General features: G+C 41.2%; 1 protein-coding gene across 1 annotated transcript; it reads left to right on the top strand.

The window, feature by feature from the left end:
• Positions 1 to 121,459: 121,459 nt before the first annotated feature.
• Positions 121,460 to 281,293, top strand: Atp10a (ATPase phospholipid transporting 10A (putative)). Its single transcript, XM_032893496.1, has 21 exons — positions 121,460 to 122,010; positions 201,727 to 201,931; positions 229,847 to 229,932; positions 239,980 to 240,086; positions 240,451 to 240,582; positions 241,672 to 241,802; positions 243,368 to 243,620; positions 246,287 to 246,504; positions 249,673 to 249,867; positions 252,460 to 253,060; positions 258,715 to 258,818; positions 258,925 to 259,051; positions 261,993 to 262,177; positions 267,356 to 267,680; positions 269,978 to 270,054; positions 273,049 to 273,174; positions 276,508 to 276,708; positions 278,960 to 279,040; positions 279,133 to 279,237; positions 279,647 to 279,834; positions 279,984 to 281,293. Exons 1-21 carry the CDS (start codon positions 121,550 to 121,552, stop codon positions 280,600 to 280,602), a joined length of 4,527 nt encoding a protein of 1,508 aa, XP_032749387.1. The 5' UTR covers positions 121,460 to 121,549; the 3' UTR covers positions 280,603 to 281,293.
• Positions 281,294 to 288,358: the final 7,065 nt, after the last annotated feature.

Genomic DNA, 288,358 nt, shown 5'->3' with positions numbered 1-288,358 from the left:
GGCAGACATAAAAATAGAATCTGAAGAAATTTAAAAAATCATCAGATCCTACTACAAAAGCCTATATTCAACAAAACTTGAAAATCTGCAGGAAATGGACAATTTCCTAGACAGATACCAGGTACCAAAGTTAAATCAGGAACAAATAAATCATCTAAAGAAAAAATGGGGTAGAGCCTCAATCACATGGGCACTGGAGAAAATTTCCTGAACAAAACACCAATGGCTCATGCTCTAAGATCAAGAATTGACAAATTGGACCTCATAAAACTGCAAAGCTTCTGTAAGGCAAGAGACACTGTCATTAGGACAAAACAGCAACCAACAGATTGGGAAAGGATCTTTACCAATCCTACATCTGATAGAGGGCTAATATCCAAAGTATACAAAGAACTCAAGAAGTTACACTCCAGAGAACCAATATAACCTTATTAAAACATGAGGTACAGAGTTAAACAAAACATTCTCAGCTGAGGATTATCAAATGGCCAAAAAAAAAAAAAAAAAAAAAAAGCTCCTAAAGAAATGTTCACCATCCTTAGTCATCAGGGAAATGCAAATCAAAAGAACCCTGAGATTCTACCTCACACCTCTCAGAATTGCTAAGATATAAAACTCAGGTGAATGCAGATGCTGACAAGGATGTGAAGAAAGAGGAACACTCCTCCATTGTTGTTGGGATTGCAAACTGGTACAACTACTCTGAAAATCAGTCTGGAAGTTCCTCAGAAAATTGGACATTCCACTACCTGAGGACCCAGCCATACCTCTCTTGGGTATATACCACAAAGATGCTCTAATGTGCAACAAAGACACATGTTCCACTATGTTCATAGCAGCCTTATTTATAATAACCAGCTGGAAAGAACCTAGATGCCCTTCAAAGAGGAATGGATTCCAAAAAGTGGTACACCTACACAAAGGAGTACTACTGGGTTATTAAAAACAATGACTTCATGAAATTCATAGGCAAATGGAATGAACTAGAAAATATCATCCTGAGTGAGGTTACTCAATCACAGTAAAACACACTTGGTATGCACTCAATGATATGTGGATATTATCCAAAAAGCTTGAATTGCCCAAGATGCAATCCACAGACTACAGGAAGCTCAAGAAGAAGGATGACCAAAATGAGGATGCTCCCACTCCTTCTTAAAAGGGGAAAAAAATCCATAGGAAGGTCTATGGATGCAAAGTGTAGAGCAGCGACTCAAGGAATGGCCATTCAGAGCCTGCTCCACATGTGGCCCATATATATACAGCCACCAAACTAGATAAGATTGATGAAGCTGAAAAATGCATGCTGAAAGGGACTGGTTATAGATCTCTCCTGAGAGACACATCCAGAGCTTGTCCAATACAGGGGTCAATGCTAGCAGCAAACCACTGAACTGAGAACAGGACCCCCTTGTGGGTAATTAGAGGAAGTATTGAAAGAGTTGAAGGAACTTACAACCCCATAAAAACGACAATGCCAACCAACCAGAGTGTCCAGGAACTAAACCACTACCAAAAGACTGTACATGGAGTGACCCAGGGCTTCAACTGTATGTGTAGCAGAGAATAGTCTTGTTGGGGCACCAGTGGAAGGGGAAGCCTTTGGTCCTGCCAAGGTTGAACTCCCAAGTGGAGGGGAATATGGGGGACGGGAAGTAAGGGGAATGTATGGGGGGAATACCCATATGGGGGAGGGGGAGGGGATGAGGGCTTATGGACAGGAAACCAGGAAGGGGAATAACATTTGAAATGTAAGTAAAGAAATATATCTTATAAAAAATTTAAAAAACTCTAGCTGGTCAGGGTCCCACAAGAAGGACAATTGGGCTGGGAAGAGAGGGCTGTTTGAGGAAGGCTGCCTGAAGATCATAATGAAGGCGAGGAGGAGAGAGAGAGCCATAGCCTTTTGCAATCTCACCATGACTGGTGGCTGGCTACACTTAAAATCTGAGGGAACCTCTGAGAATTGGGGACAGAAAGACTGTAAGAGCCAGAGAACCAAGGACACTGCTGAGAGACTATGTCTTCAGTATAACGCAGAAAGTCTATTCTCATGGAATCACAATAACATGGCACACTAATCCGGACCTGAAGAATAATGCAGCCAGTGAACTATGCACTCCATGATCCCATCCCTAGGTGAAAAGTTGCAGGTAGTAAATGGCTACCAAAAGGAGAGTCAATTTTCCCCAGGAATAAGCCCCCCTAATTTATCAACTAATAGCAAGTGGTTAGCCCAAAAAACATACATGTAGGAGCAACACTAACTGGATTCTGCAGGTTTGATTTATTTCTGTATATAAATGTGTATGTATAACTCTAATAATTAAAGAAGAAAAAAAAGAACAAAAAAGTTCTGGACACCAAACATCTAAGAATCTAGGACACTATGAAAAGAACAAACCTAAGAATAATAGGACTAGAAAGAGAAGATTTTTCAGCTCAAAGGTCCAGAAAATATTTTCAACAATTTCATAGAAGAAAACTTCCCTAACCTGAAGAAAGATATGCCTATTCAGGTACAGGAAGCTACAGAACACCAAATAGATAAGACTAAAAAAAGAAAATCCTCCTACCACATTATAATCAAAACACCAAATGTACAGAACAAAAAATGAATATTAAAATTTGCAAAGGAAAAAGGCCAAGTAACATATAAAGGAAAACTTACTAGAATTACACACAACATTTCAACACAGACCCTAAAAGCCAGAAGGGTCTAGGCAGATGTCTTGCAGTCTCTAACAGACCACAGATGCCAGCACACACAATTATAACCAGCAAAACTTTCAAACAGCAAAGACGGAAAAAACAAAACATTCCATGAAAATCAAATTTAATATCCCTTCACCTGTGTCCACTTCAGCAAAATGTTCCTTTATGTATTTGCTTTGACAAAATGGCCTTTCACTTGTGTCCAATTCGTAAAATACTCCTTCGCATGTTTGCACCAGCAAAACACAATCCAACACAACTGACTTTCCAAAGAACCCTTAAGTTTCCATTTCATCTATTCACAAATACAGCCCTACATAAAAACTAGAAGAAAAACTCTAATAAAAAGAGTGTAAGTATACCCAAGAAAACTCAGGAAATAAATGAGTTCACCCCAGAAAATCCAAAAGAAGGGAAACACGCACACACAACCACCACAAATATTAAAATAATAGGAATTGACTATCATTTTGGTCACAAATGTCTTTCAATAACAATGGACTCAATTTCCAAATAAAAAGATACAGATTAAGAGATATATCATCGTAGATCGATCCGAGAGACACAGCCAGAATACAGCAAATACAGAGGCGAATGCCAGCAGCAAACCACTGAACTGAGAACGGGACCCCCCGTTGAAGGAATCAGAGAAAAAAGAACTGGAAGAGCTTGAAGGGGCTTGAGACCCCATATGTACAACAATGCCAAGCAACCAGAGCTTCCAGGGACTAAGCCACTACCTAAAGACTATACATGGACTGACCCTGGACTCTGACCTCATAGGTAGCAATGAATATCCTAGTAAGAGCACCAGTGGAAGGGGAAGCCCTGGGTCCTGCTAAGACTGAACCCCCAGTGAACTAGACTGTCGGGGGGAGGGCGGCAATGGGGGGAGGGTGGGGAGGGGAATACCCATAAGGAAGGGGAGGGGGGAGCGGGATGTTTGCCCGGAAACCGGGAAAGGGAATAACACTCGAAATGTACATAAGAAATACTCAAGTTAATAAAAAAAAAAAGAATAAAAACACAAAAAAAAAAAAAAAAAAAAGATATATCATCTGCTGCATAGAAAGATAGCATTAACATCAGAGACAGACATTATCTCAGAGTAGAGGTTGGGGGAAAGATTTTGCAAGGAAGCAGATCTAGGAAAGCAAGCTGGAGTATCCATTCCAATATGTAAAAGAAATATTCTTTCAACCAAAATTAACCAAAAGAGATAAGGAGGGACACTTCACAATCGTCAACGAAAAAGATCCATGAAGAGGACATTGAAATTCTGAACATCTATGCCCCAAATGCAAGGGTACCCACATTTCTAAAAGAACCATTACTAAAGCTCAAATCACACATCTAACCCCGTACATTAATAATAAAAGATGGCAACACTCAAATCTCCCCAATGGATATGTCATCCAGACAGAAACTAAACAGAGAAATAATGGTGCTAACAGATGTTGATTCAAATGGACCTAACAGATATTCCCTTGCATATTTTGCCCAAACACAGAAGAATATATCTTCTCAACACCTCACTGAACATACTCCAAAATTGACCATATATTCTGTTACAAAGTAAGTCTCAACAGATACAAAACAATCTAAATAGCCCCTTGTATTTTATCAGACAACCATGGATTAAAACTGGACTGCAACAACAAGTACAACAACAGAAATCATGCAAACTCATGAAAACCAAACAACTTTCTACTGAATGACCACTGTATCAAGGAAAAAAATTAAAGACTTTCTAGAATTCAATGACAATAGATACACAACATCCTCAAACTTATAGGACATGATGAGAGCAGCAATAAGAGAAAAGTACATAGCATCAAGTTAATTAATAAAGAACTTAACGAGATCTGCTAGTGACTTAACAGCACATCTAAAAGCTCTAGAAGAAAAAGAAGCAAACATATCCAAGAGGAATAGACAGTGGAAAATAATCAAACTCAGGGTTAAAGTCAATAAATTAGAAAAAAAGCAAATAACACAAGGAACCAACCAAATCAAGATTCTTGATTCTTTCAGAAAATCAACAGCCAATAGACAATCCTTCAGTCAAACTAACAAAAAGGTAGAGAAAATATTTTTTTCTAATTAACAAAATCAGAAATAAAGGGGGAACATAACAACACACACTGAAGAAATCTAAAGAATCATTAGCTTTTACTTCAAAAGCCTGTACTCCACAAAATTGGAAAATCTAAAAAAACAATTGATGATTTCCTTGATGTATATCACTTACCAAAGTTAAATTAAGATCAGATAAATAATCCTAGTTCTTAGTATATCTACAATCCACAAAGAAATAGAAGCAGTCATTAAAAGTCTCCCAGACTTTCAAGAAGAGGTAATACCAATACTCCTCAAACTTTTCCACAAAATAGAATCATTGTTCAATCCATTTTATGAGGTCACTGTTACCCTGGTACCTAAAACACACAAAGATTCAATAAAGAGATTATCAGACAAAAATGCTCAATGAAATACTAGTAAGCAGAATTTCAAGACCATATAAAAAACATCATCCACCATGGTCAAGTAGGCTTCATCATAGAGATTAAAGAATGGTTCAACATATGAAACTCCTTCAATGTAATTCATCATATAAACAAGCTTAAAGAAAAAAACACATCATCTCATTAGATGCTGAAAAAAAATCTTTGACAAAATCTATCATGTAATCATGATAAAAAGTCTTGAGCAGATCAGGAATATAAGGCACATACTTAAACACAATAAAAAAAAATTCAGAAAACCAAGAGCCAAAATCAAATTAAATGGAGAGAAATATAAAATAATTCCACTAAAATCAGGGACAAGGCAAGGCTGTCTACCCTCTCTGTATCTATTCAATATAGTATTTGAAGTTTTATCTAGAGCAATAAGACAATTAAAAGAGAGCAAGAGAATAAAATTTGGAAGTTAAGAAATCGAAGTATCACTATTTGCAGATGATATGATAGTAAACATAAATGACCCCCAAAAAGTCTACCAGGGAACTTCTACAGCTGATAAACACCTTCAGCAAAGTGGCTGGATACAAAATTAACAACAACAACAAAAATCTAGTAATCCTACTAAATACAAACAGTAATGAGTTTAAAGAAATCACAACAACAACACCTTTCACAATATTCACAAATAATATAAAATATCTTGGTGTAACTCTAACCAAGAAAATGAAAGACCTGTATGACAAGAACTTAAAGTCTCTGAAGAAACAAAATTAAAGATATCAGTTGGTGGAAAGATCGTCCATGCTCATGGATCAGTAGGACTAACACAGTAAAAATGAGTACATTACCAAAAGCAACATACAGAATCAATGCAATTCTCATTAAAAGTTCCAATACAATTAATTCCATACTTTGAAAAAACAATATTCAATTCATATGGAAAAACAAAAACTCCAGAAGAGCTATAACAATCCTGTACAATAAATAACTTCGAGTGATATCAACATCACTGATTTGAAGGTATACTATAGAACAATACAAATAAAAATTGCATGGTATTAGCATAAAATCAACAAACAGGTTGATCCATAGATTTTATTCGCAGCTCCAGACATAAGTCTGCACAACAATGGAAAACTGATTTTTTATAAAGAATCAAGAAATATACAATGGAGAAAGAAAACATCTTCAACAAATTGTGCTGGTCTACATGTAGAAGAATACAAATAGATCCACATCTATCTTCCTGCAGAAAACTGAAGTCCAAGAGAACCAAGGACCTCAACATAAAACCAGATATGTTAAACCTGACAGAAGAGAAAATAGAGAACACCTTTGAATGTATTGGCACAGGAGATAACTTCTTGAACATAACTCCAAGAGCTCAGGCATTAAGATTTACAAATAATAAGTGGGATCTTGTGAAATTGAAAAACTTCTATAAAGTAAAAGATACCACCAAAAGACAAAACAGCAGCCTATGGAATAGGAAAGGATTTTCACCAACTCTACATTGACAGAGGGTTAATATCCAAAATATATGAAGAACTGAAGAAACTAGGCATCGACCAAACAAATAACTCAGTGTAAATATGAGGAGATGTCTAAACAGAGGATTCTAGACAGTGGGATCTCTAATTGAGAAAAATCATTTTAAAAAATCTTCAACATCATTAGCCATCAGGGAAGTGTAAACCGAAACAACTCTGAGATTCCACCTTACACCTGTCAGAATAGCTAAATCAAAGACACAAGTGACAGCTCATGCTGGCAATGATGTGGAGCAATGTGAATACTTCACTGCTGATGGGAGTTCAAACTTGTATAACCACATTGGAAATCATGGAAATGTTCTACCTTATGACGCAGTTATACCACTCCTTGATATGATGATATGATAGTATATGTAAGCTATCCCAAAACGTCTACCAGGGAGATCATACAACTGACAAACAGCTTCAGCAAAGTGGGTGGATACAAAATTAACAACAACAAAAATCTAGTAGTCCTACTATATACAAACAGTCAACAGGCTGAGAAAGAAATCAGAAGGACAACGCCCTTCATGATAGTCCCAAATAATACAAAGTATACCCAAAGGATGCTCCACCATAACACAAGGACATATTTCTCAACTATGTTCATAGCAGATTTATTCCTAATAGCCAGAAATGTGAAAGAACATAGTTGGTCCTCAAACAAAGAATGGATAACGAGGATATGGTACCTTTACGCAATGGAGTATTATTCAGCTATTCAAAATAATGAGATCATGAAATTTTCAGGCAAATGGATGGAACTAGAAAAGATCATTCTGAATGAAGTAACTCAGACCCAGAAAGACAAACATAGTGTGAAGTCACTTATAAGAGGATATTAGCTGTAAAATACAATCCACAGACTCAAAGAATCTAAGTAACAAGGAGGGCTCAATTTCTGTACATGTGAATCTCACTGAGAAGGAGAAACAGAGTACACATGTGATAGGGTAAAAGTGATGCAGAAACTGTGGAAGCAGTAAACCAATAACTGGTCCAGCTTGAAACGTACGCCATGAGGAGGACCCCACCTATGACCTTGTTGAAAGGGCCATGGTTCAGAGGCTGGATAGCACAGAGACCCACAACAGAACCAAACATGACCTGGGAAAAATGTTAATGATAAAGATACTCTGCTGTACTCATAGATTGGGGTCTATGTCAATTGTCATCAGAGAGTTTTCACTGATGGAAACAAAGGCAAAGATTTAAGTTAAACATTACGTGGGGCTTGAGGAATCCTGTAGAAGAGGGGGAGGAAGGATCGTTGGAGTCAGAGGGGCCAAGGACTCTACAAGAAAACTTACAGAAACTACTCCAACCAGGGAGCCTTTATAGGACTGACCTAGTCTCTCCACACATATGTGACAGTTACATAACTTGGTCTTAGGGAATTTCTAACAGTGGGAGAAGAAGCTGTCTCTAATTATTTTGCCTTCTTTTGGGACATTTCCCCCCTACTGAGCTGCCTAGCCTTACTGCAACTTGATATGCCATGGTTAGTTGATATCTACTGATTATTACCTAAAAGAAACAGAGGCGCAGTGGGGAGAGGAGAGGTCAGGAGGAAGGGGGAAGCACTGGGAGAAGAGGAGGGAAAAGAAACTGTGATCCAGATGTAAAGTAAATAAAATAATTAAAGTAAATAACTAAATAAAAGTACATTGTTTGGGGGAAGACCTTTGAGAAATAGTAAAGCTTCTGTTTTTAGGACCCAATGAGAATTTCAGAGTTATCATAGAGAGAAGCAATTAAAAGTATGTTATTGGAAATACTTGCAAAATTTGCAGGAAAAAAACATGTTACATAAAACATGGCTTGTTTTGTTTTGATTTGACACATCTGGCTATATCATCTAGGCTGGCCTGAAATCTATGGTTTTCCTGCCTCAGCCATGTGAAATTACCCTTCTTTTTGCCTCTTCTAGCCATAACTCTCTCCTAAAACCTCTTAGCACCCACACACTTCTCCTTACAGCTAAATGTGGCTATCACCTGTAGATTCTGGCTTCACCAAAGGAATCTTCAGAAGACTAGAGTGAAAGGCAGAAACTGAAACATTCAAAGGAACTCAAAAAAAAAACCACAATAAAATAATAACAGGTGTTGAAAACAAACAGGCAGACAGGAAAAAGTTGCCTACACACACACACACACACACACACACACACACACACACACACACACGTTCTAGAAAGAGTCTTTTAAAGACAATCATATGTAGAGAAAGAGGTTTTTCATCCTTTAAAAATCTTTTAATACTTGTTGGAGCTGTTCCTGTTGTTCAAATGAAGCCTTGCCAAGAAATTACAGGGAGGCAGCTACAATCACTTCATTACTCAGATTCATCTAGGTGCTCAAGTGGCATTCCAAGCATGCAAAGCACAATCTAGAACAGTGCTTGTTCAGGAATTTGCTTCCTTCTTTACCCAGATGCAAGCCTTTCTAATAGGAACTTGCCTGGATCTTCCCAAGAAAGTGTTTGGGAAGTCCTTGCTTTGAGAACTGTTCCGAGTGCTTTTCATACATAGACAAGTGATGAAAATCCCTTCATTATTTTATCACCTGATTGTGCCACACATGAGCCTGGACTACAGCTGCTGAAGTTTCCAGTGTGTGTGCCTTTTTCAAGAGTTGCACACAAACACATGGGCAGTTACTGGAGAGGGGCTAGCTTGTTAAAAGGGAAATGAAAATAAACTTGAGGGTATGCCAGACCTGTTCTACTGACTCAAAAAAGGGGGTTGGGGAGAGAGACTATGTGACCTTTTTTTGGTTCATTTTTCTACCTCTCAAAATTTCCCATAATGTGGTCTTCTTGAGTACACTCCCGTGGTTGGAAAAAGCCCAAGTGGGCTGAAGTCTTCCAGACTTTTTTTGTCCATGCATCTTTTGTGTTACTTTCTGGAATCTTCTCTACACCATTCACCCTTCTTCTGCCTAGTTTTGCCTAAATGGCTTAGCATTTACACAGTGTGACCATTTATGCTCTGTTATACCTCCAAACTAAAAGATCACTAGAGCTGATTGTATTTCTAAAGATTCTCCAGAGAATTAGAATCAATGGGATGGATGGATGAATAGATAGATAGATAGATAGATAGATAGATAGATAGATAGATAGATAGATAGATAGATAGATAGGTAGATAGATAGAAGGATGTGTAAACTGAAGTTTCCAGAAAGAAAAAAAAGTTAGATCTGCGTCAAGGAATCTACAAGGTTGATAGGTTGATCGTACTTTCCGAAAATCTCATTTTCTTATATTTCCACTCAGCTCTCTTCCTCCATTTTAACTATTTATCTGCCAGTGATTCCATGATCTTATATCTCCACTTGAATTGTTTTAAAGCCTCTTTTTGGTTTTTGGTATTAGTGCATATTATTTTTGTAAAAATAGTTTGGAAGTTTTTCCTCTATTTGTTATTAAATAGGTTAAGTAGTAATATATACATTATTATATATTCATGTATACAATTAAGGAAACAGATCACAAATTCAACTGAGTGTGGTGAGTGGTATCTGGAAGGGGCTTAAGGGAGGCAAGAGATAGGGACACGATCTAATTGTATTATAACAAACAAATTGAGGAAGACAGAACCCACAGGTATTGCAGTAAGGGACACGTTAGTAGCAAAGGCACTCCTGATAAACATATACATGGAAAAAATCTCAGCAAAATGCTTGTAAACCAGATACAAAACCACATCCAACACTTTATGACTAAGTCTCATTCTAAGGACACAGAGATAGTTCAACATGTGCTAATCAAAATAAATAAGTCACATTATTGGACTCCACAACAGACATTACATGATCATTTCATTGATACATAAAAGAAATTTGACAAAATCCAGTGTTCATGACAAAAAAATTCTGGAGATATTAGGGCTTGAGGGAACATATCTGAACATAATAGGCTATGTATGAAAAATGAATAGTCATGGCCACGTTAAACAGAGAAATATCAAAGTGTTCTCAGATCAGGAACAGCCAATGGCAACTTCTTTGACCACTCTGATCTTATGTAACACTTGAAATCCTAGAGAAATAAGACAAGTAATGGAAATTAAAGAGATAAAAGTAAGCGAAGAAGTACCACTCATTATAGATGGGATGATTCTATACAGGATATCCCCAAAACTACACCAGGAAACCTCAAGAACTAATAAACAGGGGCATGTTATAAAATTAAAACAAAAATTGGTAACCTACCCATATATAAAAGGCAAACGGACTAAGAATAAAATAAGGAAAACAATCTCCTTCACAGGAGTTTCAGATATATAACAAAACCAACACTAGAAAAAAAACTAACAAGTAAATGATAGACCTGTACAATGAAATCTTTAAAAACAATGAAAAAAGAAATTAAGGAACACACCAGATGATGGAAAGACCTCCCATTTTCATTGGTTAAGATTAGTGTTAGAATATTGCCATCTTACCAAAAACATCTGTAGATTTATTGCAATTTGGATCAAAATTCCAACACAATTCTTCACAGAAAATAAAAAAAATCTTAAAATTCTAATGGAAGCACAAAAAAACATTGTGTGAATAAAACAATCTCCAACAACAAAAACACTGCTGGAGTTATTACATTACATGACTTCAAGTTGTGCTAAAGGCTCATAGTGGTAAAACCGTCATTTTACTGTCACAAAAACAGACATTGATCAATGGAATATAAATCAAGAGCCAGATTTTATATACCTACCCCACAAGAGTTTGACGAAGATACCAAAACTATGCAATGAGTAAAACAGCAACATCCTTATTAAATGGTTCTGGGGGAAATAGATATTTAGATGTAGAAGAATGAAACTTAATTGCTATCTCTCACCTTACACACCCATTCTAAAAGGACTGAAGACATCAAAATAGACCTAGATTTCTGGAAGTAGAAGAAAGTATAGGGGGTATATTTCAGAATCCAGGCTGAGGTAAAGACTTTCTGAATAGGACTCTAATCAGCCAGGAAATAAGGCCAAGAATCATCAAGCCTTCATGAGACTCAAAATCTTTGGTACTGGAAAGAAAATTGTTAATACACTAAAGAGGTGGCCTACAGAATGGGGAAGGGGGTTTTGCCAGCTATATATCTGATAGAGGGTTCATATCTAGAATACACAAGGAATACAAAAAGCTAAACACAAAGAACATTAACTACCAAATCTTAAAAATGCTCTATGGATCTGGGCAGTGGTGGCTCCCACCATTAATCCAAACACATAGGATTTGTGAGTTTGAGGTCAGCCTGTTCTATAGCGCAATTTCCAGGGCAGCCAGGGCATATATATATGTCATACCACACCTAAGATAATACCTAAATAACTGTTTCCTGCTACAGAGACACATGTTAATTCATGTTTAACACTGCTTTATTCACAAAAGCTATGACATGGGAACAGCCTAGATGTCTGTCCAGTAGCTGATAATGAATAATAAAAATGTGGTACCTATATACAAATAAATTGTATTCATCTGTAAAGAAAATTTAAATTGTAAAATTCACAGGTAAATAAATGGAGCTAGGAAGCATTATGTTAAGTGAGGTAACCAAACCCAGTGTCTTAGGATTTTATTGCTGTAAGGAAATACCATGACCACACAACGCTTGCAAAGGAAAGCATTTACTTGAGCTGGCTTACAGTTCAGAGGTTTAGTACATTGTTGTCATGATGGGAACCATGGAAGCAGCAGTAAGACATGGTACTGGAGAGGTAGCTGAGAGTACATAGGGATCTGTAGGCAGAATAAAGAGTAAACCCCTCGACCATGCTTGGGCTTCGGAGACCTCAAAATCCAACACTTAGTGACATTTTTTCCTTCAATAAAGCCATACCTACTACAACAAGGCTATACCTACTAATAATACCACGCCCTACGGGCTTTTGGCGGCCATTTTCCTTCAAGTCACTACACCCAGAAAGGCCAACTTTTTTATCATGCATCTTGGCATGTAATTTTTATATTTGTATGTTAATGTGTTGTACCTATAGAATCCAAGGAGCTAAAAAGCAACTATTATTGGGAAGTGAAGAAAGCTCTTAAGGGAAGTGGGTAGTAGAACATAGGTGATATGAAAGGGAAAGGTTGTTTCTATCATTCCATTTGAAACCACAAAAATATTTGCTTCTTGGTCTGCTTTACGTTTTCTCCAAGCAGCTGTAGAGAGCCCCAGTTAATGTCCCCAGCAACGCATAACTAGAACCTTTTAAAAAGAGCCCACACAGGACCTAAGAGTTCAAGGACTCCTATGCCACATTTTATGTCTATTTATCCTGAGATATTAGGCCCGTTTCTTTATATAAAGTACAGGATATGTGGAGGGAAGTGAAGGCACATTATAGTCCATGTATATATTGACATGTGTCCTTTCAGACGGAAGACTCAAATCAGCAAGATCATTCCTTCCTTTTGTTCTGCTATTCCTCTTGGTAGAGATTTTTCCACACTAGTGGAAATTAGGGTCACCATGAAGTATTCCACAAGGCATCCTTTCTATTTCACAAAACTGATACTATTGGTGAAGTACTTGGCAACAGGAATCTTGAGGGACTTGTCCAGCAAGTTCTGTCAGCCCGACAATACCTCACCCATGACTTTTACTTATGACAGTTTTACTTATACTTTTACTAATAAACAGTTTGATCATCTGGTTTAGGGTCTCCATTACTTCCAGGTGTTCACATAACAGTTCCTGATATCGATTAATCATTGTTGTCCCTTGTAGTCCTTTAATGTCAATATGAGTACTACACTCAGACCATCAATTCTTGTCTCATAGTTAATCTTTCAGCCTCTTACATTACCATGCCATGAGTTCCCACAGACTGGATGGCCATCCTTGGGCAACATAGGCATGTTGTTTGAAGAAGTATGCCACTGAACAACGCCATGACCCCAACATTTGGGTCAAAACTGCCACTGCAATGACGGTACAGTTTGCACTTTAAAGAAGGATTTCAGTATATCTGTAAGTTCAGAGTGGGCACATTGGGAAGGGAAGGCATACTTGATCTCTTCAAAAGCCTTTAGCTAAAGCCATTTCCATGCCAAAGGACCAAACTTTCCTTCTTTGTGGTCTCCTAAAGAGATTTTATTCAGACAGAAATGTTGAGTATTTGGATTCTACCAAAACCTGCTTCCCTGAGGAAATTTCATATTTGGCACCAAGTTGGTAGAGCTGGGATAGAGCAGAATATACAGAAGGTATCTTCAGGGGGGATGAGAGCAAAGAGAGTTTAAACATTGGGACCACTTGTACGCTGGCTTGATTACTGCTTGTGTATGCTGAACTGGCTCTTGTTCACAGCTACTGGACTGGTAGACGTGCATTCTAAGGCTATTGGCAGGGTTAGAGGATGCTATGCTTTAGAAGTCCTTCCAGGTGCTACTGGATCCCAGTTTGTGCCTCAGATGGGATGAAATGCTGTTTCTTGGGTGTAGAACTTGTTCCTGGTTTTAGTTTTACAACTGTTGACTGTATATTTGGGCATCTCTAAGAGGATTGTCTTCAGCTTCTACTCCAGGAATCTTGAACAAAAGCTTTGGTCCCTGCTATGATATCTTTAAGAGATGGTAGAGACATCACAATTTTCCTTGAAGAACCATGAGAATCTCAGTTTTGACTTCTGGCTTCCCTGGAGTTAGTGTTCCTTGGCCTTACAAATTGGGCCTTCAGCTTTCCCAATGCGTGCTGACCCATTTAAGTCATAGAACAGTTAATGTGATATAAAAATTTATGAATGACTTAATGATCACCTAAATTGCACTATCAAGGCAGTAACAGAGTCAATGTTCTTGTCTCCCTATAGTTACCACAATAGTGGTCCCTTCCCACAGAGGAGGGCCTATGTGTTTAGACCCCACTGAAAGTTCTGCCATGGTGTCTACCATAAAGTCAGCCATCCCTTATAAGTATTTGAAGCATAAGCTTCTAGGGTTCAAAATGGAGTCCTGTCTTTCTTATTATTCTTCATACTTTTCTATCAGCTAAATCAATAAAGTCATCTTCAGAGACCTGCGGTTATATTAATTAGAATGGCCTTCGGAAGCTCACATATTTGAATACCTGGTTCCTAGTTGTGGAACTGTTTGGGAAGGATTAGGAGAGATATTCTTGTTGAGGAGGGGGCAAGATTTGAGGTATCAAATTATGAGTTGTACAAACTCCAGTGTGTGTTATCTCTGTCTTGTCTCTATCTGTGTATATATATATATAATCTATCTTTATAGTTGTGGATCAAAATGTGAGATCTCTGCCATCATGGGGCCTAACCCTCTGCAACCATAAGCCAAATTACACACTTTGTTTTATGTTTCCTTGGTCACAGTGTTTTAGCATAGCAACAGAAAAATAACTACAACAGAAGTTGTTATGCCAGACTTGACACTTCTGGGGTTTTCTTTAGAGGAGAATGAAACATTCTGGCCCTTTGGGAAAGGAAGAAAATTGGATGATACATGTAGAGCTTAATGGACCATCCTAGAAGACAGTAGTTCTGAGAGCTATGTGAAATGTGGAGACTCAGCTCTAAGGGTTTCAGAAGATAAGAGATTCGCAACTGAGCTAGAGACCTTTCTTATGACATTTTAGCAAAGAATGTAGCTGTTTTCTACCCTTGTTCTAAAATGTTCCCTGAGGCTTAGCTTAAAGGTAACATATTAATTTCACTAACTCAACACAGCTTATTATTGACTGTCATGTGATTGTTAGTAATTACTTTTTAAACATATTTTATTAAACATGTGAAAAGATCAATGCAAGTTAAGTTATTTACATACTCAGAGACAAAGAGCTATCCTACCATGTGAAAATATGTGTGTACTGTAAAATGAATGTGATGCATCTGAATAAGACCTCTGCATCTATTATGCCATTATTTATCAATATTTATAATTAACAATACATATGTTTACAATCCTTTCAGTTTACATTTAATATATAACAAAAGATTTAAGGTGTACTACTTAGTAAATGTAATCTGAATGGATATTAAACCTTAATGGAATAATGGAAACACTCACCAGGAAAGGGAGGAAATCTTGATTCCCTTCTGGAGTTTGCTTCTCTCAGTCCAACAGGGTGTTTGTTTTTTTAACATTTTTTTCCTGCTTCTCTACCTAGAATGTGGGCTTTCTTTTCATCAACTGCTTCAATCACTTCCAATCTGACAGTGGTAATGCAATCACTACCAGTCAACTGTGGGTATGGCGAAACCGAAGGGAGAAAAATCAACTTATTGAGATGAAGGAACAGGGATCCATGCTGAGATGCCTCTGGACCCAATGTGATATTATGTGGCTGGGCTGGGGCTTAGAGGACTGTGTTCCCTGAAGACCAAGATAAGAAAATGATGGTCCATGATTCATTAGTAGTGGGTACCCAGAGGCAGGGGTGGAAATAAGTGCAAAGTTTTCCCCCAAAGCATCCATGGTACCATCTGGGACATAGCACTTCACAAGATATTTAAGATGAGCACATGAACAGAAGGTACAGCTTCTCTCTAAATGCATAAATGGTCTGGCCTAAGCCACTAAGAAGGAGAATGGAGTACACTAGCTGGGGAACATTCTTTTCAGACATACACCAAGTAGGTCTCCAGCTAAGTAGTCCAGGGAGGTAAAGAGGACAGAGTGCTTCCAATGAGAGGCATTAGGAAAAGAAATCAGTACTACTGGTACCGATTCACAGGAATGTGGCCTGTGAATCACCCAGCCCTGGGTGCTAAGATATCCTGGGCAGGTACAGGTGTCTGGGAATAGCTGCTTATTATACCTCCTTATAATAGCTATTAAAAAAAATACAAGGTGAGTGAATTAAAAAGGCTCAGGAGAACAACAAACCATGAAGCCTGATGCTATGTACAGCACAGCCACTCTCCTATACGTGGTTGTGGGTGTAGGAGTGAGCTCTCTGCTGTACCTTGATTTTGTCATCATGGGTTCTAGCTTTTGGAATGTGTAAGGCAAATTAAGCACTTGCTTTGACAAGTTTCCTTGGCTGTGCTGTTTTATCACAGCAATATAAGAGTAACTGAGACAGGTCTCCTGTAGTTGCACATTGGTCAGTGCTATAGTTTAATCTCCCAGCCTCTCCCTTTTCATTAAGGAATTGTGTGATAATACTATGATCAGAAACAGTGTGATAATTCTCTGAATATTGGGTGCATTCATTCTTCCAGTGTCCTTGTAGGCAGAAGGCACATTGGTTCTGCCCCAATCTCATATCCAGGCAAAACAGTCCTTGATTACAGCTACTTTTCTGATCTTGACTTAATGGGGTACCTCTCTGGGAATGTCTTGATCCTTCCACCAGGACGACACTAAGCATATCTGCCTTTCCATTTTTTTCAGACTGCTTCTTATCTGACATTTTGATCACAATGGGTGAAAAACTCTCTTGCAACCTCTAACAGTTGGTTGCTATCCATTCCCGAGAAGCACTATAACTTCTGTAATTTGTATTAGATGTCTCCCAGGGCCTGACCAACAATGATTGCAGGGTGCATTTGCTGTTTCTGGGTTGATGGGAATGAAAAGGTGAAAAGCTTCACGTAACTTCTCAATTACTGCTTGGGCTCTTTTAAGGTCCCTAGAGTACCTGTGAGGATTTGCTCATCTTCATGTCCTTTTTCTTTCTTTCCTTCTAGCAACTTAAAAGAGCCTTTGGCACTGCTTGAGCATCTGAAATTCCCAAACGTCATTAGGGTTCCAGTGGTGATGCTCCCTGGGGAAATGATGTTGGGCTGAAGCCTGAGAATTTGTTGTCCTTGTTGGGGAGTGTTTCTATAATCTTTACAAGACAGTCTGGTCTATGTAAGTCTATGATGTCCTTCAATTTTACACAATTAGGAAAACCTAGTACTAGGTACAAGTTTCCTAGTACTAGTACAGTTTGCATGGACTTGTAGGTATGGATGGTAAACTACATTAATCAGTTATAACCTGGTGTTTCTCAGTAAATGAGGCACTATGGTTTGTCCAGTTCAGGAGATCCATGGTGGTAAAAGGCACATATGTGAGGCAACATTGGTCTCTTGTGTCCAGCTCTCTAAGTTAAGGTTACTATTGTTATGATAAAGCACAATGATCCAAAAGCAAATTGGGGAAGAAAGGGTTTATTTGATTTGTAAGTCATCTTGTTATCTGCAGGGAACAGGAATTACCAGCAAAGTCCTCTGGTTGCTTCTTGACTGGAGTTTACAGGGTTAGGGCTGGCAGCTCTGAGGGGCTCCCATCAGGGGTGATGTCATGGGATGGATGGCTTTAGGGGTATAAATAGTCTTTGGTGGATGCTTCAACTGTACTGGGTGCGGGGAGTTCAGGTGGCAGTGGAGACAACAGTAAAACATGAAGTGGGAAAGAGTCTTCCTGTTTCCAGGTCAAAGAACGGCTTCTCAATTCTGGACAACATTTTTATCCTTTATCTGGGCCACCATGATTTTACAGTTCCCTTCCAGACAGGCTTTCAGCCAAGGTGACTGAGAAAGAGCTATGTGTTCCCAGTAGTCAATGTAAGGGAATTAGTCAGGGTATAGTAGACTATCCCCAACCTCAACCCCCAACTCCTGTGATAATTCTGCTAACTAGTTCTTTTTCTTGTGACACTTTAGAGTGTCACCCCACCCACAATGAAGTCAAATATATTTTCTAGGATGCACAGGGGTTTCAAGGAATTAACAATGAGATTATGTTTGTTTGTTTTTTTTCTTAAAAGAGGGAGAGTAGATTTGTGAGAAAAGTAAGATTAAGGAGAGGGACTCAGAGGAAAGGAGGGAAGGGAAACTACAGTCAAGATGTAATATATGAAAAAATAATTAACTGATTAATTAAAGAATATACATTTTGAGAATTTTATCATAGCTTTTAAGTAGGAATATCCTCTATTTGATACCGATTTTGTTCATCTAAAAGATGACAGCTGCATATACAAGAGAAAGGAAAAGTAAACAATTGCTTCATCTAGCTATGCTCCTTGTGGTACTATTTTAGGTACCTACTACTATTGGTAAGATTACATAAGCCCCAATATCATAATCACTCTAAGGGCTACCATAAGTCAGATAAGGATTGTCATAAACAACGGATTGGGATTCCGTGGTCATCTTTGCTTATGGTTGAGTTAGAACTCACAGTCACAGAGTCTCCAACCTGCCACTGCATACCATAGATTTTCCAGTATTGTCTCCTGTGAGACTACTTGAGCTATGCTACAAGGTGATCAGGCTATCCTCCTGTCACTTAGGGTAAAACTTTCCAAAATGATCCTAGGTTTTGCCAGCTTGATGGACTGCACTCCCTTGGGTGGTTCCTGGGCCCCACTGGGTCCCTTATGCTTCTAGAATCCTTATGACAGCACACAGGAAGGGTTATTACCCTATGGATTATTTGATATACTGCTACCAGGTGAGGTCACCTCTCCGAGCATCTCAGGACCAACAAGAGACCTGTATCATTATCTCCTTATGCAAAAAGACAGATGTTGAGGTTTTTTGTCAACAAGAAATGTTTGTTTGTGCCAGCATTGGTCAATGGATTCATGTGCAAAGTCTCAGCTCCAAGTACAGTAAACCATTTATATATATAATATGCCTTTCAGTAGCTCCCCTATACATTTTAGCCTCTTTGTCACCCTTCTATCACAATGTACATTTTTATTAGGTGGTCTGGCATACAGATGAACACAAATTTTAGCACTAATTATGCTATGTTGCCTTCCTTTTGCTCTGGGAAAACCCTTATCACAAGATAAATTATAATTTGAGTCTGGATATGGATCCAAACTTGGCATAATTTTCTATATTCTAATCTGTTAATCAGTCTTAAAAATTTATTTTTCCACTTTGAAGGTACAATTTCTTCTCTCAACTTTCACTCAGAATAGACAGTAGATAGACAGACAGATAGACAGATAGACAGAGAGGTACATAGGTACATAGGTACATACATGCATTCATACATACATAGGTACATACATACATACATACATTCATAGATAGAGGAAGAATGATAAAAATAACTTCATGATCTGTCATCTGCAAACTGGACATCCAGGAAAAATCAGTTGGTATAATTTAGAGTTCAAGAGTTTAAGAACTTAAGGAATTAAATATATTAATAGCATTAAGCAGAATGCCCAAGCAAAGGCAACAAGGTAAGTAAAAACAGGTGACTTGCTCCCACCTCCCCTTTTGTTCTGTGAGGTCCCTCTTCAGACTAAATTTTGTCCTCTCACACTAAAGATGGCTATGTTTTCAGTCTACCAATCCCAATGCTAATTTTACCTGAAAACACCTGGGGTTCACACCAAGAAACAGTGTTCAAATAACTATAACCCACCCAAGTTGACAAAATTGACCACCAGTATAGTGATTATGTTTTCAAAGGAAAAATTTGAAAACTGCAGACTGGATGAACTAGGAGCCTTGGTTCTGCTCTACAATGGTGTTTATAAAACTTTATACTTAGTCAAAACAAAACTAGCTTCCTTTCAGGATAGGTTCAACTAAGTGCTGTGGGAGGAGCAAACTGAGAGGGGGTCAAGAGAATGGAGTTTCCAGCTCTAAAACTGGTGAGGTTAAATCCAAACCTAGGAACATTCTCCACTGCTTTGAGGCACTGAGGCATGACTGTGTGAAGTTGGTCTTCTTTATCCATCATGCACTCTACACACACACACACACACACACACACACACACACACACACACACACACGTTGCAGTATTCATCATTGGATTAATGACAGCTGAACATTCCACAGCAAAGACTGTCTTCCACATGTTGAGGTGTTAATATCTCTCACCCTATTTTGAAGAGTAGCAAAAGGAGTTTATAGGATATCCTATAAACTTTGTTCAGTAGTAGCAAGTGCCTATGATTAGTTTCCAGTACTGAAAGAAATAAAATAGAAGGAAAAAGAACCCTAGCACCCATGCATATGAACTGAGTTTTTTTTTTCAATAGATGTCAAAGCCTAACAAACTCAGGCCTAGAGCAGCCCTCTGTGAAATCATTTTCCCCTAACCCAAAGTTTATACTCACTCTCATCAAGGTGCTCAGAGCCACTGGGAACTTCTCTGTCCTCTCATTCAGAGTCATTCAATGATTATCTCATCAGATGTTTGGTTTTCATGTCCTATAACAAAGGGCCAGGTGCCACAACACACACACACACACACACACACACACACACACACACACACACACACACACACACACACAATTTGAACAGTTAATTGTACCAAGATCAGTGTCCTGTTTGCAACAACTGTTCTCTTGGTATGATTTTCAAGGTAGCAGTGGGGGAAAACAACCAGATAAGAAATCCTACATGTTACATCTGTGTTGTTTGTTGCAGTGGTTTGTGAGCTACAGTTATGTCTAAAAATCTGATTATTAAGAAGTCTTACTTACCTGAAGCTCAATCCTACTCCCCAGTGAAGGCCTTTCTCCACAGCTCCATCTGGCTGAAGTCCATCTGTGCCGATGTTCCTTCTTCTCTGGCTTTAAGCCATCATGCAGTATGTTCCAGTCTCTGAATTCTGCACTCAGCAATAGTTATAAGCAGAATGGTAGGATATGAGCTACCAAAAAATTAACATTCTTAATCTAGAAATCCCAGGGATGGTTGTGGTCTGCATACAGAGAGTCCATGAGTCTGAGATATTGGCCACCAGAAGTCAAACTATAAATCTCAGTACTGCTCAGGGGATCTGCTGTAGTTCACTACAGCTCCAAAAAAGAGTGGGGGTGGGCTCTGTTTCTAGATAAACACTCAGCTTCTGCACAGCCACGCTTCCTATTCCTTCACAGGCACACACCACGACTTCCTCATAGGAAAATTCCACCATCACAAAGTCAATGACTGGGCTGGCAAAATTCACATTTTCTCATTTCAGTTTAAGCCTTTTAAATAAACATTATTTGAAAGATATATTTCATATATGTGTGCATGTGTATATGTGTGTATGTATGTTTGCAGAAAACAAAGGGGAGAGAGTTTTAAAAATTGACTCCAATTCTAACTTTGAAAAGACTTCTGATCTTGAATCAAAATCTGACCTGACAAAGAACAAGTGTCAACTTTGTCTTGAAAGCAGACGGCCTTGTTGGTTTTCAGGCTTTCAGGTTTTCAGGCTTGCTGCCTTGCTGGCTTGCTGGCTTGCTTCTTTTTACTTTTTAGAGTAGGTCTAAAATCCTTTATTGCCCAGGATGGCCTGAAATTCAGGATACTTGTGCTTCTGTTCCGGAGTGCTGGAATTACAGGTGTGGTGTACCCTACCATTATGTTCCTTCTCTCTGTACACCTTAGTTCTAGGTACAGAAGTCTTACAAGACATGGCATCCCTGATTCTATTATTATATATTCATCTGGACTTGAATATTCTTAAGACAGTTATATACCATGATATTAAAGCATTGAGAACTATCTTTTATCAAACTGAAGATTAATCTTCAAACTGAAGATCTGAAGCCACAGGAAGAAAGACAGGTAAAGTGAAAGATGTGCTCCAAGAAAAAGTGTCTGCGAGCCACACACTGGGCTTTGAAACTATGTCTATTATCCAACTCTGCTGGAATCTATAGTCAGAAAATCTATATCCTACTTCCAGTGAGCCAGGACTTGCTGCAGAAAGTGGCTATGTGCACACATCATCTACAGGAGCCCAGACCTCCCTAGCCAAACTTTTCCATGAAAAATATATGGTACACATGCTTCATGCCAAAAGTGGTACTGCATACTTGAATTTTTGCACTGAGAAGGCTAAGACAGGAGGAAGGTAAGTTAGAAGCCAGCCTTCGTTACAACAGGAAACCCTGTACTGAAAAACATGAGACAAAAAGAAGGAAAAGGAAGAAGAGGAAGAGTAGCAGCAGAAAAGTCTTAGTTGGTAAAGTCTTACTGTGCAAGTATGAAGACTTGAGTTCAGTCCTGGGGGTTAAACACATTGGTTGAAGAAATCATCTAACATTTATCTTTGGCTTCCATGTACACACAAACACACAGACACATAGACACACACACACACACACACAAACAAACAATAAAACACAGCAAGTATTGGTGGTATGAAATCTAATTTATATTTTAAAAACTAATCAAACACATGCATATCCTGTGGTTCCTAGGATATATCCAGGTATTTCTTGCAGGTAAGTAGAAACAAGAACGCCTATTTACAGAAATAATTTAAAACTGACTATGGTGACACAGACCTTTAATCCCAGCACTGAGATGGCAGAGGGAGTCAGATATCTACAAATTTGTGGCCAGCATGGTATACATGGTAAACTCCAGGACAGCCAAAGGTACACAGTGAGATACTGTCTATAAAAAGAAAGGAAAGAAAGAGAAAGAAAGAAATAAAGCAAGGAAGGAAGGAAAGAAAAATGAAAAGGGAAAGAATATGAAAAATCTAAAAACCTTGAACATTTCTAAAGAAAGCATCCCTTCGTGAGCATTTCCTGTGGATGAATGAATAAACACTCTCATTCATCATGTGCTTGTCTCATTCTCCAATTCTGAAGATAACCACGTTGTAAATTGCCACTGAGCCAGATTGGGGTGGGAGGAGGATCCAAGGAGGAAGGAACAGTGTCTTTTGGAAATTCCAAATATTAGAAAACTGATGTTTCATCAATAGTAAATCTCAATGCACTTCAGCCTATTTTTCCCAGGTATGGAAGTGTTCGAAAACAAAGCTGATTGGAAACAATGCCTGTCATGGTACTGAACTTTAGCCAAAAAATGAACTGTTTTATCATGTTTTGCTTTCCCCCTTATTATTCTTTCAAAATCTCCACTTAAAGGAAAACACAGTACATTTCTTCTCTGACCAGTAGACTCTCATGGTCCCAGTGTCATAGAAGAATCGTCGTTTTATCAAATGACACTATGTTGGATAAAGAGAAAGTGGAGCCATCTACCCAATGATCTTGTCTAGTCAAATGTTTTAAGATTAAAACACTGGTACCTTATATCACCACGTAGCCAATGGACTGTGCAGAGCATCCATTACCACTGACCAAATGATTTGTTGTTTTTAATTAAATTCAGCAACAGTTATTGCCACTTTTGCACTAATCTTGAAGACTACAGTGGTTTTTTTTTATAGATGATGAATCTTGCTTCAGTAAAACAATGTGCAATGTTCTTTTTTTTAATATTATTAAATTTAAATTAGTTGGAAGGGTTAAATAAATCATCACTGAAGAGTGAGCAAGTGTTGCCAGCTCAATAAATCTATCCCTGGGCATTGAAGATTGGTTTGGACTAGCTGATGGCTGCATGGGAGAGTTACAGACTTGATCCTACTGGAAGCGCTTGGGGAAATAACTCAGGAGTGAAACTGCAGGAGGCTCGGGCAATGTATCAGCTGTTTCCTTCTGGAGGACTGGACTCCAAAGACAATGAGTGTTCTTCTTGCTCTGACTTTACTGGCTATCTCCTCTTAGCTCACCAATGTTATTATCAGAGATGATTAGATGCTTACATGGGCAAATTAACAAAGTATAGGGAGATGGAGGTACACATAATTACTCAAGTAGTTTTAAGTATCTTTATACTGTTGTACCACTATATCTCCATTTCCATAAGAGCTTGAAGATCTGAAAATACATTTTCTTGCTAAAAGCAAGAAAGGAAAATATGCTAAGACATAGTTTTAATAGATGAACATGTTAACAAATTACATAGGCCTAAGTGAGAGACTAGCACACAACCTTTGTGGTTGTGAGGATCAGATGACACAACAGGTTTACTCAGTGTTACATGACCTTCATAGTCTTGTTCTTCACAAACTGTCAGTAATGATTCCACAATGCTATGTGTACATGGTTTTTTTTAAATATTTTATGTTACTGTCTTTATTTGTTTAATGTGTGGGGGTCAAGTATGCATGTGTCATGGTACATGGGCCCTAGGGACCAAATGAAGATTGTCAAGCTGGTAGAAAGTACCTTGACACATTGAGCCCCACACAATTTTTGTTATTGCCAGGAAATGCATATTTGTGCACATACATACAAACACATAGCACACTCATACTCAGAGCTAAATCTGCTTATGTGTTCAGTCATAGAGATGAAATACAGCACACACTCACATGCACACACACACACGCACACACATATGCACACGCACAATTATATCTGCTTATACACTTAATCCCTAGAATGAAACATAGCACAACAGTCCCTTAAACTCTGATTACCCTCTTTACAAAGGCAAATGCATGCTATGTTCTGATACTCTTAAACATTAGAACTGGTAGCAACAGCATTAGCAATGATGTCCCTGAGGACATGAGGTTCAGAGAAGGCATGAGTCAGTCATCAGATCAAAGGCTATTGGTGATTGTCTTAAGAACAGAACCCACGTCCCTTATCTTTCTAGGACATCTTTTTCTGAAGGAAATTTACTTAGTCAATCTAAAAATAAATTGACATGGGGCACAAGGTATCTCTGTTACTTCTTATGTCCAAAGCACATTTGTGAATAGGAAATGAAGACACCATAACATCCATAGTTAGGCCTGGAAAACTCAGCAGAAAAAAAAAAAAAGGAGAAAAAAAAAGATTAACTTTCTATGTGTCTTATCATGGGTTATCATTTGAGGAAATCATATTAATGACAATACACCCTACAAGAACAACTCAAGGGAAGAATAGGTGGTTATTTGGGACACAGTCTCATGTGGTTTCAGTCAATCATGGCTGAGAAGGCATGGCATAGTGGCCTCTGGAGGCAGGAGCATGTGGTAGAGGACCAAGAAGCAGTGAGGACTGTGGGCACCAGTGGCCAGACAATAATCTTCAAAGACTCATTTCTAGTGACCTATTTCTGCCAATGAGGCAGATCTCCTAAAGCTTTCTCAGCACCATCACTGTACTGGTTATGTTCTTCTTGTAACAAAATACCTGATAAAAGCAACATATGGACAGAAGAGGAAGTTTTGACTAAGTTTGAATATACAGACTGCCATAGCAGAGAAAGTATGATGGCAAGAACAGGTGTGGTCAGTCACATTGTCTCTGCACTCAAAAAGTATAGAGTGGCACTCAGCCCACTACATCTCTTTCAGTCAACCCTAGATCATAGCACATAGGGTGATGTTGCCCACATTCATGGTGGTCTTCCCTCTTTAATTAAACTCCTCTGGAAATGGTTCATAGACCTGATTGAGAGGTGTGTTCCTATGGTGATTCTAAATACAGTCAAGTTGACAGTGAAGATTAAATATCACAAACAGCCAGGCAACAAGCTGTTCCCTGTGGGAGTCATTTCAGATTGAAATAACAGAAAGGGTCCTGAGCACCAGGTGATCTGTTATATCCTGCAGTGATCACCACTTAGTAATGATTAACCAGGACTCAAATGTCATTGCAAAGAATAGCTTTGTTTTCATGTTCTACTCCCCATCCCTGCCTTCTTAGACCTGATAGTAACTGTGTTCTCTGAAAACTCATAATCAGTTGAACGATATTCCTGCAGAGTGAAGAGACAGCAATTTGTCATAATCTCTTGACAAGGTAATGATAATCAGGCTCGCCTCCCACAGTAAACATTTCCATGAATAAGTAAAAGGGGCTGGTAAATGGCTTAGCTGATAAAGGCTCTTGCCAGGAAGCCTGACAATCTGAGTTTATCCTGAGGACCCAGATGGAGGGAGGAGACAACTTCAAGTTATTCTCTGACTCCTCTGGTACTGACCGCCACAGTGAACTATGGCACACATTTGTGCTCTCTCTCTCTCTCTCTCTCTCTCTCTCTCTCTCTCTCTCTCTCTCTCTCTCTCTCTCTCTCTCACACACACACACACACACACACACATACACACACACACACACACACACACACACACACACACACACACAGAGGTAAAAATAAATAAATGTAACTTTAAAGCAGATAAAACCTGAAATGAAGTTTCAGTCACAGAAAGCAAACAACATCGCACTGTGGTCAAAAGAAAAGAAGCACAAGGAGAGAACTCTCCATTTATCCAATATTCCTGTTTGGGGCATTTTATAAACTCTAAAAACAGGATCAGATCCTGGAAAGAAAATTGAATTCTATGATGCTAAGAAGGATAGATTTTCATGGTGGATATATGAGAAGACAGGCTGACAGAGAAAAATCCAAGAATTTTCATGGATATCTGCCAAAATATTTTGTACAGAACGAAACCAAACAAAGACCAAGAGAATCAAAGATGGGGGAAATTGTAGGAGATTTCAAAGTTCTAAACATTCAAAATAGTTAGGCCCTAAGCATTCAAAGAACTGATACTTTAAGCATGCCCCAAAGTGCTTAATAGTAGCTAATGGTAGCTAATTAGCTAAATAGTGGTTAATTCAAGGCAATGCTATCTCACTGGTTCTAAGGGCAGTTTCATCCCCCAAGGGACATTAACAATATTTAGACTTGTCTGAAGCTGTTATAAGCATGAGGCTTCTGCTCATACTTACTAAGGAGAGGTTAGGGATGCTACTAAGCAATGTGCAGAGCACCCCTTAGCTCAAAATCCCCAAACACCAATTAATGTGCCACTGCTTAGCTTTAAGGCCAGTATGAACAAGCAAAAGCAAGAAAGCTTAAGGTACACAGTAAGGTCCTAAATAATAACAACAACAATAATAATAATAATAATAATAACAACAACAACAACAACAACACAGGTATTAGATTTAAGTAATCACACAATTTAGAGGCCTTGTTCTGGTCCTGTACTCTATGTTCATTACTGACAGGTTAGTCCCCATCTTAACAAAGCTTTAAAATTTTGTGGTTTGTCATATTTAGCTATTACTAAACTATAAATCAAAACAACATTCACACCTGAGGCCAGAGAGCTGTCTCCTTACTGTTCAACCCTGGTAATCCTTTTGATCTCTGGAACCTTCTTAGAGACATAAGATGACTGACTCCAGAAAATTGTTCTCTGACCTGCACATGTGTGCCATGGTACTGAGCACTTACACACACATACACATACACACACACACACACACACACACACACACACACACCACACACACCATATGCATGCATAATAATAAGATATTTCTTAAAGGCATCCAAACCTTTTTTTGAAAAAAATCAGTATAATTCCAAAATAGCAGTAATGCCCATGATGTCCAGGGTATATTAAAAGTTTAATAAAGAGACAGGAAAAAATGAGCAGGTAAGGTGGTCAGAATAAACAGGCCCGAGCACAGCTATTGTCTCACTTAGCGTTTCTACTGACCAAAAGCAACTTGTGGAGGAATAGGTTTATTTCATATTACACTTTCAGGTAAAAGTCCATCACTCAGGGATGTCAGGGAGGCACCTGGAGGCAGAGACTGAAGAATACATGAACACTACTTACTGGCTTGCTCCCCATGGCTTACCCAGCCTGCTCTTTTATATAACCCAGGACAATCTACCCAGAAGTGACATTGCCCACAGTGAATTGGGCACTCCCACATCACTTATTAATCAAGAAAATGCCCTAGAAACCTGCCCACAGACCAATCTTACTGAGGCATTATTTTCAATTACAATTTCTTTTATTTTTTTCATTTCTTTTTTTTTTCTTTTTTTTTTGGTTCTTTTTTTCGGAGCTGGGGACCGAACCCAGGGCCTTGCGCTTCCTAGGTAAGCGCTCTACCACTGAGCTAAATCCCCAGACCCTTTTTTTTCATTTCTAAGTGAGTACATACCATTCCTGTCCTTTTGAGTTTGGGGTACCTCACTCAGAATGATAGTTTCTAGTTCCATCCATTTGCCTGCAAAATTCATGATGTCCTCATTTTTAGTAGTGGACTAGTATTCCATTGTTTAATTGAACCACATTTTCTATATTCATTCTTCAGTTGAGGGGCATCTGGATTGTTTCCAGCTTTTGGTTATTACTAAAAAAGCTGCTATGAACATAGGGAGCACGTGTGCTTGTGTTATAGTGGAGCATCTTTTGAGTGTATGCCCAGAAATAATATTGCTGGGTTTTCAAGTAGAACTATTTCCAGCTTTCTTTAAAACCGCCAGACTGATTTCCAGAGGGGTTGTACAAATTTGCCATTCCACCAGCAATGGAGTAGTGTTCCTCTTGCTCCACATTCTCTACAGCATGTGCTGTCCCTTGAGATTTTGAGCTTAGCCATTCTGATGGTTGTAAGAGAGACTTTCAGGGTCATTTTGATTTGCATTTCTTTGATGACTAAGGATGTTGAACATTTCTTTAAGTGCTTCTGCCCATCAGAGAGTCCTCTGTTAAAAATTCTCTGTTTGGCTCTGTACCTTAATTTTTGAATTAGATTATTCAGTTTCTTGGTGTCTAGCTTCTTGATTTATTTCTATATTATCCCTTTTTAAGATGTAGAGTTGGTGAAGATCCTTTCCAATCTGTAGACTGCCATTTTGTCCGATTCAGTATCCTCTGCCTTACAGAAGCATTTCAGACTCATGAGGTTCCATGTCCTAGGAAATACAAAAAAGCATGGTAAGTCATGGGGAGCAACCCAGGAAGAAGTGTTCCTTCATGATTTCTGCTTCAGAAGCACTGTTGATCTTAGTGCCTGAGCATTTGGTGTTCTCTTATAAGCGGCTATTAGCCCAAAATGTACGGGATACCCATGCTACACTCCATAGACCCAAAAGAGCTAAACAAGAAGAAAGGACCAAGCAAGAATGCTTGAATTTCATTTAGAAGGGGAATAAAATAGTCATAGGTGGCAAATGGAGAGAGGAAAATGGATGGGAGAGATGATAGGGAGGGGAGAGGAGGGGGAGTGTTCAGTACCAAGTGTGGGGAAGAGACTGGAGATGGGGCCAGAGGGCCAGGAGAATGAACAGAAATTGGTGGTTGGCAGGGTTGGCGGGCACTTCTAAGACATGTCAGAGACTTGGAATGGGGAAGGTTCCCAGGGATCTATAGGGGTCTACAAGAAATGCAGGGACAAAAAAGGAGCAGAGACTGAGGGGATGGCCAGCCAATAACTGGCCCAACATGAGAACTATCCAAAGGGCAAGCACCAATCCTGATACTACAAATGATACTGTAGATAGGAGCCTAGCATATCTCTCCTCTAAGAGGCTCCACCCAGCAGCTCAGTGAAACAAACACAGAGGCCCACAGACAAACATTGGATGGAGCTTATAGAGTCTGTGGGAAGGATGGAAGGTCCCAGTGGGGATAGGAACTCTACAGGAGAGTCAACTAACCCAGACCCTTAGGGGTTCTCAAAGACTAAACCACCAACCAAGGAGCATAAACAAGCTGGACCGAGTCCTCAGGCTACGTAGGTAGCAGATGTGCATCTCAGTCTTCATGTGCTTCAACCACTGAAGCAGACCAAGTGCTGTTCCTAACGCTGTTACATGTCTGTGGATCCTGTTTCTGTGACTGGGCTGCCTTGTCTGGCCTCACTGGAATAGGATACATCTATCCCTACAGGGATTTGATGTGCCAGGGTTGGGGAATATCTAGGAGGTCCTTCCTCCTCCCTCTCAGATTAGAAGGCAAGGAAGGTTGGGAAGATTGTGGGAAGGAACATCAGAAGGAGGGGGCAATAATGGGGGTATAAAATGAATGAATAAACAAACAAATAAATAAATCGAAAAGGAAAAATATTCTTTTTCCCTATATATGTATAGACTTGTATCAAAAAGACAAAAACCAACCAGAAAAGATGTTTAAACTGTATTTAAAAACTTAGAAAAAAAGAAAGAGAAAATGAATGAACGGATGTAATATCTCAACAGAAAAACAGAAAGATTAAAAAACTAGAAATTTGGGGCTGAAGGGATAGATGAGAGGTTAGGAGCACTGGCTGTTAGAAAAGTTCCTGACTGAAATTCCCAGCAAACACATGGTGGTTCATAACCATCTGTAATGAAATCTGGTGCCCTCTTCTGGCATCCAGGTATACATGCAGGCAGAATACAAAATCAATCAATCCATCAATCAATCAATCTTTTTTTAAAAAATAGAAATTTATGGAGCTCAAATGGTAAATTTAAAAATTGCAGCCTGTAAATTAAAAACTAAGTATAAGAGATTAAATTATAAGATCCTGTAAGGAAAATAAAGGGCTAATGGCAAAATGCTAAGGAAAGGAACTGGGGCAGGAATGTTATTAGTAACTGTGGTGGTTTGTATGGAAATGGCCCCCACAGAACTCAGGGACTGAGACATTAGGAGATGAGGCCTTGATGGATTAGCTGTGTTCTTGTTGGAGGGGGTATGTCTTAGGGGTGGGCATTGAGGTCTCAGAAGCTCAAGACCAGGCTCAGTGGCTCGCTGTCTCTCTTGTTGCTTGAAGATCCAGATATAGAACTCTCAGCTACCTCTCCTACACCACCTCTGCCTGTGTGCTGCCAGGCTTCCAGCCATGGCAATAGTGGAGTAAACCTCCGAAACTGTAAGCCAGCCCCAAATAAGTGTTTTCCTTTAGAAGACTGGCCATGATCAAGGTGTCTCTTCACAGAAATAGATACTCTAACTAAGACAGCTCCTGACACTGGCTGGCTGCTGGGCTCCAGGAAGCTCCTGATGAGGAAGTCCTATTTTGTCCGGCCTCCTAAGGTAAGGACCCAGCAATACCTTCTGCAGGTTGTTAGCCTCTAACAGGTTCCTGACAAGCAAGTCTAAAGGCTGGTGTGGCTCATAAGTTAAGGAATCTCCTTGCTCCTGAGAAGAACACCCCTTACTTCCCACCCCATCCCCCAACCTTTCCTATATGCCCGCCCCATCACCCATTCCACTTCCCCCGTCTTTCCAATTCTGCCCCTGCCCAGGCCACATCAACCTCCATTGGTAATTACAGGCTTGAAGCTGCTGGAGAACAAAGCTGCAGATAGAGTCTACCACCTCAAGAAATCCCTCTGCCCATACAACCCCAATCCCCCTATGGCACGAATGCACTATCCCTATCCTGAGGAGAGGCTATCACCCTCACTGTTAAAGGACAATCTGTTCCCAGTGAAGTTGGTTTATTCTTTCTCTTGTTTCCACATTGCCTCTATCAATCTCTATCCAACAGAACATATTAGAGTAATTGAAGGCAATACAGCATGAATTATCCTAACTAAATCGCAATGAAAAATTTAGGCGAAACTAAGCAGAGCCTCACTGAGCCATGAACACAGAAGAGTTCAATACACACACATCTATTCTCTAAAGTGAAAAGTTGTGGCATAGAAGATATTCAAAAAAATTCTTTGTCCCTTTATTTTCTTACAAATTTGATTTAAAAAAAAATCAGATCCAAAACTTTTGAAAAATTTTGAAATCTTCTGAGCAACATATCCCAAAACCATATCATAACCAAACCTTAAAAGTCACGAAGAATGAAACAGGAAAGGGGGTGGAAGGACAAGAGTGGTGAGGAAGTAACCACAACTAAAGGTGTGTGAAGAGGTCATCTAGGAACTACGTACTGCAGAATTTATGTAACTAACTAACGTAAGTTTTTAAAAGTCGTGATAAAGTAGATGCACACTGTCTAACATGAAAACGGTAAAAATTATTACTGTCATTTGCTCAGAGACCATGTGAGGCAGAAGACAAAGAAAGAACGTTAAAATGTTCAAGGACAAAGTGTTTAATACTAAGCAGCAGCGCTGCCACTGATCGCTAACGCCAGCGATGCCTCTCATTTGCCAAGCTCCAGCCAAAGGAAAATATGAGTAAGTAAGGAAGTGCTCGTGCCACAGATTGTACAAAGGAGACAGTCTGCAAATCCACCTGTGGTAAAACAACTACCTACAAAAGGTATTCAGGCGAGTGCGCCCTCTACTGGAGGGGTGAAGAAACCTCATCGTTACAGACTTGCTACAGTGGCACTCACTCCGTGAAATCAGACACTGTCAGAAGTCCACTGAGTTTCTGATTCGCAAGCTCCCCTTTCAGCGTCTGGTGTGAGAAATTGCTCAGATCTTCAAAACAGATCTGTGCTTGCAGAGTGCAGCTATTGGTGCTTGGCAGGAGGCAAGTGAGGTCTGTCCAGCTGGCCTTTTTGAAGATATCAACCTGTGTGCTATCCATGCCAAATGTGTAACAATTATGCGAGAAGATATCCAGCTGGCACGCCTCAACTCACAAGCAGAGAAGGTGCTTAAGAACAGTCCACTGTGAGGGGGAACACTTCATTATCAAAAAAAGGTTTTCCTCTTCTTGCTATAAGTAGTTCTGAATGTCAGATACTTTTTCCATGGGGTCAAAAGATACTAAATATGTTATTGCCAGTGGAAACATATGGGACAGAATCAGATATTGGCACTTTTTCTACTTTCATTTGTATGTGGTATTTTAATATAAATGCAATATATAAAGCATTAATGTAAGCAAAATGTTTCAGTGGATACATTTCAACAGCTCAACTTTATAACAATTATAAATAAACCTGTTAAAACTTTCTGGACAATGCCAGCATTTGGATTTCTTTGAAATAAGTAAATTTCTTATTGACAATAATAATAATGATGATGATGATAATAATGATGATTACTAAACTTGTTTTTCAAAAATGATAATTTTTGAAAACAATAATTAAGAAAAAAAGTTTTTTTTTCCTCGTGTGTTGAGAATGAAGCCCAGAGCATTAAAAAAGAAACAATGCCTTATTACTGAGCAGGGCTCCCAGCCCCAAAAGGTATTTTTGAATAAACAGAATAGGAAAAAATTGTCACCAGGAAGCCTCTTCATCAAGAATTGTAACAGAGAGCTACTTGAGTGAAGGGAGATAAAATTCCAAAGTATGAGGAAAGGGAATGGTGACATGGGCTCTTGTTTCTGCCTACTAAAGGGCTTCTATCCCTATGCACTCTTGGTGAGTGGAAAGCTGGGTGACCCCTACCTGTGGAAAGAGCTCATCAGCTTGTTGCCCTGATATTGAGCTTGACCAAGATGAGCAATGTCATTTACCCATCTAACGTGGTCTCAAAAGCAAACTGTCTGTGGTTACATAAATCTGTAAAGTCAGCACTCAGGTTACAAAAGTAGTGGATGAATTCAAGGTCAGTTTAGTTATATAGAAAGACCCTGACTCAAAACCAAACCAAACCAAACAACAATAGCAAAAAATAAACCAAGAACAAAATAAAACAAAAATAACACACATAAGAAGTGAAAATTGACCGCATAAACCCAAACTTCACCCCTAAATAAAATGTTCTACTTGACCCAGAAACTGATATGAGCTGACCACAATCAGTGGCTGCATCTGTCCTCGTTGCGTGCTCTTGCTATCCTACTGATGGCACCTTCTAATTCCTTGAATGATGCCTTATTCTCTCTTACTACATGGCTTTCATCCTGTAATTGAGTCTCCTGCCTTCACCAAGCTTAGTTCAAGTCACCTTCCTTCACACCCAGGGCATTTCTCTGAGAGCTGTCCCTAGGTGTCCTTTAAGGGTCTGACAGCACTTACCTCCCCTCTATGGAACAGAGAGATGCACTTGCTCCTGTGACTGCTGGGTGCTGTGACTTTCAGCACCAAAGGAGGGTAAGGTCAAGACTCTGCTTTTCCATTTACTATTAAAACCACAACCAATCAGAATGACTCCCCATGAATAAATATTCGTGGGGGTGAAAGATTATCAAATATTAATAAAAATCAGTGGTGGAGGTTCTCAAGCACCCTCTTCAGGAATGCAGTCATTTGTAGTAGGAAACATAGCTCCAAAGAGCCTCTGGAGCAGCAGGGACCACACTTCACAGGTTCCTGTGCATTCCAGGGGAGAAAATAGATCTTTGAAGCCAGTCCATGGACAGGGACTAAAGAGCTATCTCTGCAGGAACTCAAAGCAAAAGCTGCATCTTTGAAAAGAAAGAAAAGTCTACACTTATTTTAAATCCTATGTAACCAGGAAGTGTTGTACCAGAAGATACAGAAATATCTAGAAGATGGCAGTAAGCCAGTCATTTTTAACTCTCTTTTCTATTCTTTGAGGGAAATTTTACACATATGAAAAATTAAAGAATCCATAGAGTGTTATTGTGTTCAACTGCATCAACTTCCTAATTTTTTTACCTAAGCAACGGAATAAAAACAAGACCATCTAGCAGCACTGCCAGCAACTGGAGAAACTTCTTGTCTAGCTTGAAATTGACTAAGGCCTTGAAGTGCCTTTTCTTCTTCTGAAGCTTCAACTATACACCCATTACTTAACATATGAGGAAAATTTCTATCATCAGGTTTGTGAGAAGCCACACTTACGTGGGAAATTTTTTTGTCTGTCACAAGCAGATCTTGTGATGGTTATGCAGGGGCTGCCTTCATTTCTGACATCTGGAGCTTTGCGCATCTCACAAAAGTGACCATGGGCATTTGTAAATGACTGCTGTAAACTCTGCTCGTTAAATGCTTAAGTGTTAGGATGCTTCTGTCCTAAAGAGAAGCCTATAAGGGTGTCAGACTTTTTTTCAACCCTACCCTGTTTTTTAGAGTTTAGAATAACTAGGACTTTGTTAAGATCTTCTCTCATTCTTCAAGACTGTTACAAAGTGTTCTATTGTGCCAGGTGTTCTGACTCATCAGCAATTCCAGCCAGTGCAAATGAAATGACAGAAGATACATCTGAACTAGGCATAAATCCAGGTCCACAAGCACAAATTTCTTTGCTTTACCAAGGGATAGAACTCAGATTCTTTTTCTAACACATTCTCCCTTTTGTTCTCTCTCTGCTACACATCCAAATGCACTTACAGGCATTCATGTATGTGTATTTTGCATATAAGGCATGATCACACATCACACTGATATGCACAAAAGTACACAGCCATACTCACACACAGGTACAGACTGACATAGCCCTTAGGATAGATGTTAGAGTTTTCCTGAAGCAGGCTGGGGAGATGGTTCAGTTACTAAAATGTTTGCCATGCAAGAATGAGGACTGGAGTCCACATTAAGAGCTGGGTATGGCATTGAACTTCTGTAACTCCTGTCCTGAGGGTTTAGACAAAAATGCATTTTGGGGTCTCAATGGACAGCCAGTCTAGCTTAATTGATGAGCTCCAGGTTCAGTGGGAGGCCCTGTCTGGAGAAATATTGTAGAGAGTAATGTTAAGTCTTGTGTTACTCGGTATTGAACTGTACCCACCTTACCCATGAAGCAAGCAAATTAATCAAAAGAGACAGGATCAAATCCCACTTAGAATAGTTTAGGCGCTTAACTAAATCAATACAGGTGAGTAAATCCCCTTTAATTCTGTTTAATTCTGGGTGCTGTATTTGATACTGAAATACTGTCCAGATAAAGTGGAAAATATAGAGTAATATATGCAATGTTGAGAAAAATGTTAACATGCCAAAGACTCCTAACAGGAGATCATATTCATCTGTATTAGCCATGATCACTGCATCAGGAGTTTTTACCTGAAGAAACTGCAATCAATAAACAGCTCCCAAGAGAAAGGAACCCTGACAGCTAGGGCACAGGGTGGGCTTCCTCTATAATGTGGGTTGACTAAAAGACACTCAGCAAGCTGGCCCTGGGGATACCATAGTGCCTCAGCCAGTATTCACTGCTCTACTTGAAATTAAAACCAAGTCTCACCCAAATGGAAGTCCTAGTGCAGCTGGTTTAACAGAGCTGACCCCTCTTGGTAACCTCAGTCCCTATTCTAGCTAACTTTGTGTCACCTTGCCATAAACTAGAGTCGTCTGAAAGGAGTGAACTTCAATTGAGAAGATGCTTCCATAAGATCCAGCTTTAGAATATTTTAACTAGTTATTGATGAGGGAGGGCTCAGCACTAGGTGATGCTATTCCTGGCTTGGTTATTCTTAATTCTGTAAGAAAGAAGGCTGAGCGAGCCATAATAAGCAAATCAGTAAGCAGCATCTCTCCATGGCCTCTGCCTTAGCTCCTCCCTCTAGGTTCTGCCTTGTTTGAGTTCCTGTCTTGGCTTCCTTAAGTGATGTGCCATAATGGTAGAAGTGTAAGCCCAAACAAACCCTTTCCTACCCAAGTTGCATGTTGGCCATCACGTTTCATTACAGCAATAAGTCCCTGACTTCACTTCTAAGTAAAAGTTGAAAGCATGCATGTGTTTTCTTCGACATTTTCTCATAATTTCTTCCACTGTCTAGTGAGGGATCAGCTCTTACCCAAAATTCATAGCAGAAGACATGAGGTCCCATCAAAAATAGATACAGTGCCTTTAAGACCTCTGTGGGAAAACTCTGCTAATTAAAGTAGAAGTCAATCATGATGGGACAGCCTCTGGACTCAGTCCAATATGGGAGACTCCCTTCATTAGCAGGTTTCTCCTTTGCTGACCTTGTCTAAGGAACTCAAAGCCCCCATATCTGCCTCTTCCTGAGGAATGTCACACAGACTCAATTAGATTACAGGAATAATTTCCTTTCTCCCAGTAAAGCCTATTCATCCAACAGCTGACACTACAGAAATGCTTCTCTATGTGGCATTCAATGTACCCTAAGCCCCCAGCTTCTATATGGAGGTCTGTGGGTCTCCCTGCACTCATGGATCATCAGCCATATGGTCAGTAGGGTAAAGGGAATAGAGACATCGAGTGGGAGTTTGGAAACCCTGTGAGTGCCTACAGAGAATAACCACACCATATCAGAAGGAAGATCTACTTTACTTAGGCTGATACAAAGCTTATGAAGTTTTGGTGTACTGAGGGTAAGAACATCCAGGATGGACAACATCAGACAGAGCTCAGGGAGTCTTGTGGAAGATTGGGGGGTATAATTGTGAGACCCAGAGGGGTCAAGGACATCACAAGAAGACCTACAGAGTCAACTAATCTGGACTTATGGGGGCTCACAGAGACTGAATCACCAACCAAAGAGCATGCATGGCCTGTCCTAGGATCCCTACACATTACATTGGTCGCAGATGTGCAGCTTTGTCTTCATATTGGTGTCCTAACAATTGGAGCAGGGGCTGTCTTCGACTCAGACTCTGTTGTTTGCCTTTGGATCCCTTTCCCATAGCTGGACTGCCTTGTCTAGAGTATGTGCTTAGTCTTGATGTGACTTGATGTGCCAGGGCAGATTTGTGAGTGTTTGAGGGGGATGTAAGGGACTCCTCTTATCTGGAAAGAAGGGGAAGAGGGGATGGAGAAAATGAATGGGAAGGTGAGACTAAAGAGAGGAAGGAGGGTGTGTGTGATCAGGGTGATCAGGATGTAAATCAAAATAAAAAAATTAATGGAAAAATAAAGATCCTTGTCTTTGTCAGGGTTTCTACTGCTCTAAAGAGACACCATGACCACAGCACCTCTTGCTTATAGTTCTGAGGTTTAGTCTATTATTCAACATGGTGGGAAATATGGCAATGTGCAGTCAGATGTGTTGCTGGGAAGGGAACTGAGAACTCTATATCTTCAGCAAGCAGAAAGAAATGACTTGAGCCTCTGAGATGTCAAAACCATGTTGGGGTCAACATGACATAGTTCCTCAAGTAAGACCACACCACCTAATAGTACCACTCCCTACAGATAAGTATTCAAACACAAGAGTCTCTGGGGGCCATTCCTATTCAAACCACAACAACCCCCAAGCGAAAGATGAGAAACCCCCCTCTGTCTGTGGGCCCTATGTTATCTAATAGGAGAGCAGGATCCATGTCAGAAATACACCTGTAAATGGACCTGCAAATCTGATTTCCTCAAACGCGCTGACCTCCGATCTGTTGGTAATCACTGGAGACTACAAATACACACAACTACAGGCGGGTACTTGCCATTTACCCTGGTGAACCTTGACTTAAACAAACGTGTATCAATAATACTTCGAACAGCGTCATTCTTGGTTTTGCTTTTCTTTTTGTTTTTATAACTTGAAATTTACAGGTATCATCAAAGACTTGACCTGGGCTTCAAATCCAGCAGTGGTGAGAAAGATACTTTTGCTGAGCAGTGAAGCTCTCCTTCAGATCTGAAGCCAGTGAACTGTTCTTTGGACAAACTTTGGAGAAAGTGCTTAGTGGTTTGGAATGCATGAAGGGTCCTATCTTGTTCAGGATATGAAGATTATAGATTCAACTTTTCTCTCTTTTTTTTTAAATCTTGCTAAGATGCCCAAATATAATTCCCTCTGGTCTGTATTCAATATTTTAGCAGCACTGCTTCCATTCAAGTGAGGACAGACTCTTGATCTTCCTGCTTCTATTATCACCTCCATCATTGCCACTTGGTTTCTGGTGAAAAAAAATACTACTGATTCAGTAAAATATGTTTCACTATTAACAAGATCAGGTTAATATTGGATAAATTTATTAACATTGTCTTCATTTAAATTTTGTTGATGTTGAATTATTTATTTCCTACATGTCATAGTGGCCAAGCTGTGTGACTATATAGTATGCATGTTAAACACATTCATAAAAGACACTCAATTTATAAACAAATGTCAAAAATGAACTTAACTACTGTAGGCTACTGAAGAGCTAGTTACAGAATTTTGAGTATAGGTCAGCATAAGAACTCTCTCTAAAGAATGCTTTCTCTGTGCAAGCTATTTTAACTTCTTACTGCTTTTGGAGAGCTGGAAATTGACAAGTAGTAGCAGCAGATAGTGATTATACAAAACACTGAATATTATTCCAAAACATAACTATTTATCTAGCCACTCCCCACACATATATTCTTACAGATGCACATCTACATAGCTGCACAAATCATTCTCACATATGAAAATGTAAAGGACTTCAGAGCAACAAATCCTGAGTTATCTTGAATTATATTCCTGGTCCTCTGTTAAATATTAGAAACTGAGGTTTGAAATTTTCCTCAATGGGGTTCAAGTCAGTGTACTACAAAAAATGATTATGAAAAACTTTAAGATGGGTCCATTTAAATAAAAAAAGTATCTTTAATGTTGCCAGCTGTGGTAGTATACACCTTTAAGCCCAGCACTTAAAAGCAGAGGCAGGGGGATCTGTGCAAATTCGAGGCCAAACTAATCCCCACTGTGAGCTGCCATTATTAGGCTGGGAGCTCCACAGAAGAATATTCCCTAGTATGTGTGGGGCTCTGGGTTTAATCATAACCTAGCAACACAAAAGATAAATTTAGTAATAAAAGGAAGCCTTAGAAAATATATGCAGCTATTTGCTCACGGCTGTCCATCACTACAGTCTGGTTCCTATGCACATAATATGCTAATCATGAGGTAGCTCACTGAGAGTTAGATAATACCTAAGCTGACCTCCTCATAGAGACAAGTCCAGGATGCCTCATATACTCGTAATGACAATAAGAAGTTTCTGCTGTGACCCCTGAATATTTACCACATCTTCACCCATGCTCATCACATGAAAGAAGGAGTTGTCAAATTTAGTCCAACTTAGCTAAAGGATTGTTGAGGTATAATTTTAATTAACTACATTGTAAATGCTTTAGCCTGTCTCTTTGCTGCAGGGATTCTCTGGATTTTTAACATTTTAATGAGCACTGGGACTCTGCAAAGGAAGACAAAGAGGCAGAACTTGCAGCATCTCACAAATGTATTCACCCCCAGGTTTTATTTTTTACTGAGCACAACACAATTAGTCAAGTGTCTTTCCTATGCCAGACACAAGAGAGAACTCCTATCCATTTTCAACACAGCCTTAGCAATAAGAAGCCTTCAAAGCCACTATTCCACAAGGCTCTCTTGAGGCAAGCCCCAACTTTCCTTTCTGGAGGTGGAATACACATGAGCCACAACCATGAAAGTTTGTCAAAACTGATGAGAAGCTTACCTGGTTTCCTTGATGTGTATGTCTAGTCCAGATGGCTATGCTGACAGATGCTGTTGGCATCTTCATTTGTAAACTGGATAGATTTTAGTCCTTGCTGCTTGAATTATATATTCCCTCATCAGCTTAATTTTCTCTTTCTATGGGATGCCATTTATACCCTGTTTATCAAGTTAAGCATCCTAACTTCTGAACTTGATAAAATAAAATAAATTCACTGAGGGCCCTGCTGGAAATCACAAAGCTCTCACATTTTGCAGCTTATGGCAATGAAGGGTAAAGGATATAAGCTATGTGCAAGGCCACAATGTTGATTATCCTCAGAGTGAAGTTCACACACAGAATTCAAAGCCTCAAAGACTATTTGAGTCACAATGACATTTGATAACCATTCAACATTCCCAACCTGGTCACATTTTAATTTACATGTAGTTTTCCCTTGTGTGTTAGTTACTGTTCTATTGCTATAGAAAGACACCACAACCAAGAAAATGTATAAAATAAACCACTAAATTGGGAGGTTATTTACATTTTCTGAATGTGAGTCCAGGATTATTGTGGCAGGGACACATGGCCTAGGAGAAGTAGCTAAGAGTTTATGTCAGCAAGCATGAGTCAGACAGAAGAACAGACAGACACACACACACACATACACACACGGGGAGGGGGGGAGATATGCATATGGCATGGACTTTTAAAACCTCAAAGCCCACTCCTAGTGACACATCTCCAACAAGACTGTAGGTCAATCCTTCCCAATCAGTTTTACCAACTGTGGAGCAAGTATTCAAATATATGAGGGTATGAGGATATGAGAGCCATTCTCATTTGAGGTGCTGCATTTCATTCCCTGCCTTCCATAGGGTTGAAGCCATATTATAAAGCAAAATGCATTTAATGCATTGAATTCACCTTCAGAAATCCTCATAGTCTTCAGACTCAACACTGTTTCAAAATGCAAAGTCTAAATCTCTTCAAAGACTCAAGACAATCTTTTACTTGTAACCCCCTGTGAAAGAAAAAAAGTAAATCACATACTTCTGACATACAATGGCACAGAGTAGGCATTGCCATTCCAAAAGAGACATAATAAAGAAATACTGGGACAAAACAGGGCAAATTCTAAATCTGTAGCTCTATGAGATGACTCTGCCCTTCTGGCTTTACTATCACTTCTTTCTCTTGGGCTGGTTCCACTTTCCTTGGCAGACATAGTTCTGGCACCTCCAATATCCTGGAGTCTCCAAACAATCCAAGCTTCACCTTCACAGCTCCACAAATGGCCTCCCTGGGCCTCCATACAGACAGAGACACCCCCTGCCACTCAGCTGGCCTCAAGCTTTCCTTAACTAAAGGAAACTACACCTTCATGATTCTAAAGCCAGGACTTCTTGGTTTACGCTACCAAATTCTCTCTCGCCTGCTAGGTATGGAGCCTGCTCCCCTCACTGAACTACATTTGCATTAACTTTGGTTTGTTGATGTTTTCCTTTGTTGCATAAGTTTTCCTTTTTCAAGTTGCAGATTAGTTGGGTGGAATCCTGCCTTGAGGGCACCTCTTCCTTTTATTCCATTTCACATCAGGTCTCTCCTCTTCCTCAGAGCAAGCCTGCAATACTGAATTTCCTGGTACTCTTTCCCTCCTCAAACTATCTTCAGACCTTTTTTGTCCACCTGCTCTTTTTCACTGTAGACCTACATAAGAGTAATCACTAATAACCACACAATATAGTCAACATTAAGCTGTCCTGAAATCGTCTCTACCAAAGAAATTCATCCTGGTTTCTTCAATTTAGCCACAGGTAGATACTTAAGACAGGCAAAGAGCAGCCACATTTTTACGAAAATATCATGAGAACGGTCTCTAGCCTAGTTGCAATCTGTTATTCTCTGAAATCTCTATAGTCTATAATATACTCAGAACTGCTGTCTTTCAAATCTAGTGGACTGGCCCACTGAGCACTATTTATGCCCTATTATTGCTTTTCTATTCTTCCATATTCCTACCAAAATCAGCATGGTCAGACCTATCACAGCAATATACCACCTGTTGTAGAAATTTTTAATCCCAATCCAGTGTTGCTACCCTGCCTTTGACCATTTAGTTCCAAGATAAAAGACACACAGAACCTTCGTATTTACAATAAGTCTTAATCAGCACAGAGCTGGGCAGATATTTAGATAGATAGATAGATAGATAGATAGATAGATAGATAGATAGATAGATAGATAGATAGATAGATCGATCATACATACATAATACACATGTAAAGAGATACAAAGATAGACATAGATAGACTAAAGCTTCTGGCTTGGGGCCTACTTACAGTTTCAGAGGCTGAGTTTATGAAAATCATGGCAGGGAGTATGGTACTAAAACAGTAGCTGAGAGCTAATATCCCATCCACAATCACAAGGCAAAAAGAGACATCACTAACTGGGAATGGCGTGGGCTTTTGAAACTTCAAAACCCATCCCTAATGCTATACTTCTCCAATAAGATTATGCCTCTCAATTCTTCCCAAACAGTTCCACCAAGGGCAGACCAAGTGTTCAAATACATGTGACCATTCTCATTCAAACCTCCATACCTCCTGAGAATCCCCATGTATTTGGCAATTTCATAAACATGATACTATTCAAACAAATGTGCTTTCTCTTGAATAGTATCATACACTTAAGTAAAGCACTGATTTCAGTGTTAAGTTGCTCATGTTTAGGTACTAAACATATTGTTTCCACCAGTGGGACATTAGTACAATGAAGCAGGAACTGCTAAGTCCTGAAATACTGGCTTCTGATTTCCTAATCCATCCATTGACTGGCTCATTCTTTTATTGTTCACCCAAGAACAATGAATCAGGTTAATATTTTAAATGTCTGCTGTGGACCTGCTGTGAGGGTTACAGCTAGGTTTGTAAAAGGCATGATCCCAATCCAAAGAATATCACAGTTGCAGAATAGTTTCAGAAAAAGTAATAAAAGCCAGCATATTTGTACAAGAACTAGGAAAATGGTACCCCAAATATGTCACCTTTACAGGCTGTTTTTTGAATTACAACCACAGCTATCTCAGACCCAGTGTCTCTCTAATTTCATCCAAATTCTGTCTCCTACCTCAGTTTCCCTCCTATCGTAGTTACTGTCCTACAATAAAATGTTTAAGTTGGGATTTAGTTACAGTTTCCCAGGGTTAGTCTATGATTATCATGGTGGGTAGATGGCAGAAACAGACAAGCAGGCATAGTGTAGGAGACGTAGGTGAGAGCTCACATCTGATCTGCACATTACAGACAGAGAGAAAGCAAGACTGGGCTTTGTGTGGACTTTTGAAATCTCAAAGTTCCACCCCCCAACATATCCCAGTGACTTCCTCCAATGAGACAGCACCTCCCAATCCTTCCCACACTGAGCATCCCTCCCCCATCATTCCAACCTAAGAGCCTAGGAGGGCTACTCTCATTCAAATCATGACACTCCTAAAACACTGAAAAGGTCCTTGAAAGATTGTTTTAAACTTATCTTGTGAGTGCTGGGATTGGGGTGGGGGGTCATAGAGTAGGTTGCTAGAGTCAGTTCTCTAATTCTCCATTGTGGGTACTTATGAATGAACTCAGGTTGTGAGGCTTAAGGGTGTGCACCTTTTCCTTCTGAGCCATCTTGCCAGTTCAAGGAAAAGACAAGTTTATTTATAGAACTGAAGACTGACTCCCCTAGCCGATTAGCTCACAGAATTAATAACATCCCACAGAGAACTCAGACAAATGCTGACATAAGCTATCCCCATCCTGAGTCTTTATGTACCTCCTGGAAAATACTTTCTCTTTTTTGTTTGAAACCTCACTGCCACCCATCTCCTGAGAGGGTGAATTTCTAAACCCTGCTGGGCTGTTGGTAGAGTGAGGGTCCCATGAACCAGATACATTTCTCTGCCTTTTCTCCTCTTTACTTGCCCACAGCTCTATCACTTCAACTGAAAAACTGAACCTCTGAGAAAGAAGTATCGTTGGCCCCCACAGAGGGAGCCAGGAGAATTCAGAAGCATACCTGAATCAAACTTTGGGGGTGGAAGACTGAGTACCAGAGGGCACTTTGTAGAGAGATATCTGGGCTGTAGTAAGGAACAGTGAAGGTTTAAAAAAAAAATCCTGAGAGGAACTCAGCTGCAGACAAACCAAGGCAACACCTGAGGTGTGACAATCATATCCATAGTGCTAGACAGAGGAGGTTGGAGGTCAGGGGCAGGAAGTCAACAGCAAAAGTGCAGGCTGCTTCCTAGAGTGGGAGAGCCAGGTTTACTTCATAACTGTTATTCTAGGCCTGGGAAGCTCAGTTTAGTATTGCTGCCATTTTGGATAAAGTAATTTTTTCGAGGGCCACCTTGTGTATTGTAGGGCACCTAACAGAATTTCTGGATCCCACTCACAAGATTTCAGTAGCTAGAAACTTCCGAGTCCCTCCCAGAAGAAAAACTGGTACCCACCCAAAAATCATTCAAGCATTTTCACAGTTCAGGTGGAATTGGTCAAAGACTAGAGGCAAGACCGGAAAAGGGTCTGGGGAAGCCTCATAGGCAGGGTCTGGGTCAGGGTGGGACAGAGTGCCCCATTATAAGTGTTTGTCAGTATGGAGGTAAGGATTTACTGTGAGATTTCTTAGCATGAAGCAGGGAAGAGTATTAGTCGGCTTTCCACTGATATGACTGCGTTTAGTCATAAAACCATTAACCTAATGGTGAGCCACTCACTGTCGGGGATTTCAGTGTGGCCTCACTTCAGTCTGTGGTACAATGGCAGTCATGGCTAAAACATTTGAGTGGAGGAAACTGTTCAGTTTGCTAGACAGCAAAGAGAGAGCCCGAAGGCCTGAGGGACCCAACATCTCCTTTAACGGCATGTCCTAAAACCTTACTCCAGTAGGTTTATCTTTTACAGATTTTCAGAAGTCATAAGCTGACAATCATGCCTATAATGCATGGATATTTGGAGATATTTAAGACCCAAACCATAACAAACCAATAGAAGCTAAGTGTTTCTTTCTAGATATTGCCACTTTACAGGCAGTCAGTGAAGCCCTGGTGGTGCCTTGAGTCTCCTAGGGAAATGTTTTGGAACAAGCAATTGAATAAGAGAGTAGGGATGTGGACCCAGATAGCAAGGAAACACAGGACAAGAAATTAAGGTCAGAGACCACAGAGAACAAGAGAACAGCTATCACTAGAGTACCTAGAATAAATATGGCTAACAGTCCAAAAGAGTAGAAAAATACAGGGAAGAGGGAAATGGTGAGAAGAGTGGAGGAAGAATAAGAAGAGCCCAACACATCCCAACACCAAAGACATTTAAACTGCCTTGGGAATCAGATGCCTTTCTGTGTAGCTATTATCAGAACTGTTCTGTTTGTCTTTCTACCTCGTGTGCAAATCTGTACTATTAACTTCAGTGTTCTTCATAATTCCATTATCATTCCTCCACATCCAAGTGACAAGTCCCAGCATCACTTCACCTAATCCCTTTTTATCCTTTGATAGCTAATGTAAATATAGATATTGATATAGCAATGTAGTTTCCCAGAGTTCCACAGTCAGCTAGTTCTTGTGGATTGCCAAGGCCACTGTCTATAACAAATCTAAGTTTATTGGTTATATTTCCATCTTTCCAAAGTTCCATTTTAATCATTTTATTCCCCTGCTCAGCAGCCATCTCTGTGTATCATATGAGCTCAGTTCCAAATCTGCCCACCTTATATTTTGGCTGTGAGCCCAGCCTTTAACGGCTGAGCCATCTCTCCAGCCCATGCCCAACTTAACTTGTTATCCGAAGCCCTCTTCTATGAGGCCTCACCTATAAATTCCCACAATGAATCTGTGATCCATCATCAGTCCAAATCTTGGGTGTTCTACTCTTATTGTCTTTTCTCATGCTGCTTTTCCTGCTTGGAGAGGCACTGCCCCATCACCTGCCTGCCATCAACATCACTTCCTTCAGGCATGCTTCCCTGCTTTCCAGGGCCTCCGCTGCCTAAGGCTTCTTTTTATCTCTACCTCACAGTACATTATTATCTATATGCTTACTGTATCCTCCCAGGTGGCTGTGGATTTCCCAGGGAACCAAAGGATTGCATCAGTAAAGATCTGCATGTGGTCAATGCTTTTGTAAATGCAAGCTGAGAGTGAAGTAAAAATCAACAAAGAAGTAATTTCAGTATCATCCTGCTGTCTGATTTTTTTTACTATTATGGGAAAATGGACACCAAGGGACACAAGTACTAGTTGGAAATTCTCCACTTTAACTAAAGAAAGATAAGGATAAGGACTTGAGGGAGAAGAGAAGAAGAAAGAGGCTCTGGCTTTGTCTCTGTGTGCAGACTTGCTATGAAAACTGGAAAAGAGAAGAAGGGAAGTAAAAACAAACAAGCACCATTTAGAACTTAGATCTTTCCAGAATTCACAGACAGAAGGTATCATATTATATAATAAATAAATGAACAAGTGAATAATAAATTTGGAAACTAGAGTGATAGTTTGACAGTTAAAAGCACTTGCTGTTTTTTTCAGAGGATTTGAGTTCGGTTCCAAGCACCCACACAGCAGCTCAAAACAAGCTGGACCTCAAATTCCAGGGATCCGATGCACTCTCTTTGACTTTTCAGCCATTAAGTGCACGTTTGAACACATACAGAAAAGCAAGCAAATCATTCATAAAAATAAAATAAAATGAGTATTTTAAAAGTAGTCATTTAGTTTGTCTATTGTTAAAGTTAATTTTATTATTATATAATTGCCATGATAATTTCTGTTAATGTAAAATATATAGTGTGCTCTCTTTATCTGTATGAATACATCCCAAACCCCTAGTGGATACCAGAAACTTGAACAATGCTGTCAACTTGATATAACCTAGACTTATCTGAGAGAAGAACCTCAAACAAGAAATTGCCTAGATTAGACTGGCTTGTATGGAACTGCCATGATTTCTAAGTGATTTAGGAGGACCCAATTCACAGTAGGTCGCACCATTCCTGGGCAGATGATTCTGAAACTGTAAGAAATCTGAGCATGTGCCAGCCTGCAAGTATCCTCCTCCATGCTTCCCGATCATCTTCTTTGGATGTGAAATAAACTTTTGGTCTTAAGGCTATGCTGAATAGTATAGCATCCACGCTTGCCTTCGAATTCCTATCTTGATTTCTTTCTGTGATGGACATGAATCGAGAGTTGATAACTAAAACCTTTTCTGGGGCTCCAAAGATACCTGCTCCTCCAGGGGACTCAGGTTTAATTGTCAGCACCCATATGTCTGTTTAAAACTACCTGTAACTCTAGGTCCAGATGTTCTAACCCTGTCTTCTGCCCTGTATGTAGCAGGCACACACACATAATAAACATACATCCAGATAAAACATTCACATTCATTAAAAATAAAGTGTTTAAAATGTACACTTTCCTTTCCTAATTTGCCTTTGCTCAAAGTAGTTTCTCTTAGCAACAGAAATGAAGGTAAAATACCACATCTACTCTTCCTATACATGTTCACACAAGTTTAAAACTTTTCCATCTTGCCCAAGCATTTGCCACACATTGCAACCTTTATTTTTACAACTTAAAATGACTTGAAAAACTATCAAGAACTGCTCTTGTCATTTTACTATAGACTCGATGGAATTGATCTTCTCACCATAGAACTCAGCAACTTCAGCATATTATTGTGCTTTTTTTTTCTCATTGATAGCTTCCACCTTATTAGTCAACAAAAGCACCTTTGAGTTTTCATTACAATATCTGTTTCCAGTGTCAACTCTTGGTGTTTAGGATAGTATTAAGTACAACAAAAATAAAATTATTTTTCACACAAGTCCTGTAACGTGATGACAGTTGATTGAATGAACAACAGACACGACTTAGTCACTAAGGGACTAATGGGTGAGTTGTATATACTTAGTGAATATGCTACATGATTCACATCCTAGATAAGACAACTTAGGAGGCAGCTATCCCATTTAAACTAAACCATTTAAGGTCCTAGTTAGTTGATACCCCAAACCGCAGACTCAACTGTTTAAGAAATATCCAACAGGCATACTTGGCTACAAGATCTGCAGGACCCATGCTAAAAGAAATGCAGATACTCGTCTTAATTTTACTGAGCACAAGTCTCCATATTCCTGCACAAACCAGATGCTGATGTGATCAGGCCTGCTGTCATTTAAATGAGTAAGGAAAACTTGATCACCGACATGTCTGGCAAGCTGTCTATGATTCTATGTTCCCACAGTTGATAAATGAAGGCACACTTCAGCCTTCTACCCTCCTGCCCACTGGCCTCAGTGAGGGCAACACCTACATCTCTGGGCTTTTCTTTTGGGTTATTTCATATTTTTAATCACTCCTTGATCTAAAAGAATTAGCTCATGGCAAAATGATTTCTGCTAAGGTCTTCCTCAAGAAACCAGTAAGCACAAGCCTACAAACATAGAGAGTCATGCACCAGGTGGGCCTTTTGCAGGATTCTGTTCTAAAGGCAGAGCATAGGTGATCTGAGAGGACAGTGGGAGTCTGGAAAAAAAGACTTAAAAACCCTCAAAAGCTACAAGAGCCAAGAACAAGCTTTGTGGAAAACTCTATTGCTCTAGTCACAAAGCAAGCACACATTCCCATGTGAATAAAGAATGAATGCATTATTTACCTCACTAGAAAGAGTCCAGCAGGATGGCAAAGCTAGTTCACTGAGTTCACAGAACAAGTTCCAGAGTGTCTTCCAGGAAAAAGGAGGAAGAATTCCCTGAGGTTCATTTTCTAAGTAGAGACAAGCCGTGATAATGCTCTAAGAAGCAAAAGGGCAAAGGGGACAAAACTGAAATGCTGGACTTTGGGTAGAAATGTCCCTACTTGATACCAAAAATCTGTACCTCTACTGACAAGGGCAAGTTCACAGTCACCTGTAAGGTCTCAAAATATAAAATGGCCACAGTCGCAAAGTCTAATCCCAGGGATAGCAACATGACAAAGTACAGAGCAAAAGTGACTTTTTTGAAGTAGTTGACTAAGTCAGTTGACTTTGAGCTCAGGTGGCTTTAATCTAATTTCAAACACCCTTAAAATAAATTTTCTCCATCTGGTGACAGAATGGAAAGTTGATGACAGAATGGAGTAGGGGGGAAAATTCTGAGCTTTGGTGATGGGAAAACAGTATGCCCCAAATCCCAGAGTTCCTCAAGATTTAGGAGCATCTCAGTTTGATGAGTAGTGGGAAATGGGAGCTCAATCCTACAGCCCCAATGCCTAGAGAACAAACAGTACCTAAGTGAAGAGAACATAAGAATAAGAACAGTCCATCTCCTCGATTGTTTGTACCCTTCCCAGCTGGCTTCAAGTTCTTATGATTTCTGTTCAATCCTAATGCAGAGGAGGCTATTACAAAGCACCCTGTCTTCAGATCAATGCTGTGGTTTTCAAACATTTTTGTCAACTTAACACTCACAGCATTGTCCCATGTCTCTGAGGGACACACTCTTTCATTATTAGTGACTATACAAATATTCATGAAATAATGAATATCATGGCCTAAAGCTATGATAGTGCTAAATATTATAACAAAGATACTAATTTAAACCAGGCATAGTAAGCTATCACAGCGATAGTAAATTAGAAAAATATTCTATAATAAAATGTCATGGATACTATCTACCTGTCTCATTGTATTTATCCTTTTTATAGTAGTGTACTAAGTTAGATAGTTACTAAGTGACTGGTGACACATATAGCATGGACACATAGGTCATAACAAGAACTTACAACCAGGCTGAGATAGAAGAAGACAGCACAAACTTTGATCATGATGTTCCAATTATTATGCAACTTAAGGCTTATGAACTGCTTATTCTAGAATATTACTTTTTAATATTTGTTACTTCATAAGTGACCTCGAGCAACTGAACTATTAGAAAGTAAAACCACAATTATGGAGAAGGACTATTATATTTGAGGTTAAAATTTGGCAAAACACATACTAACATTTTATTAACTGAAATGTGTCTCCTTAAAATGTGTATGCTAAAGTCCTAACCCTCAGGAACTCATATCAGGCCTTTATTTGGAGATAGACTACTTAAAGAAGCAAATTAAAATAAAACTATATTTATTAAACATAATCCAGTATAATAAGTATCCTGGATAAAACAGGATATTGGAACATGGCCACACAGAGGAAGCCCAGTAGAAGACTCTCAGAGAAGGCAGCGATCTGCAGTCTAGGGAGAAAGGCCACAGGAACAACCAACCTTGTTGATTCCTGGACTCCAGCACTAAGAGAGAGTGTGTCTCTTTTAAATTCTCCAGTTTATGGTACTTTGCTAGGTCACCCTGAGCAAATCTAACTCAAGGTATACCTGAATGTTTCTTTTTACTAAAATTTATGTATATTTATGTGTATGGATGTTTTGCCTAGATGTATGTCTGTGCATCATGTGCAGGCTGAGCCCAGCAGGGTAAGAAGAGGCCGAAGCCACATAAAGTTGTGAGCAACCATGTGGGTGTGGGGAAATGAACCCAGGTTGTATCTTCAGATTCTGAACTTAAAACACAATAAAAAATAAAAGTTTCCCATTATGCAGACCAGGCTGGTCTTGAATCTATAGAGATCTTCCTGCCCCTGACTCCCCAGTGATGGGATCAGAGACATGGCCAACACATTCAGATCTATTCTTTCTTTTTTTGCATCCTCTTGAGTGCTGTTTGCAAACGAATATATTCCAGAGACACAAGTGGACATCTCTTCCAAGCTGAATAACAGAATTCTAATAGTCTCTGATTTCCTACACTAGTAAAACAGGACAAGGTTTTGAAATGAAAAATTTCATATGTCTGATTCAGACAATCAGCTTGAAAGATGGGGGCTAAATCTGGAGCTTCCACAGTGGAAATTAACTCCCCCAATCACTCCAGAGACATAAGCAATAAATGGTCCCTTCTATATCCCTTTGAAGTATAGTACATGAGTTTATAGACAGAATTGCAATTTTTCAGCTTTTAATACAATTATGTTCCACTCTCTGGTTGTATCTTGGTTGCATGACTTCTAAGTCATACATCAAGGGAAAAAAGCAGTGGTCATGGAGATTTGGTTTCATTCATTCTGGAAATATAGGCTGAAGTGGCACAGCTAGGGCTTGGTAAAATCAGTTTTATATGAAAGACAAGAGGACATTGAAGCAGAACCAGAGCTTGTGAGGATATTTTTTAGAGCAGGACATTGCTCAGTGATCATCTTTAGCTTCCACACAAAAGAAAAGTTGAAAGATTGGAGAAAATGTTCCTCACATCATCATCACCATCACCATCACCACCACCACCACCACCACCACCACCACCACCACCACCACCACCACCACCACCACCACCACCACCATCACCATCACCATCATTATCTCATAGTGATAGCTGCTTTAATAATGAGAATGTGTGTAGAATTTCACAGCTCAGTAAACACTTATTACAAAAACCATTTTTGCAGGTATTAATTCAGGCATTAGGACACAGTGGTCTAAGAGTGCAGGGTGATGTGAATTGCCTTGTGGTCTAGAACTATAATGGTATATGCCAGGCTCACAGGGCTTCTCTGATCCTCCCCTATATCCCAACTTCTGAGCTCACTTTCTAAGTGGGTATAAAACAGCACACCTGCTTCCTATATGCTAACTCCCTGAATCACTTAAATGTGTCCTCCTCGCTTTTGTCTACTTCAGACCTTCCAGTCTATGAGACAGGTGCAAAACACATGTCTATCCAAGTGTATATTCCTATGTGTATGTTCATGTGTGTGATGTGTGTGCCTGTGTAAAATGAAGATTCTGATTCAAAGTCTGAGGTGGGCTCTGATGTTTTCTTCTTCTTTTGTCTTGTTTTATTTCTAATTGATATATGACATTTGTAATTACAGGGGAATCATGAAATCTTTAACTCCAGGGAGGACCAGCCATGCATCCAGAAAGCAGCCTCTCTTCCACTGAAATTATTTAAAGAGCTTGTGAATTCCAAGTCCACTCCCCCAATTGGACTGAGGTACATCCTCTGGGTGGGGAAGAGGCTGATATAGAGTCCTAGTGAGTGCAGCCTGATATAGAGTCCTAGTGAGTGCAGCCTTGGGGAGCCAGGAGGCTCTGCATCTGGTCACTCTACCCAACTTTTTCCAAAATGCAAATCAAATTTCCAAGTTGTCCAAATACCCACCAGGAATTCCATGGAATTCTCTAACTAGATGCTTTTCTTCTAGTTAGAGAATTCCTTGACTCTACTCCCTCCCATAGCTTGGCAGGCTACATTTTTTGGGAATGTGAAATTTACATTGCATATGCCTCAGCCTGAAAGGAAGGGATAATGTACAGCAGTCTGATTCAAACAGTCCAAAGGTAGAGATTCCCAAGCACCTATGGGTGGCTGAGTCGGTATGATGACCACAGTGTGCCAAACTTCGGCTGGGCATTAGCAGATGTCACAGAGTCAACTCACAGATGGAAAATTTGGGAAAACAGCATCTATACAGACAACACCCTGAGCCATTTTCTAAATGCAGTGTAATAACTGTTTACAGACTATTTTTATAATATTAAGTGTTAGACTTCATCTAGGAGTGATAAAAGGGCATACTGGATCATCTACACAGATTACATGTGAACATTATTCTATTTAGAATACAGACTTGGGTATGGAGAGATGGCTCAGCAGTCCACACTTCCAAAGGACTTCAAATTCCAGCACCCACCTGGCAGTTCACAACTGCCTGTAATTCCTATTCCACAGGACTTGCAACCCTCACACAGACATGCATGATAGCAGAACACCAAAGTAAATATAACTTGAAAATTAATTAAGTAAAATGTAATAAAATACAAACTTAAGCATCCTCAGCTGTCTGTTCCAAAGGACCTAGACCATTCCCCGAAGATATTGAGAAATAGCTGTTTACCCTATAGCATAAAATATTCTCTCATCTTAAGTAATTAATGCATGGCATGGCAGTACCCTCCTTCAACCTCAGAATTTATCAAACAGGCATAAATTCGAGGCCATCCTCATCTACATAGTGAAAAAGACCAAAACAAAAACCCAGCAGAATCACAGATGGCCTAGCTCTGCTCTCCCTTCTTCCTCTTTTAAGGTCCCTGCCAGATGAGGATATTGCTGCAGTCATTCAAGTGCAAACCTGTCCCTTCCAGAGCCAGTCAATTCAGAAACCTCTAGGGTAATCCTTCTCTACACCCCCTAATGAAAACTGGAAACTATGAGCAATCCAACACCACCAGTGAAGCCAGCGCACACCTAGATCCTAAAGTTGTTGCCATCTTTCAGATGCTTGGAGGAGTAGGTAATATTGTTCATTCAGATCATGCAGGTGTACCATAATACCACTACATTTTATTGTGTTTTCCACTGACAGGAATTGGATGTGGTGAATATAACAATTCACTTGTCAAAGAACCACTAGCAAAGGTGGCCTGTGCTTATGGTGTGCAGAAGGAAAAACAATAGAAACTATCTCCGAAGTCTTGTTATTGGTGGGAGTTTAAAGTGAGAAGTTAGAACACCAGGCAAGTGTTTCAGGTTTTACAGCAAGTGTATATCCTGTGTGTGTGTTAATGTTTGCATGTGTGTGAGTATGCCTCTGTGTGAATGGTCCTGAGTGTGTGCCAGTGCATGTGTTTAAGTATTCCTGTGCGTGAATGTGTGGGAGTGTGAGCATGTGGGTGAATGAGCACATGTTTAAGTGTGCATGGGTGTGTGAATATACATGTATGTGTACATGTGTGTGAGTGTACATTTATATGGGTGTGTGAATTCTTAGAGTACATGCCCATTAACATGAATACTCCAGAGATGAAAATTAGTTCCCTGCCCTTATCTAGGGAGCAGTCTATACACTGAGGACCACTTGGGTTGTTCTTTCAATAGCTTTAATTTTAAAACACACATTGAAAACAAGAGGAAAATCACTATTAACTTAAGGATGCTTTGTGATATTTTACATTTTATTAAACTGGAGATTTGTGGACACCTGAGGAATCTTACATAAGAAAGGAAGACTTTTACTATTGATAACATTGCTGTGCTGGCCGAAAGGCCCTCTCAGACTGGACACTGGTGCCTCTGGCGAATGTCATGGGCCCTGAGGATTGATTAAGTGGCTGTAGGTCTCACACGCCATCTGACTGGACTGCCTATACAGAAGCCATTTCAAATAGAACATTATGGCCTCAGGCAAAATCGAAGGATGAGAGACCAAGACCTCTTGGAAAATTAAAACTCTTTAAAAAGACAAAGGCTGAACACTATAGTCTCATTGCTAAATGTCCCTAATCCCCAGGCAAACAACAAAATATTCTCAATCTCTGTAAAACTCAGGGTTTGCCACTAAAATACATTGCCCATTAAACTCTTCTGATGAAATACAGAGGCTGATTCTGATCTTATTGTAGAAAACAAGGGGAGACTCGGGAGATAGGGTTTTGGCATTAACGAATAAAGATCAACCCTGTGTAACAGTTCAATTTATTTTTAAATTTTCATATGCTGGTTCTTCCACATCACTATTAGTCACACACACACACACACACACACACACACACACAAACATGAGAATAAGACACAGTCTGCAGGGCAGCTTCTCACTGTAGCACAGAACATGGCATTATTCTTTTTGGAGGATGTCAAGCTATGTTTATTTTTATGATAACAAAACTGCTCTTGGGAAAGTCACAGGTATCAAGGGAAATGTTGCCACGAGGCATGTGAATTATACATTCAGAATGCCAGCAGCACTCTTTAGGAGCTGTAACAACAGTCTGGCCTCTTCCAGAATGGCCAGAGCCCACATAGAATCTCTTCTAAGTCCACTGGAAATGCTGGCTCAGAGAAGACTTTTTCAGCGGAAGGTGAGTTAAAGTTAGAAATAAATATAATTTCAACAGAAAGTAGGGGTGCACACCTGTAATCTCAGCAGTCAAGAGGCTCATGGGCTTGACCATCCTAGGCTGGGCAATAACCAGAGTTCGTAGCAAAATGAACAAATGAAAATAAAGACATTCAGGTCTACTCTACCAGATATTCTGCGTGAAAGTTAATTGATTTCTCCATTCACATCAGAAATTGTTGCAGAATCAGAGGCGGAGGTCCGGGAATGAGTAAATGCTTGTAGGCTGGACTCCCAGGCTGAAGAGCCAGTGGGTTGCTCCCATGCCCATGGTGCTGATGGATTCCAAGAAAGCCCATTGAGCTCCAGTCTGGCCATGCTCAACCTCTTCCTTCTATAATGGCCCAAGTGTTTAATGACAGACTATTAGATTTAGACATAACATGTTTACTTCTCATGCTACCCCTCTATCAAATACAAATTTGGAAGCCAGGTATGGTGAGGTATAACATCCAAGAAGCTAAAGCGGGAGAATTTCCAAGGCAAGCCAGCCAAGACTACAAAGCAAATTCCAAGCCACTCTGAGCTATGCAACAAGACCCTGCTTCAGACAGGAGGTATTTATCACAAAAATTTTGCCAAGACAGTTAGGAAAAGTGTACTGGCTCTGCTGACATCTCAGCAGTAGCTCCTGAAGGACAGTTTTAGCTTAGAAAAGCATGCTTTCCTCTTTTGGTATGACACTTCTCAGAGAACATAGTAAAATAGAACTAAACGTTTTTTTTATATATAAAAAATCACACTTTTATTTAAAGCGTAGGGAGAGGATCTAGATGAAATGCAAGACGGTGTCAGATCAAGCCACTTTATTATTTTTTCTTTTTTTATTGGTTATTTTGTTTATTTACATTTCAAATATTATCCCTCTTCCGGATTTCCTCTCAGAAAACATCCCAACCCAACCCCTCCCCTCTGCCTCCAACCCCGCCCATCTGCCCACTCCCACCCCACCGCCCTAGCATTCCCCTACACTGGGACATCAAGCCTTCACAGGACCAAGGGCCTCTCCTTTTAATGCCAGATAAGGCCATCCTCTGCTACATATGCAGTTGGAGCCATGGGTCCCTCCATGTGTACTCTTTGGCTGGTGGATTAGTCCCTGGGAGCCCCCGGGGGGGGGTGTCTGGTTGGTTAATATTGTTGTTCTTCCTATGGGGTTGCAAATGCCTTCAGCTTCTTCAGTCCATTGCATGACTTTTCTCCACAGAGGGAAACTAGGTGGCTTCAGCAAAGGTTCTGTCATCAGTGGTGTGAGCTGCTCACCACTAGATGGTGCTATTGCCTACAATGCACGCCCCGCCTCTACACTTTTTGCCTTTGGGGAGGGGCAAAGAAAAATCCGCGTTTACTTTAACCTAGCACCCTGGACCATTAACACGATACCTCTGAATCATGTGCCACTTCATCGGAGGTTTTAGTCAGAATAGTCAGGCTCCTCTTCAGTTTTCTCCAGGCTTGGAGGATGGTGGTGAATTAGGCTCCATCTTAAGGTAACACGAGTACCATGAATGCAGCAGGCATCCATCAAGAGGCATTTGAAAGAAAGACTCAAATTGAAATTGTTCTGGAGAGAAGCAGGTTTGGAATTAACAATGAGCTTGAGAGAAGTACACTGAACCTGAAAAACACCTTCAGCCATAGGAGGACGACCTCAGGGTCTGGAGCCTCGGTATAATATAGGTAGCTGGGGAATGTGATCCACAGATGCCCTACGCTGTCTGGGGTGTGCAGTCCTTGGGCAGTGATGACATAGCACCACATGTCATGCAGGTAACATTTTAACCTCTTCCAAATGAAGCAGTGAGTTGAGGCATCTTCTACACAGTTAAATAACAATGCTGGCTACATTTCCTGCCTGGAGCTTTCTTTGCACTCAGACTGAGACCTGGGGACCAGTTGAGCAGGAACTGTCAGTAATAGATGAGGGCAGAGGGACAAGGAGAATGTCACCTCCCAAGTATCACTGCGAAGGCATTTGAGATGCACATCCATTAAGGGGGCAGGCTGCACTGGTGCCTATGGTTTCTCGAGTGTGTCAATTATTAAGAAATGACTCGGGGAAATATTGACTTTGCAGCTTTATTGGTGGATGCTGGAGATCGAGCCCAGGGCCTTGTATATGTCAAGCACCAGTGAGCTGCAATCCCCAGTCCCACCAGCAGAGGCTTTAAAGAGAGAATCTCAGAACACTTGAACTACCGTCCTGAATACTAAAATACATGGGAGAGCTCCTACCTAGTTCTGTGCCAAAGGGTAAGAGGAAGAGGAAAAGGCAAAGGCTACCTTTTTGGGAATTCCTCAGTTATATCAAGTCTAGGCCTATAAATTTTTAAAAGGAGCCCACAGGAAGCCCATGAGGTAGGTGGCACTCTTCCAAGCACTAGGATTTGCTACAGCTTGAAAATGAGAAATCTGGGTTTCATGTATGCGACACCCCCTGCTGTACACAGGACAGTTCCCTCTTTCAGACCGAGAAACAAGAGCGTTCTATAACAGAGCTTGAACATTTTCCTCTGTGGCGAGCTAAGCATGTTTCGGTTTGGCAGCCCCTGTGGGAAAAGCACCGCCACACCCTTCAGGAGAGCAGAGACAGAAAGGCAACTCTGTGGGCCTCCTTCTCCCCCTCCTATTCTCCACAGCGTGCAGGCACCACTGTGATCAAATGGGCAAGGCAAGTGTTATTTTAAGAACTAAAATTTCCCAGAACCCTGAAACACTCCAAGAACGTTCAAAGAAAGCTATTTTTGTACTTTGAAGGTTAGGCTAATATTTAATCTTCTCCTCGAATGCTCTAATATGTTGCATAGATAAGCCCTTCTCCAGGTTCCCAAGAGAAAGTTGCATTCCCAGTGCAAAGCTTTTACTTTCTAGTGACATGCAGTGGCAATGCCAAGGTGAGCGGAGCCCCTGGGGGATGGTTTGGACCACATGTTTGCAGAGGTCCTAAGGCACTGCAGGCACGAGATGAGATCCTCTCTTTGTGTATTTTTTCTCTCTCCCCCACACTCCAAGGTGACTGAGAAAGTTTAGCGTGTGCTATAGAGAGAAGATATCACCCCTCTACAAGTCAAAGCCAAATTATTAACTAAAAAAGCAAAAGAGGATTCATTTGTATTTTTTTAAAAAAATATTGTATACTTTTTCTGTTGCCTAGTGAAATTTTCTTAATTATAAAAAAATTTTTAGTTGTTGTTATTAGTCATAACCGCCTGCCAACACTTTTATCTTTCAATCAGAACCAGAGACTGCTTGATCTTCCAAAGTGATGTGCACTGTCTCCCACTCTGTTCTGTGTGAATGCTCACCATACGACAGTGGCATAGTGAGGAGTGGCAAATGCTTACACTTAGATAACCTAATACCAATAATAATAGGCTTCAGGGACCAGTATTCAACGATGGACAGAGCATCCAGAGAGAAAGTCAATAATTGCAGACTTAATTCGGGTTATAAACCAAATGGATCTAATAGACCTATCCAGAACATCCCACCATTGAGAACAATGGCCATTTCTCCAAAGTGCTTGCAGTGGTCTCCAAGGCAGATCAAACGCCAGGCTCAAAAACATGTCATCAAATCCTACATTATATCAAATTATATTAAATAACACATCAATTACATTACATCAAATTCCTTCTCTACTACAATGAATGGCTCTAAAATGTTACACCAAAAGAAAATAGGACAATTTATAAATAAATGGGGCATGAATACCTAACCCACTAGGCCAAAGAAAAAATTTAAGACAGCAATTAAAAAGTATCTTGAATCAAATAAAAATAAAATGTATCAAACCCTAGAGATTCAGCAAAGCATTCATGAGAGGGATGTAGAAAGCAAGAAATGCTGAGTTTAAAACAATCTAAGTCTTATAACCTAACTTTATACCTCAAGTAACTAAGGAAGAGGAGGAAGAGGAGGAGGATGAGGAAGAGGAGGAGGAGGAAGAAGAGGAGGAGAGGGAGAAAGAAGGAGAAAACCAACTAGCTAAGTTGGCAGAAGGAAGAAAATAGAAGAACAGAAATAAATGTGATAAAGGCTAGAAAAATTACCTTAAGATTAACAAAATGTACAAGTTTTATTTAACTGAAAATTTGTTAGCATAAAGGCATCTCTGAACAGTGTATTCTAGCACATTCCCTTTTCCCTTCTCTTCCTCCTCAGTCAGCTGTGACTCTCACCCTTCCATAGTCTCCCCCAATCTCTTTTTTTGTTTCATTACCTTTGACCCACAAAAGAGGTTTGGGTGATTATCAATGTGACTGCCCTGATTTGGATATTCCTGATGATCCAAGGCTTTCCCCCAAAAGTTAAGTTCTATATCCACTACACAGAATGGACACATGGGACCATCAGACAGGATTTCTACATGCTCTTATCAGTCGAGGAGAAAAGTCAACTAAGATACAGTAAACAAACAGCACATGTTGCTGTACCACAGAACAGTGTTCCTTTATGGTGGATTTGGTGAGGGCTGAAACATGAGTGCCGGCAAGTCTCTGACTTCTGTTTCTTATGATACTGTTGATCTTTTCCCAAGCATCATCTCAGAAGCTGATGGCAAAGACCGTGGATGCCTTGGCCGGAGCATCTATTCACATTTCTTGTGCACTTTGATCACCTCTGATGCATTTATGACCTCTGTACACCCACTCTGGGTAAGTTGCAGAAAAATATAAAGTCCAGAGGGGTGACCTTCTGAATCAGTTTTGTAGGATTTGTAGATAACATCTTCACTTTGTTTAGCAAAACAGAAATCTATTTGATCTATTTCAAACATAACATGGAGCCCAAAATATATATAAGATCTAAGAAAGAACCTAGCAGAAAGATGACCATAATCTGTGTTACAAATTATCTGACAGTGTTTCCTGGAAAGAAATATGCTGTGATGCTCTCACAGCTGAAATAAAAATGTTACAGGTGGTATGTCAGTCAATAACCTTCAACTGAGTATCACAGAGGGGCAATAGGCCAAGGAACAGGTCAGGCCAGTCAAGGCACCTTCTGTTATGATTTATGGCAATTGGATAGATAGACATAACAGAGGAATCTATGGGGAAGAGGGAAAGGTGAGGGGAAAAGCAAGTGGAAACAGATGGGTACTAAGAACCAGGGGCCAGTGGTAGAGTTTGCCTGAGCTTTGATAGCTTTTCTTTCCGTGTGAGCCTGCCTGTTTCTGCTGATTATGTTCAATATCCACCAGAACTTGGGTTTTTCAGTTTAGTGCCTGCAACCTGTAAAGAAGGTGACCATTAAAACATTTAATAAGAAGAGTTGTAAACAAAGCTATTTATCCAACTATAGTTTTGAATTAAAAGTATATTGTCACCTTTTGAATATAAAATAAAATGGAAAAAAACATAAAAGAGTATAGGTGCAGAAACCAAATTGACTTTTCTCCCAAGAAGACATCCAAATGACTAGTAGGTTTATGGAAGGGCGTTCAGAATCACTGAGTGCTGGGGAAGTGCAAATCAAAACTGGAAAAAGGTAAAATGACTGCTGCAAGAACAAAGGAAGACACTAGTGTTGGTGCAAGAATGAATAAAATGAGGCCTACATCGTTTGTGGAGGTGCAAACTAGTCACTATGAGGAACAACGTCAAGATGTCTCAAAAACTTGAAAATCGAACACTTTATGTGGCCCATCTGACTTGTGGTATAGATACAGAAGAATTAAAACCAGCCTGTTATCTGCTGCATTTTCATAATAGCAAAGACATAGAACAATCTGTAAACGAGTAAAAAAATAGCACGCACATGAAATATTGCTCTGCCCTAAGCAAGGAGGCGCCTCCATTTGTGGAAAAAGGTAAATGTGAAAGATGTGCCAAATAAAATTATGCTAAATAAGCCTGACACCCAAAAGAAATGTTGCAGGATGCCACACCCATGACGGTAAGGTGTTCATTTGTGTGGAGATTCTGGGTTTCAGCTGCTTTTGGATGAACGTGTCTTCCAGCAAATCTAGCCCATGCAGCTGTCAGCACAGGCAGAAACTCAGCAGAGTTACCGTAGCCATGCCAACCACAGGAATGAAACAGATGCTCTCTCTGTCACTGAGAGTCAGTCAGGACACTCTGTAAATTTTACTCGTCACATGTATAAAGGGCATCAGTAAATCAGTATACACAGGAGATACCCAACGTTCTAAGAGCAGGTGTTGCCGTGCCGTGGAAAGGAAGATAGAAATTTGAGCTATGCCCTAAGCCCTTAAATGGCATGTGGACTTCATGGGTATTATAAGACCTGGTACATCATAAATGTCAGTACAATTCGGGAGAGAATAATGCAAAAGAATTTGACTGCTAGCTTCATTACAGTGGAAGAACTCACAGAAAAACAAATCGGTAGTGATAGATAACTCTGGGGACTTAGTATAATATATGATTCCAAGAGTTCATCCTGTCCATCAGTAGAACACACATGCCAGCTAAGGCAAATGTTGCAAAGGAATAGTGACCATCGAAGAGCAGGCCAGGAAAGAACCAGCTTATCAGTCTTCACTGTCACATCCAGTTGTACTTTACCAGACCAACTGAATATGCTTCTTCCCCGTTAAACAGAGTTTTGACTCTTCATCCAATTACAGAGGAATTGACTACCCTCTTGAGATCATTTAGATAGCCATTTTAATGTTTGTTTTACTACCTTCTATAATTTTTCTGCATACAGCAGCATATTCCCACATTCAAGCATAATACAGAGGATCTGGTGAGCCTCTCATTAACACACAAACTCCAGAACTAATTTTGAATGTTTCCAAAACAATTACATGTACAGAATGCATCTTTGAAGGGGTGACTGTGAGTAGAAGCCACTTAATATCCACCATCCATATTGATAGGTAAGAATGGGAGATCTCACCAAAAAACACAAACAAGCAAAAAAAAAACCTTCACAATTTCACGATTCTCTTTTATAAAATAATGACAGAAAGTAATAAAAAAAAATCACTGAAATAATTGTCCAAATATTAATGGAGATGTCAATTAATTCTCTAGCCAGCTATTAATCAGTGGTCCTATGAGTGTCCTCAAAACTGTATTCAGCTGATGCCTTTAGTGTTCAGTTGGCATGTGAATGCCAGGAAACAAATGAAGTCACAGGAGAAATCAGGAGTAGGGTTTACTTTATTTCTTCCTTCCTATTGTTGGCATTTCATGTAGTGAAACTGATTGAAAACAGGCATGTAATATCCATCCCAGGAATTTACCCTGATAGATGCATCTGGTCTCTTTTTGTAATGGTTTGGGAGATTGTATTATGAGGTCCTGAAAGTACTCTCCACAAAGAAACATTCACATTTCTCTAGGCCAAAAAATAAATGCTTACACAGAGAATCTGGCATAAAAGGGTTACCCTGTATGATTGTCGATCCTTTTTTGCCAAACTGCTCTCCTGAAATGTGGTCCGGCCACACTTTTGCCACTTGTATATGGCTTAATATGCTAATTTTTTTGTTAATAGAAAATAAAAATTGAGCTAGAGTTATAATGCATAATAGACTTCATGCCTAGTAAAGGCCCAGAACAGCAGAGCAATAAAATTAAAACCAATAAGAATAAAATAAAAATAATACTGAGAGATAAAACAATGGAATTTTCGTCATATTGCTCTTTAAAAGTATGTTCTTCTGGAAAATAATTCTTGGGTGCTGAGATGACTTTGAGGGTAAAGATAACTTTGTCCAAGACTGATTCCCTGAGTTTCATACTCAGGACCCATATGGTAAAAGGAAAAAGATCTAATTCTATAAGTTTCCCGCCAACCTCTTCATGAGTATTGCCCCTGTGTCCAGATACATTCACAGATATAAATGAGCAAATAAATAAATGCAATAAAACATGTGCTTAATAATTCCTGTAATTCAGTATATAGTTGTCTGCCACACAGAAAAGGTACTATGTCTTCTCCTGTTCCTCATTCAAATTCACATATGTGAGCACAGACAGGAGCAGAGAGCACTTGGTTAATATAAATTAAGTGGTTTTGAACAATGTTATCCTGTCAAGATGGTTAGTAGAATTATATTTCATTGACATTATTTTACTTTTACTATGTGTGGAGTCTTTGATATATATATATATATATGTGTGTGTGTGTGTGTGTGTGTGTGTGTGTGTGTGTGTGTGTGTGTATATATATATATATATATATATATATATATAGAGAGAGAGAGAGAGAGAGAGAGATTCTCAGCCAGGTGTGATGAAACATGACTAGTCTCAGGATTCAGGAGGCTGACACAGTAGGTTTGTCTTGAGTTTGAAGGTAGCATTGTCTTTATAACAAAACCTTGTCTATAATAAACAGATCGAAGGTTCTGTGGTTTTGCAATAAAAAAACATTTTCAAGATACATGTAAATAAAATTATGTCTACTTTTTCAAACAGAAAAGAACTAAGAGGTAACAGATAGTCTGACTTTTAGGTCAACGTGGCAGAGATTTCCCATAGATTAAGTTATAAAACATTAAAGTGTTTGCCAACAAACTGCAAGTATGTGATAATGTGTTTTATCAATGATACAGAGTCTCACAGCAATATGAGCTCCCAGCTACTTCAGGAAACTGAGTCAGGAAAGTAATTAAGCCTAGAAAGACCTACCTGAGGAAAATAGTAAGGACCCTATCTCAAAAGCAGAAAATTTAACAAGGGAGTGAGGATTGATCTCAGCCCAGTATAAAAAGGAGTTTATAATCACACACTGATTATATGCTCCTTTTTACAAACAGTGTCTTATTATGTATGCCAAGTAGCCTAGAACTCATTGTCCTCAGTCAGCCCCCAGTGCTGGGATTTTATGTGTTCATGACCACACCTAGTTCTTATCTTTGATATTTTTGATATTGATTCAATTTTTTTCAACCCTTTTAGAACTTAAGACCCCAAAAGAAACAGTAATGATAACTATGGGAAAGCCTGCCTCAGTTCAACAGAAAGCTGGGTGTAGATTCAAGGGAATCCTGGTAGAATACAATTTTAGCATTTCTTTGTTATTGAACTGGCTCACAAGTTGGAAAGTTGTAGATGACCCGAGCAAAGCATATTGATGCCCTTGTGATCTATAATGGTTATATATGCTTAGCCCAGAAAGTGGCACTATTAGGAGGTGTGGCCTTGTTGGAATAGATGTGGCCCTGTGGGTGTGAGCTTTAAGACCCTGGAAAGCTGGAACTTCCAGTCTCCTCTTAGCAACTTTCAGATGAAGATGTAGAACTCTCAGTTCTTCCTACACCATGCCTTCCTAGATGCTGTCATGATCCCACCTTGATAATAATGGACTAAACCTTTGAACCTGTAAGCCTGCCCCAAATAAGTGTTGTCCTTATAAGAGTTGTCTTGGTCATGGTGTCTGTTCACAGCAGTAAAACCCTAAGACAGGGTCCCTTGCTGGAGAGGCTCTGTTAATTTCTTCCTGGTGGCTGAAAGGGGCTGGCTGGGTTCCATTTGAGCATTTCTGTGGAATTTGTGCACCCAGGCATTTGTTTCTAGACTCTCCAGGGTCTGGATGGAAGAGTTTACTGGTTCCTTCTATGAATAGCTAAGTGACAAAGTTAGCATATGCTTACTTTACAACTGTATGAGAAATGTGACAACGTTTTTCATTGATCTTGTCTTTTAATATTATTTGTGTTGAAATGTCTTTCTCACATTCCCCTCAGAGATTGAGAAAGTAAATGACTTAAGTGGTAAACTCCATGATAGTCCAATTCTGATTTTAACAAACTTGAATCAAGCCAGTGAGCAGACTGACTGATTTTCAGGATGGACTGATTATTCATGATTTAGTTACATAATCCCCCAGACACACAAACCTAAATATTGTTGTATTTACTTTAAGATGCTAAATTCTGTCTTTGTCTAGAATCAATTTGAGTCTATCACAGGCATCAGAATCAGCTGGAAAAGAAGCTTATTCAGACAGTAACTGATAAACTGCCAATACTATTCTATCAATTGTTTCAAAACCAATTTAGTGCCTTTGCTATTTGGGTTAGTATATCTGCATTTTTTACAGAAATCTATGTATGCCAAGTGTAGGGGAATGCTAGGTAAAGGCGGAAGGAGGGAGTGGGTATATGGGTCAGGGAGCACCCTCATAGAAGCAGGGGAAGAGGGGATGGAATAGGTTGTTGCCAGAGGGGAAACCGGGAAAGGGGATAACATTTGAAATATAAATAAAGAAAATATCCAATAAAAGAAAAATAGTAAAGAAGAAATATTTATAAAAATAGACATAATAATCTATTATATTGGGGAAAACTGTGTGGAAAGTGAAAAAGTTAAACACATAAGGGGAGCAAAGCTTTTAACTTAAGCCTATTAAATTTTCTCTTTTGTTTCATATGTCTGTGTTTTTAATGGTGGAATTGTTGTGCTGCATTTTCAATGACTAGGTTATTATTATTAGAATATAATAGGTCCAGCAGCATGGCTTAGAGGATTATGACTAAGGTGTTTGTTCAGACTTTATTGTTCTTAGTTAAAAGTGACGTACTGTGTGAAGGCCTGGATTCCATCTCTAGTGTCAAAAACAAAAATTAAAATAGAAAAATTAAATGACTGAACATCACATATGTTTAATGTCAGTGTTTAAATGTAATAAGAATTATGGCCTTCTCAAACACCTAAACAGGACATGTCACATGAAAGCTATCCTTACTACCTGTGAACAGGTGAGTGGTTCCCAGTGGACTTGGAAAAATGTTTGAAAAGCAGTTCAGAGTCTACTACCATAACCATGGATACTGAATTTGGGTGAAGATCTTCTATTGAAATCGAAACTGTTTCACATAATTCCATTTCACATTATCATTATCTGTGCAGTTACTTCTACTTTCCTGATGCTTAGTTAGTCCTTCCTATTCACTTTCACTTCTAGTGTTTAACAGCATACTGAGAATATACTTAAAGGATAAATCCCCTGATACTTTCTACTACCCTTATTTGCTAGACATATCAGCTCTTGCGAATACCACCCCAAGAACATAACCGCCTGGGCTAGACTCTCTCCACCAGGATTTGAAAGCTTTTCCACTCTCACTCTGTATTAATAAGATTTTTTTTGTAACAAAACACCAGGGATAATTAACTTGTAAGAGCAAAAGCTTATGTAGCTCAGGACCTGCGAGATCTAATCTGATAAAGGTGGACTCTATTGCTTTAAGCCTTGGGAACAGCTTAGCAGCACAAAGCAGGAAGAAGAGAGACACTGGGGTCTCACAATCCCCTTCAAAGACATTCCCACAGTCACCTAAGAACTTCTCACTAAGCTCTACTCTTGATCCTCCTGCTTCAGCCTTCCAAGTGTTTAGATTACCTGCATGCATCACCATATCTGGCTTCATATTTAATCTTTCCACAGAAAACCTGACAGTGTGTGGTAGCATGTGCCTATAATCCTAGCACTGGAGGGCGTGAGGCTGGAGGCACAGCTCAGGTAGACCTCATCCAAAAAAAAGTAAAAAATAAATTAACAGAATATGCAGAAACTTAAATTTTTTAATCCTCTTAAAATGTTTCTAAATGTTGAAGGATTTCATTAAAATATGAGAAACTCTCAATTCATTAAAGTAATGTAATGAAGTTTTTGACAGTTTTAAATACTATAGAAATTCACAGTTTTTAGAAATATGCCCTCTAATGAAATGGATGGCACTGAGGATTTTTCTACATTATATATCAATCGAAGAATATTCCATCTCATAAGCACAAAACTAATCTCAGGTTTTGGTTTGTCCTTTTTTTTTTTACGTGTTAAGATAAAGAAAAATTTGCATAAATAAACAGGTGGTATGGGGTTCATTAGAAGCTGTATTCCTCTGGGCCATATGCTAGCAGGACTGGAGCCACACTGTAAGGATGAAGAACTATCTCAATTGATGTGACTTTCTCTTCCACAACGAGTAGACCCTCCAGTACAAAAGAAGCAGAGCCCTAGAACATTTGCCTGGATTCACAGTCCAACCCTCAGCCCCGGGCTTTCTCAACAGTTTACTCATGCTTTTGTCTGCTGAGGAGTGGAGGCCTTTTCCCCTGAGCAGAGTCACCCTTGATTTGATTATAGAAAGTCTTGGGAGGGGAGAGAGGGGAGAGAGGAGAGAGAGGGGAGAGAGGGGAAAGAGGGGAGAGAGGGAAGAGAGGAGAGAGAGAATGGTCCTGGGAGGGAAAGACCCATACTTTTACCAGATCTACCAGAGTCAACCTTGGCATATGGCAAGGAGAGGCTAGGGCATAGTTCCTTTAAAACTTCCACTGCCCAGGGCCAACTAACGATGGCTTCCCAGCACAAATTCATGATACCCTATAGCCTTCTTTCTGCTTTGACTTCAGAGTGAAGGATCCCAGAAAGGCTCAAAAGTTCTCTAAGCTAACAACTGAGAGATTGCGGTACAGGGAACTGGAGAGTGAGCTGACTCCAAACCAAAATAGAAATCTGCTCCAAGGTGCCAGAATTGCACAGACTAGTGCATGTGTCTTTTGTTGTTGTTTTAAGTTTTGTGGTCAGAAGCTCTTCTACTGTCAAGAATGGCTCTAATGAAGGAAGAGAATGTCATTAGGTGAAGCCAATTGTGGTTTATGTCTTTATTCTGGCAGCCCAGGCCAGGGTCCAGTTCTTCAGTCAGAGCAGTAGTCTGTAGCCCAGAGGTTCCAAGGGTGGCTAAGCAGAAGGAATGTGTATCTTGCTTCACAGGGATTCTGCCCATGGAACAGCGCCAGCACTGAAAACAAGGAGGGGGATATTCTTGGTCGATGTAAAGACAGGCAGGCTAAGAACAAGACCTTGCTTTGTGTATCACTTCCATTGTGTCACCTTTTCCTCTAGTAGCAGACAGTGTGCTAGCAAGGGCTATGTGACAGAGAACCATAGGTTCCACAGATGGGACCTGCTGTACTTACCCAGCCTCTTGGAGCCTTATCCTTAAAGAGGTCTGACCTGTCCAGACTGTAGCTTGCTAAACATGTCTGAGATACACTCTTCAGCTCCTATGGGGGAGGGGGATGGAAAGAAGGGAAAGAGAGAGAGAGGGAGGGAGAATGGGAAGGAGGGAGGGGAGGAGGGAGGGAGGGAGAGAAGAAAGGATGGAGAGGTCATCTATCAAAAAAAATGTTAATGCGGCCAGGGCTTCTACCAGTTCATCCTCATTTTTATCTGTTCTTACTCTCCAACCCAAGGTATCCATCCTTGAAGCTGCCATTCTCCAGTTTCAGGCCCCCTGAGCACTAGAATTCTAAGTGCATCTGCCTCTAATCAGCTTTCTTGATTATCATTAAAATGGTGACTTGAGGGAAATCCAGGTTACCAAACGAGTTTTTTGTCCAGCAGGAACATGGAGCCCTGTTACTTCTTCTTTAGAGAAAGACAGGAGCCTAGCTTTAGTAAGCTACAGTTAGCAAAGGCAGTTGGGTCATAAGTCACTATCATGGCTCTGCTGAGCCTTCACTTACTTCTCTTCCTACTTTCCTATTATCCAAGATAACACTAATCACTTTCTTCAAGTTTCTAGGGTTATCATTAGCTTAAATACTTTCTTTTTTAAATTTTTTAATGTTTTTATTCACTTTACATCCCAATCACATACACTCTTCTCTCATCCCAGTCCCACCCTTACAAATCCTTCCGCCCATTGCCCCTTCCCATTCTCCTCAGCGAATGGGAGACCACTTTGGGTACCACCAGACCTTGGGACATCTAGTAGCAGCCAGACTAAGCACATCCTCTCCCACTGAAGCTCAACCAGGCAGTATAGATAGGGGGAAGGTGATGCAATGTGAGAGAATAGACTGAGACAGCCCCACTCTACTTGTTAGGTGATTCGCATGAAGACCAAGCTGCACATTTGCTACAAATGTGTAGAGGGCCGAAGTCCAGCCCCTGCATGCTCCATGGTTGGTAGCCAAGACTCTGTGCACCCTCACAGTCCCAGGTTAGTTGACTCTGTAGGTGCCCTTGACCCCTCTGACTTGCTCACTTCTATACCCAACTCTCCCACAAGACTCCCTGGTTTCTGCCTGATGTTTGATTTGGGTCTTTACATCTGTCACCATCCAATGCTGAGTGCTTCAAAATCCTGTACTCAAAATATACTTTATTTCTAATACTGCAAGTCTCTATTGACCCTGCCTTCCCCCTTAATGTTGTTTCTTACACAAGATACCCTCAGTTCACCCTTCTCAGAGTCCAGGCTCTGTGAGACCAGCTGGAAGTACTAGAGACTAGACATAACGACACAATGTACTCCAGTGGACCTTTGATACATAGAAATCAATACCATGATATAGATCCAGTAGTTGCTCAGTCCCACAAGGCAATCAGGAGAAGAAGAGCAAGTCTTCCTTCTTCCAATGTCCTTATGTAGGTCTCCAGCAGATGATGTGGCCCAGATTAAAGGTGGATACCACCATGCCTGAATCTGGGACTTGTTTTGTCCCAGGCTGATCTTGAACTCAGAGATCTCCTTGTCTTAGTCTCCTTTGATTTATAGCCACTATGCCTCAAGATCTCCATGCCAAGATCCAGGTCAGAAATGTGTATCTCACAGCCAAAAGATCTGGATCACAGGTTAGTCTTCCAATCCTGGATTGTATATCATTCCAGATATAGTCAAGTTGACAACCAGGAATAGCCATTACAGCCACCACATAAGACCTAGGTATGGTGATATTCTATCCCCTCACTGATTTGGCCCACACTCAAAGGGAAGGAACTATTCAGAGTGTGACTATTAGAATATGGACTTTGACAGTAACTAAGAATTCTTTCCACCATATATTTATTCTACTTGAGCCAAATCTGATACAAGAATGTCTTGTTCCATATCAGACCTACAGAAGAGTGAACTTGGCTCCCACTTATAAGCAAGAAGAGACAGCCAAAAGAATGTTTACCATTATGGAATAACATGACTAACTAAAGACAGAGAGAAGCAAGTCAGACTCTGCCCTTGCCCAGTATAGTTCCATCATCATTCTCTGACTAACCTCTGACCCACTGGATGCTTTCTGTAGGTTAGATATACGTGGCTTGCTAGTGAGGGTTAGAGTTTTTCCAGACAGATGGGCACTTTGTACAATACCTTGACACCAACCATGTCACATGGATCCTCCCACACAGTCAGCTCTGCCATTGCTAAATGCCAGGATCCCAGTGACTGGAACAAAAGGAAGGAGCTTTCAAAACAAATGGAGACAATGATTTGCCACTGGGCAGATGATAGAAGAGATGTGATCTTTCTCAGTTCAATGCTCATCCTGTGTCCCACAGAATAAAAGAGAAAACTCAGCAAAGTTTGAGGGCTAATATGCAGCTCAGTAGAACAGTCATTCCTTCCATACATAAAGGCACAAAATCAGCACCACAAAAAGTTGACTTCTAACTTTCACTATTAATAAGAATCTGTAAGAGTCACGGAGTGTTTGGTTGGATAATTTTATCTGGTGTCTCCCTGCCACCATCAGCATGGCATGCAACTTCATCCAACTTTTATTAATAAGGTGATATAGGCAAATAACTCCTAAAGACCAACAATAGAAAATCAAAATTATTTTCACCCAGCTGTGAAGATCATTGGCTGTACAGTCTACAGATTCATGTATTCTAGAGTTTCCAGTTTTTATATTGAGGATATTGTTGTTGCTTGATTTTTAATTTTTTTCATTTAACATTTTTTTAATGAAATAAATCTAGACCATGTTTTCCCCAACCCCAATTCCTCCCAGATCCCTTTACCTTCAAACACATACAGTTTTACATTCTTTCTCTCACTCTTTAAAAACAAACAGTAAGCAAACCAAAACAAGAAACATGTACTCATAAAAACATATAAACAAAAATTAGAATAAACAATCAAGAAAGTAATGGCATTGAAATTGTTTCTTGCTTTTGGTAGGATGGCAATTTTCACTATATTACCCCTAGTGATCCATGAGCATGGGAGTACAACTTCTGGCATTTTCAATTTTTTTACTTTTTATACATATCTTTTATTTGCTTGGTTAGAGTTACTTCATGATTTTTTTTGGTTTGTTTTTTCATTACTTTCTATCTGTTTTTTGTTTTATTTTGAAACTATTATGAAAGGATTTTTTCCCTGATTTATTTCTTAGGCCATTTGTCATTTGTATGTAGGAAGGCTCTTGATTTTTGCTTATTAATTTTGTATCCAGCTCCTTTGCTCAAAGTGTTCATCAGCTCTGCAAGTTTTCTGGTGCAGTTGCTAGGATAGTTAATGTGTAAAATATAATCTGCAAATAATGATACTTTGACTTTTCCCCTTCCTATTAGTATCCCTTTGGTTTCCTTGGCTGTCTTATTAGTCTAGCTAAGACTTCAAACACTATAGTAAATAGATATGGAGAGAGAGTAGACAACATTGTCTTATTCCTGATTCTGGTGGGCATACTTTGAGTTTTTCTCTGTTTAAGTTGCTGTTGGCTGTGATTTTGCTATGAATTGCCTTTCTTATGTTGAGGTAGTATCTCATGTGTCTCTAATCTCTGCAGGGCTTTTATTATGAAGGGGTGATGGATTTTTGTCAAAGGTTTTTTCTTTTTTTCTGCATCTCGTGTGATGATCTTGTAGATTTTGTCATTTAGTTTGTTTTTATGGTGTTTTAAATTTATCAGTGTACTTATAGCAAACTGTACCTGCATTTCTGGGATGAAGTCTACCTAATCATGGTGGATTATCTTTTTATTATGTGTTCTTACATTCTGTTTGCAAGTAGGTTTTTTTTTTTTTGATTTTTCCATCTATGTTCAAAAGAGATATTGGTCTATAATTTCTGATGGGTCTTTGTATGGTTTTGGTATCAGGGTAATTGTGGCCTTGAAAAAGGAACTAGCAAATATTTCTTCAGTGTCTGTTTTGTGGAATAATTTGAGGAATATTAACAGCAATACTTCTTTGAAGGTCTAGTAGAATTCTGTACTGAATTCATCTGGCCCTGGGTGAGAAAGTTGTAATTAGAACTTTGATTTCACTAGGGGTTTAAGGATCTATTTAAATTCCTTCTTTGACCTTGATTTAGATTTGGTAGCTGGTATATATCAAGAAATGCATCCATTTCTTTTAGGTTTTCTAGTTTGGTAGAATAGAAAATTTTAAAGTATATCCTTTTGAATCTCCTCAATGTCCGCTATTATATCTCCCTTTTCATCCCTACTTTTCTTAATTTGGATTTTCTTTCTGTGTTGTTTAGTTAATTTGGCTAAGGGTTTGTCAATATTAATAATTTCCTCAAAGAACTGGCTCTTCCTTTCATTGATTCTTTGTATTGTTTTGTTGGTGGTGGTGTTGTTTCTGTATGATTGACTTAAGCGCCTCAGTTTGATTATTTCTTGCCATTAACTTTTTTTGGAATATTATTTTTTCTTGATTCTCTATAGGCTTTAGGTGTATGTATTGTTATGTTATTAATATGAGGTTTCTCCAAAAATTTTTTTGGACACTTAGTACTTGTGAACTTGCATCTTAGAATCTGTTTCTTTGTGCTCCACAGGTTTGGGTATGTTGTGTTTTCAATTTCATTCAATTCTTAAAAGTTTTGCTTTATTTTGTTTTTTATTGTTTATTGAGATAGGGTCTCTCTATGGAGCCTTGGCTGTCTTGAAACATGCTCTGTAGACTGGGCTGGCCTCAAGCTCACATCAATCCACCTATCTCTGCTTCCCGAGTTTTAGTACTGCGATTAAGGGCTTGGGCCAGCAACCCCCACCTTCTGTCTTGTCCCATTTTTTTCATTCAGAAGTGAGTTGTTGAGTTTTCATGCTGGGACTTTTTGTGTTCAAGTATGTGGTCAATTTTGGAGGAAGTTCCATGAGCCACAGAGAAGAAACTATATTCTTCATGTTTGGGTGAAGGTTCTGTAGACATCTGCTAGGTCAATTTGATTTATGATATTATTTGATTCTACCACTTAATATATTTTCAGTCAGTGATTCTCAACATTCCTAGTGCTGTAACCCTTTAATACAGTCCCCCATTTTATGATGACCCCAACCATAACATTATGAAGAACATTGCTACTTCATAAACGTAATTTTTCTATTATTATGAATTGTCATGTGCATATCTGATAAGCAAGATATCTAATATGCAACTCCCACAGAGGTCACGACTCACAGGTTAAGAACCACTGCTTTTAGTGGAATTTTCCTTGAATAAGTATATAGAATCCTGCTCTATTGCTTCTTATTAGTTTTTGTCTGATGCATATTTTATTAATATTTAAATACTACACATGCTTGCTTCTTGGGATTATTTGTTTGGAATAGATTTTGTTGTTGTTGTTTATTTGGTTTTTTAATCCTTTTAACCTGAGATGATGGTTATCTTTGATGGTGAACTATGCTGTATATGGTAGAAAGATGGGTCCTGTTTTCTAATCTGATGTTAGTCTGTATGTCTTTATTAATGACTTTGAGGCCATTAATTTTGATAGTTAGCAATTATTAATATTTGTTGATTCCTGATATTTTGCTGTTATGCTGCAGTTTTTCTTCATCTTTTAATTTATTGCTTTGACATTATTTCTTTGTTGTGTTTTCTTGTATGTGGTTAACATCTTCAGACTGGAGTTTCCTTCTAGTGACTTCTTTAGAGCTATATTAATAGAAAGAAATTGCCTATTGGTTTTACAGAGGAAATATTTTCCTTTTTATTGATTTCAATTGGTAGTTTTGCTGGAAATAATAGTCTGATTTGAAACGGGACCCCCATTGAAGGAGTCAGAGAAAGGACTGGAAGAGCTTGAAGGGGCTTGAGACCCCATATGAACAACAATGCCAACCAACCAGAGCTTCCAGGGACTAAACCACTACCCAAAGACTATACATGGACTGACCCTGGGCTCCAACTGCATAGGTAGCAATGTATAGCCTAGTAAGAGCACCAGTGGAAGGGGAAGCCCTTGGTCCTGCCAAGACTGAACCCCCAGTGAATGGGATTGTTGGGGGAAGGGCAGTAATGGGGGGAGGATGGGGAGGGGAACACCCATATAGAAGGTGAAAGGGAGGGGTTGGGGGATGTTGGCCTGGAAACTTGGAAAGGGAATAACAATTGTAATATAAATTGGAAATATCTAATTTAATAAAGATAGAGAAAAAAACAGTCTGGTTTGAAATCTGTGGTCTCTCAATTTATAGAACATCTGTCCAGTCCCTTCTGGCTTTCAGAGACTCCACTGAGAAGTTAGGTGTTATTGTAATAGGTCTTCCTTTATATAGGACTTTGCAGCTTTTTTCCTTAGTGGCTCTTAATATTCCTTCTTTGTTCTATAAATTTAATGTTTTGATTATGTGTCCTGGAGATGTTCTTTTCTGGCCCTGTCTATTTGGTGTTCTGTGTGCTTCTTATACATCTTTCTTTAGATTGGGACATTTTTCTTCTACTTCTTTGTTAAAACTATGCATAGATTAGGATGTTTTGTAGTGTCTCTGATTTCATGAATGTTTTGTGTCTGAAGTTTTTAAGATTTAACATTTTTGGACTGAGATATCCATTTCTTCTACCTTGTTTTCCATACCTGAGATTCTATCTTTCATGGTTTAAAATCTCTAAGTGAGGCTTACCTCTGAGTTCTGACATCCTAAGTTTTTCATTTCCAGTTTGATTTAAGTTGGGTTCTTTTGGTTATTCTGTTTATTTATTAAATTCATGAAAGGTCCTTGAATATATTCTTAGCAACAATTTTGAAGTCCTTATTCTGTGCTTTTGCTATTGCATTTCTCAGAGACTACAACAATAAAGATAGTAACTGTAGGTGGTGGCATATTATCATAGCAGTTCATACTTGTGTTTTTATCTAGGAATATGGAGTCATGATGTTTGAGTTGTTTCTTGTAGATATCTGGTCTGGTCTTATTCAGTTATTTGGTTGTCATTGACCTTTCTGGATCCTAGGTATATATAGTAGCTGTGGTGTCCCTGATAGAAAGTGCTACTTTGGGTAAGGAAGTGAAGAAAAAAATGGAGACGGGTTAGAGAGAAAGGCTGAAAGGAACCATAAGAAAGAGCATAATAGCATCAAGTGTTGGAGTCTCTGAGGAGTGGAGATAGAATGGGAGGAAGTACTCCTGCAAACAGGAGTAAGAATTAATCTGAAGAGCTCTCAATATAGGATAAAAATGTTAGTGAAAATCTCCTACCTGAGTACCAGCTCAGTATTGCCACTAGGGGTCCCTTCTTGAAAGTGTTTCTGAGGACTGACAGCTGACATAACAGAAAGGTAGTAAGCTAGAAGAGAAATTAAAAAATTGATGGGAAAGAGCTAAGCTGCATCCCTCTGTGATGGTGAGTTTGCACTGTCAACTTGATTCAATCTAGAACCACCTAGGAAGAGAATAAATTCTCTTGAATGATTGCCTATATCAGACTGGCTGTTAGTGTACCTGTGAGGAACTTTATTTATTTATGTGTATGACCTCTGGAAAAGCAGTCAGTGCTCTTAACCAATGAACCATCTCTCCAACCCCCAAGCTGTGTAATAAATATTAATAAAAATCATCTCGCTTTGTTGGTATCATGGTTGTGAAGTAAACAGCTGCCTTAAGTTCCTGCTATATATGATGCACTGTGACCTGGAATTATGATCTAAAATAAGACCATACTCTCCAAAGTTGATTTTTGCAAGGGTATTTTATCAAAGCAACAGAAATGAAATCAGAACACATTTAAGACTTTGCCACAAGCCACAGAGATGTTAGTCATTTTACCTTCCAGATTGCAGCTTGATATTCAGCTATTTACAATGAAACATTTGCCTTTCCTTCAGCAAATATTTCATCGGTCCCATTTCTCCAAAACATAGTCAAGTCTTCTGAAGCTTCTTTCACATATGCCCCCTGGTCATTTTTATAGCTTGTGTGTATAAGTCATACACTCAATAGCCATATCCAATTAAGTTTGTTAGTACTATTAGTTTTATTCACGTGTTGGGCTTTTCTTTGCGGAGACAACTACAGGGGTTAAGGCTGAGCAATGGTGAAATAAGTTGATGCTCACTGGCAAGGAAGCCACACACAGACAAAAAGGAGAATCCATCGAGCAGGTAAGTGAGCTATGAATGCCTTGTTCCCAGTATGGTGAACTCTGCCTGTACTGGCTGGTTTTGTTTGTCAACTTGACACATGATGGAGTTATCACAGAGAAAGGAGCCTCCCTTCATAAAATGCCTCTATGAGATCCAGCTGTAAGCATTTTCTCAATTAGTGATCAAGGGGGGAGGGCCCCTTGTGGGTGGTACCATCCCTGGGCTGGTGGTCTTGGGTTCTATAAGAAAGCAAGCTGAGCAAGCCAGGGAAAGCAAGCCAGTAAGTAACATCCCTCCATGGCTTCTACATCAGCTCCTGTTTCCTGACCTGCTTGAATTCCAGTCCTTATTTCTTTTGGTGCTGAACAGCAACATGGAAGTGTAAGCTGAATAAACCCTTCTGTCCCCAACTGCTTCTTGGCCATGATGTTTGTGCAGGAATAGGAACCCTGGCTAAGACACTGCCCTCATTGAGAGCTTTTGGAAAATGGGCATTAAATCTTCAGCTGAGAATCTGATGCAGGCTCTCTTTAGGACCGACATGAGCTCAACATTTCCAGTGTCTTATGAAGTTCATCACCAGATCTCCCACCATTGCTGTTTTTTACAGGCATTAAGCTTGTTTCCTGTGTCTTCCAAGGCAGAACCCTCCTTACCTTCTGATAGCCAGATAGCATATCTCTCCTCCTGTGTTATGTCTCTCAGGATTTCTTCATGTCCATGATGCTACCCCTGTGTCCCAGTTTTGTAAGTTCACATATCTTCTGCTATTTCAATGCAAAGGAGAGTCTTAAGTGCTGCAGTTGCCACCACAACTACAGTCCACACCCCACATGTATCCACTGAGATCTGAGTGCGGATGTTGGCTAAAAGCTGAAACCTATTATGCCTTCGATGCTGGAATGCTCTGTCACCCCAGAGATGTGGGCCACTGTCTGCTGCTTCTCAGCATGGTCATCACTTATACTAAATTGCAAATCTAGATACTGTGATCCAAGAAAATTAAAATGGAGCCTAAGAATTTAACTATGACCTGTGGACTGTAGATCACATGACCCTGAGCATTCCATGGGTGGACTGCATGCTCTGGAGCCAACTTCTTAGGATAGACAATCCTCTATCACTTCTTGGCTCCTCGGTACACAGGAATGTTTTCCAAGTTCCCAAACAGTAGAAAGAGAGTGGAATGTATATCATGTTGGTGTGAAGACATCATTAACACTAAAATGTGGAAAACAGTATGGCATGTCTGAAGTAGGCAAAAAAGATACCAGATATCAAATTACCTCTCACATCACCAGTACAAGAGTTTCTCTGAGATTGTGTGGTTTTTCTGAGACGGATAAAATGAACCAACTCAGGCCACACAGTACACGTTGTGCCCTCTACATGACATCTTAATGAGACAATGGAGCCAGGGGAACATCTCCTTATTCATAATGGGACTGGCTTTTTGCCACTTGAATCCTCCTGGTGGCTTTGTGGGTGTTTTGACCCCTCCTTGAACTGTAATGCTTGTGGCAGGCAGAATATGTGCCTTTAACACCCGTGGATAATTTGTGATTTCTAAACCACCGTTCTTAGGAAAATTAAATACCAAATATTAGATCTGTGTCGCACCCACCACCCGCCAAATTAAAGAAGGGTAACTATGAAGTTACGTGTCCCAAGGAGTGGCTGAGTGTTGTCAGTGGTACTGTGGCTGCCGTTTGTCACCCCACTAACAACTCTGTGTGTTCCTTTTTAAGTGCCCTAACATGCTGACATGCCAGAGAAAACCTTGCTTCAGTTCAGTAGGGGATAATTCTTGTTAAATATGTGTTGATCGAAAGTGGTAATACACAGTGCCATTTTCTGCAAGGAAAACATAGAAAAGTCAAAGTTACTACAACTGTAAGTGGAGCCTGTGTTTCCTCGTGGGCAGAGGTAGAGAATGACTCTAAATGCTTCAAAGAACCTCTGATTTATGGAACAACTACACCCATGAGAGAATAGAAATGTCGGTCCAGAGCTGAAGCTGCTGCCAAAATGAGGAACACACTGTTCCCCACTTTGAAAAGATGGGCAATATCAGTAAGGGGCAAAACGGGTGATTGAGGTGAAGTAGCGCATGAGCTTTTTAGATTCAACATGCATGTGGATGGCTGCAGAAAAAAAGCTGATCTAAAATAGTAGAGAGGGTGAGTCAGAGGTCATCTTGATAAGTTTCAAAGGGAAAAAAAATGACCTTGCTTTAAATTGTTGGTGCACAGTTCTTCAAAAGAAACGGGCTGGGTGTTCCAATGGGCCCTTTGTTCTTTGATCCTGCAGTTGATCTGGAAGATGAAAACTTCATCATAACAAAATGGATGTCAATTTAAATAATGTCTAGTCTGGATAACAAGACCCCATCAAAGGAAGAAGAGAGGAGAAAAGAAATGATACTCACATAGCCCAAAGTGGTCCTGAGAACCGAGGAAATCATTTCCTCCTGGCACAAATGTAAAAGGTAAAATTATAAAAATAATAATTACTGGGACAGTTTGTCCCCAATTCATGTTTGCTGTTATCTCATTCCATATTTTAATGAAATTCCAGGAAAAAGAATTGTTTCCCATTTCTCTTTTTCATTTCAACCTATGTGTCTGTACAGAATTAAAGGTGTCTCTGTGTGTCTGTATAGAGTTCAGAGCCAGGGCTATTCACAGTGTTCGGTGACATTTGCGGTACACAATGCTATCTGGGGTCAGCTCCAGTTTTACAGGCATAGAGGGTTCTGCCTGGACTTCTATAGCCCATAGAATACTCATCTCCCATCTGTGGACAGGTCAGATTGTAACTCTTAGCTGGCAGAGAGACCAGCAAGACATCTTGTCAGCAAAGGTTGAACAACCTTGGCTTAGATGCTAGAAGTTTTTCTAAAAGAAATTCTCTCCTCAGTGTTCTTTTAACCTCGGTCTACACCACTGGCTATTGATTTGAAATGGACTTTCTCCTGCTACCACACTGTGAACATCCCACATGCTGGACTTAGCCTAAAGCTGATAATAACACACACACACACACACACACACACACACACACACACACACACACACACACACACATTATACACAGTGATGCCCTTGGCATAACTCACAAAAGCTTGTATGTAGTGTTTATCAGATGTAACAAGAATAATACTCCTTTGAACTAGAAATATTTAAACACCACAATCAAGAGGAATTCTTTAATGGTTTTAGTGATTGAAAGTTAATATACTTCTTCAAATCAACAAACTAAGAGAAAAATTACCTGATCAAAACAATCCCCACAGAAAAGGCAAAATCCAGTAGCCTTTTGTGATGAAAATTCCCAATGCCCTAGGACAATAAGAATCACTTCAGCCATTAGAGGATGTCTACAGTCTTCACAGCTAATGTCATGCTTACATGCCATTAGTGAGAAGCATTTCCCTCAGAGATTAGGACAGAGGCAGGGTACACTTTCTTGTCACTCCTTTCCATCATGTGTCAGAAGTCCCAGCTAACACAATGAGACAAGAAATTGAATGAGGAGATATATTGATTGGTAAGGGGGGGACAAAGCTTTGCCTCTGCAGGAAAACCCAAAAGATCTGACAGAACTCCTCAGACACTGCAGAGACTACAATCACTGTGCACTGCTTGGGTCAAGATTTTGGGCACAGTTAACCATGACCCCTTCTTTGAGATCATTTTAATCACTTTGGAGTACCTGGATTAACGAGCTGCTTCTCATTGCTTTCTAATACTGCAGTCTCATCTTCCTGTTTCCACTAGCAGTTCTCTAGCCATGTGGCATAAACCAGTGCCAGCTTGAGACTTAGAATGCATAATAAAGGAGCAGGTCACCCCTGCTCCCCATGCCCATACCTGCGAAAGCAGTGTATAAGCCGACAAACGATTCGGGCAGCACTAGTCTGGGCAACAGTCTACTGGTGAAACAATGATTTACTGTGATTTTCAGTAAAATGCACACAGGTATTTTTCAACTTACAGTGAGATGTTGTCCTGATTAAACCATCATAAATTGAAAATGCTTGAAGTCAAAATGTGTGTACGAAGTTGGGAGTGTCATACTGTTGTAGAGCAGTTTGTTGCAAGGACCTGAGTTGATCCTCAGCAGCACATAGTCATGCACACACGCAAATGCACATACTCTCAGAGGCATGCATGTATACACACAGACATACACTCACTTTCATATAAACACATATGCCTACACACAGATACTCATACAAAGACACACACTCATGCAAACACACATACATACACACATACACTCATAAGCAGACACTGGGCATGTAATATACACAGCCTCCCACATTTTAGCTCAGATATGAAAGCACTGCAGAGTTTCAGTTTCCCCACAGTTTCCTGGTGACAACTGCAGTTGCCCAGCATCTCAAGAAAGGGTCGGGTCTCACACCACTTCCTATTAAGAGATCAAAATTCAAAGCTTAAGTTATGGTTTCTATTGAATGCCCTGCCATAAAACCAAAATATCAGCAGTAGAGCCAACCTAAGTCAGAGGTTGTATGGGCTTTTAAGATCAATAAGCAGAAAAATCTGAAGGTTGAGTCCAATAAAACCTTATAGCTTGGAGCACTGTATTTTCTTCTAGAAGAACAAAAAATTAAGGACATTTTTTTTCTTTAGTTGTACAGGAGTGAAAACTGGGTTCCATTGGGCAGGTAGCATTAAGAGATTTCAAGTATAAAAGATGATGTGACCATAAAGAACACTGCCTTCTACAACACAATGTGTTTTTTTTTCTCTCTTTATTCTTGAAAAGTACTTTTTGATACAGGATCTTGCTATATAACCTCAGGTGGCCTAAATTTTGAGATAATCCTCATGTCTCAGACCCTTCAGTGATAGGTCAAGAGAAAAAACAGCTTGCAAATCCTGGAAGAATCAGTGTTCTGTTCTCTATATTGGTCCATTGTTGTAAATAATCAAGTTAGATTCACTGAGTTAACAACTTTGAATAGAAAGTTAGGCTAGGCACCCTCTCCATCACCACCTTCCATGCACAGACTTCCATGTCCTCCTCCAGGGACTAGCCTGATGAGTACCCCATACCACCTGACACTCATTTTTCCACAATTCATCTTTATCTAGCTTTGTGCCCCAGCCTAGTATGGCCACCTGTGCCTGCATAGAAGGCAACTTTTAGACTTTTAGACTTCACAGATGGACCTAGTTTGAATACCTTTTCCCTTGCCACAGCCAGTTTTTAGAATTCTATCAGGATCATTTCTACCTGCAGTTACACATAGGTCCCTCCTGAAATGCTTTTATCACCCCATCTAGATATCCAGAATCCCCACATCTTCCTCTAGATTCCAGCCTAGATCACCACCCTGTATCCCAGCCTAGTCTGACCAATCTTGACTGGGTTATAGCCAAGTTCTAGGTCTCCACCAGGACCTGCCCTTCCTGTAAACACTTGTAGGCCTCTTCTAGTCACATCTGACTTAATATCTTTGTAAAGCAATTCATAAATTCCCCCTCCACCACTCCAGTCTACATATAGACTTCCCATATTCTTCCTCCAGGGTTTAGCCTATTGGGTACACCTGACCTTGGGTATTCATACATGCCTTTTCCATAACTTAGCTCATCTAAACTGGGTCCCACAACCAGTACACTAGCCTAGACTGCCCTTCCCTTGACTTAATTGCAAAGGAGCTGCAAGCTTGGTCCAGGATGCTCTGTATCTATCTTCCAAACAATAAGACTCTCCCACATCATACTCTGCCTTTCTACTCAGCCTCATCTGCCGCCACACCCCTGCTCAGGACAGGAAGCACATCCTGTATACTAGCCCAGTGTTCTCTATCCGCCTAACTTGATTCCACCCAAGCCATTTTCAACTGGTAGATCCAATCTGACCCCATATCATCCCTTCTTCCCTAACCTGTTTTACTCATAACAAACTCAGAAATCACAAAGGAAGTCCACATGTGCACATCCCATCACAAAGATACAAACCATGTGAAAGAGCAAACCAATATCTTCTCTCTAAATCCTACCAGTAATGTCAAAATGTAAGCTTAAAGTCTACTTTTGTCAAATGTTAGAATAGTAGTGCCTGCTTGCTTCCCTGATTTCCAATCCTATATGATTCAACAACAAGAAGCTCCTAGATGAACCCCAGGACACAGAATATAGAAGAACAATCATAAACTTGATGAAGAAATTCAATGAGTTTAAGGAAGACACACAAAAAAAAAAAAACAGCTCAGTGAATTCAAGGGGAAAGAGCTAAATGAGAATAAATCAGGGAGATGCCCAAGAAAACACAAAGATAAGCCTGATGGAAATGAAGACAATCCAAAACTTGAGAAAGGAACTCAATTAGTAGCTAGAAAATGAGGACTCAAGCTGAAGTGAAGATGGAAATGGAAAAAAAAAAAACAATAGACTAGGAAAGTAAAAATAACGAAGTCCATCTTTTTTGTTGCCTATAAGAAACTCATCTTCGTTTTAAAAATAAGCAGCACCTGAAAGGAAAAGGATGGATAAAAGTATTCCAATCAAATGGGATTAGAAATCGAGGAAACAAGCAGGCATCACTATTCTAAATTTTCACAAAAAAATAGAATTTAAACTAACATTAATTAGAAGAGATTCAAAAGGACATTTCATAACCAAAAAGACATATTATCATAAACATATATGCATCAAACACTGGGGTGACCAATTTCATTTAAAAAAAAAATCTGCTACTGGATTTAAAGACACAAAGACGCAGATTAACACCAATCCATTAATACTAGTTTCATCCTTGAATACAAAATAAATCTTTACAAGTTCAAAAAGATTGAAATCACCGATTGCATCCTATCTGACCACAATGCCATCAAACTGAAAACTGGAAAAAAAAAAAAAAGCCACCATCATGGAAATTAAACAACTCATTACAAAATGGTGAATGTTTAAAAGAAGAAATCATAAAGAAAGAAGTAAAAATCTCTCTGAAACTAAGTGAAAATGAAAACATAACAAACCCTATAGGACACATTGCAAGCAGTCCTATGAGGAAAAGTTATAGCTTCAGGTACCTACATTTAAAAAAATCAGAAAAAGTACAAATGGCTTAATAATGCAACTCAACTGTCTGAAAACAAGAACATCCCAAATCCAAATCCAGATGATGTTAAGAAATACTAAAAATAATACCAAAAATCAATGAAATAGAGACAAAGGAAGCAAGACAAAGATCAACACATCTAAGAGCTGGCTCTTTGAGGAAATAAACAAAATTGACAGATCTACAACTAACCTAAAGTAAGAAAGAAACTAAATGAACATAGTCAGAAGTGAACAGGGAACTACTACAACAGATTTCAAAAATCAGAATATTATTTGGGAATATTTTTTAAAACCTGAACTCCGTTAAAATAGAAAAACTAAAAGAACTGGATGATATTGTAGATTCAATAAAACCATCAAAATTGAACCAAGAAGAAACCAACAACCCATCAAGACAACTGAGGATGTTGAAATAGTAATACAAAGATTCCAGCTAAAGAGAAAAGGGGGTTGGGGATTTAGCTCAGTGGTAGAGCGCTTGCCTAGCAAGCACAAGGCCCCAGGTTTGGTCCCCAGCTCGAAAAAAAAAAAAAAAAAAAAAAAAAAAAAAAAAAAAAGAAAAAGACAAAAGTCCAGGACCAGATTGATTTAAAGCAGCAGTCTACCACAAGTTCACAAAAGACCTATAGCCAATCTTTTGTGTATTATTCAAGACAATAGAAACAGAAGGAGCACTTCCAAACTTCTTATATGAAGTCAATACCACTCTATTACCCAAACCAGGAAAAGATGACAACAAAAGGAAAACTACAGGCCAATATCCCTCACGGTTATAGACTTAAAAATACTCAAAAAACAAAACAAGCAAACAAACAAACAAAAAATAAAAATAAAAACTTGCAAATAATATGCAGACCTACATCTGCAAAAGATTATACACTATGACCAAATTTGCTTTATCACTAAAGTGAAGGAATAAAGTTCAGTATATGTAAGTCATTAATGTAATAAACAACATAGATGGACTTACAGATAAAAATCACATGGCCCTCTCAACAGATGCAGGAAAATCCATTGACAAAATCCAACATGTCTTTTTTATTTATTTTTCTATTAGTCATTTTATTCATTTCCTGGTTTCCCTTCTGCAAACCTCCCATCCCATCCCCCATCCCCTTTGCCTCTATGACGGTGGTCTTCCACCTGCCCACCCACTCCTGCCTTACCACTCCAGTTTCACCCTACACTGGGGCATCAAGCCTCCACAGGACCAAGGGCTTACCCTCCCATTGATGCCAGATAAGGCAGCCCTCTGCTACACATGTAGAGCCATAGATCCATCCATATATACTCTTTTTTTAAATTGTAAGACTTGACCTAACAAAGATAGTAAAGAATCTCTACAGTGAAAACTTCAAACCTGTGAAGAAAGATAAAGACACTAGATGGATTAACATTGTAAAATGACCATTCTACCAAGAGCTATTTACAGATTCAGTGCAAGCCCAATGCAAACCTCCACCACATTCTTTGTAGGAATAGAAATAGAAACAAACGAACGAACGAACTATATCTAAATTCTACATGGAACTACAAAATACCCTGGATAGTTAAATAATCCTGAGCAAAAAGAATAGTGCTGGAAGGATTACCTTTCATAGGATACCTTACAGAGCCACAGTAATTATATATAGTATTGGCATATATACATATATATATGTATATATGCATACATATATACATTTATATGTTTATGTAGAGAGAGACACACACAAAACAATACATGTTTGATAGGTTATTTCTCCATCACCACCAATGAGCCAATTCAAGCCAGATATAGATTAATAAAGGCAGGTTTATTGTGAGTTCACCGGCCCCAAGGACCAAGGCCAGGGAAGTTGCCATAGGGAAAGGGGAGGAAAGAATGGGCCTGAGAACAGAAAGAGAAGAGGAGAAGAAAATGAAGAAGAGGAAGAGAAAGAGGAAGAGAGATCACAAAATGTCAGGATTGTATAGGGAGGAGTCTCTGGGGGAAGGGCAGCCCAACCCCTGGATTGCAAAATTAAGAGTTGGGGCCAGGGTGTGACAAATAGGTACTGAGGGAACTTGGAAGAACCTGGAGGCTAGGTCTGCTTTGGTATGTAAAATATGCACCTCACTCCCTTGTCCCCAAACTAAACAATGTAAAATACACAGAGAACCCCTCCCCACACACACACATATACACAAATGTAGTATATACGCACTGTGGAATAGTATTTAGGTGTAAACAAAAGTGCAGGTAAATGGGTAGAACAAAAAGGATCATATTGACTTAGGTAAGCAGACCAGAAAAGCAAACATTGCATATTCTCTTTTATTAGAGGCTCCTAGATCCAACTCTTCAGGAGGAAGCACATAGCCTGTAGTAACTATGGAGTACATAGCCTCTAGTAACTACAGAAACCAGGAAAGAAAAATGAGATAATTGCCAAGAGAGGGTTGGGGGTGTTGAGGAGCAGTAGAGAGAGTCGATTGGATCTTCAAAGATAAAACTGCCTGATAAAGAGAGCTGTTTATTATGATTATAGTGGAAGTTTAAACGTAGAAGATTGAAAGTAACTCACTTTTAAGAGAAAATAACTAAATCTCTTTATCCTCCGGCATAAGAAAATACCTTTAAATTTGAGTGAAATTCTAAGTTTGACTCAAATTTTGAAATTTAGAATCATTAAAGGAAAAGAAATTGATTTTTGATTAGATGAATGTATGTATATTACCTTACAGGAAAAAAATACACATAAATCTTAATCTCAGGAAAAGATGATCTGTCCCATATAAATAGAAGAAACGCAAATCAATACACTATTGAGACAGCATTTCACATCTGCTAGGATGACAAAAATAAAAAAACAAAAAACAAACAAACAAACAAACAAAAACCAAAACTACTGATGAGAAGCCACACTGAGCCAAAGGAGCAGATGCTGGCAGTGCTGCCACTGAGAACAATTAGACAATAACAAGCAAAATTCATACTGTTTACTCATGACCCTAAAAATCACACTTCCAAGAATCTAGCTTACAGATCTACTTGTAAAACTATGAAAATATGTAGGTGGAGGTGTTTATTCACTGCAGCAAAAGACCAAAAATAACTCACACGTAAACTTACAGGAAACCGGTGGAACGTACCATGGGCACTCTGAACCGGTAAGAGCCGAAGGGAATCTGGGAGTGGTTGTTATTCTCCTGACTGTATTTATTTTAAAACTGTTGTAATAAAATGCTAAGTGCTGCATACCCGCTCTCCCCAGGGAGATCAACCTCAGAGAGAAAGTTAGGTTCTTATTCATTGACACAAAGATCTGAAGAGTGGCGTGAGCCTCTCTCACCAGCTTGGGACAGCCCTCTATTGAGAAAGCTTTGAGGGTTTCTAAGTCTAAAAGTCCTTGCGGTAAGACTTCTGCCTGGCCACTTTACAGAGAAATATTTTGTTACCATCGCAATGCGTTCCCACTTTTCAAATGTCTGATTCTGGCTGCCCTTCAGATTTGACTTGGCTGTATCCACCAGAGCTGCTGCGGTCCCTGGCTGCCTGCATCAACTGCAGAGAAATGCCTCCGATTTATCTTTCTTTTTAGGATTGTAAAACCCCAAGGTCGTTTGTTTGTTCGTTTGTTTGTTTGTTTCCCCCTGTCCTGGACTGAAGGCTAGCATTACGGGGTGGGGGTGGGGGGTTATGGGGGGAGTCGAGGCATTTCAAAAGCTGTTAGGTTTCTTCATTCATCTCAAACGTAGCTCCATTCCCCAGCCCTAGAAAGTAATGATAATCACCACACACGTACACCTCCAAAAAATTAATGAAAGCATGTATTCATGGCTTTATTCATGTGAGCGGGTATGTAAACTGTGGTATATCCATAGAATGGAATATTATTCAGTTCTTAAAAGCAGTGAGACATGAAAAGATATGGGAGAAACGCAAATGTATGTCAGTGAGTAAAATAATTTGAAGAATGTGGCCTTCTGGGAAGCATAAAGCCATGGAGACAAGAAAACCTCAGGGACTGGGATGTGACTTAGTCATTGGGTATTTATCCATTATCTGAGATGCTGGACTGTATTCCTAGCATTAGAAAAAACAGAAAGGAGAGAGAAAAAGAAGAAAGCAGGACAAGGAGGGAGGGAGGGAAAGGAGGGAGAGAAAAAGCTCAAGATTGCCCTGGGTTCATGGGAAGGAAGTGTGCATTGGAAGATCACAAGGTTGTAGGCAGAGAAAGACTGTTTAACACTGTAAGGATAAGGACTTCCCATTATACATTAGTTCAAATCCACAGAATGAAACCTAAGCACGGAGACTTGAAATGATAATGTGACAAAATCAAATGATTGGCTATGACAATTAACTTTGGTTGGGGTAGGGCAATGCACACAGTGGCAAAGGGTACACAGGGATATTGGACCGTCCTTTCAATTTTATTACAAATGTAAAACGGCTTTACAATGTGTTTGTTAAAATAGTTTGCTCCGATAAACAGTACTGGAGAAACGGCAAGGTATTATTAATAAACAGGAGGTTAAGTTACATAAGAATCGAATGCAATTTTATCACCCCATAATTGCCAGTTCCTACAAAAGGTGCCTTGGCTCATAGCCTAGTCCATCACAGCTAATAATGAATATTTCAGACCGTGCTTCCATTGCACTCCCTTCCTCTCACTCACCCTCCCTGACCACACCCTAGTCCTAGGAATAAAACTCAGAGGCTTTCATAGGCAGCTAAGTGATCTACCACTGACTATGTCTTGAGGCTTCATTTTATGCTTGCTAAAGTCTAGTTTCCTTCTCGAACTCAAGAGAAGCAAAATGCCTCAGCACTTAGAGCATGTTGCAGGAATTTCCGCTCTACTCAGAAATAAAACTGGCACTGTCTGACTGCGTCTATACTTCTATACATTAAAGATATAAAAACAGACTTGTGCAACATAATAAGACCTGCTTTCTTTTTACCCGAGGGCAGCACTCACCACACTCAAATCTATAGAACTTGGGCATCAGGCTTTCTTCTTGACCACTTTTCTGCCTTTTTCATTGATTCAAATTTCCTACTGGTTGGCTGCTTCAAGAGATCAAGCCTCAGGTTTTCTTCATGCACCATCCTCTAAACCTCAAACACTTATACTCCGTTAACTTGGAAACTCTAGAAGAAATAAATGAATTTCTCTAAATGAATATAACATGAGAAAATTAAGCCAAGATTAATCAAAAATGTTAAATATATTCATAACCAACAACAAGATTAAAACAGTAGTTAAAAAGTCTCCCAACAATAAAAGCCCAGGACCAATGGATTCCCTGCAGAATTGTACTAGCATTTCAATGAAGCACTAATACCAGAATTATTCAAAAAAAAATTCCACATAATAGAAAAGAGAGGAAGGCTTTCAAACTCCGTTCATGGATTCAGTATTACTCTGATACCAAAACCAGAAAAAGGCACAGCAAACAAAAAAAATTACAGACTGATCTGCCAGATGAACACACACACACAAAATGTTTCAATATAATGTAAACCAAGCTCAAGATCACATAAAGGGATCACTCAACAAGACCAAGTCAGCTTCATTCAAAAATTCAGAGATGGTTCAGTGTACGTAATTCATCTCATAAGTGAACACAAAAACATAAACCCCACCATTGTCTAAATAGATACACAGGAAGCCTTTGGGAACATTTTCACATTCCCTCATGATAAAAGTTTCAGAGACACCTGGGACAGAGGAAACATACCTCAACATAATAAAGTTATAGAAGACAAACATATAGCCAATATCATGATAGAAGACAAACTTAAAAATAAAATAAAGAACAAGAGAGCTGGAGACATGGCTCAGAGGTTAAGGCTGTTCTTCCAGAGGTCCTGAGTTCAATTCCCAGAAACTCATTATCATTTATAATGAGATCTGGTACCTTTCTCTGGCCTGCAGGCATACATTCAGGCAGAACACTGCATACATAATAAATAAATAAATCTTTTAAAAAAGAGAGAAAGATGTCTGCTGTCTCAACTGATATTTAACAAAGTTCACGAAGTCTTATCCTGAGTGATTTAACAAGCGAAGAAAATAAAAGGCATATATACAAATATGAAAATAATTTAAAATAGTGTCCCTATTTATAAAGTCCTATTTATAAAGTACCCCCAGATTTTAAAGTCTATCTAGAAAAGACATTAAGGACTCCAAAAGATAGTCCTTAAAGGTGATAAATAACTTCAGCAAAATACAGAGAACAAAGTGAACGCACAAAAATCAGTAGCTTTCCTATATACCTATGACAAACATACTGAAAAATTAAGGAAACAAGTCAATCTACAGTAGCCACACAAAGAAATGAAGTACCTGTGAATAAACTTACCCAAGGAAATGAAAGATCTCTACAGTGAAAACTTTAAGGCACTGAAGAAAGACACTAAAAGATGGAAAGACCTCCATATTCATGGATCAGAAGAATTAATGTAAAAATTCAATGCAACCCCAATCAAAATTTTAGGACAATTGCTCAGTGGCATAGAAAAGGATCATCTCAAAATGTACATGGAGGTGAAAAAGTCCAAAGACTGCCAAAGCAATCCTTAACAAAATGAATACTGTGGGAGGTATCATTATATCTGATTTCAAATTGCGCTATAGAAACACTAATAAAAGTTTTGTGGCACAAACACACACACATAAATCAATGGAACATAATAGATGCAGTCCACACTCTTACATGCACCTTATATTTGACTATGTTGAAAATAAAGATTACAGAAAGTGATTCTGGGAAACCTGGGTTTCATCACTTAGAAAAATGAAACTAGATCTTCATATTTCAACCCACACAAAGCTCAGCCCTAATTGGATCAAGTACTTCCAGAGAAGACCTCATGCCCTGAAACTTCTGGAGAAAACGGAGAAGTATTCTTGACAATATAAGCTCTTTCTGAATAACACTTTGGTAGTACAGGAAATAAAGCTAACAACTGATAAGTATGGTTTCATTAAACCAAAATGCTTCTGCATAACAGAGGAAATCATCAATCATGTGAAGAGGCAGCCTAAAGAATGGGAAAACAAAAATCTTTGCCAGTTATCTATCTAATAGAGGAGATTGGTGTTTAAAATCTGCAAAGAACTAAAACCGTGAAAAATTAAGAAAACAACCCAATTTTAAAATGCACTGTGGATATAGTTTGTATTGTTTACCATGATAAACATGGCTGCCAAGAGCAACTCGGGGAAGAAAGGGTTCATCTGAGCTCACAGGCTAAAATTTATTATCAAGAGGACTTCAAGGCAAGAATGTGAAAACAGAAGCTAAAACAGAGAGGACAGAGCAACAGGATCTCAGTTTACTCATTTGTTCTTCATGGCTTTCGTTTTTACACTTGATCTTAGTCAAAAGGCCGAGAAGTGATCCTGGCTTTCTTTTTTATACAACCCAAGACCACCTGCCAGGAATAATACCACCCACAATGGGCTGGGCCTTCCCACATCAATCATTAATCAAGACAAAGTCCACATAATCTTACCCACAGGCTGTCTGACAGAGGTAATCCCTCACCTGGGATTCCTTCTTCCCAAAGGACTCTTGCTGTGTCAGGTTGGCAAAACGACAGCAACAACACAAACAACATTTAGCCGATATAGGAGATATAGGAATTGAACAGAAAATTCTCAGAGAAATACAAATAGGTAGGAAACACACACACACACACACACACACACACACACACACACACACACACACACAACATATTCACTATCTTTAGCCTTCAAGGAAAAAGTAAATCAAAACTATTTTAAAGATTTCCTCTCACCCGCATCAACATGGCCGTCAACCAGGATATAAATGACAACACATTTTGGAATAGATGTGACAGAAGGGGAACCTTTATATACCGTTGGTGGAAGTGCAAACCAGTGAAGTCACTGTAGAAATCAGTCTGTAGAGTTTACAAAGCAACCAAACAAGCCTAGACAGACAACTGCCATCAGACCCAGCTAGAGCACTCCTTGGTACCTATGCAGTACACTAGGCACATACCCAGTAGTCATAGCCTACTACTCGCACATTCATAATCACTAATGCTTAATTCACAAAAGCCAAGAAACGAAATCAACTACGATGTCCATTAACTGATAGATAAGAAAACGGGGCACCCAGTAATCAATTGTGTTATGGCAGTTAGTGGTTCAATTGAGCCAGCCAATACTCTCTGAAAGCACAAACTGCATTCAAGTATGATCAGAGGAGGAAACAGAGGGCTATCCCAGGATCCATGGTCTAGAGAAGTGGTGAGTGGGGATGGGGGTGGGGGAGCATCAGGAGTGGATTACAGGGTGCACATGGTTAAAATCCATTGTATACATGTATGAAAAATGTTGTTATAAGAACATCATATATAATTAATATATAATAAAAAACAACAAAAGAATGAAGGTGTCCAGAGGTCATGGTTGGCAGTTGGCTCCCAGATTCTAAAACTTCAACCTGTTCTTGCTAACTAACTTCCTGTAACCCAAAACAGAAAAGGGGGGGTCTCCACAGTTTTGTTGGTGCCTGAAATCTCTTCAAATAAATCAAAGGCTTTGTAATTTAAAAAAAAAAAAAAAAAAAAAAAGAAAACGGGGCACCTATGCACAATAGAGATTGTTCAGCTGGGAAGAAAAATGAAACCAGAAAATTTGCAGGTCAATGGATGAAACTGGAAAAATTAATCATTTAGCTTAGGTTCTCAAACAAATGCCACATGCTCTCTTTCAAATGTGCATCTTAGTTGTGAAACTTTGGGTTTTTTGCTTTTGTATTTCTTTTAACCAGGAAGCTAGAGAGAGGTCACTGGGGAGTATACATTAAGGAACTATAGTAGAAAAAGAAAGTGGAGGAGGAATACTAGGGGTAGAGAGGTTTAAAGTAAGGATAATGGAAATTAAGGAAATAAAGGAGGGAGGTTAACCAAATTAAAGGGTTATAAAGAAGCTATACAGACAAATTTACATATATATATATATATATATATATATATATATATATATATATATATATATATATATATCTGGATCATATATAAAGTAGTTTAAGTGAAGTGCCCTGCATGGTTGGACAATGGACAATGGTGAATATGAGTAAATGAAAATCTCAGTGTCAGGCTCTATGAATTGCTATCAGGAATGCTACAGAGGTCTCCAAAATTATACAAGGTATTGCCATTGCTCTTGGTTGCATACCATTATTAAAGTTAGATGGGTGGATAGTAAACATGGTTACTATAAAAATTTACTATAAAATAAAAAATTAGATGTTCGAATATGGGGAGAACAGCTTACTCTATATCTTGATATTTACACACCCCAGTCCGTGACTCATATATTCCATGCACTAATGCAGATACATCCCAGGCATTGTACAAACTCCACACCCTATGCACTCTTCAGACACTGTAAATACTGATAGAATCATACTCCACGACTATCCTGACACTCACTATCCACAGAGATAGATACACTACACACCCCAGGCAGTGATTCAGATGCAGCTCATGGACTCCATGCACTTCACAAACACACTCAACACAGTTGTTGTGACAAATCCAATGTATCGTAGTACATTTTGAATGAACTTTTGTATCTACATACTTGTTTCCTTTGACAGATTGAGAAAACAATTTTAGTAATTTTTAGTGTATAATTCCATAATCCTGGATACAAATGCTTATGTGTAATATTTGTGGTCACATTATTTATGATACAAAGACACTTTAAATTATTTGTTGCTCAATATGAAAATTGTCATGACTGTTTGGGATTCTAAACTTATTGACGTATTATGACTAATCTCACTGCTCAGAAGGCTGAAGCAAGAGGATTGGAATTTCATAGGCAGCCTGCACATTTTAATGATACTGCCTCAAAATTCTGGGAATACAGCTCAGTGGTGAATTCTAAGCTCCCTAGAATGTACAGAGCCCAGGTGTTAATCCTCAACAAGAGAAAGAGTAAAGGTTATACACTGAGGAAGGAAGGAAAAAAGAAAAGAAGGAGAAGAAAAGAAAAAAATGCTCTTTTTTTTTTATGAACCAAAGTTTAAAATTGTAAAGTGGCAGCAATAATACACTACCACAGCGGCTACCTAGGAAATTAGAATAGTTACATTAGGAAGCTGCAAATATAGACTAGAAGAAAATTAGAAAGAGAATCTGGCTAATGGTTTCTTAAGATGTTCCTAACTTAATTAAGGTAGTGTGAGCCTACCATCCAGTTCCTCATGAAGATCCTTGAGCCTAGAAGTTAAGAGTCCTCCCTGGGAAACATACTGAGACTTTGCCTCGAAATGAAAAGCAAAAAGTGTCTAAAGTTTATCATAGAGCATCTAGAAAGGTGTTTCCTAGAAGCTCATAGTGGCAGAGCTGATGTATAAGTATCATCACCAATCTATCATTCAGGGTGGCCTGGGTTTTCATTCTGAGAAGTGGAAGGGGAACAGTCATCTGGGGAAAATATCCACAGTAATACAAATCACAAGGTAAACTAACAAGGTATAGTATTATATCTAAGAAATTATTATGATCTGATCCCTGGTTTAGGAGGCTTCCCACAATACCCTAGTTCCCTTTTCTCTATACAACAGAAATGTCTACAAGCCAGGTCTAGAGGACAATCTTGATATTGGGCAACCCTGTGAAGGAAGAAGAGGCCACACCCAGAGAAGGGAGAATGGAGAACTAGGCTGGTGACAATGAACTTTCCCCATAAGGGTGTGGAATTTTTCTTCAATACAAATCCTTTAGCTCTCCCTTTGTGCTTTCCTTTGTGCATCCCTCTGTACCTTTGTGTGCCCCTTCATGCTTTCTGAGTCCTCGCCATGCCCTGTGTATCCCCCATAACCTCTGTATTTATTCTATTCCCTGTTTCCCTCCATGTCCTGTGTCCCTCTATGTTTTCTATGTCTCTTCTATACCCTCTGAATTTTTTTCCTAGCAGGCACTGGTAAAGTGAAATAATTTATTGCTGTCAAGGGAATCATCTATCACATCTAGCTTCCGCTGGCCCTTCTCTTATTCTACAGCTGCGTGGCAAGTTCTGATTTACAAGCTCAAGAGCACTGAAATGGAGCTAGGGTCTTCAAATCTCGAAAGACCATTCATTTTCTCCTGATAAATATGATTGCAAGCCATGGTGTGGTCCATGCCTCAAACCTAACGTTTGAAACCTCATGGCAGAGAAAGCCAGATGACCTAGACTTCTGGAAATTTTATTATGAAAAGCCATTCTCCCACTCTATTGAAGGTTAGACAAAATGCCAAATGACAGGAATATAGGACCAAGGAGGAAGAAAACTGCAGTGCTAGACACTGAGAGGCACTGGGAGGCTAACCAATGACGGAAGGATAGAGCCACTGCCTTATGCTTTCCTTATCACAGTGTCTGCTTGGCTGCTCCACTTCTTCCTACATACATTCTATTACCTTCATTTTTTTTCTTTTATAGAGGTCAGAATGTCTCAAGCCAGGTATGATGGTATACACCTGTAATACCAACATTTGGAAGATAAAAACAGGAAGATCAAGAATTAAAGGCCATTGTCCTAGGTTTCTAGCTCATCCCAGAAATGCCACCCATTCCCCAGAGATCCCCCCACCTCATCCCTACTATTACAAGCTCCTTCCCATCCAGTTACTTACTCCACCCAAAATGTCTATTCTATTTCTCCTTCTCAGTAAAATTCAAGTGTCTCCCTTTGAGCCCTCCTTGTTACTTAGTTTCTTTGGGTCTATGGATTATAACATGACTATCCATTACTTTATGCCTTGTAATATCTACTTATAAGTGAGTACATACCATGTTTGTCTTTCTTGGCCTAGATCAATGGAAACACCCTTCATGAGGGTGACCCTAGGTAAAACTCATAGCAATGGGGAATGTGGAGACTGAACTGGTCATCTGTAACCATGAAAGACTTCCAACAGAGGGACTGAGACACCAACCTGGCCAAAAAACCTTTCACCTACAGTTTGTTCTGCCTGCAAGATGTGCGGGGGTAAAGGAAACTGAGCAAAAGACCAACCGATAACTGGTCCATCTTGACACCCCTGCCATGTGAGAGAGCCCACCCCTTACTTTATTAATGATATTCTGCTATTCTTGCAGACAGAAGCCTAGCATAACAGTCATCTGAGAGGTTTCACCCAGGAACTGATGGAAACAGATACAAAGACCCACAGTAGAACTTGGGGAATCCTGTGGGAGAGGAAAAGGAAGGATTGAAAGTGACAGGTCAAAGACATCACTAAAAAACCTACAGAATTAACCAACCTGGGCCCATAGAGGATCACAGAGACTGAACCGACATGGTTCTGCATATGTGTAACATGTGCAGCTTGGTGTTCATGTGAGACTCCTAACAATGATAGGAGGGGCTATGTCTGACTGTGTTGCCTGCCTTTGGAACCTTCTCCTAACTGGACTGCTGTCTTAGTTTGTGAACAGACACCGTGACCAAGGCAACTTTTATAAAGGACAACATTTAATGGGGTCTGGCTTATAGGTTCAGAGGTTCAATCCATTATCCTCAAGGTGGGAGTATGACTGTGTTCAGGGAGGCGTAGCACTGGAGAAACTGAGAGTTCTACACTTCATCCAAAAGCCAGGAGCAGACTGTCGTCAGGCAGTTAGGAGATGGGTCCTGAATACCACTCCCACATTGAAACACTTCCACCAACAAGGCCTCCTAATAGAGCCTTTTCTCGAGTCAAGCATATTCAAACCACCACATTCTACTTCCTAGCCCTCACAGTCTTATTGAAGCATATGAGTCTATGTGGGCCATACCTAAAGATAGCATAATACAAAATATATATAGTCCAACTTCAAAAGTCCCTATAATCTATAGCAGTCTCAACAATGTTAAAAGTCCAAAGTTCAAAGTCTCTTTGGAAATTCAATCAATCACATGACTATAGTCCCCAAATCAAAACAGGAAACCAGCTAGGTAAAATGCAAACTCTGCTTCTCCATGTCTGTTGTCAAGGCGATCTTCAGCTTATCTTTGTTGACTGCAACAAACTTCTTTCTCCTGGGCTGGTTCCACTCCCTGTTAGCAGCTTTCCTCAGCAGGTATCCCACAGCTCTGGCATCTCGAACATCTTGGGATTTCCAAGGCAACTTTAACATTACAGCTTCTTGTTCCAAAGTCTGGGATACACACATGATCTTACAGGCTCCTCCAAAGAGCTTGGGTCACATCTCCAGCTCTGCTCTCTGTAGCACTCTAGGGTCTGGTTGACTCTACTCCACTGCTGCTGCTATTCTTGGAGATCATCCTATGGTACTGGTATCTCCAACACTGGGGTCTTCCACTGCAACTAGGTTTTACCAATAGTCTCTCATAGGCTCTCTTCATGTGGCCAACCTCAGCTTCTTTTCATGACCTGTTCAGTACTGGACCATCAACTACAACTGAGGCTGCACCTTCACCAATGGCCTTCTATGACCTCTCACAGTGCCAAGCCTCAGTTGCTCTCCATGACCCCTTCATAGCTTCAAAGCCAGTACCACCTGGGTGATTCTTACACATTACCAAATCCAACTACAGCACGAGATACAACCTTGGCACTCTAGAACACAGCTTCATTGTTCTCTCACAAAACACTTCCCAGAAGATTTCACCTCAGTGATACTGGTCTCTTCTTAATCACTGCTAATTTCTAACTAGTATCAATTGTTCCAGTAGTCCCTTCTATTATTGACTATAAACCCAGAACCACATGACCAAAACTGCTGTTTACTGAGGCTGGTACATGGCACCACTTACCTATTACCTTATCACCAGCTTTCTGTTTTCCAACTCCCTCACTGCCTAAAATTGGCTGTCCTGGAACTCACTATATAGAGTGAAATCAGAGCTCTGCACAGCTCTGTCTCCTGGTTGCTGGTATTAACATCATCTACCACCATGCCTGCACTTAAACTTTTCTTCCCCTAGAACTTGCTCTTCACCTGAACTCAGAGATCTACTTGGCTTTCTCTCCTAGGATTAAAGGTGTGTAACGTCATGCCTGGACCTAAACTTTTCATGGCCACCATGCCTCAAGGTATAGTTCAAAAGCCTGTGACTTGCATTTACAGATTGTAGTTTGTTTCAGATTAAAAAGTTCAAGTGAAAACAGTGACCAAGTAATAGTAATGCCTAATATGATAAACTAGTCCTTGTTCAATGGCAAACACATAAACAATAACCTTAGCTGGGAGGGATCTTGCCCCAAAGTCACCACTCCTTTAATCTGTTTATCTCCTTGAACTAGGATCCAGCTCCATTTCATTTCCTGGTGCCCCTTTCTTACTTGAACCATACGTTTTTACATTTTTCCTTTCTCTGCTTGCTATGCTTGTTTAGAACACTCTTCATGAAACTTAACCAGACAACAGAGTCTGTGTTGGGATTTCTTGAGACTTCCTTTGTCAAAGCAATCAATATAAAATCTCTTTACCTTAGCCTCAGATAGACTCTTCAGACAAGGGCAAAAAGCAGCCACATTCTTCACCAAAATATCGGTACATATTAAAATTCTCCTCTGAAACCTCTAGAGCCAGATTTCCACAGTTCAAATCAACCTCAGCGATGTCTTACATATTCCTACTAGGACAGTTCATTAAACCCCATTTTAAAGCACTCCACTACGTTCCAAATCCCAAGTCCCCAAATCCATATTCTTCCAAACAAAAGCAAAGTCAGCTATCACAGCAATCCCAGTACCTGGTACCAACTTCTGTGTTAGTTTAGGTTTTATTGCTGTGAACAGACACCATGACCAAGGCAACTCTTATAAAGGACAATATTTAATTGGGACTGGCATACTGGTTCAGAGGTTCAGTTCATTATCATCAAGGTGGGAGCATGGCAGTGTCTAGGCAGGCATGGCACTGGAGGAGCTGAGAATTCTAAATTTCATCCAAAAGAAGCCAAGAGCAGATTGTCCTCAGGCAGCTAGGAAGAGGGTCTTAGAGCCCACCCCCACAATAAAACACTTCCTCCAACAAGGCCACACTTCCTCAATAAGGCCACACCTCCTCCAACAAGGCCATACCTCCTAATAGTGCCAATTCACGGACCAAACATATTCAAACCACAACTGCTGTCTAGTCTTGCCTCAATAGAAGATGCATCTAGCCTTACCACAACTTGATATGCCAAGCCTAGTTGATATCCATGGGAGGCCTCGCCTTTTCTGAAGAGTAAAGGAGAAGGTGTGGATAGGCGAGGAGTGGCAGGGAAGGACTAGGAGGAGAGGATAGGGGAAGCTGCCTGACATTGGGATGGATGTATAATTAATTAATTAATTAATTAAAATTAATTTGAAGTCGGCCTAAGCTACATAGAAAGTTTGGGGTCAGCTTGGATTACCAAAACCCGACTTTAAAAAATCAGAGTAATATATATGTAGATGTATATGCATATATAGATGTATGTATAGCGTGTGTGTGTGTGTGTGTGTGTGTGTGTGTGTGTGTGTGTGTGTGTGTGTGTGTGTGTGTGTGTGTAGGAGGAATACGAGGAGCAGAGGAGACAGAGGTTGAGGTTATCTTGATCTTGCCCAGGCTGGCCATATATTTCTGGGTTCAAGCCATTTTCCTGTTTCTGCCTTTTTCTCCCAAGAAATGGGATATAACAGGGCGCTTCCTGGATTCTCCCCCTTGATTCAGTCTTCTCTTGAATCTGTTTAATCCAGCACTTTCACTGCTACATGCTGTCTTCCCACATCCTCAGTAATTTTTCTCTAAATCTATACACACATGCTTTCAGTTTCCCGTTCTCCATTCCAGTCTCACTTCTACCCCTAGTGTTCATGATCAGACACTCCGGCAAAGAGAACAAACAGCATCTATCTTGCTCAAAAAGACTTTACATTCAAACAGGATACAAGAAACAGAAACATGCCATATACAATAATGTCAAGTGACATTAGGTCCTTTGAAAGATGAATAGCTCCTGGAGTTTGCCCAAAGAGAATGGACAGAGGAAGAGTGGTTCTTCTAGGAACTGAAAGAGAGTTGCAAAGATGTGGAGAGTTGTGCAGTGGGTTCCTTGCACAAGAGTAAGCAAGAGAAGAGGCAGCATGTGAATTCAGGGAGACACTAGCTTGTGAAATCATGTGTGGTTCTACAGACCCCAGAAAAGGTTTATGAGAGTTCACAGAGGACTCTGAACAGAAGAGAAACCCTGTCTGATGGTCATATTCAGAAAGATCGCCCTCTGGGCTGAGGACATAGCTCTGTGGTAGAGTATTCTCCTAGCAGGTTTGAATTCTGCCACTACAGAAAAAAATTGAAATAAAATGTCATAAGTAATAATTCACCCTTGCTACTGTGTTCAAAATAGAACACAGTGGGGGTGTGTGGTGGGGAGGCACTGAAAGCAGCAATAGGAGCACTGTTTTACAGTCTTAGGAAAAGCCAGGCATGGTGGCACGTGTCTACAACTCTAGTATTCAGAGGCTGAGATGAGAGGATGGCCAGGTGTTCAAGGCAAGTCTGAATCACATAGTGAGTTCCAAGCCAGATTGTGGCTATCTTGTCTAAATAAAAACACATAGAGGGAAGACAGTGGCTGTGTGGGCTGGGGAGAAGGCAGTGTTTCAGGAGCCTGAGTCCTGGTGTAGGCTGAGAGAGGAGGTCCATAGCTAGTCTTCCTGTGTCTGAGAACTTGTCTCCATTCCATTTCTAGTTTTTTTTTTTTTCTTCTCTGCCTTTTCCTTTTTTTTTTTTTTTTTTTTGTTTTGTTTTTAGGTTAACAGATTGCAGTGAGGATTTGAACTAATTTTTATGTATTTATTCAACTTATCAAAGAGGATTTATGTCTTCTTAGTGTTAAAGGACTTTAAACATATTCAGAATTTGCAAGAAATGGAGCTGGTTGATGTTCCCAGGATTCTTAGTCTGAATGGCCAGCAGCCATATTACTTCGCAGTGTTTCACTTCACATGAAAACAGTTTCCTTTTAGCATGTAGCCATTAAAAAGGTATTATAGTAGCATCTTTAGGAAGTGTACAGTAGCTGATTGTTTACCGGCATGGCATGCCTCCATCCATGTTCAAGGCCAGCCTAAGTTACATAGAACCTGTATCAAAACAAATCCCAGAAGGCAATTTGAAGAGACACACCCACTGGCAGTAATTGGACAACTGGAACAACATTACCAATTACCACAGACTGGGTGACAGTTAATACACTGTGTGCAGGGAGACAACTGTGGGCAACAGTAAGATGTTAAAACTAGCCACTACTAGAAGATGAGGACGTAGTCTCGTGTTCTACAGACCAGCAAAGGAAAAGAAATGAGACAGCATTTAAATAAGGGGAGTTTTTTAAAACCCGTGAAAAGTAGATTTAGTTCAGGGTGCTGACAGTGACATTAGTTATTGAGAAGACTCACAAGCTGTTGAGTGATAATGCTTACAGATCTTTAGAAGGGAGAATCAGCCAGTGTTCCGACCATTGCAACAGCATCACAGGCCAGTGTAACCCATGGAGAGGCTTGCCGCCCAGTCTCTCTGTATCAGATGCACTGATTTACAGAGATGGCCCAGGTAGTCAGAAAGGCATGTGTGATGCAGGAAGAGCAGAGGCAATTTGGACCAGTGAGGTTCAAAGAAGGCAGAAAAAGGGCAGAGAGTGGAGTAAGTAAGAGCAAGTGTACTTTCCTTGTGTTGCTTGGTTTCTCAAGGTGTTCATTTAATGAACCTGGAGCAAGTCAGCCATTTCCATGAACTCTGTTATTAAAAGAAACAATAGCATATTATTTCAAAGGAACTGTGTAAAGGGTTTACTTTATTAAGCTAATTAGGCCAGCTCCTCCTGGAAAGCTTATGTGGTTGTAGACGGTGTGAAACCTGTGAAGAGAACCTTCAAACCAGAATTTCACCTTTACTTCCACTCCACGGGGCTCTTCAACCATCACAAAAGCATCCTTGGTAGAAAGTAAAATGAAGAACAAGCAGCAGGGCTGAGAGAGCCCAGCCAGCACTTAGGATTCCATCTTAGGAGATGAAATATTTTCATGACAGAATGTGTGAATGATAGGGCTGGAGACATGGCTCAGTGGTTAAGAGCACTGACTGCTCTTCCAGAGGTCCTGAGTTTGAATCCCAGCAACTGCACGGTGGCTCACAACCATCTGTAATGAGATCTGATGCCTCCTTCTGGTGTGTCTGAAGACAGCTACAGTGTACTTATATATAAAGAAATCTTTTTTAAAAATGTGTGAGTGGTGTCAACATGAAGAGTCCCAACAGTTTAACTGCATCCGGTGGTGTGATCCTCATATTAGGTCTCTGCTCCCTATCGTTCCATCTCAGAATCACATCATCCAACTCATTTCTAAAGTGCAGGACACTTAAGAACTTTTATGCAGTAATCACATAAAAACAGACAGTTAAAGATGATCCCCAAACTAAAAGCTTGCACGTCCAGAAACAGAACATTACCATGCCCACAAACACTTTACATCCATCCACTCATACCCTTTTTGAGAGGTTAGCATGCCGCAATGAGAAATACTATATAGCACAAAATCTGTCCAGTGAGAGTATTTCAAGCTCCCACAAAATCAGCACCACCTCCACTCTATAGACAGCCACTGTTCTTTTCCTGACTTTGAAATGAAACAGAATCAAATATCCTGAATTCTTTTTTCTGAGTTTCACTCAATATAACATTCTGTGCTTTTTCCGTACTTGTCACTGTATTTCTATAAAATTGCTAAATAGTGTACACATATAAACATGTTTAGAGACATACACACATGCATTCTGTGTTGTCTGTAGTGTAAAACGAATGGAAAAACAGACACTGACTTCCCCAACACGTTTGTCTATACATTCACTCATTGAGGAAGTACCCTGGTTTCTGACTTCCAGGCATGTTGTTAAAAGCTGCAATAAACAATCCTTTGTCTGTTTTGCTTTTTGAGATGGAATCCTACTCTTAGCCCACCCAGGCTTGCCTGGAATTCATTAGCCTCAAACTCATGGCCATGACCCTCTCTCAATGTCCTCAGTGCTGAGTTTACAGGCATGAGCCACGATGCTTAGCAACAAGCCTTTCATGTATGTGCATTTTCATTTCTCCATAATTAATGTGTAAGGCTAAAATTACCAATAATGGGAAAGATCTGTAAAATTCAATGTAAAAGCTGAAAACTACTATTTTCACTTTTATGTTCTCCACACCGTCCCTCCCCTACACTCATCAGCACTTAGCATCATGCCTTCCTGTAGACATTCTTGTATTTGAGAATGTGTACCTAAACCTTGATTTTATTTTGAATTTACCCTTACTTGAAAAGTTGAGATTGGAATGTGACTTGAGTTCAGAAGTTTAAAACCTGTTGGAGCATTGTAGGGGCATACTATCTTTGTTAATAAATATAATTAATATGTTTTATTAATGAAGCCATTTGGACCCTGTAGTGCTCTTGTGCTGTAGTTTTTCTCATTGTAAACTCCAGGCAAGCCTGGACTAGAATAAGACTCTATCTCGAAAGGTAAACCAAACAAGCTTGCTCAGTAAGCTGCTTTGTGTGTAACTTTTCCGTTTGTCTAGTTTGCTACATATGTTTGCTTATAGTCACACCTACATTTCCTTAGTACTATTTACATCTCTGTTGACAATGTAATTCCACTCTTTGTGTCTTCCCCATATATTCTAAGCTATATGGTAAATTGGCATACATTTGCTTATTCCATCACTTGATTTTAGTAAATAAATTGTTAGAATCTTCTGGAGTATTTGCCTGTGAAAGCCAGTGTTCTTCACTGCCTTGTGATATGGGTTTCGATCTGCCCTCAGTTTCCCTCATCCTGGAGCATTTCAACTTCTTTTTCAATTCACATAGCTGGTGGTGGTTATCGCTTTATCTCTAGACTTCCTTGAGACACAACTTTCCCGGAAGCCCAGACTGGAACATTCTGGAAACTGCTGCCTCAGTTCTTCAAGTTCTGAGATTTCAGGTCACCACGCCTGACTAACTTTCATGTACCTTAAAAGCATCTTTGTTTTTGCATTAAAATTTATATTGATGTATGTATGATATTATTCTTATGCTGAGGATGACAATGATGACAACAATGACAGTCTCCTGTAGCTCAGGCTGGCCTTGAACAATGTAGCTGAAGATGACCTTGAACTCTTGACATTTCTGCCTTCACCTTCCAAGAGCTCAGATTAAAAGTGTGTGCCACCCCTGGCTTGTCTTCATTTTTGACAGGTACTTTTCACTGGCTACAGAATTATTGATACTACTTTTGTGGGGTGATATTTCTATCATAATTTGACATACATCACTCCTTTGTCTTCTAGAATCCATTTTTTTTTCAACAAAAAGTAGCTGCATTCCTGGCCTCTCCATTCAGTGGCTCTGTTTTCTCTCTGTCTGCTTTCAAGTTTGTTTGTTTGTTTGTTTTTCTTATTTATGATTTTCAGTAGTTGGACTGAACTGAGTCTATTTGTGTTTCCTTTATCCATCTTTCCCAGAGTATTCAGAGCTTCTTGGGAGTTGACAGGAGCTTATGTTTTTAACCACATACTTTTCCTTTCCTTCTAAGGCAAGTGTTGTATGCTCCTGTTCTCTCTACCCCCCCACACCCCACATACACTAAAATGCAGAATACTATCTTGCAAATATTTTTCTCTCTGTTGTTCAGGCTGAATAATTCATACACACACACACACACACACACACACACACACAAACACATATACAAGCATATATGTATATATGTACATTCTGGCTTGCTAGATTTTTTTTGCTGATGGGAATACCATGTAGGGCCTCCACAAAGCCCAGACAAGTGTTCCCCCACTCAGTTATGTACCCCACCCAGATAATTGATATCCATCTCCTTATTTATTGATATTTTTAATCTACTGTTCAGTCTACACAGTAACATTTTTATTTATTATATAGTATTCTTCAGCTTTAACACCTCCATTTGAATTTTTCATAGTTTTTATATTCTTGCAGATATACCCTATATATTTGATTGCCATATATTTGAATATGCTTATAGTAGTTACTTAAAGTCTCCTGTTCTCTCATTTCAAAACTTGAGTTAAATAGGTTGACAATTTCCTCATCCTATGTCTCCTCTTTATCCTATTTCTTCTCCTCTTCTTCCTCCTTCTTCCTCTCTTTTCCTTTCCTCCCCTCTCTGCTACCACACCTAACTAGAGAGGTAGGTTTCTATAGTTTATCTTGTTTGGTTCTGTCTTAAGGGCTACCTACCAGGCTTTGTAGTACCATCTCATACTTTGACTTGACATTTCTATGCAGAATCATCTTTTGGAATTTACTGGTTTCAGATTGCCTGGACTACAGTATTGTGGATCTAGAGTATCCTTTCCTCTGACTGAGGCAGCTTTGCTCTTAGGCCATGACCTTCCTGGGATCCCACTAGATTATTCAGGACACTCATCCTTGTGGTTTGAAAGCTGAAATGGGTGGGTAGGAGGTATTGCAGCTGTGACACACAGAACATTGCACAGTGCCTGGAGTTTGTGTCTTACACAGCAGCTGCACAGCACCTGGTCTTGTGCAGTGTCCATGTACGTGCGTTTGCTTACTTTGTGGTCAAGGCCTTAGGCTGGTGCTATGCAGAATTCTGAAGCATCTTTTCTGCAAGTTCCCTATGTTTTCAGATTGTTCCAGAATATACCTGCTTAAATGACCCTGAACTTCAAACAAAGTCTCCCTTAGAAGCAATTATGTTCTGGATGGCCTGCCTCCAGTACCTTCAACTACACTTTGAACAGACACCGGGTAGCAAACTGGAGCAATCTGTTCTTGTTCCATTCATCGCTTCTTTGTCCAGTGTCTGAAAACAATTCCTGCGTATCTTTTACCCTTGTTCACAATTATCTATAATAAGGCTGGCTTGTCTGGAGAGAAAGCTTTCTCTTTCCTCATTATAAAGGTTTTCCTCCCCTAATTCATTCATCACTGAATAGCACATTCTTTATCTGTGTTGCATATCAAACACCTCATTATTTATCCAAACATACATTCAGTTATTCTACAGGATAAAATTGGATTGATCGGAGGGGTTGCTAAGGGCCAAGCCCAGGTTCTTAGCCAAAGAAAGCATATCCTCTACCATTGAACTATACCCTTAGCCCAGCCATTCCTTCTTCTGCCCCCTCTTATTGTTTTATAGTCAGAACACTCAACAAACTATTCAATTAACCTGTGTTGCTTCTTATTAGCTATGTTGTGTCCCTGAAGATTATAAATTGAAGTTCTCACTCACAGTACCTCAGAATGTGACTTTATTTAGAAGTAGGTATCTTGAAAATGAGTTTGGGTTACTATTGCTGTTATAAAACACTATTACCAAAAACAACTTCAGGAGGAAGGGGTTTATTCCAGCTTGCAAGTCCATCATTGAGGGAAGTCAGGGCAGGAACTCAAGGTAAGATAAGATTAGGCAGAGGCCTTGGAGGAGTGATGCTTACCAGTTTGTTCCTCATGGCTTTCTTAGCCTGCTTTCTTATACAACTCAGGACCACCTACCCAGGGATGGCATGACCCACTAGGATGGTTCCCCCTACATAAATCATTAATCAAGAAATGCCCCACAGGCTTACCCACAGGTCAATTTAGTGGAAGCATTCTCTCAATTGAAGGTCTGTCTTCCCAGCTTACCCTAGTTTGTGTCAAGTTGACAAAAACAAACAAACAAACAAACAAGAAACAAAAACAAAAAAAACAGTCTGCATATTGATGAAATCCTGAGTAGAAAGAACAATGCTGGAGAGATCATCATATCTGATTTCAAGTTATTCTACAGAGTAATACTAAGAAAATTAACATTAAACTGGCACAAAAGGAGACAAATATATCAAGGTGACAGAATAGAGGACCTCAATAGAAATTCATAAAGCTACAGCTACCTAACACTCAGTAAGTGGTGCAACAAAAATTAGATATTCACATATAGAAGGATAGAACTAGATCTGTATATGTCAGTATGTTTAAAACAACAACAACAACAGCAACAATAACAACAACAGCAGCAACAACAACTTTAGGATGCCAAGCAAGACGAACCCTCTAGGTACAATAATGGTAAGTCTGTTATGGAAGCAAACTAGCTATTTTCTGATTGGATGTGATGCTTGCTACACAGAGAAAACTCAAGTCTGGTACTAAAGTGTCATAATGAAGCACACTATTATATATAATTAAGAGATGCTAATGAAAAAAGTTTAAAAACTCAACTTGGAATGGATCAAAGACCTTAATGAAAGATCAGAAACTAAAACTGATAGGGGAAACAGCAGGGAAAGCCTTTAAAAAGATAAGCACACACGAGCACTTTCTAAACAATTCTCCCAGCGTTTAAGAAAAAAGGCCAGTGATGGGCAAGTTGTGCCTCATGAATTAAAAAGCCTTTGTACTGAAAACCAGTTAATCAAGTGAAGAATCAGTGTTCAAAATGGAAAAAGTGCTAACTGTACATCTGAAAGTGGATTAATGTCTAGATTGTACAAATCATTTGTTATTGGGGAGGGGACTGGGCAAGCATCTCTACAACAGGGAAAAGATCTGCACAAGGTGAAGGAGGAAACTTAAGTCAGCACCAATTGTGCAGGCTCAGTATCAAGACTTCCAGAGTCTGACTTTAATGTTTATTCTTCTGGCACATTTAAGCACAGGAAAATTTTTGAAAAAGGTTTCCCAATGACAATTATCATAACAGACCTTTAAGCATAACTATATAGAAACTCCCTAGCAAAGTGGCAAAGCATCCATGAACTTTACAAAAAGAATGAGTTCTGGAAAAGAACTTCTGTGGGAATCACCATCCCATAGAAAGATCAACAATTGACAAATGGGACCTCATAAAATTGAAAAGCTTCTGTAAGGTAAAGGACAACATCAATAGGACAAAACGGCAGGCAACAGACTGGGAAAAGATCTTTAACCATCCTACGTCCAATAGAGGGCTAATATCCTATATATAGAGAGAGCTCAAGAAGTTAGACTTCAGAGAATCAAATAGCCCTGTTAAAAATAGGGTACAGAGCTAAACAAAAAGTTCTCAACTGAGGAACCTTCAATGGCCGAGAAGCACCTAAAGAAATGTTCAACATCTTTAGTAATCAGGAAACCAGTGAGAATGGCTAAGATCAAAAACTCAGGTGACAGCAGATGCTGGCAAGGATGTGGTGCAACAGGAACACTCCTCCATTGCTGGTTAGATGGCAAGCTGGTACAACTACTCTGGAAATCAGTCTGGCAGTTCTTCAGAAAATTGGACATAGTCCTACCTGAGGACCGAGTTATACCACTCTTAGGCATATATGCAAGAAATGCTCCAACATATAGCAAGGACACATGCTCCACTATGTTCATAGCAGCCTTATTTATGATAGCCAGAAGCTGAGAAAAACCCAGATGTCCTTCAGCAGAGGAATGGATACAGAAAATATGGTACATTTGCACAATGGAGTACTACTCAGCTATTAAAAACAATGATTTCATGAATTTGCAGACAAATAGATGGAACTAGAAAATATCCAAAGTGAGGTAACCCAGTCCGAAAAGAATGCACATGTTATGCACTCACTGATAAGTGAATATTAGTGCAAAAGCTTGGAATACCCACAATTCAATTCACAGATCAAATGAAGATGAAGAAGAAGGAAGACCCAAGTGTGGATGTTCTAGTTCCATTTAAGGAGTATCTTAGCTAGGGTTTTATTGCTGTGAACAGACACTATGATCAATGCAAGTTTTATAAAGGATCACATTTAATTGGGATTGGCTTACAGGTTAAGAGGTTCAGTCCATTATCATCAAGGTGGGAGCATGGCAGCATCCAGGGAGACACAGTGCAGGAGGAACTGAGTTCTACATTTTCACCAGAAGGAAGCCAGGAACAGCCTGAGCATCCTCAGGCAGCTAGGAGGAGGGTCTCCAAGCCCACCCCTACAGTGATACCCCTCCTCCAACAAGGCCACACCTTCTAACAGTGCCACTCCCTGGGTCAAGCTTATAGGCCTTCATGTTTAACAAGCTTATACAAACCATTGCAAGGGGGAACAAAATAATCAGGGGAAGTAGACAGTGAGAGGGACTTGGGAGGAAGCAAAGAGATGGAGGGGAAAAGGGAGAGCAGGATCAGGTATAGGAGAAGACAGGGGTGGGGAGAGAAATACATGGAGTCAGGAAATTGAACAGAGGTGTGTAGCAATAGGGGATCAGGAACTATGGATAGTCACCAGAAAGTCCCAGAAGCTGGGAAAGCAAGAAGTCCCAGGACCTAATGGAGATGACATTAGCTGAAATACCCAACAAAAGGGAGAGAGAACCTTTAAAGATCACATCTAGAGGTTAGGCACGGCTCCCAATTGAGGGATGGGGCTACCCCCATCCATCTCCTGAATTGCTCCCGTCTAAAGGAAATACAGGGACAAAGAGCAGAGCAGAGACTGAAGGAAAGGTCATTCAGCTGGGGATTCATCCCATATACAGACACCAAACCCAGATACAATTGTGGATGCCAAGAAGTGCTTGCTGACAGAAGCCTGATATAGCTGTCTCGTGAGAGGCTCTGCCAGAGCTTGACCAATACAGAGGCAGATGCTCGCAGCTAGCCATTGGACTGATCACTAGGTCGCCAAAGGAAGTGTTAGGGGAAGGACTTAAGGAGTTGACTGTTTGCAACCCCATAGGAAGAACAACAATATCAACCAACCATGTCCCCCAGAGCTCCAGGGACTAAATCACTAACCAAAGAATACAGATAAAGAGACCCACGGCTCCAGCTGCATATGTAGCTGAGCATGGCCTTATCCAGCATTAATGGGAGAGGAGGCCCTTGGTCTGTGAAGGCTTGATGCCCCAGTGTAGAAGAATGCTAGGATGTCCAGGTAGGAGTGAGTGGGGTGAGCACTGTCATAGAAGCAGAGGGAGGGGTAATGGAACAGGGGGTTTGTGGCAGAAACTGGGAAAGAGGGTAACATTTAAAATGTAAATAAATAAAATATCCAATCAAATAAAAATAAAAAAGAAAAAAATAAGAAAAATACATAGTTATAAAATGGTTTAGACTCTATTAATAATTGCAATTATAACCATGATAAATATTGCTGTTCTAATATACATAAGAAAATGATGTAGATATTTGTTGAAAACCAAAGCTGAAAATGTTTTACAAAATCAGTAAATATTTAGCTAGATATAAAATTAAATCAGACTCAAACTAATTAAATCCTAATGAAAGTGGGGACACAGTTACCTACAAATCATTAGAGAACTGTCAATAATGGCCAGAAACAAATGGTCCTATTGTCAAATTGCATTCCAAAAGTTTGCTTGTACCCATAGATTTGTGCTGTACTTAACTTTGTTCAGATATATTTCTTTTTCCAGTGGGCCATGGTTAACAGGAAAACTGAGGGCTGCTCAAGGTGGCAAGCATGCATTGCACTTCATTGTTCAGTCTTCGATGCGTTATCTTAGCAATCTTCTCCCATCCAAGGCTTATGAGAACACCATGTCAATATGGTGAGTAGAATGTAACAGCAAGCAAATGGCGAGGAGATTTGTGAAAACTGACATTTGAAAATGACGTGATTTTTAAAATCAACTACATCCCCATTTATATATGGGCAGCACTAATAAGACTCAAGGAATTTGAAAGAACAAGGGAAAAAAAAAGATAAGTTCTGAGACAGACAGTGAGGGGACATTAGAAGGAGTTTGTAGGAAAGTAGACAGATATCACCAAATACATTGTATAAATGTATAAAACTTTCAAATAATACATAAAAATGTCATTTACTAAAACAGTCAAAATATATAAAAACAAACAAAAAAGAAAAGGGATGAGTTCCATTAGCTGATAAACAGCACTCAGGGGAAGGCCTAAGAAGGAAGAATTAATAATAAGCATTCAGACAGACTCTATTGAAGGAAGATGCAAGGACCTGGGACCTCTTTCATAAGGATGAGAGACTAAGCTAAGGATTAGAGCCTAAACAAGGCTCACACTTTTGGGGGATTCAGGAGACTGTCTCCATATAATATAGCAAAAGACTACTGGGTTATTAGACAACATCTACTCCAGCCTTCCAGGTAACCAGGCTTCAGTCATTTCCTTCCTCTGAAGAAAATAGGCCTTCGTGTTTAACAAGCTTCATCCCTCCAATGTTTTCTGTGAACTGTGCCTTCTTTAATTTTGAAAACTAAATAAGATATTAAACAACCCAATAAATGAACGAGTTAATGAAAAGAGAAGAAATTTCTCAAAAGGTGAAATATAAATTTCCTATAAACATATGAATAATTTTCAGCTCAAGTAGTCATTAGAGAAGTGCAAATCAAGACTATATCAAAATTTCTTTTTACCCAAGCCTGAATGACAGCCACTAAGAAAACAATGTAACTAATACAGACAAGGATGTGGACAAAAGAGAGCACTTATTCACTTGGGGGAATGTAAAGTAGCCCAGTCACCATGGAAACCATTATGGGGGCTTTTCAACAAACTAAAGATAGATCTAACCTACAATGAAGCTATACCACTCCCGGGAACTTTCTCAAAAGTTTTCAAGTCAAGGTCAGAAAGATTATGTATACATCAGTATTTACTACTATTCACAAAAACTGAGTTATAAAATCAAACAATAGAGAAATGGATAAAGAAAAATTGGTTTTTAAAAGAGACACTTTCAGCTATAAAGAAGGAAGTTATGTCTTTAGCAGGAAAATGGGTAGAGCTGGTGATCATTATGTTAAGAGAACCACACCAATCTCAGAAAAGCAATATATATGACAGGAAAGTAAAAGCAGAGAATTCATCACAAATTGAATTTCCAATATACAGAAAAATGTGTTTCTGAGTTCTTTTATTCCAGCATATAATTCTGTTTAAAGAACAGCAAAAATAATACTTTTATTATAAAATATATGCTTGGATATATCTGTTGTATCATCATATTTTGGGGGTTTTGTTTTATTTATTTATTTACATCCCAAACTCTGCCATCTTCCAGTCATCCCTTGACAGAGTTCCTCCCTCATTTCCCTCCTCTTCTCTGAGAGGGGGTCTCCCCTGTTTCCGTACACCCCCACCCTGGCACATCAAGTCTCTGCAGGATTAGGCTCATCCTCTCCCACTACAACCAGACAGGGCATCGCTGTTGGGGAATGGATTTCACAGTCAAGCTATACTTTTAAGGACAGCCCCCATTGCAATTGTTAGGGGACCTATAAGGAGATCAAGGTGCATGTCTGCTACATATGGGCTGGGGGCCTCTGTCCATCCTGTGTATGCTTGTTGGTTGGTTGCGCAGTCTCTGACAATCCAGGGGTCCAGGTTAATTCACTCTGTTGGTCTTCCTGTAGAGTTCCTATCCTGTTTAGGGCTTTCAATCCTTCTGCAACTCTTTTGTAAGAGTCCCCAACTTCCGTCCAATGTTTGGGTGCTGGTATCTGCATCTGTTTCAGACAGCAGTTGCATACGACCACTCAGAGAAATTATTCTAGGCTCCTGTTTGCAAGCAGAGCAGAGTATCATTAATAGTGTCAGGAATTGGTGCTAACCCACTGGATGGGTCTCAAGTTGGTCTGGTGATTGATTTATTATTTCTTCAATCTCTGCTTCTTTCTTTGATGACTATGAAGTGTCCTTCCCCATCTCTTCTGATTATTTTTTGAAAGTCTATTTTATTGGATATTAAAATAGCTCCTCCAGCTTTTTTTCTTGGGACTGTTTAGAAAATGTTTTCCCAGCCCTTTACTCTGAGGTAGTGTCTTTTTTTGTTGCTGAGGTGTATTTCTTGTTTGCAGTGGAATGGTGGATCCTATTTAGTATCCAGTCTCTTAGCCTGTGTCTTTTTATTGGTAAATCGAGTTCACTGATATTGAGAGATATTAATAAACAATTATTGCTAGTTCATGTCATTTGGATGTTGGTGGTAATACTCTGTATGTATGATTCTGTTTTTGGTTTTGCTTTGATATGATTGATTCCTTATGTTTTTTGGGTGTAGTTACCCTCTTAATGTTGGAGTTTTCCTTCTTCTATCCTTTGTAGGGCTGGATTAGTAGAAATACATTGAATAAATTAGGTTTTGTCATGGAATATCTTGGTTTCTCCATATGTGGTGATTGAAAGTTTTGCTGGATATAGAAATCTGTGGCTTCTGTGGTCCCTTAGAATCTGCAAGACATCTGTTCAGGATCTTCTGGTTTTTAGAGTCTCTGTTGAGAAGTCGGGTATTAGATCTGCCTTTATATGTTACTTGGTATCTTTTTCCTTACAGCTTTTAATATTCTTTTTTTTTGTTCTGTACATTTGGTGTTTCGATTATTATATGGTGGAAGGATTTTTCCTTTCTGGTCCAATCTATTTGGTGTTCTGTATGCTTCTTGTATGCTGCTTATAGGTTTGGGAAGATTTCTCCTATGATTTTGTTGAAGATGGCCCCTTGAACAGGGAATCTTCACTCTCTTCTATTTTTATTATCCTTAGGTTTTGTCTTTTCATAGTGTCCCAAATTTCCTGGATGTTTTAAATTAGAAACTTTTTACATTTGGGACTTTCTTGTACTAGTGTGTCATTTTTTTCATTACTCTCTACATTTGAGATTCTCTCTTTTAGCTATTGTATTCTATTGGTTATGCTTGTGTCTGTAGTTGCTGTTCTCTTTCCTAGGTTTTCCCTCTCCAGGGTAGCTTTCATTTGTTTTTTCCTTCTTACTTCTATTTTCATTTTTTAGGTCTTGATGAATTCTATTCACTTCTTTCACCTGTTTGTAATTTCCTGTATATCTTTAAGGAATTTATTTGTTTTATCTTTAAGGACTTCTACTTGTTTAATTGCATTTTCCTGCATTTCTTTTAAGGATACTTTTGTATCCTCTTTAAAGGTCCCTATCATCTTCATCAGGTGGGATTTAATGTCATAGTCTTTCTCTTGAGGTCTTGCTGTAGTAGGAGAGTTGGGTTCTGATGTTGCCATAATGCACTGGCTTCTGTTGATTATGTTCTTGTCTTTGTCTTTTATCGTCTGTCTGTCTGTGGTTCGCTGGCTTGGTAGTCCCTGGATGTTCTGGGTTGGTCCAGGCCTCCTGGGAAGGAATAGAAGCTGTGAGGTTAAGAGTGGGGTGCTGATTTTCAATTGTAAGTGGGGGTATGAACAAGAAGGAAGATGGAGGTCTGATAGGGTGGGGCAGAGCTCACAGCTGCTGGGCTTGCTGGGGACACAGCAGGTGGGGAGATTGGGGTGTGGGTATCTAATCTGAGTATCCCCCAGGTTGGGGCTGGCCTCCCAGGAGGCAGGCAGAGCTGTGGAGTATGAAGTATTATTTTATTTTAGTAGTGAAATTTGTCTCTATTTTTTGTAGTTTATCTTCTGAATATACTATTTATTATATGAACTGTATATATTAGGTATCACTAGTTATGAAGTATAACAACTACATATATATGATAGTCAGAAGATTATATTATATATTATATTATATTCTTAAAATTAGTTAAACTTAGTAAGTTTAATGACTAATGAAATATGAGGTTTATTCTTACTCTTGAATATACTGCTCATATATTTATATAACTTAAATATAAATATTAGTTAAATGTAACTTTACTATGTTTATAAAATGTAAGTATATATTTAAGTGATAACTAATGAAATCCATCAGCTTTACCAAGATGTCAGCATACATGCATGTATATGTGTTCTGTGAATCTGTCACATATAAATTCCTGTAACCACCTCAATTAAATACAGAACAACTCTAACACCAGAATACTCTGGAGTAAGTTTCCTTTTATAACCACCAACTGTTCTATCCCTCCCTTATTCATACTCAGCATGCTATGCTACTCTCATCTTTATTAGTTGCTGTTTTAAAAGTGCTGTATTAGTGAGGTTATATAACATGTAGCCTGTAGAGACGAGTTTTCTTCACTCAGTATCATTCTCTTGAGACCCACCCAAGTTGTGTGCTTCAATAGCTTGCTTTTGTTGATGACTAGTTAATTCCATGATGTGCCTGCATCCATTAGCATGCTGGAGATATTTGGTCTATTTCTAATCTGTGACAACCATAAATAGATTTATTATGTTATGTGCATATAAATTTTAATTTATCTAGGGTTAGTGCCCTATAGTGCAGTGGTTCTATCATAACATAAATACACATTACTTTATGAGAAGTTATCACATATGATTAATAATATTCTTCTTAATATTGCAAGTAATATCTGTGATATCAAAATATAGTAATGCCCTGCATGTAGGTTCTTGAGAATTATGCTTTTATCCAGTGTTGTGTTTAATTAAGTTTTGTTGACTGTGGCTCTAGTTAACTTTCATTTTGCAAGTTTATTTTATTTTGTGAATACAACAACCACATCATTTTATTTTATGACCAAATTGTACCATTTATGAATGTGTTATTTATGTGGAAAAGTCCTTAGTACATTTCCTTAGGAATGAGGATATTGAGCTTTGAGGATTTAATTTTTGAATGAGCTATATCAAACACTAGCATGGTGGGTTCACAATTCACATGCCCAACCGGCTGTACTTATGTGTTTTTCTAATCCACATTCTTTAAACCAGTCAGTATCAATTGGGCTTTTAGCTTTTGTCAATGCACTATACTGTTACATTCCTATTTCTAGATAAATGATGCTCATTTGTCCTTATTTGTTCTTTGTCTGCAGAGCTTTGCTTCCCTGTTTCCCTAGTTTGAGGATGAAGCATCACCATCTCGGCCTGCAAGTCACATTCTTATTCCATTCTGTCCCTTCTCATATACAGATGGCTTCTTCTGGTTTTGCTTCTCTGAGGATTTTGGAAGTTATTTCATATTATTTGTTCGGGACTCTATGTAGATCATCCTCATTATCAACCATATATATATTTTTTAGGCTTTTAAAGATGGGGTCTAACACAGCTTAAGTCTTAAGCTTGCTACAAAGCCCAGGCTGGCCTAGAACTCCTGACTCTTCTGTGTCTACTTAGGGAAGAGGTTACAAGTACATGCCACCATGCCTTGTCCTTCCCTCCAATTTGAAATCCTCTTGCCTTTACCTCTCATGGGCAGAGATTATGGGTATATAACCTTTGTTCTTTGCATTAATGGTTCTTGAGGAATGAAAGTTGAAAGTCGAGCTTCTAACTGTTTTGGGAATTTTTACATATATGTCCTAATCTATCAGAGGTGAAGATGCTAAAGGGCTCAATTATCAACAAAACAATAAGCATTGCTAATTCATCATAGCATCAACTGCTTGAAGAGACAGAAATATTATCTGCACTGATACCAACTACTTATCAGAGCCAGGGTATTTAGCCACGCTGACACTTGCAAACATTTCTACTATTCCTTGTTTGCTCCTTTTCTTGGCAGCTTTACTAATAAAGAGGAAAATCCCACTTGTATGAGTTTCTTTTATACTGTCAGGTGTTCTTGAAAACCCCAGTGACTTGACTGGAATGCAGGCTCATGCTCATTACAGATGTAGAACAGATGTGACTAAACCTGGCTACTCATGACAATCAGCCAAGAAGTCTTTAGCAAACATGGTGCTGGAACCTGCACGTCACTGTGATTAACCATTCTAGCAGTTTTAAATGTAATCTGGCAACAACAGAAGATCATTTGATGACATTAATATGAAGGTAGTTTGGAGAGAAACTACCTGTAAATCTCCAGCTTGGATACAGGCCATACCTGTTCAGGATGCTGCAACTCAGTGGCCTCATTATTTTCCCAACTGCTCCAAAATAGCACAGGCCTACTTTCTTAGATTTTGAGCTTTCTCAAGGGATCTCTTAGGGCAGTGTGGGGGTGGGGGTGGGGAAATCACCTTATTTATTTATTTATCTTTTCTTTTCTTTTTTTCAGAGCTGGGGACTGAACCCAGGGCCTTGCGCTTGCTTGGCAAGCGCTCTACCACTGAGCCAAATCCCCAACCCACCTTTTTTATACATATAAAAATGTCATTGCTAACTTAATTCTATAATACGTAGTTATCTCTCCACATATGCAGGATGCTAGTTTTAGGACCTGCTCCCCAGTCTTCCTCCTCTATGCAGATACCAAAGCCCCAGATTCTCAAATCTCTTATATTCAAAATTGCCTAATAGTTATTAAAACCTATGCACACTCCTGTATTTTAAATCATCCATAGATTTTTCTAATACCCAATATTGTTGAAATGCTATGAAAAGAGTTAGACTATATTGTTCAGAGAATAATAGCAAAGACATAGATCTGTACATGTTCAGTGCAAATCCACTTTCCCCAAAATATTTTGTAGCTGTGATAGGTTGGATCTTTGAATACAAAATCTGTTGACAGATTTTGACAGGCTGATATACTTCCAAACCACCTCCTAATTTATTGCCCTATTGGATTCTGCTGTGTTTAGCACTCATGCTCTATCTATTAAAAGTACAAATCAGTCCACTTCTCCTATGCTTTTGTCTTGGGGATCCATGCTTCTGTGCAACTGCAGCAAATACAGATTCAAACTCTGTCCCTCACAAAGGTAGTGAATCCCTGCATGCTGACAACTCCACTCTCAACTTCTTGTATATTGACTGGCAAACCCTCCTCTTAGACCTTGGCCTTCCTGTCCAACTCTGTTCCTGTGGCTTTGCCCTATGGGGATGTGACAGTCAGCTCTATCCTGATAATACTGTTTTATTGCCTGCCCAGAAATAATCTGTTCTATCCCATTTATTAGAGATGCTCCCCCCCCCAAAGAGTGCTCAGACTTGTGTAATCATTTACACATAACTCCCTGTGATGGCTAAAGAAACTTAATACGGTACTAGTCATCCCTTAAGAGCTGTTGACCATTGCCCTGGAATGCCTGTGAGATCCTAGCAGCCTGAAAGTGAGATGAGAATGAGAATGGGATAATGGTGTTCCTGCTATGAGGTATTTAACAACTCGCCTTTTGCTTTTGTACACTCACTTATTGCTGTGGGACTAGGAAGAAGTGAACTTTTTATTGCTATATAGCAGGAAAGAGAAACACCTGAGGGGAATAAAACCATTTTCTTGTCGAGGTGTGGATTCCATAGATGACTGTAATGTACATCTTTGATACAGACCCTTATAAACCCTTCCTTTCGACCACTTTCAGCATGGCATGTTGATTGGCTCTAAGGCTGCCATCCTGCTAGAAGTAAGAATAAATTCACTCAATCTAAATTTGAGTTGAATCTAAGTCTTTGGTCTTTCCCAGTAGATTTGAAAGCTATAACAGTACCAACTTGACACATCAGTAGATGGCAGTTCCAATTTCAGCCGTTTGGCCATATGCAGTTCTTTCCTTTATATTCTAACTAATATTAAATCCTTAAGCTCTAAGCAGCCCCCTTTCCCCTCCACATAACCACCTACCTGAGCCACTGTCCCCTATCTGCCCTGCAGTGACTTCTTACTATGCTGCCCCCTTTGCTTCTACTCCAGCCCTTGAGTCCAAAACCTGGATCCAATGACAAACTTCTCACCAGGATTCACATATTTATGGAACATCCTGTTTCGCTCCCTCACTTAGCTCCAGACACAGCTCTCCCTGCTGAACCTAGGCTGCTATGACTATCTATACTTGACATCTGCATCGCTCCTAGCCTCAGGGATGTTGGAAAGTCTCCAGACTTCTTTCCACAGAGGCAGCAGCTGCATGCTTACCTGTCCTGTGCTCTGTGCTCCAGCATGTTCATGTCTTCTTTCTAGGGATTACCACACTGGGATACGGTGGTGTTCATGGAATATTCTCACAGACTCCGCACAGGCTTGTATGTGTGTGAGTGTGGGGGGAGGGTTGTTTCCAAATGAACGACAGACTGTTTAAATTCAGTTCTAGAGCTGTCTGTCTCTGAGGCCTTTGTGGAGAATAATCTCCTCTGCCTGGCTCTACTACAAATCTTGCCTCACCCAGGTTTCGTGCCTTGTTGACTCCCTCTCACTTATGTCTCCTGCACCTCTACAGGGTCCCACCTATGACTCTTGGGTGGTTCTCAAGATTTATTGTTGGGGGCTGGAGAGATGACTCAGCAGTTAAGAGCACTGACTGCGGGGTTGGAGGTTTAGCTCAGTGGTAGAGTGCTTGCCTAGCAAGTGCAAGGCCCTGGGTTCAGTCCCCAGCTCCGGGAAAAAAAAAAAAAAAAAAAGAGCACTGACTGCTCTTCCAGAGGTCCTGAGTTCAATTCCTGGGAACCACATGGTGTCTCACAACCATCTGTAATGGGATCTAATGTCCTCTTCTGGTGTGTCTGAAGATAGCTGCAATGTACTGATATAAATAAAATAAATAAATCCTAAAAAAAAAAAAGATTTATTGTTGGTTGCATTCTCTTCCTGCTGGGATGTCAGTGCCATAAGCAAGCTTCTTGACCTTGACAGTTTTCCTTCTCATTCCTGCTGCCCACAAAATGCCAAGGTACTGTGCCAATGTTGAAAAAGGCTTACTGAACAAGATGGTTTCAGTGATCTGCCCAGAACCCAGCAGCCTGGTGTCATAAAAAGTACAGAGATTTGGGTGACAAGCACTGATCAGGCTACATCACAGCCTTGTTCTTGCCTGGTCAACCTTGGGTCTATGAATTAGTCTGGTGGACAATGTTTATGCTCAAAAGTCCTACAATACCTGGGACCATGTGCATGTGGGTGCATGCATGCATGCGTGCATGTATGTGGAACTTTTGGGAGACTAGATGAGTTAAGCCCAATTGGAGATACTGAATTTGGATTGGTTAAGAGCATGTGGGGGAAGATTCCAGACTGGTGGGGTAGTGTGACTCACAGAATCTTGGAATCTTAGCATGGAATGTAGACAGGAGGGACACGGTCTGTTCTGAGAAGGGTAAGGAGACCTCTCACCCTGGGGTTGGCAGGGACTAGAAGGGGCAGGGTTAAACCAGCTGGTGCCAGTTCCCCTAGGGCCTTAAGGGACCTTTGCCTGAGGAGTCAACATTTGACTTTGAAAGCAACGGGGGAGTCCTAGGAGCTCCGGGTAAGGAAATGAAATGAAGTGCTCATGTAACTACTCTGACAGTGGGGACTGAATTGAAGCACAGATCTTAAAAGGTGGTAGACTGACTTGAAGGATTTCGGGCAGTGCTGGAATACCTGTAAAGACAAGAGACAGCCAAAGAACAGAGGAACTGGCAGACCTGGAACTCCACTGGGTTAGGTGATGGAATTGAAAGCAAAGTCATAGGTGTTAAGGACTAGATTTGCTCCTAATCTTGTTTAGGATGCTTCTTGTCTACTGTGAGATAAAATTCTCTTAGGAAAATGCAGACAATTTAGCCCAGTGTTTTTCTGATCTGACTTTCACCCTTCAGTTTGAACCTCTTACTGGGAGTAGGTATTTAAGGGAACTTTTCTCTTTTCTCTTCTCTTCTCTTCTCTTCTCTTCTCTTCTCTTCTCTTCTCTTCTCTCCTCTCCTCTCCTCTCCTTTCCTCTCCTCCTCTCCCCTCCCCTCTCCCCCTCCCTCCCGCCTCCCTCCTTCCTTTCTTTTGTAACTGTTACTTTACTCTTCTAATGGTGGATTCTAGTGTATTCTGTGGGCTTGGTCAATGATGAGGCCTCCTATAGCTGGGTAACATGTAAACCAAGGAGCACAAAGTTTGGACCACCCAAAAAGAGGGATAGGAGAAGACAAGAGATTTGAGTAAAGCCAGAATAGGACCCTTAGAGGAAGTACCCAGGGCTAGCAAATGTTGCTGAGATAAGGCGAGAAAGGAGGGGCTAGCCTGTTAAAGGAAGAGTTGAAGGACTTCAAATCTGGACACAGAATACTAGCTATTTCTCATTTAGTTCCCCCAGTCATGCCCTCCCAGACTAAAAATATCCCCATTTCTCATCTCTGTATCTGTTAAGGGAGGCACACAGAGTGGAACTGTGGGACCTTACTTCACCTTAGGGTGCTTCCCAGCTCCTTCCAAAGTCAACTTCAGTCTCCCAGTATTCAATGTATATAAACTCCTCGCTCCCATCTACAGGAAAGAAACCCTTTCCTCATATTCCCTCAGCTGCCCACCAGCCTCCCTCTCTGTATGGTCTATTTCTAGATCCCCAGATCAGAGCTGCTTAGGGAATCTCAGTCCTTCACCGGGCAGGGAAACAGTAACTCAAATGTCACTTTGGATGTATATTATAATCTTCTCTTTTATGAAGAAATAAGAAGAAAATCCTACTTGGGAAACAAAGAAAGTTGATGATAATGCTAGAAAAAGAATATTTCTGGTTCAAAAAAAAAAAAAAAAACTCAAAGTAAGTGCAGGCTGGACAGTAGGGTAGGGTTTTCTTTGTAGAAGGTCAGAAATAGTGACTTTATGGAGAGCTCTTAGGTGGCAATGCGGTCTCCAAAACATAATTTGAAAAGTGGAAAATTGGTATACCAGGGATTCTGGAGTTTTAACTCCAAGTGACCCAGGATTGAGGAGGTCCTAATCCTGATCTCCAGACACCATTTCCTGGTCCAGGATCAAGTCTGTCTGCTTTAGTGAGAGCACGCGGGCTAGGAGGGATGGGGCGTCCTGATTCTCAACCCTGAAGTCTTCGTCTTTTATTTGCGGCACAGTGAGTTTGCAAAGTCTCTGGGACTAAACTGGATGCCTCAGAGAAACGAAAGTAAAGCTCTCTAAAGTTTCCAGCGCGGGCTCTTTTTGTTTCCCGCTATCCGCCCAATCTGAATCTGAGTGAGGGCGGGGCAGAGGAGACACCTCGGCGGAAACCGCCCAGGCCGCCTGGGTGGCGGGAGGGGACTGCGAGGGGCAGAGCGCAGGGCCCGCCCGCGACCTCCCGCCCGGCGGGGACTAGTAGACCTAGAAGGCTAGACGGGCTGGGCGGGCTGGGCGGACTGGGCGGGGCGCGGCACGCTGACCGTGGTCTCTGTGCGTCCCGCAGGAGGGGAACCCGTGCTGCCGCGCCCGGGCGGCGGGCAATGATCACCTAGGAGGCTGGCGCGAGCGGCAGAGGAGCCGGGCGCGGCGACACGCGGCCATGGAGCGGGAGTCCGCGGCGGCCGAAGAGCCCGCATCCCCGGGGCGGCGGCGTCCTCGACGAAGGCGCTGGGAGGGCCGGACGCGCACGGTGCGCTCCAACCTGCTGCCGTCCCTGGGCACCGAAGACGCCACTGCGGGAGCCTCCAAGGGCGAACGGCTGCTGATGCGCGGCTGCATCCAGCACCTGGCCGACAACCGCCTCAAGACCACCAAGTACACTCTGCTGTCCTTCTTGCCCAAGAATCTCTTCGAACAGTTCCACCGCCTAGCCAATGTGTACTTCGTCTTCATCGCGCTACTCAACTTTGTGCCGGCAGTGAACGCTTTCCAGCCGGTCCTGGCACTGGCGCCTGTGCTCTTTATTCTGGCGGTCACGGCCATCAAGGACCTGTGGGAGGACTACAGCCGCCACCGTTCGGACCACGAAATCAACCACCTGGGCTGCCTTGTCTTCAGCAGGTGAGCCAAACTGAGCATCCAGAAAAAGAGTATTGGGTGTGACTTGCACGAGGCGAGGGTAGCCCGGGGAGTAGCCTGGGCCAGGTGAGGTCATTCATCCTCAAAGATGCAACAGCGCCCTTGATGCAGAGGTGTGCATTGGTCCCCCCCCAGACTAGCACTCAACTTCTAAACCAGAACAAACTCATGGTTGGCATCTGGTTGCACGTGGTCAGTCTCATCCACACTGCCCCTGCCTTATGCCTAGGATGTGTTCACCTGAAGTCCTGGCCTCAATCCTTGGGCAAATCTACATGGCATTCAACACACAGGAGTTTATAGCTCACTCTTAGATAACTGCTGTCTTGGGACAAAAAGTTCTGATTCATCTGGCATAGACCAGATTGAAGGTCAGGCAAAAACAACGGGGCATCCACTTATAACTGTGATCCGGCCTCAGACTGGGTACCATTTTTTAGTCTCCTTGCTCCTTCCCCCTGTCCCTCTCCATGTCCCTCTCCCTTCTTTACTCCTCCTTTGCCTCTCCTTCCCTTAAGCTTCCTCCTCGGCTCTCCGCAGTGCTTTTGAGATAGGATCTCAATATAGCCCAGGTTGTTATTGAACTGGTGATGATCTTCCTTCCTCAGTCTCCCCGGTGCTGGGAGTATAGCCATGAGCCACCACATTGGGAAGCCTCCCCCACCTTCTTCCTTTTTCCTTCCTTTCTTCTTTTCCTCTCTTTCATTAGTTCTTTCTCTTCCTTCCTTTTCTGTTTTTTGTTTGTTTGTTTTGTTTTCTGAGACATTTTTGTTGTTTAGGTCTGGCTGTCCCACAACTCACTAGGTAGACCAGGCTGGCCTCTAAGTCAGAGATCTGCTTCCCTCTGCCTCCTGAGTGCTGGGGTTAAAGATGTGGGCTACCACTATCCCGCTCTGGCCAAAACTTGTTTCCAGTTTAAAAGAGGCCTTGAGGGGCTGCTTCCCAGGTTGGTGACCTTCAGAGTTACTTTCTTCCGTTGGAAGTCTCCTACTCTCAGAACCCTAAGGCTCAGATGTGAGCCAAGGTTTCCTGGTAAACTTTCTCCCTTTATTCCCCACGTGGATATCTACATGGAGGTGGATCATCTTGGAGCTCTCTGTCCATCAGCTGGGACACCCCTGAAGAAACCAATGTCTTGGCCATCATTTACAGTTCAGTTCATTGTTTGCCTTTGGCTTACGTTGTTGGACATGGCCTTCTAGGTGGATGACATTCCTCATGTTCAGTTTCCACCAGGCCTGAAAGCACCCTAAGAAGCTCTGCTTTTCAATGGGAAATTGAGCCTTGCACATATGTGTGATGTTGATGAACCTGTCCTTTGGGATAAGTTAGAAGACTGGGAATCCCTTTCTCTAGTCAGGGTTTTGTTTTTGATACGGGTCCATGCTTTGCTCCTAGGCCAACTTGATTGTTTTGACTGCCTGAGCAGTGTTAAGGCTCTGAGAGGCTAAGTGACTTGCAGCTACTGCAGAGTGGTCTGGGCCTCAAACAGGTTTCTCACATTCCTATGCTTGTGGTTTTCAAACTTTCTGTAAGAACCGCTGGCACTTTTTTTTTTTTTTTTAAAGTATCAGCTCTTCAGTGTGTTAGACTTAGTAGGTCTGGGAATAGGCCCAGGAATGAGTAGGAAATAGCAAAGATGTGATTCTTATGTGATGGCCCACATTTGGGTAAGGCCCATTGCTTGCTCTGGAGAGGTGCGCATTGGCTAGTCACCAGACCTGATGACGTGGATGGGAAGGGCTATGGAATTTCCTGAATCCTGTTCACCAGAAGCCTCAGCAAGCCAGTGTGGAATCCTTCATACAAAGCTCTCAGTGTCTCCAACGCCAGGCAGCTGTGTGTCTGTCCTTTGCACACATCAAGGTGGGGGCTCTAACAAGTCTCTGCATCTGTGAATATGAACTTCCCACGTCCATTCAGCCTGTCATTCCAGTTGCTTCCTTTTCAGAGCTTTAGGAAATAGTTCATTTTCAGTTGATGAAGTGCTGCCCATTTGTCACTTGTCTCTTGATAACAACCCTGCTTTGTGGATGAGAAAACTAAGGCAGAGAACTGACTTAGAAAAACCACATCTACCGAAGTTAAGGTTCCCAGTTGGTTCCTGAGCATTTAGTACAGCCTCCAGGGAGGCCTATGATATTCCCTGTACTCCCCTGCCTCTAAGTTATATTCTTAAATAACTTCCTGTGCTTACAAAGGTACTAGTCACCCTTGGAAGTTTCCCTTCTCTGCCAGGTAAGGCACTGGGTACTTAATGGACTTGAGAGAGATAGTGGCTGTGTGTGGAGCTTCACCTCAGGTATCTCACCTCCATCTTTGACCTTGTCATCATTCCAGTGCAGAAGTTGCCCCCTCCCCTTTTAATCACTTCCCAACTGTGGGAAGAGCAGTTAGGCTTATGCCCCACTTTTCTTCCTTGTTATGGGAAGACAGGTCAACTTCTTCCATTCTGAGGAGTCTGGGGTTGTTGTTATCAGGACCTTTGGGTAGAAGGAAGAGGAAACTGGGTTTCATGCAGGGCTGTTGTTAGGGCCGTGAGCTAGGCCCTGGGCTGGGCTCTTGACGCTGAGATGCTGGGTTATTACTGGGAGACAACTCTTAGAGAAGATAGGTAAGGATTGGCATTGCCATGTAAAGGACCAGTGGGATTATGGCCAGAGACATGCAGGGGTTAGGCTTCACACTAGAGATGGGGTAAATGGGTAAATGGGGTAGCACATGTGGCCGGGGCATCCAGAGACCAAGAATGAGTTATAAGGCATATGGAGGGAGGATGGACATGCACTTTGACTCATGGGGTCACTGCACTCGGTGAGGTCAGGTAGTGACCTCTTAGGTCAGTCTGACTAGTACCTCTGTAAGCACAGGAAGTCACAGGCTACTATAAAATGTGGAAGTCTGTCTTCCTGTGCCTATTCCAGGTGCCATGCTTCAGTTACAGTGCAAAATGAGGTATATATTCAATCAGAGCATTCCCCCCTCCCCATTTGAGATGTGTAATCTCAGTCTGGTGCCTAGGCTGGCCCCTGACTCCAGGGCTTAAGGAACCCATCTGCCTCAGTCATCAAGTAGCTTGAACTGTACTTTGAGCTCAAAGCATGAGAGCCCTTACCCAGGACCTGGTCCTTGAAGGTGAATTAGTGACGTGTCGTTCTTTATATGGCATTTCGTGTATCTACTTCCCAGTGCCAGGACTCTAGATCTCCTTGCTCTGAGGATCCTTTATAGTGCTTATCAGGAGTGCAGCTTTCTAGGCAGTGCATGTTAATCAGTCATTGTCTATGTTCTGAACACATTTTATCCTCTAGTGAATTGAAGACTCTATTTAGGGAGATCCCCTGAGCCACACTTTGTGGGTTTGAGAAATATCTGTCTCTAGGGCAGGGGTTGAGAGAGACAGCCTGAGCTGGACAGCCCACTGTTAGAGTATGCCCTGAGCTGGACAGCCCACTGTTAGAGTATGCCCTGATAGGAGTCCACGGCAAGAGTTCTTGCAATGTATAGCTGATAGCAATCCACAGGGAAAGTGTGCAGCAGGGATTATGTGGGTACCAATTACCCAGTATGCTTCAGTCCCTTGTGTGAAGAGTGTAGTTCTTTGCATCAAACCTTTACACATCCTTCTGGCTACTTTAAATCGACTCTAGATGACTTAATACTTAATTCATTGAAAATACTGTGTAATGCGTTGCTATTTTGTATTGTTTAAGTTTAGTTCAAGGTTGGTTGGGGCTTAGATGTGTAACCTGCAGGTATGGAGGGTTGGCTATGCCACTGTGAGATGTGGTAAAGGAACAGAAAGACCCACCCTTTTACTTAATGTCTGGAAGGTGCTCAGTGTTAGCTTATCAAGGAGACACAGTTGTAGATAGACCAGTCAGAAAGAAAGAGAGGCTTTGTCTGACCCTAGGTAGGACCATGTTTATTCACAGAGATGGGATCATGTCACTCATGTATGAGATGGCCAAGATGTCTCCAAGGGAAGATGGGAGGTGGCCTCGTATGGGGCAGAAGTGACTTCTGTAGTCTGCAAGAGAAGCTAGGCGTATAGACCTTGAGCAGGAAACTATCATTCGTAACTATGAAAGGATATAAAGAAATGCAGGACAGGGTTATTATCGCTGCTTTCTGATGAGGAGACTCTTTGTCAGAGTGGGTACCTCAGGGTCTTCTGGTCATGTAGCTGGGGGAGAGTCTTAACTTGATGGGCTATGATGGATCAGATGATTGCCATCCTACATTCCTAAAGAGACTCAGGAAATAGTAATGACAAGGCTCCAAGCAGATGGTTTGCTTACAGAGTCAAACAGAGATTTCCTGGGAAGTCTGAGGGATAGGGTGGAACAGAGGTGGGAGAAAGTGGGCATAGAGTTGATTCGGGGTGACTGTGACTGCTCCCATTGGCAGGATTGTTGTACCACAATGAGCTAGGAGAAGTAGCAGGGAGCTTTAAAGCCTCAGAGGAGAAAATAGAGGGACAATGTAAAGAATTTACAGTGTAAAGGGCTGATGGTTCCTTTTAGCCAGAGTTTTGCCACAGCATTTTAAAGGTCCTTTTTTGTAGACATATTAGGAATATATGGAGCTTTTGTAGGAAGAGAGCTATTGGGAGAGCCTATATGGTACATTTTCTTTGGGTAGAGAGTAAAATTCAATAAGTAAAACATTTTAAAGGCAGGGTAAAAACATAGGTATGAGAATAAGGAGCCAGAGTGGGAGGGTAACAGAGGAATTCTTGCCTGGTTCCTGTGTCCTTAGGCCTAATTTCAAACCAGTTAGGATTTAATATTTAATAATATTAAATATTATCAAAGCAGCATTGCTTGAGGAGGACATACATCCCGTCCTTAGCAATAGATGGAATGCTTTGTACTTTTGGAGTACTGTATCCATCAAAGGAGTCAAGATGGTCCTGAAGGCTGTTAGGCTGATGTGAGCTAGTGAGACAGAAAGGTTAATTGGTGCAAAGAAGGCTTCTGTCCAGCTGTTTGCATCCTGAGTCCCTAAATCAATGTCCAGAGTGGCAAGAACATCGATGAGTTGGATGGACCATGTCTCATTAGTACCTTTTTAGTGGTCTCCGAACTATTTTTATCTCTTGGTGACTGCTTCACGGCTGACAGTAGGGTGATAAGGGGAGCAGCAATTAAGAGGAGGTCCCATCCAAGGGGTTATGATAAAACCTAATAGTTGACAGAGATATAGAACATAAGTCAAGAGATTATAACTGTATAACTTTGCGGGGAATATTAAGAGATAAGGTTATATGAGGAAAACTTTCACATCAAGATTAACATGAGTTGGGGTTGGGGATTTAGCTCAGTGGTAGAGCCCTGGGTTTGGTCCTCAGCTCCGGAAAAAAAAAGAACCAAAAAAAAAAAAAAAAAAAAAGATTAACATGAGTTAAACTCAGTTGTACAATTGACCATATACCAGACTTCTGTAGAAGTTCTATTATTAGGTGTTTGTTAACATTAGACTCCTGTAAGCAAGGAACAAGAAATGAGTACTTTGGAAGCTTTGTAAATAGAGTCAGCATCCAAGGAATGAATCTGAACAGTAAGTGCCTGTCTTGTTAGGATTTCAGTGCTGTGAGGAAACACCATGACCACGGCGACTCTTACAAAGGAAAACATTTAATTGGGAGTGACTTATAGTTTCAGAGGTTTAGTCATAGTGTTCCTGTTCCCACAGCATTCAGGCTGACATGATACCGGAGGAGCAGAGAGTTCTACATCTTGGTTCATAAGTAGCTGAAGGAAACTGTGTGCCACGCTAGGTCTAGCTTGAACATAGGAGACCTCAAAGCCTGCCCCCACAGTGACACACTTCCTCTAATAAGAACACACCTACTCCAACAAGCCTCCGCCTTACTAGCAATACTACCTATGGGCCAAGTACTTAAACATGAGTCTGGGGACCATATCTATTCAAACCACAATAATGTTTAAGTGACATCTTTTGCTTTCACATATGATGAACTTTGCGTATTTGTCTTAAATATTATTAATATTATTAAGCTGTTATTTAATGAACAAAACCGGACACAATTTGATAAGCTAAATATCTTACTGTCACCTTAAATGACCATATCTGGTATTTGAAAAACATGACATCAAATTGTTATACCCAAGGCTGTATTGTAAACACATTTTATATGTCAAGCTATGAAAAGAAATGATTGGTTAGGGATTTAGCTAAGTGGTAGAGCGCTTGCCTAACAAGCACAACGTCCTGGGTTTGGTCCCCAGCTCCGAAAAATAGAAAAGAAAAGAAGAAAAAAAAAAAAAGAAAAGAGATGATTTAATTTTAAGTTGTATTCTCCCCAAAAGAATTATTTTCAATTTCAATTTTAAAAGTTTACTCCCAGAGACAGTGACTGTCTTGGCTTTTTCCTCAACAGTTACTTATCTAGAACACTCTAGAACAGTGGTTCTCAACTCTTCTAGTGCTGTGACCCTTAATACACCTCATATTATGGGGACTCCCAACCATAAAATTATTTCATTGCTGCTTCATAATTGTAAGTTTGCTACTTTTACCAATTGTAATGTAAATATTTGATGTGGAGAAAATCTGGTACGACCCCTATGAAAGGATCATTCTACTCCCAAGGGGTCGAAACCCACAGGTTTATAACCACTGCCCTAGAACATCCTAAGTCACTACCCAAGTAAGCGCCATGTCAAGAGTAAGTGATTTACAGAGTTTTTCAGAATTAACCCCACCAAGAGAACCTTTATAAAAATTGACATTCCCATTCTGTATACTCAGCCAACAGAGGAAAGCAATCAGCCATATCACATCTGTAATAAATAATTTACATTATAGATTGAATTAACAAGGAAGGCTAGAGCCAATTCTTTACTCATTTTGCCCATGGGCAAATCTTTAGGTCTCCATGTACTGATAACAGTAAGCATATTTCATAACACCATTCTACTTAAAAATAGATTACCTTTAACGAGGGAACGTGGATGGTTAGGATAGAGTCCCTGAAATTATCTTTTTTTAAGAGGAAGAATTGAATGCCAGGGTAAAGGACATGACAAGTTAAATTGTCATGTGGTTTCATACTAGTTAGGTGATAGGCTTAGGTACAAGGTTTCCCTGTTCACAGCATCCACTTATGTCAGTTTGGGAAACACTGAGGGCAGAGGAATAGTTATTTGCCTCTCTGTTGCTTGAGACATTTAAGTTGTGGGTGCAGAGCCTGAGATCCTCCATTGAGCCAGAGAATCCAACCCTCTGTCATGTGAGACATGGGGTGTAATTTGTCTTTAGATAAGGTTTTATTTTTTGTTTTCTTCTCCCCTGCTTTGGCCTATATGACCATAGCTGGTCAGACTACATAGCCAAAGGTGGCCAGGCCTAAGCATCCTGAAGCAAAAGCAGCAGACTCCTGGCAGATCTTTTTCCCATGTCTCTTTGTCCTATAATGGAGCTATCATTCAGTGTACTCTGGAGGGATAGGTCTCCACCCAAGAGAACTGCCTAAGCCTGGAACTTTTCCTGCCATGCAAGTGTTTTAAATTTAAACCCGTTTACTCAAGCATTCAATCTTTATAACCAATTTTAAAAATATGTCTGGTTTTGAATATTATTACACATTAAACAAACTTTACTTGTTTTGATTTACTCGTTTTAGGTGTAACTTTGACAACATCCACAGAATACTATAGGATGGGAGATAACATAAGGTTATATGACAGCCATAAAAATTAGTGTCTCTCTCTCTCTTTCTCTCCACGCTTGTCTATCCTGTCAGCGTTAGGGATGATAGTTTCCCGCTGAAGGACTTCCCTTCTCTGTATCTCTTGTGGACTACAGAAGTCTTTCCTGCCCCATATAAGGTGCGGTCTTCCACCTTCCCCTGTATGTGTTTTGGTCACCTGTGCTTGTGGGTGATAAGATGCCCCTTCAGCATGAATAAACATGGTCCTCCCTAAGGGTCAGGCCAAGCCTCTCTCTCCCACTTTTGACTTTCTACAGCTGTCTTTTTAAATCAACCATCGCTTCAGCTGTAGGCAACAGAGATCAATAGGCTAACCTGGGGGCAGCTGTAAAGTATATCATCGATGAACTCCACTGTGCATGGGACCTTGGCGCTTGATCACCATCTCTCCCTTATTCAAACCCTATCTAAGTTATTACTTCCCTACATCTTATCTGAGTTATTTTTTTTTTTTAATTTCCTGCTACAGGGGACTAAACCTAGTCTTACACATTCTAAGTGTTCTACAACTGAGATACACTTCTATGCTTGACTTTGTCTTCAGTCTGCTGTGTGACCTAAATCATGTCTGTCTGCCTGTCTGTCCATCCATCTGCCCGTCCATCTGTCTGACTACCTACCTACCTACCTACCTACCCACCTACCTATCGGAATTGCCCTGTTTCATTTCCTGTATTCTCAGTTGCTCAGGGAGCCAGGGTTACTTCTAACCTGCATTCACTGATCTTTGTGGCTGTTGTTTCAGTAGAGCCGAGACCGGAATACTCTCCTACCCAATTGTTTTCCATTCCTTCTACAATGCCATGCCCAGTATCCTGACTTCCCACTGCCCTTCTACCTCCGTGTGCCTGCATTCCTTTCTCTTTTCTGGTGAGCTTGTTTCTTCCTCTTGAGAGCTTTGAGTCCCTGATAGAGGTCTCTCCCACAAGCATGCCTCCCTGATTTTACTTTTTTAAAAAGGCGAAAGTAGTGTGTAGTTTTGGGGCCTTAAGGTAGAACTGGGATTGTATTCTTTTGACTGGGAGGAGGCAGCTTTGTTTTAATGGGCCTCTGGACAGCCCAGATTCTTTCACCTTTCATATGGTAATTGAACTCCTAAGGAGTGGCAAAGCTGTTTACACCTCTAGTGTTACTCAGGGAAATAGTGTTAGCCAGAAAAGAAGGATGTGAGCCCATGCCTCTGTAGCCTCTGAAGCTACTGTAACTTGGCCAGAGTTGTTTTGTTTATGCTCCCACTTTCTCAGCTTTTGGAGACAAGGTCTCCCTACGTAGTACAGCGTGGTCCCATAAACATAATCCTCCGTATCACCATCCACTTATTTTGGAAGAACTCTCAGTCATTGTAACATTTCATCTGTAGATGATTTAAAACAAAACCAACGGTTGTAGTAAATGAACCTACAAATACCATTATCATTCCTAAAATTCTTAGGTTCTTTAAATTATTAACTAGCCCAGTTTGAATATCCACAGGTCTTAAGTGGATTGTTTTCAATTAGTATGTTTGAATCAGATCCACATAAAGGCTGTTGGTTGCCATTAGCTGGTAAATCTTTCAGTATGTAAATTGCTATTATAAGCCCTCTCCCGCCCATTTCTCTTGGTTTGACTTTAGAGTTTATTTTCAGCAATGGGGCTGTTTGTGCTGTAGGGCCTGTGGCTTGCTGGGGACACCTGTAGTCTTCTTACCATGTTTCTGGATACTTCCTTAGAGCGTCATCAGGCTCACGTTTAAATTTGTTTTGCCTAAAACTATGTTCATAGGTGGTATCTTCACTTAGTGACACATGCTGTTCCCTTGATGCTGTGTGACAGGGCAATGCTTGGGGACCTTCCCTGCACCTCCTGAGTTGCTGGAATGTGTGGATGGTTCTTACTTACAGGGAGTTGTTACTTTGTACAGCTCAAGTAGAAACAAAAGAGAACAAAACAAAACACCCCAAAACACCAGAAGTACTTGGCCTTGTTATCTCCTTTGTCTTTCTATGAGAAACAATTAGCTTGCTAAGTTTACTAACTTTGTGCTGAAATAACTTCAGACTCACAGGCAAGTTATAAAAGCAGTGCAGATGTGCTGTTTCCAGTTCATTTTCTACCATCCTAGTCCCCCTGTGTGATGCTGAGTATTGAAACCAGGGCTTACTCTATCACTGAGCTTCTTCCTCACTTTGAGCTAATGTTACCATTTCCTCATTCCTCCAGTTTTACTACAAAGACTCAAAATGGAAACTGGTGTCTGAATAAAGCCATGAATTTGATACTTTTTTCCTGATGCTTGGCACTCCACAGGAAAGCTCTTATTTCCAGCTTCAAAACATTAATTAGATTATAATGTTTTTTGTTTATTTTTTCCCCCTTCATGTGTTTAGCCTTGGCTCTCCTGGCACTCTAGTTCAGGCTGGCCTGGAACTCTGCTTGCCTCTGTCTCCTGAGTACAGGGATAAAGGCATGAGCCACCCCTGCCTGGTTATTCTTCGTTCTCTTTTTGATCCTGATCTCATATCCTCTCTCCCCCTTTCTTTTGCTGGCCTCCCTCCTCTCCCTAACTAGTCCTTGCTTTCCTGCTGCATGTATTCCATAGACCTCTTGCTCTTTCACCACTTAGCCCCAGAAGATCAAGCCGTTCCAGGGATCCAATTTCATTCTCCTTTACAGTTAAGTATTATGCACCACATTTTCTTTATCCATTTATCTGCTGGGGAACATCTAGGCTCCCATGTTTTAGTTTTTCAATAAACATGGGTGTGCAGGTATCTCTGTGCTGGCTTCGGATCCTTTAGATATACCCCTAAGAGTGAGTAGCCGGGGACAGCACAGCCTGTTGTGGAACCTGCGTGTTGCTGTCCCCAGTAGCAGCACTAATTATTACTGCTACCACCTCCACCCAGCAGTCTATAAAGTTTCTTTTATTCCAAATGCTAAGCAGCATTTGATGTCATTCTTTTTGTTGATGACAGCCATTCTGACCATGGAGAAGTTGGACTCCCAAAACAACTATAATTTTGTGTCTCCCTGATTCCTAAAGACGTGGTGTGCCTTTCAAATATTTATTGATCATTTATATATATATTTATTTCTTTTTTAAAAAAGATTTATTTATTTACTATACTACTAGTACACTGTAGCTGTCTTCAGACACACCAGAAGAAGGTATCAGATCTTATTACACATGGCCCTCAGCCACCATGTGGTTGCTAGGATTTGAACTCAGGACCTCTGGAAGAGCAGTCAGTGCTCTTAACCACTGAGCCATTTCTCCAGCCCTTTTATTTCTTCTTTGTGATATGGCTATTCAGTTTATTATCTCTTTCCAGACTGGATTATTTGTGGGAGGAGGGAGTATTAGTATTTAGTTTTTGGAATTCTTTATATGTAGCCCCCCCCCCCCCCGTTGCTATGGTAAAGCACCATGCTCAAAAGCAACTTAAGAGAATGTTTATTTTGACTTATGGTTCTAGAGCAGTAAGAGACCGTCATGGCAGGGTAGAGGCAGGTGTGGTGGCAGGAACAGAAAGCTGGGAGATCACATCTTTAACTGTAAGAATGAAGTACAGAGAGCAAACTAGAAGTGGAGTGAGACTATAAACTCAGACGTTACCTCCTGCGACATACTTCCTTCCAGCAAGGCCATACTTCCCTAGCATGCAAGACCAAGGCACATTTTACATTGTGTTTTGGCTTCACTCTATTGAATGAGAATTCCATACAAGCATATAATGTGTTTAAATAAAATCCATCTTCCATTCCCTTTCCTCCAGCTCTTGTTTACCACTCTTCCCACTCCTCCCCCAGGATCCACTTACTGCTGTCAGTATGTACATTCCTGTAAGAACATTCGCTAGCGCATTGGTAGCATCTTCAGGAGACACTTTCCTGAAGAAAACTGACAACCTTTCCCAACTGCTATCCCTCTACAGCTCCTCGTCTGAGCATGCCATGCGTAGCCTCTGCCTCTTTCCATGCAGGGAGTTTACCTGGCTTTCATATCATGTGTGTTCTCACAGCCAATATCACAATTAATATGTTCAGCTGCTCTGTTGGGACTGGAAAGCACTGTTTCCCTGTAGGCATGCATGGCAGTCACAGTCATTCTACCCACCTCAATGAGAGGATCACTGAGCCTTGAGAGGAGGAGTGTGTGACGCACGTGTCTCGTGGACTGGTGAGCTCTTTACAGTCTCGTATTCTTTATATGTTGATGAGTTCTGGGCCTCGGTGTGAAACACCATCTACTGCAAAGAGAAGCTTCTCTGATGAGGGTTGAGAGATGCACTAATCTATTGCCCTAACAAGTCATTAGGAGTCTATTTAATACTCTGTTTAGCAGAGTAATAGCAGTAGGCTCTTTCCTAAGGTCTATGACATTCCTGGCCTCAGATTCTTGGCCCTATTAGTAATGGCTGGCATAAGTTGACCTTGTGGAGTGGGCCTTAAATCTAATCATAAAGTTGTTGGTTGGCCCCATAATATTCATGCCACTATTGCACCAGATGGCATGCTTTGCCAGGCTGGTCGCTTTTACAGCTTGCAGATAAGTGAGCATTCCAATACTGTGAAAGCTAGCCAGTCGGCATGAAGCTTCCAGCTCAGTACCAGCCTGATTTCTCCACATTCTCTGCCATGAATGTGTGGTATTTTCACAGTAGGGTCTCACCATTAAGTTCTGAAGGATAATCACGAACAATGGCAATAGCCTGTAGTTTGGGGTCTATTGGATGTTACTGACCAACAAAATGAAAAGAAGTAATGCATTCCTAACATTTGGCTTCTTATTTGCAAGCCCATGGTATGTAGGAGAATTAACATCACCCCCAAAATATAGAGTAAATTCACTTAAATTCTGGGTATGTGTGTGTTTGTGTGTTTGTGTGTTTGTGTGTTTGTGTGTTTGCGTGTGTGTGTGTGTGTGTGTGTGTGTGTGTGTGTGTGGTTTTTGTGTAGGATGTTTCTATTTGGGTTTTTCAAGAGTCTTCAGTGTTAGTTATCTGGCCCCATTTTCTTTTTACCCTGCCCTCCCATCCTCCATCCTACTTATCCCTTCTTACTTTATTAGTCCCCATTCCCCTTTCATGCCAGCTACCATCTATCCATCCTTACAAGGTACCTACCTACTGTTTCTTACTCATTTCCTGGCTTCTATTTGTACTCCTAATTTAAACACATATCGAAAGGTTCAAAGCTAGCATCCACCACATATGATAGAGAATATACGATGTTAGTCTTTCAGGGTCAGGGTTACTTCACTCTAAATCACTATTTCCAGCTGCATCCATTCATCGCTAGAACTTCATAACATCGTTATTCTTAACATCTAAATAGTATTAAATTGTGATTATGTGCAGCTCTTTAATTATCTATTTATCTATTGATGAACATCTAGACTGTTTCCATTTTCTGGCTATTGTGAATAGAGAAGAATGAATATGAATAGAGAGAATATAGAATCCTTTAGGTACATAGCTGACTCATATGGTAGACTTACTTCTAGCTTTCAGAAAACTTCAGACTGATTTCCATAATTACTGTTGCACTCCCACCAACAATGCTTGCTCCAGTTTGCAGTCAGCTACTTTCTTTTCTAGGGATTATTTCATTTAAACCTTTATTATTATGAATTTAGAGACTTAAAATAAGTAATAGGTTTGAGTTAAGTAAAGATGGATCAATTATCTGTCTGTCTGTCTATCTACCTACCTATCAGTGTTTCAAGTTAAACCCAGGGCTTTGTACATGGTAGGCAAGCAACATGCTACCTAGCTATATGCCTTTCCTGCTCTGAAGATATTTTTATAACTGATACTCTTCAGTTAATGGGAAACATTTGGCTTGACTTCAAAAGCTTTCTGCTATAACCCCCCATCATTTCCTTTGGTCTTTATTTCAGGCTTATCTTACATATTTTCTACTTAATGACTGGATTCATAGATGGTGTTGCTCTTTCTAATGTAATTCTTATAGATGAAGCTTGGGCCCATCATTTATTATGGTGACTACCAACCTCTGCAGGTTCTGTCTTTCCTGAGGAAAGCGTTCAGGTTGTCTTACTCTAGGGGGCGACACTATCAGGTGTGTGACCAAATATTTAGTTGTCACAGTGACTTCCATAGTTCCTGGGACTTGATGCTCGTGAGCCACAACTGCGGAATATGATGTTCTCGTTCTGTTTGAGACACTCCCACTTCTGAACATCATTCAGGCAGGTATTACAAAGCATTTGGGGAAGAACATTCTGGAGGCAGAGCTTAGCCACACATCTGTATTTCTGGGCTATGGGAGATTGAGATGGTGGGACCTGCAGGCTCTTTGCCCTTCGGAGTTTGTGGTGGCCAGCTTCTTCCTGCTGGGTTCCTGGAACAGGGGAACCCAGCAGGCTTATTTGTTCAAGACCTCCTTGCTATATATAGCAGAGTGAAATAACTTACAGGAAAAATCGCAGATGCTATTTTGATTTCTACATTTTTAGAATATCCTTAGCCTTCTAAGCTTAGTTGGTTTGCATTTGCTGAAGTAGAATTTGTGTACATTGTCCCATACAAATTCTCTGGCCGCTCTTCCACTGGAGATACTATATTTTGGAATACTTTGCAGACCAAGTTGGTTTTACATGGTTATAAGGAATTATTTTATTTACCTTAAATTAGTCAGGGATAATTAAAATCTCTGTGAAGCAGAACCCTTGCCAGCAGGTAGGTGCTGGAAAGTTGCTGCTTTTTATATCCACTCTCCTCATTTAAACCTGAGGAGTATACTGTCCAAGCAGATAGAAGCCCCTCCATGTTCTGTGAGGAATAAGGACCTGAACACAGAAAGGGTAGAGATCATCTGACAGGCAGGCGTACTTATGGTCAGTGCAGCTCTTCCTGGCCGTACTGCAATTTTCGTTTTACCAAGACCTTGACATCACAGTGTGACCAGTCTTCAATGTGATCTAAATGATCTTCCAGCCAAGACAAGGCTATCCTTAGCTCATGTAGCTTTATCATGGAGCACAGTAGAGTATGGACAACACATAATGTCAGGAAGACGTTGGAGCCTGCACACAATCCCAGGTTATAACAGTGGTGACTAGGATAAAATCTTTTTGAAAAAGTAAAAGCTTATTTGAATTAACAGTTCAATAGTGTTATGTATATGATGAGAGAGTAGTGTGTATAGGTCAGAGGACAGCTTGCCTGTTGGTTTTCTTTTATTTCTTCTGGCTTTGAAAAATAAACATCTTCTGTCTGAATAATTATAAAAAACTCAAAAATAAGTCTCTAGTTTCTTAAAGGAATATAAATCAGGACCAGCCTTGCAGGGAGGGAGCTTCCTTACGAAGATGCTGTGGGAAGCCCCATGGAATACATGGGTACTCTGGGGAGCTGAGACCTTTTCCATAATGAGACGCCAGCTCTCAGAGGACAGGCCTTATTTGTACTTCAGCATCAGGCTTGTGGGAACTGTAGGGCTTTCCTAGAAGGTCCTTGGTGTAAGAACAGCTTTGCAAGGGTGCTTTTCTTCCCTAACCAGTATTCCTCAGGGAGAAATTACAGCCTCTAAGGAATTCCACACCACAGGAGTTAATGAAATGGCAGGAATCCCAACATGTCATATTTGAGTGGAGTCATTTGTATGGTTTTAAACAAAACACTTTGCTTTGTTTGATTCTTTTGTTCTGCCTTTTTTTTTTTTTTTTTTTCTTTTTTTCTTTTTTTTTTTTTTTTTTTTTTTTTGAGATGAGGTCTCACTATGGGTATTCGGGAATTCTCAGGCCACTTGCTTGTTTGCTTGTTTGAAACCAGGCCTTACTGTGTTACACTAGCTGGCCTCTTGGTTCTTTTTCTCCACTTCTGAGAGCTGCAGTTACAGATGTAGGTAACTGGGTCCAGCGATTACTGTTTGTTTTATTCTTTGATGTGCAGGGGACCAAACCCTGGTACATACAAAACAGCTGAGCTACATGCCCGCCTGATTTCACTATTGTTAGGCTTTTTGTGTTCGTCCTTCTAATAATGGTTAGGAACACACATTCAGAAGTTATGGTTTGGTTCCTGGTAAGAGCCTTTGTCACATTATGAGCCTTAGGGACCTTGGTAATCAATCATCTGCCCTATCTCACTCGAAATTGTTTTGAGTTCCCCAAATTAGCAGATTTTCCGAGCCACTGTGTGCTGGAGATAACTATGGTATTAAATCTGGTATTCTGTCACTGAAATGACATTGATTTACCTCAGGTGAAGCTGAGAGGTGAGCCTGACGATTGTCTCTGGTCTCTACTTCCACATGCCTCTCCCATGACTTCCAGAATTAGGCAAGCTGGCCAGCTGGCCTGGTGAGCCAGAGTGACTCAGGAGGGAGGGGGACATGAGTTCTCTGGTCTGCTTCAGCCAGACACCACTCTTGTTCTGTAGTCTGCTTCGCCAGACTCCCAAGCACATGGAGGGCAGTTTGGAGACTTCTGACAATTGCCAAGCCAGAGGGTGTGGCCGTATCCTTCTCTGAGCCTTTCTCTCCAAGTTTCAGTTGGAGATTGTGCAGATTGCAACACACGCTCCTAGGGTCTTTTCCTATTGGAACCTACCCCCCCCCAAAAAAAGAAAAAACACCCAAAAACAAAAAAACAAAAAAACGAAAACAAACAAAAACAAACAAACAAAACCCCCCAATGTCACTTGAGTGACAGAATACTGAACTTTTACTTTAGTCATCTCCAGCACACAGTGGCTCAGAAAATGCGTTAACTAGAGGGAACTCAGAGCAATTTGCCTAAGCTAGTGCAGGAAGAGAGTGAGCTACCTAGAGGAGGCAGTTACTCCCAGGGGCTGCCATGGGATGTACCCTGAACAAACTTGTTATTTTACACAGAAGGGAACTTTTCTCTGAATGTCTTATGTAGATAATACACAGAGGAAACAGCTCAGGATGTGGGTTTGGGCAAGGATCTTTTGGTAATAACTCCCAAAACAAGGCAACAAAAGTAAAAAAAACGAACAGGGCTGTATCAAATGCAAAAGCTTCCACACAACAAAATAGTCAACAGAGTAAAAAGACCCTACACAGAATAGGAGGAAACCACTGCATAATCGTTCTCTCCTAAACAGTCTTTAAGATTATATACGTGCCATTTATTTAGTAAACAATAGTGCTTTTATTAAGCTCTGAGATTTTATTGCATACGTCCTGCCCCTCAGATCTCTTTTGTAGAAAAGTAAGTAATAACATTTTATAATGGTTATTGGTGTCATTATTTTATTTATTCCTTTTTCTATGAGCGATAAGTGAGATTTTTCTTGGCTTCTATTTCTCATAATTACTCTCTCTGAACAATTTTTATTTATAATTTGTTGTATACTGAGGCTCGAACTTAGGGTCTCAAAAATGTGTTAGGTAAACACTGCCCAGCCCTGTAGTCTATCCCTGTCCTTCCTTCCTTTCTCCCCCCCTTCCTCCCTCCCTCCCCTTCCCTTCCTTTCCCTTCCCGTCTTTTCTCTTTTATTCTCTCTTCCTTGCTTTTTTCCGTCCCTTCTCAACCATTGCTTTGTTATACAAAATTCTGATTTATGATTGAGATCTGACAATTTTAGTTTGTAATTGCTGTGTGTGTGTGTGTGTGTGTGTGTGTACGGACTATGAGCAGAAGGTTCCTCCTGTATAGGCTATATGTAGTTAGTTGTATGTTCTCAAGGCCAGCATGTATGAAGGCCAGCATGTATGCCCCCTCCTGTCTGCAGTTGGAGGTTTGTGCTTAGGGCTAGCAAGTCATTCTTATACAAAGTACAGTTGGTGGTGCGTGCAGGAGGGTTTCCTTCCCCATGGAGGAGAGAACACAGTTTGTGTTTGCACTCACCACTCCCATAATCAATCTCCTTATTTTCTATTTTCCCCTTTCAGTTTCCTTTTCCACTGATTTCTCAGTGAAGTATCTGGTAGTGCACAATAGCAAATGCTTCTTAATGCACCGAGGGACTTGCAGACGTGGGATCTGAGTGCAAGCACATGTATGTAATACCCAGCTCCATTCCCAACTCCTGCTTGCAGTAACATCTTAAATCAGCTCTTCTGTACTAGTCCTGCAATAGTCCTTTAATTTCAGTTTACTACTGATTCTGTGGCATCTGGGACATTGCTGGCCTCTTTCAGGGCTCAATAGTTCCTAGAGAGCAAATAGCTCTTTTGAAAGCATGCTTTAGGAATGCAGACAGGATCTGAGTTCATCCCTGGTCACCTCATTAGGCTCCCTTCATTACTTCAGGTCAGGCACTATACAACTAGATATGGGCCATATGCCTGGGGCCTGCTGATACACAGACACACACACACACACACACACACACACACACAGACACAGACACACACACACACACACACACACACACACAGACACACACACACACACACACACACACACACACACACACACACACACACACACACACACACACACACACAGACACACACACACACACGCCAGCCCTAAACCCATTTGCGCTGCCTTTTCTCGTCTGGTTGGTTACAGGGAATTGGCAATGGTGCCTTCTCTCTGGCACCTCCATGGCATGGACAGTGGGCCTCCTCCTCTTGAGAGTTGCTCTGAGTTAAAAACTACCTAACCACATGGTACACTCATTCATTCATTTATCCATTCATTCATTTTATACACTGGAAATCAAATCCAGAGGCTCTCTCAGGTTAGGTAACTGTTTTCCTCTGGATTATATTGAGATCCCTGCCTGTAATCTCAGTTGCAGTTTCCCCCTATTCTTTGGATTCACCATCCTTGAAAATTAAAAGACTGTATGTATTAAAAATTATTCCGGGTTGTAGAGATGGCTCAACAAATGAAGTATTTGCCCAGCAAGCATGAGGACATGGAGAACAGATCCTTAGAACTCAAGTAAAGACAGATGCCTGTAATACTAGGGTGCAGGGGCAGCGGAGGCAGGGGCAGGTGGGCACAGGAGTTTTCAGGAGCAAGCTGAAAACTTCATATATATTCATACATACATCCATATATATATGTATATATATTAAAGTTTTACGTGTGTGTGTGCACTCAGGCATCCACTGTGCTGTGGTGCATGTGTGGAGATCAGTGGAGGAAGAGCCTTCCCTGGAGTAGGCAGCTCAGCTATAAAGAAGTCTGAAGAAAAGAATGCTAACACTGGGGGAGAGTCTTCCTCCTTAATAAATCCCTCCAGGGGATCCCCTCTCAGACCCTTTTGTCTAGTGATCTGTCCAGTAATTGTTCCCAGATCCAGTCAAATTGCTAGCCAAGATTAAGTGTCAAATCTTCTCTTATAAAGGATAATTTGCACACACAGGATTTGTCCTTGTTACCAAGAGTCTGAGCCCCTTGAATACTTTTGTGCTTTCCTTTAAGTTAACTCATTACGGGAAATACAGAAACATAGCATTTACCATTCTGTTAATTTTAGTGGGACAAAGTATATTCACATTGCTCTGTGACCATCAGCACTATCCATCTCCAAAATATTTTCTAAGTCAAGTTTCATACCCGTTAAACACCGGCAGCTCAATTCTACCTCCCCTGACCTCTGTGAACTACCTTCTACTTTATGTCTCTGTAGATTGTAGGCATACATTTTTTGCAACCTACTTTTAATAAGGGTTCATCCTCTCCTGTAGCCCATCACCCAGCAGAGGCAGGAGAGGAGAATTAGGATCTGGGTGAAGTGGACCTGTTCAACAATAGTTCTTTAGTGGCGAGCTTGATCTTTGGCATCAGCTCAGTGCAGTAGCAAACACCAAATATGATTAAGCAGCTGCAGACCAGTCTTGTAGGCAGGCAGACACCAGACATGATCCAGCAGCTACAGTTCAGTCCTTTCGGCAGACACCAGGCAGCAGTAGTTCAATCCTGTAGAAACCTCCAGGCTCACCAACTGACCTGAGGCTGCTAAAGAGGCAGACTGCCTCATGAGCAGTTGTTGGGTGAGTTTCTCCCTTCCATTATCACAAGCTGAGAGCAACAATGCTATGTAAAACAAACCATTACATGTCTGTCTTTAGCGAAGAATAGCGAAGCAGAGCAAACCAAACCAATGCTCAGTGCTCATCTCCCACTATCTGTGGGGTCGTATTTATACTCCTTCATCACGTGTCCTTTCACATGTTTGCTATATCCAAACTCCTTTCACCTGTGTTTGCCTCAGGAAAACAGTCTTTCCCGTGTGTGCTTTAGCAAGACATCTTTTCACCTGTGTGCCCCAGCAAAACATTTGGCATAAATTACTTTCCAAAGAACTAAAAGTTCCATTTCCACTTTAGTAGATGTTGAAATACTTCATGTAGGTGAAATCATATAGTTCCTATGTTTTTGATACTGGCTTATTTCATTTAGCATAATGTCTACATTGTACATGTGTAAGCATTTGCCTCCTTAAGGCCAAATAATGTTTTATTTTATGGATATACCATATTCTGTTTATCTACTTGTCTGAACAAAATTGGTACCAGTTTTGGCTGCTGTTGTCAGCGCTGCTGTGCACATGGATACACCAGCATCTCCTTGAATATTGGTGCTTTCCATGCATGTAGACCATTTTTTTTTAAGATTTAGTTTCAATGCTCTTTTTGGGAGTTGTACTTAGGACAGCATGAACAAGGACAAAGACACAGCTCTACACTGCCACACTCATTGACCTGAAGTATCTTCTAAACTTTGTAGAGACCTTGATTCAGGCCAAACTGGGGTACATGACTTTCATGCTGAAAAGAAAATCCGGACTAACTGATTAGGATGAGAACAAATTGGAAATTGTATATTAGTAGAAACTTAAGGGTCAAGTGTTTCTCCTCCATCTTTCATTAAAGCTTGAAGCCTGTTGCTTTGCTCATGCTGTGGTTCTGGTCTGGTAGTGAGAAGTTGTTTCTTCCTATCATTTCTTCATAGATTCTGGGGCTCAGTGGCCATGGATAGAAAAGTAACAGTCTCTCTGGATGAATGTTTACAACATTACACACAAGCTCCATTTTGTCTCTGCCTTGGGGTTTGCTGCTTATTCTTGACAGGACTACCTTACTACTCTTTAGTACCAGGCCATGGTACTCTGCTCCATCATGCCAATAGGAGCGATGATCATACTCAAATGGAACAACAGCGCTGAGCGTCACAGCTTATGAACCCTTTCTTTTCTATGAGTTCTACCTGTTCAAAGTTTTATTGGGGAGGAAGGTACTTCTTGTTTGTTGGTTTTTACACTTTAGATTTTATTCCCCTCCTGGTCCATCCCCAAAGGTTCCACATCCCATTCCTCCTCCTCCTCCCCCCTCTCCACAAGGATGTCTCCACCCCACCAGACCTCTAAACTTCCTGGGGCCTCCAGTCTCTTGAGGGTTAGGTGCATCTTCTCTGACTGAACCCAGACCCAGGAGTCCTCTGCTGTGTATGTGTTGGAGGCCTCAGCTCAGCTGGTGTATGCTGCCTGGTTTGGTGATCCAGTCTCTAAGAGATCTCAGGGGTCCAGGTTAATTGAGACTGCTGGTCTTTCTACAGGGTTGCCCTCCTCCTCAGCTTCCTCCGGTTTTTCCCTAATTCAACTAGAAGGGTCAGGAACTTCTCTTTGTTGGTTGGGTGCACATATCTGCATCTGACTCAACTGCTTGTTGAGTCTTGGAGAGCAGTCATGGTAGGTCCCTTTTGGTGAATGCCCATAGCTTCAGTAATAGTGTGAGAGCTTCGGCCTCCCCCTTGAGCTGGAACCCACTTTGGGCTCTCTGGATCTTCTTTTCCTCAAGCTCTTCTCCATTTCCATCCCTGCATGTTTTTTTTTTCAGATAAGAGTAGTTATGGGTGAGAGCTTTGGCTGTGGGATAGCAACCCCATCTCTCACTTGGTGCCCTGTCTTTCTGCTGGAGGTGGGTTCAATAAGTTCCCTCTCCCTGTAGGGCCTGAGAAAGATACTTCTGAGGGTAGAAGTGGGCCTGAGCTGGAGAAAGGTCAAAGGTTTAAGGGCCCCTGTTCCCACTTGCATAACACAGCGCCCCCCAACACCATGCTGTGTTACATGGCAGCCTTGATAGCTGGGTTTTCAGTCTTTTTCACTGATTTCTTTTGTATGATACTTTCCACTCTGATTTAATAGCCCACCACATGAACCTTGAACTCAAGATCAACTTCTGCTTCCACCTCCCAGGTGCTGGGATTACAGATATGGCCTTCATATCTCCATGTCCTTTCTACTGAATGGTCAGTCTTCACCAGATTGCAATGGTGTGCCACCAACAGTAGCAAGGAATGAGTATATAATCAGTCACTCTGGTGATGTTTAGTGCTTCTTAGGTGCTTTGTGTCCTTGTGCCATTTGTGGTATCTGCCTTCCTCATGGTGTGCGTGTGCGTGTGCGTGTGTGTGTGTGTGTGTGTGTGTGTGTGTGTGTGTGACAGTAAATGAAAGCACTTCTCTCATCTTGGAAATGAATTAAGTGTTTCTGTATTTTCACTACAAATATGTACTTTGGTAGTGTTGAGAGTCAAACCCTGAGCCTGGGGCACACCAGACAAGGTCTTTATTATCAAATCACATCCAGAAATAAAATATTGTGATCTTAGGAAAATCCTCCAAAATTGTGTCTCAAGACGAAGTGGAGGAAACAGGTAAAAAGAACAGGCCTGCTCTTTATACCAGTATGCTCTTGTTTTGGAACTTAAGAGTTTCTTGCTTTAACTGGAAAGAGCTCCTCTAGAAATAGCTTTGGCACCTGTGAGCCTGGCAGAGAAGCAGAGTGCTCAAATGTTAGGGGTTTCATATTTATGGCTGTGAGTTTATTTTATTTTAATTTTTTTGTGGGGAGGAGATTCTCCGGAATACTTCCCAAACTTTATTCTATTCTATTCTGTGCTTTGGACAAGTTGAGGAGCTGGGGATCTATGGGATGAAGGCTTTTGGAGGAATGCCGAATGGCAGCTGTATAACTAGAAGTTTGCCTTTACAATCACAGGGTTTACAAATGTGCTTTTGCTGTGACACAGGATATACATGGTAGATCAGAGCACAGAGAGGCCCACCCACCTGATGTCCCCAGAACCTCTGTCTGTCTATAGGGAGCAAATGCTCAGCCAGGCTCTTACTGGTTACTTGTACCCTTCCTCATTTAAAAAACAATATTTCTTTTGTTTTTAATTCTAATTATGTGTTTGTGTCTGTGTGTGGATGTGTGCATATTAGTGCCGGTGCCCACAGAGGCTAGAAGTTTATGATATTCCCGGAGCTGGAATTACAGGTGATTGGGAGCCACCCTTGGGCCCAAGGTGGATTTTATTGTCTTCTCTTACTCTCTGTCTTACTTTTTGAGACAGAATTGGTCATTAAATCTGGAGTTTACTAATTAGGCCAGAATTTCTGACCAGTAATCCCTCTAAGGATCCACCAGTTTGGTGGTTTGAATAGGAATCTTCCCCTAGAGAATCAAATGTTTGAATATTTGGCCCTCAGTTGATGAAGGTGTTTGGGAAAGACCAGAAGCTGTGTTACTGAAAGAAGAGTTTGGGGTTTCAAAAGCCCGTGCCATTGTATTCCCAATTAGCTCTCCCAGCCCTGTGCTTGTCTCAAGATGCAATCTCTTGCTTCTGCCTGCTGCAGTGTTCTTCATTCTGATGGTAATGGACTCCAATCCTCTAAACTTATATAAGCCTCATATAAACTCTTTCTACTGTAAGTTGCCTTCGTCATCGTGATTGATCACACCAGCAGAAGAATAACTAAGACAAGCAGTATCCTGTGCCAATATGCTGAGGTGACAGATACATTCTGTCAGCCACTGTTACTTGGGTGTTGGGCAACTGTAGCAAGAACTGAGCCCATATCTCCAGCCTATTTGTCTGCCTGGATTAAGTTGCACATTTTTTTTTCCGGAGCTGGGGACCGAACCCAGGGCCTTGCGCTTGCTAGGCAAACGCTCTACCACTGAGCTAAATCCCCAACCCCAAGTTGCACATTTTGAACTGAAGAGGTTCCACCAGTCTCTGAATCTTAACATCTGTGAAACTGCAGTCCTTGGAAGCTTCAGCACACCCCAGTGGGGGCTGGCATGGTGAAACTTGGAATGCAACTGACCCAGCCCAGACTGAAGTAGAAGGCTGAGGGCTGGGCCTATTATTGTTGTCAGTTCACCATAGAAAAATGTGAAAACAGAGACTTTTGGTGCTAGAACAAGATGGTATCAATTCACTTTAACCTGCTCCTCCCTGTAAATACAACTTGACCTTGGAAGTAGTTCAACAGGCTACAATAAAAAGTCAAGGGATAATATCAGGGGACCTGTAGGATCAGAGGACAACTGTCTGGGCTTCTGTTCTAACTCCAGGTGCATTCAACTAGGCACAGGAGGTCAGAATCCGAACTACTTGTCTGTGTAGACAAAAGCTTTCACAGCACAGCTTATAAAAGGATCCCGTAGAGGCCCTCTGGATCCAGAGTACTTCATGCCAGGCCCACAGCTAGTGTATCAGTTGGCAGAATGACCCCTTTTGCTTTCTCGTTCTAGCCTTGTCTTTTTCAGGGAATTTTCTCTTGTTTTGCTTGTTTTCAAATTGTGTTCTTTGTTTTGTTAATGTTGAATTTTGTCATCATCTTATATCTCACTGCTTTAAATTTTTTAAATTACATTTGTGTGTGTGTGTGTGTGTGTGTGTGTGTGTTTGTGTATCCATGAGTGTGTGTGCTCCTGTATGCTCTACAGAGGTCAAACAACAGCTTATTGGTTCTTGTGGGTTCCAGGTCTTACTTAGACTCAGGTTGTCAGACTTCTGGGCAGCTCCATTATCCTCTGAGCCACCTCACAGGTTCCATCCAGTATGTTACCTGTATGTACAGTCAAAGAGCTATGGTCTAAAGAGATGTGCTAATGCACATATTCAGTACTGCTCATTATCCCTGTGCTAATTTAGGAATGCCCCAGCCCTTTACTTTTGATGTTGGCATTGTAACTGGTAATGAGGGAAGAGCAATATGAACCACTGTTGGCACTGGGTAAACATGTTAACACACTTACTAGAAGACACAGCATTCATAGAGAAACACTGTTCTATTGTGTTATGAGATGTTCCGGAAATGCAAAGCTTATGGGTAGATTGGTACCTACTCTTTCAACACGGAGGTCTCAGTGGGAATTTTTCTGAAACCATGCTGATCACTAATGGTCAGGAAGGCTGCTTTAGCTAGGACAATAGTGCTCTGTACTATTCCCCATCTTTCTCTTGCTTGCTCAGGGAAACAGTTTAAGGACATATCATAGACAGTTCTATTATCAGGAGCCACAGTTCTTAGAGGGGTGCCTCTTCCTAGAACCCCCAAGAGACTTTACTGCATAGTGACTCTCAAGATGCAGGGCATCAAATTTACAGCCACAACCCTGTGAACTCACAAGATCTTGGAAGCTAAGCAGGGTCAGGCCTGATAAGTATTTGAATGAGAGGAATTCAAAACTTTATCTGAAGTTGAGTGATAACACTTAGTTGTTCAATCAAATTTAAAAAAGAAATCTATTCTAGGCTGGAGATGAAAGGAATAGCTAGGGGAACTGAGCCAAGCCCTGAGGTTATAATTGTAACACTGCACAGCCTGTTGGGGAGAGACCTCCTGGACTTGCACACTAATATTTGGCTACCAGGTCACACAAGAGTGGCTTTTATGGGGTAGGACTGTGTTACCATTACTTAGCTGGATATACGGTGGGCCCTTTTCCATCTGACAATCTGGCACCCGTACACCATTGGCTGAAGGAAATGGATGGCTAGGCAGATGATTAATGTTCTAGTGTCTTCTTCCTGTGTTTGTAGGCAGGTAACCCAGGGCAAGCCATACATCCTTAAGCCTCTTGGACTCTTTTTCAGAGTAATGCATGCTTTGATTTTGGGGTGTGTTAGTTTTGCATTGAAAGAGTACAACTATGCTTGAATATCCTTAGTCCAAACATCTCAGAGCATAACCCAAAGCCCCTTTTCTCTTGAGCTGCTGATGACCCAGGAGGCTAAGTCTCATTCCTGAGCTCAAGTGCTTTTCTTCGCAGCCACACGAGTGCTGTGATTGCAAGTGTGGGCTGTGGATCCAGTTGTTGGAAACTTTTTGATGCCAGAAGCAGAAAAGTGTTAAAATTCACCACATGTGATAGACTGTGGTCAAAGAGAAGGTGCACTAAAATAATGAATAAAATTATCTTCATGCTGTGTGTTTTAGGGGAATTATAAATACATTCAGAGTTCAACTTGGGTGCTGCGCTGGCTAGTTTTTATTGTCAATTTGACATAAGCCAGAATTACCTCAAAGTTGAGGTATGACTCAACCTGATTGGTCTCTTGCCATGTGTATGAGAGGCTGATGTGGGAGGGCCTGGTCCTCTGTCAGTGACACTATCCTTGTATGAAAAATCTAGCTGAGAAGGAGCCAGTAAGCGATCCAGGAGGCAGCTCCTTTCCTGGTTTCTGCTTCAGCTCCTGTCCTGACTTCCCTCAGTGACAGTCTGTGACATGGGTGTGTAAGCCAAATGAACCCTTACATCCCCAAGTTGCTTTTGCTCCAAGTGTTTATCACAGCAACAGAAAGCAAACTAGGATAGGTGGCATTCCCAAGACACAGCACTATAGTACAATGGCTATATATACATAAACATCCCCAAATGAGAAACAGTTAACTGTGAACCACTGTTGATTCCAGCATCTTGTATAAGGAATACTCTACCATACCTGTTTCTGTTATGTTTGAATTTGATCCAAGGAATGCCCATGTTACCTCAGGAAAACCTGTGTGCCTGGTTGAATACATATATAAAGTGCTCTTCTATGTGGTTGGCTAGCTTCTTCTGCCAAGTGAGGTGGACTACTGGGAACGCTAGACGAGGAGAAAGTAGGCCTATACTCTTTCATGTACAAATCATAGTGATGCCCATCACCATGGCCTTTTTGACACCCTCTCCTTGGCTTACTTTTTCTGTAGCTACTTTTTGCAGGTTCTTAGTACTTTTTCACACTTTCCTGAGCCACCTTTCTACTGTTTCTATATATTTGAGTTTGGTTTGATTTTTAGATTCTACTTATGAGTGAAATTATGTGGCTTTTGTCTTTGTCTGTCTGGCCTAAATTCATAGGCTCATCTACTTTGTTATAAATATCAGTGTTTCCTTCCTTTTTTGTTGGTAATGGATACATTATCTCTAAGATACCATGTGATGTCTTGACACATTTTCCATCTTTTTAAATGCCAAGTAGTAGTTCACTGTGCCTAAAAGCTACACGATTTACTCATCATTGAGCACCTAGGGTGATTTGGAATTTTAGCTACTGTGAATGCTGTTGCAGTGAAATGAGGAGAGAAGAATGTATAAGCCTAAGCACTTATATTGTGTTGTATACTGGTCATTTGTTAAAAGCAGATTTGGGGATGAAAACTAACCAACAACAAAATAGAAATGATGGATATGTTAAAATCATCTTTCTGTGTAGTGGCCAAACAAAGCACTATGACGTATAGTTTAGATATATTTGTTGAAGTGCTGGTGACTGAACCCTGGGCCTCACACATGCTAGGCAAGTTCTCTGTCATGGAGATACACCTCCATGCATTCCCTTTTTTACTTTACTTTGAGATAGTTTCACTGAGTTGCCCAGGGTGGCATTGAATTTACAATCTTTCCTCTAGAGTCTGCTGAGTACCTGGGCTTTCAGGCCTCTACCACTGTACCTGGTATATAATACTATTTAAGAAGTAAAAGAAATATCCATGTCACTTGCTACATGAGCACAAAGGCAAACCACTGGCCTTGGTCTCTGAGAATCTTAGGGACTGAAAGTGTATGGATGTGTGTACTGATGGCTTTACTGGATAGGTGGATCCTATGGTTTTAAGGGTGCAGCTGCTGTCCCAGGGTTGCGGGATGGCGGTGGCAGGGATAACACTCATGAGACAGTGCTTGGAGAGTGCTAGGACAGTCCTGTCACTGAAATGACATTATCCCCATATCTGCTCAGGAGATAGGCATAGAGAAGACTGTCTGTGAGAACTGGCCACCAGTCATTTTGGCTACTTGGCTGAGGAAGATGTCCTGGAAAAGGTTGAGTTCATGGTGGGTCTCAGAGCAATCTCAGTGCCTGAATAGGTAGGTGGGTCATAGTTATAGAACAGCCACATGTGGTAACCTAACTTCTGTATTCCTGACATTGTGTGCTTTAAATATGCCATATTTTGATGTTGGTATTGTTACTTCTATGGTCAGGAGCTTAGAGTTTGCCAACTGAAACCCATTACATAGAAAGTAGTCCAAACAACCTATCGAAAGGAAATTCGAAAGGGAAGAGAATTCACAAAGAGAAAGGGCCACAAGGAGATCTACCTGGGAAGGATAGAACAGGGATATGCAGGAAATAGGAGAGGATGTTCCAGTGGAGTACAGTAGCACTCTCCTATTGCGGGCACATGTTTTGAGTTTCATGGCTAGTGCATATAGTATAGGTAGTCCATAGCCCTGTGTGTACTGTGTTTCTTGTGTACACATATAGCTGTAATAAGCTTTCACCATTTCACAAAATGGAACACGTTACCGTTTCTCTTTGCATGTCCAAATTGTCAGCATGGTCTCATGTTTCAGGACTATTAACGGAGTAAGATTTTCAAGAGGACATAAGCATTGTGATGTCACAAGCATATAAACTGATGACTGAGCCCAAATGGCCAGTCATCTCAATTGATTGGTTATTTGGAGTGGAACAGTTGTTAGATCTGATCATTTTACTCAGAATGGCATGTAATTTGAAATTTGGGAACCATTCCTATAAATTTTAATGATATTTTTGGGCTATAGTTGATGGGTAATAGAAATTTCCAAAGTAAAGCCTTCAATTAGAGACATAGGCAAATAAGGTTTTAATTTCTGTGTATCCTTGCCTAACCTCTTGACTATAGCTATTCTGAGATATGAATTGATTATTATGGTTTGATTTTTTTCCACACTTCTTCATCGTTGATGATGTTGAGCTCCTCATATGTTGAGTGACCAATGACATTTGTCAATTTTGGAAGAATACCAATTTGTTGTCCTTTTTAAATTGGATTACCTAGTTGTAATTTTCTTTTAGATGTAAGTAATTTTATTTTTAGATAATCACTGTACTTTAGACACAACTTGAAAATACTTTCCTGGACTAAGGGTGTAGCTCAGTTGGTAGAGTGCTATCCTTGCATGCAGCTAGCCTGGGCTTAATCTCCAGCCCTGGATAAACAAGGCACAGTGGCACAGGCTTGTAATGGAGTGAGGAGGCCCAAAAGTTCGAGGTCCTCCTTGGCTACACATCGTTTCAAAGTCAGCTTAGGATGCTAAGACTATGGATGAGTCTCAAAAAAAGAAAAAAATAGTTTCATATTACATGAATTCTTTTATTTTTGGCTTTCTTGAAGGAGTCTTATGAACTTTGTAGCCTAGGCTACCCCAGCTTCAACCTCCTAAGTACTGGGATTACAGACGCATGCCATCACACCTGGCAGATAATGTATAATATTAAAATATTTTTATTAATTTTTCAGTAAATGAAGATGACATGTAGCTTGGCATTTTGAAGTAGGTGTACATTGTAGATTAGCTAATGGGGACATATACATTAAAATTACTAATTTAATTAGTAATTTGTTCCACCGCAAAAAGCCTTGATTTAGCCAGCCAACAACCTGTGTATATTTTCTTAGCTTCAAGGGAAGAGGAATATTTGGCAGATGTGATCTGCCATCAAATGACTGCTTCTGTCCAGTCAGCTTCTAATACTGTGCTTCTCTGGCTGGTTGCTAAGGAACAGCCCTGTAGCATCTCAGTGAGGTCCTTCAGAGAACAAGTCCTACATGTTGTAATCTTTTGTTCATTTGCTCTTCTCCCTTAGGAACATGGGTAATGTCGCTTGCGAAGTATCTGCAGTTTTAATCTTTGTAGTGCTGTGTCTCAGCAAGGTGTGCTCCAGAGCTTCTGCTGTAGTGAGACCTGTGACGTGGATCAGGGAGAGCAGGACACAAACTTTAATATCCTGCCAGATGGGAGTCCTAGGGGTGCCTTACAGCAACAGGAATTGTGTCTCAGTTCTGGAACCTGCAGGTCTGCAAGCCATGGTTGGCAGGACCATGCTCCCAGAGGCTCCTAGAAGACTTCCCTGTCTAATGGTGTTCCTTGGCTTACGGATGTCTCACACATGGCTGCTTGTTTTCTGAGTGAATCCCTGTGTGTATGTTATCTTCTCGGTAGATTAGGGCTGACCTTAATCCATTGTGACCTCATCTTAACAACTTGCATTGGCAGAGGCCTTGTTTCCTAATAAGGTCACATTCTGAAGTTCCAGATGGACAGCTGGTATTGAGGGATGAAACACAGCGTAGCACAATCACCACAGATGTAATCGACACTTACAAATCTCCACAATGGGTCTTTTCTTTTCCTTTCTGATCATCTGTCTGTCTGTGTCTGTCTTTGTTTCTCTTTTTCTTTCTTCATTTCATTCAGTGTTTCCCTTTTGTACCAGATAATGAATTATTAACTGCAGGTGATTGTGTGGTTCTTTGAAAATATATGGTGTTGCTATTTTCTAGAAATATACAGGGACTTGTGCATTCAGACCAGCTCAAACAACCCCTGGCACATCCTGTGAGTTTCAGAAACTCAGAAATGGTACATTCAGTCAGTAGAGTATAATATTTTGAGTATGATATTTTGAGGATATTCTACAGCATGCACCAGTCGTTTAAATTTGATGAAAACCTTTCATATCTTCCCACAGCATGTTTTGGATTGTGCTGATGTGTCCCCACCCCATTAGAAATTCCATTTCTCTGAACATTTTTATCAAGTAGATTAACTGTGCATGGATAAAGTTAGCATTTTTCTGGGCAAGGATAAACACACAGAACCCATTACAGTTATAGTAATTGTCAAACAATGTGCAATGCAGTGTGGAGGACCTTGTAAGGGAGGAGTCCCCCAAAACCTTGAATGCCCCAAACCACACACAGCTTTGGAATGAGAGAGGGTGTGTGCAGATGATCCAGATGGTCAGATACAGTGTCGGGGCTGCTTCACCAGACCAGTGTATGGCCTGTCTGCTGAATGTGTGATGGGGAAGGTGGGTGGTGGGTGGGAAGTGTTTTCGTGCATTTCATTGCATATTCCTTCCTCACCCCAAATATAATTTTGGTTTTGGATAATGTAGATGAAGTACAGTCTGGTTCAACTTTAGGCTGCATTCTAGAAAGTACTGAGAGCTTCCTCAGAGAATTGTTCGCTCAGCTAACTGCTTCTCCGGCTTCACTGACAGTTCTGGGAACGAATTCTTATGTTTGAGGTATTGGTTCCCATGACAGTTACATTCTGAAGGTCTCATAAGGTAGCAGACTTATTTAAAGCTACGTGTGTGTTTTGAAAGGGCGTGGTAGTAAAAATGAAAAGGAGTTGACCATGCTAAAGTTCCATTCCTCCATGGGGCAGTGCTGAGGTAGGGAAATGGTTGTAAGGTTAGAGCTTGGATGAAAGATTCCAGAAACAAATGAGCGAAGGAGGGATGGGGTGCCGAAGGGTGCTTTATAGAGATGACACGTGAGAGAAGAATGGAAGGATTCTGCAGGCTGCTTCTTAGAGATGATGTCACAGTAAGAGAAACAAAGGAGTAAGAACAAGAATTCCTGGAAAGAAGCTGTGCGTGCAACAGCTGATTGATGAGACTTGCAGTGATGTAGGAGGTTGGAATGTTGTAGGTCCAGCAACAAATGACAGCTTAATATGGACTATTCTTAGCCCCCTTCCCAAAACCGTTCTATACTTACCTCCATGTTAGAACTTACCTGTGATTAACAGATACAAATTCTTTGCAATGCATAGACAGATCCCTAGTTTCTTACAATCAAAGGGGGAAAAAATGCTGTCAGAAAGTATATGAGTTTTCTGTCTATGCTATAACCCAACTATCCAAAATACCCACTGAAACCACTGAAGTGTTTAAAAACTGTCTTGATTTATGGCTGTCTTTGTTCTTTTACTATGGAAATGTCATTAAGCTGCTTTCATGCTGGAACATGGAATTTTGAGTGATTTAAATGTGTGTTCCCTGGCCATGGTCACTCTTACTTAGCTTCAGAATAAACTCTCTCCCCCTTTGAGGTAAGAGTTATTTTTATATAGACTGGAGGGGTCCTACATGGCACTTCTTGGAGGGATTCTGAGGGCCAGTTCTAGAATCTCTAAAAAGTCCAACTCAACATGATTTTCTTTGGAATTATAAATACTTATTACCTAAGATTCTGACACTTGAAACGGTGTAGCAGTAGGTATTTTTAAGATTGCACGTTCTCCAGCAAACCATGTAATTTTGGAGTGTTTGCCCAATTTCTAGGGCATACTAAAGTGACATCAAGAACTTCCATGAGTATCCTGGCAGATAGCCAGGTGTGCCTTCTGTGAGGTGCAGGAAAGGACAGGAGGGGCTTGGGTTATACACACTCTTGCTGAGGTCCCCTGTCTCTCTCTACCTCATCACTCTGCTGACCCAGCTGTGCTTCTGGCTTCTTCTAGTCTTGCCCAAGGAGCCTTGCCCATTCCGTTTTCCTGTACTTTGCGACCACTGTCTTGTTCTTAAATATAGTAAGTCCCTTCTTTGTCCTCTAACTGATTCTCACTACCCTTTGCTCTACCCTGGAGCCCAACACACACTACCCTTCAGCTAGAGTGAGGCCTGGAAAGCTGTCAGGGCCCCGTGGAATAAGACCCAAGCTTTGTTTGTTCTACAGGACTCTGTACACAACTGTCTGGTGCCTCACTCCTTACTTCTCATTACGCCACACCATGTCCTCTTTATTGTGCATGCTACTGCGAGGTCAGCTCCACTTCAGAGCCCTGTGTGGTCATTCTTACTGGAACCTTCTCCCAGCTCTTACTTGAATCTCACTTCACTTTCATACATCCCGATGTCATGTTCCCAGAGGGACCTTCCTTTCTTACACAATTTCTGCCTTACTGGGTTTTATTTATTTCTATAGCGCATACCACTTCCCTGCCCTTTTACAGATTTGTGCACTTGGCTGGCTCCCAAACCTCTCTCAGTGTAAGAATGTAAACTCACAGGAGCAAGAACTTTGTTTTGTGTGTGGCTGCATGCCTGGTTGCTATAGTAGAAAACACCTGCCACATAAAAGATGCTCTGTGTGTGTGTGTGTGTGTGTGTGTGTGTGTGTGTGTGTGTGTGTGTGAAAAACTAATAATAGTAATACTGAGTATTTATTCCTTCCTATATTTAAGATTTTAAAAAAAAGATTCGTGTGTCTGTACAAAGGTGCAGGTCAGTGTGTGTGTGTGTGTGTGTGTGTGTGTGTGTGTGTGTGTGTGTGTTTGTGTGCTGCAGCTCCTGTGTGGAAAGCAGAGAACAACTTTAAGGAGTTAGTGCTCCCATTTAACCATTTGGGTCCTAGGGATCCAACTCAGCTCATTCGTTTGAGCTCCAGGTGCCTATACGCCCTGGACCATCTTGAGGGCTCCAAAATTTATTTTTTGCTGGCTTTTCCATTTTGGTTCATCTTTAAGTTCTAGCTGATGCTACATGCCTAACGTAAGTTCAGGGTAGTGAGTGCAAAGTCCTGCTAGTCACTGATTGGTCTATGCACAGAGGCAGAGGTATCATCATTAGTTGTCTTACTCTGTTGCCATGAGAACCTGTGAACCAACAACTCTCCTTTCCATCAACAGATTTGATTAAGTTGTGTAGTTTTTATTTCTTCTTCTGTGTAAAGCCACATTTTACCATATTTTATCGTGGTACAGAAAGCAAAACTGGAAAGGCAAGGAAGGACACAATAGACTTCAACTCCCCGCTTCCTATTCCTGCTTCTGAAGATAGGTTGGAGCTGTAGTACTCACTGCTCCATCCCCCTTTAAAGGGATCGCAGGAACTGTGTGTGTGGTCTTAGCTGTGCTGTCAAGGTTGCTTGCTATAACCAGCCATATCAAGATCTACTCTCGTTGTTCGTGTTTTGAGACAGAGTCTAGATATGTAGCTGAAGTTGGCCTTGAGTTCACAATCTTCCTGCCTCAATCTTTTAAGTACTGGGATCATGGTCATGTCACCATATCCGAGAAGTCCCTACCTTACTAGAACTCTATTACTAGTTTATCTTTGGAAAAGAACCTTGAATGAAATTAAATATTTAGAGTGCTCAAATGACCCATTTTTAAAGCAGCAAAACCAGATGGTATGATGTATTCCTTTTTTGGGATGTTGTCTCATCATTAAATTAGATTTAACTACTTTTTAATTACAAGGAGCTGCTCAAGATTGGATATGATAATACAAGGGATATTAAGCACAGGATATTAAGTTCTCTAGGCACCGCTTTTGGCTGCTTCCTGTCAAGTTTGGTGTGCTGCGTTTTGCATTCATCTCAAAGTATCCAAATTTATTTTGTCGGTTTCTCTTTGACTTATTGACTTTTTAACAAAGCCTATATATTTATGCTTTCCTCAAAGTTTCGGTTGCTGTTGCCACCTTTTATAAATTTAATTCAAGAAAGAAGGTACATGCTGTGGACTTGGTCTCTTGTAACAATTGAGGCTGCTTTACTGCTCACCATGCCTTGTGGGCTGCAGAGTGTTGCATGTGCACTTGAGAGAAATCCGAGTTTACTGCTGTTGGGCAGCGTATTCTACAGCTGTATCAGGCGATTGGTTTACAGTTTTGTTCATTCTGTTTAAGTTCCTGCCAGATGATGATGATAATGATGATGATTATTATTTGTTGAAAGCGGAGGCATGAAAACTTCAGTTATTGTTGAATTCCTGCCCTGTTGGTTTTGCCATTTGTTTCTGGCGTTTCCAAGTCTGTTTGGTGCATCTGGTGTGTAATTACTGTGACCTCCTGATAGAGTGGCTCCTTTATCATTACAGAGTATCCTCTGTCTTCACTCTCAGTGCTCGCTTTCAAATAGCCAGTCTAGATAATGTTGTGGATGCCGTATACATTTTTCAACCATTTCCTTCAACTTACTTGTTTTTGAATGTTATCTGTCTTTTATACTGAAAATGTTTGATGCTTTAAACAACTTATTCTTGTTTCTTATGAGTTTGACCCATTTACACTAACTGTGTGTACCAAGAATGTGGAGTGTGCCATCTTGCTTTCATTGTGTCATATAATTTTGTTCCTTTATTTCCCTTTTCTTGCCTTATTTTACTAAACATTTGTTTCCTAGAATACCATTTTAACCCCCATTTTTTCCCTATCTTTTGAGTCATTTTCTTAGGATGACGTTGGGAATAACTAACATCTTAATTTCAGTTCAGATCAGCACGGCTTGGGTTGCAGCTCTGTTGAAGGCTTTGTTCCTGGAAGCTCCCCATACCAGCTCCCCATTTGCCTGTGCTGTGATGCACACCACATCTTAACACCTCTAAGCCTGTTAGCAGAGACTTCTAAGTATTGCTTCATGCTGTTGTTAAGAGTTACAGTTCTAGTCTTCTGTTTATGTGGCAAACAGTTCCTGGTGGTTAGTAGCCCTTTATGCTCAAGTTCCTGTCCTGTCGGCTTTCATTTTATTCAGAGGACCCCTTTCCCTACTGCTTGAAACGAAGGTCTCTTAGTAGCAAATTCTCAGTTTTCCTCTCTTTACCCTTCACTAGTTGTATATGGATATAGACTTAGTGCCCAATAGTTTTTCTTTTTCTTTGAAAATGTCACCCAGTTCCCTACTGTCTTCCATTATTTCTGATCAGAAATCTGTTGTTAAGCTTATCGGTGCCCCTTGCACAGCAAGACAGAAAGCTCATGCTCTTTAAATTCTGAAGAACAGGGCACTGAGGCTATGCCCCATCAGGCTGTGATGTACATCAATTTAGATGTTTAATTTTTTTTTTAACTGTCTCCTAGTTGTCCACTAAGCTTCTGTGACAATTTTATCATGTTTTCAGTCGTTGAGATCTGTGTTCCTCTAACTGCTCTTACATTTCTATGTATGATGGTATTGCATGTATTTCCAGGGTTCTGTGGACGACTCTCTCTTATTGCAGCCTCAGCTGATGGGTGAGATTGTGCACTGACTCTTCCCCACCAGGAATCTGCTCCAAGTTTCTCAGTCTCTCATTTCAGTGCTTTTCAACTCCAGAACTTCACTTTGTTTTGTTCTCTCCTTATATGTTTTCTTCACTGATGTACTCTATTTCCAGAGATGTGATCATTATACTTCTTGTTAGCTCTTTAGACTTTTAAATATAATTGTTTGGCCTAGTAAATTCAGCACTGTGCTTGCCCATGGGCTGTGTTTCCTATATGAGTTATACCTTCTTGTTCATTTCCTTGTTCATTGTCTTATTAGTGTTTTCTCTTCCTTTTCACAGCCTGTGGAATTGTGGGAATTACAACAGTAGGCCACAGTACCTGGCTGCATGACTTTTCTTTGTTGGAAATGATATTTGGAGCCAGTTGGAGTGGTGTATACTTTTGTGGCTTATCTTTTCTTTTCTTTTTTTTTTTTTTTTTCGGGGCTGGGGCCTGAACCCAGGGCCTTGCGCTTGCTAGGCAAGCACTCTACCACTGAGCTAAATCCCCAACTGTGGTGTATACTTTTAATGCCAGCATACTCAAAGCAGAGGCACGTGGATCTCTGTGAATTTGAGGGCAACTGGTGTATACAGTAAATTCCAGGCTAGCCAGTGCTTCGCCGTAAGCACCTCTCTGAACAAAACAAGACAAAACAAGAAAACAGCAAACCATATTTAAGTAAAACAAAGAACAGAATCTGGAAATTGAATTCTTTTTCTTTCCTTGGGATTTCTTGTTGCTTTTTTGTTGCCTGTTGACCTCTGAACAAACTGCAAGACCTCTGTGTTCTCTCTTGTTGCACAGGAACGGAAGACTTCTTGGTTAGCACAGTGGTCACAAAGAAACTGACCTAAAAACAAAGAAGAAAAGCATGAAGCTGTAAGAAAGGGAGGGGGGGGGTTCAGCTACTTGGTTTGGTGAGCCTTTCCTTTTGAAAGCAGGAAGTGCTGGCTTTGGAGCATGTGCTATATGCAAACCACTTTGCTTTGCTCCAAGGCTTTGGTTATTGGTAGGTAGGTGTCAGTCAACAAACTTTGGAATGCATCCTTGCCTCCTCCTACTTTCAGAACTAGAGGTGAGCAGGGGCAATAGAGAGAGATGCTCAAGGGTCTTACAGAACAAAGTCTGTTAAGCCTTCAAACAGAAAGAAGTAAGTTAGTGCTTCACATTACTTTGGTTCATGTGGATTCCCCCCACCCCCCATCAGAGGGTCTTATTGTGTAGCCCAGGCTGGCTTCAAAACCTTTGTACATTCCTTGAATTTGCCCTGCCTCCTCCCCTTCCCTGCCTCATCCTCTGAGAGTGGAGATTACAGATGTGTACCATCACTCCTACTATTTGTTCTGTATAGTTGTGAATGGGAAACATGTTAACTTAGTTTGCATATTGTTACATTCAAGAAGAATGAATTCATCAGAACATTTTTGATATGGAAATGTTTTGTTTTCCTTATGGAAATTAAGACCAACAGAAGCTGAATTAATTTGAGTAATGTTTTCTATGCTCTGCATATATTATGTTTTTTGAAAGCTTGTGTGTGGAAACAAGTTGGTTTAGCAACATGAATTTTAACATTTGAACTACAATATGGTAGATTCGAGTCTCAAAACAGGAGGATTGCTTGGTTAGGGCCTCACTCCCACAGAAAGGTGCCAGATTGGAGGGGAGTGTAGAGGCTCAAGCTTTCCGTCATCAACTGTGTTAACTTGTGCTGGGGAGTCTACTTCTGACTTCCTTTTTTTTGTTAGATTGGTATAGTACGGCTCTCATGAAAAAATAGAATACAGGGCCCAGGGAAGATGGCTCACTCATTAAAAGCACCTGCTACTCTCTCAGAAGATGGACATTTGGCTCCTAGCACCTATGTATGTACCCATGTCAAGTGGTGCTCTGGTGGCTGTAACTCCAGCCCCAGGGAATCACATGTCCTCTTCTGGTCTGTCAGAGTAACTGCACGCATACACAGGTACCCACAGACACATACATACACATAAATAAACATGAATCTTAATATTTTAATATGAGTGAATCAAATGAGGTCATACACGTGATTATCCTTCAAACTGTAAGAGCTTGAAAGCTACCCTTTTACTGTTATTACTAATGATATTGCTATGTATATAAAGAAGATGCAAAGGAATTTTCATCTGTTGCCAGTGCCTATACTATTTTGCCTTTTAAAAACACATTTATCAACCTCTTCCAATCTATAGCAACCTACTCTTCATCTTTCTTTTAGTCTCCACAGGAGAGAGAATGGGTGCTGCCTGTTGCTTTGTGTGTGGCTTATTACATTGAGAGTAATGTTGGTCAGTCCTGTGTGCTGTGCTGCGGGTCAGGCTTTCCTTCTTTACGGCTGAGTGAAATTTCACTGTCTGTCTATACTCCACGTTCTTTACCCTTTCATCTGTGTCTTGCCACTTGTAAATAGTATTGGAGTGAGCATAGGGAGATACGGGTCTATTTGATATGAGATTTTGATAGGAGATTTTATTTCTTTTGGATCTGTGTCCAAAAGTGGGATTGTGGGATCACATGGCACACCCATTTTCAGTGTTATTTTCTTGGTGTGTGTGTGTGGGGTCATCCATGCTGTTCTCCATGTGACTACATTTGTTGTGTTCTTAATAGCAGTATAATAGCATGCTGGCACAACCATGTGATTCCTGGGAACTGAACTCAGAACCTCTGGAAGAGTAGCTGGTGCTCTTAATTACTGAGCCATCTCTTCATATTTTATATTAATTTAATATAAACATTTATTATAGATATTATTTAGAATATAAAATAATTTGTTATTGTAAACAAATATTTTATGATACTTTTATTATAAATGAAATTTTATTTTTATTTACGTATTTATTTTGATAATATCTGTTTTGACTGAAATAAGCTGGCATCACTTTGTGATTTGATTGCATTTGCTAGATGGCTAATGACATCGAACATTTTTCCGTAGTTTGTTAAGTTCTTCAAGCTTCTTAAGCATTGTGGATATTAACCCTTTGTCAAATGGGAGTTGGTCATACCTACCTGTCCTTCGCTCATCTTTTCAGCTGCTCCTTCCATTGGCTGTGGAGGAGCATTTCAGTCTGATGGAATCTCATTTGCCAGTTTTTCCACTGTTCTTTACTGTGCTCTGGGATCCTACCCAGAAAATGGGAGCCTGCATCAACTTGTTTGTTTCACCTGAGTGTTTGTTTGTTTGTTTTTAGAGCTTTACATTTTGCATTTAGGTCTTTGAAACCAAACTTTCATTAAATATATATTAATGAGTACTCTTAACTAAAAATCAATTCAAAGTTTCTAAACTGAGGACCAAATTTTGAGGTCTCTAAAAATTGTGCTCTACTATGTTAAAAAATATTATCAATAGTTGGTTAAGGTCTTTAAGTTCACACATTGCAGAAACATTGGGAATTCTCCTGTAGGCTCATAGGTTCATAACTTCATGGATGTGTAGTTTGTGTCTGTAGATGAAAAGTTAAGTGAAGGAGGATGATTTCATAAGAAATTAATTTGCTTTTATTTTAGGGTGAAGATGCAATTCGGTTTGATTAGCTTTAACTTACCACAGTCAAACATACACTCAGCCTGTAGAGTGGGGAGGGGGGAGGGGGGGAGAGGGGGAGCGAGGGAGAGAGGGGAGGAGGGAGAGAGAATGTCAAAATTAACAGAATGAATGAAGTGTGTTCAGCCGTGAACTGATAATGCACCGTATAAGGTTAAAGAGTATGTGAGACACAAGGCAAGAGCAAGAGCTCATAGGAAGAAGAGTGTTAGAGCTCTGTGGTTTGCATGTGGTGGGAGGCAGGCCTAGGGTTTGTTTCCCTGCTGCTAAGGTGATCATTTTTTTTTTGTCAATTGTGTATGAAACTTATACATACCCTTTGTTTCTCTAGAAGTTGGAATACTCTACACCTCTCATAGCCTTGTTGTGTGATAGACCATGGTAGTATGATCTTGGCACTCTGATCCTTTGGTCACTAGGGACAGGACAGAACATGGATCACATAAAATGCAGTGTCCCACAGTCATACATCCAGGTTAAAATTTTAATGTCTTACTGAAATAAATACGAGTTATCATTGATGGGGACATGTTTTGGCAACTTAGGATTCCACAATGAATCAGATTACATCATTATTCTACAGGATAATTCCCTGCCACTTAGTCCATCCCTGTTTTGGTGTATATATTTTTAGCTTTTTATCCCTGTTAGTTCACTATGATTACATTTATTTTGTCGTAAAATATTCTGGTGGAGAAATGTGTGTTTTTTTTCTTTCAATGAGACAAGGTTTCTTTATATAACTCTGGCTGTCCTAGATGTTGCTTTGTAGACCAGGCCGACCTCAAACTCAGAGATCTGCCTGCCTCTGCCTTCCCAGTGCTAAGATTAAAGAGGTGTAGTACAACACCCAGCTAGAAATGGGATTTTTTAAAGACTACAATGTTTCTGTTTACAAGATTGTTATCATTACCTCACTACTGGCTGAGTATAGTAATGGTGGCCATATCTATTCACAGACAAATTTATGTGAGTGTGCGTACATGCATATCTGTTTATTGTGTTATGTGTATGCATATGCATGTATGTGCCTGTGTGTATATGGCTCTGTGTGCATGTATGTGTGTTTCCCTATGGGCATGTTCGTGTGTTCATGTGTAGGTGCATGCATGTGTGTGTGTACACAGGTGTGTTATGGCACATGTGGAGGCTTATGGCACAAGTCAGAGGACAACTTTAGAAGTCAGTCCTCTTCCGCCTTGCTGAGGTAGGGCTTGTTTCTGCTACTGCCTTGCATTCTGCAAGCTTCTAAATCTGATCGTCTGTCCTTGACTATCCCCATAGGAGTGCTGAGATTGCAGCACTCCTTCTACGTGGTTCCTTGGTTGTCAGGCTTGGGTGCCTCGTTTAGCCCAAGCAAAGCTTCCTCTCTTCGAGATTCAGTGTCTCTTCTTAAAATACCGTCTTCACCTCAGGATCTTTCCCTAGCCCCTAAATCAAGTCTTTGTCTCCAAGACATACAGCTTACTCACTTATGTCTATCTGGCTGTGTCTCCAGGGAGAGTGAACACCGTTTCTTTAAAATCATTAGACACATTTTGTTTTTTCTTTAAAAAAAAAACTGATTTTTTTCATTCCCTTAAAAAATTATGAATTTTGGAAGGTGTTAATAATCAAATCCAGAGCCTTGGCATGCTGTGCTCAGCCACCAAGCTGCACCTACAGTTCTGGGTTTGTAAAACCTGACAATCTTTTTTTTTAAATGTGTAAGTGGAGTAAATGTGTAGACACAATACACACAAGTTTCCCATGTTATCGTTAGCACCAGTAACTGTATTTTTGACATGTAAATATGAAACCTTGGTTATCCTCAAGCTTATACTTTTTTGTTTTCTATACTTAGAAAAACAAAAACCTAAAGTACTCTTTGAAACTCTGACAGTCTTCTTACAGTTTGCCTCCTGTTGTTGTGATAAAAACACTCTGACCAAAGATAACTTAGGAGAGGAAAGGGTTTATCTGGCCCACTACTGCCTAGGGACAGTACTGTCTGTGGTGTGCGGTCCTCCTCCTGCATCAATTAGAAGTCAGGAAACTACTTCACAGATTGCCCATGGGCCAGTACTATCCAGACAGCCCCCAGACTAACACCTCTGAGATAAGCATATGCTGCGTCATGCTGACGGACACTAACGAGGAGAGATCCTACGTGGGCCCACTGGCTCTTCCTGGAGGTTGGATGCAGATTCGCATGTGCACTCATTCATTGCTAGTTCTACCCAGTTTTCTTGTCTCGTTATTTTCATATCTCAATTTGTCACCTTTCTTTGATAGTGTGTGTGATTGAACATAGGGCTGTGAACATGCTAAGCAAGGGCTGTACCAATGAAGTACATGTTCTCCCCTTCTTCTATTCTGAAATAGGATCTGTAGTCTAGACTAACTTTGACTTCACTGAATAGACCTAGGTTAGCCTGGATCTCTCTGATCCTCATGGTTCAGCCTCTTGATTGCAGACAGGAGCAGTGGCCTGGGTTTCATCTCATACCCTTTTAAGTTATATTTCCCCTTTCATATAATGAATTGTCCCAGGAAGCATTATTGAATTCTTTCTTCTGCGTCAGCTAAAAATTGTTACCTTTATTGTTTTTACTGGTATGGAAATTGCATGCGAATTCATAAACATTTTTTTTTTACTCTAGCCACTGATGTTATCACACACAACCTGAATATACATCTATAAACTTTGTCCACTCTGGTGAAATTTTCTATCACTGAGATTGGGTCTTTATCTATTTTTATCTATTGTTTTTTTTCCACATGAAATATCTACTGCCAAGTTTCCCACCTGGTCTGTGTGTTTCCACTCAGGCCATTTGTTTTTGCATTCTCCAACCCCTTTAAGCCATTCACAATGCACTTTCCTCTTGTATCTTATGATTATACTTTGTTATTTTTTTCTCACACTTTCTGGTTCAAAAAGCATGCTAGGTGAACACTTTTTTTTTTTTTTTTTTTTTAATTTGCAACAGGATCTTGAAGCACAGGCCATTGTTATTCTCAGTGTGAATGCTACACATAAGTTTTATTTCTTTGCTTTTTGTCATTTTAAGCTCCTGTCTTAGTTAGGGTCTTATTGCTGTGACCACACACAATGACCAATGTAAGTTTTATAAAGGACAACATTTAATTGGGTCTGCCGTACAGGTTCAGAGGTTCAGTCCATTGTCATCAAGGCAGGAGCACGACAGCATGGCAGCATCCAGGCAGGCATGGTGCAGGAGGAGCTAGCTGCTTTCTACATCTTCACTGGAAGGAAGCCAGGAAGCTTCCACAGGCAGCTAGGAGGAGGGTCTCCAAGCCCACCCCCATATTGCCACACTTCCTCCAACAAGGTCACACCTTCTAATAGTGCCACTCCCTGGGCCACGCATATGCAAATCATCACAGCTGCTGTGAATGGATCCCTGTCCCTGAACCCCTCTGACCCCTCTCCTGAAGTTCTAAGCTACCTGTTACTGGTGCATAAGAAGCTAGTCCTGAGCTCAGGCTGTTCCATTTAAAATTTTAACTATGATCATAATCCTACCAACTATAGTTTAAAATTTTTGCCTCTATAATTTGATTTATTCTTTAACTGCCTTCTATTTTAAAATGGTTAACATTAATTTACTGCTTTTTCTTATGATTTTTCTCATATAGAGGACCAATAATATATTTTTCAAGTTTAAAATGTTCTATTTTTTGTATGTTTTCAGTTTATTTTATAAGGTTAAGACTGGCATTTAGAACTATCCCTATAGACCCTGGGGATGTAGCCCATTTGGTAAAATGCTTGCCTAGTTTGAAGAGTGTCAGGGATTAGGGCCCAGATCCCCATAAACAGGAGTGATAGCATGTGCTTGTAATATCAACACATGGAAAGTAGAGGTAGAAGAATCAGGAGTTCAGAATTATGGACCATGCAGACTTCACTTTCAACCTACGATACATGTGGCTTTGTCTCAAAGAAACATTCAGTTCCCTTGTATTGTTCACTCAAAGATGATTTTTATGGGATTTAAGATTGAGTTGGTGGTGTAATGTGTTATTTGTTCTTCAAGGTAGCTGTTAGGTTTGGGGGTCTAGTGGTTCTTGTTTTGAAAGCTTGTTCCCCAGTGTTTTGAGAAGCTTGGAGACTCTAGGAGGTGAGGTCTGACTGGTAGAAATAAGCCACTAGGGGCAGAACATTGAAAGTAATAGTCCCACCTCTGGCTTCCTGGTTGCTCAGTGATAGGAGGAATTTATGTCATATGCTCCTGCAATATATAACTTCCCACCATGATACACCGAAGTCTCCCGGAAACCAAGGGCCAAAATAAGCCGTTCTTTTTTTAATACATTTATTTTTTTTTGCTCACAATAACACAGCAGTAAATAGTACAATATATATATAGTACATAGTGTGTAGTATGTGTGTTGCACACGTGTACATGCACATATGTGTTCAGGAGCATGTGTTGCCCAGATATTTCAATAGAATTCAGTTAAACAGAACATTAAAATTTCTAGTGGAAAAGAAGAATGAGTGCAAGTATGTGTGTGTGCTATCTGTGGAAATGTATTGTGCAAGTAGATGTCCATCCATAATCCTCACCATAGTACAAGTAATCCTTATGATTTGTGGGCACATTCAATTTTATATACAAAAGGTCTGAGCACAGGAAAGGTAAAAAACTGTCTAGAGATGAGTGTACATCTTTAAGGGTTGAGCTGGTAATGAAGTTCAGTGTCTTCTTAAGTCTAGTGGTGTTTGGTATCCTGTAGCCATGAAGGGGGTGGGCAGGCAGGTCATGGACAGGAAGTGCAAGTAGCTTGTGTACATCTGGACAGCTGTTGTCTGTTCTCACATGTAAATTACTGTAATCAGTTTTTAGACACTCTTGTAATATGAAGTAAACTAAGTGAAATTTTATTTCCAGACATAGGTTGTGGTATGTTTGTGTGTGTGTGTGTGTGTGTGTGTGTGTGTGTGTGTGTGTGTATGCTTCATTCAAAATGCTAGCATATTCTTTGAACAATCTTCCTGTACCTGGAATTTGATTTTTCCAGTTTATTTTACTTAGTTATTAATTAATTTATGAGACAGGCACTTCTTATAACACAGGCTGTACTCTAATTTACTATATAGCTAACGATGACATTGAATTCTTGACCCTTGTGCCCTCGCTTCCCAAGTGTGGGGATTATAGGTATATGCTACTATGCCTGGCACTTAAATTTATTGTTGATTGGTCTGCCTATACATGTAGTATAATGTCATCCCTCATTACATGTCTATATTGAGTAATGTTGACTTACTTTCCAGTTGTGTACAGATTTGCATAGTTAGAAAAGAATAGAGGAACATTTGATTATAGGTGCATAGGATTTCATAGGTGAAGTAAGTTATAAATATCAAGCAGAAACATTTTTATTTTTTACTTTATTTTTTTTATCAAATTCTGTTAAAAAAATTCTAATCCATCCGCACATACTTTCAGTAGTCTGCAACATGACAACAGGAGGGATTCAACACCTATTCCCAAATTGAGCTTTTGAGGTTCATTTTCCCCTGGTGAGGTGAAGGCTTCAAGATATGTTGATTTTGTGTATAGGCCATAGCTCAGAAATGAGCAAGGATTCTGGGTTGTAGCTCAATGGCACCTATGTACAATGCTATGGACCTAACAAGTACATAGGAGGTTTTGGGTTCCATTCCCAACACTGCCAAAAATAAATAAAACAATGTAGTTTTAAAAGGCAAGACAGTCATTATTTTTCTCTCCTTAATTTCTTGTAAGACCGTGTGTACTGTTTCACATCTGTGACCTGACTGCTGATTCTAAGGAATAAGAAAAGCTTCTGTGACTAAGGTTATTCTTTACTTTTCAACAGAACTACTAATGGATTTGCAGGATTTTGAAAATGTTAAATAAAAAAAAAAACTACACACAGGTTTTTAATTCTCTCTCTCTTTTTTTTTTTGTTCTGCCATGAATCATTGACAGAAACGTGTATTTTTGCTTTCTATGTAGCCCAGTTTATCCTTTAGGCAATCTTAGAAGAGTAAGTCAAAGACTGACTTTATGTAGGTTTCCACGTTTTTCATCTTTTTTTTTTTTTTTAAAAAAAGCAAAGTCAGAGAGCAGAATGAGTTTTATTTCATTCATAATTTTTATTGCTCAGCAAATTCTCAGCAACTATGCATATTTAAAACCCCCAAATTTAAATATTCTTGCTAATAAAGAAACAAATAGGTATCACTTGAGTTAATTTTTCTGGTTGTCCTATAATTTAATTTTTAAAGCTGTTTAGTTTCTCTGCTACGAACATATTTTTATGATATCATTTTTCTCTTAAAACTTTTCCATAATACATGATTCTAAAATAAGTCTTGGATTCTCCAACTGGAATTGGAAAGGTGAAGTTTCCATATGCTCACAAAAGCTAGAACTAATATGAGTCAATCAAAGTAAAACGGTACTGCTCCATTTAAAACAAAAATGTAGCCAAAGGGAGCCAGCCAGTTGCTATTGTCCCTAAACAGCTAGCAAATGAAAGTAGTCTGCTGTGTAACATGTCTGAAATTCTCTCTCCATTAAATCAGACATTTTTTATACATGCAATCATTTTAAACATTTTTATTTCCAAAAATACATTCAGGTTTGCCCTTAGCATTTGTTCCCTATAATAACCAGTAGAAGTAATTCAGTGTTTTGGGCATTTGTTTTGCCTTTGATGAAGCTGATATATTTAAATCCCCATTCTTGGGCATGCCAGACAAGTACTTTACTACTGAGCCACACCCTCAATCCAAAATGTTCCCTCTTACTAACTGGTCACTCTTGTCACAGGAAAGTTTTGAACTGATGGGAGGTTCTAAGTGATGTGAGGACCCAGGACAGGTAGGGTGTGTGTGTGTGTGTGTGTGTGTGTGTGTGTGTGTGTGTGAGAGAGAGAGAGAGAGAGAGAGGTGTTGGTTGATAGTCTAGTTAGTAGAACAGGGGCCTTGGCTCCTCGGTGGAGGCACTGTGTGTTTGCAAAAGTCATTTCGCCCTGGGAGGTGGGCCTGTGTAATTGCAGTATTGGCTGAGTTTCCCAACAAATTAGCCATGGAGATTTTTACAAGTATCTTTTTGATAGCCATTTTTAGAGGACTTTGCCACTTGTTGACAGCTTATCATAGCAGCCCAATGCCCCATAGAATAGAATTTCTACAGGGTCTCGGGAGTGCTAGACTCAGAACTTTTGACTAGCTAGTGCTACCTTGACTCCTGTGTGGAATGAGAAGATTGTGTATGTATACAAAGAGAATCCGGTCTGGGATATATGAATGCCCTGTGTGGGTCAAAGCCCTTGCACACAGTTCCTTGATAAGGACACCAATAATCTCCCCTACTCAGTACTCTAAAACTAACCATTACTGTGTGCTGGTTAGTCTATTTCTGGTCTTGATGTTGGTGCTGGATAATTGGGTTTGATGGAGTTAAACCTCTATGCTTTGTGGCTTGAGTAAGTTTACTAGAGAGTATAGGGATTGGGGGGTATTCTGTTCAGTTATGCAGACTAACCATCTGGAACTCAGTTGTACCATCATTTTCTTTAAAGGGACATTCTGGTCCCTGGAGAGAACTTTCTTGCAAACTCACTGTTCATAAACCAGATGGATATTTCTGGTTTCTAAGGCACATTGTGTACATACAAAACAAAAGCAAAAACAAAACCCCAAATATTTGTACATGTAGTCATCTATCTTCAACATGGATCCCAGACACTGACAGACTTCATAGTACCATGTGATATAGCAGGCTCCATCTTCATTGTCTTCTTGCCCTCAGCTGGGAAATTAAAAGTAGTTCTTTTCACCTTGTCATAGACACAAAATGAGTTTCCAAACTAGAAAGAATACAGTGCCAAAGGCAGTGTGCAATAGCCTGTTTGAAGAAGCTGGCTCCTGTCAAGCCAGTTTTACAACTCAACATCCCCAGGGATCACAAGGAAATAGATACTTCACGGAGTCCCACTTACCTCAGACAGTGATGATGGAAGACAAATGGGTTTGGATCCATGTCTCACGGTGTAGATCATCAGCCATTGTCAGGGAAACTAGGTAGGTGGCACCATGTCCAGTCTGGTAGCCTCTGTTCTCTGGCACCCTTGCAGATTCTCCCAGACTGTTTAATCCTGCTGGAAAGGACTAACTTTAATTTTCCATCTTGCTGGTTTGCCCTTAGTATGTTATGTTCATTTTTATAAGTTTAGAAATGTCTATAGCTCTTCCTTGTTTTGAAAACACATTTTTTGAAGGTAGAACATTATAGGGTTTATCAATTGTCTTTTCATTAATCTTTTTCAGTCTGTCCTTTTGCTTCATTGTTTCCCATGGGGTTTGGCCATTGTCTTTATCTCTACCTCCTTGAACATCAGTATTTACCTGTGTGTTTACAATTTAGTTGTTAGCGTTCAGTAGTTTTGTGAGCCTGGGTTCAGATCCCCCCAGATCCCCCTTGGGATTCATTGAACATTTTGAGTTTGTGGCTGTAGTTTTACGTCATATTTGGGAATTTTTGGAAATCATTTATTTAGCCACAGCCTGGTTTCTGTCTACAGCTGCCTCAGCGTACTGCTCTTGCTCTTTGTGACTGGTTCATATGGGTTCTCATGTTGTGTTTTCAGGGTCAGGATTGCTCTCTCACACAGTTCGTATAATCTGTTAATCTCATCTATCTTTACAGATTTTAAGTCTACAGAGTTGGTTCACGTCTTTACAAGTATTTTTAAAATCCATTCTATGCATGTCTCTATATGCTTGAGTCTTCCTTCTGACATTTTGGACATGCGGACATATCAGCTGCTCTGACACCCCTGTCAATTCATTTTCCCCATGTGTTATTTCTGTATTTTTCACTCTTGTGATTCTTACTCTCTCTCTTTGTAGTATGTGCATTTTCCTGCCTTTTTGCATGCCTGCTGTCTTTTTGTTAGAGACTCCTAAGGTGCACTGTGCCTTACAGAATTGAGGCATTTCTGCTCCTGTATGGACAGGTTCCTGAATGGTTTTAGATGAGATGGGGTGTATTCAGGGTGGTATGGCTGCAGACTCCCAAGTGGTTTTAGGATCAGTTAACTTACTCCATTTGGTTCTCTTTTCCACTTTGCCCAGGTAGGATCCAAGCTGCTCTTTCCCCAACCACTGAGATAATATCCAGAGGCCCATTGGCCTCTGAACTGTGGGGTTTTCTCTCCTGACTGGTGAGACCTAGAACTGTTTCTGAGATGCTCAAATCAGGCAACAGTCTCTATGACTCCTGCTCTTCTCTTTCCTCATCAAGACTTGGTCAAAGCTCCAGTGGGACCCTCTGAAGGCCCCCAGAGGGTACTTTCTAGGGCTCTACTCTGCAACTTCTTACTCCCTTGCTCTCTCTATACCCCAAGCTCTATGGCTTTCAAATTTGAGACCAGGGTACTGCCAGGCGCCTTGTCTTGTTCCTGGAGACTGCAGGAAATGAAATGGGCTGACATGGAAAGGGCATGCCTTTGGCCTTAAAGGAGCATCATTATCTATGTTTCTTTAGTTCAGTGTATAAAGCACAAGTTAAAAATGTATCACTTATTTGATGAAGGTTGGTAGATCCTGGGCTGTAATGGCATCTTTGTCAGAAGTGGAGCTCTGGTCATTATTGAAAAATAATTTATGTGGAGTTGGGGTTCTCGCTCACTTTTCAGAGAGTGCTTGCCACATGCACGGAACCCCTAGCTTCTGTCCCCAGCATCGCATAAAACAAGGACATTGGTAGCACATACCAGTAATGCCAGCTCTCTAAAGTGGAAGTGGGAGGGTCAAGGTCATCCTCCCCTAGGAATGAATTAGAGTAGATCCTGTCAAGAATTATGCTTTGTTTTTTTTTTTTTCCTTAAAAAGTCCAGTTCAGAGATTAATAATGTATTTGGCTGCCAAGAGAAAATAATACTAAATAGTGTGTTCCTCTGAGTTGAAAGAACAATAAAGACAGCCTCCAAAATAATAATGATTAAAAAAACTCAAAACAAATAAATCCTGCTGAAATTTAAAGTGGAACAGAATGAGTATTTTTTTCCTCTGTACTTGAATCAGGTTGATTGCAGATAACTTAAGACTTAGATACCATCAGCAAAACATTCTTACAGACTTAGAAACAAATGTAAAGTGTTCTAGGGAAAGGCTGTGGGCGTGCTCGGGGCGCCCTGGCTATTTTCCTTCACTTTGAATAAGAAAAGAAACATATTTATTTTTATAGTGATATTTCCTTAGAGTGATCGTGTAGCAGTAGAACACAGCATTGCACGGTACAAAGCAGAAACAAACAGTTTTGTCCAGAGTACGGAGCATAGTATCAAGCTACAGAAGTTCTCTGTGACAGGCAAGAAGCTTCGTGTTGGTTCCTGTTTCCTGCTTTGTTGTTTTGAGTGTGATTGATAGCATGGGCTTTGCCAGTGAATACTCAGAAACTAAAGAAAGAAGTTTAAAAAAAAAAAGACACTAACATAAAAAAATGATTTTGGTTTTAACTCCTAGCTTTCAGCTCTCCACAGTTTCCAGGTTTTCTCTTAGGAAACATTCACTCTGCCTCTGGTGTATGTGTGTGTTTTAAGTATATATTATATATATTTAATATTATCATATTATATTTTATATAATATATTTAAAACATTTTAATTAAATATTTGATTATTTCATAGGATGTATTTTGATCAGATTCATCCCAACTCCTACCCATTTCTTCTTCCTAATCCACCAAACCTCTTTATGCTAACCCCTTCAACTTGGGCTCCTCTTTAAATAAATTAACATTCCATTGATTTGATGTGTGTGTGTGTGTGTGTGTGTGTGTGTGTGTGTGTGTGTGTGTATGAGCGCGCGCGCGCATGCACCTGCCTGCAAGACCATTCTTTGAGATCGATAAATAAAACTATTTATGGAATGGAATAAAACCATTAGATATCCTTAGCTCCCCAGATAGGGGTGGGAACTCACAAACCCATTTTCATTTCAAGCTAAAATGTTGACTGGCTTGATCATATCGAGGTCTTGTGCAGGCACCCACTGATGCTGTGAATTAATGATGTAATGGTCTTATCCAGAAGACACTTTCTCATTCTGGTCCCCTGGCTTTTACACTCCTTCTACCCCCTCTTTCATGATGGCCTTTACGTCTTAGAGATGAAGGTGTGATTGAGAGGCACCATTTGTGTCTGAGCTCTCCACTGACACTCTTTTCACTCCTAAGTTTCTGTGTTCACCACTATTGACCGCATCAACAAACTTCGCTAATGAAGTCTAAGAGATGCGTTAATGTGTGGATGGAGGGATATGACTTAGGGAACAGTTTAATACTAGTTCCATTTAGTTAAATAATAGTAGTAGGTTCATCCCTGGACCTATGAGCTCCAAAAGCATGTATTATTGGTCAGATTTATAATACCAGGTATGTGTTCCCTCTTGTAGAGTGGGCTTTAAATTTAATAAGGAAGAGGATTTTCACCCCAACCTTCCTTTCACTCTTATACCCATAGACATAGCTTGCCATGCTGTTGGAGTTCACAGAGTTCATAACTAGGTAAGACTGCTAGTGATTTCTCTTCCCCACAGTGAGCAATGTACCTTCCTAATTATGTTTTGATCCATTTCAGAGGGGGTAAGTGTTGAATTAGGCTATTAGAGCAAGTGTTGAATGAGTCTGTAGTCATTTGAGGCTATGTATCCACTAGGGCTATGGCACTCAGCCTGCCTACAACTTCTAGTAGCATGTCAAAGTTTCCTCTGGCAGAAGAGCATTCTGTGCTGTCTCAGTACTTACATTAAGGAAAGCAGGGAAGGTCCAGTCCTGGCATGACAGATGGGACCATGGAAGTCCTGGGAGGCTAGGTGGTTTAGGCTGTTCTGGGCATATTGGGATGTCAGGTCAAGCATCTTTTAAAAGCGCTGATGGTGTCTTTCCGTTCTCATAAGCACTTTTAAAATCTCCTTTCTAGTGAGTTTTCATATTACTTTCTGCCTATAGTCCTGCCACAAACACTTTAAAAATAGCAGAAGTCCCAGGCCAGCAAGGGCTACATAGCGAGACTGGCTCTAAATAAAGAAATAAGTAAAAATAGTAGCATATGCACCATCTCTAAGGGATGCTTATTTTTTTTGCTGGGTCAGAGGGAGCCACTGAAAAGCCAGAGGAGTCACTGAAGTGTGGAGTCTCCATACTGGCAGGTAGGAGAGCTTTCTCAGCATGCCTCATGACGCTCTTTTATATCTTTTCTTGGTCTTTACCTCAGATTTCTTTCTTAGTTCTATCTTTTTTCTTCCAGCTGTGTGTTTTGCTCTGAGGAATTCTTTATTCTTAGTGGCAAGTCCAAGTCTGTAAGAAAAGATTGCTTCTGTCTCAGAGGCCCCCGTATGTTTTCCAGGTCATGATACTCTAGAATGTCCCCCTTCTACCTAGGAGAGTCTTCTGGATTTGGACAGGGTACCTTCCTTGAGCTGGTCTATCTCTCAATGAGTTATGTTTGGCATGCTCCTATTGTTGTAAAGAGAACTTACAAGTATTTATGGACTTTAATAAATACCATGGCACAGATTCTGGCCAAGGCATCCTCTAGACAAGATGGAAGGTTGTGAGCTCTGCCTGATGATACAATTCCAGACCCTTTTAACAAGTACAGCTTGACGCTCAGTTGTAAAGGTACTTGTCACCACACCGGATGATCAGAATGCAATCCTTGGGACACTCTGGAAGGAGAGTGTTTACACCTGCAATTTGTACTCTGACCTTCACATGCACATTGTGGCACACCCGTGTCCCTCTCCCCATATCAATAAGTAAACGTGTAATAAAAACAGTTTTAAAAGCACAGCTTAGTGGGCTCGTGAGTGTGGTTCAAGTGACAGAGGTCTGGGTAGCACCCCAGCACTGCCTGCTGTGAGTAAATAAGTAAACACATGCAGCTCAGTTATGGCTAGGTTGGATTGGGACTCAGGTCAGCATTGCACCATCTGGATAGTGATACCTATCCTCTGTAGGTAGCAGGGAGGATGCAGGGTGACTTCCGTTTAGCTCTCATGGTTTACTGTGTTTTCACACACTCTCATCTCCCTGACTTCGAGGCTTACCCTTGGACTTCCAGAGATCAGGCCATCCCTTGTCTGCTCCTGCAGTCAGAACTGCTTACTCTGTGTGTACCATTTGGCGCACACACATCCCATTGATTTTGTGGCTATTAAAGGCAGTGATGGGGCAAACCTTATTGGACCCACGATTTGAGCTTTGTTTGGCTACCGTTTGCTTCTGTCAGCCTCCATCAATGTGTACTCTTAGCATTTTCAGAACAATCAATGTATCCAGACCCCTATAGGCATCACTGTTTTGAAAACAAGTACACAAGAATCATTTCTTGGGACGTCTCAGATTTAAAGAAATGACATAAGAGACAGGAATAAGCATCAGGCCATGCCTGTCCCCAGACTGAGTGCAATGTACGTGCTGAGCATTGCAGACACCTCACGTTCCTTTGGAGATAGGATGCTTCTCTGAACTTGGGGATTTCTCCTGTGGAACCTACCCTCAGCAACTCCATTGTTTCTTGTAACAGCTGTACTGTGGATAACAGTGACTAGGATCCAGATTCTTTGGTTATCTGGCAGCAGATCATACAAAAGTTTTGGGGTGTGGAAGATCTTTTAGGATTCTTTTCCGTCTCTGTTACCATCTCCTCCCTCACATTGCTGTGAGGTAGAGGGTGTTAAGGGAGCACTTGGCGCTCTTCTCTCATCTGATGACCAGAGTTTTCTATTTGTGTGTCCTGGGAGTTGAACCGAGGGTCTGGCGGATGCTAAGCACTCCAGTTCTGCCACTTCGTTACAGTCCCTGTGGATAATGCTGACATTTAAGGCAAGTGTCCAAAATAAATGCCACTCTTTTTGGTGTTATAAAAAAAAAAAGGAGTAAACAACCTTGGGATTAATTTCTTCTGCTCAGACAGTTTGTCAGGCATGACCTGGCTGAAGTGTTTGTATTCCCGGCGTGGGCAGTTCACAGCTTGCCTTGGTGGAGGAGCTCAGTTTCCCCTTTGGATGATCAGGCCTGGTATTACCACCTGGGTGGCTGTAATGCAGAGGTGAAACTGAGAAGAACCACGAGGGGGGGGGGAGAGGGAGCATCTGGGTTTTTTTTTTCCTTCTTTCTTCTTTCTTTTCTTTTTTCTCTTTTCTTTCTGTATCTCATTGGCCCTGGATTTGGGGACTTTTGGCAGGCAGCCTCCTTCAGTTACATGGTGTCATTCCTCTGATTACAGAAGGAATGTGGTGTGGAGGCCCCTCCTGGCCAGCTTTCCTTGCTGGGAAGCCTGTTCACAGCCACAAGCTTCACATATGGAATGTGAAGGACTTTGGAGTTTTCCCCAGAAGAAAATAAAAATGAAGTAAAAACGAAGCATTTAAGACACAAATATAATTTATGTATTACTTTAAATAGGCTTTATTGCATAGACAAAAAAGAAAAAAAATTCTTGTATTAATGTCCTACATGTTCATTCTTAAAAGCTCACAGCAACTTTCTGATTAAGTGCATGTATTTCTTCAGTTAATCTTTGACACGTCATGTGAGTTTTTTTTTCCTTTGCTTGTTAAAAGGAAATGCATTCCTGAGGAAAATAAGAACAAAAAGCACATTTGCCCTCCCCCACGCCCACACCAAGTCTCTCTGAAGCTTCACCTCCTAGGCACAAGCTCTTTCCCAGGCTCATCTCTCTGGTTCTCCTCCATCCGGTATCTTCTGGACCCTTTCCCTCCCTACACTTGGTTGACTCTTTCGTATTCCTCTCTGTCACCACCATCCAACATGCAGCCTGGAAGCCTCTGCAGAGCACAGAGGGCACTGTAGTCATTCAGTGTCCTCTTCCCTTGCTTGCTTAACTAGGGCCTGTGGTGTCTTATTTTTCTAGTAGTGTTTTACTGTCCACTGAAGACTTTCAGGTCCTCACAGTTATTTTTGGGGACCCTTTCTAAGTCTGTTGTGACTTGAGTACTGAGGTGAAGCTCAACCTTCTACTTGAGTACTGAGGTGAAGCTCAACTTTCTACATTCAGGAAAGTAAATTTCTGCAAATTTCCCCCAAAGTGGCACAATGTAATAGGAGCAAAGATTCCAGCTGGTAACCTTGTAGGCGAGAGCAGTGATGTAATAACAGGAAGTGGTCCCTTATGTGGACTGTCTTCCTACCCCGGAACTGAGCTCAATTGGAGGACAGCTGTGGGTTGTGATGAGGCAGTCCTTTAAGCTGTCTGCCACAGTGACGTAAGCGAATGCCCCAATGAAAATGAGTCACAGGAGTGGCTAACACTTTTGATATGCAGGAAGGCTTCGGGTTACTGTCATTTGCAGATTTAAGAACTGTGCTTATTGTGCATGGGGACAAAGTTCAATCAGAAGGAACATCTTCTTAGGCCACTGATGTATTTGGCCTATGTGACAGTTGATATGATATACTTAACTCTACACATTCTTTTCCTTTAAAAAAAATCAATAATCTTCCACCATGCGGCAGTGTCTTCTACATTCTGTTTGTAACAGGGGATTCTTGTTACAGTTAAGATAAGTAGATCAGGGAAACTGTTTCAGTAATTAGGAAATGTGCCTGCTATCATTGCTTCTAGTTCCCAGTCCCCATCTCCCCAAATCTAGGGAAATAGTAGAGATCACAGGTCTGCTCTCCTCCTATCCTTTGCTTTCTCTCTCTCTCTCTCTCTCTCTCTCTCTCTCTCTCTCTCTCTCTCTCTCTGTCTCTCTCTCTCTTTGGTGTTGTTGTTTTTTTTCTTTGTTCCATTGTGAAATCCAGGTGGGCCTGGAACTTGCAGTGTAGCTCAGCCTTGTCTTACATTCAAGACCCACCTTCCTCAGCTCCTGAGTGCTGGGATTATAGATATGAGCCGTCACACCATGAATGTGTCCCCTCTTCTCTCTCTTGTTAAAATAAATGCAGGTCCTTGTTTGAGCAAACTGAAATGTTCAGTAATCTCCACGTGTAAATGAATTTGAAGAAGAAAATTACTTGGCCTTCGTTTTTTAAAACCTGGAGTCACCATTTTCCTTTTAAGGCACCTGTTTCTCAGTATCTGCACGGTTTGTTTCAAGGACGCCGATTTCAACCTCAGGAACTGAAATCTGTATGCTGAAGTTGCATCTGTGCATATTAAATTATTCCTGGAAGACTTATAACTATAGCTAATGCAGTGTGGAGTAACATCAGGTTAAAATTGGGTTCTGGGAAACTGCATTAACACAGTGCCCTCCAGTAGGCATCAGCCATGTTTCCTCGAGAGTTTACAGTATAGATTTAGGTAAATTCTGCTTGTGGTACATTTTGGGCACAATAGAGGACTTCAAGATATGCACATCCAGATCTTTAGAGGCCGTGAGTCTATTGGTTTGCATAGCAGAGAGAAGGAAGGTATTAATGTGATAACCATCTGTAGGGAGGTTGTTTTGGATGATGTGTTTAGGACAGTGTGGTCACGATGTCCCTTAAAGCACAGAAGAGGAAGGCAATGGGATGACAGCTCCAGGAAAGACTTCACTATTACTGGTTTGAAGATGGAGTGCACATTAAGGAACAGAGGTGTCCTATAGAGAGAGAGAGAGAGAGAGAGAGAGAGAGAGAGAGAGAGAGAGAGAGAGGGAGAAGGAGGGAGAGAGAGGGAGGGAGGGAGGAGGGAGGGAGGAGGGGGGAGGGAGGAGGAGGGGCTTTGTCCGGGCCTCCAGATCCCTACTGGGATCTTGAATTTGCTCTTTTGTTGGGATTCTTGACTATAGAACTGTAGACAATACATTTGAATGAATTAGCTACTAAATTTGTCGATATCTAGTATAGCAGCAAGAAAGGCCAGTGGCAGATACAGAAAAGCTCCTCCAGGGATTCAAGCACAACCCAGCAGTACGCTCCCTGTAGCATGAAGTAGCCCCAAGAACCCTGGATGACGGGCTATGCCATTTCCACAGTGCATTTTGCAGTTTCTGTACCAAGAAGGAAAGTATCCAGATGGAGAGGTCCCAAGGAATTCTGGCTTAAGCAACATCTTGCTAACTTAATACAGGAAAGTAGTCTTACCAAGCCCACCAGATGAACAACGGCAGTTTTGTGTTTGCTGTTGAACCTTGTTGAACCCGGTCATGTGGAACACATGTCTTCTTTGTTCATAAGAGTGCTGATGAGACCCTTGGCTTTGGAGTACCAGGAAGTGTCCAGCCTTCTGTGCTGGCAAGCAACTACTTAATAACCTGCATTGATTTTGTGCCATCCCATTAGTCAACAAAGTTGGTCTTAGAAGTAAGTATTGGGGCTTTTACCTGGTGAGCTATGATACCACTGCTACCGTATTGTGTGGAATGCAGGAAGAACAGGCCAGAGTAGGTATAGTGATCTCAAGGAGCTGCAGAGAACAGAAAGGTGTGTTTTCTGAAGAAGCAGTTCTTCCCTGCCAGATTGGACCAGGAACACCATGGGTAAATTTAGGTCTGATAAATCAGAACTCAGATGTTAGTATTACTTCCTGGGAGTTGAACAGAAATGGGCTTGTGCAGAGTGGTTTTGTGTGTCTTGGAGACTCACAAACTTCTATATGTCACATGATATATACCCAGCCGTATTACCTGTGATGCAGACACACTATCCTCATTACCTGTTTTGAAATTGAGGATGCTGATTCCAAGACCCAGTGGGCTATGCAGCTCATGACTTCTCATGCCAGGGTTTAAGTAGAGAAATAACCTCTGTGTACTGTGACTCTGGTTCCTGCTTTGCAGTCGGCTCACCTGGAGCATAGGTTGCTGTTGGCTAAATGGCCTGCTCATTAGAGGCATGCATTAAATTCCATAATGTACAGGGCATGATGTGGATTAATGCATACTTTTATGAAGTCTCTGCATGAACTCCTGTCTCCCTGGAGGCACCTAACACTTCTCTCTTTTAAGGTTAGTTATTTCAATTAGGACAAGTTTCCTTTCATTTCCTTTCACCCAGAGCAGACTCACCAAGTCCGAGGTCACTATGTACACCCAGTGGGGTAGCACCAATAACTCATTTTCCCATTACTTATTCAAGTGATTTCAGGAATGCACTCATTTGTAAGCACAATTTCTGTGACCTTAGGTCCCACTGCCACACAGGGTATGTGTGTGTAGAATTTGCACACACTGTTGGTGGTAATGCAAATTAGTTCTAAAGAACACCATGGCCATTCTTCAAAGGCTAACAGTGGTGCTCTCTCTGGTTATCACATGTTCTAACATTGGGATAATTCTGGAAAGAGTAAAATGGTCTAAGTAAGAGGAAGACATGTCTATTAAGGATGCACAAATATTAGTCTCCTTTCGGTTTAAAAGAATAAATAAGATAAAATAGAATTATATGACCCAGTCATCCCACTTTGGACTGTATGTTCAAACCATGAAGTCTGTGTGTGGAAGAGATATCTGCAGCACGTTGTTATTATTACGGCATCATTGACAAGAATTGAGGTATGAAGTCAGTCATCAGCACCTGAGTAGATGAAGAATATGTGTCAGATATCCATGATGTAATGTTATTTCACTTAAAAAGATCCTGTGTTTTTGCAGCAACAGAGGAGAACGTGCTAAGGGAAATAACTCAGATGCAGAAATACAACTTCCTACTTGTATCATCTCATGTACCTGTGGAATCTAAAACAGTGGAGCTCATAGCAGCAGGAAGTTTTAGGAAGGTTAACAGAAGCTGAGGGCTGAGGAACTTGGAGATGATGGATAAAATGGTTAGAAAGAATCCATTATCACTGTTAAGGTGATGGATATGCTAATTAAATAATTAGCTCGATCCTTTCATTCCACCTGGCACACATATATCACATCATAGCACACTCCATAATTAATATAATAAGTTGGAGAAGTGGAGAGAGAGAAGGAGAAGAGAATGAAAGAGAGAGAGAGAGAGAGAGAGAGAGAGAGAGAGAGAGAGAGACAGAGACAGAGAGAGAGAGACAGAGACTGAGGCCCTAAAGGGAGGAAGAGTTGTCTGGGTATGAAGTTGTCAGATGTTTGAGTAAACAGAGAAAGAGCTCATGTGTCCAGGGATTCAAAAGCCTGAGACGTTTATAGAAGCCCAGGACCCCACTGAAACTACAGTGATGTTCTTGTTCTTTCAGTGTTTTCTTAGTCAGTGTTATTTTGCATACATTTAAATACTTTTCTATTAAAAATTTTTACGCAGTAATGTAATTGTTGTACCTTTATGGCCCTCTGCTTTTTTTTTTTTTTTTGACTGTGACAGTGTTCACATCTGCTCTACCCAGGCCCCATGGAGCTCAGGTCAGAGTCTTACTGATAAGCTTTTTAAAAAAAAAATGAATAAAACAAAACAAAAACAAACAAAAACTCTAAAAACTATTGGAGGTCATGTATTGATTAAGTATTCTGATTTAAAGATTTCTCAGTGCAAATGTTTATGGAAACAGTGCATTAAACATGTATAAATGGACAAAGTACCTTGTGAGATTAAACACGTGAAGCTGGCTGGATTTTGAGCAGCATGGCTGAGCCTCGAGCCCTGAACATGAAGCACTGCTGCTGATCTTCCTGTGCTTGACTTACATGTTGGGAGAGGGCCAGAAGGTGCTATGGTCTAGAGTTTGTTTATGAATCCACCCTTCCAGTTGATCTGGGTCACACCCACTCACACTGCTGTTCCTGGGCCACGTCTTCTCAGGATTTTTACTTTTATTTCCTTACAGAGTGAGTTGAAGTCACTTAGTTGAATGTTTTGTTTGGTTCGTGTTTTAAACAAAAGGTTTTTTTTTTTTAAAACACTTTTGTGGTTCATCCCAAGTTGCTGGCTACCTAAGACTTCCTCAGCCCTCCTTCTGTAAAGGAGGGAGACACTTCCGGTGAAGAGGAGAACCTGCTGGTCCACATGGGGCCTTCAGGTGGGATTATTCTTTCTGGCCTGTGGATCTGAGGGCCTTGTCAGAGAGATCTAAGAGAGGGGATTTGGCAAGCTGTCAGAATGTCCCGGGGGCTGGGCTGTGTCCCCAGACTGTTGTGTTCTCGGCCATAGGAACCTGGAAGCCATCGTGCCAGATTACAATCTAGTACTTCACAGGCAGAAAAAAGGGCCTCTTTTTCTGTTGGTGATTTGAAGCTCCCCTTTGTTCTGGTGTGTCCCGACCATTCTGTCAACTGTCCAGACCGGCTGTGGAAGGCCATCTGATACCCTGACTCTCCCAAACCTTTTGATACTAGTGTCTTCCGGTGATATGTCATTCATATGGCCTTTTTTCTATAGCAAATGATCTCTACAGCTATTTTTAAGAGTCTTGGGAGACCCTCCAGACTTCTGACCAGAGGTAGAAGAGTGCTGAGAGTATGTGCTGCCCCTTTCTACACAGCAGGAAATGGGATTGATCTGGGTATGGCCCTTCCAGGGATTCAGGCCTTGAAACAGGAGGAACACATTGTTCCAGGTACATCCAGTGTACATTTTACCTCAAGGACACCAGGATTTTTTGTTGGCTTTAGGGTTCCTTTTTCCCACCAGGCAGGATTTTTGTGGCCAAGCATACCCACTGTGGGTGGTGTAGACAAGCTTTGCAAACAGGTGATTTGTAATCAATAACAAGAGGAAGACAGCCTGTGAGGAGACTTCACTTACCCTGTTAAGAGTCTAGCTTCCCAAATTTGTAGCCCAACAGATTTTGTAGAGGTCCCATTTTTACAAAGGTCAAGTACTCCACAGCAAAGTGTCATCTCATTCTCCATAGAAACCTGAAGTAGCAGAGGGTGATCTTTCTGGGCAACACACTTTTGTTTTGACAGATGTCATTGTAGAGTGTGACCGAGACATAGAACCAATGCTCAGGGGGGAAGTGATGCTTCGCTGTGTTGTGCATTTTAGAAGGGGTATCTTTAGGTTCCTATTTCCCACTAGAAGACAGTTGCTACTTGTTATGGGCGCCAAGTACTCATGTAAAGGAACTCTCTTGGGGTTATCTGCCCTTGGCACTGTACCTTGGTAGAGCCTGAGATCCCATTTCCAATTGTCCAGTGCTGAAGAGTCAGGTGCTAGACCAGACTGAAGATATCTCAACCCTGTGAGAGAGTCTTTAAATAGTAATTTAAAATAAAAAAATAACAGTACAAACTTGAGAAGTGGGAGAGAAGGGAAAGAGGAACTTGAGTTGAGGTGAACAGAATCTTTGAAAGATGTGTGGAGATCTAGAGGGTGCAACCCCCACAGGGCTAGTAAGGGCTTCTCCAAACCTGGCCAGTGGCACAAGGAGTCCAGAGACTTGTATTTTGTAAAATGTTTTCTGAAAAAAAAAAAAAACTACAGTGTGCTGTACTGAAGAAGAATCTAGAAGAGATGTATGAGATAATCTAACTATAAACAAACATTGATTATCTAGACTGGCTGATGATCCTTTCTCTGAAATTTGTAGGACCAATATTGCAGATTTTTTTTCAGACTTGGATGTTTGTATATACACAATGAATTGTCTTGGGCTAGGACATAAGTCTAAGCATGAATGTCATTGCCGTTTATATATTTTGCATGCCCCATGTACATAGTATAACGGAAATTTCATACAATGCTCTCAGCATACTTTTGCTTTTACTGTAACATTTCACATGAAACATGATTAAAAAAAATTCTCGTAGAATTGTGGGGACACACGAAAACTTTTCCATGTTCTCTTTAAGGTACCTAGTATGAGTGTGGAACACACACACACACACACACACACACACACACACACACCTACCTGCACAGAAGTAGGTAAAATAGGCTGGCCAGGGACTGGAGGTAGGAGGCAGAATAGCTAGCCTTGGTGCTGCCAAGATGATCCAGAGGGTATAGGTCCTTGCCTGCAGGACTGAGGACTGTAGTTCAATTCCAGGAAGAAACACATTGTAGAGCGAGCTGACATTTGCAAATTCTCTCTCTCTCTCTCTCTCTCTCTCTCTCTCTCTCTCTCTCTCTCTTTCTCTTACATACACACACACACACACACACACGTACACACATACCCCTGACACACATACACACACATTCTTTCTCACACTCACTAAATAAGTGTGATTAAAAATTAGAGATTACACACACATTAAATAAGTGTGATTAAAAATTAGACAATATCTAGCTGTTTTTCAAAGTATCCAAGGTTTAAGACATTGTACAAATAAGTTATCTGTTGCATAGCATGGTTGGTGACTATACTTAATGTCTATTTCAAGATTGCTGTCCCTCTCTATAAACACACAAATGACATGTGATGGTTGATATGTTCAATAGCTTGTCTTGATCACTGCACTGTGTACATATGTCAAATTGTACCCATACATGTATATTGACAGTTATTAATCATTTCAAATCTAAAACTTAAAACAGTGAATCTTTCTCAAAATGCAGGAAGAAGGAAATCTGTCCAGTAGGAGCAAAAATTCCTGCTGCCACTGCCTTCTCCATAAATTATCCCTCTGCCTGGGCAGCCAGTCCCAGAGGAAACAGACAGCATTCGGTTACAGCACACCTGTCCAGGATGCTTGTGGCTGTAGCTACCTGCTAGTGCTCTTCTAATTGTGAGAGTCACCTATAGATTGATCCATTAGTACAGGCTATGTCCTACAATGTCCATGGAGGACAACAGTCATCCCTGGTGACTTATCTTCAAGGCACTTATGTATGTATAAAACCATCATAGCCCACCTGTGGAGCCCTCCGGATTCCAGTCATCGATAGGCTGCACACATGGTCACAGCTAGATCTATGACGGACCGTCTATGATGAATGGCTTTGAACTCATCCTTCAGCCTCAATTTCTTGAGAGTTACAATAGCAGGTGGCTACCATCACACCTGGCTTGCGTTTTGCGTGCCAGAGCAGTGACATAAGATACTGATACATAACCGCTTTTAAAGTAGTTACTTCCTCTAAGGAGAGGGAAATGTAGTTTTTCAAAGTTAAAGGCAAGAGCAGCAGTGTAGCACCATGCATTTTTCAACATGCTTTCCGTCAGACAACCTAAAATTAGAATATGGGAGTTAATTTATTTGGGGGCCTTCAATGACTCCCAGCTGGGTGTTGTATTAACCTTCTTTGCTTCTCAATATCTCCAACTCCGGAAGGAGGATAGCACTGCTCACAGGAACATAATAAGGACAATGTAGTCATCTTGGCGTTCCTGCTCATGGCTTCCAGTTTTAAAGGATGGCCACCAGTAGAGAGGGAAACAAGGTTTTCTGTGAATTCTAATACCATTGCTTATTCTCTGCATATAATTGATGAGGGCAATTCCTCTAGGTACTGCCACCTCTCTTACTTTACTGAAGAAAGCTGGGAGGTGAACTCCAAGCTTAAATCACAGAGGTGTCTTGTCACACCACAAGTGGTATCTGAAGGAACTGTATCCTTGTAGCACTTTTAAATTTCATATGTAACAACTGTCTACTCCAGTGTCTGCATCCACTAAGACACGCAGTGTTTATTTATGATCCCAGAGTGATCATAACTGTGTATCCTGCCATGATTTAGGACATTTGCTGTAAATATATTATCAGGAGATATTGCTCTGGTGGCATTTTTAGAAAGCTTTTTTTTTTTTTTTTTTTGGTCTAAAAGTGGTTGCTTTTTATGATGTCTAATTTTGCATTGTGGAGAGAAGGTAGCACCTAGAAAGGCATGATTGGGGTGGGTTGGCTTTCAGTGAGGGACTGCACCAAGCCTCAGCAAGCACCTCCATCATGGGTGCAAGCTGCTCCTCTTTGTGTATAAGAAAGCCCATTTGCCTTTCTGGCTGTCAGTCTTCTCATAAGGCGGAAGGGAGGGAGGGCTCTTGTTATCAAGTCCTTTAACATATCCTGTACCATAGTTCTGATTTGGAAGACGTAGGGGCATTGGGGAAATGGTGGTTTGGACTAACTGTTCTTCTTCTATTGCACACCCTGGGTGCCATCTGTCCAGGGTTCTGGGATAGACCTTGACTTCACAACAGCCCGTGGACAGCACTGGTCACATTTCTTGACTGTAGAGACTCAGGACAAACACACACAGGGGAGCCCTGACTTCAATCCTGAGAAGCAGAGCCTGCGGAGGTTAGGGGACCACCACTGTGAAAGGTACAAGGAAGGTAACCAACCCTGGGCTGAGTCTCTTTGCTTTCATGGCAACGTCTGCCAAAAGACCTACAGGAAGCTCTAATTGCCTATTCTTGGGACACCACTTCACCTTGCCTTGGGAAAGAACCTGGCATCATGTTAGAAAGCAAACAGAGCCTGAGTCTGATAAGTAAGAACAGTAATTTTTGACATACGGCATCTGGCTACTTCAGAAGGGTATAGAGTCAGACAATAGAACTCACACCTAGAGAAGACAAGCCTCCTAGGAATATTTACAAAAATGCAGAGAGCAGTGAGCACTTAGAAGGGGAAATGGTGAAAGCACTTCTGATAGAAAGGACTAAAAACAGTACTGAGGGGTAAGTGCAACAGTTACATTGCTGGACCTATGTAAGGAGAGGAAGAAGCCTGAGTGCAGTCCCGAGTCAGCATAGCCGTGTCCAGGATCAGACCCATGGAGGACATGGCAAAACCTTCTCCCTGGGGGTGAAACTCAGAGGACAACAGCAATGTCTTCCTTCCCTTCTTGCCCATGTGTGGATATTGTAGCCCATGCAGAATACGTACTCCGTAGCTTTTCCCCTCTGGTATGTTAATGGAATACAAACTGCTCCTTCACAGAGACTGCTCCTACTGAGACTAACTAAACCTACCTTGCTGATCCAGCTGTGTATAACAACTATGCCTCCTTGCTTTTCTGCATATAATAACCCTGCCTTCTTGATCTACCTTTATGTAATAACCCAGCCTCCTTGACTCTTCTGTATATACTAACCTGGTTTCTCTGTTTCTTTGTTTCTCTACCTTCTCGTTCTGCTGTGTGCAATAGTCCTGCCTACCTTGTTCAACTCTATGTAGTAAACACACTGAGCTTGCAGGGTGCTGTTGTTTGCTCAGCAGGGAACACAGACAAGCTTCTCTCTCTGTCTGGGTCTCTCTACTCCGTCATTGTCCTAGTCCGTTCCAAGTCCCTGGAAGCTATACAAGGACCCAGAAGACTTCTATTAAGAAATAAACAAACAAAAACAAATGATAACAACAAAAAACTCCAACCCCCCAAAACTTAGAATGCTGTGTACTCTGAGGAAATTACATCCCCAGTCCCAACTATCTTCAGCCTCATCCCCAATAAACTACAGAGTATATTTTAAGGAGTGAACAAGAGTAAGACCATATATCATTTTCCTTGGCCCTACATGGGAATTTACAGAGATGTCTTGTCACTCCACAAGTGGGAGCAGAAGGAATTGTATATTAGCAACACATTTCAATTCATATGTGACAGCCCTTCTATTCAAGTGTCTGCATCCATCAAGACATGACAGTGCTTCGTTATAGACCTTGAGTGATGAGAAGTGTACATACAGCTTGTCATGATTTAGGACATTTACAATGAGTATGTTACTGGGAAAAGTTGCTCTGGTGACATTTTTAGAAAGCTTTTTGTTGTCGTGGGAGTTTGCTTTTATGATATCTAGTTCTTGATTGCGGGGAGAAGAGTTTGCTTTTATGATATCTAGTTCTTGTTTGCGGGGAGAAGGTAGGACTGAGAGTGGTGTTAGATGGGGTCAATTGGAAGGAGTGCTTTTGTGGAGGAACAGCAGCAAGCCTGTATATATGCTGTCTGGTTCCACTGAGAGGGTTGTATTACCAAGATGTTTAAAAGACAAGAAACAATTTTTGCATCAGACATTGTGACTCACAAGTATTCCAAAGCAAACAATGTAGGAGCTCACCCATCACATGCTCTGAGTCTCACGGGCACAGCCTTGAATCTTCTCTTACCCAGAGGGAGAGGATATCTTGGTAAGTTTGCAGGAAAGTTCTTCCCTATTCCCAGGGTAATGGAACTGACCAGATACCCTGTTTGGTCAGACAAGTGTGGTGTTGACATGAGAAAACAGAGAGATTGCTAGAATACAGTAGTCAAGCCCAACCATTCTACACAGAGCAGAGGGTGTGGTTTGAATGTGAAATGTGCTCAAGAGGTTTGCATTTTTGAAGACCTGGTCATCAGCTGATGGTCCTCCTTTGGAACCTTTACTAGGTGGAACCTCACTGGAGAAAGTAGGCTACTGTGGGGCAGGCCTGGGATGGTTATATAGTTCAGTCCCACTTTCTGTTTTCCCTCCCTCTGCACAAAGACTGTGGACATGATGTAGCCTGCTACCTCACACATTTCACCCTTTAGGTCCTTTCCCCACCATGATGGCTGTATCCTTTTCATGGATTAAAAAAATCCTTTCTTCCTTTAGCTGCTGCTTCTCAGATATTTGGTCATAATAAGAAAAGTAATATAGACCCTCACTCAAGTTATAGTATAGAAAATGAGTATCAGATGATTTGAACATTTAAACTGTTTAAGGAAAATACTCTACTCACCTCACAATAAAGTAAACAAGGAAACACTCCCATCACCAGATGCTTCTAGAGTTCCTCCTGGAGGCATCAGGTGTATTTAATGATCTACAAATGTAAAGCCATGTGTCGTACCATAGGCACAAAGTGCAAGAGAAGTGTTGGGGGCGGGGAGGGAGAGAAGTAGGAACGATATCATAGTTTGATGGGAAAATTTCCACAAGGGAAAAGACAGAGAAAGATTTCTAGTTTACATGTAAATGCTCCCACAGGTCAGGTGGTCAAGAAAGGAACAAAGCAAAACAGAAGTAAAGAGGAGCTGTGCAGGTGAACTCACACTTCATATGGATTTGAATACCCAAGTGAAGTCCTGGCTAAGTCCCTATGGATGCCAAGGACCTAGTGTGCTTTTGAAAATTCCTTACTATCAAAAGAATGACCACCTTAGAAACGACCATCCAAAAGTGTTCTAATACTCACAGAGTTTGTATTCCAATCTTGATTAGGTATCATTTTGCTCTTCTGGGCTGGTGTATTTCCTGGGAAAAAGTTATTTATCATGTGTATTCAGTGTCACATTAGCATGCATAATTGTTCTCTTTAAATAGTTCAGTCTGTCCTCTTCTTGGACTGTGAAACTTTTCCTATTATAGGCTACCAAGGAAGCCAAGGGGCTTCATGTCTGCTTGATCTCTGCTAGGACATTGCACAGAGCTTTCTGACTTTACCTTGGAGTAGCCAGTATTTCCCATTATTTTATTTATTTATTTATTGAGCTTGGTCTTGTCCAGTAGCCTAAGCTGAGCTCAGACTCAATAGCCTCGTGGCTTAGTTCCCCATTGCTCGACAGTAGATGTGTGTGCTTAGTTCCCCATTGCTTGACAGTAGATGTGTGTGCTTAGTTCCCCATTGCTCGACAGTAGATGTGTGTGCTTAGTTCCCCATTGCTCGACAGTAGATGTGTGTGGTTCCATGCTCAGCTATTCCATTCATCTTGATGTGTTGCGTTTAGGACACCTGTAATAGAAAATTTAAGAAGTATTTTTTTTGTCTTTGTTTTTACTTAGTTATCTTTAATTGGCATGCCAAAGTTGTACCTATTTACGGGGTACCATCTGATGTTTTGACAACGAATGTATTATGTAATGTCCAGTCAGAAGGAGCATATGAATGGAACTTTGTGGTGAAAAGTTCAGCCCATTCTCCTAGTTGTCTTGAAGTGTATGCCATTGTTATCCAGAGTCATGCAGCTATGTAGTACAAGGCAGAGTTCACTTCTCTGGTCTGACTGTAACTTAGCACATATTTACCAAACTCCTTCTCCTCCAACCTCCTAACTGACTTGTGTCCTCTGCTTTCTTCTCTGCCTCGCTGAGCTCTCCTCCTGTCTTCATCTGGTGTTGTCTGGTTTTTGTGTTTTGTTTTGTTTTCCCCCTTCTCTACTTTTGTGAGATCAACTTTTCTGTGAGCTCAGAAAGTACGTTTCATGCTGATAGTTTAGCCGATGGTATTTTTAGTAGTTTTGGAAGGCTCGGTTCAGAAGAGCCACCCCCACCGTCATCTCTCGCTGCCTCTGATTTCAAGTCAGCTTCTGAATCAGTTAGCACATGGTGCTGAAAGAGCAGATGTTTGAGCTGTGGTAGAAGGAACAGCCATCCTGGGTGTTACATAACACATTTGGCTCAGGATTCTGCTTTGGATTTTGCCCATTCTGTTTCAGTGATGAGTTCGCACCTACGTGATTTTTCAAATATGTTGCACCACGAAATGTTTACTTAATAATTCATTTTCTAGAATATTTTCGTGGGTGCACCAGTGCAACGCCTCTCAATCAGGGCTGATTCTGATGCCCAGGAAGCTTTTTTGACAATTTCTACAGTTGACTTCTCTAGTTAGGAGGAAGAGTGCTGGTATCTTTTGAATGCTATTTGAGTACTATTCGGTGTCCTGTGATATGAAGACACCTTTCTATAGTCAACGACTTCTTGGCTTCCAGCTATTGGGGAGGCCCAGGAAGTAATATGGCAAGTTCAAAGATAGCCTGGGCAACTTACTGAGACCCTGTCACAAAACTAAGAAAAAGGAAGTAGAAAGCGAGGCTATCTCTCAGTAGTAGAGTACCTGTTTAGTGTGTGTGAGTCCTGAGCTTAATATCCAATACTGGGGGAGTGGGAAGTGAAGGAAACCTGCCCAACTCAGAATGTCAGTGGTGTTGAGACTGTGAAACCCTTTAAAGCTCTGAGCTCTTATTCTGGGCTTTCTGTTTCCCTGTTTGTTGAGTAAACAGGGTATATAACATTTAGATCATTTTAAAAGTGTAAATTTCTGTTTCTTTCGGACTCCATCTATCTCTGCTTTCTTGCTTCTCTATTTTCTTCTTTTAAACACAGGTACACATGCATGTATACATACACTTGTCTGTCTCTCCGTCACCTGAAAAACAAGTCCCACGAGAGGATTCCCTATTCCAGTCGTAGGATGCCGTCTCACTACTTATTTCAGGAGACTCTGTAAACCAAGAGATCACAGACAGGCTTGAAATAGAGCAAAAGACAGTTTTATGTGGGAGCAGACTAAGGTTCCAAATTGGGAGATAGTGGGTATACTTTTCATCAGGGTCAGCAGGTGAAGCCTGATGAGGAGGAGGTGGTTGTACTTGTATATTCTGTGGATCTCTAAAACCTCAACATCCAGGGTGAATTGAACTCTGCAGCAGTTTTCACATCCTGTAATGGATTGTTAGGTTCTGAAATGTCTACTGGCAGTCTGTCTCCTGGAGTAAATCTCTATGACCCCACCTGTGGCTTTTTCGTAAGCATTTATTTCCTTTCCTCACATTCTGCAGTCATTGGCTTTTTTTTTTAATTTTTATATTTCTTGCAAAAAGACTTCTCTCTGTAAGCCAAAGTACCAGTCAGTTTCAGGGTGCATGGGATCAGAGGAGTTGATTTGAGGGGTGGGCTCAGTTCTGTGTGCTTCTCATTTTCTTAGATGAATCTTCTGTGGACCTCACTAGATGATTTACCTTTACATTTACTGGACCGTGATGAACTTTAGAGTACATAAAACACGTCTGACTGCTTTTAAAACAGGACACATGGACACATCCAGGCATGCTTGGCCAACTGCATTTCTTTTGGTTTTACAAATGTAACCACTTTAATGGTAATGTGCTCACTGTGTCTTAGCAGGATGTCTTAGCAGGAAATATAAGCTGACAGAGACCAGAAGCCAACATGTTGTCTATAAAAGACCCCTGCTGTTATAGGGATTGTAATTAAATAGGAGAAAGAGAAGACCCTAACGATGTAGTCAGGTTTTATATGATTATGTTGAAGTTGTGCCTCTGTGTTTTATTTCATTGAAATCTTGTAAACAATTGCAGTGTCTTTCTCATTAAAAATGGGCCAGTCTTTGTTTTCATTTCATACCACAATTAACTGTAAGAAGTAACTCCTGGCTCACCTGACCTTATTAGTTAAAATGAAAACACTTGCTTCAAAGGCAACATTGGGGAAAAGTCACACACAAAGTAGCCTGCAAGGTCCAGCTGTCAGGTGCCAAGAGAGGGTAAAGTGTGTATAGCAGGGGTAAAGAGTTATGGGAAGCCTTGTGTGAAGGGGCAGGCTCGCTGGGAGACCGAACTAGCTTAGCCTCCTCTTTTATAGATCAGGAAGCTGAGGCATTCAGAAACGAAAGCCTGGTTCTGGGGATGAGTCACATCTCAGAAGAGAATGTGCATGCACCTGGCTGTGTGACCTTAAATGAAAGCACTGGCCAGATGAGAGGCATCATTAGCAATAGTTGATCACGCCAAAGTCAGTGGCTTTGCAGAAGTATCATGTTAGGATATGTAGGGTGACTTTGTACCACACGGGACCCAAACCTCAGGTCTGTGGCTTCTTCTGCAATGAGGTTTGATTTGTCTAAGGAGGGAGCAGTGCTCAGAGATGTCACTCAGGAGAAACAAAACAAAACAAAACAAAACAAAACAAAACAAAACAAAACAAAACAAAACAAAACAGCTTGCATGTCAGAGAGAACCCCAGAGGGAAGTGCCCAGATGGGAGGCCACAGTGGAAGACTGTCCTTCTATAACCACAGCTCAGATGGTTCTGGACACATATGGTCCTAGGAATAATGGCTTTTCTCTCAGTCTGCTCAGGCCTATTTAGGGTGCATGTGCCAATTTGTAACACAAACTCTAATTTTGTCTTTTGACGTTGGATGAGGTCCCTCTGTTTACAAATGTGTAGGCATTTTGACAAAGTGAACTAGAGTTGCTGTTCTGTGCCTCTCAAGCCCTGCGATGTTTGCTCCAGCTGCCTTCATTTCTTTAGCATGCATTAGAATATGCATTCTCAGCCTACAGACCTGTCTCTGGCTACACAATTTCACATGGGCAGGGAAGGTAGATTTCTTATTCAGCATTTTCCAAAGTCTGTGTGAGACATCCCTTCTTTAGGCCACCAGATCAGATGTGCTTTTAAGGTCAAACCTCCTTCCTCATCTTGAATCCCAGAGTATCCTGCGTTTCTACAATGGACTGCTCAGTCTCTTTAAAATCATTGTTAGGAACAAAAGAGGGTTTCCTCAGATGCAGGCTGGAGAGTGCGCTGTGTGGTGACTTCATCTGGTGTGGTGTGGAGGTTGCAGTGATCACTTTTTTGTTTAAATCCTTACTAGTACTAAGATGATGGAGTCAAAGTGCTGAGAGAAGCTACGATGTAAAACAGCTAGACCAGCTGGTGTTTGCCGTAGACACCAAATAAAAGCACTGGTCACGCTGTAGTATCCATGTCCCTTGTCCAGAAGGCTGTTTCTGAAGAGCAGTTGTGTCTAAGCAGTCTGGTGTATTTGAGTGCTGCGTAAGTCTCTGGGAAGATGAATGCGTGCCAGATGTTTGCAGAGATGACCCTCTGTGTTCATGGGTGAGTCACTGGGAGCTACAGTTTCCAAACACCAGAGGATGTGGCAATTCCATGCACACATTCCAGGACTGCTTTGCAGCTGTATTCCCTCAGCATGGAAGGATAAGGCAGGATTTTTATGCAGAACACACAGCATTCTAGTCTCTTGCTTTCAGTGCCCACAGGACATGGGTAGGTGCCATGGACCCCTATGCTCACCTTCCCAATATGGGCATATTCTCCATCCATCTGGCTTCATTTGATGGTGTATGACCTTCCAGCTGCCCACAATCTCAGCCTCCCAGTGAACCAGCCTTTGGCCTTTCATTGCTCTCGTCTGCTGCTATCTGTCCTCTCAACATTCCCTAACCCTGGGATCAAGCCTCACCTCTGCCTGTCTCTCCTCCCCACCCTCTCCCCAGCATGTTTTTGAGGATCTTGGAAGAGACATGCATGGGCATTTGTAGTACCATGAAATATTTATGGGCATTCTCAGAAGCATGGACAGCATGGCATTGCTAAAGCTCACGGCACTTTGTGCTTATAACAGCATCATTGCTGTGAAGAAGACTGACTGCCAAGTCAGAAGTGAGTGTGCTTTTCATCTCCACAGCTTCTTATGAAGCGTAGTAGAAAAACTTACAGATGAAACCATTACATTTACAAATTCAGAGGCCATGCTGGGCACAAGAATAATGACAATTTGAATAATTACAATGACTATTTGTGGACATGGAACAGCAATAGGCCACCAAGGTATTAGCTGGTTGTGAGAAACACCAGATTCTGTCTTCTTCTAACAAAGCAAAGCAAAGCAAAACAAAACAAAACGAAACAAAACAAAACAAACCCTTTATTCTTTTACTTCTGAGGGCAAAAAGCCTAAATGTAAATCCTCTTGAGAGCAATGCACTTAAATAGAAGAGTAGACTTTATTTTCCGTATTAGTTACTTCTCTCCTTTCTGTAATAAACACCAGTTAAGAGCAGTGAAAAGAAGAAAGAGCTGATTGTAGCTCACCGTTTGAGGGTATAGTCTATTGTAGCAGCAGAGGCCTGAGGCAGCTGGTCATGTGTCCACAGACAGCAAGTACAGAGGCATGATTGGTGGTTCTGCCTTCTGAAGTTTTCAGTTTATTTGGTCTGTCACTACAGTCCACGGAATGGTGCCAGTCTTCCCACATCAGTTAAACTTCTCTAGAAATGTCTCCATTGATACAGAGGTGTGTCTCCTGGGTATTTGGAAACCCAGTTATAATGACAATGAAGATGAGCCATCACTCACTATTTCCTAGCATTTCCTCCATGCTCCATTCTAGAAGTCGATCTTCTCTACTTTAGAGAGATAAGTAGATGCACAATAGAGACCTTCTCTCTCACCATGGAGACACTGGAGGGCCAGGAGAATTATATACTAAGTGGAAATCATGATATATATGTTTTTAATCAATGCTTAAATCTTCAATTTATGAAGAACTACAAAGGAGTAATATCAGTTTCCTGGCCTAAAAAAAAAAGTGACTTTTAGCTAGATAGAGCAATTCCTTTAAATCCAAATTACTTTTAATAGTTTTTAAACTATGATTTTCGTAAATAAAGCAGTTTTAGTCAAGCTTAAACTTTGATCAAAATAATGAATTAGGAGAGCATGAAGTGAAATTGGTCATTCTAATTTTTATACCAGATTCCTTCACCTCTGGAGTATCTATGATAGACAAAGTTCAGATGACAACAGAAAGCAACATGTGCTGGATTGTAAAGGGTTAATAACTTTTCTCCTGAAGAAAACTGCAGAAACCTCAGATTCCCTATTTGTGTTGAGCACCTTCACTTTCTAGCTGAGCAAACAGAGGCTGAATGGTGATGTCACAGGGATACAGGTGATCTGTGGCTGACCAGGCCACATTTCTATCCCATTCTGAGGGTGACAGGACATTTGCCTTGTTTGAAAGGACTTGCTTATGCTTATAAGCATAAGACATTCTTTTACTATTTTCTTCTTTGTTCCTTATTTTTAGTACTACTTATTTAATTTGTTTTAGAATTTTATACATGAGTATTACATTTATTTAATTTTCACTCCTTCTATTACACTGACTCCTCCTGTGATCCCTCAGATTCATGATCTCTTCATTATTGTTACATACACACACACACACACACACACACACACACACACACCCCAAAACCAACCAATCACTGAGCCCATTTAGCTTTGCTCCTATATACATGTGTTTAGGGATGATTACTTGGGATTGGCTAATAACCTATCAGGGAGCTCACCACTGGAGAAAATTGAATTTGTCTTTCAGCTGTCACTGCTTGTAGCTCCTGTGAGATCTCTCCCAACTTCAGCATTCCTTCTGGTGCTGTCATTATGCAGGTCTTGCTTAGACATCCATGTTATTAAGATGTAATGGGTGCCAATTTCCTTATCCTATCCAGATACCACTGTTTTGCTGCAGGTATCTCGGTCCTCTGACTTACAATATTTACACCTCCTTTTCAATAAGCCTTGAGACTTATATGTAAAGATTGCATAGTAAACATATCAGTTGGTGCCGAACATACCACAGTTACTTATTCTGTACAGTCTGGTGAGTTACACATTCTGTAATGGTTTCTATTTGTTTTCTGTAATGGTCTCCATTTGTTTTAAAAAGAAGAGTCTTTGATGAGGGCTGAGAGCTACACTTATCTGTAGGTAGAACAGTAAGTCTTTAGAATAGTTAGAAAGGAAATTGGTTTAGAAAAGAGACAGAAAGTTATCCTCTAGTGCAGTGGTTCTCAACCTGTGGGTCACAAACCCATTGAAGGAGAAGTTAATTGAAAGACCCTTTAACAGAGGTCATTATTTAAGACCATCAGAAAACATATTTATATTATATTTCATTACAGTAACAAAATTCCAATTATGAAGTATTAATGAATACTTGGGACTCACCAGAACATGAGGTTATTAAAGGGTTACAACATTAGAAAGGTTGAAAATCACTTTTTTACAGTCTATGACCTCTCCAGCGACTGAACCACACGTCTATTCTCTCTTATAATTGCTCTCTGAACTCTTCTTGGACTGACTGTTTTAGGTTCGTCTCCTCTTGAATCTTGAGTGGTGAACCCAGCTAACAGAAAAGTTGGTTGTTATTCCTCTTGAGTGACTTTGATTTATGATGTGTGACCACATCCCAGCTCATGCTTCAAGGCTGTATGTACACTGTCAAGTTCCTTTGTTTATATGTCATTTCACTCTCTGGTGAACCACACTTCCTTTTCATGAGGTAGTTCTTTCTTAGGCATGGGCATTGTAAAACTAAGTGCTGGGCATATTTCTTTTTTTACTGCCTGGTTTATATAGACTATGGGGCTGCCTGGGAGAGAGAAGAGGAGAAAAGAAGGGAGAAAATGGAGTAGGAGGAAGAGAGTGCAGAGAGGAAGGGAGGTGGTGGTGGGGTGATGGAGGGCCCTGGTCTTAGTGTAGGAGTTAGAGATGACATGTGTTGGTTTTATGGCTGTGTAATAAAAATCACACATAGAAGCTGCTAAACAGCAATCAATCAAACATCACACTTTCTATGGCCAGCAGGGATTAGCAGGATTGTCTGCTCTGAGTCTTGCTAGGCAAAGGTATCAGCTGTCCTCAATAGAAGGTTCCAAGGCTTCTGTATTTAGGAGAAGGTAGTCTTGTCCACCTCTTTCCATTGGGTAGGTCTGGGCTATAATTAGAATGACCCCATAAAAACTTACAAGAAAATTTAATCCTCATTGTAAGTGACTAAGAGATGGGACACTGATCTATTAATTCTTCCACTGAATAAGGAACTGCTGGGTTATTTCAAGACTGTCTCTGTCACAAAAACCAGTTTGGCTCCAGTCCCTGTAGCCCTTTCACATAACTTGTGCTGCCTTGTATGTCTGCAAGTTTCCTACCTGCAAAGACATCACTCACCAACACTGCCTGTTGGCTTTGAACCTCCTACTTTCCATAACTGTGGCCATTTGATTTGTATATTGTCCAGTCTCTGGTATTCACTTATAGCAACAAAACACTGAGTAAGACAGTCTTAGTTTTTCTGGGTAATAGGCAAGGGCTGCACACTCAAATTCTGGCCATGGGACCCCTTCTTTGCTCTTGTACACATCCTCGTCTCTGACATCAGACACATGATTCATGAGATTCATGAAGTTGCCCCATGTGTCAGCTTATAACACAATGATTGGTCATCTGGGCTCCATGACTGACTCCAGCTCACTCACAGAAGCCATGGAGGATACTGTTTACCAGTGTTATGAGTCTTTGGGTCATCTTGGAATCTCCTGCACATAGCGGTAGTATCTGTCCTAAACGATAATTCAATATGGTGGTATTGTTAAAAAGTGTCACTTCTAAAATTGCTATAAGCTCATCTGCTGTGTTGAGGACTAGATTGCTGTAAATCCTATTTATTTTTCTTCTTTCTTTCTTTCTTTCTTTCTTTCTTTCTTCCTTCCTTCCTTCCTTCCTTCCTTTCTTTCTTCCTTTCTTCCTTTTTTTTAAAAAAAATTCTTTCTTTCTTGCTTGCTTTCTTGGTTGCTGCTTGCTTGTTTTATTGCTTTCTGTATTCATGTATGTCTGTATGCATCTATCTATCCATCCATCCATCCATCCATCCATTCATCCATCCATCCATCCATCCATCCATCCATCCATCTATCCATCCATCCATCCATCCATCCATCTATCTTTCTGTGTGGGTTAGTATCAAACCCAGGACTAATACATGTTTGACATATTCTTTACCACTGATCTACAGCACCAGCATAGCTCTGTTGCTATAGAAAGTGCAACCATGTATGTATCTGAGGTGACCCAAGGATCCTGGAAAAGAGTAGCTTTTTTTGGTTGGGCTAGACTGAAGACATCTGCAGAGAATGGAGTATGACTCCTGGGATGCTCCCCCTGCAGAATAATAGTTAAATGTGTAGCCACTTGAGCACTGAGCACAGAAGCCTGAGAAGAGTGGAGGTAATCCCAAGTAGATCATCTGGCCAAAGCCTCAAGAGTACTTCTAAGAGGCCACTGTGTGTCAGTGAATTTACTTCTGCCTACTCTACAGACCTGTGCCCTGGTCTGTAGAGCACAAACATGGATAAATCACAGTGTGTTGCGCTCACCCAACCTCCTTCCTCTACTCACCCTTTCTGGTAATTCAGCCTGTGAGCTATTCCTAGCTAGATACATAAGATTCACAGTCCCAAGAGAGGTAGTAGTCATACAGTGCCTAGCAGTGGGAATGCTTTCTCACACAGGCATCATCCGGCCATCTTGTTTTGTGGGAACATTCAGAGCAGTTCACACACAGTTACAAAGTCTTATATGCTGGTCACTCCGTGTGGTCTCTTGATTCAATCAAGAGACACGGGTAACCATGGGTGCACGAATCTCCTCCCAGAGGAAGCAGCTCACTGCTTTACAGTAAACATTATTTATAAGTGGACGTGTGCGTTAAAATTATCATAAGAGGTTTAGCTCCGTAGTAGAGCAGCTTGGTTCCCCAGCACTAGGGGAAAAAAGGAAAACATAAAATATATAGTGGAGTAAACATACAAGCCAGTGACATCATCACTCATCATCTAACTTCATATCTTGTACATGGTTGTCTCTGCTGTGCTAAATGCAGCTTGCAGTACAACAGCTTTGTTTGTACCAGGATCAGTGCAGACATAAAGTCATGTGTGACACTATGGTGCTACACAGCTTTCTTGTCATTATGTGATGATAACCTTGTAGCTCACTGTTGCAGAAGTCTGGCACTAAGCAGACCTTGTTGAAATAGTTATGTGCTGTATTAAACTATGTGGGCTGCCATGGCCAAATATTCTGTTCTAGATCCTTAGGACTCATGTGTCCTTAGTCTGTAAATGGCCATCTAACAGGTGTTCTTACATTCGTTTTGTGTGGACATCTCGGATATCTCTTCCGTTGTCATAAGGGCACAACTCAGACTAGAATAGTTAGGACACTGCTTTCATGCAATTTCCCCTAGAGCAATGGTTCTCAACCTTCTTATCCTGCGACCTGTTAATACAGTTCCTTGTGTTGTGGTGGCTCAACCAGAAAATTATTTTCGTTGCTATTTCATAACTGTAATTTTGCTACTGTTAGAAATTGTGATGTAGATAGAAGTCTGCCAAAAGAGTTGCAACCTACAAGTTGAGATTTACTTTTCTAGAAAGACCCTGTCTCCAAATACTGTCTTAGGTAGTAGGGGTTAGGACTTGAACATAAAAATTTGGTGGAACACAATTCAGCCCATGATTAAAAAGAAAGACTGAAGAGAAGTGGGCAGCCTCTGTTATTGTTCCCATAAGTGGGACTTGTATGTATTGCATATAAGCATACGTGTGCAGACATTTATCATGAAAAGAATACAACTTGAGGAATCCTTGACCTGTTGTGGCAATATGTACTCTTATTTTACAAATAATTCCCAACTTGTGGTTTCACAGCATCTGTCCAAGATAGGAACTCCTCCACCTGCACCTGGACCTTTCCTCAGAATCTTATTTTTTCAGGTATCCTACAGAAGAGATGCTGCTCTTGGTTACAGCCTGTCCTGTGACTCATTGAAGACTCGCCTTAGGATTTTTGCATAATGCCCCTGTTGGTTAGCTATGTTAGGGAATCACCTTCAGGATGTACATGCTCCTCTCAAGTACTGTTCTAAAAGTGAGCTCTAACCGGGGAGGCAAGCTAAGCTTTTTAAGTTTTGATTCTGTGTATAGACTTACCAGGGATGGGGTGCTACGCATTTCTGTTTCCTGTCATCGCTGTATCACAGAAGCTCTAAGACATCCATACGGGGGTTCCATTGGACCAAAGCCTTATCCATGAACTTGAGGACATCTATCGCCATTCTCTGTAATGAAAAATGTCTTCCAAAAGGACTGGATCTTTAAATTACTATGCACTCTTTTTTTTTTTTTTTAGAAAGCTAGAGAGAGAAATTAGAGGCAAATGCTTCTAATGATATAAACTCAGGGTTTGACCTTTGACCTTTGGAAATGGAATTATAAGTATGCCTAACGTCTAATATATTTGACATCATGTTCATATTTTTCTAAGTTTGGAAATAACCAGACTAGTAATCAGCAAGCAGTACGTGAGTTGGAGTGTTACTTCTACGTGCTCTGTTAGAGCTACCAATTTCTGGGTGGGGTGGAGAAGGGCAAAGGGAATCTTAGTGTGATCAGTGGGCCATATAGTTCCCTGGCTAAACATAGTAAGTCTATATGACCATTACAGTGGACACAGATGGAAGCATGTTTTGTTGTATGGGGTGTATAGTCAACTATATGGACTTGATTGTTACAGCCCACAGGATGCTCTGTAATAGTTGTGTCTTTCTTTGCATTTATATTCTAGGATAGAAGCTACATTTAAATCTTATTTTATAATGGTCAGTGTGTACTTTGCACATAGTTGGTTTGGATCTTGAAGTAATAAAACATAGGAAAATAGAGGCTGAAGATGGAAGAATAGTCAAGGGTGTGGTGTGTAACTGCTACTTGAATTTCTGGCGTAGGGTCATTTGAGTCCAGAAGTTTGAGACCAGCTTGGCAACACAACCTCTGTATGAAGAGACAGTGATCGAGACAGAGAGAGATAAGATGAAGGGAAGGGACTCACGGGAGAAGCCAAAAGTGACACCTAGAGAAGGAAGCCCTTGAAGTTTGTGGACATTTCCTCAAATCCAGTGTGGAATTTAAGGCAATTGAACATATTCATAGCCAGCTCTCTACCCTCTATATCTAACATCCAGGAAACTGTTAAAAGTGACATTTGTATTGGATTAGAAATTCATATGAATGACCTAGTGAGGGCATTCTGAAGGGTACAGAGGTTGGTGACTGTAGCTGGCATCATGGGATTCTTCTTGGGTCAGTGCGGAGGATGGATCTGGTCTAATGTTCATTTTGCAGACCAGACACTGAGTTGTGGTATTGATCAGAGGTCACTCCCCAGTCCTGCAAGAGCTCTAAACCACCCAATGTCTTGTTAAACTTATGCCATATTATTCTAGTTTCACAGGGTTTAAAGTTATAAACATAACATAAAGATTGCCATTACAATTAAGTTATATTTCCGAAATTACAAAAAAGTGGCCATTGTAACTATTTTAAGTGTGTAAGTGTATAATTAATGATGCTGTGCAGTTAAAACATCACCAGTATTTCCATCACTTTACCATCATCAGGTAGCAACTATATTCATGAAGAAATATTTTTTCTCCTCCCGGAGCCTTTGATAACTCTAACCTCTTTCTTCCTCTGTATAGTTTTAGGTCCCACATGAGTGGAGCCATGAGATAGGCCTTTTGAGAATCCTCACTTCACTTAGCATAGTATCTTCAAGGTTTACCTGCATTCTAGCTTTCTTTCTTAAATAATGGGTAATATCCACTGTATGCGTACTGTATTTGTCTGCCTGTCCATCGGTGGGAGGAAGGGGCTGATTTGACATTGTGGTTGTTGTCATATGAACATTGATGATCTGTATGAATCCTTGCTTTCTGTACTTTGGGGTCTGGGAGTAGTCATTTTGACTATTTTCAAGGAAAGAAGCCCATGGCATTTATGGTCTCCACAGTATTGAGCTCCCAGATCATTGTCCAGCTCCTGACCATTTTGTCAGCCCGAAAGCACCCTCCTTGCTCCATAAGCAGTCAGTCTCCATCACCCTTACCATCCAAGCACAATAGCTTTCTATAATCTGTCCCTCTAGTTCTGTCTATTCTGACCATTTCAAATAGAGTGATATGCATTGATAGCCTTAATCTTGCTTTTGTTTTTCTTTAAATAACGTTTTATAGTGAAAACATAGAAATAGTTTTTAAGTGATTCTCAAGTTACTCATCGGCCAAATTCAGCACAGTTGGATCTTGTCAACCATGTTAATCAAAGTCTCTCACTAGGGAAGAAAAGAAGTATGTGAATCGATACTGGAAAGAAATCCGAGTGGGCGACTTTGTCCGTCTTTGCTGCAATGAAATCATACCTGCGGACATTTTGCTGCTGTCATCCAGTGACCCTGATGGGTTGTGCCACATCGAGACTGCTAACCTGGATGGAGAGACCAACCTGAAGCGGCGGCAAGTGGTCCGTGGCTTCTCGGAGCTTGTAAGTGGTCTGCATTCTCAAGAGCACCACAGGCATCAGTCTGTCCTGAAAGCCTTTATTGTTTGGCTGGACCAATTTTCCTAGTAATGGAGAGTCTGATAGCCCTTTTTCCTGCCTAAGCCCATGCTTAACCTGTTCCTGTGAGGTAGGGCTTTTTCTGACTGTGATTTCCAGTGTATGCTTTAATGAATTTCTCAGAATGATATTTATTCTTTGAAGAATTGTGAGTGAACACTCTGAAACAGTCAACGTTTACGGAGTCATTGTGCTAGGTCACCAAATGGCAGTATAGCAGAGTCACGGCCTGTTCCTGTGTAGGTTGGGAACATTATCTCCTCAAAAGACTTGTTCAGTTCAGCCTCAGGGCTTCCAAAGTTGAGCTCTCCCTCAGATGTGTTAACCAACAGCTAAGAGTGGGGTTGAGTGGGGAGTAGGAAGGGAGGTTTTACCTACAAACAAGCTAAGAAATACAGAATCCTCAAGGAATTTTCCCACAGGTGTTCTTAAGAAAGGGTTGCCATTTCTAAGTCTGTGCAGGGACATCCTTTGCCAAACACCAGGTAAAATAATGCCACACAAGTCCCCAGACATCGGAAGTGTCTAAAAGGAAGTGAGAAAGCCTGCTCCTGACCATATCTACTCTATCCCACAGTGCTTGTCTGAGTCACACCTTCAGGTCTGGTCATTGTGTATGCTGAGGATGCTTTGAAACGTAGTCAAAGGAAGTGAGTCCTGCATTTAAAGGAGATGTCACTGGAGATTTCTTCTGTCATGGCGTCATTCTATTTCTCCAGTAGATAGGGCTTAGAAACAGAGTCCTCGGGGCTGGTTTTAGCGACTGGCTTTGTTTAATAGTTTATAGATCTGAAGGAATACACCGCAGGCATTGTGGATGAAGTGAGTCTTTGATCAGGATTGCTGAGGGTTGCCTGCCTCCCATTCTTGCAATGTCTTGCAGTTTACTTCACTCGCCATCGCTGGCAGAGATGCCATTTCACACTCTGAGAAGGCCTCAAAGGGAGACTAATGCTCAGACCTGTGGCAGGAATTTTTGAGCCAGCTGTCTCCATGGATGTCACTTCATTATAAGCCCTTGCCTAGTGTCCTGCTCTTTCTTGTTTCAATCACAATTCCTCATTTATATTTGACTACGAAACAAAAACAAACAAACAAACAAACAACAAACAAAAAAAACCCTCTCTGATTTCTACCAAATATATTTTATGAAACCATAGACTTAAAATTTTAAAATTACTGTATTATAATGGTGCATGTTTATAATCAGGGCTGATGGAAACTGAGGCAGGAGATGGAAAGCTATGTAAGCCAATATTAAAACAAAATAATCATGAAAACTTTATACATTAAATATATATATATATGTTTTTACATATACATTTAGAGCACTACATATGCATACACACACACACACACACACACACACACACACACACACACACACACACACAACCAGTCAAACATACACATTCATCTGTTTAAGTGGAGCACTTCTTTCATCCAAGGACAGGAAATCACCAAGCCTGTTGGTTAGGGGCTCCTCCATGCACTTTCTAACTTTGCCTGATAATTATGCTCTCCTGAATTTGGTAGTTGTGTGGGTCTACATGCAGGACAGTGGGTTAAGTAAGTCTTGGCAATTACATCAGCCTTATGTCTAGGTTTCTCCACCTGGCCCACTGTGTCCTAGAAAATGAAACCCCTTCCTTCTCTCTAGGAGACAAGTACATGATGAGTGGGGAACTAACACATTGTAGCAAAGGACACAAGACCCCTTCCCAGTTTTCAGTGTCTCACCAGGAGGAAGGAAGAGGTAGGATGGGGTACAAAGAGCAGCACAGAAGTACTGCAGTGCCTAGAGGATGAGGCAGACCTAAGTGAACAGGAGTGAGTATCTGAGGTTGAGGGAAAGATGGTGATATGCAGAACCAAGAGTATAGTGTTCCTGTTTAACACGGTGGCAGGGATGATCACAGGACTGACTCCTTAGCTAACTCTAAAGAATTTATTCATCTCATGTCTTTGATTTTCCAACTTCTGAATTCACCTAAACCCCTCTCGTTTCTCAAGCAGTAACTGCAACAGTTTGTAGGGCCATCATGCTTTGTATAAAAACGTCAGGTGTAAGTCGGAAGCTTAAGATTCAAAGTTGTTATGTTGGTGAATCTTTTTAATTTGATGGGATAGAGAATCTCCATGGAAACAAATCTTGTACCTCAGATACTCACTCCTGTTCAGTTAGGTCGGCCTCATCCTCTAGGCACTGCAGTACTTCTGTGCTGCTCTTTGTACCCCATCCTACCTCTTCCTTCCTCCTAGAGACATTGAAAACTGGGAAGGGGTCTTGTGTCCTTTGCTACAAAGTGTTAGTTCCCCACACATCATGTACTTGTCTGTGAGGGATTATGTGGTTCACTGAAGTGAGAGATCCACCTTAACTGTGGGAAACACCATCCCACGGCCTGGGATTCTGGACTGGATAGAAAGGAGAAGGCAAGCCAAGCACAGGCATCCTTCATGCTCCACTTCCTGACTCCGGATGTCGTGTGTGACTAAGCGGCTTCACATGTCTGCCGTCATGATAGCCATGACTGCCATGGTAGACTATGTCTGTGAAAGTGCAGAAATAAACCCTCAAGCTGCTGTCTGTCATGTGCTTGTCAGAGCAGGAAAAGTAGCTAATACAGGAGGTTGTTCTCTATCACCCTCTAGGGAGACTTGGGAAGCAAATAGGACTGAGTCATAATCTAGTCAAATTGGAGAACTCTGACTTTTTAGTAATGGTTTCTTGGACAGCAGCAAAATTCTTGAAGATGTATACACATTTGGGTTTTCATATTGATGCATTTTTTCATTTTCATAATCACTATTTTCACACTGTAATTCTGAAATTTATGTATTTATTTTCTTTACTGAAAGTAAAAGCTTTGAAATGCCTAACAACTGACAAGACAAGCCTCTCATAGCAGTATTACAGTGCAAGTTCTCTGTATTTAGGTGCTTTTGCTTGCTTGCTAGTTTGTTTTGTTCTTAAGTCATAGAAAGATGAAGTATGGTCCAGATCTTGATTGATACAAGAATCAAATATTTTACCCATTTGATAGATAGTAAATTGGAAGGTGTGGAGTGCAGGAAAACTTAAATCAGAAGAGGTTTTTATGTTTGTATTTCTTTAATAACCAACAACCTGACTGTTTCCACCTGGGATGGGTTATGTCATCAGAGTCCAGTCAGGAGACAAGTCATACATGATTGCATCAGAGAAAGCCTATTAAGGATTTTCATGTGTTCTTGTGGTGCTAGTAATGGAGCACAGGATGCCTGTCTCACTGGCCAGGTATTCTGCCGTGGAGCAAAAACTCCAGAGCACATAGGAAGCAAACGTAATGTGTGACGTAAGCAGCTATGAGTGATGGTAGAGAAGTGGCTGTTGCAATCAGAAGGTCTAAGATAAGACACGGGCTTCTACTCAGGGGACTTCCGTAGCCTGTGGCAGTCGAGAGGGCTAGTGAGGAACTATACTTTTGGAACTTACTGGAAGTCTACCACAGAAGATCATAGAGAGCTGCCAAGCTTGGAAATTTGCTTAATACCATGGGACCCTCTAATCATTGGCCACTGGGGAACACACTCTGTGTGTTCCTGAATTGGACAGCCCTGGCAGCTTCAGTGGGCCATAATCAAGACAGGCAGATGCTTTCTAGACAGTCACACCAAGAAGCCCTAGCCTTTGAGCCTAGCCACAGAAGTTTTTATGTTTTGTTACTGTGAAATAAATCATGGAGAAAGGGTAGTTAAGTGACTTGAAGTGGGCGGAACAATGTCCCCCACCCCCCCCCTCTCTCTCTCCCCTCCCTCCTCCCTCTCACCTGGATTTACTCATTTACTCCTCCACCTTCTACCAGCGCCCTCTACTGACAAAGTAGAATTTAGCACCTCTCCTACACATACAAGTTGGATGAAGTGTTCATCTGTTGAGAGACTGTAAAAAGAGAGATCCAGCAGCTGATGCTTCTGTTAGGGCCTAAAACTGTAGAAAGTGCTTATATTCAGCGATCAAGGGATGTTTGTAGAGAGAGGAGCTTGAATGTAATCTGAAAGTTAGAAAAAAGTTAAGATACCAGCTCTCTGTTGCAGTCACACAGACCTACACACACCCTGAGGGGGAAATGTGTTTGTTTAATGAAGATGATTAAATAAAACTGAACATAGTTGAGGGGCTATAGGATGGGTAGGAGGTGGTGGTCATGCCTCACCCAGAACTAATATAAGGATAAGGGTTCCAACTGGGCAGATGGCTCCATCATCAAGCTCTGTCAAAGGAAACTTGAAGTTTTTGACTTAAAGAGAAATGTTTGGTTTAAAGCTTGGAGTTTAATAATAGCATCCAAGAACTCAGAAAGGAATCCCATTGCTAAAAATTACACTCTTTTTGTGCATCACATATGTTATGTTCTCTTATAATGCCTTTGCAATTGAGGTTCAGTAAACATTTTTAAAACTTACATTCTAAAAAATGAATCCTGTGAAATAATGATCATCCCATGGTGTTACCAGAGTGAAATAGATAAGGCAAATGAAGATATTCTGCCTACCGTCTTTCAGACTGCTGGTCTGAGTGGAGTTGGAGTAAGCAGGGGCTGTCTTGAACCTCAGGGAGGGGTCAGAAGCATTCAGGTTTTCTCTGGTTTTCACCAACCATTCACACAGACTGCAGACCTGGCATGAGGCTGTGCTACCTCCACCAAAGCCCAAAGAAGTTCTAGCTCGCCTGTAATAGTTGCATGCATTGCTCTGAACAATCAGATATTTTCTCTGCAACTCAAGTCATATTACAACTTTGTAAATTTTGATTCACTTCAACAAATATCTGTTGAGGATCCATTAGGCATCAAAGTTGCATTAATCAAAACTAGGAGCATTTCCTTCTACTGATGTTCATGTCAGCTATGTAAATAAGTGAATAGGGTGGAAGGTTGAAATGGTAAGTGGTAGGTGGAAATAACAAAACAGAAGTAGTGTCATGAAACACTGGGGTAGGGGTGGGGTTGGAGTTTCAGATAATGGTGGGAAGAGGAGGGCAGGGTAGTCCAGAGGCTGCTACTGTTGGCAAAGAGTCCTCTATGAGTGGTTTCTTTGTCAGATGATTTACTGAAGGTATGTATTCTGGTGGTTTTTCTTGAGTGGATCTGTTGTCCCAGTTTAAACTAAATTTCTGTTTATAAGTGGTTTTATGTATACCTGGACACAAGAATGTAAATGCATACGTATGTACAAATATTTCACAGTACTTTTGTATTTTATTATTACAGACAAGATCTGGTTATGTAGCTCAGGTTGACTTCAAGCTTGTGATCTTCCTGCTTTATCTTCATTTAGTACTGAAATTACAAGCATGTGCCAGCACATCTGACTTGTATTACTTTTAAATTTACAGAATGATAAGTAATCTCCTCTGCACTGATAACACTGTGTTCTAGAAACAGTGGGTCTCTCAGATACTGTTTTGAGGAACAAGTCTTGTCATTGCCATGTCTGTGAATGCAGGACTTAGGTCAGTGTGCCCAGATTGTCCATCTACTACAGAGTGGACTAAAGAACACTCTGCTTTTTGTTGAAGGGGCCCTTCCTGGTGCCATTTATTCCCAGCTGTTTTGGGAGCAGAGTGCCCTGTAGGCAGAAACTTCTTCATGTCCACAGAACACAGCAGGGACAAACTTGCTGCCTTTTAGTTACAGCCATTGTTTCTGAGGTATAAAAGTGTACCTGTACATTTCATCACGTGGGTTGTTTAGGTTGCATGTGACCTCCAAGAGAAAAGCTATGTTTCCATTCTCATTGTGCTGAGAGTGCCTCTTGGAGTGTCACCTATCCACAGGTAGAGGAAATGGAAGCCGAGATCAGGATGTAAAGCAGACCTTGTAAGGCATGAAACTGACTTCAGAACACGTTGTCACCTACGCAGGTGTGGATGGAATCGTGGCATCTGACAAGATCAAACTGGGATTCAATAGTGAGATGAATTCAGAGACTTCCACTTTATTTATGCTAATGAATGACTCATGTGCTGAAGAGTGACTTAAGGGCCCCTTGAGAATCTTAACTAATCTGAGACTGGGACAAAACCAAACTTCTCTAGCCTGTCAGATTCAGTAAAGCATTTTTTAGTCACTCATACTAAAGTGTGCGTGTCAGAATGCCTTACTTCCCACTGTTCCTTACCTACTAAAGGTCAAGAAATGTGGGTGTCACTGATTGTGATGAGAAATGATCTCCCCTAAGCTCCAAAATCAGTTACTTGGGGACATCAGGGGACAGATCTATAGGTCAGGAATTTGCCTAGAACCCTTTAAAGATATTCTCTGTCTTTGTCTTTCTCTTTGTCTCTGGCTGTCTCTGCCTATCTCTCTGTCTTTCTGTGTCTGCCTGTTTACACCCCACCCCCATGCCCACGTCCTTCACTTGTGGACACTTAGGGTGTATGAAGCCCTGAGATCAACAGCCAGATATTCAATTTGCTTCCCACTCCAAAGATTCAGCTAAGTAAAAAATGTTGAATTTAAACTTTGTCTTTGAGTTAAAAGAACAAATAGTTCTTGTTTACCTGGAGTTACTGACTTTCATCACTGGCACCTGTCATGGGCTGAAAGTAAGCTTTTCATTGTGTGGTAAAAAGAGGCTAACTTAGGTCAACTTCAAAGGCTTACAGATCTACGTTTGTTTTGGACAAAACATCAAATAGTTGGTTGGTTTGCTCATCCGGCCTTTATCAAGTATGAGGAGCCTTGACCACCAGGCAGGAAATTCTCCAGAGTAGACTCTGAAGCCTGTGTTTTTGCCTTGGCTCAGGAGACCCTATGTACTGTGGGCTGTTGTCATTTCACTTAGAAAGGGTGGAAGGGATTGTGCAGGGTCAGATTCTAAGGCTAAAATCAGACTATTCTAGCATCAAAAATCAAAGGTCCCTTACTTTTAGGAATGGGGAATGGGAAAGAGAATCTGGAGTTCACTCTTATCCTCAGCACCATAGTGAATTCGAGGCTAGCCTGGGCTCTGTGTCTTTCACTGAAACACTTGCCTGAGAAAACTAACTGACGAGAAACACAGACTTTTTTGATTCATTGTTTGGGAGGGATCAGTCCATAGCCTGTTGGTTTAGTAGCTGCAGTGGGAGCACAAACTGAGCAAACTCACTCACTTATGGCCAGAAAGAGAAGAGGGAAAGGAAGGGGCCAGTGGTCTCATTGTTCCCTAGTGACTTCTTCTGACTGACCCAGTGTTTTAGCAGTTCTTTCAGGTTCCGGTGGCATCATGCAGGAGACTGCTGTAAAATTTAGGGGATACTTACAGTTTGCACTGGGATATCTTTTGGTAAAGTGGCAAGATACCTTCACCCTCTAGCAGTGCTAACTCTACTCCCTTCACCCACTGTGTGGTGCACCCTTTCTCAAGTATGCACTGACATTTTAGGGTTTTTTTAATATGGAAAATACTTTCATACAATATATCCAGATTATAGTTTTTCTTCCCCTCCACCTGCCAGTTCCTCCCCATCTTCCCTCCCATCTAGACCCATACCCTTTCTGTCTCTTGGTAGAAAACAAACAGGTATATAAAAACAATAAAATACAATAAGCGAAGACAGCACAAGTCAGGATAATATAAAACAAATGGGGGAAAAGACATGAAGAAAAAGTATAAGAGGATACAGAGACACATATTTACATACACAAGAATCCCATGAAAACACAACATGGGAAGCCAAAACTTAAACATGCATAGGTTAAAAAAAATGCTCTGACTCAACATTATGAGGCAAAGACCCTCCAAAGATGATACTGAATTCATTTTGTGTTGGCCATGTACTTCTGGGCATGGGTCCTGCCCTTAAGAGTTTCTTCAGTGAGACTCCCTTTGAGAAAAACTTTTTCATTTGCAAATAGTTGGAGATAACTTTAGGGTCAGTAATGTGTCCACTTCTTTTTACAGTTCTTGGAGCCCATCTGGTGCAGACCCATGCAGGCCCTGTGCTTGCTGCCACAGTCTCTGAGTTTTTAATGTGCGTCCCTTTTGCTGTTTCTAGAAGGCCATGTTTCCTTGTTCTCCATCCACTCTGGCTCGCACACTTTCCACACCTCTTCTACAGAATCCCCTGAGCCTTCAGGGAAAGGCTTTGGAGACACCCCATTTAGTGTGGAGTGTTTCAAGGTCTCTCATTCTCTGCATACTTTCTGGCTGTGAGTTTCTGTATTTGTTCCCGTTTGCTAAAGGAGAAAGCTGCTCTGATGATGGCTGAGCAAGGCACTAATCTATGAGTATAGCAGTCTGTCATTGGGAGTCATTTTATTGCCATAAATGGCTCCTTTGGCTTTCCCCTGGATCCATGACCTAGTTATTCTCAGGTTTTTGGGTACCAAAGAAGCAATGGATGGATATGGGTTTTTTGGAATGGGCCTTCAGTCCATTTGATCTCTAGTCCCACAACCTTTGCATTACTATTGTCCCAGTGTATCTTGCTGCAGGACACAATTTTAGACTGATGGGTTTGTACCTGGGTTGTGCTTATGTTTTTCCTTTTGTAGTGCACAGAGTACCTTCCAATACTGTGAACACTGAACACTAGTCCATGGGGTGAAGACTCTAGATAGACATCAGCATGACTTCCCCATATTCAGTGGATTCAGGTCTTCATCTGTCATTTGTGGAGGGCCACAAACAGTCTTGGAAATAGCCTGGATTTTCTGGGGATTCCCATGGGACTCCACTAGCCAACAACTCAATTAGATGTACATGAGTCCAGACTGGAAACTTCTTTTGGTAATGAGACATGTCCAGCTGGGCTCAGTCTCCCCTATCATTTAAATCTCCTTTATATAGGTATATACTATAGGAGGAAGCTTCTACTGTATTAGGTTTCTCTATGACTCCTCACATGGCCCTTAGTTTTAGCATCCCTCTTTTTTTCTTAAAGTATTTATTTACTTATTATATATAAATAAATACACTATAGCTGTCTTCAGACACACCAGAAGAGGGTATCAGATCTCATTGCAGATTGTTGTAAGCCACCATGTGGTTGCTGGGATTTGAACTCAGGACCTCTGGGAGAGCAGTCAGTGCTCTTAATCACTGAACCATCTCTTCAGCCCAGTATCCCTCTTTGTATTTGTTCTCTTGTTCCCTCTTTCCTCATCTTTCCTATTCGATCTTTCCATCCCCCCACATCTACAAGTCCATCCTTAACTATTTATTCTACTTCCTAGGAAGATTCATCCCTCCCCTCTACTTCCTTACTCTATACTCACCTTGGTGATTATATGGTTTGTAGCTTGTTTATCAATGTCTTAACAACTAACATCCACATATATAAGAGAATGCATACCATATTTGTTTTTCTGGGTCTGGGTTACATCACTCAGTATGATTTTTCTAGTAACATGCATTTACTCATGAGTTTCATGATTTCACTTTTTAATACCTGAGTAAAATAGTCCCTTTTGTAAATGTACCTCATTTTCTTTAGCCATTCATCTATTGATAGACATCTAGTTGTCTTCCAGTTTCTAGCTATTATGAAGAGAGCCACAAAACAAAACAAAAGAACATGTTGAGCAAGTGTCTTAATAATAGAATGAAGGTTCCTTTGAGTATATACCCAAGAGTAGTATGGCTGGATCTCGAGGTGGATCCTTCCCAGCTTCCTGAGGAACCCCCAGACAGATTTTTCTAATTGTTTTACAAGTTTATATTCCCACCAGGAATAGACGAATATCCCCCTTAGCCCACATTGCTGCCCACATGACTTTATTGATCTTGACCATTCTGAAATCTCAAAGATGTTTTCGCTTCCCTAATGACCAAGAATGCTGACCATTTCTTCAAGTGTTTTTGGGAATTTGAATTTCTTCTTTTGAGATTTCTGTTTAGATCTATACACTATTTTAAAATTTGGTTGCTTTCTTGATGTTCAGTTTTTTGTATATTTCAGATATTGGTCCTCTGTTGGAGGTGTAGTTGGCAAAAATTTGTAGCTTGCACCTTTGTCTGAATGATGTCGCCCTTTGGTGTGCAGAAGCTCTTTAGTTTTATGAACACAGTAATTGTTGATCTGAGTACATATGCTAATGGAATTTTGTTCAGGAAGTCTTTTCTTGTGCCAATGAGTTCAAGACTATTCTATACTTTATCTTCTTTCAAATTCACTGTGTTTGGCCATATGTTGAGGTCTTTGATTTATCTGGAGTTGAGTTTTGTAACAAGTATGGGTCTATTTAGATTCTTTTTTTACATGCAGCCAGTTTGACCAGCACCATTTGTTAAAAATGCTGTTTTCTTTTCAGTGTGTATTTCTGGGTTCTTTATCAAAAAGCTGTACATAGGTATGCAGATTTCTGGGTCTTCAATTCAACTTCACTGATCAATGGGTCTGTTTTTTTCCCAATACCATCCTGTTGCTATTAGTATAGTTCTTTATTATAGTTTGAGGTCAGAGATGGTAGCACCTCCAGCAGTTCTCAACCACTCTAAGAAAGGATTTGTCTTCTCATCCTGTGAGGACGGAGTTTTCCTGGAGTGCTACTCTGATGGAAACAGGAAGGAGTGCCCTGTGCTGCCCAGGTCTACCAGGCTCTCCACAGTTATGGAACCTGAGTGGTGTCAGCTCTTCCATCTAAGAACATAGAAACTCATCCCTTAAGTCTTCACAGAAAATGGAGAAAAGCAGCTTGTGTCTTGCCAAGAGAGTGATGCCTCATGTGATGGTGTGGATGATATTCTTGATTCATGTTCTGACTTCCAAACCTCAGGGCCTAGCACTACTCAGTCATCTCTGGTCATTTTCAGTTTCAGTCTGGAGGAGTCCAGGAGTAGAGACATCTGCTGTTATGTGTCAGCTGCCAGCTCTAAGAGCTGTTACAGCTGTAGTCATGGGCAGAGTGGTTGAGGGCTCTAACATACATGTTTTAGACTACTAAAGCCAAGAATTACACATTCTGAAACTTAAACCTGAATTTATTTTTCACACTTCTGAAGACTAGAAATTAGGGTCAAGATCCAGGACTTGGTAGGGTTGGCTCCTTCTGAGCTTCTCTCTTCAGCTTGTGGGTAGCCCCTTCCTCACTGTCTTCACAGGGTCTTTCCTCTGTGACCTCATCTTCTTTCTTTATAAGGAGACAGTCACAATGAGTCAGGGCCCTATCTAATACTCCAGTTTAACTCACATCTTCAAGGGCTTATTCCATGTATACAGTCATGTTTTGTAGTTCTACATGGGACTTTGAAAAGGGAATAATTCAACCATCAGAATGTGTTTACAGAGGAAAGTTTACTCTGTGTGCAGTGTCACACGGGTCATCTCCATGAACTCTCAGTGCTTATTCCATTTCACTCTGCTCCTAGAATTCATGATGAATTTCTGGCTGGAAATGTCAGCAATAGTGGAGGAGAACCTTGACTCAGTAATATATGGCTACATTCTTCCAGAAAGCTGTCAGTGTATTATTGTGCTAATTACTAAAATCTGCAAATGACAGGGCATCAGAAGGAACCATAATCTTCCAGAAAGCTGTCAGTGCATTATTTTGCAAATTCCTAAAATCTATGAATGACAGGCCATCAGAAGGAATCAGAATCTATGGTGTAACAATTTTCAGAACTTGTACTAAAGGGGTTTGTTGATTGATTGATTGATTGATTGATTGATTTTAGGGATGTGTCAAATGTCAAGAAATCAGTTGCCAAGACAGAAAATCTTTTTTACCATGTTTTTTCTGTAGATATAGTGAAAGAACACCTTTCAACCCCTGGCTAAAATCTACTTTTGCTTATAGAGTTTCCTTAATAAGCATTTCTTTTTTTTTTTTTTTTTTTTTTTTTTTTTCTTTTTTTCGGAGCTGGGGACCGAACCCAGGGCCTTGTGCTTGCTAGGCAAGAGCTCTACCACTGAGCTAAATCCCCAATCCCTACAGAGTTTCCTTAAAGGAAGACTAATTTCCACAGGAAGAGATACCTTGTGTTTTCCTAGTTGGTGTTTGTTTTACATTATAAAAAGAGCCAGTCCTTGGCTTGCTTTATTCCCACAGTTGTTAATGAAAAATAGCAAGCAAAGATCTGCTGAGAGTCAGTTTAGAATCCTGACTTGGTGGTGAAGGTAGGCAGGGTGCCATGGACTGGAGGAGTGGGGCACATCTATGGTTTGGACCCCTGCCCCCTGCCCCATTATAAACCTGTATTTCTAAGGCTGCATCTGTGAAATAAGAACATCAGAAAGCGAGAGCACTGTTTTAAGCAAAGGGAACAATTTTTCTCTGATTACAGTGTCCACCCAATGTCCTCAGTTAACTGTGTCACGAGCACTGAAAAAGGTTTAATTCTGACCTCATTCCATTTTACTGGGTTGTGTCTTGACTGAAAGCATTTTATTAATAGCCTGGCCACTTCCTGATCAAACTTGGTTTTGCATCTGGAGTCTCACTGACCCCTTGTGTTCAGGAACACTTTGCCTGTAATGGTGATTACCATTTACCCATACACACGGGCTTCTGCTAGTGGGATCAGAATCTGATCCCCAGGAGTACCCAGCAGGCTCCTTGACTATATGTAGCAAACAGGAATAGACCTTTTGACCCACTATTGTGAGGTAGGTCATGTCCTGAGGTATCTCTGGGTTCTAAGGGGCGTCTATGCTTGAAGCACTGTGTGGTAATGCTTCCTTGTCTTAACAAGCAAGGGGCTAGGTTTAGAGAGGTCTCACTTTTTTTTTTTTTTTTGGTTCTTTTTTTCGGAGCTGGGGACCGAACCCAGTGCCCTCACTTTTTAGTTGCATATCACACCCAGCATTGAGGCTCGAAAGACTATCCCAATGAGCCTTCTGCTTCCTACCTGTGTCATTTCATGTGTGTGTATGTATGTATGTATGTATGTATGTATGTATGTATGTATGTATGTATGTATGTATGCTGAGTCTCGTCTCTTATGTACTTTGAGCACAATAGCTTGGCTCCCTCAGTTGCCTTCCCAAGAGTGCTCCATCATGCTGTGTCATCAGTCTCTGCAGTCAGCCTATGCTTTGCAGCAGCTGCTGCCAGGATGTCATGCCTAAATAATAGCTCTGACCTTGGAACTCTGGCTCAAGAATTTCACTAAAAAGAGGCACATTGAGCTCTCTGGTGAAATAGAGGAATGAATCCCTAGACCAGAGCCAGTGGCAGGTTATTTGATCACCATGCACAAAGCTGACTGCAGTATGCTGTCTTAGGGGAAGCTGTGCATGCCAAGAAGCCAGGAAGAGCAAAATGTCTATGCATATAGATATCTTTACACACAATGCAACACTAGGGGCAACACTATGGGGCTCACTTAGGGGTCATGGGTTTGAAAAGCAGTCTGCACTAACTTAGAATATTGACAAAACCCTCACTAGATTGTTTCTGAAATACTTTTTTATGGTTGATACCTCACTACTTGACAGCTCTGATCCCCAACTTAGCTGTTCTCCCAGTGTTTTGGCAGAGGCATTGTAACCCTTTGCCATTAAGCACACACAGTGAACTCCAGGATTGCAGAATAGTGGGGCCTGGGCATAAGGAGTCTGCTTTCCTTACAGATGTGGGAACTGGGCCTCTATCCTTCCTAACATGCATAGGGCAGGTGCCATAAGGAGATCCGTTGAGGTTGAAGGGGATTGAATGGTCGAGGTGCTCCATGTGGTCTGTGTAAAGCACATTACATATTCAGGAAAGGTAGAAGTGGCTCTCAGTTGGGCAGACTCGGATGGGAGGTAGCTGATCCACAAAGACCTACAGTGTATCAGAGCCCACACTGAGCAGTGGAATGCATTGGGGCTCTTTGGACTTTATGGTGATGTGGCTGTGGTGTGGAGAATGAGATGGCCCTTACTGTGCATTTTATTCCCCCATTTCATCTCTAGCTCACCCGAGGAGTGGACAGAGCAGAGTAGGGTGGGTGGGGTAAGAGCATCTAGAAGCAGATGGCCAGTGTCTACATATAGCTCTAAAAGGTTTCTTCCCTCTCTCAAATTCTTAGAGCACTTTAGAATGTCAGGTCCTATAGTAGAAACAAACAAACAAAATTTCAAAAGCCAAACTCTTTTTGCTTGAAGTAAGAAACCTGAGTTGGTAGGCAGAATTGAATCAGACTAAAGCTTTCTTATGCTGCTGAGACCAGAACATCAAGAAACGAGAGGCTCCTGGCCTACACTTAAACCACAGAGGGGTTTTCTTTGTTGTTGTTGTTGGTGGTGGTGGTTGTTGTTTTGTTTTGTTTTTTAAAGAATGTCTGTATCTTAAGGGCTTAGCATTGGACACCTAATTCTCTCCATTACAGCTGTCAACAGAAAGCCTGTGGTTCTCAGGGCAGAGGAGCTGGGCCAGTAGACTAGATACCTGCTGCTGTAGCCCTGGCCCTTATATTGTGCGTGTATGGCCACACCTTCTGTGACTTGTGGCTGCCTGCCTTTCTGCCTCTTCCTGTTGGCTCACTGGAAGAGTATGGGAAAGAAGGTGTTGATAAGATCCTAGCTGGATGGCACTTGAAGTTATGTGAGCTGGTATAATAGTCCGTGTAAGCTGTGAGATCTGTCTTCTGCACTGGCTGTGTTTTGATCTAGAGAAGTGATTTAGTCTCTGTTTTAATATGTGCAAAATGAGGCTCTCATGTTTGTGTCGATCATCCTGAACACAGTATTAGTCTATATTAAGCATCCTTGTCAGGGAAACACCATTTTACAAAGGAGCTGTCCACTGGCTGCCCCAAAGACAGCAAATTTGAACTTGCAGGTAAAGTAACATAGAGAAGTAAAGAAGGATCTACCCTATTAGTGGACATCACCATCTGTACAGGCAGGTTGTGCTGCTTGTGACAAAGGGACTCCTCAGCCCAAGAAGCAAAAGCAGAGTCCTACAAGTCTAGGTATTGGGTAATACCTGGCCAGAGCTGTGGATTCTTGCTCAGTAGGACTTTTGAGGAGGACATGGTTGAATCACACTGCACCCTCCCTTGCTTAGGAATCCACAAGTGTCTTTCGTTCTATGCACAGGGCAGAACAGAGTCTTTGCAGTGAGGGTCATGTTGACAGAGGTGGGTTCCTTGTTTATTGTCCTGTTTTCTAGACACTAGTGAAATAGACACCCTTCTCTTCTTACCTTCCTATTCCTTCCATAATTCACTAAGACACTTCTTTAAAACACACGTTTGTGTGTGTGTTCATGTTTGTGTGTGTGTGTGTGTGTGTGTGTGTGTGTGTGTGAGAGAGAGAGAGAGAGAGAGAGAGAGAGAGAGTTTCTTTACAAAGAAAGTGCTTTTGAAAAGCTTTGTTTCAAGAAAGCTTTAAAAGCTTTCTATACAATTGTCTTTAGATCTGCTTTGTTCAGGTTGACTATTAAATTCATACATGTGGGAAGTTCTCATTGCTATGCAACAGTATTCTATGAAGCAAGAGGAGCCTGTTTGCTGGGATGAACCATCATAGAGCTGATACTGCAGAACCAGTTCTTGTTCTGTTGCTGTGTCCTGGTCACAAACCTGCAGCCAGTGTTCTATCCAGTTTCCTTAGGGATGACAGACACACAGCAAAAAGGGTTTGACTTAGACACCCACTCTAACTCACTCATGTTCAACCCTCACATGCATGTCATTTGTGTCCAGTGGTATTTTTCTTGGCAACAGTATGAAAAGTTAAAGGGGAAGAGGGGTTCTGAAACTCCAGCTGAGGGTTCTGGCAGAAGGACCATTCTGCCAGAGATGCCTTTAGAGGTCCATCATCATCTTGATTGCCCTCCCACTCTGACCCTAAATGGAACAAGGAGTGGAAAAGAAGAGGATGGTACACACTGCCTAGGAGGAATGGAGCTGGGCAGTAAGTGGAACTGAGTGAAGCCTGGGTTTCAGTCAAGTCAGTTCTCACCCAGATCCATGATATTTGGCATGAGTGAACATGGTAGGACCACAAGGTCTCTTGAGTCCCCCTCTGCCCTCTTCCATTATATAATACATTTTATGAAAAAAATGCAGACCTTGTAATGGATGGTGTCAGATAGGAACAAACAGAATGAGTGTGCACCTGTGCCCCAGTTATCACAACCTTCTGACCTCTGTGACCTCTTACCATCTGACTCTAAATTTGCCCTTAGCAGCTGGCAGGTGTGAGGCTCTGACTGGCTCTATTTTACAAATGCAAACAACACGCAAGGATATAAGGTTCACTTTTGAGAGAGACACAGCCAAAGGCATGCTCCTTTCCTCACACTACATTCACAATTCCAGTTTCCTTGGGAAAGAAGAGACTCAGACTCTAAAGGGTGACGATTTCAGTTGAACCCTGGTTTGTTATTGCAATATAATGACTGTATCCTATCCTTCTGTAGGAAGGCTAGGGGGATGATCAGAATTTTTTCCTACTTCTACAATGAAAGACCCTGGCAAAAGAAACTTAAGAGAGCCAAGGAAGGTTGTTGGAACTGTCAGGGGACCAGCGCATGAGAGACCTGATTTTCCAGTTGGGTTTGTCTGGCCTTTTTGTCCTTTGCCCTCACAGTTAATCAGTGGTTTCCAGACTTTCCTGTCATGTACCCCAATCTGAAAACTGCTTGAGTGTTTATTTCCTTATAAATTAGATTACGCATGTTGGGTTAAACCACTCTTCAATTTTGTTATTCTTGGGATCTAACCCAGGTCCTTGTACGTGGGAGACAAGCTCTCTACCAGGTACTTGCACACCCAACCTCCATTACTATTTTGTACGTCAGAATACTAGTACACAGCATGAAAATTCCTAAAAATCCAAAAATCCAAAATTCTCCAGAACCGAAAACTTTTTTTTGGTGACATCACTGACCCATGAGTGGAAAATCATATTTTATTAAATTTTGTTCCATGAGCAAAATTATTTTTTAAAAAATTATAAAAGTGCATTGAGAGTATAACTTATGAATGAAATATAATGAATTTTGTGTTTAGATTTGGGCCTACCCTCAAGATATATCATAATGTGTATGTAAATATTCCAATATAAAAAGAAATCCCAACCAAAAACCCTCTGACCCCAAACACATATAATTTGCCATATTTTACATCCATTATAAAGGTTAAAAGGAGAAAGATTTAAGGATAAGTTTTAAAATAAGCATCAGCAGAAGGCCTACCCCTAGATGCTTAGTTTGCCACTAGCTGGGTGTACGTACTCTTTGTAGGCCCTTGGAGAGATGTGCAGGTAATGGTTTACACTCGTCACACATTACTAGAGCCTACTTGCTTGTCCCAAAGTGAGGCTATTTATGTGGTCTCTGTGGCCCCGTTGTCTTGAATGTACAACATCAATTAAACATTACTGCCTGTGCTGTCCTAAGGATCAGAGACAGATTAAGGTACAGTTTGCTATAGCTGAATATCTCTCCTGAAAGTTCTGCTGAAAACCTGCCCAATTTTATATGTTGATCATATTTGGAGGTGGGGCCTTGTGACTTTATAAGAAGAGGAAGATTGTCTTGGAACATAATGCCTCCAGAATATTATGAAGTAGCAAAGCGGTTCTCACTAGATATGGGTTCTCTGTTGTTGGACTTTCCAGTTTCTTACCCAATGCCTCATGTTTTGCTGTAGCAATTGAAAGGAACATAGCTTTTGTTCAGGATAAAAGTAGTATGGTTGTGAATAGTTAGTTGCCAGCTAAATGCTGCATATTCTGGATGTTTCTAAGGTCAGAGTGGGAAACAAGCATAGGAAAGCCAGAAGATGAGTTGACATGACTTGGGTTGGGGAGGGTTTGAGTCAATGAAAGGCAGATTGGAGCTACTCTTATAAAGCCGACCATTTTACTGGGGCTGACTTACAGTGTCAGAAGTTTAGTCCATTATTATCATAGTAGGAAGGATGGCAACCTGCAGGCAGACATGAGCTAGAGGAGCAGAAAGTTCTACATCTTAATCCAAAGACAGTCAGGAGGAGATTGAAGATCGTGTTCCACACTAGGCAGAGATTGAGCGTAGAAGACCTCACAGCCCACCCTCACAGTGACACATTTATTCCAACAAGGATACACATACTCTAACACCTCCTAATAGTGCCACTCCCTATGGGCCAAGCATTCAAACACATGTGTCTATGAGGGCCAAACCTATTCAAACCACCACACCCAGTGTGGGTAGGAACAAGGAAAGTTTGAATGTCCTAAAAGTGGGTCCTGAAATGAAGTGAAGGGAGTTGCCACCAACTGGAACCTTGCTGTCATCTGGAATTAGTCAGCTTCGCCAGTGGCTAATACTCTGAAGTTAATAAACAGATGTTTTATTTATAAGTTAGAATAAAAAAAAAAGAAACCCAGTTCCACTGACAATCATTTAGTTAAAAAATTACATACACAGCCAGGCAGTGGTGGTGCCTGCTTTTGATCCAAGCCCTTGAGAGGCAGAAGAAGGTGAGCCCCTGAGTTTGAGCCAAGCCTGCTCTACAGAGTGACTTTCAAGGCAGCCAGGGCTACAGAGAGAAACCCTGTTTTGAAAACCGGACAGAACAACAATACAAAATATATACACATGTATTTTAGATTTCAGAAGATTAAATCGGGACTCTGAGCAGGTAATTTTGCTCATTTTGTAAGTGTGTGGAGGTGGAAAATAATTATGTTATTAAAAACACAATCTCTGTAAGAGGAAGCTAGCATCCATTGGTCAGATGACAGTGCTGCTCCTGTCAGCCAGCTCTTTTAGCTTCCTTTTAAGAATTTCTCAAAAAATAAAGAGAAAACTAGTGTGCCACCAAGGCAAAATACACATGCACCAGCGCACACATGCATACATGTTACCAATTTTAACTTCTTGTCTTTATACTTGTTTTATCGAGATGAGGTTGACACATAGCCAACTGTGCATAGTGAAAGTGTGTACGTGCATGAAGGAGCCCTGGCAAACGTGAGAAACCCCACAACAGTCAGGCAACTGTCACTGTCAAGTTGAGAGGAGCTTTCTGCCCTTCTTGCTGAGCCCCCAAACTATTTATCTTTACGTCACTTAAGACTGGGGTTTTCTAGAAAGTTATATAAATGCACTTTGTAAATTTGGGGCCTGGCTTCTTTTTCACTCAGTATGTATGTTTAGAAGTTGAGCTACATTGTGTGGATGAATAGTTTGTTCCTTTTTTATAACTAGTAGTGTTCAGTTGTCTAAATGTATTGTGTTGCCTTATTCAGTAGTTGATATTTGAGGTAATTACAGTATGAGTTTAACAAAAAAGAAAATCAGATGTGGACTGACTTGATCGGTTGGAGAATTTTCTAAAAAGGCTAAGCCATTTTGCAACCCACTAGCAAGGCACGAGTCTTCCAGTTCTTCCTTATTTTTCCAGGCACTTGGCGTTGAGGAGCGGTCACCCAGTGTGCATGCTTGAACTGCGGTGGCATAGATAATGTATGATTTGCCACATTGTAACTTTCAATGTACAGTTTAATGGTAAAAATTTCTTTCAGGTATTGTATAGTGTTAACACCCCCCCCCCCAAAACCTATCATATTTCAAACAGAAACTCATAAAAATACTAGGCAGGAACTGTCCATTTCTCCATCTTCTAACCCCTGGTAATCTGCCTGCTTGTGTCTCTACACAATTACCTTGTGTGATTCTCTCTCTCTCTCTCTCTCTCTCTCTCTCTCTCTCTCTCACACACACACACACACACACACACACACACACACATGTTTTTGCTCAATGAGGCTTCTCTTTTGTTTTTTTTTGAGATGTATGTGTGTGTGTATGTGGTGTGTTTGTGTGTGTATGTGTATGTGGTGTGTGTGTATGTGGTGTGTGTGTGTGTGTGTGTGTGTGTGTGTGTGTGTGTGTGTGTGTGTGTGTGTGTGTGTGAGAGAGAGAGAGAGAGAGAGAGAGACTTATCTAATTTTCTGTGGTCCTGTCTTTGATGATATATCTGAATTGTACTTGGAAGTTTGCCTTATTCAGTAGTTGATATTTGAGGTAATTACAGTATGAGTTTAACAAAAAAGAATGAATTGAGGACTTAGGTCATATATGTGTATTTGTATATGTACATATGTGTACATGTTTATTTGTCTACACAGAGAGGAGACTCTCCTCTCTCGGGATTCTCTAACTGTGTGGAATCACTATAAACTGTATTTTTGAACTGAGATTTTCTGACCTCCCAGCTGAGTAGCTATTTTAACTCAACGTTACAAGGTACTTGCCATGCCATCTCCATGCTGAGAACCTTCCTCTCAGTTCCCTCATCCTCTGGAGTGCAGTTCTCTATGAACTCATAAAAAAACATGACTGTTCATCAGATAGCCATGACAGGGGAAACTGAGGTTGAAAATGAGATTAAATGATTAGTCAGCTTCTTCCAAGATTCAGAGATGGTCCCAGATTATCCCTGTGAATTTAGTGTAGCCAAACAAGAGAAAGAAGGCAAGTTATCAAAGTGATTCCACATGAGAAATGATCAGTCTTCTCAGTGCTGATTTTGAAAATGAATGGAACCCAAAGCCTGGGATCATAGTGAATTCTCTGCTGGAGCCTCCTTTGCCTCAGAGCCTGTACCTAGACTTCAGTCCAGAGAGCAGCTAGGTACCAGACTTGTGTTGCTTTCTGAGTTCAATCTGTGGTTATTTGTTGCAGTGACAATAAAGTGAATATGAACGCCCCAGGCTATAGAATTTATTCCACTAGGCTCATTCAGGGGTTCGTCCTTCTCTTTCAGAGTGAGGAAGCCTCTAAGTTAAAGGGACCCTGGCAAGACCTGACCTCAGCTCTCTTGAGTTTCTGGCTTATGTGAATCCTGGCTTGATGCCTCTTCATCTTTTGCTAAAGTTGGTATTTGAGATAGGTGATTTTAGCCTTCTGTCCCAGCATGTCCTCGTGTGGAGCTGGAACTCTGGTCTAACATTCCCAAGGCCTGCAGTGCAGATCTTGAAGCTGATAAAGAAGCTAATCTGGTTGTGCTTTAGACTGTCACATCCCAGCTGCCAGTCTTGCAGTCCTTCTCCAAGTTAGAATAAGAATGCTTTACCTGACCATCTTTTTGTATCCCTCATCCTAATTTTTCTCAAAATTCATGTACGAGAAATGTACTACTACGTTCTTATAAGTAACCCTGAGACCTCAATTGCTTTCTACCTCTAGGTACCTGTCACTCTGTTTTTTGTGTGCTAGAAATCTTCCTTTGAATTCACTTATTCTCTGGGGTGCAGTTTTTTATGGTCTCATTTAAAAAACAAAACAAACAAACCACCCCCAAAACACAGGTGTTTACCAGATCTGTCCCAGCAGGATAGTCTTTTCTCTCACCAAGCTATGTGCTCAGTGGTATCTAAGACATATAGGTCACAGCCCTCAGCCCATCTTTGCCAACGTCATCCCTGCCACTGTTAGTGATGGAAGAGGCACAAAGTCGTTAGTGGCTGTGATTCAGACAGCAGAGTAGAGCCTGGACTTGTGCCCTGGCTGTGCAGATTAGCTCAGCAGCGCCACTGCAGCATGCTTCCTGTGGTGTCACCGTGTTGGAATAAGTACAGACTCTTTCAAGCCAGCTATCTTAAAGAACAGCCCTCATTTCAGTGCTGGGTGAAACAGCATTCATTACTTGCTATCTAAATGCACAATCAGTCTTTGATGCACTTAAACACATTTGATAAAAGGTAATGTGGGGTTCTGCTGACAACTGGCCCACTAAAGCAGCATGAAGTATTTGTGGCCAAGAGGAAAAGAAAGGCTTTGATTTTCAGAATTCAGGCTCAAGCACGGCACTCTGAGCCTTTTGATTTTCGCCACCATCTAAATGAAGCTTCTAGGGTTCTGGGCTGTGAACCAGCCAGGAGGCAAGAGAACAAAGGATGAAAAGGCAGGGAGAGAGGGGAGGGAAAGGCTCCTACACACTCAGAAAAGAATTAGAGAGGGAAAAGCTGGCTTTCTACTCTCAAAGAAATATCCCTTTAGTCTCTAATGCTTGGGTTTATGACAAGAAAATTTGCAGTTAGAAGGGAAATGTGCAAAACCCCAAACTCCCATCCTCAACACCTATCAGAAGTGTTGGGCTTCCTGAAGGCCACCTATGGTATGGACATGTGTGAAGTTGTTCCTGAAAAAGGACCATGATGTCCTGATGCTCTTCTCAGGGCCTCAGCTTTGCATTTGGAAATGAAGATGTCAGAAAATGGTGAGACACACATCGACTTGTCATATACTGTTATTTGTATGAATGAGTATAATTGAAGTATCTTAAATAGCACCATCGCAGCAATTGTCATACATTAGATTAAATTTAAATGGGTCCTGTTTAATATTTGTATCTGGGCATAAACTGTTAGTGTAAACAGTTCATCTGTGAAGCTGATTGGAATATGGTCACTGACTTTTTCCCTTATATGTTCAAAGTAGTCTATCCTGGGGGTGGGGGTGGAGGTGGTAATGCCATCTGAACACTTAATTATTTAACAAATGGCCTTGAATTCCCTCTTACATTTCAGAGGAGCCATAGTGGACTGGACCCATTACTTCCTTAACAAGTTGAAGATTTTGATTAGTCCAACTGATACTGGCAAAGAAGTTCACTCACTCATTGGGTCACCCACTCGTTTAGTATAGTATTGGCCCAGTAGCCTCCTGGGAATCCCTGCAATACAGCCAGGCTTGTGTGCAGCACTGATTGCTTTCCAAGTGCAGAAGTAGAAAGGGGTAATTACTTCATCAATTTGGGTTAAAATGCTTGCCTAAATTAGATCAGTATTTTTCACACACTGTCAAGAGATACAGAACGAGATTACAGGCTGTGGAGAAATCATCTTACATTTTTTTGAGATGAAACATGTTAGACCTTGTAAAAGAAAAGACTCTGATGCTTAGAGCTATGGGGAAGCTCTCATAGCCTCTTAGCAGTTACACCTTCCCCAGTGCCAGTCGAAGCCTGTTTGCTGTTTACAAACAGCAGTCAATAAGCTTTCTACCCCTTCACCCCCATGAGCCCAGCACAGAGATTTGTGATAATGAAGAAGCGTGTAGTACATGAGCTCTTTTTAGAATAAGCCGACATTAACTCTGGACCATCTCTAAGCATCAAGCTCTGTGCTGGCTCATGGGGTACAGAGTTCCTGTTCTCAGGGGATCTGTGGTCCAATGAAGGAGATAGAGGTCTCTTGGCCTTTCCAAGTGAAGCAGGAGGCTACTCCTTTCTCTTTCTCTCCTTCCCTCCTCCCTCTTTCCCCCCACCCTCTGTGTGTGTGTGTGTGTGTGTGTGTGCGTGCGTGCGTGCGTGCGCGTGTGTGTGTGTGTATGGGGTGGATGAAGGGCATTATGCAAGCTCCTCCAAACAGTGGCACTTGCCTGCTGTCTTTAGAATGCTATCAAAAGCCTGGGAAGACAGCAGCTTAAGTACCAGGGCAGCTATCCATTTTAGTAGAGAGAGGACACAAGGAGAGCTATCCCTATCCCTAGGGTAGGAATGAGGGCAGGGAAGGTGGTCAGAATAGTTACCCTGACAGAGCCTCGTCGCTGGCTTGTGATGTGTTTTGGTTTCTATGAAATAGCAGAGAAATACTTCTGTGCCTAGGCTGGCCTGGTCTAAGCCTATGGCAAGCGGTAAGACCTAATAATACAGGACAACAGGCAGAGACATTGTTCCAGGCAGCAAACATTTAGGGGCTGTTGTCCAGAGGTGGCATATGGACTGGAGAAAAAGGAAGTACCTGGAGTTTCTTTTGACCTAGGAGTATTCTGACAAGTGACACTAAGGATATTTTCAGGATAGGGTCCAGATGCAACAAATGGAAGTGTTTTCCATGTGTTTATTGAAGAGGTAGAGTGGTTCTGGTAAGCTGGGAGGTGCTGCTGCACACAGTATGCCCTCCGACCAGGGTCAGTGTCAGGAGGTCTCACTCTCAGTTCTACATGGTAGTTAGGCAGGATTTCCAGTGTGCACTCATGAAGTCCACTTAACTCATCCGCTAAGCTTAAAGTTTGGCCTATTCCACTTCTATGAACTGGAAATATCCTTTTGGTTGCCACTGCTCATGTAGTAAGATGCAGGAAATCTGCTTTGCTTTCACTGAATAATTATGAGTGATTTAATTAATGCAAGTGTGAAATGACATTTTACTTTGATATCTTTTGGGAATTGGTTCAAAAAGACCCCACCTCCACCCTGAGGATATAAAAATTGGCAGGTGCTCATGTCCCTTGTGAGAAATATTTCCATAGTACATGTTTTGATCTTCCTGAATACTCGAAGTCATCTGATTTAAAGAAGTTAATGGAGCATTAGGCAGGCACCGTGCTTTTGAGGCTTTGGGTGTCCCTGAAAGAGAGGACCATCACCTACTTTGGTGACTTTGTTTCCTACGCTGATGCAGTTTCTAGCAGAATACAAGTGCAAGGAAAGGCGAAGAGGGCTCTCAGCTGAATCACCATGCCCCTTTCTTTCTTTTTAACTAATAAGGGCCACCTATGTTACCTCATGTACTGAAACTTCAGAGCTGTCTGAATAACAGTCACTTGGAGCATTACACAGCCTGTGATCTACATAGCAACTGCTGTGCAGTGGGGGAGCCTTCCCCATAGTCAGTTGCACTGAACCCAAGAATATTGGCAGCTTGTGGCTAAACTGTTGAAGGGTGCAGTTCACTCAAGCCTGGTCTGTGCATGTGAACATCACTCTTGTAGCTATTACTGTTTCTGTAACACTGAGCCACCATCACGATCACTTCTTTTAGAGAAATTTTATAGAATCTACTGCATAACTTCTGGTGTATTACATGTGGCATGGCCTCATGTTAAGACAGCATCAACTGTCCATCTCTGGTGAAACTGGGTGTCTCAGGGACCAAGGCAGCTTTAGTTATTGCAAGGCCTCTCTGACCTTGGTCAAACGCTTAAGGATCCCAAATTCTCAATAGTGGAAAAACTGAGGAGGCTGGAGAAATGGCTCAGGAGTTTAGAGCATGCCCTGCTCCTGTAGAAGGCCCAAGTTCAATACCCAGCACCCACATCTAACTTCAGGGGATCTGAAACGTTTTTCTGGCATAGGAGAGCATCTGCACTCATGAGTACATTCCACACAGAGACACATAACTAAAACTAAAATATACTTTAAAAAACTGCCCCCAGCAGAGTTCTGAAAGAACACTGCTAACAGCACAACCCCTGACATTTGTGTATTATTAAATATTTCTTCCTAGGTTGACCATGCTAACCCTGATATGAGTCAATGGGACTTTCAAAATTTGTTTATATAGGCAATGGGTGTGGCTTGTGGCAGTGCATGTGCTTAGTGTAATCAAGGCTTTTGGCTCACCCAGTCCCTAGGAAAAAAACTAAAAGTTAACAAAACTAGTTAAAAAAATAAAAACAGAAGAGGTAGATTCAGGCAAAAAAAAAACCCACATACTCAGACGCCTAGTGTGTCACATATGCTAAACAGGGACCTAGGGTCTCAGAGAGGCTGGACAGGGGCCTAGGGTTTCTCATAGGGTGGACAAGGTACCTGGGGTCTCATAGGTTGGACATATGTGGTAAGTTCTCTCAGAGGGTGGACAGATGTGCTAGGGTCCCACAGAGGCTATGCAGCCACCTAGGGTCTCGTCTAGGTTGGACAGGCACCAAAGGTCTCATATATTCTGGACAAATGTGCTAGGATCTCGCATAGTCTCCACAGGTGTGCTAGGGTCTCACAGAGGCTGTACATATGGTCTTACATATGATAGACAGAGCACTATGGTCTCACATAGGCTGGCTGAGCACATAGGTTCTCATATAGTCTGGACAAACGTGCTACGATCTCACATAGGCTAAAAAAGTGTTCCAGGGTCTCACAAGCTGTACATATGGTCTGCACTGATTATACAGTTAGACAGACTCCTATGGTCTCACATAGGCTGGACAGCTATTCTGAGGTTTTACAGAGACTAGACAGGTATTCTTCCACTGAGTTCCATCTCCAGTGTGAGAAATGTTTTAAATGAGAAACAGGAGTGTTCTTGGTATGGTTGTTGGGACTGCCACAGACTGAGGGTTGAACCAACAGACACGTTCATGGTTCTAGAAACTGAAAATCTGAGTTGAAAGTATCAGCAGTTTGACATCTCCGGAGTCTTCTCCCATGAACATCTTCTCCATATAGACTCATCTTTGCCTCCCTACTCTCACCCCTGTGCCTGTGTCATATCTGCTGCTGATTATAAGGGTACCAGTGCTATTGAATTGGGCTTATCATCACAACCTCATTTAGTTTTAATTAGTTCTCCAAAGGGCCTGTCTCTAAACAGAAGCACATTCTGTAATCTTGGAGGTTATAACCCCAACATATGTATTCTGTGCATGAGAGGAATACAGTTCAGTTTTTAATAGACCCTGAAGATTCCTCTAGTTCTGAATCCTCCCCAGTTCCAGATGAAGCCAGACTTCTGTGCCCTGGGCATGTATACTTCCCAAGGCACGTGGTTGGGACAGAACATTACAAATGCTGCGATGGAGCCCTGGGGACAGAATGTCCTACTGTTTCCAAGCTGTGCATATTGCTATTTTTCTTAGTGAGAATGAATAATAAACAGAAATGGAATATTTTAAGTCATACCTTCTTTGTATGCCAGAAACCATCCTGGCATTCTTCACAGGCTACTCTCTTCATGACCATCTTGTATGCTGTAGCTGCCACTGTCTGCTGTGAAAAAGCAGTCAACTAGTTTCAACATAATTCATACAGCTTTAAATAAACACTAGAAGCTGAAGCAGAGCCGGACTCTGCAAATGGAGTGCAAGGCTATTTCAGTAAAGGACAGAGACTTACGATGACTAAGAGACTTTAAGAAAAGCCTTTGTAAATGGCATTCCATGACCCAAAGATGGAGCTTAGTGGTAGAACACCCTTCTGATGCCAGAGGTTCAAACCCCAACACTTCAAAATAAGTAGAAACTTAAATCTTTTCACAATCAGCTATTGAACTGGAGCTAGTATTGCCAGATAATTCCTCCTTAAGGTACACAGGACACGATGGGAAACATTAAAGTGTGACTTTTGAGTAATCCCATCTATGGCTATATTGTGTACAAGAAGATACATTGTTGTGATGGGATATAATTCACCTGGACTGATGCAGGCAGTTGTTGTACCCTTTTGTGACGTTTCAGCCTGGTTTCCCAATGATATATATAAGCAAAGACAGCTCGGTGGTTTATTGTTTTGTGACACTTGACAGAAAATCCAGTGAACCTGACCAGAGAGAGAAGGTTTCACTGGTCTCATTAGGGTTGTTGACTCCATTTTTCTCCTTTATTATCTGTCTCCCTCCTCTCCTTCTGACTTCTTTGGAGAAGGTATCATATCCATCAATGAAAAGATCTAAACATTCCCTTTACAGTGAATTGCCATTTCTTTTACAGCACAACCATAATGGAGTTGCTGAGCTCGTGGCTCATACTTGGCTATTTAAATTCTTTCTGGCAAAGGTCAAAGAAGAATCTTTAAAGAACACCAAGGAAATCAGATGTTAGCATAAATTCCTATTTTTCACGTGGGAATTGCTTCTTTATATTGCTGTGAAGAATTAGGAAAGACCGTGTGTGTCTCAGGAAACCACACCCAACCCTTTTCCTCGCTGGTGCCTCCTTTGCTATTATCTCAGTTTCTAATTTTGCATTAGAACTAATCATTTCATCTCACCAACTGCAAGTGTGTTAGTTGCTGTTTATAGTTAAAACAATTAGTTATTGCCTATTATTAAAATGAGAAATCATGCATTAAGCACTGGATGTGTGGCATTCTGCAGAGACTCTAGCCAGAGTCCATGATGATTCCCCTACCATGGGTGTGAAACAGATGAACAAGAACCATTTAGAGCAGAGTGGCCAGAGCCTAGGTCTCTCTAATGTGTGTGTGCTATTATTTCAGGTCTCTGAATTCAATCCCTTAACGTTCACCAGCGTAATCGAGTGTGAGAAGCCGAACAATGACCTGAGTAGGTTTCGTGGCTGCATGTGAGTATCAGCACCTTTGCAAGCTTTCTTATTTTTCTTTTGTTAAACCATATACACAAACAGATACACAGGTTCATAACATGTTCTTCAATAGTCTTTGCCACATACATCATTTTTTTGGTTGATCTTGAAAGTAATTTGTAAGATCCTGTCAGCAGTGGGAACTTGTCAAAGGCACTGTGTTATTGAGGAGTGACTAATTTTTCCCTCTGAGAGATAGAGGAACATGAAAAGGGACAGGAAGCTTATGAGTGTTATATATGGTCTCAAAAAATGGAAGTCAAAGGCCATAGGCCAGGCAGGAAGAGCCTGGGTGGAAATGCTTTCCTTCTTGATCATTGAACAACACATTATTGAGTATTTGCTGTTTATTGGTCCTAGCCATGCACTGATTATACAGCAGTAGTAGTTACTGCCTTAATGTTACTTAATTAAGATAAAGGAGATTTGTATGTGCAGTAGTTCAGCCTCCTTATTTGTTCCTAAGTAGAAAGATCAGCGGTGAACAAATGGCCCAGGAATGGCTGAGTGTAGTGATTCTTGGTGAATACTTGGGTATGTGGCACTCAAGAGGTCACTCACTATATAATTCAGTCTGCTCTTACTGTTTGTTTGGAAAATTTCCTAATAGCAATAATGGTAGTGGAGGGAAAACAGTGTATATGGAATTGTATATGGGACTGCAAGGTGGAGCTGCATGAACTGTTTCATGGAGACTGAAGCAGGTGATAGAGATCTGAGGATACCGTGGCGTGCCACTGGACCCTTTCTGTAAGAGCCCGTAGACTTAGGTCCCTCAGCATCCTTGTGATACCACTGTCCAGAGCAGAGCAGCCTTATAAATGGACTCCTGAAAATGGGCCTCATATTGAAGAACTCTCTCTGTGTGAGTCCGTGATTTGCTGATAGTACCCAGCACTGCAGCCTCTGCCCAATCCAGACACAGGAACAGTGGGATTTGGTAGTAGATAGAAGTTTCACAGAAGAAGGTAAAGTGGACTTGTGACCTGGAGATGAACCAGACAGTCACTGGACTTGCCCTGGAGTTCAAAACTTGGAAGTCATTAGATGACCCCTTTAAGAAACCAAAGAAGGCTCAACTCCCAAAGGAAAGTGTTAATGCGGTACTGCACAGCCCGTCTGCTGTGCATTTTCTGGTCCTTGTTGACTTCCTGCTTAACTAGCTTCTAGGAGTTCGCACATAGAACACCAGTTTCAGGACCTCTGTGAATCCTGAGGCCAACTTAATTGCACAGAGGAGATACCAGGTCTTAAAGAAGTCTTGACATTAAATAACTGCTAAAGGAGGTGAAGGCAATTTCATGTTGCCAACTCAATGAAAAATAGAGGGTAGATCCATTTCCAGTGGCTTTTGACCTAGCCCTTGGACTCCGTTCCCATTTCCTCCTGTGAGTCCTGAAGGAGGTTTCTGACACTGTAGCATTCACATGCACAGATAACTGTTCATGGATTCATCATCTGTCATAGGGTTAGGTTCATAGTAAAGAAGATGGAATTCTTCATCAGACACTTTCCATTCTTTCCCTGAGGACCTTCAGGGAATTACGTACTTTTGTTAGAAGGGAGTTTGAGCACTCAAACCAGCACTCAAACTGAGGTTAGCAGGTTCCAGAGACAATACTTTGTGGATAACTTTGAGGCTTGGGGTAGTGGGCATAATTTTAGTGTGCCCCTCAGGTCATTGTTGAAAGCTCATTTAATACATAGAAGGTTTTCATAATGGTAATTGCCTTCTAAATACTGAGTACTGTCATTCTGGCAGCCGCTGTTAACTTCACCGCTACTGGGAACATGTAGTACCAGGTGAGAAGAGCCAGGAGATAGAAGATAGCCCTTAGGAAGGTTATTTCACTAGGTGTCTAGGAGAAATTTCTGTCTTTTGTGGATACTAGAAAGAACTATATGAGATAGGAAGGTGAATTTGGGGTTTGCTTAGTTTGAGATGATGGCAAATTCATAAACAGAATGACTGATTTGATAGTAAAATCTGGGTAAAGATGTTTATGTAACAGTTTCAAAGTCTGAACGTACAAATTGGTTCACACTGTGACAAGGAACCCCAGTCGTGTGTCTCCATGGTAGATGGCATTGTAGTGCAATTATAAGTGAGTAGGAACTCTATAGAGGAAGGCAGGTCTTAGGGAAGGCCAGTACCTCTTAACACTGACACATAAAATCAAGTGTCTAACACTTGTGTCTTTGGAAAAACAACCATGTCAACATTAAACAGCATCAGGGACTGAGGTGAGGGTGGGAACTAGAGGTAAAGATTTGAAGACCCTTTGCCTAGATGTTGTATTTAGTCAGTGAAGAGGGCAGGCCATGAGGAGAAGAATATAGGAAGAGAAATAAAAAGAACAAAGACAAAATAGCCCTAAAAACTAGGGACATCACCTTTGATGTTTCAGAAATGCCACCATGACGCAGTGTCCAAGGGGAGAATATATAGTAGAGACATTGGCAGGGTAATTTTGGAGTCCAACAAAGGTGATGGCCGCCATGAAAAATGAGATGGAAAGGCTTGTGTCCAGAAGATGGAGAAGCACATTGCTCAGATTCAAGAAGTATGTCCGGTAAATGGTCAAGGGATGAAGGCCTGGGATCAATAGACAGTTGTCAGAAGGAGACAAAGTAAGATTAGACTAGGACTAGTAATGTGTTTAGTTATATGCAAAGGGGATATGAAGGCATTAATATATGACGGGTGAGTCTTGAGTGCTGCAGAGTGGCTTGCGACCCTTTGCTCACCCACAGCACCTAACTCTTAATGTCTCAGCATCCTAGTTCTGCCTTCTCTTCTGGAAGCTGTGGAAGACACCTCATCTGTGGTCTTCATTCTTCTAACAAGAGCTTTTCTGATAATGACAACATAAATGTCCTGGTGGCACATTTCCAGAGTGAAACACCCATTACAGTATGACGTAGTTTATACCTGGCTTTCCAATTAGTCATTTCTTACTTCTACTTGGTGTCCACAAAGCTCTGGTTGAGGAATAACATAGAGACACACGTGGTCTAAATGCCACCTGCTTAGACCACTGTATCCTTATCCCCATCTCACTGATTTTCCATCTCTTTTTGGCATAGTAGTTTAAATAGGCTATAGGATTGACTTGGGGAAAATGGGCCCCTCTTCCTGTGCTTATGTTCAGTGGGTCTCTGGAGGTGAGCTGTTGGCAGCAGCATACTAGAAATTTTCCTTCAACTCCGAGACACTACAGAGTTAGAAGCTCTGCCTCCACTATCTAGACTAATGTTGTCTTCTTGGGAATAGTACAGAGGGAGTGCATGGATGCAGGAGAGCAGATATCAGGACGGGATCTGTACTGAGGAGTGTACTTTCCCCAGGAGCAGGCCTGATTTGCTGAGTTTCTTATCCGTCCCTGAGAAGGAAGCCTCAGCCTACCTCATCCTGATACTTGTATCAGAGACTAACTCACAGCCTCAGCTACAGGATCTGTCCTTGGTCAGGGACTCAGGTGATCCCACTCCTGTTATCTTGTGTCAGTCTCCAGGAGACAGAAGCTACTTGCCAGGGCGCCATGGTATGCCTCTACTCTCACTGCTAGGCATGCCTGAAGATTGTGATCTCTTATGGACCAGCTAACCCAAACTTGGATCTATAGTCATTGTTACTTAGAAAATGGACCTCAGGATTTTAGCCTACCCCTCCCCCTTGCCAGAGTTGGTGGTTCTAGGAATTATCTTGCATTTCTGAACTCTGGTCTAATTCTGTAAATAGTATCATTGCTCTTTCAGCTTCAGTTTAATCTGAGAAGCAAGTGAAGTAACCATGTAAAATACCTTGCAATATAGAAGCCATTGTAGAGAGAGGGTGGTATTTGCCCCAGTGTGTGGTTCCATTGATAGGAAATGTATGTAAGACTGTCTGAGGAAAGAGAATAGGAATCAGAGGTAACCAGGGCTTGGGGAAAACAATATAGCCTAAGAAGGAGAAGGACTGGCCATGGTGTAAGGTTTCTTTATGGCTAGGGAAAACATTCTTGAATTATTTCCTGGTGATTTTACAGCTCTGAATGTATAAACATGAGCTTTATGTTTTAAATGAGTTGATATTGTGATATAAGAAATACATTGTGGGTTATTGGGAAGAGATAAATGTCAGGGGCTTCATAATTCAAGTACACTTTAGTATTCTGTGTTTTTAAATTAGTCTCTATAGTTAAGCCCTTATGAGATCCTCAGTACCTGAAAATACCAGCATTCTCCACGACTTTCAGCTATTTGCAAAGTTCTCTCATTAGCATAGGTCTAAGCCTTGCCTTTCCCTGTGAACAAAGAGAAAACTTTCTCAGGTAGCCTCTGTTCTATTACGTTCAGTCAACTTCACAGCATGTGATGATTTTTTTATTATTATTCATGAGTATGTGTGGGTGGGTATCCACAGAGCCCAGAAAATGTCAGAGCCCATGGAGCTGGAATTACAGGCAGTTTTGAGCAGGACATGTGTACTGGGAAGCAAAGTCAGGTCCTCTAACAGAGGGATAAGCAAGCTTAACTACGGAGCCACCTCCTCAGCCCCTTATGTGATGATCTTTGAGACCATGATCCAGAGGAGTAGTTGCACTTTTGCCTAAAAGATGAAGATGTAGGATGTCTAGTTGTTTGTGTAATATAAAATTCATTTCACATCATAAAGCCAGTTGCCTGATCCTCTATTCAGATCTCCCTGTATTTGCTCCTGTATTTTAGTGCTTTGATGTTGGGTTCATTTATAATTGCTATATCTTTCTGTTGAGTTGATTATTTTTTAAAAAAATATCATAGAGGGTATTGTTTTTGTCTTTCAGGAAGTTTTTGATCTTAAGCTTATTTTTCTGTGCAAGTATAGCCAGTTACTTTGCTCTCTCAGTTACCATTTTTGTCCCCTTGTAAGCATTTACAGAGATTTCCTGCCTACTTGTCATAGACCTGGGTACAGTACCACAGCACCAGGGTGACAGCTGGATGCCCTTGGAATGTAGCCTACTTACTGGGGTAGCCTCCTCACCCTGGTGATCAGTGCAGGGACCGTTGTCACTTTGTGCCTTAGTTACTGTTCTATTGCTGGAAGAAGCATTATTACTAAGGCACTTCTAAGAGAAAGCATTTAGTAAGGGACTTGCTTACAGTCTCAGAAGGTAAATACTTTTTCATCATGGTGAGGAGTGTGGCAGCAGGGATGCAGGCAGGCACTAGACCAGGCGCTCACATCCTGATCCTCAAGCAAGAGGCAGAAAGATAGTAAAACTTGGCCTGGTGTGGGCTAAGCCTACACCCAGTGACACGCCTCCTCCAACCAGGTCACATCTTCTAAGCTCTCTTAAACAGAATAGCAAGTAGGTACTAAGTATTCAAATATATGAGCCTGAGGGCAGCTATTCTTATTAAAACCACCATATCCCTGAGGTATAGCAGCAGGATCATTACTGACAATTGAATTGTTTCAGTTCCTTAACTTCTCCCAGCCGGTGTTGAGAGGGAGATGGGTGTGAAATGTATCCAAGCATCAGTGGCAGTGAGCAGGCTTTAAGGGAAACGTAATCATATCAGCCAGACTCATCAATGTTTGAGTGTTTTCATTCACCTTCATAGACATAATCATCCCTTGAGAAAATGGGACATCAGCACAAAGCAGTTTGGTCATTTCCACATGTATTTGAATTAGATGAACAAAATCCTGAACAATGTATTATTATATCAAAGGAAAGTCTACCTGTGGTTTATCAGTTCCAAACTGCTATCATTTTGTCCCTCCTGCCTATGTCAATCAGTGTGCTCATAGGGGCAGATGTGCTCTCAAATTCATGGAAGTAAGAGTTCAGTTATCTGCATAGGAAAGGAGGGAGAGCCTTGGAATGTGTAAGTCATGGTAGGATACTGAATCTAAAGCAGGTGTGTTGTTACCACCACAAGGTCCATGGATTCAAGGGCAGGAGTGGGCACTAGGTAAAGGTCTGTGTGGTGAAGAGACGCAAGTTAGTGCTCTCTGACCAAGAAGGAACATGAGATTTACTCTCTAACCTCTGTTGCTCCTATCTCCTCCTCCACCATCGTTCCCAACATTTCATCCAATAGATCCAACCTAAAGCCAAGGTCAGGGCAGCAGTCAGCATTTTACCAACTACCGAGGAGGACAACAGGGTGTGTAATGTAGTAAGACTGGAAGATAATGCCTGGGGATCTAGGAGTTTAACAGAGATGGATATACACGAAGGATGTAAAACTGAGCCCACACTGTAAGAGGGATCTCCTCTGAAACCGAAGACAGCACAAGGAGGGAAGGACATTTCTGTCGGTGGCTGCCCAGAACAGAAAGACTACAAAGAGCTAAGGCACTACAGAGCAGACAGCCTGCATGAGAAGCTAAGGAAGTGCACAGCCTAAAACGTCTCCTCCCGGAGAAAGAAACACAGTGTTCATAGACATGCACAGAAGGTTGCATGCATGTCTTAAGATGCAGAATGACAAAGCCAGCAAGACTGGGCTGCAGGCCCCTGCAGAGAAGTTTGTAAAACCTAAATTGGAGCAGTGCTTCAGACATGGTGCAAAATAAAAGGCATGGATTTCAATATTTAGGAGTATAATGAAGTCTGATCACTGTGGTGATATAAAAGCAAGACAGGAGTCTATATCACACATTAGTGCAGCTCAAGGCTACATTGATAGAGAACTACATCAGAACAGAACAGATTGAAGGTCCGGGTGTCTGCATGGTACAGATTGTCTATCCCGGGGAAGAAGTTGACTTGTAGCATTTGCAAATTGCTGCTCCTTGGCCCTGGGGGTTTTATAGGCGTTACCTGAGCATCAAAGCCGTGTCACCCTGTGTCCATGGAACTGGATGATTTTTCACCCCTATGCCTATCCTTTGTCATGTATGTGGTAGCCAGTACTCACTTGTCCTCCCTCATACACTACACCCAGAGAGAGCTGTTCCCAACAGCATGTGAGTTAGAGAGATGCAATGCTTCTTGAGAGAGAAGGGAAGACATTTATCTACTTGAGCACTGCCATTTCCCAGCATCACTAGACTTTAGCAGTTCTTTAGAAAGGTTTGCTTCCAGAGAGTTTTCATTTAGAAGAACATGGTTAGATGAATCAAGAAGCCTAAGGACTTAAACTGGGTGAGTACTTCCAAGTAGGCTAGACTAAATGTTGAAGGATGTGCTTGTTGCCATGGACAGAGTACCACACTTGGGTAGAATTGAAAACAGAGGTTTATTTCTTCTTTCTAGAGTCTGAAAGGCCAAGGCCAAGGCAAAGGTATCAGTGGGTTGATTTCTCTCAATCTTTCTGTGTTTGGCTCGTGACTGGCCAATTTGTCCCCATGTCTTTTTCCATTGGCATCTCTCTGCATGTCTGTGTCCTAATCTCTTCTTAGAAGGTCAGCCGGGTTGGGTTGGAGACAGCCCAATGCCCTCATTTAAACTAATTACTTTCTTACAGACACTGCCATATCCTGGGAGCTGTAGGAATTGAGATTTTAACACATGGTTTCTAGGGACAATGTAGTAAGGCCTATAACCAAGAAGCAGGTGCTGATGGCAGATTGGTGGGCTCTAGTTCTCTTGAGCATCTTTGGAACTGAGTTACATGTCTGGGTCTGTTCTACTGTTGATGGCAACACCCTGCATCAGAAGTTTAGGGGAGTAGACCTGTTACTGAGTGCTGGGACCACTGAGTTATTCCTTTATCTAGTCTTCCTTCTACTTCAAATATGGGTACTCTTCTCATAGGAGTATGTTTGTGCCCCCTGCATCTGCTGACTGTTCCTGCAGCTATGGTCCTTATTTAGATTAGTTCAACTTCTGGTGATGCGTTTCCTCCTTAGTTGATTTGATTAGAAGGCCTAGTGTTGGACGCAGGAGTGTTGATCAGTTTCAAGTTCCACTTGCCTAGCATTTTGGAAGACCTCGGTTTAATCCCTAGTACAACACACACACACACACACACACACACACACACACACACACACACACACACACACACACACAAAAAGATGAGAGAAAGAGAGAGAGAGACAGACAGAGACAGAGACAGACAGAGACAGACAGACACACACACAAGAGAGAGAGAGTGAGAGAGACAGAGAGACAGAGAGAGTGAAAGACAATCGTTAGATCCTCAATACCTTGGAGGTTATTCACAGAACTCTTCACTGTGAATACCAAAACTCAGACATTCAAGTCACTTATATAAAATGGCATAATGTTTGCATATAAACTATATCTTCCTGTAATCTCTAAATAATACAACATAAAAACTATACACCGTAAATAGTTATATACTATATTTTACAAGAAATAACAAAAAACATCAACCTGTTAACAACAGAGATTCCTCACATCCCCACACCTGCCATGCCATCCACCTGTAGCTAGTTAAATCTGCAGATGCAATGTTCAGAGATACAGAGGGCTGGCTATGGTTACACATCATATCAAAGAAGGTTGAATCTGAAATGCTGTTTTTATTTTTGCTGAGTTCATCTTGTTTCTAGAAAACTGAGGTTATGTCTTTCACTGATGCTCAGAGAAGTTTTTTCATGTCCAGTTGTCCCTAGAGAAATACATGAGAGATACATGAGCATGGAAGGTCTCTCCATGGTAATGGGACAGTAATGGGGCAGGGCTTTGTATGTATCTGTCTTTGTGTGCATCTGCCCAATCTCTTGATGTTTGACTTCAATCTTGAACCTTTGAACCTTTGCCTTGGGTTTGCTGCTGTGAGGCATTGGCACGGGGCTGATTTAATTTCCCCTTGAGTGTCCCTTTCTACATACTCTGCAGAAGAACTGGCGCTACAGTGAGTTATGTTAAATTAAGTACAATACATTTAAATACAGGGAGCATCTGAGTCTTGATTTTATATAGTTTCTCTTCAATAGAAAATGTATTTATTTCTGCAGCTAATGTGCATCACTTTAGGAGACGTCAGGAAGGAAAGACTTTCAGAGAGGTCTGGGTTGCCAAAAGGAGGCATTTTAACTAAGGGTGGATATGGAAAGGTGGCCTGTATATTGGGCTCCTGGGTCTGTTCCAGTGTAGTGATAGGGTAGGCCCTGTTGGACAGCACTGGTCTTTGCATGAAGAGGACAAGTTTTAAAGTCAATGACTTAAACAGTACTTTTGAATCTGTACAGCACTGACACAATTTGTAATGCTCATGGTTTGCATACATGTCAGATTAATATCTTCATAACTTTATGATAAGTAAATATAAAATGATGACACAATTGGGTTTGAGGAAAGGGCTCAGCGAATAAGAGAACTTGTAAACATGAGAACCTGAGTACAAATCCCCAGCACCCACGTGAAGATCATATGTTGCCATACATACCTGTGGCACTAGCACTGGAAGCAGAAGCTGAGAACAGAAACAGAAAGCCAGCTGCATTTGCTAGCCAGACAGCTTGGCTGAAAAAATGATAAGCTCTGGGTTCAGAGCTTGACCCTGTCTCAAGAAAATAAATCAAAATTGATAGAGCAGGGTAACAGACTCTGGTCTCCATGTTGGTACCTATATACACATGTTCACATATACACATATACCATAGACAGACAGCTTCACACACACACACACACACACACACACACACACACACACACACACACTGTTGTCAAAATTCATACCATTCCTTCTCGAGGGCTGTGTGTATTTTGTGACAACCCAAGGGACTAAATGGCACTAGCGTTTGTGGTAGAGTAGATAGATGCGCCAGCAATCATCCAGCAAGACTGTCCTTGTCAGCTTCCCAGGTCTGCCCTGCAACTGCAGAATTGGCACTTTCTGTAGTCAGTTCCCAGTTAATCCCATTCAAAGTACCTAAATAGCAGCTTTGGAACTTCTATGATAATTTGCAGCAGCTCCCTCAGAGTTGCTATGGAGACACAACCAGACAGCCATGATGAAGACTTTTTTCTGCTTCCCTGTCCAGCACCCAGGTGCCCCAGTGTTTTCCTAGGTATTTACAGAAGTGATCATGCAGTCATGTGACATGCCCTGCTCCATGTTCCTCCACAGAATCCACAGCAATGGGGAGAAGGCTGGGCTGCATAAGGAAAACTTGCTGCTTCGAGGGTGCACCATCAGAAACACAGAAGCAGTGGCTGGGATTGTCATCTATGCAGGTAGGCACAGGCTAAACCGTAGGCCATCCATCTACTGCCACACTGTGCTGTGTGCTTTCCAGCATTTCTTTCTAATTTCTATCTCATAATAAGGGTTGTGTATACCCATTGTAGAAAATTAGAAAATCAAAATTTAGGAAAACAGAAAAGTATCAAAAAGCAAGTTTGTTCTAATCACAACCCAATCAATATAGTTCTTTCTTTTTCTTTAGTATATTTCTTTCTGTTCATTTTGTAGTTTTTATATAATTCATTCTGAATTCTATTTTGACCAAGGTTCTTAGAGAACTGTAATCCAGAATAATTGCCCAGTTCCTTGTCTTTAGGAGACTGGTATTCCATACCCCTCCATCCTCCTCCGCAGGACATGAAACCAAAGCCCTCCTGAACAATAGTGGGCCCCGCTACAAGCGCAGCCAGCTTGAAAGGCAGATGAACTGTGATGTCCTCTGGTGTGTCCTTCTCCTCGTTTGTATATCTCTATTTTCAGCAGTTGGTAAGTCTAAGCTGAGTCCTCAGTGAGGTAGACTGCAGCACAGCCTACAGGCAAGCTTGGGGGCTATCCAGACTCCGCTAGACTCAGCACGTTAAAGGTCAAAACACCATTTTCACTACTTGGGTTCCAGGAGTGACTGCATCATCAGTATGGCTACACTGAAGTGAATGAGCTTGCAGAGTAATGTTCCTTTTGGAGTTGAAGACTATGTGGATGGGAGGATGAATCCATCATAGTCTTAGTAATGAGTCCAGTGAAAGAGGATTCAGCAATGTGATGAACCAAGCTAGCAACAGGAGAGGAACATATAGCAATGAGGTTGTTTTAAAAAAGAGAAAACAACAGTTTGGGCCTTACAAGGGGAACAAAAGGTTTCATAACCTTTGTGGTAACATGTTTTGAGACTAGCACTTGATTTACACCTTGTCCCTACCTTGTCAGCTTGGACTAGACAGATATAACATGGTCTTGAAGAATGGTCTCAGGTGATTAAAGCAGAACCACCACATAGAACACCAAAAGGTTTCTATAACCAGATAGGTGTGGGACTTAGTTTATGAAGAAACATGCTTGACCCTTGACTTCTTAGAAACTATAACATGTTAAAGTCAAATCTTCAAGAAGGAACCACATGGGTAGTACTAAGGTCCTAATGCTTGTTTAGCCAGGCCCTTATGACTGTGTTTTGAGGCACCTGGATGATAAAGTCATTCTCCCAGCACACAGGCAGTTTTTATATCTTGACCAGTGGTGCCATTCAGCACCATCAACAGGAAACCCTTGGGTGCAGTTGTGGGGCTCTTGTTATATTGTCCAGGATGGGCAAGAATGTTTGATCCTCCTACCTTAGCCTCCCAAGTGTTGTACCATACACCCTCGATGTGAGCAGAACACAAAGTGTGTGCTCTTTCCGGCTGCCTGCCAGTGGGTCCAAGAATGCTATGTACCATGCTTGCTTTTATGGCAGAGAAAGATGATAGAACTAATATGTCATGTCCAGTAACAATCTTAAACGAATGTCTTAATTTTCCCAAGCAGCATTCTTTCTTTCCTGTCAGATGAATGATGCCTCTCTTTAAACATGCACAGGACATGGATTGTGGGTTCGGCGCTATCAAGAGAAAAAAGCACTGTTTGATGTTCCCGAGTCTGATGGCAGCTCTTTATCCCCAGCCACTGCTGCAGTTTACTCGTTTTTGACAATGATAATAGTTCTGCAGGTAACAGTAATAAATATTATGTGGTAATTACTATACTTTTCTCTAGAGAACTCAAAAATCTTGCTAAGAGTTTTCTATAAATTCTGCCTCTTGAAGAATCACAAATGTATGTTGCCTTTTACTCTGTTTGAAGGTTCTTTGGTGACTTTCCAGTCGACGCTTTTCTTTAAATGATGAATGCTTTGGGGATTGAGTTTTCCCATTGTTTCTCTGTTTTCCCCTTTTCTATTAATTAGTTATTATTAATTTATTATTATTAGCCTCACACATGCTAGGCAAGTGCTCTAACCATTGAGATACATCATCAGTACTGTTTTAAAAAGTAAATTTAATCTGGGAACAATAGTTAGATCTACAGAAATTTTCAGACACTAAGAGAGAATATCCTCACCCAGTTCCCTGACGTGTGTTCTATTGATATACTTCTCCATGAAATCGAGGAAACCAACCTGAATATTTTGCTGTAAGCAAAACCCCAAGCTATTTCATTCACAGCATCTCTGCAGATGAGCCCCCTCTCCCAGGATTCATCCTGCTGCAATTGCATTTATCAGCATTAGTATTCAGTAGCAGTAGTATACATTCACATGCCTCTCCATCTATAACTGAAAGGCAGCACCAGTCTGTTAAAGAGTGAAAACATCCCCAGAGCTCTAAGGGGCAGTGAGGATCACCACTAACCTCCGTGAGGACAGAGTGACCCGAGGCTGTGTCTAGCCTCACATTATCACAAGTGGTTCCTTCCTACAGTGGGAAAATAGTCTCATTTAACATTGCAAATTAGGTTTTGGGTTTTGGTTTTTGTAGGTTTGGTTTTTTTTTGTAAATGTAAATTTTGTTCTAGCCTTGAGTTAGGAAAATAGTTGGTGCCTTATTAACATAATTAATTTACCAAGAGAACTGAATTAGTCAGAAGATGATATTCTGGGCTCATAAATATTAGTTCAGTGTTGTGGCTCTATAAATAAGCATTCATTTCCAGAAAGTTGGTCTTGAATGATCAAACCATAACTGAATTTTTTTCCTCAAGCCATCTTCCCTTTGCTCTCTATTGCACAAGATCAGAAAAATTGTACTGCAACATAAAACCAGCCTCTGAAACAACTGTTTCCATCCCATGGCTGCCCTCTGGACTATGAAGTACATCCTTGGGTAATAGACAGCTCCTGTCACTGGGGCTCAGGGGAAACATGAGGGAGAGTGCTGTTGTAGTTAGAGGTGACTTTGCTCATGAGGACTCTGACTGTGCCTGTTTTCTTCTCTTCTCTCTTTCCTTTCCTAGCCCCTCTCAAGCACAACTTAGTCTCCAGGCCATCGTTATCCTTCCAGACATAGGAGTGGATTTCCGCTCTACAATTGCACCAGCCTAGGCTATTCTAGTTTAAACTCTTTGCCAGTACTGTAAATCCTTTTCCAATAGTGACTTTAAGCCAAGCTATTTAAGCCCTTAAAGGTACAGTACAGTTCCTGCTTCCTTGGTCCTTTGTCATTTGATGCGATTGTATTAACTGAAATCCGCTCCCTGGTGCTCGTCGTCATTCATCCTGTGTGCCTTTGTCTTCCAGGTTTTGATTCCAATTTCCTTATATGTTTCCATTGAAATTGTTAAAGTGTGTCAAGTGTACTTCATTAACCAAGATATAGAGCTGTACGATGAAGAGACAGATTCACAGCTGCAGTGCCGAGCTCTGAACATAACAGAAGACCTAGGGCAGATAAAATACATCTTCTCAGACAAAACTGGCACATTAACTGAGAACAAGATGGTCTTTCGAAGATGCACTGTGTCCGGCATAGAATATTCTCATGATGCTAATGGTGAGTGCAAGGACAAGAGGCCTCAAGTCTGGGCTGGATTAGAAAACTGCTCTCTCCAGATCCGCATGAGCAGGAGACAGGAGAAACAGTCCACAAGCTTCAGGGCTTGCTGGGTTTCAAGGGAGGATAAATCCTTGGCGATCACTTGGGAGCCCAGAACTATTTATAGAATGAGCTGACATTGCCGTGCTCACTGCCGGGTCTGGAATGATATGCATCTGTTTTGGCTCATTTTCTGCCAGGCAAGCACAGCAGCCAGACAGAGCACCCTTCAAGTGCTAGTTTCTGCAGTGGCTTCGCTTTGTCCCACAGAGGGACAGAGAGATTTTCTGTTGTCACTCATTTATCTTTCAGCTATCAGCTGAAAATTCTCAGACAGGCACTGTGTACTTTATGCAGCATTCTTAGCCTTGGAACACAATGTCCGTTCAAGCCTGAGAGAAATGAGTCTCTATGCCTTTGGTTACTCAGGCAGCCCTGCCGTCTGTCTCCTTTCCTTATCCTTTGCTGCCTCCCTTCTTGCTGAAGAAAGAAAGGCTCAGGCAAAACCACCAAACTTTCTAAGCCCCTTGCCAGGAGAAGATACAGTGATGAAATATGACCTGCACTGCAGTCATATTTCTGGAGTAGTAGCCATTTTGAATGAGCCCCCCTCCCCAATCCCGCACAATTCCCTTCTTTCCAATAAGAACAACAGAACAGTACAGACTGCCAAGAGAATGGAGCTTTAAATGGTGAAGCAGTGAATGGCCATATCTGTAACTACTGAGCTATCTTTCCAGCACCTAAGAATTATCTTGATGGCCACTGTCTTCCTCTGTACACACTACAGAAGGCATAGGGACCTACCTAGTATTTAGCATTTCGTGTGCACACCAAGTAAACTGCTAGTGGCATTTTCCATGCCTTTACCTATTTACCCTGTCTACCTTCCTAACCTCATTTCCCTGTCCCTACCATTAATCCTCTTGCCTCTCCTTCCCCTTCCCACCCACTCAGCTCTGTGCACTGGAGTATAGCCGTAGGCATTGTGTTTGTGTTTGTAGCAGCCTTGTAGAGCTGGGACTCAGTTTCAGACAGGCAAGAGCAGGTTTGAGATCTGTAGCACAGCAGTGCCTTCAATCAATGCTGATGTATCCTCTTGGTGAGGAGATGGATATATTAAATAGTTTCATGTGTATATATATAGCACATTTTATGCTATGTCAAAACAAAACATCTGCACCCTCTAAATATGTTGTTATGAGTTGTCAATAAAAGATAATATTAATAGCACAAATAAAATATAAAGTTGTCATCTGAAACTTCATGGGATAGAATTATAGATTTGACAGAAGTGCAAAGATAAGGCTAACAGGTTCCGTCACTTCCAGAGGAAACAGTTAAGTATCTGAGGAATAAAAGTCTTTATGCATCTCGTGACGTGATATGCAGAAGTGCCAGCCCTGAAACAGATATGTCCAGTTGGTTCAGCCCATGGTTTGACACTCAATAGTAAATGGCTGCAGATCTGTGCGATGGACCAGAGCTCATATACAAAAGCTAACCACAGAGTCTATGGGCGTATTCTTCTCTCATCTCATCACCTAATAATCTCCAGCTAGCTGGCTGCATGCCTATGCGTAAGCTTGTCTGAGGCCTCTAGACTTAGAAACAGGCCTCAGTCCACAGTACAACAGAAGTGGCTCCTTCCTGGCTTCACAGCTTCAGGGGGAAGGAAGAGGCCTGAGAATTATAGGTTGCTCTTCTCCAAACTGAAGCTAATTCAGTGCACAACAGCCAGAAAGTAGGTACAACAGCTACGTACCCAGGCTTCTTTTCCTCCTTGAAATCCAGCTACCACACTAGGATGTATGTCACCAGAGACCAGATGGGATGTTTGGCATCCTGGCACGGAGAAGTATGTAGTCTGATGACAGTGGGCAGGTGACTCCTCCTTTATCCCTGTTCTTCTTATCTCTGAAGGAGGGGCTGGTGATAAATAGAAAAGAATGGTTGATTGATGCCATGGGCACCCCTTTCTCTGGGCATCTCCCAGAAGTCCCCTGATGTTAGGCTGCCCTAATGTTTCCACCAAGTGCTGTGCCTGCACTTGAACTTCTGATTGAAGAAGTTTGAAGAAGTAATTCTGAATAGGTTGCTTATTGCTCACCCGTGTCTTAGAGAGCCATCCTCACCTGGCAATTCTGAGAAGATTTGTTCAAAGCCACTGGCCAAAAACAGTGGCATGAGCTCCTCTTCATGCCATTTTTCAGGCACTCATGTGAATGTGGGGACCTTACTGGCCAGTGAATCCCCAAGGCTCAAGCTCATAACGGTAGTCAAGTCCTTTTTGGATAGAGCCTTACTGGCTGGGCTCAGAGCTGGCTACATACAATTAGGTTATGCAAACTCAACAAAGTGAACCTTGCTCTTCTCTATCACTTCACAGTCTAGCGGTGCATGTAGACAGCTCCCTCACTATTAGCTCAACTCAGTTCATGGAGAATGCAAGTGGGAAAGTTGTAGGAACGTTTTAAATCCCCTTGAAATGCTAAATATAGCCTAACCATTGAAGAGTGAGGATTGGGTATCCTCTAGGACACAGGCACATGGGACCTACAACATGCTGAATTAATTCAGTCTGCCCCCATTGATGTTTAGCATTTTTGTCCCTGTATCCATAGCCCAGCGACTGGCCAAGTATCAAGAGGCGGACTCAGAAGAGGAGGAAATGGTGTCCAAGGTGGGCACAATATCCCACCGTGGCAGCACTGGGAGCCATCAGAGCATCTGGATGACTCATAAGACCCAGAGTATGAAGTCCCACCGGCGTACAGGCAGTCGGGCTGAGGCCAAGAGAGCCAGCATGCTGTCTAAGCACACTGCCTTCAGCAGCCCCATGGTGAGTGCAGGCAGTGTGCGGCCCCTCTAGAGGGATGGGAGCCTATCACTTTGCTTTCTTTCCACTGTCCTTTGTCTCTGATAATCAAAATTATCTCTTTTTAATCACACGAGTAAGCTCAGGCTTGGCTGTGCTCCATGAGCAGAGCTATCTAGCAACACCACTCTTTACCACTTTCTATTCCCTGAAACACTTATTCAGCCTCCTTGCCATGGTATCTGATGCTGCGTGGTTGCTAAGTGAGCCATCTAAAGAGGGTGACAAAGAGGAGGAAGCCTAGCCAAATGAAATGAACAAAACGCCAGAACAAGATGACATGTGTGAACAGGCAGAGCCAATTACCTGCCCCATAAAGTTTTCATTAGATGAGCACACAGCAAATAAAACTGGTTCTCTCTTGTCTTCTCCATGGCCAGTGTGTTTATGGACTGCTGTCACTTGGCAGGGGAATTTCTCAAAGTGAGTAACAGATTCTGAAAGGGTCCTTTCACTATGATTTTAAGAACAGAGGGAAATTAATCATGCTCACTTCGAATGGTCTTATTCTTTTAAGACTTTCTAGGCCTGTGTAGACGCTACCATTTATGTACAGGTATGTAGAATTGTGGATGCTAATCTTTGGATCCACATCTGTCATGTGGGAAGGAAGGCTCTGGGATGCAAGAGATACTATTTCCCTTCTAGCATTTTACAATGTATATCAAGACTAGGTGAAGTATTGAAACGTTCTAATCCAGAAATTTAGTCACTTGGTCAACAATTACCGATATATTATTTATACCAGCAGAATGGTGAAGGTTAAATATCTAGTGAGGAAGATCAACAATTGATAAATGGGACCTCATTTTCAGTGAAACTGAAAACCTTCTGTAAGGCAAAGAACATTGTCAAGAGGACAAAATGGCAACCTACAGATTGGGAAAAGATCTTTATCAATCCTACATCCAATAGAGGGCTAATATCCAAAATATACAAAGAACTCAAGAAGTTAAACTCCAGAAGACCAAATAAGCCAATTTCAAAGTGGAGTACAGAGCTAAACAAAGAATTCTTAACTGAGGAATCTCAAATGGCTGAGAAACACCTAAATAAATATTTAGCATCCTTAGTCATCAGGAAAATGCAAATCAAAATAACCCTAAAATTCCACCTTACACCAATCAGAATGGCTAACACCAAAAACTCAGGCAAGAGCAGATGCTGGCAAGGATATGGAGAAACAGGAACACTCCTCCATTGCTGGTGGGATTACAAGCTGGTATAACAACTTTGGAAATCAGTCTGGGCTTCCACAGAAAATTGGAAATAGTTCTACCTAAAGAACCAGCTATATCACTAAGGAGCATATATCCAAAAGATGCTCCAACATATATCAAAGACACATGCTCCACTATGTTTGTAGCAGCCTTATTTATAATAACCAGAAGCTGGATACAACCCAGATGTCCTTCAAAGGAAGAATAGATACAGAAAATGTGCTACATTTACACAATGGAATACTGTTCAGCTATTAAGAACAATGACTTCAAAGATTTGCAGGCAAGAGGATGGAGCTAGAAAATATCATCCTGAGTGAGGTAACTCAGACATGTTATGTATTCACTGATAAGTGGATATTAGCCCCAAAGCTCAGAATACCCACAGTACAACTCACAGACGTTATCAAGCTTAATAAGTAAGAAGGGCAAAGTGTGGATCCTTCAAACCCATTTAGAAGGAGGAGCAAAATAATCATATGAGGCAGAGGAAGGGAGGGACCTGGATAGGAGAGAGGGGAAGGGAAAGAACAGGGGGCAGGATCACGTGTGGGAAGAGACAGGAGAGAAGTCCATAGGGCCAGGAGAATGAATAAAAATAGGTAACAGTTAAAGGTGAGGAATGGAGAGGGAGGCAGGGAACCACAAGAAAGTCCCAGACTCGACGGATAGGAGAGGCGCTCAGGACCCAATGGGTATAACTTTAGCCAAAATACCCAACAGTGGGGAGATAGAACTTGAAGAGCCCACCTCTATTAGATAGACATGGCCTCCAATTGAGGGATATTCCACCCATCTCAGAATCTTTAACAGAATTGCTCCTGTCTAAAGGAAATGCAGGAACAAAAAATGGAGCAGAGACTGAAGGAAAGACCATTCTGAGTCACCCCCACCTACCTTGGGACCCATCCCATTCGCAGACACCAAACCCCAACACTATTGTTGATGCCAAGAGCTGTTTGCACACAGGAGCCTGGTATCCCAGCACCAGACTAAGACAGATGCAGATAATCACAGCTAACCATTGGACTGAGCCTGGGGACCCCAATGGAAGGGTGAGGGGAAGGACTGAAGGAGTTGAAGGGGATTGCAACCCCATAGGAAGAAGAGTATCACCTAACTGTACCCCTCAGAGCTCACAGAAACTAACGTACCAAACAAAGTATGCATGAGTTGGTCCATAACTCCTACTACATATGTAGCAGAGGACTGTCTTATCTGGCATCAGTGGGAGGGGAGCCTTGGTTTTATGGAAGCTCGTTGCCCCAGTGAAGGGGATGCTAGAGAGGTAAGGAGGGAGTGAGTAGGTGGAAGGGTGAGCACCCTCTTAGAGACCAGGGGAGAGAGAGAAGTTGTGGAGGGGATATCGTGAAGGGGGGCAACATTTGAAATGTAAATAAATAAAATAACTAATTAAAAAAGTAAGTAAAAAATAGTCACAAAAGTTACAAAGAAGTTAAGTATCTAGTGAGACAGGATAGCTGATAATCATGGTGTCTCTGTCCACTTGCAGGATGGTTTTTAAAATGTGTTCTCATAATTTTAAGCCATGCAAAAGTTTCTATGATATGCTTTGAGAGAAAACTGTCAATTTTTATATAACATATATTGATTATGTAAACAATTTTAATTATCTAAATGTAAAGAGATGAGATCTCAAGGAAATGTATATCATGGCTTTCAAAAAGTAGATATTTTGTAGGCTCATGAGATGTAAACCTGTCGAGTTTTTCTATACTGATAATATATTGTCTGTTTTATACAATGTAGAATTATAAAGTGTTAGGTCTGTAACGGGATTGAATTCTATTTATACCTTTTAATAAATTCAAATCTACCTAAATAGTTAAGGGCCACACCACTTGACAAATTAATGAGTCAGATACATCATGCAGCTCTCTTTCCTCCCCAGGAGAAAGACATTACCCCTGACCCCAAGCTGCTGGAGAAGGTGAGCGAGTGTGACCGGTTCCTCTCCATTGCAAGGCACCAGGAGCACCCTCTGGCCCATCTTTCACCAGAGCTGTCTGATGTTTTTGATTTCTTCATCGCCCTCACCATCTGCAATACAGTAGTTGTCACCTCTCCAGACCAGCCACGACAAAAGGCAAGTTCTGCAATAGTGTGAGACCCCAAAGTGCTCTTGACACTCTGAGGCCTACATTGTGACACCTGGAGGAAGGTAGTGAGCTTCCTGCAGGAAGCTGCTCGTGATTAGTGCCTCAGGTGTACGGGGATGCAGCAGGGTGCTTTATATGGGAGGAAAGAGGGCGTCACGCTGTCGGAGGTGAGAGGACAGGTTGTTTAGATACCTCTCGAGCCCCTGATGGGAGGGGTCCACATAGAGGCCAGTGAAAAGTAGGCCTCAAGGCTAACACATGACTTCAAGGAAACTATACCCATCCTGGGACTTCCTGGGCTTTGTGGCCTTGGGCAGAGTTGGAAGCATGACTACCCAAAGTAATTTTATCCCTAGCCTTGTGCTTCCAGCAACATACAAGAGGGATGATAAAGATAGACTGGTGAACAGATTCTGGGAGAAGAAGTGCAAACCTCAATCCTGACTGGAAGCCTTTTAGACAGGCTATTCTAATCACTGTGTCATCTGGGCCATAGAGCTGTGGGGAGGTTTTAAAGGAACGTCTCAGAGTCAGGTTTCGGTATACAGAAGATATGAGGTGATGGTAATAAATACAGCTACCATCATCCCTCAGGCTGAAGTGAATGAGAAAGATTCAGTCAGAGGTTGTTTGGCACTTTGTAAACAGCAGTACCAAAGTTGAGTTTGCTTTGGTGTACCATTAAAAGTCTTTTTGGAGAGAAGAAAGATTCATGTGAAAAGAACTCCTGTGTAGCCCACGTGTTCCTCAGAGAATTGTGCTCATGAATCAGATGGCATAATGGATGCCTGCGAGCCTGGTTGTCTATATCAAGTAAGCTGTGAATGGAAATGGTGTTCAGGGCTGAATGTATGTCCCAGACCTGCCACCTTCCCACCTCCTGGCTCAGCTCTTCCAGCAGCCTCCACGAATGGAAGCCCTGGTGGATTACGTGGAGTGAGGAAGGTGGACCAACAGTCTTTACTATGGCAGTGTATCAGAAAACATTTGCCACTTAGCTATGCTCTTAATTCTCACTACTTCAACCTAGCAACGCCCTAAGAGGCCTGAGAGATCCTAAAACTGGGCAGAAAGATCCTAAAACATACACTCAGATGAAAAGTTTGTACCGCCAGCTCCAAGGAGAAGCGGATTCCTACCGTGGTGCAGCCTGCTTTAGCATCCCTTACCTGGCTGTGGGAACTTTTGTCACAAAGCATTAAAGCCCTCCGGCCTGTATATCCCTGGAGCACTGAGTGTTTCCTAGGTTACATAAGGTGTGTTCTGATGGTTGCATATGCTATTATCCTACAGAGGAAACAATATTTACTCACCCACCCTAGTACTGCCCAATGAGTATGTTTCTGGATGCATTTCTGTTCCTGTATCTGGGTAAATATCATCTTCAGGAGCACTGGAGGCATGAGTGCTGCAGAGTGGTACCTTTCCCCACTTATGCTAAATATATAGCATATTTACTCATTGTAGTGTGCAAGGACATATGGCTCTGTGACAGAAGGTAGGCTTAGCATGCATGAGGTCCAGGACTCAGTTTTCAGAACCAAAAGAATCAAATAAAAAGATAGGCACTATGGGTCTAAAGGAAAAATGCTTTTCTCAGAAGTTTGGCCTGTGTCTCACTTCTCCTAATGCCTGGCTTAGCAGGAAACTACTGTGGCAATCCACAACTTTGGTCCCAAAGGATCATGTATGAAATTTTAATACTCTATACATTTCAGATTTGCATTGTGTCAACATTTGCTTTTTTCCCCATCTTTTTATCATTATTATTATTTTTTTACAGTGTATTTTTATCATATTCATCCCTTTTCCAAGCTCTTAGATACACTCTACTTCCTAACCCACTCAAATTTTGTTTTTCTTTCCCCAACTCCATTTTTTAATCTGCTCAAATATAATTTGTGCTATCCATATACTTATGGAGGTATGGCCATCACTGGAGCCTGGGCAACTTAGCGTGGGCAACACCTTTAAATCTGAGCTCCCTCGAGTCTTAGGAAGCTATCAGTTGCTCATAGCTACTTAGCTACAGGTGGGATTTCATGCCCTATCCCTTCCATGTTGTGATTTGGAGCTCACCCTTGTATTTCAGATTCCTGTTTCAATATTTTCTCATCAAGTAAAGTGTGGCTTCATTGCTCTCTTGTTAATCTTTTGAACCTCTAACAATATTCTGGGTATGCCTGCCTTTTCTTTTCAGATGCTTGTTAAAAACTTTTTTAGTGATTTGATCACAAATCAGTCTTATTAATTCACTGGGAAAGATTTCTTTGGGTTTAGACATGTGTCAGGTATATAAGCATTTTTTCTGACGCAAGTCAAAAGAATATATAAACTAGTCTCTTCAGTAGCTAGGACTGGATTGGAATTTGTGATCCTCAGCCTCCTGAGTACTGAGAGTGCAGGTTTGATCCACTATTCTAGTTCTTAAAGTAGCTTTATCATTGGGGTGTAAGTGGAGCAAACAGGCTCAGCTTTGTGCCAAACATCAGTGAACCACTCGCTCCTCTGAGGCGCTTATGAAGAGTGAGGGATATGTGGGATTTTTCTCATCTGCCTTTGGACTGCTTCCCTTACAGGTAAGAGTGAGGTTTGAGCTGAAGTCCCCAGTGAAGACCATAGAGGATTTCCTTCGGAAGTTCACACCCAGCCGCCTGGCTTCTGGCTGCAGCAGTATCGGGAACCTCACCAACAATAAATCCAGCAGTAAATCTGGATCAGCTTTTCTGCCCAGCCTGTCTCAGGACAACATGCTTCTCAGGCTGGAGGAGAGGCTAGGCCAAACAGCGCCAGTCATTGCCAGCAATGGCTATGCCAGCCAGGCAAGCCAGGCGGAAAGCTGGACCTCAGAGTGCAGTACAGAGCAGAAGTGTCCAGGGGACCAGAAGGAGCAGCAAGAGGGGGAGCTGCGATATGAGGCTGAGAGCCCAGATGAGGCTGCGCTGGTGTATGCAGCCAAAGCCTATAACTGTGCACTGGTGGACCGGCTTCACGACCAGGTGTCTGTGGAGTTGCCCCACCTAGGCAGGCTCACCTTTGAGCTGCTGCACACACTTGGCTTCGACTCCATCCGCAAGAGGATGTCAGTGGTGATCCGCCACCCACTGACTGACGAGATCAATGTGTACACCAAGGGGGCTGATTCAGTGGTCATGGACCTTCTGCTGCCCTGCTCCTCAGGTAACTAGCCGCCTCCTCTTACGTTGCACCCTAGAGCCAGGCAGGCCATTTTGAGAAATCCTACCCAGCTGTGTAAAGATCTTTTTCATTAATCCTGCCGGTAGCACAGTTCCAGCATTCCTAGTGCTCAGTGGTATGAATTTAGGGGGCCTTTGCACCTTGACCTCACCTTCTTCTGCCCTGTGAGCATAGTGGAATTAGAGATTTCTTGGAAAGCATCCCGCTTAAATTACAAGCAATGGAGAATGGGGAGACTTTAGGTCAAAAGTTAGATCTGGAAGTTTTCTTTCTGCTGTTGACTTGGGGGGGGCAGCTTTGGGTTCTAGGCCACAATCTTTAGCCTGTTTGTTGGGCTGTATAGGAGTAGACTGGGGTCACAGGAAGCGGGCCTGCCAGCATCTTCATTCTGCTCTCAATGGGGCAAGCAGCCTCTCTCCATTTCTTTTGGGTAAATGGTGGTTTTGAAAGCACAGTGCAGTTAATCATCCAAAAGGTTATAACTCTGTCCAGCTAGAAATCCTCCTGACCTTCAGGAGGAAAGCAAAGGCCACCTTGTAAAGTAAACTGGGTTTATCCTCTGACAACACTGTAGTGAGAACCAAGGAGTGAGAAGGAATGGGAGGCCGAATGCTGAGGGAGGCCCAGAGGGGTCCAGCCCAGGGCTTTGCTGCTTCACCCCTGCTATCTTCCTGTCTTCCCCATCCTGGAATCACACTGGGTACCACCTGTAGGGAGACTGTGGAGTTCCTGATGCTCATGACAGCAGAGAGGCAGAGTCCTATTAATGGGTTGATTTTCCATTCCAAGATAACCTTCATTTTTTTTTCTTGACTTTTACTTACATCTACATGAAAGAAAGTCCAGAGAAGGTAGCTATCTGAGCAATGTCCTTCTACTGGCAGCACCTTAAAGGCAGAATGATAGTTGATAAAGGCTTCAGCCCCTAACACAAGTAAAGGGACATGTCAAAAGGAAGAGCGCTGTAGAACAAGGACTGTGTGGAGGAAGGCGTGTGTTGGGAGTGGGAGGGAGATTAGAGAAGCAGAGGGACAGTAATCAGGATGTGTTCTATGCATGCATGAACTTGTGAGAAAGTGAAATCACTGGCATGCAGGGTAGGGAAGAGAGCAGCTGAAAAACCCATCCCATCCTAGCTGTAGGGGGCAGTAAGCCCTACATAGCTAGGCAAGGAAACAGACTCCGTGAAGGCGGTCAAAGCCAGGCCACATGTATACTCTGTGCCAGTGCATATTTTAAGAGGTTTAAGAACATCACAACTGTAGACAAACCATAAAGAAACTATTATTAAATCTTGTAATTACATCATCCTTTAGTCAACTTTTTATCACTACAACAAAATACCTGAAAATATCAGCCTATAGAGGGGATCATTTGGGCTCACAGTTGAGATTTCGGTACACAGTTGTGTGACCCCATCACTCTCACTCAGTATTGTGATGAGGCAGGGTGTCGTAGGCTCACCTTATGGAACAAACTCCTTATCTCATGGCTAGGAAGCAAAAGTGGAAGGGGATGCAGTTCAGGTACGATTTACCTCTTCGAAAGCATATCCATGGTGATTTAATGAAATTCCAATCTTCAGGTTGTGGATATCATTCACCCTGCTCCAAAATAGTGGGACCACATCTTTAATACACAGGCTTTGAAGGATTCAAACTATGTCACCACTGTTTCACTTTTAAAAGACACTTTATTTTTTCATTCATTCATTAGTTTATTTATTCACTTTACATCCAGTTGCAGTCTTCCTCCTCTCCTCCTATGCCACCATCACAGCCCCTCCCCCACTACCCCTTCCTTTTTCCCTCAGAGAAGGGAAAACCCCCCTCGGGTACCACCAGCCTTGGTGCATCAAGTTAGAGCAGGAGGTACATCCTCTCTCACTGAGGCCAGACAAGGCAGCCCAGCTCAGGGAAAGAGATCCCATGGTAGGCAACAGAATCAGAGACAACCCCATTCCAATTGCTTAGAGACCCACAAGAAGACAAAAGTGTACAAATGTGTAGGGGACCTGGGTCCAGCCCCTGCATGCTCCTTGGTTGGTGTTTCATTCTTTGTGAGCCCCCAAGGGCCCAGGTTAATTGATTCCGTAAGTCTTCTTGCAGTATAAAAGACATTCTAAAACCAACGAAGGCTAAGGCTATCTCAGAAACAGATGACATTAAATAAAATAAATATAATAGTATGGACTGCTTGCGATTTTATGCCTCATTTTCTCCTACTAGGCCACAGGGGAAGGAGCATTATCTGGGGCACTGGCAGGACACTCATTAATGGGCGAGGAGGAAACATAGCAGAGTACCAGAGACGGTGGCTGCTAAGTGTGCCTAAGGCTTTGCTCTTGTGCAGCCTCTGCAAAGGAAAAAAATACTTATCCATTATAAAACATAAACAGAAGCAACTTTAAAGTCAAGGTTGGGAGCCCACACTCTGCTTTGCAGAGCTTTGCAGAGCCTTCCACTTCATCATGCTGCCACAACACAGGGTTGCTGCGCACCCATGTGCCCTCTTCCTTCCTGTCACCTATGGTGAGCCTCAGGCAGAAGCCTGCCACCTGCCGTTAGCTGCAGATGAGAAGAGCGAAGCTCAAATCCCTTACATACTGGAAGGGTAGGTGATGACAGTGCTATCTTACCTTCTCAACTGCACGTGGCAAGTAGGGTAAATAAAAATCATTTGTTTGTGTGGATTTCCACCTTTCTCTGAGAATGTTGCACTTGCTTTGGATAGGCAGGATGTATAAGTACGCTGGACATATTAGGATGGGAACGGTAGATAGCAGGGAGAGCAGCTGTGGCATAGCACTGGGATTACTGTGGACTCACCCACTTGGACACATGGCCGTGTACACACGTTGTTTAGCTTTTAGTTTGAGAAGATGAGACAAGTGTGGAGAAGAACAGACTGGTTAAAGATAGCCAAGAAGGAAGAGGCCACCCCACTTATGTATAGATAATGATAGTACCCAGGTCTCTTAGCTGGATGTAAGTCACACACTTTGTTTAAAGAGGTCACAGTGCTTTACCAGAAGTGAATGTGACAGGATAGGAGCCGTTATGTGGCATTATCAGGATATAGCCAGATCTTTGTCTTGCCTGACATGGTGGGAAGTGACGTGGCATTAGGTACAAAGCACAATCCCACCCAACTTACCACAGACCTCTGTTCAAATACCAGGTCTGGACTTCCTGGTTCTCCAACCCTGGGTGAGTCATACACTTTCTGTGTGTCAATGCCTGCTTCACAGGAAGCCCTGTACACATGGGCTCAATTTCTAGTATGACACGGACTTCTACTCCTCTGCTGACTCTCCTCAAGATTCCCTTGCCAGTCTCCTCTGCCCTCCTTTCTCTAAGAGCAAGGACAGAGTGCATGTTCACTGTAGCCCTCTGCCCAGCAGGGTCGCACATGCTGCTACCTACTACATTAGTAAATCTTTTTATTCTCTCTTTTCTCTCTCTCATGAAAAATCAAAGAATCACCTTTGCCCTGCTTTTCTATCTTAATGAAATAAAATTTCTTATTGAAAAAATATAATTTCCAAAGTATAAAAGAAATAGCACTTAGCACTCTATAAAAACATACATTAATATCAAGAAGAGAAACTGGTTTCCCTTTTGGGAGCCTCACAGGTTGTGAGTAGCAGCAGCAGCAGCAGTCTCCCAGTGTCCGGCCAGTTGTTACTCTCTTAGTCCTGCTGCATTTGAAAGTTGGTGAACATGCAGGCCATCTTTCTAGAGTGTGGTAGGAGCTGTCACTCTGGCACTTGTCTGCCCTTCCCTGGTTCAGTCTCAGCAGCCTTCTGCATGGATCCCTCCTCAAGCAGTGAAGGCACTGGCAGTCTTTAGTCCACTTCTGGGTGTACTAGTATTCCATTATCTAGGGCACCGAACACCTGGCACAGAATTTCCTCTTATTAGTAGGTAGGTAAAAGCCACATGGATCGCTGTAGAATATCAAGGGGGATGGGGAGGAGGCTTTTGCACGATCGTGACATCACATGCATTGAGAATATTATAACTTTAGCTTGAGTGTGCAGACTCTGGCTCCAGTCCAAGGTATGAGTAGACGAATGGGTGATCCATACCCTTGCTCCAGAGTGCAATCTTCTTAGACTCCCAAGTTCTTAAGTGATGCTCACGTGGAGCTTGAGTTCTTCCTAGCCTTCTATATCCTCCACCAGATCACATATGAATCCCAGCACAGAAACAGGTCCTTCAAGCCCCAGCACAATGCCTTTCCTCTGCCTACCCTGCCTTGGTGCTATCGGAATCTCTCATAGGAAGCTGCCTGATGGAAAAAGATTTCTCCCAAAGTGGTAGAGTCTTGTTTGTGTCCTTCAGTCTGGGCTGAGTGCAGGGCAGTTTTTGTAGTTTTTGCAGAGCAGTGCAGGTGCCCCTTTACATCAGACCCTGTGCAGGTAGTTCTACACCTCAGTTTCCACCTACCCTAGAAATGGATGCCTATGGCCATCCCTATTCCCATCTATTTCAAGTCTTGAATGACTTAGCCTACTTTAATTCAAGTACTCGTTTTGTTTTTTCAATAACTCTGGTTGATCAGAGTCACTGCCCTACTTGCCTCCTCTCCTGAGCCATCCACCCCCTCCTCTCCAGAGACCAATGAAAAGCTTGGTGGTTTGCATTTTAATTTCAAAGTAAAACAGTGACCAGAGACTCAGGAAGCATGCAGGAGTGGTGAGAAAACACTATAAGGCAGTCAATCTGAGGATATCTTTGAAGTTGTCTTTCAGCAAATTTAAATCTTAAAGTTAAATCATCCAGGACAACACTTCATGTTCATCACTGACCATAAGAGGCCAGCTTTAAGGAATTGGCCTGCCAAGACATTTTCTCACCTTCAGAGTTCTATTTCTTCATGTTCTGATTCATACAAGAGAATGAGTTGGTTTTTGTTGTTGTTGTTGTTGTTGGTGGTGGTGGTGGTGGTGGTTTTTTGTTTTTGTTTTTTGTTTTTTTTTTTGTTTTTTGTTTTTTTTTTTTTTTTTTTTGTGCCTCATTTGTCAGCCTCTTGAATCCTTTGTCATCCTCTGGAACTTCTGGCCAGGCCCAGCTTGTCTTGAGGTGAACTTAAATAGTAGACAAGCTTTCCTGGCAGGATCCAGAGGTCTCATGGTTCAGAATTGCCAGAGCTAGAAAATACAATCTATAGAATATTCAGTTCTACTTAAAATTCAAATTCAGTGTGTGTGTGTGTGTGTGTGTGTGTGTGTGTGTGTGTGTGTGTGTGTGTGTGTAGTCAAAGGTTGACATATACAACACTTGGACATCTTTTTTTCTCACTGGTGGGGAATGTTGTGGGGAGAAAATGAGAATTTGTCTGAAATTCTTTTCATAAGTAAGTTAGTATACACTTCTAGTAGAATTTACAAAAACATGTCAAGCCACCTTGGATAAAGTTTTGTTCTTCTGAGCTTCTCAAATGGTTTTATAAGCAACCCTAAACTTGTGTTTTGGTGAGATTCCTTTGTAAAAGTAACAGCTGGCTGACTTTGAGCTCTATGACATTTGTACACCGTTTGTAATCCCCATGTGTAATATGACAGGCACCAGACCCTCATGGGGGCACTCAGCTAGGGTACTCTTACTGATTCTGCTTCTTCTCTGACCTAGATGACGCCAGAGGACGGCATCAGAAAAAGATCCGGAGTAAAACACAGAATTACCTCAACCTTTATGCAGTAGAAGGCCTGCGCACCCTGTGCATTGCCAAGAGGGTGAGTGAGGAACACCTTCATGAGGGCACACATTGGCAACTGCCCCCGCCCCCGAAACCTCCCATGCACAGCACCCAGTGCAGCATTCAACAATGTGTCTCCATAGGTTCTGAGCAAAGAAGAATATGCCTGCTGGTTGCAGAGCCACATAGAAGCTGAGACATCTGTGGAGAGCCGTGAGGAGCTCCTCTTCCAGTCTGCTGTTCGCCTGGAGACGAACTTGCACCTGCTGGGTAATGAGCTTTCCAGGTGCCTGTTGTACTGAGCAGTGCTGGTTGCAGGGGTTTTCGAGTGACTAGTAACATGGCTGCTCCTCTTACTCTGGACTGTGCTGAGCTTATCTGAGGAACCACTTGGCCTGAAGCTAACTTGTTCCCAGGTTGGAAGGAACATATTCTGTAGGCTCGTTCCATGGGCCACACATGTGCCAGGCACTCTAGGTTTGCGCTCTCCTTAACTCATTCAAGCTCTACTTTCCAACAAAATGGCTACGAGGAGCAAGGCTTTTGACAATAGATAGTTGGAAAGATTTCATCCCCCCTGGTAATCTATGTGAACATTCATGGAAATGCTGAGTTTTGCATTTCATAAATATTTCAGATTAATTTTGGATGAAAAGAAAATGTCTCTTATTTCCACCTTTATGCCTATTTAATTCTAATAAAACATAATTATTAGGAAGACATTAAGGTATTTATTACTTTGGTACCTATTTTAATATTTAATTTTTCAATGGTTTAACATTTTATATTAAAATAGTGAATAAGTTCAGCTGAGTGTCGCACAGTTGTATATGTGATGTATGTTCACACTGGTACTGGCTGTGACAATAATGTACTCCTTCTTTTGTGAAGTGTTACTCAGGTTCTGCTGGGCTTGCATACAGCTCCAGAGAATTCATTTTTCTTATCTAACAAAGGATGTACTTCCTTGTTCTCATTTTCTGGGCAAAGAAATCTATACTTCTCTATATACATGTCTCTTATAATAGTCACTGTTAATATTTAATAGCATAATGTGCTGTAGACAAAATACCACCACATATATTGTCTGACAGACCATAACCTACTCTGAAAGCTACAGAGCTTGGAACCCAGAGACACAGTGAATACTATCTCTAGTAAATTAAATGAAGGCCTTCAAAAGTGTCTGTCTGTTTTATGCCACTGGGTTGATTACTGAATTGTGATTGCTCTCATAGTGAGACCGCTGTCTTCAGAAAGCAAACAGCAGGCAGTTAATGTGGGACATGCCTTTAAGTCCTGGATGACAAGGTACAGTCTGTAGGATAAAATTTGAGACCAGCCTGGGCTACATAGAGGGGCCTAGTCTTTAAAAAAAAAAAAAAACAGACATCATAAAAACCCAGAAAGGGATGTTCTTGAATGTTCTTTATTGATGGCTAGAGTGATAAGAGGGAGGGTGCTCTGCTGATGCTTCTGGACCACCTGCTTAACCTCTTTGCTTCCAGGCAGTCCCCCCTCCATGGCTGAAGTGGTATTTCTCCTGGGTGGTGCTAAGTTCTCAGATAGAGTGAAGTTTGCAATGCAGATAGAATCTATTCCCTTTCCTGAGTCGTGGTAGGATGACTGTGAGTTCCTTCCCTACCTTCCATCTCTTATCAGTTTGGAGTCCTGGCTTGGTTATCCATCCCATCCAAGTTCTGTCACTTACTAGTCATGGAATCTTGAGCAAGTGACTCAGTCTTTGCATTCAAGTTTAATTATCTGTGTAGAATAATAATTTCCAGTATGGGAAGGCTGCTGCAAGGGTAAATGGAGGAGATGGCATGAAGCACTGAGTGGTGTTGGGGCTTGGGCTCTACCTCAGCCACTGGTATTCTGATGGATCTCATGTGCTTGCATCCACACCTGAGATGGCCTGACTCCTCTTTTTTTCTTTTTCTATAAATTGTCTCTGGCAATTGGACATCTACCACTTCCTCTCTTTGCGTGTCAGAACCGAACCAGTGCTTCTGTGCATCATGGGATTCAGGATCTACCCATCATAACCTCATCTAAACATAATCACCTATGCAAGGCCGTGCCTCCTAACACTGTCACATTGAGAGTCCGGACTTCCTTCTGTGAATCTCAAAGCATTGTTGGCAGCTGGGGACACAGATGTGCAGGTCATAGCAGTGTTCCAGTACAGGGAGCTTGAAGTAGGAATGGCAAGAAGCCATGGGTCAGAGCTGAAGCCCAGGAACCATGGGATGCAGCTCACCTCTAGAGTAGGAATGCAGAAACCATCTTAACAGAAGAAGAGAAATGGAGGCAGACTTGGGCACTGGATACAGCTTGAGTATTCTTCACCCAAAATTCTTAGGAAAAAAAGTGTTTTGGTTTTGAGTGTTTGTGCTTTCTTTTATATATACAAGAGAGTATGACCCTACCTTTTGTATGCTTTATACATTAGCATATCCTGAAGGCAAATTCGGACACTTTAGACCCTTGTGTTTTGACTGTAATATTTCATATGAGATCATGTCAGATCTACAAGTCTGGAATTCTGGAGCTTTTCAGATTTCATCTTTCTCAACCCATCACATACTTTTCCAAGCATAATGAAGTCAGTAAGGGGATCTTACTTCTTAAATTCTTTATGTTTGTGGAAAAAGCATTCATGATGGTATTCTTTAAAAAACTATTGAATCTTTCTGCATCATCCATTTGGATAACAAATGGTTAACATGGTTGAGCACAAACATTGAATCTTATAGTTGAAAGCTTTCCAAAGGAGGATAGGGGATGGGTAACTACTACAACTTTTCTTTTAATCCTTTGGGCATATGTTAATTTCCTCTTAACATGGTCCCTGTTGTCAGATTATATATGTAAAGTTAGCTGCTTGTTAGTCAGAAAGATTTGATGGTACTCTTTATGATTGTGTATAATTATATTTGTTGACTTGTCCTTGTACATCTACATATCCTTGACTGAGTCATGTTAACAGCTATGGTAAGTGTCTAGCATAGTCCTGAACTGGCAAATCATTTTAGCTTGCTTCCAGGGGGACCTTTTACTATTTAGTGTCATCTGGCAGGTGATTCCCAAGAAAGTCTTAGGCAGTTAGTAGTGCCACATCTGTCTTTAGTATATTGGGTACATGGTATTTGTATCCCATCATGAACTGTGATTAAGGACTCACTGGAACTATCATACATTTAAATAGGTGCCACTGGGATAGAAGACCGCCTTCAGGATGGAGTACCTGAAACCATTGCCAAATTACGACAAGCTGGCCTGCAGATTTGGGTTCTCACAGGTGACAAACAAGAAACAGCCATTAACATTGCATATGCCTGCAAATTGCTGGACCATGGTGAAGAGGTCATCACACTGAATGCTGATTCTAGGGTACGTAGCTTCCAGAGAGGCTGCACCTGATATGGGGTGGGGCTTATATTCTGTAGGCTCCAAAGACAGAGTTATGTTAGAAAGCCACCAAGACTTCCACTTTTAGTTGTCACCATGAGAATGCTTATCCATTGCATCCCTCTTATTATTCGTACTATTTCTGAGTCTTGAGACAGTCTTATCATTATCTTGGAAGATGTGGACTTCTCTGGGATTTTATTTTTAATTTTATATTTTGATATTATACTTACATCATTTCTTTCTTCCCTTCCTTCCCTCCAGACCCTCTTATATACCTCCTATTCTCTTTCAAACTTACAGTTTTGAAAAAAGTTAATTGTTATGCCATACATATTTCTCCCACTCTCAGCATTCCTTGGCTACCTGTAGTTCTTTTTGTAGGGTGAAGACTCTTGGACTTCCCCCCATCCATGTTAGCTTGTCTTTTGTTGTCCTTGTTCAGGTCATGTTTGGGCAGCCCTGTTGATAAGACTTCATGGGTGTAGCCTTCTGATATTTCTAGAAGAAACAATCTCACAGCAAACTCTATCTTCCTCTGGTTCTTATGATCATTCTGCCCCCTTTCTCCAATGATCCTCGAGCCTTAGATTTTACTTGCCTAATAATTGCATTATAAATGTATCCATTGGTACTGGGTTTCAGAACTCTGCATTTTGATTGGCTGTAGTTGTTTTTTTGTTTGTTTTTTGTTTTTTTTTTAATTGTCTCTAGCTGTTGCAAAGAGAAGTTTCCTTGAGGAAGGATAAGGACTACCACTTATTAGGAAGCCCTGGAGAAGGATGTCTCCTGGGTGAAGAAGTTGGATCTAAGATTTCTTAATAAGGAAAGAGTGTGCATATGAGGTTTATTAATGCAAGGTTCAACTACTTTTTCATGCCACTGGAGTTTTTTAAATGAGGTCCTACATGTCTACAATACAGAGACCAGGCAGTGATCCATTTAGCATAAACTGCTCCGATTTCATCCACTGCTTCTAGGCACTTCTCTGGTCTAGTCACATTTATTTGCTTAAATCCTCAAGTATGCAGGGTGGTCAACTCCCAGCCCCTCCCTGATCTAGAAGCTGATGTCTTCACTTGAAATCTCTACAGGATATCCACAAGCTTCTTGCAGAAGCCTGAGCCTCCCTCCAGGCAAAGTTCCTCTTCTGTCTTCATTACCCAAGATCAAGGCCATGATAGCCTGTACAGAGATTCACAGATTCCTTCTAAGTTCTACATTGAGATCCTCAGCTGTACAGTCCTCAGGACCCTGTACCTGAGAGCCACTCGTCGACAGTCTTCCCTTGCTATCTTGATGTTTTTGGGTCTTTAGTGACACTCTCTCTCTTGCTTATGACATTGGTGTTTGTTCTTTGTTACTTTTTATGCCAGTCTATCAATTATACCAACTCCTCAAAAACAAGGTTTGCATCGCCTTGATTTTTTTCTATTGGTTTGTTTCATTTTAAGTTTTATTGGTAGCAATCTGAGCCTTTTTCTTCTCCCTCTCCTCTCCTCTCCCTCTCCTCTCCTCTCCCTCTCCTCTCCCTCTCCCTCTCCCCTCCCTCTCCCTCTCCCTCTCCTCTCCCTCCTCTCCTCTCCCCTCTTTTTCTTTTCTTCTCTCTGTTGTCCTTCTCCTCCTCTCCTTCTTTGTCTTTGCTTTTATTTCCTGTGCTCAAACATTTTTTCTTTTCTAATGCAAGATATACATTACAACTGTTTCACTCAGTGCTATTTGTCCTCACCTCACAATTTTGAAGTGTATTTTCAGGTACATAGATGTCCTTTATAAATATTTTCTGTTTCCCTTTAGGTCTGTGGATTGTTGTAGAGTGTTTTGTTTCATTTCTAAGTATTTAAGATGTTTTATTCAACTTTCTGTTACTGACTCCTAGTTTGAGTTCAACCTGATTAAATAATATTTCAGTTCATTTAACTTTATTAGCTTTTCGATAACCAAAGGAATAGTCTGTATTAGTTTCCACTGTGTAGACTTGGGTGCTCTCTTCACCAAACTCAGAGCTATTCAGTTGACAAATAGAATGGTTCAGTTCTTGTGTCTTATGGGTCCAGAGACAGGACATTCCAAGTTTCCTGGGCTCACTACTTCCCTTGTGTCTGAAGCAATTTCTAGAGGGCACGCTCACTGACAACAAATATTGTTGCTTTCCTCAGGAAAGAGCTTAACTACACCTTCCTTCTGGAACCGTGTCTTCCCTGTGTACTGAGGACTGAAGATGGCAATTATTTCCACTCGCTTCCAGACACATGGTTTCAAATGAAATTAACACAGGCCTTGAACCCTTGCTGTGTAATAATCAATGTTTCTGAGTGGCTACTGTTGCAATTTATTTCTCTGCTTCTCGTTCTAAGCAGTTTGAGCATGGTGTGTTTGTGTTTCAAGCTCACTGACTCTTGTCTATACCATTGCCTCTACTACAAAGCCTATATCGTGAGGATTTTAGAAAATAAATTCCATATATAGGATGGTTTTAGATTTATAAAAATGTTTGGAAATGCCTATGGAACATTTCCATATCCCATCCAATTTCTCCCATTAGCATCTCACAGTAGCACATTTGTTACACGCACAAATGAATATTAAATACATGCTCTAACTAAAGCTCCTGCTACATTAGATTGTCTTACCTGGTACCTCCCATCCTGTTTTGGGACTTACATCACCTCTGTTTGTCAAAGCTCTCTTGAATGTCCCTAGCTGTGACAGTTTTTAAAGCTATCTTTGTCTTTCATGTCCTCGGCACGTTGAAGAGGGCTTTATGATAAAATTGTTTATAGACTATTTTGGTTGTTAGATTTACCTGATGGTTTTATTGTGACAACAGTGAAGCTGTGAATTTCGAGCGAAGGGCATGAGGTATCTTTATTTAATCACATTGTATAATCATGCCATCATGTTCATGATGACCTAGTATTTGACACTTGTATCTGTTTTGCAAGGAATGGAGCTTTCCCTCCCACTCTTTTCTATACTGAACTCTCTCTAAATAAGTCCGTGTGTGAATTCACACTTAAGGAGTGTGGTGCTGCAGTCTACCTCCTTGAGGGCAGACATTCTACATAAATTATTTAGGATTACATTCACATTTCTATATGGTTTTTCTGTGTATTGCTCACAGTGTTTCTCCCCAAACTCTTTTGCTACTGATTTTCAAAATGCTAATGCTTGCTTGGAGCTTTTCTGTGATGGCTGCTTTAATGTCCTTTTTACATTATTCTAGTGTCAGGGTCACCTGTTCATTGTGCTTTTCCACAGGAGCTGGGATTTCCTGATTCTTGTGACATTGGACTTTCATCATGTGACTTATGTCAATCATGTTATAACTCTCACCCCCCTTTTTTTTTTATTCTTCTGGAGCATGCAGTTTTGGAAACAGATGAGTTAGCCTATTGGATTTGTGCTTCAGGCTCTGCTCAGACTCTGGATGGGTCATTTGCTCAGCCTTTGTCTGCTTCCAGTGCCTATCTTTGAATGTACATATTTTTTCTCTTTTTATGTCAGTTTGGAGCAGTGGTAGGGACTACCAGAGTGTCATTCTCTGAGTGTTATTGTCCCTTCAGGATTATGCCCATGTGTGCACAGCATATAAGGAATCCGTGAATTCATAAATAGCATTTTAGGGCCAGCTAAAGTGTTTCCCTTTACCATCTTTCCAGTACTTTCTATTTTACCCAGAGTCCGCTTTAATGTCCTGTGGTGAGAAAGCCAGGGTGTATTTTTACCTCTTTCTGATTCCTATTTTCCTCCCCAATACCACCTGCATGTAATGGTAGGAGATAGATAGAGGCAATCATTATACTGCTGTCTTGACACCACTTGAGAGAAGAGGCAGGTTCCACTCCCTCTGAGTTTTCATTCTTAGATGGTGCTGTTTGCTGCCAGTATAGTAAAACCCATATAATGAGGATTAGGAGTAAACAGAACAGGAAAAAAAAGCATCATGTCTGAGCTGAGCTTTCAGGGGTTTCTTCCCGAGCTCTGACCCTTTGGTGTCCTTATGATAATCTCCTTTCCATACTCAAATGCTACTGTTTCTTTCAGAGTTCATGAGTAGCTTCTTCATGCTCCTGGTCTATCCTCATCTATCTGGATGAGGGTAGAAACTGAATGGGGTGAGCCTGCTTCATCTCACAGAGAACTAGCTATGTTGGTGCTTTGCAGTAAGTTCAGGAACCTCATAACTGTCTATATCCACATTCTTCTTAAGTGCCCCCTACTCCCGCCCCGGTTACCAGAATGTCCTCCTCCAGCAGAGAATTCTATCTTCAGTCACAAGTCTGTGTGTTCCTCATCTGTGACTGGCAGTGGTCATGTCCAGGGGCCTGTCTTCTCCTCCAAGTCTTCCTAAGGGCACTGGCCATCTCTTCTCAGATTTATTAGTTTCTTCATGTAACAGTCTTCAATAAGTATTGATTGGCCACAGCTTGATGTTCACAGTGTGCTGTAAGGAACTAGGCTCTAGGCCAGTTCTGGCTGCAGGAAGACAGGAGCCTTTCAGACTTTCCATGGTGTGTTTGTTCCTGGAAATGAGCACCCTCTTTGGTCCCTGGTTCGTATCCTCAAAGGATATTACTATTTAGGCCTTCTAGTTGGAACTCAGCTCCAGTTTGGGAAGGACATGGATAATTTAAAAACACAGTAATTGGACTTCTTTTTTTCTTGAAATGGAGAGAAAAAAATATAATATATAGGTAGGCAGGGAGAGAGAGACAGAGAGACAGAGAGAGACAGAGAGAGACATTGAGAGACAGAGAGACAGAGACAGACAGATAGCATGGACTTTGAAATAGCTCTGTGTAACACTGTTGATGGCTTAGCATGAGGCAGGAATGTTTAGATAAAAGCCCTAGAGAACTTAAAGGCATACAGGTTGAACCTTCAGCCTAATCATGTCAAGTATAGCAGTAATACAGCCATGCCTATGAAGGTGAACGTGCTCCATTTCAACTTCAGCACACCAGCATAGTCAATAAAGTATAATCCAGTGGAAGCTGAGTTCTTTTTCTCCTCTGCAAGAAGTCATTCTCTCTAGCTGTACTTCCTTTTCTGGAGGTCTAAAGAGCCATGAGCCAAGGGAATTAGAAGGGGATATTGAGGCAGATAATCAGAATCAGTGGCATGACCTTACTGAAATTTGTTGTTTGTCAATTTCAGGAAGCATGTGCAGCCTTGCTGGACCAATGCCTCTGTTATGTGCAGTCCAGAAACTCTAGAAGCGTCCCTCAGAACTCTGAAAACAGCTTCAGTGTGGGGTTCTCTTTCAACCCAGCCTCCACATCCACTGACTCGAGCCCCAGCCCAAGCCTTGTGATTGATGGGAGAAGTCTGGCCTATGCCCTTGAGAAAAGCCTGGAGGACAAATTTCTTTTCCTTGCCAAGCAGTGTCGCTCCGTCCTCTGCTGCCGATCGACCCCTTTGCAGAAGAGCATGGTGGTGAAGCTTGTCAGAAACAAGCTCAAGGCCATGACCCTGGCCATAGGCAAGTACTTAAGCTGTCCCTGCAGCTGTCTCTTACTTAGCCATTCCCTCTCAATGTGACCCAAATTTCTGATCCTCTTCCATCTATCACTATGAAATAAGGAAAGCCTATTTACTTGTTCCCTTTACAATATTATGACCAATGTGATAAAGTGGTGCATTCCAGAGATAAAGCATACATCAAGCAGCCACAAGATGTGGTAGCAGATAGATGTAGTATTATAAGATCAACATTTGCTAATTTAAGAAGACAAGGTGAAGTGTAAACCGATTCTTCAAAGACGGGACTTTAGATAACTACATATTCTACACAGTCCAGCCACAGTGATGTCTTGTGTTAGCGTATTTTGATTTGGTGGAGGCCCTTTTGATGGATGTTATATACATCTTGGCGTCAAGGCTTTATGATGTTCTAAGGAGCCAGACTGAACCAACCAAAAGCCCCAGTTATTCTTCTCAGCTGAATGTTCTCAGTGAGTGTTCTGAGACAAGCATCTCATTAAATACATCCAAGACAGAACACACATCCATTTCAAGACAGCACAAATAAGATACAAATTTGTATCTTAAATTATTTTTCTCTGCAGGTACTCTTGGCTGTGGAACCTTCAACTTCAATGACAGGGTAGAGGTCACTTAGCACCCTCTTAGGAAGAGCTCCTTCCCATTTCTAAATTGGCTATAGTCTCCTGCACAGGTTTAGCCACTTCCTGGTGAGGACCAGAAAGGCAGTAACTATCATAACACCATTATAAATATGATCCACTCCTGGGAACTAGTAGGATAAGCGATAAAGATATCTTTACCAACTAGATATGAGTATTTACAGTATAATTTGCAGAAAGTATGTGGTATTTCCCTCTATCACCTTGGGTACTTTGTCTACTAGGAAGAATCCAACATTGAGTGTGAGACCTTGGAAGCCGTAGTCTGAACACTCTTTTGAGCTATAGAGATCAATAGTATCCACTAAGGAACATGCACAGATGGACAAAAGGGTATGTGCTCAGGAGACATGACCAGAGTGTTCATCATGGCTTCCCTGGCCCAGGATGAGGGAAGGTAGCATCTCCTCCAGGGAAAGAGAAGCTAATCTCCCGTTAGAATAACACATCTTTTTTTGGACCATGTGTCTCAGTCTGAAGAACCCAGCTGTTAAGATTTAGAGAGCCCTATTGGGCATCGTAGTTCATTTTGAATGAGGCTTTATGTTATTACGGCTTTATAGGAAGCTAAAGGGATTCTCATTGTTCACAAAATTTTAATTCAACAAATAGTAACTGATCACCCATGTTGAGCTTAGCCAATAAAGAACAATAAATCTACAAGGAAGAGACACCCTAGTCCTGACCTGTGTCACACTTGGGTAATTCAACTATGGAAAAGGTTAAGACAAAAGGATTACATTTAAGGGTAGCCTTAAGAGTGTATAGTAAGTTCAAGGCCATTATGACAAACTCAATCAGACCCTGTCTCAAAATCAAAAGTGAAGAGAGGACTTGGGATATAGGTCAGTGGCATATAATACTTGCGAAAACCCTGTTTGATTTCCAATACTGGAGGAAAGGCAGAAGTAAAAGGACCAACTATAGCCACATCATGAGTTGCTCTGACATTTGTGTTTCTTGGTCTTATTTTCACAACTTGGCATATGTGTTTTGCCTTGGGTTCCTCTGAGAATAGTCCTTAGAATGGCCACTATAGTGTCAATTCTAATCGCTATGTCTGTGTCTGACTTCCAAAAGATGTCAAGGTTTCTGACTTCTCGTTTTAACATTCATCAAGCAACAGCTTGTTGGAACAAATGGAAGTTCCCTTTGCTATGCCACAAAGAACCCAAAAGCAGATATTAGTTATTCACAGGGGGTAATCAGTGCACATAAAATGCTGAACAGAATTCAACCTGCTTGATGTAATAAGAAAATTGCTAAGGCAACTGTGAGTTGGAGCGCTCCTGATGCCCACAGTTGAGTCACCGCAACAGAATTGATGATTATGTTGGCTTTCCTTATTGTGCCAGAGATCACATTAAGGACCTTTTCTGTGTGAATCCTGACAGGATAGAGCCCGCTGAATAAGATGGTGGCTAAGTGCTAGCTGATTACTGGGGCAGCTTGATGTGATTGGGAATTCCATGTTATATTGCATCTAATTCTGATTCCCAGGAAATTGCTCTTCTGCCCTTTCCCCGATCTTTCTCACAGACCTCAGCCCAGCAGGGACCCAAGAAGCTCAACATGTTCGTGTGCTTCTATGCATCTCAAAATCAATGCTTCTTCCTGTCTGTGTTGTTTTTAGGTGATGGGGCCAATGATGTCAGCATGATCCAGGTGGCAGATGTTGGCGTGGGGATCTCAGGCCAGGAAGGCATGCAGGTAAAAGACCATTTGGGCTGTCCTATAGGACAAAATGACCCTATTTTCCTATTATAGCACAGGTTTTCCCAGCCTGTGTCTGTCCTCTGATAAAACTGAAGTATTTGACTTCGGTATGGTCCTGGGCTCACCTTCTGCGAAGCCAGTAGAAACTGAGATATACTGTCATTCTGTTAATGAAGCCATGTGTGGTAAACATCTTTGCCTGTATCAACCCAAGTATATTTTGGGAAACTCTGACTCCAAGAGAAAAGGTGAGTCATAGCCTCCCCTGGTTCATCCCTGGAGGCATTTATGTTTACTATTGCTCAACAGTATCTATACTCTGTCAAAGCTCCTTCTGCTTCCTGACACTGTTAGGACCCAAAATTCCTCTGAAGATGAAATGTAGTCATCCTGACTCCCGTGGAAGTTCCATCTGTGCTTTTCATTTGTCTCTGTTGCAGTTCTGAATGTTCCAAAATTTGAACGCATTAGTTAACTTAAAATGTGCTGCTCCTGGATATAGCATTATATCAACTTCTAACATTTGAGCAAGTTTGAGCCTCATTTTTTTTATATATATATATATATATATATATATATATATACTTGGTAAAGATTTTAGAGAACAAGTTATTCAGTAGGTTTTTTAAATCATAATCTTTATCACCATTTATATACAAGTTAGATCACTTATTCAATCAGAAATGATTTATGGAAAACTCACTATATATAAAGTTGTGCAGAGAACATTGATTTTCTGGCTTTTGTATTAAACAGCAGTCAGATGGCAGGCCTGGAAATAAAGTAGAGTTGGCTCTCACTATCCAGGGAGCTGCTTCAACATCAAAATGCAAAGATTCATTAGTCCCCCACTTAAACTGTTACATTTGCAGAAACCCTGCACACACCCATCTATACACTTTGAATCATCACTAGTGATTTCTTGTACTCAATGCAATGAAACACTATGTAAATAGTAGTTATGTTGTGTTGTTTAGAGAGAACGTTTCTACATTTTTAGTACATTTTTACTGAATAGTTTACATCTACACTTGTTTGAGCCTGCAGATTCTGTTCCACAAATACAAAAGGCTGACTTGTTTGCCTAATGGAATATCCATTTCTGAACCAAATGCTCACTATGCTCTGTGATTCTTCAATCATTTACCCCATTATTCATTGTTTCAAAAATCAATGAATCTCCACTATTGTCTGGCACATACTTAGAAACAGATACCGTCAGACATAGTCAATGTTCTTCATGGAGTTAGTTTAGAAACTCATAAAGAAGGGGACTGTCACTGAAAAGGAGAGGAGGACACAGCTCTGGAGTTGGGGTGTTTACCTAGCACACAGCGACTCCAGGTTGGATCTCAAGTGCTAAAGAGCAAATAGATTAATAGGCCACGGGGTAGACTTTGGGAATATCTTTGGAAATACCTTCAAAGGCTGAGAATTCCTGAAGAAGCTCATTTCTCTCTCTAGCCTTCTTCCTTTCCTGCCCACCACAAATTCAGCCAAGACACAATTCCTGTTCCTATGTAGAAATAGCCTACCTACCAATGTTATCAGGTTTTCCAGCTGTCTTGCTAGAATTGGGGTGGTAGAAGCTGTGTTGACTTTGTGTCTGCCTCTGTTGGAGCTTGACATGAACGTGTTCCACAATATAGTGGACCAGAGGGGTCCACAGAGACTGAGTGTCTCAGGTACAGAAGCTCTGTTCACCTGGAGTTCCTTCCAGCTCCTGGCCCGAGATGACTATCCCACAGTGGCTGGGCTGGTGACCTAGCCTGACTTTATAGGGACTCAATCTAGATTTTTCACACCCATACACAACAAGAAGAGCTCAGGATAGTGGTCTCTCACTTACTGAAATAACACACTAGCAACAGGGTCAACAGAAGAGGTGCGGCCATCCTTCATTACATGTAACTAGAAGTACATACAGAAGTATTTAGCCATATCCTACCTAGAAATGTGCTTGCTCAAAGCTACCTAGCCTCTGGGCCCAGCTGTTTCCAACACTGCTCATAAGGTTCAAGTGACAAGTATGGCTGGGGAATTATGGATTTGCCTCAATCCTAGGAACAGTGGTAACAGCCTAGTCTCCTCACTAGGTACTCACCATCAAGGTCTATCATATAAAAGGTTTCCTTTTTGGCTTTCTTTGCATATGGATTTGGCATGTATTTTCCTCCTTAGTCTTATCTTAGGGGAAATAAAGAAAACCAGCAACCTTGAAAAATCCCTCATGAATTTTTCCTTTCGTTCATTCAACAAATATTTTTTGAGTTGTTGTGTGGGGCATTGTGAGGAGGCAAAAGAAAATCAAATATGGACTCTTTCCATTTCATGAGTGAACAATGTTGAAGACAGCAGGAGAGGAAGGAGAGGGCTGAGAGTAGGCCTACACAACACCTGCCCTTCATACCCATACGCTTTCCATCTACGTATCTCAGCACCTGAGAGAATGATATTTTGAAGCAAAATGCGTGAGTGCCAAACATGTAGAGATCTTTTTTTTCTTGTCATTCCATAAAGACTGTTTATTCTCCTGGAAGAGGTGTCCAAAATGCAACTCTCAGGATGTCTTGATTCCGTCTGTTTGTCTGATACCCATTGGTGGGTCAGCTTAGCTAATGTTTGAAATGTGGGTATAATATAGAAAAATGTACCACTGGTGTTAGAGATATGTGGGGTGAGGGAAATTCCACACATCTCTGTTTTGTGTTTTCTTAAGAAACAACATTAGAAAATTTAAAGCCTGTATAAACTCATTATTCATATATCTAGTATTTGAGATCTTAAATAGTTCTAGAGAGTGCCATTCATGGGCAGCAAGGATTACTGAATGATTTTCCTTTTAAGTGAATGAGTTGATAGGACAAAGCCACACTTAGCACTGTGTTAGGCTGGAGTTTTAATCCTGTCCTGTTTGCTTTGCTTTGCTTTTGTTCTTCCATGCCAAGTTGGGCATCAGCAGTGATGAGAATTACTTTCTTTTTCAAGGCTGTGATGGCAAGTGACTTTGCAGTGCCAAGATTCCGATACCTGGAGAGACTTCTAATCGTTCACGGACACTGGTGCTACTCCAGACTGGCCAACATGGTGCTGTATTTCTTCTACAAAAATACAGTACGTATTGACATGGCTCTATAGAGTTTTATAATTTGTAGGATTGCTGCCTTCATAAACTATCAGAGTCTCCTGTCTGTCCTGTCTGTCCCTCACCAGAACTCCAGTGTCAAGAATATCTTGTGCTTTTCTGAAAAAGAGTAAAATAAGCTAAAAGGTTTTTTTTTTAATTCTATATGAAAACCTTCATGCTAACGCTAAGCTGATGTCAGTGCAGCTCTTTTGTGTTCTTAACAGTTCACTCTGGAGGCTGACACATTTTCCTTTCCTAACCTCCCCCACCCACCCACTCGCCTGATTTCCAAAATGTCTTCTAACAAATGAATACAATATGCTTGGAACAAATCAAGACATGGCTAATTGAGTAGATTTGGAAATTAAATCAGATTAAGCTCTGCCTGGGACCACATCCAAAAAAAAAAAAGTTGTGCTGTTTCTGCCCTTGTGAGTTCATTTCTCCTTTCATTGTAAGCCAGTATTGAATTGCCAGCATGGTGAGGCCTCAGATACTCAGAGCCTAGAGACTCCTCACTTATCTGCAGAAGTGAATGACCCCTGTGGAGTAGGCTAGAATGGAATGTAGCCCCATTCCATTAGGTCCTTACAGTGGCATCTTAAGCATAGTTGCTCTTCAGTTGATAGTAGGGTTTGTTGTCTTGATAACAACCCATCACAAGTTGAAAATATCACAAACAAAAAACACATTTAGTCCACTTAGATCATCTACTATCATAGCATAGTGGCATGATACACTGAAACATTGTTAACCTTGTGGACAGCTGGGAGCTTTGATTCAAAACCACTATCCATCATTTCCTGAGAGAATAAAGCCCAGGCAAAGAACCAACTTAAAATTCAAAACTTGAGGGAATACATATTGCTTTCACTCCTGCATCAAAAACCTGAAAAAAATCCAAATTGAGGCATCATAAGTTGTGGACCATATCTGTTTGACTTCTATGGGTTATAATTTCTTTTAATCCCCCCAAAACACAACTAGGAATTAAGCTAGCTGATCTCTGTAATCCCCAATTCAAGTTTGCCAAATTGGGAAGGTAGTGAGAATAGCATATTTCAAGCTTTCCAATGTTTTAGAGGAAAATAGAGGGCAAAGTGGCAGCCTAAGGTGTGTACACTCTCCTTCTGCCCTCCATATTAAGCCTGCCTTTGTTGGAGAACACAGGGAGGAGAATTAGCCTGTTTTCCTTCATGTAAGATGCAGGGCTTTGTTAAGAACATTTATCCACGTGAGGAGTTTAAGGGTAATCAGTCCTCACAGGAGAGAGTCATTAATTTTAAGAATAAATTGGCCTTTCCAATAAAAAGCAGAGAAGAACAGTTTCCATAGTAACAGAGGTTTGGGAATAAAGCTCTTTGGTACTATGAGAGGAGGCTCTTAATTATCTAAGTATTTTTCTTCCTGTTCCCTTTGACTCCATTTGCTCTACTATGACTCATAAGGCCGAGCCCACGGTGGGTGAGCAAGAGTGAGCTGTGGGCGGAAGGCAGGGGAGAAAATCAATGAAAAGCCCAAGACTGTCAGTGGTTGGTGTGAAGGGGGGAAGGTTGCATATTAGGAAACTTAAGTCATAGATTAAAACAGTACATGGGGAATTTAGTCATAGCTTCCACCCACATGGACTAGCATTTCTTATGATCTTCAGAAGTCAATTTCAAGGCAAGGAACTAAAGCCCAGAGAGAGATAAAGTAGCTGTGCCAAGAGCTAGAGACAGAAAGCAACTCTTTCAAGAGCCACGGAGAGCTGCATCTCCAGAACCCAGAACCCTGTCCTGACTGTGCCCAGTGGAACATCCATCCACTCCACCACATCTCTTTTGGAGACTTGCCCCCTGCACCTTAAGCCAAGATCCATCTGTGTTTGAACAAGTTGGATATGTTACTCAGACTCTGATCAAGTGTTTTCATATCTCAAACATTAGTTTTCTGTAAACGTTAAGAGGACTTTGAGTTTGAGCCTCAGAGAAGGAAATGAGGACAGTAAACTAGGAAGAGTATGCTTCTGGCAAGAGCCACAGCATTCAAGAGATCTAATGAGTTCTTTAAAGGTATCGGATCCTTTAATTCTCAACAACCTCCAGCCCCAGCCTCAGCCCCATGTAGGTTTGGTATAGCCATGTCATGGACAGGGAAACTGAATTAGAGAGAGTGATATGATCTATTCTAGATTACACAGTGAGTCTGGAAATGCATTATATGTTGGGTTGTATTACTATACTATAATAACTGAAGTAAATAAGTTATAAAGGAAATAGTTTTTATTTTGGTTGACAGTGTCAGAGGTTTCTGCCCATAGAAACCTGTTTCCTTTGGGTTTATGGTGAGGTAGCACTTCTTGATAGGAACAAAGATGCTTACCCCATGGTTCTCAGACAGGCAGAGGGAATTGAGTTTTCAGTATTCTGTTTAAGGACATGCCCTCATTGACTTCCTTTCACTAGGCTCAACTCTTTTTACTTCCACCACCACCAAATATCTCAATGATCTGGGAAACAAGCTTAAACTCAGGGGCCTCTGTGAGACACTTAAGATCTGGACCACGATATTTTATGTCTGTCCCCAGACCACATGCTCCCAATTGAAATGCAGCCCATCCACTGACACTCTGACCCAGTGAGAGTGGAAAAACCTACCTAACACCCAGCATGGCTGAGCAGATTATTCAGGCTCTCTGTTTCTTAACATCCTTGCCTTGGCCTTGCATTTGTGTGTGCCTTCCTCTTATGGGAGCTGTTGATGATTTTCCACTGTTCATTTTCAAAAAGAAAACACAGATGGAAGGATCATGAATTCAAGGCTAACTGGGCTACACAGTTAACCCCTCCGAAAAAAAAAAAAAGAGAAGAAAAAAGAAAACAGAAAGAAAATGAGGGTAAAAGAGGACATGGGCTTAGAGATATATCCTAGTGTACATAGGAAGGTAGAAAAACGAAGGACCAACGGAACAAGCCACAGGCCCTCTTGAAAAGTGAGCCATTATAAGCCCCAGTCACACCTTGATTGTTTAACATTGATCATCTCCAAGTCTTTTGGCACAAAATCTCATCTCTCCCTGAGATGTTTCTAGGCATTTCAAATTCCTGTTGGGAGTCTCTTGAAGACAGGAGGTTGTGGTAGAAGAGGTCATGAAGCAGGCTAACAACAAGGCTGGAGCATAGGGCTGTCCTTTGAGAAGAAATCACTGTCTAGCCACTTACCTACTGAAAATCTGTACAAGGATCTTGGGTTCTTCAGATGAGTCTCTGTAGGAACAGAAAAACAAAACAAAGCAAATAGACAAAAACCGTTCTTAACGCCTCTGTTCTCTCTTGCAGATGTTTGTGGGTCTCTTGTTTTGGTTCCAGTTTTACTGTGGCTTTTCTGCATCTGCCATGATTGATCAGTGGTATCTGATTTTCTTCAATCTGCTCTTCTCATCGCTTCCTCAGCTGGTAACTGGGGTGCTGGATAAAGATGTTCCAGCTGACATGTTGCTGAGAAAGCCACAGCTTTACAAGAGTGGCCAAAACATGGAGGTAAGCTTCCTGCCTTCATCTCTCTTCATCGTCTCTGCCTTCATCTCCTGGCCCTCCATTCTCCTTTTCAACTTTCCAGAAAGTAAAATTCCCCCCAAATCCTTACTAATAAACACTCATGGAAAAAATTGAAATTGTAGAGTGGATACTATTTTCTGGACTCTGTAATACATGTGTTAGCTTTGTGTTGCTATAACAAAACACCTGAAATGATTGACTTACAAGAGAAGAAGGTTGTTTGCACACAGGTTCTGGCAGTTGCAATCTTTGATCAGGCAATCCCAATTGGGCTTCTAGTGATAATGCCTGATCATCAAGGCAATGGTAAGAAACACATACTGGGGCAAACTGTTCATGTCAGGAACCAAGAAGCAAAGAGAAAGCAACCAGGACCTTGTCAGCCATTCAGCAGCATGGCCACAATGACCAAAGGACCTCCCTCTGAGCTTTATTCCTGAAGCTTCCATCACCTTCCTCAAATGATACTATAAGAACCAAGATTCAGCACACAGGGACACATCCTAAATGAAAGCCATTGCTTTCATTCCTGAAAGCAAATACATTCAAGTATGTAAAACCATTCTCCACCTCGGCTTTTGCCAGAAAAGACTTCGACAAATTTGGTATTAAGCAATTTCTCTAAAGCAGGCAAAATTAAAGAAAAAACAGAGTGTCACTTTCAATGTGAGTTAAACAACAGACTCACATGGAAACTAATCATTGAGCAGACAGGTGTAAATATATGCTTACATCAGCACAGCACATTTGATAAACTGATGGCCAGTTGTCTCAGCCAGCCCTTAAAGTAAACCATGTATGCTTCTCTTTAGCCAGTTTAGTTTTGATGTGTGCAGAAATAATGAAACACCCTATTGCTTCTGCAGTATGTCAGAGTAAGAATGGATTTGCTTCAAATTACCTTCCTACTGGGTCCTCTGCATACAGTGAGTTCTGTAGGAACAGGCTTCACAGTTTAGGAAGCAATTAATAGGAAACAAAGGGGATTCCATGTTGTACCCCTGGTCTTGAACAGGATTCTCATCCCAGCTGGCTTACTGTCCTCAGCCAATCATGAGACGAGACACTTAATTTGTCATGTGGAGTGAGGTAATTCATGAAAATGTCACCAGCATTTCCTTTAAGTGGTAGAAAATACAACTCCTGTGTGTATCCTGCAGGCAATCAAAGCCTTAGGCAGCTACTTAAGGACTTACTAGGCTGCTGTTGAGGAGATGGTGGGGTCCTGATTGCTTCTCTAAATACAGCTTTGTGTCATCCAGGTACTGGAACAGTCTATTTGACTGTATCAGGACCATTTTGTCATGGGTATAGAGTTCTCATAGTGTGCTTGGCATTGTTATAACTTAATACCTATGTCAGTATTTTAGTTACTTCTCTATTGCAGTGACAAAACACTATGACCAAGGCAACTTTTAAAAAGTCTTTATTGGGGACTTCAGTTTTCAGAGGGTGAGTCCACTGCCAACATGGTGGGGAGCATAGCAGCAGGCAAGCAGGCATACTTCCTCCAAGGAATCATTCCCAAATAGTTTCACCAACATCATGAGAGGTTGGAGAGTTGGCTTGGTAGTTAACAATTCTTATTGTTCAGGCAGTGAATACATATCCTGCACACATACAGCTGAAAACACTCATAAACATAAAATAAGAATAGACAATTCTAAAAATCACTAAGAAACATCCATTATTTGTTTAACTTTAAGATTTAAGGCAAACTGTTAAGAGTCTTTCAATGGATTCATCATAAAACCATTTCAAAGTGGAAGGAGGGCACAGACCCGGGGTGGGGGACATATCAGGATGGGGTGCACACTGGGGGACTGGCTCAATATTTTAGATATTCTTCCCTGATGATAAGTCCCATAGTGAGCAGTGTCTGCTTTGTTTTTGTTTTTGTTTTTTCTCTCAGAATTTCATGAGCACTGACTGTACTGATATCATTTCTAGACTTCCCTCTTCTCCCCTCCAACTCCTCCTATCCCTCCGCCAACTCCCTCTCACATTCAGGACTCATATTCTTGGTTCAAAGGTTCCCAGTCACCTGGCTACCGGCAGCTCTGGTTCTGCCTGATTTGTTTTCTCATCCATCATGTTGGATCCGTGCTCGCCTCAGGTCCTAAAACAGAACATTTTCTTCCAGTACTTGGAGTATTTAGGGTATCCCATGCTCAAAAATTTGTTGGAGGAGACAAGCCCTTCTCTGTAATCTCTCTTTGTTTTTGTGTCTCAGGAATACAGTCCACGAGCATTCTGGTTAAACATGGTGGATGCTGCCTTCCAAAGCCTGGTCTGCTTTTTCATTCCCTATCTGGTAAGTAGGAACCCAGCATAGGTTTTCTCCTCAGCTGCCTCTAAGCAGCTATAGTCATACAGAACTTAGTCATTTTGCTTTCTGTCTTTCAGGCCTACTATGACTCCGATGTGGATGTATTTACCTGGGGGACCCCTGTCACAGCAATAGCATTGTTCACCTTCCTGCTGCACCTGGGTATTGAAACCAAAACCTGGGTGAGAGCCATGGGCAAGGTCACACTCCGAAAGGAACCCACATTAGGGGTCAAATACTTCTCAGAAGTTGTTCTGCACATTTAGTAGGCTACAAAACTGCCCTACCTTTGTGATAAAAAGAAACATAGGACCTACTCAAAGCTTTGAGTGACCCATGACTGACTTTCCTGAGCAGCCCTTTATCTGTTTGCTTTCTTGTCTCCTTCATTGCTATGTCTTTGCCTTGCCCTCTTCTTTGGCCCTCATGCTTCTGTCCCAGGCTGCCCTACTAAGGCCAACTGGCCACCAATGACAAGAATCTTTGCCAAGTCCTGGAAAAGCACACTCTTAACCATCCCTGATAAACTCCTGGTGCTCTGTTGCCACTATTAATGTGAAGTAAAAGCCCTTTCTCTCTGGTTCCTTTTAGACCTGGCTCAACTGGTTAGCCTGTGGCTTCAGTACCTTTTTGTTTTTCTCCGTGGCTCTAATTTACAACACTTCCTGTGCCACATGCTATCCTCCATCTAACCCTTACTGGACCATGCCGACATTACTGGGTGACCCTCTGTTCTACTTGACTTGTCTCATCGCACCTGTTGCTGCATTGCTGCCCAGGTGAGTATCTGAGTTAGTACCACCAAGTGATAAGCAAGTGCAGCATATATACATCCCTTGGCCTTGCTGTGCTTGGACCTGGGTGAGTCTCATGAAGCTCAATCATAGACCAGTTTAGAATCTGATTGTTTTTTGTGTCTTCTTTCTAGATTGTTTTTCAAAGCCCTCCAGGGGAGCCTTTTCCCCACCCAACTCCAGCTAGGACGCCAGTTGGCCAAGAAATCCCTCAACAAGTTCAGCGTTCCCAAAGAGACTTTTGCTCAGGGACAACCACCTGGACACACAGAAACCGAGCTATCAGAAAGGAAGGCCATGGGACCTTTTGAGTCTCTCCCTAGAGACTGTGCCTCTCAAGCTTCCCAGTTCACACAGCAGCTGGCCTGTTCCCCAGAGGCCAGTGGGGAGCCCAGTGCAGTGGATACAAACATGCCACTGAGAGAGAACACCTTGCTGGAAGGACTTGGCTCTCAGGCCTCAGGGTCTGCTATGCCCAGAGAGGCTATTTCAGAAGACTGTCCTGGGGACTCCAAGAGGAAATCCACCAGTGCTAGTCAAACAGCCCCCTTGTCGTCACTCTTCCATCTGCCCAGCTTTGGCTCACTAAACTGGATCTCCTCACTATCACTGGCCAGTGGTCTGGGAAGTGTCTTGCAATTGTCCAGAAGTAGTTTACAGATGGACAAGCAGGATGGTGAGTTCCTGTCCAACCCACCACAGCCAGATCAGGACCTGCACAACTTACAGGGACAAGTTACAGGCTACTTCTAGTATCACCTCCAGAGGGCCACAGCCAATTGTGTTGACAAAGAAATCCTTGAAATGGCCTTTTATTTTATGTAACAAATGTTAATGTTATTTATGTTTATTATTTGCACAGAAGAGTTCTAGAAAGATGTATTTTTTAAATGTTTCCAAGACATATATAGGAAACCAGAGGTACCAAAAAAGAAAGTTTATTTTTTAAAAGTTCTAAGTAGAGTATACTTATGAAAAATAAGAACACATATCTTTATCTATCTATATATAAAGTTTAAAGAAGAGTGACACTTAAAAAGTGTGTCGAGATTTATTTTTTCATCTCATTTTGTAAGGAAAAGCAATGTGCATTGTTTCTTCAACACACATGACCCTTGCTTTCTGCAGGAAGGCATAACCATGTGGCTAATCCCGTAAAGCCTGGGGTAGCAGTGGCGGGTGTGGAGACAGGGCAGGGAGGAAAGAGGACAGAGAGAAGGGCGTGTGGCCTTTGAGGCAAATACCTCCATTGGCTTCCAATGTTACCATCAGTGAACAGGACAGTGAAACCTTGAGAAAAACCCATGTGAAATTCCTGCCAACACTCAAACTTCTGGGCAGGCATTTCATTAGGTTCACCTCATAGGTTTGACAGCTCCATTGTTGTGTGTATTTCTTGCTAAAATCATCACAGGCAATAAACAACCCCCACTTTGCAACAAGAGTGTCTGGTGCCACTGTTGTGTGAAGATCCTGGTGGATGACATAAGAGAGAGTGTTCTGAATACTGTGGGGACACTTCCTCATGCAAGTCTTTTCAGATACCAAAGAAAACAGTATTATGGTGTACAGAACAGGGCTGACGGGTGACCTGTTATCTGAATCTCCTTGCACAAGGCCATAGGCAACACATTTTGAGTAGCTACTGTGAGGCTTTTGTTTGGTAAGCTATCATTTCTCTTCATTCAAAAAGGAAAGGGGGAAAGGAAATGATTAAAACTCTGATGATAAACTATAATATATCGATGACAATATTAACTCATCCCTGATGTAGTGCCCATCCTGTCCCATACTCAGGATAGGAAGTAAGCAGAGTGTCTCAGACTTATCCAGTGGGTAGCTGTCTTAGACTGCAATGCAGAATAACAGAGGATAAAGATTTGGGAAAGAACTACCTGCTAAATATGGTTAAGCATTCAAGCAGAATGCCCCTCATTCTCAGAGTGGAAGCTGTGAGGAAACAGGGGGAGAGGAGTCGTATCCTTTCTGTGATGCTGTGACTTGCCCTGACATGCTTGGTAAATGAATGAAGAAATGACTGACAGACAGACAGATAGAGGAGGGACAGGAAAAGGACGGAGGGAGGGAGAGGGGAAAAGAGAAAGGGAGAGAGAGAAACTGCAGTCTGGTGGAGTGGGCTCTCCAATGGAGAAGCATTGTTACCCAGAAGCACAATATGTTTATTACATAGAGTTGAACAGAGAGCCAGGTCTGTTGCACCCAGATAAACAAGGAGGCAGGGTTTATGGAATACAGCTGGATCCAGGAGACAGGTTTAGGTAAATTAGGAGGGAGAGTCTCTATAGGGGAGTGGTATGAGGCCTATAAACATCCAGTGAGTAGGATGCTGTGGTAAACATTTTTGATATACACTGCCAACATCCACAGATGGAACAGAAGGGAAATCTTTAGCATTTCCCTGTGGGTCTGAAGCCACGGTCCTTGACACATCTGTGCCCATATCAACAGTACACATTCACCTAGAACTTCATCCACTAGGGACTTTCCCTGCTCCCCACAGTAGGTTCCTGGATAGCTCTGGCAGGGACACCTGGGCACTATGAGATGTGGGTGGCAGAAGTTAGCAGGAGGCGATTTTTGCACTAGTAATGCATGATCAAAGGCAGCAGCTCTTCTAACCAGGATTGTGTAAATCCCTACCATGCCTAGTGCCACCTTTTCTGTTCTTGGGAGCCACACATCTGAAAAGTTTTAATGTGCAAAGCTGGGTTCTTATCTCAAGACCACAGGAACAACAAGCATGTGTGTGTGTGTGTGTGTGTGTGTGTGTGTGTGTGTGTGTGTGTTAGTGTCTGACTTCAAAATGACCCAGTGTCCAGACATCCTGCACTCACAGCCTTGCTTCATTCCAGGAGAAATCTTCCCTCTGAGGATAGGGCTTCTTGGCAAAGGATCGGGGCATTAGCTCCAGAAACTTTCATAGCAAAGCCAGGTTGGAGAAATACATATTTCAAAAGGTATGGCAATTGGCTGTTTATGGGGTGAGAAATACTCATGCAATTTACTGTAGTCCATTCCAGTCAACCACGTTCATCTCCACATAGCATAGTATGGGGTGAAAGTTCATGATCCCTTCTAAAATGTGCTGCCCAAAATACGTTGCCAAAACCTGACAAAACTATTGAAAATTTGAATATTTAAAAAAGAGCGATTAGTGGAAGGCAAACAACATTATTCATTAACATGACTGGGTAATATGCCTAGAAATTCAAATGAATTAGAAATTCATAGGCAAATGGAATGAACTAGAAAATATCATCCTGAGTGAGGTAACCCAATCACAGAAAAACACACTTGGTATGCACTCATCGATAAGTGGATATTAGCTCAAAATCTCCAATTACCCAAGATGCAATCCACAGACCACAGGAAGCTCAAAAAGAAGGATGAGCAAAATGTGGATGCTCCCACTCCTTCTTAAAAGGGGGAAAATATCCATAGGAGGGGATATGGAGGCAAAGTTTAGAGCAGAGACAAGAAATGGCCATTCAGAGCCTGCCCCCATGTGGCCTATATATATATATACAACCACCAAAACTAGATAAGATTGATGAAGCTAAAAAGTGCATGCCGAAAGGGACCGGATATAGATCTCTCCTGAGAGACACATCCAAAGCATGTCAAATACAGTGGTGAATGCTAGCAGCAAACCACTGGACTGAGAACAGGATCTCCTTTAGGGAAATTAGAGGAAGGATTGAAAGAGCTGAAGGGGCTTGCAACCCCATAAGAACAACAATACTAACCAACCAGAGTTTCCAGGGACTAAAACACTACCGAAAGAATATACATGGACTGACTCAGGGTTCCAACTGCATATGTAGCAGAGAATAGCCTTGTTGGGGCACCAGTAGAAGGGGAAGCCCTTGGTCCTGCCAAAGTTGGACCCCCATTGCAGGGGAATGTTGAGGGAGGCGGCAGTAAGGGGGGTGGATGGGGGAAACACCTGTATGGGGAGGGGGGCTGGGATGGGGCTTATGGACAGGAAACCAGGAAAGGGAATAACATTTGAAATGTAAATAAAGAAATATATCTAAAACCAGATAAATAAGACACTGTAGTGGGGTTATAATAGACTCACATTTTTATAAAGTACATACAATATAGACCAATCAAAAAAAAAAAAAAGAAGAGGGAGGAAAGAGGAGGAAGAGGAGGAGGAGGAGGAAGAGGAGGAGGAGGAGGAGGAGGAGGAGGAAGAGGAAGAAAGAAGAAGAATAAGCAGCTCTCAATTATCAAAGGAGGAATTCTATCAGCTCACTATGCTGGAGGATGGCTGTTCTTGAGGCCTCACCCAGCTCTGAGCATCAAAGTAACTGAACACTAAAACAACTGAACACTGACAGCTAATGAACCCTGCACAGCGTGGACACTTGCTTCAAAATCAAAACCAACATATCAGGCGGCAGATACAGTGTCATTTTGCCTTGTATGTCTGACTTTGCACAGAATCTAACATCTTAGATGCATTCAGCAAATATCGGTAAGTAGAAGAATCAACCTATTAATAAAAATGAAAGACATTCCTATTAAAATCATAATAAAAATTGCTTGCTATAACTTATTATTTGTTTAATAGTTTCCAAATTTTCTGGCGGATGCCATAGTATATTCAGTTTAAATGAATTTCTAGAGTGGCAGAATTTAAGATAACCATTGTCCATACTGGAAATGATTTTATACCTGGAAAATCCCAAATGAATAAGTTAAATGGCCCTCGGAATTAATAAAAGGAAGAAGTAAATAGCTTCACTGAACGAAAAGTAGCCACAGTTTCTATAGAGAACAGTGGAAATCATAAAGATGTACTGGTGAAGGCTGGAGAGGTCTCAGTTGCCACAATACAAAAAAAAAAAAAAAGTACTGAAATACTGAAGAACACTCTTTGGGAGTGTAGAAGGCGTTCTCTCTAAATTAGAAAATGTGAAGCTGTCTCATTCCATACGTATTTTCTGTCAGCCATATTCAGTTCTCAGTTTCTTTGGGTAGTTCTGAAATTAGCAAAGTGGATCAAAATTTTATGTAGGACACTATATGGGCAAAAATACCAAAGAAAATTCCATCAAATAAGTCATGAACAAGAAATGTCTGCTTTACTCAGTAAAGTGTTAGTTAATCCTAGAATTGAACATAAACCCAATTGAGATCATTAAGGGATAATGGACAGTTCAGATAGAAAAATGCTTTATGACATTCAGATACTTAATGTTCAATTCTTTCAGGAAAGATATGAACAGAAGAAACATGCCATTTTATAGTAAATTTAATTTATGGTTAAAAAGATTAAGTGAGACCTATAAATTCATATTTATAATAAATGTATATCACATATAACCATATGTGATATAGAAAATATTCGTTTTATATACATATATATAATAATATATTATAAATATAATATGTATAAAAATAAACTTGAAATTTTAAAGTGAAAGCCATAGTATATGTAGAGGAACTCTGAAGGTGACATCTTAGGCATTTGTGGCAGTTTCTGAGGTCTTGGCTGTCTTTTGATTCCTAACCCTGAATTCCTTCCCTTGGCCCTGGACACTGGGCCTTCAATGCACCTGGCTCAACCTCAGTGGTTCATCTGCTTCTTCTGGTTCTGTTAGCCCTGTTCACTCCTACTTTGTAGGACTTTTAGAAGCCTCTAGTATTAGAAGCCTCTAATAAACTTGTGGTTCCAAACTGCTATAAAGTGAGAGACACTGTGATGAGGACACTTCCCTGACGTGGTCCTAGAATGTCATCATCAATCTATTCCTGGGCAGCTTATTTGCTGAGAAAAATCTAATAAGAAAGAATGTCATTAACTGAAAAATAAAAGTAAAAGCTTCAAAGAGGAAAGCCATTGGCATTAAAAAAGAGTTTAGTATTTGGGTATTAAGTAAGAGTTAAAACTGAAAGGTCTAATCTCATGGTAAAAGAGGTATATCATGCAAATGACTACCATGAATAACAAATAAGAAATCATTATTTGCCCAAAGACTGGACTGATTGAATACTCATATTTTAGTGAGAACACCCTACCTGTTTAGAAACTTAAGCCCACTCCTCTTTGACCCAGTAAATCAACTTTGATGGACTAATTTTTGCATATGTATGTGTTGTACATGCATGTGCATGCATGTTCACACATGTATGGCACATGTGTATACAGGTATACATCACAGTTGTGAAAGTATGTGTGTATGTTCAAGGTTAGTATGGATTATCATTTACTATTCTCTATCTTATGTATTCAGGCAGAATCTCTAACTGAACCTTTAACTCCCGCTTTGGGCTAATCTAGCTAGCCATCTTGCTCTGTCAATTCCATCTCCATATGCTATGTGTCCAGTCAGCACCTACATACCCACACAGCTTTTAAGAGAATTCTGAGGATCCAAACTCTCATTCTTGTGCTTGCACCACGTGTTCTTTACCTGAGAAGCTATCTCCCAACCCAACTTTTGGGACTAAATTTGAAGAAAATATCTCGTTATGTTCATTTAAGATATTCCTGGTAAGAGTGCTACAAGTTTGTAAACATTTTGGAATGTCATGGAAATCAGGAAAGAACCATTTAAGGAAGGAAATACAAGAGGTATCACAGATCCAAAATATGGAATCTATTGAGAGAAATGCTATGAATGGTCTTTCTGCATGTTAAAGACCAGGTATTGTGCAGTTAATGCCCAGGACAAAGCTGGTGCTTGCTATGCACAACATTTTCTGAAGCAAGAACCAAGTGACAGTGCATTGGAGCTTTGCTGCAGTGGATGTGTGACCCTTAAAACCTTGGAGTGAGGCTATGAAACAGTGGGTATATGGCTCTTAAAACCCAGGGTATGAGGCCATTAGAGCTGGGAGATATAACAATCAAAATTTGGTGTATGTATTATTCCAAACACAGGGTCACACAGACAATCCTAATGAAACCAAATAGGAAAAGAAAGATGAATATGGGAAAGAAACTAGCAGAGAAGAGCGGTTCTAGGTAAAAGGGAAACAGCATGGCTTGTGATAATAAGAATGCACTGGATACATGTGTCATGTCAAAGAATAAATACAATAAATTTAATTTAAAAAAAAAATCTAGGTATGGGTGGTTACATGTCTGTGATCCCAGCTATGCAGGACACTGAGGCAGGAAGATTCTAAGTTTAGGCCATCTCAGAAAAAGGATGGGGAATAAAAGGAAAAAAGGTTGAGAATGCACAAGAATGAATACACATTGACATGTTTGTGGTCCTGCTCATCAAGTTTACTGGATCTATAAGACTTGCACCTCTGGAAACATTGAGTTTTAGAGCCTCATCATTTAGAACAGCATAATGTTTCCACCAAATAGATATGAGTGTCACAAAACTGGGTCTGTTCTCAGCTAGTGACCCAAAATGGTAACCCCAAACTGTCAACTCATCTTTTGAACTCGTTCCAGTTGAAATAAGTCCACGTCCACAATGTAAAATGTTACTTTTCTTCATTATTTAGCACGGATCATCCTATATAGAAAAAAAATAAAGATAATGGTAAAAAGTTGAGGGTCTGGATAGAAAGAGTACCATCGTAGAGGATTTTTCCTGTCATTCATGAGAGCTGGGGTTCCATCCCAATATCATTCTATGTAGAATTTGGCATTCCATTATAGATGATATAATGACTCACCCAGATTTATCCCTGGCTGCTCAGGTTGCTTTCTTGGCATGGTTCTACCCCATTTGGGGGTACATAGATATACCATTGACTTACTCTCAGCCTCCATTCTGAACAGCATAGGAACCTGGTAGGATGATGAGCCGCGCTTTGCTTCTCCACCCAATCTTGCTGCTTTCATGCTTGAGTTGTTCCAAGGCTATTTCCAGGTTAAGTCTACTGAACCTGAACCTGTTTCTATAAACTTCCTGCAGTTCTTGATCTAACGTGGTACTGAATCAAGAAATAATTCCCCAGGGAAAAAGCCAAGGTATCACTCCTTATAATTAATCATCATTATACACATAATAAGAATATGTATATGAAATATGGCTGAGCCAGGTGTAATGGTGAACATCTGTAGTCTTGGTACCCAGCCGACTGAGGCAGGAGGACCACAACTTTAAGTCTAGATGGAATTAAAGTAAGAACACATACCTGAAAATGTAATGTAAATCTTATTGTGGAGCTAGAGAGATTTCTCCACAGTAAAGAGCACTGTCTGCTCTTGCAGAGTTTAATTCCCAGCACTCACATGATAGCTCACAACTGTCTGTAACTCCATGTCTAGTGGATACAATGCTTTCTTCTGACCTCCATGGGCACTAGACATGCAAGTGATGCACATGCATATATGGAGACAAAATATGCACACCATAAAATGAATGTTTAAAATAAAATAAAATCTTAACTGCCACATTGATCCATCTTATTTAGGATCTCTCACTTTAGTTTTATATTGATTTTAGTCCCTGATATCCTGAATGTATGTTTAAAAGCAAACCCACCTTTTTTTTTTTTTTACAATTTT

Source organism: Rattus rattus, chromosome 2, assembly GCF_011064425.1.
Source record: "Rattus rattus isolate New Zealand chromosome 2, Rrattus_CSIRO_v1, whole genome shotgun sequence".
NCBI classification, from domain to species: domain Eukaryota; kingdom Metazoa; phylum Chordata; class Mammalia; order Rodentia; family Muridae; genus Rattus; species Rattus rattus.
This window is presented reverse-complemented; position numbering and strand designations above follow the sequence as displayed.

Coding starts and splice junctions, on each gene's coding strand:
- Atp10a (XM_032893496.1), top strand. CDS start 121,550: ATGGAGCGGGAGTCCGCGGCGGCCGAAGAGCCCGCATCCCCGGGGCGG. Junction 258,819..258,924: donor CCCTGTGCATTGCCAAGAGG/GTGAGTGAGGAA, acceptor GTGTCTCCATAG/GTTCTGAGCAAAGAAGAATA. Junction 276,709..278,959: donor AGAGTGGCCAAAACATGGAG/GTAAGCTTCCTG, acceptor TTTGTGTCTCAG/GAATACAGTCCACGAGCATT.